General features: G+C 39.7%; 3 protein-coding genes across 5 annotated transcripts; 1 reads left to right on the top strand and 2 right to left on the bottom strand.

The window, feature by feature from the left end:
- The first annotated feature begins 8298 nt into the window (after positions 1-8298).
- Positions 8299-48164, top strand: Rgma (repulsive guidance molecule BMP co-receptor a). Of its 3 annotated transcripts, XM_026394050.2 has the most exons (6): positions 8299-8704; positions 8935-9233; positions 9753-9902; positions 24415-24530; positions 38480-38994; positions 45656-48164. In XM_026394050.2, the coding sequence occupies exons 4-6, from the start codon at positions 24449-24451 to the stop codon at positions 46361-46363; spliced, it is 1305 nt and encodes a 434-aa protein (XP_026249835.1). In that variant the 5' UTR covers positions 8299-8704; positions 8935-9233; positions 9753-9902; positions 24415-24448; the 3' UTR covers positions 46364-48164. The 3 variants fall into 3 exon arrangements, with proteins under 3 accessions (XP_026249835.1, XP_026249836.1, XP_026249834.1); XM_026394051.2 differs by lacking the exon at positions 9753-9902; XM_026394049.2 differs by lacking the exons at positions 8935-9233; positions 9753-9902 and having other exon boundaries at positions 8300-8704.
- An 11255-nt stretch (positions 48165-59419) lies between these two features.
- Positions 59420-181258, bottom strand: Chd2 (chromodomain helicase DNA binding protein 2). The gene is made up of 39 exons (XM_077800220.1): positions 180761-181258; positions 180287-180418; positions 157978-158209; positions 153355-153441; positions 151654-151715; positions 145277-145384; positions 142496-142636; positions 141216-141349; positions 139791-140016; positions 139020-139120; positions 137830-137874; positions 137485-137663; positions 134722-134846; positions 132551-132767; positions 130717-130806; positions 129780-129970; positions 118880-119068; positions 114512-114674; positions 114104-114256; positions 111412-111483; positions 108168-108317; positions 107264-107412; positions 106303-106399; positions 105644-105736; positions 102138-102308; positions 100564-100739; positions 95526-95567; positions 94131-94270; positions 89332-89470; positions 89035-89185; positions 87802-87924; positions 85861-85989; positions 84806-84946; positions 82605-82739; positions 78386-78564; positions 76168-76267; positions 73849-74062; positions 66211-66457; positions 59420-62891 (listed from the first exon to the last, which is right to left on the bottom strand). Exons 2-39 carry the CDS (start codon positions 180346-180348, stop codon positions 62558-62560), a joined length of 5487 nt encoding a protein of 1828 aa, XP_077656346.1. The 5' UTR covers positions 180349-180418; positions 180761-181258; the 3' UTR covers positions 59420-62557.
- A 2297-nt stretch (positions 181259-183555) lies between these two features.
- On the bottom strand, positions 183556-198647 carry LOC113186565 (uncharacterized). Its single transcript, XM_026394042.2, has 5 exons — positions 197982-198647; positions 195583-195644; positions 194914-194991; positions 188820-188889; positions 183556-183919 (listed from the first exon to the last, which is right to left on the bottom strand). The coding sequence occupies exons 1-2, from the start codon at positions 198645-198647 to the stop codon at positions 195627-195629; spliced, it is 684 nt and encodes a 227-aa protein (XP_026249827.2). The 3' UTR covers positions 183556-183919; positions 188820-188889; positions 194914-194991; positions 195583-195626.
- Between the last annotated feature and the right edge of the window lie 89711 nt (positions 198648-288358).

The following is a 288358-nucleotide window of genomic DNA, read 5'->3' as shown; positions in this document are numbered from 1 at the left end:
AGGAACTTGACACTCTGTTACCCCACAGGAATGAGTAAAAGCAATTTCAATTTCCTTAAAAGCCAGTTTTGCTTTTCACATCAAGCCCCCAAAATATGAATATCTTTTGACTTATTTTATGTGTAAATGTATTCTAGGAAGTAATAAAGAATGTGCAAAAATGTTCCTATTTTAGAATTTCTCTAAATGTCCAACAGTAGAAAATTGTTTGAATTAGTTATGGTATATCTAAGTCATGGAATAATGTAGACATATGTTAACTGTATATTTGTTAAAGTGGAAAGTTTCAAAATGAATGGTTAAATTTGAAAGGATTAGAAACAATAAACATGCATATGTTTTTAATGCACACAGCTCATTCAAAAACTGTTCTTAGGCAAAGGGATATATCAAAGAACAAGATAGACAGTTCTCTGCTTTTATAAAGATTTTAGTTACTGGGGTGATGAGATCCGAGACCTTGGTAACAATAAATAGGTAAATTAGTGAAAAAAAACTATGACATTGTGATAGCTCCTACGTAAAAAAATTAGAGAAACAGAATAGAGAAAGGTCATTCTGAGATTTTATACTCAGGTGTGAATTACTGACAGGAGATCCTAAAAGTTCTCCAGGCAGGGAAATAACCTGTAGAAAGGCCTGGAGGCCAAAGAAAGCTATAGAAGGCATGTTTTGATACAGTGGGGCCATACAGCTAATGCAACTACCAGCTAATGTGAGAGGGAGCAGAGTGATAGATACAGGCAGAGAGGCAGGGATCACATCACATGGGGCTTGGTAAGCTTGAGTAAAGCACTGGGATTTTATCCTACATGCTGTAGAAAGACATGAGAGGTCTCAAACATAAGACATGATCTTGTTCATGGAAACATGATCTTGTTAATATTTCTAAACTTCACTCTGGTTGCGTGTGAAAGAATGAATTGGAGAACACAGAAATGGAGGCAGAGAGAGACCAGTCACTGGACTGCTGTGGTCCAGGCAAGACTCAAAGGTGGCTTGGGCTAGAGTAGCAGGTAGAGATGGAGAGAAAGGGATGCAGTCAGGATTGATTTGGGACTTAGTACAAACAGTATTTGCTACTGGATTGATGACCTCTAGCTTTCTCTCCTCTTTCCTCCTGTTCCTCTCAAATGCTTCTTGCTCCAATTCCAACCCTTCCCTATGAAACTTCATCTGCATGTTCTGCCTTTGGGTCCTGTAAGATGACTTAGCCCTCAAACTAAATCTCCCTTTCTCAAGCCAGTTCACGTTGGCTTCATTTCTTACAACTCTGACTGACATAATCAAGTACCTACATTGTTAAACCCCTCCCAGGGGCTATTAAAGGAAGACAGCAGTTGAAGCAAGCAAAGGCCAGAGAAATAGAACTGATTTCCAAGTTATGAGTGATAGAACAAAGACTCCAACCCAGGTCTTCATGGTACAGAGCCAGCACTTCCCCCTCTATGCCATGCTAGATCAATGACATGCACCCAGCTATTAATTGTCCAAAATCTAGCTTCCCTCATTCCATAGTAATAAAACAATGTCTGCCCAACTATATCAATTTCTGAAACTCTCTTGCAGCTAGATGTGGACATTAGACTTCTCTCAAATGGAATATGAGAGGAATATGCTACAGGAAAGGTCATGCTTCCTCCACACTCTTTTCCCTTCTTATAGGCTGTTAACTCAGGTTTGGCAGCAACCCAGCTTCAATTATGTATGTCTTGATAGGAAGGGGGATAGTGAAATGATGACTTATAAGAAACCTGAATCTCTGAATGACCACATGGAGCAGAGTCTCCCACCAACCCTAAAAGTTCACCCTAGACAATTATGCAAGAGTTACATAAACGTGATTCTTGAAATCATATTACTCCGTGTTATAGTAATCCAGCCCTACCCTAACTGATACATCATCTCAACACTCATTGACATGTTTTTAAATACTAATGATGTCTTTTGCTAAAAATATAATTGAACCTCTCAAGCAACTCCTCCAACAAAGAACAGATTCTTGAACCTCCCCGCTGCTGTCCATGGTCAAATTTGTCTAATCTGTGGTCTATGTTCAATGCTTAGTGATCTCCTAGGAGAACTTTAAAAACCAGTTTGGGATGGAAAACAAAATCAACACAAACTCCATATATGAGGTTGTAGAATTTATTTATGTCATCCATTAAGATCCCTTCAAAAGGCCCCCAAATTTTGTTCAACCTCAGATCCCCAGAAGTAAGTGTGACTCAGTCACTTCCTGGGAGCCTCATCTGAATACTTAGGGGAATCTAGTGACACCGTGAGCCTCACCATGGTTTGCAAGACTTAATAGAGTCCTTCAGAGCCCACCAGAAAAATATTGCATCAGGCAGAGCTCATCCATGGACCCTGGGTGCATTTGACTGGAGGGGACAGCCCTGCATTCATACTCCACTAGTTTTAGCAGTGCTGCAGAAAGTGGGACAAACTCATGCTCCACAAAGAATAGGGTAAAGGGGTTTCTGGCTTAAGCCTAAACAGGAAGTGCAGGAAAATTGCATTAAGGGAAAGAGACCCCAAACTTAGTGAAAAACACATTGGTTTTGGACTCAGTTGGACTAAGATTCAAATCCTGACTCTACCACTCACTCATCAACCTGATTAACTTTTGCACTTCAGTTTCCTTCGAAACACGACTCCTCACACCTGCCTCATGGAATACTCCTGATCACAGAGGCAGCAAGAACTTAGGAAACAATTGCAAAAACAAAGCCAAATGGATGCTGTATCCAGATGAAGAGCTGAGCAGGCCTTGCCCTCCCCTCACATGCAGGGAATGCAGTATGCCAGCTGGCCCCAAGGTCTCTAAACTGTCAAGCACAGGCTTCTGTGGGTGCCGCTGTGGGAGCAGAGGATGTGTTTGCTGACCACATCCCAGCTGTTCTCCTGCAGCTGTGGTTGCCAAACCCTGCAACTATTCTCATGTCTAAACCAGCCAGCAAATCACACAGTTGAAGCTTCACGGTAAAACCCTCATTCCAGTCACCCTGTTCTATTGTCCAAACTCATGGAACAACAAGGAAGAAACGTGCTGTTTGCATTCTATTGCTGTGGCTAATTGTTGACTTATTTAACAAACAAAAAATACAAAACCAAAAGCATCTTTTTGTCTTGATTATGGTCCTCTCCATGAGAAGCAAATGAGTGGCCTGTGGGAAAGAAGACTAAAAAGAAACATAGTGAGTTAATCAGGTCTTCCTTTCTTCTCACGGACTTAAATACGTGCACATACTGTCAACTATGGACAATGATTTTTGCAGTAAGATTTTTAAGATTCCTTTCTGTGCTGAGTCCACGGTAGTTGTCCATTTGATGGTTGATCTGAACACCATTCACCCTCTCCTCCTCCAAGCTTTTCCTCCTGATTTTCCAGTCTCTGTAACAAAAACTGAGCACTTCTACCATTTTGATACTCCTCTACCTCCCACTTCTGCAAAACTTTTAGGTCTTCCAACAGCCCTGTACTTCCCAATGTGGTCTTAGCAACCTGAGTCATGCTCTCAGTAACATTGTGCCAAGATTAATAGAATCATCTATCTGGTCTCCTATCTCTCCAAACCATTTCCATTAAAAGTGGAGTTCCAATTTTGAATTGTGCAGACAGAGAGGAGAGAGGGGTGAGGAGTGGGTGTGGGGATGGAAAGGAGATGGACATTATTACCCTATATACAGGTCTGATTATATTACCAGTGTGACTCTGCACCACGTACAGCCAGTGCAAGGAGAAGCTGTGCTCCATTTGTGTACTTGGTGTCCAAAAGCATTCTACTATCATGTATAACTAATTAGAACAAATTTTTAAAAAGAAGAAGAAAATACAGTGGAACTCCACGTACATTATTCCTTTAGTCATCACCTCCAATGACTCCCTCTTGCTTGCTCTGCAGCCAAGGTGCTCCACAGTATAGTCCCAAGTCACAAATTCGTTGCATGTAGTTGGTGCCTCTGGCTTTCATTTTTAGACCTGACATAAATTGTTGAAAATCCAGTTATACCCAACCACCTTGGGCCTACTTAAAACTTTCCCTCCCCATGTGGGTTTTGCCATTTGGTCTACATGTTCCTCATTCCACTGACCCCAAACCCAACATATCCATAGCTGCTGGCCAAAGTAAAATCTAATGTCAGATCTGTGTAAATAAGTCCCCCTCCATGCACACACATTTATTTCTTTAAATTAGCCAATTCACAACCCCCAAAAAACTAAGGGATAATGCTATAGTCCCATACATTCTCTCTCTATTTCTCTCTCCCCTCCCCACCCCACCATTTGTCTGTCTCTCTCCACATCACCATCCTCTGGCTGAGCTTTACCACCCCCAGACTTCCCTTTGGCCTCCCTCCTAACTTCTCTCTCTCTCTCTCTCTCTCTCTCTCTCTCTCTCTCTCTCTTTCTCTCTAATATATATATATATATATATATATATATACATATTTAATATATATATATATATATATACATATTTAATATATATATATTAGTTGTTGATGGACCTTTATTTTATTCATTTATTTATATGTGGCACTGAGAATCAAACCCAGAGCCTCACACATACTAGGCGAGCACTCTACCACTGAGCCACAACCCCAGCCCCTTAATTTCTCTTAGAACAACTTCTCTTGGAACAAATTTCTTCTGCTTCATGCATTTTGAATTCACTCCTCATTGTGTCCCACCTGAATGGCACACTTGAACCTGACTTTCCCCATCAGGGCTCTCCAAGAGTGACTGTCTTGGTTTATGGCCACTCTTGACCAGGAGACCTGATTAGAAAAAACACATAACAATCACAATCATGATGACGGCTAACCTCCCTTCTCCACCACTTATCTCCTCTCCAGTGTACACACTTCAGCGAGACTTACTCCTCACTGGACTTGCCCACTTTTGCCAGCTCCAAGCTTTTACACAAGTGACTCCCTGCCTGGGTATTTTCCCTGATTCCCTTTCATCTACACACAAAATTAAATCTATCGTCTAAGACCATGAAGAGGTGGCACCTCTTCCATAAAGACTTTCTTAATCCTTCTGACTAGAAATAAACCTCCCCATCTCTTCAAGCCCCTGATGACGGAATCCTTCTGTTTCTTATTCCCTTCTACTTTGCATCTCTACTATGTCTATAGGGGCCTCGGAGCAGCAATCTAATCAGAAGGGAAGACCAAGAGATGGCCTTAAAGCAGGATTTGCACAAAGTGCTATATTTAACTAGAATGACATGGGGAGAGGAGTGATGCGCAGGGACAATGGAGCTGCTAAGGCACATGCCACCCCCAGCCACTGAGACCAATTTACTCTTTTCCAACTAGACTGCAGGTGCCTAAGGACAGATGCTATTTTGCAATCAGCACCCCACACAGGATGCAACCCAGGCCCTGACATGAAATAAGTGCTTGATGCAAAATCTGAGAAGCATCCATCCTGGAGAGAAGCAGCTCCCTCCAAGCTGTGCCAAGCACAGAAACCCCAGCACCTGTGGCCTCCCCTTGTCCCACTGGAGCCAAGGGTGGGACAGTCAGCCTCTACTTCATCCGCAGAGTCCTGTAAGAGGTCCTGACCTGCAGCTCCAAGCATTTTGAATTCACTCCTTGAAGTTGCCTTTTTACTAGTGAACATGAATTTACCCAGAAAAATATAAAGGGCAGGGCACCCAATCCAAAGGGACAGCCCCTGGCTCCATCAGCAGGGAAGAAATCCTTAATACTTCACCTTGAATCCACATCCCAAGGGTGCATTCTCACAGCACCATGTTCCTCTGAGCCACTGCTCATGGGAACAGCACATAACTCCACATTCCAATAGCACTAAGATGTCGGGGGGGGGGGCACTGAGTGTGGTGCATCCCAGAAGAGCCTCCTAACTCCAGCTTGAAGTTCAGTAAGAACCATCAAAGCAGCAGCCTGCTCTGCAGCACTGTGCTTTTTCCATAAACTAACAGTTTTCAGAAGTGGCACCCAGGGGGATCAGGCGGCTGGGCAGTGAGCACCTATCCTTCTCACAAAAGGGAGGGAGAGGAAAGAGTTGCCAAGAAGAGGTAGAAACCCCAGACTCCTATTTTCCTCTGTAAACATGGGTTCTTATTTTTAACTTCTCCTTCTCTGCACATCAGACAAGAGAGAAACGTATGTAGATATTAGCCTTATGCTGCCTTAGACATTCACCTCCTTACCCTTGATTCTTAATGGCCTTATTTAGAAAAAAATAAAATCCTCCTCAACCCAGGTGTCTAGTTCCCATTCATCTTTTTAAGTAATGTAGGCTCTGTGCAGTTAAGAAAGACACCGATCCCCTGAAGTTTTTATTAGAAATGTTTCCAGATTGTTGGTTGAAGGCACATACAGTGGTTAATTTGCACCCTAAACACACCCCATGGCCTCATTTAAATCTGAGTGCTCATGTGTGTATTCCAACTGCCTGTGCATAGTTCCAACTTAATCAAGTACTTAATGAGTAGCATTAATATTCGGTGTCTTCTCCACAGGCATCTACACTGATCAAGGTAAATAGCTGTTGGACCCCTCCAAAGCCTCACAAATGAGCTAAGAATAGTCTGCACTCATCCAGAAAGAGAACTGTTGGTCCCTGTAGGAGGAAAAAAAAACCCTGCAGGGTACTTTCCAAAATCTTCATTTGAAAAAAGAGATGTTTCCACTTATAGATCTTTTGAAAATGCCAGGCAATTTGGTAGAACTGTAAGAAATCTATTATCTGAGCGATAGTCATTTTTGTAGTGTGCCTAATACAGGCCAGGCAGTGGACTAAAATACTAGGGATGCAAGGATGACCCCAGGGAGTCCTGGTTCCTATCTTCTGAAGAGGATAGTATGGTAGGAGAGGCAGACAGGGAAGGGTCACCCTAATAACTGGATAACTGCAGATTGAGATCACTGTTGGAAAAGCAACGAGTAAAATTTAAGATTCCATATTGAGAGACTTCTCAACAGAGGACATGTTGGCTGAAGGTCCATACTTGATGAAGAAGGGGGAAAAACTAGTTTTTCACCCAATGTTAGAACCGGAAGACACACACACACACACACACACACACACACACACTCATTCAATGTCTGGTACTCTATTTATAAACAAGGAAACTGAGGTCCAGCAGAGCTAAAAGACTTGTCCAAGGTCAGAGCTAATCATAGAAACCAGCCATGGCAATACTCAATCCCTTCCTGCTGAATCACATGGATTTTATTTATATCTCAGCTATAGATTATCCATATACATTTGGCCAATAAAACACAGAATATTGGGTTAAAACCACATCCCTCAAGACCACAAGCATAAAAAAAAGATCCTGTTTTAATGTGGAGGGTACCTTTTCGTTTTTAAGCAAATCCAAAGAGTTCTCATAGGAGCAACATTCAAGACAGTTTGTTCAGTAAGAATGGGAAGGTCATAACCCTGTCTAAAATGTACTGGCAACTCGGCGCACTGCTAATTTGGGCGTGAGCTGTGTATGAGCTGACTTCACACCCCAGCTGAGGTTTCAAATCCAGGAAGGGCGACTCTGCTGTTTCACAGCAAGGGTCCTTCACTGGGCCCCCAGGAACCTCTGGGGAATTGCCGACCTGGACCCTCATGCACCTGTGTGCATGCGCTGCATTAATGAAACATACTTTTTAAAAGCCCCTGAGATTCCATTTGCAATCTGTGTGTGTGCATGAAAAGCGCAAAGACTGGAAAGAAGCACGGCAGAAGCACACTCTGACCGAAAGTTACCTCTGGGGATGGGCTGCAATGGGGAGGGCGTAGGATGTGGCCTTTTTACTCTAAATACTCCTGATTTGTGTAAAATTGCAACCAAGAATATATTTGTGCATCGCGCATGTAATACATATGCATTCTTGTGTTTTTTTTAAGAAGATTCTTATATCTCAACAGAATACAAAGGTGCATCTCTGCAGAGCACAGCAGCATTTTTCTTGGATGTAACTGTCTTTTCCAGAAACCTCAGAATAACTTCCCCTTGACCACCATGGGCCTGAAGGTGGAAAATGTACACTCCACGGCATCCCTGAAGGGGATTCGAAAGTTGGAGGTGCGGGTTGGGGATCTGCACTTGCAGCTCACACCGCCCTCCCCCGATCCCAAGAGCCCAAGGAAAGTCTTGACTTTCCGGCCGGAGCACCCGATCCCACCCTACTCACCCACCCACCCCTCTGGTGCTGATACGGAAGGGTGGGGCCGCGACTGGGCGGGGCGGGGCATTCGGAGCCCGCGCCCCACCTCCTGGCCAGCCCCGCCCGCACTCGCCCCCCGCCAGCTCCCGGGGAGCCGGCCCGCCCCCTCCCCTCCGCGCGCAAACGATCCTCGCTACGCCCCGCTCGGCGGCGGCGGCGGCGGGCGGGGGCAGGGTGAGGGAGGGGGCTGGCCGGGGCCGCTCCACTCTGCAGTTGTCTCCGAAGCGCGGGCTGTGCTGCCCGAGCCGCTGGGCCGGGGAAGCACTGGCCGTAGGCTTCCGGGCCGGCTTCTCCAGGCGCTCGCAGGCATGCAGCCCGGGAGCAGGCGGCGCGCCCCGGGCCGCTTCTGAGCCGGCAGGGGCTGCGGGACCAGCGCCAGCCGAGCCCCTCCCTTCTTGCCCTTGGGCCGACGAGCGAAGTCCCGGCACCCGCTCTTAGCCCGCAGCCCCGCCAGCGCCACCCCCCGCGGGCTGCAGGGGCTCATGCAGCCGCCAAGGTAAGCGCGGGCCAGCAGCCGGGCAGGCTGGCTCTGACATCCCCAAGGCGCCGCCGACACTTGCTGGGGCCACCGCACTGATTTGGTCCTCCCCAACCCCGCGTCTCATCTTGCCCAGATTTGGAGCTTTGCCTCGCCTGGATCGCCTTAGCTCTTGGCAGCAGGAAAGTTTTTGTGGTTTGGTGTTGGTTCTCTTTTTTCCCCCTAAAATACTCTTCTCCTGGCGGCAGGCATTGCGCGTGGTTGGGCAGACCCGGAGCACGTCCAATCCGCCGTGTCCTGGATGGGGGAGTCTCTCTCGCGCGCAGTTCTTTCTTTTTGGGGCGGCCGCCCGGCCCGGCCCACGGAGCCTAGGACGGAGCCTGCTACCTGGCTATCCCGACGTGAGCCCCCATTGGCCTGTGTCGCTAGGGCCCCCGCCTCCCGCTCAGTTCGAGGTTGAAGAGCTGCTAAACGGGGCGTCGGCGTTGTGCACCATCTGGGCTCAGGAATAAGCAGTCCCAACACGGGAGCGTCCAAGTACCCGAAGGTGCGGATCTTGGGTTGAGCTCTAAGAGGTGGGATTCCCGAGAGACCTCGGTGTTTCTAAGTGGACTGTAGGACACTACGGCCAGGGCAACACGAGAACTCAGCGCCTGGCTTGAGCAGGGGCTTATCCCAGGTTATAAACTGGGGCAAGAGGACAGGTGTATTTAGGCGAAGAACCTATGTGAAGGACGCTCGGGTGCAACTCTTGATTGCATTTAAATGTAATTGCATTAGATTTGCTCGGAGGTAGAATCAATTTCCCCAGATCGGGATTTTAATGCGAGCTGGTGAGCTGCTATTATGTGGTGTGGTTTCAGAAGGCGTTGGATTGTATTTATTTTATAAATTGGGTACCTAGGGGACAGATGAGGGAGAAATAGCGCCACCTAGCGTAAATGGTGAACTGTGCCTTCCTTTTAGGCAGAAAAGTTGGGTGTTCTTAAAGTAGACTCCAGCACAGGTGGAGAGGCGGGAACTATCCGTTGCGTCCAAGAAAGATTTGTTCTTGGTGTTTCAACAGTCCTGTGGAACGCAAGCGCCCCGACGCCCTGAGCTCAGCCACGTAGCTTAAGGGACAGAATTGTGGGTCGTACTGAGTGGCAGACTGTTACCTCAAGGACCTCAATCACCTTCTCCATCTGGTCTTAGGATCTTCCAGCAAAAACAAAAGGTAATATGTTATCTGTTTTAAGACGATGCCCCTTCCTCAGGCATCTGTTACAGATCTCTAGAAAGCCAGTTCAGAGATTTTGCTCTTCTCCCAGGCCATCACAGGTAATTTTTCAGATGGATCTTGAGCCATAGCCTCTATTTTAAAGAGATTGGCTGTGGTCTGAAGGGCAGCAGGAGGAGAATTGGGAAAGGGCCTAATGCAAATGTAAACGGGAATGGTACAGTATACCCCAAAATAGTATTTTTACATATATGAAAGGGGGTGGCCTTGCCGCTTCACTATCATATCAGGTAACAAGCAAGTCCCCTTTCCCTGAACCCGATCTTCAGTTAACAACTAGGGAAGACTATGCTAGATGACAGAGAGGACAAAGGCTCTGGGTGGGGCACCCACACATCCAGGCGGCCTGCATTCTCCTGGCTGGTTTTTGCTGCCACCTTCCAGGGCAGATGATATTAGCAGTGAGCCGAGTTCTCCCGTTCTGAAGGGAACAATGTGCTTTTCTGCTTATGGTGAAGACCCTTTGCCCTCCTGGGACCCTCTGAACTATGGTACTGGTGAGATATGACCCACGTTCCTTTTTCTAAGAACTCTGCTCCCATCCTTTCCCTCCAAGGTGATAAATTCCAAAGACACATGTGGAATGGCTGGTGGCTCATCTGCCCACCCCACCCACAGTGTGCTGCCTCATACTATCTCTCCATTTGCAGGTATTTGTTTAATAACAAGACTTGTGACAAAAGGGGTCCTATAGAAACTTGGCATATTATTCAAAGAGGGCATCTCTGACTTTTGGCAAGAAACCTCTGTCTGCCTGTAAACCTCTTGCAGGGTATGACTGATGTCTGTCCAGTGTGTGTAATAACACAGAAGGAGGGTGTGGAGGCTCCTGTTTAATAAAGATCCCTTGGGTCTGCTCTTCAATAGTCACCCTCATGTGAAGACAAATGAAAGAATGGGCAGTAGGTACTACAGAAGGAACCCAGGGCACTCTCCCACTGAGCTACACCCCCAACACTTTTTATTTTTTATTTTTGGGACAAGATCTTGCTAAGTTGCCTAGGCTATCCTGGAACTTGCTGTCCTCCTGCCTCAGCCTCGAGAGAACTGGGATTATAGGCATGTGCTGCCTCGACCTGCCCAAATATAAAAATTCTTAAAAGAGTAAATGCAAAATGAAAGGAATAGGTACTGAAAGTCCCTAACATTGGGACAAGGGGTTTTCAAGCCACTCTTGTGATGATACTCACTGCTCCTGAGTAGCTGACATTCACAGGTAAGGTCATTTCCATTTTTTGGAAAAAGAAACTGATGGCCAGAGAGGTGAAGGGGCAGAACCAGGGTTCTTTGAGTCTAAAGTATTATTTTTTCCTTGCTAAATGGATTAAGTTCAAGCACTTCTTTTACCAAGTATGGTTGCCAAATTTGGTCATGCCTTAAAGCATGCAGAGTAAGCAAGGAAGGAAGCATGGTCCCTATCCCTCAAGAAGTCTGCCACCCAGAAAAAGAGATGGGATGTTCCCAAGTGAGACTGAGCAGAAACAGACAAAGAAAATCAGAAAGCAATTCAGGCTAATTGCAATCTGTTAATTCAATGAAATGAAACGGGCACTTCCCCTTAAAGGTAATTGTTTAAATAATTTTTGTCTGAGGTGTTCCTGGGGCTCTTTAGGAGAACAGCTTTGCTCTTCAAACTGCATTCATTGTTCGGTCATTCAACAAACATATCTAAACATAAGTTTAGCCTAAGGGAGAGAAATTCCAGACTTTCCCCCTGTCTGATATCCAGCCCTAACCAAAGGAGAGCTCCTCTTTTACTTATTTTGACCAAATGACAGCTCAATTTCAGCGTCCTTTCTCTTAGCAACAAATATAAAGGAGCAGTGAATAGGAGTAATGGAAAAAACTTAAGGACTTGCCTCACCCAAGTGCGCTTGCAATGCCAGGCAGATGTCAAGTTTCCTTAGTGATGAATGAAGAAACATCTTTCAAAAGGAGACCCCATTTCTTAGTCAGGTCTTTCCTGTTGGTAAAAAATGCTATGTCATGTTACAACCCAGGGGTCAGAAAGCAAGAATGAAAAACTACAATTCTAAGGACAAGAAAAAAAAGAAGCTTTTGGCCTGAACCTGAATCTCTCCAAGTAACAATTTTTTTAATATTTTACCCCAATTATCCCTATATATATGGAAACCACAGTCCAAGAGAGACAGCTTGTGTGACACATTGTCAGCACTTGATTTCTGAATGTGCCACTTCCTTACAAAATTTTAGAAGAGTAGCTTAATGTTAATGATTATAACATTCTTTTAGTTCTGTAAAATTTTGTGTGAAAGCAATAAACTTTTATTTTTATCTGAAAAAAAAAAAGAAGCAGCTTTGAAATGTGGGCAGAAAATGGTCAAATAAGTGCAAGTATCTTTTATGGTCACATTTAAAGCATGATTAAGTCACTGCTAATTGACGAACCCAAGTATGCACTACCCAGTTTATGAAATTACAATATCCAGATTGCAACAGTAAAGAATGGAAGTGGAACAATCAGTGTACGCAAGATTAATTATAGAATTACTGATTGGATCTGTTTTTCCTTTTTAAGTTTTGTGTTTAAAGCAATGTTACCAGGACTTCCCGAAATCAGGATACTGGATTTTCTAGAGTCTGAAAATCAGCAAAAACTTGAAAGTGAAAGATTCTGTGAACTCTCTGGTAAAAATAAGGCCAATTCCAATAGATTCTGTGCCCTCCATGGGCCAAAGCAGAGATAAGCAGATATATGACTAAAAACGCCCCCAAAATTTGTTGACTTCTATCTCATTAGCACATTTTAGTAGTTACCATCCATTGTGGTTTCTCATTATGTTTGTTCATCTTCATGGACTCTCAGACCTCAAGGTCTTTGCAGCAGCTTGTCCTTCCTAACAGCAACCATTTGTCCTATTACCTGATAATACACTACTCTTCGTATGTCCTTGTAAACAGAGATAGTCTACCTAAGTCTTGATGCAAGTGTCAGCATCGTTACTTTGTTCTTAGCATGCTTGGACTCTTAAGGAGATGTGCAAACCATTTTTCACCCTCTGTAGGCATTTTGAAGGATTTTTCTAGCTGATGATGTCTTGAAACAAGATTAGGTGCACCCATACAAACTCACAGAGACTTACTACAAGGGCCTCCTAAACATATGTCATGGTATACCTGTCCTCAGCCATGATGCTATAGAATTCTGCTATAAAATTCACTTTGCAATTAGACCGATTGTGTAAAGTTTGATCCTATCAAAGTTTGATCCACTTGACTTTTTTGGTTAATTGCCCCTTGCATGGATACCATTTTACCTGTTTAAATGCAGGCTTTTGAAATCTGCTGGGTGAGTACTGAACTATCTTAGTGACTTAGAAATTGGCCTTTAGTGTGCATTTTTAGCTCCTGACAGTGCCACCCTGAGAACAGATACTCTTGCAAGAACATATCCACCCAATACTTGTGCCTTCCACCCATGGATTTTTCTGGTTGTCAGAAAAGCACACAGAAATGCATGTTGCATTCACAGATTCATAAAAATTACAGGGTTTCCTCAAAATAATTGCTATCTTGAAGAGAATAATAATATTTGCTTGGAAGTTTTGGTGGATAATATGCTTTCATTTGCATTTAATTCAATGTCCTTTATGGGAGGAAGTTGAGTATAAATAATAAATAGATTTTTAATGCAATTTCATTTTCTCAAATAGGCTTCCATTGATACAGGGAGGCAAAACAAAAAGAGATATGTTGCTTATAGTCTGGCTCACTCATCATTGTTACCAGATTCATGGTAACAACTGCTTACAGGTCCAGCTCTGCTAATAACCCTGTGCTGCTAAGTTGGCACAGGTCATTTTTGTCTCAGAACATGAAATTCATGAGATTGTAATTTATTTTGTGATACATCCGTCAGTACAGTTAAAATAATTTGTATTCAGATTTCAGAATAGTGATTTCAAAATGCTTCCCTTACTGCCCACCTCAAGATCATATGGCAATAAGCTAGATGCCACCCTCATCCGTTCCATTGCTTTTATTTTTCTCTGCTGGGAACATTTTGAGAAAGAAGCACCTTAAACTTCAGGTGTATGATTTCTTCATAAGTAAGTGGATGCTATTGGCAGGGTCTACTGATTCAGGGTCTGATGGGTAACACATCCCCCAAACCCCAGCCTGAGTTAAGAATCAACAAGAACCGGGTGAGGTGGCACACACCTGTAATCCTAGCAGCATGGGAGGCTGAAGCAGGAGGATTGCATGCTCAAAGCCAGCCTCAGCAACTTAGTGAAGCGCTAAGCAACTTAGTGAGACCCTGTCTCTAATTAAAAAAAAAAAATACAAAGTAGGAGCTGTAGCTTAGTGGTAGCATACTTGACTGGCAAGTGTGAGACACTGGGTTTGATTCTCAGCACCACATATAAATAAGTAAAATAAAGATCTACCAACAACTAAAAAAATATATTTAAAAAAAAATACAAAATAGGGCTGGGGATGGGACTCAGTGGTTGAGTGCTCCTGAGTTCAATCCCCAGCACCGCCCCCCCCCCAAAAGAATCCACAAGAGCAAGGCAAACCGGAGCCAAGCTAGTACTCTGGCAATGCCTTATTGGGTCAATGACAAATGTCCAAGGGCAGAAGCCCTTCGGGCTTAAAATGAGATGTCCTTTGAATGCCTCATGGACTGAAAGGACTGAATGAACTGAGACTGTAGATAGATTTACTTAAACATTTTTCCACTGTGTAATATTTTGCTCTCATTCAGAGCGCTGCTAAGCCCAGGAAAGTACACGATGAATACTTTACCAAAAAAAATTAAAAATACCACTTGCCATCTAAAAGACATACAAAGAATTCAATCATCTATCTTTACTTCCTAAGTTTTTTAGGGGGAATGGGGAAGATTGTTTTTTGTTAGTGTCTGGAAAATAGTATTTCTCTAAACACAGTCCCATTTCTAATGCGTGATCCATCATTATACATATGGGACATATTATTGGACTGACAGAAAAAGATAAACCTTGGCTGAAGATGAGAAGCAGCTGTGGTTTGTCGAGAAAAACACTGAACTCGCCATCACAAGGGCTGGATTTGAACCTCTGCCCTACCATTTATATTCATGGTAACCTTGGATAAGTCACTTAACTATATTGTGAGTCTCAGGCTCATTTATGAACTGGAGATGGCTGTGCCTGTTACCTAGTTAAGATGATTCTGCAGTTCCATGGGGGACTGTTTATCATAATGAGTACTCAGCAGGCCTTGAACATAACTGATAATGCACCTAGAACCCACCCAGAAGTCAAGGTTATCTAGAAGTCCTTGGGGAATTCTGCAGATTTCCACGCAGTTCCCACACATACAAAAGCTCTAGAAGGTTCTGTGCATGATATTCTATTATAATCCAAACAATGGTTTTTAAGCATGCTATAAAGCAAATATTGGCAACTATGTTTCAACACTGACTCTGTGCCAGGCATGTGTTCTAAGTGGGCTATTATTGGATGAACTCACCTAATCCTAACATCAACCTTCTAAGGGAGATGAAAGTAGTCTCTGCTGTGTCAATGGCTTTGCTGAGGTCCAGGGAGCCTGTTCAGACTGCAGCATCCTGTATTACCTCTCTAATGTTCCTAAAGAAATTTTCTCCACCCCAGGCAAATGTAAGAAAGAAAACAGTGGTGTGGAAGAATGTTACATGGAGCAACACATTAGGTCTTCTTTCTGGGTTGGCCCCTTTCCACACCTCCGGTCAGCTGGGGCTCTTCTCTATTTCAGCTCTGCATTAGCCATTCTAAACAGTTTTGAATTTGATGAATAACTTGGTTATCTGTTCCTATTGCTGAAAGTCTATGGTATTTGTGCTTGGCACCAAACTGTTCATTAATCCAAATCTCCGAGTCTTCTGCTGGTTGAAGAAGACACAGATACACTGTCAGTTCACACAGTTGCCATTTGGTGGGTAAATGGTTCCAAGACAGTTCTTCTCCCAAGAACTTACTGGAACAGGGAGAGGTAAACATTCTGTGGGCTGTACTTCATTATAGGAACCTAGTGTGTTGTGGGTAGATACTAAAAGCTGCTTAGAAACAACAGAGGGCTACTAAATGTGTTTAAGGTATGGTTTCAGGTTCACCATAGTATTGCTTCATGCTGATGCTAGAGCATAAAAATGTCACTCTTCAAATAAGATTTCCTGCTTGTTCAGTAACATTTTCACCTGGGGAATGCAGAAATGTTACAGATGAGGCCACAGAATGGATTTTCAGAGTGAGGCACAGGCAAGGCTGATTAGTTACAGAGCCAACAAGAGTTCAGTGAATCCCTAGATCTCAGAGACCCAGGGGTAATCAGGCCATGATTGTGCAGGCAGAGAAGCTGAGAGGCCAGGTATAGGACAGGACATAGTTGGACCACACACCTGGAAGTAGATCCATCCCAAATTCCAGATCTCTCTCTTTCCCTATATTTACTGCAATGGCTTGAAACTTTCCATCTCAACACAGTTAAGCAATTTGTAAATTCTTTTGCTTTCATACTAGGCTTTACAGAAAGAATTTGCAATCTGTAGACCAGATGGGAGGTGAAGTCTTAGACAGAGCTTCAAGAGGAAACTCTAATTCTAGTAAGAACTAACAGGAGAAATGTTGGGAAAAAAAAAAAAAACATAGCTGATCCAGGAGTTTACTGAGAATCTTGAAAGTCAAGATGGTCAGGTGCAGAAAGATGGAAGAAGAGGCCTAAATCCAAATACCCTGGGAACAGAGCCTCATAAACTGCTAGGAGATCATCAGGAGGGAGCCTACTGGGTAGGGACTGAGGCTAGGGAACAGAGCAAAGGGAATACAAAGATAGTCCTGCTTCTGTTCAGAGTAAGAGTGAGAGCATGTACCATGGCTTAGGGTTAATAGAAGCAAAACGATCAATGAGAACTCCAGGCCTGGAAGCAACTGGTGAGCTCATCAGAGGTGACATGGCAACCAGAGTCACCTAGACCTGCCAGAACCCTACTTGGTCACCAAGCTAGCTGGGTGACCTCAAGCAAGTTGCTTACCTTATACAGTGTAAGTTTGGGTAAGTGTGAATTGTCTAATTTCTGAATGTGAAGAGAATAGGTGACTTCAAAGTGAGAATGGAAGTCCACAAAGAGACGAGATGCAGCTGTTAGAAGACACTTTGCATCCCTCTTGTTGTCTATTTCATTTTTCATTCTGTCCGAATAGACATGGGCACATAATGGTGGGTGAACTCAGCTCTTCTCTGACTGCTTAGTTCCTGGCACAATGAAAGGGTTTGTGGTACTATTCAACCAAGAAAGAAATTAAAGTAGGAAACACTTACTGGAAAGGGAGCCTCCAAAATGTTGCTAATAGCTTTTGGCAAAATTATCAGTAGATTGCATTTGATTAGATTAGATAGGCAGGATGATAGGTAGATAGGTAGATTTTATATGTGCACATAAAAGTATCTGGAAAGATGCACATGAAACTCTTGACAGTTATTACCTCCAGGGAGAGTCATTTAATAGGGAATTGATTTTTAACATGTACCTATATTACTTTTTCAATATTTTAAAAATACATTTGATGCTAGATTGAAAGAATCTGAATGCCCCCAAAAATTTGTTTTCCCAGAATTTTCTTTCCTTAGAAATCTCTTTTTATCTATCTACCAAGCACAGTGAATACATCCTTGCCTGTCAGCTGTGATGTGCTGGGGAGGTTCCAAGGAGAACACTCCATGAACTTGTCCCAGGCTGACTGAGCTGGACCTTCAGGCCCTGAAGGCTCCCAGATTCTGTTCCCAAAAGTAGACTGATGGGCATCAATGCTAATCCATGGAGCCGTCAGATCCAGATTGTCCAGGAGGCCAAATTTTGGGGGAAGTTGTTTCAGACAGTATGAAACTGGTACTAATAGAGAAAAGCACTGTGGGTAGTGTAACAGTCACCAAGCCGAACTCTGTACATCTGTGACTAGTGATGTCATGCTTTGCAATCAGTGATTTTGTTTGTTAAAAATATTTCCAACATCCATCTCCAAAAGCCTTGCCAACTTTACAAAGGCCTATGTTAATTTGCAATAATGGAGATGGGCTCTAAACTTGTACTTCTAGGACATAAATTCCTCAAAGCCCTTGTCCCATTGTGCTGAACCCATTGTTCCTCAAGTCTGGATCCTCCACTACATTGCCTGGAAAGGTCCAGCACTGTCCACTGTTCATCTCAGAACCCCCCAAACTCAGCTCAAAGCCTTCCCTGGAGCCTAGGACTCAATTCTTTTTAAATGAGTAAAACAGAAGTATGAGGGGGAAATATTACTGATTTGATAATACACTTAAGACATGTCCAAGAGCAACTAAAATCTGCTAAGGTGTTTTAAATGCATATGAAAGAACTCAAATCAAGGATGAGATACTTCCTCAGTTTCTAAAGAGAGCTATCCAGAATATCAGGTTAATGAGTGTGTGTTTTAAACCATTCAAATGTTAAAATGAATTCTGTGTGTTTAATGAGTAGGGAGAAGGATCTCTCCTGGTGAGTGAAGGAAACACCAAAGCAAACGAAATAATATGCACACAGAGAAAGAGAGATCTTTCTTAGGGGCAAAAGCTAAAATTAAAAAAAAAAATAAGTGAAGAGGTTCTTAATGCCAAAGCAATGACAGTTAAAGTGACAGCAGGGCTCACAGATGCTTTGGAAGCAGTAAAATAGGGAATAGAGAGAGGTCCTCTCCTAAATTGTCATGGAAACAAATATGGCCAGGAGGTTCAACAGCCATCTGTAGGATCTCCTGCAGGTAAGAGGGTGGTGATCGTGAAGGATGCTAATGACATCCTTCTGGCCAAACTATGTAATTGTCTTTCCATATGGTACATTGTGCCTCTTGTCCATAAAAGGAGCCTAACCACCTAAGGGTTATTCTTCATGGCCACTTTGGTGGAATATATACTAAAAGAATAGTATTGCTAAGCATGCTTTAAACTCCCAGTTAGCTGGATGAACACAACACACTTTCTAACAAGAGGCTATGAAACTGGACTACTTGATAGAAATGGTAGACAGAGGCTTAGAGAGAGGACAGAGAAACTCAAGGATAAATTATGTTTAGACTTTCAAAGTTCCTGACAAAGTTCCACCCCAAAGGTCACTTACAATAGTTAGTAGCTACAGAATGTGGGAGGGAAATGCCACAGATTAGAATTATCCTTAAAGACTGGAAACAACAACAACAAAAAAATACAATAAACAGGTACTTTTCTGGATGAATTATAAATAGTGGGCATCCTGAGGATTGCTTGTGCATCCAGACTTAGTTTAAATTTACATAGATTATGTAAAGGAGAGAAAGCTCAAATAGTTCCAGTCCTACAGATGAAAAGTTCTGCAGAAATAGCCAGGACAAGCTTATGAATTCACAGGAAAATCCATATGAAACTTTTACAGGTGCAAGCCTAAATTAAATCATTTGCAAGAACATAATCCAAACTCCAAGAAAATGGGCTTTGTTCAGACTGTGTTTATAGCCACAAAAGACAACTTTGTGGTCTTTGCAAAATGTATGTTTGCTAGAGGTCACATAGGACCAAGTGCTCAAAAAATGTTAAAATGCCATCAGAATTGGCATTGGAAACCAAGCCAAAAATAATGTTCTACGCAGGCTATATCCAGACCTGGCAGTTTTATTACATTTGCCTGCAGGAAAAAAAAAAAAAAATCTCAGAACTGTAGAAGGGCGAGCAATGTAATCAGCCAGAGAAAGTTTTTCATGAGAGCAGGGCTGCTTTGTTCCTTGAGGGCTTTAGTGTGGAAAGATGAAGCCAGAAAGGTGATATGATCAGAGGCCATAAAATCTTGGAGGTTATGGAGAGCATGAACGGAGACTGGCTCATCAAATCTGAGATGACCAGACCCCAGGGTAGCTCTTGAAGTTTAAAAGAGAAACTTGAGAGATAAATTTAAAAAGATTGATTCCTGCTCAGAGTTGTACAGTGAAGCAACTCAGTTTCTCATAACATGGTGAAGGCAAGTAGTTTTCAAAATGCTCAAGCCGTTTACCAAATGCATAGCCAAGAACTGGCTCTTAAAGATGGATTGAGAGACATTAGCAGCACATCCATGTATTTCTGAGGTTGGCAAAAATACCAATATTGGACCATTAGCTTCCCCCATATAACCCAGAATTCTATTAGCATGAGTAAGAGAAATCTAAATCAAAACTGGTTTCAGCCAAACAAAGAATTTCAAGCCCCATAGCTGGAAAGGTACTGGGGGTATCTCCAAACAGCCAAGGAAGACCTATATGGAGTGTCACATACCAAAGAGTGGCTGATGCAGGGCTGGAGATGCAATTCAGTGGTAGAGTTCTGGCTTAGAACAGGCAAGGCCTTGGGTTCCATCTGCAACACCACATACTCACACAAAAATGCTGTTGCACAGGCTGTACCCCTGGAGACTCATATTTAGCTGCTTTGAAGTGGAGCCAAAACATATGTGTTTTTAAATCCCCTACAGTGTCTCCCCAAAGAAGCAACCCTCCCTATCTCTAGGCCTTAGGTAAGGCCCCCAGTGCTTCTCTGTCTGCCACGCTGTTGCTCTCTTCTTCTCTAGCTTCACCTCTTTCTCCTACACTCAGACCCCAGCCTTTGCAGATCCTCAGGTGAGCCACATTTTCATTCAAGTTGAATTTGTTCCTTCTATCCTGAATCCTTTCCGTGTTCCCCCTCCCTGTGCCCTAGGCTGGGCTGGAGGCCTGGGCACCTATGTTCTGTGTGTCCTCTGTCGGTCTGCCTTGACTTTAAGCCCACTGCGGACACTATCGTTGAACAGAATGACCCATTCAGCACACCTAACGTGAGGGTTGAAGAACTCCGCTTTGCATTTATTAGTAATTGGGTGAGTACTTCAGCTCACTCAGCCTCAGTTTCCTAATCTGTACAGTGAAGATGATTGATCATCAAACATCCCTTAACCAAAAGTGTCTAGAAATGGAAACTTGCACCTGACACAATGTGAGAGTGTATTAAAATGTTAGTCATTATTACTAAAAAACAAATCCTTTGAGACATCTAGAAATAGGCCACCTTTTTTTGGTAAAGATTATTCAACTTCTCAACTCACCTTTTCTGGTCATCCTTGGTCTCTTATCTGTTTCTACCAACTGTTCAAACATAGGAGCTGTATTAGAATCAGCTTTCCATTACTGTAACAAAAGACCTGAGATAATTAACTTGTAAAGACAAAAGATTTATTGTGGCTCACAGTTTTGAAATTTCCAGTCCCAAACTGGGTGGACCCATGGCTTTGGCCCTCTACTGGGCATGCTGGATGGCACTGGCAGAGCCCACTATTCACCCTAGAGCCAGGAAGCAAATGAGGAAGAAGCAGGGGCCAAGGTCCTACAATCAACTTCAAGGGCATGCCCCCAGGAACCCTCAGGACTTCTAATAAGACACTGTCTCCTAATGTTTCCACTCCCTCCCAGTTGTGTCAGCCTGGGAACCAGGCTTTTAATACATGAACCTGTAGCAGACACTTAACCTCACACTACAGTGGGGTATTTCTTCATCCCTCAGAGACTAGCATGCAGTAGGTCCTGAATGTAACTGATGGCTCAGACCCTGGTTTGGGAAACACTCATACCTAGAATCAGGCAAAGCTGGAGTCCCTGTCCACCACCACCCCAGGGAGGGCTCCAGCCTCCTGTCAAACCCCGCCCTTCTTTTAGAAGCCTGCTTCCCAAGCTGCCACCCCCAGGTGGGGAGTAAGAGGAGTAGGGTAGGGCTCAGCAGTGGAGCCTCCACAGCCAAGACTGGGGAAGAACTGGAACCATGCATGAAAAGACTCAGCCCGAGGCCTAGACCACAGCGCAGACAGTCTCGACCCATAAGTGGGCAAACTTGATGGGACTATTTGTTCGCAAGTAGCTATATGATGAGTTAAGTGAGTTTTAAAGGTACATGGAGTGCAGAGTTCCAAAATCCCACCCTTCAAGGATTTCTTATTTCTGTATGGAGTTAGAGGAGTCATCAATGATTAGATAAATCACTTGGAGTCAACATACTCCCGTACTGCCCCATTTGAGGCTAGATTTCTCTTGACAGTTTAAATAGTGTAATGGACAAATGCCCATCTTGGGCATGTCCAAATTCATCCTTTTTTCCTCATGAGGAAAAAAAGCCCTTTCCCACTTTATTCACTCATGCCATAAGACTCAGGTCTCCTCCTCAAATGGCAGCCAGCTCCCGAGCAGGGATGCTGAGGACATCCCAAGGCCCCACTGTTCCATCCCAAGTTAAATTCAGTTACAGTCTTGAGGTGCCTAACCTTTTCAGATGAAGAAACTGAGGTAGGGATTAAAAGTTCTGCTGCCAAAGTCCACTCTTGGGCAAGGGCAGCACAACAGGGATCTGCTTCAGGATTTTCAGAAGGCTGTATCGCCTCTTAAGGACCCTAAGCCATGGTCTCTGGCCTGAAGATGCCACCCGGAGATGTCAAGGCAGTGATGGTGGTTCCTTACTGTCTGGGCTCCTGGGAATGCTGCTAATGGATCTCTTCTCGCATTCAAAGGCTAAGGCTGTAGAAGGAGCTCAGGAAAGGCAGATTCCAGCAAACGGTGTTAAGAGCTGGACCTCAGGGGTGGAAAGGTCATCCAGTGCCTCTGGCTGTCTGGCTGTAGGCCTGCCTCAGTGTGCCAGGTGTTGCTACTGGAATGGACTGGGTGCTGTGATTATGCACAATAAGCTGCTGGGTCTAGCCTCAAGGGCTGGCCATGATTGAAAGGAATACCATTGGAGACCTGGATTTTGAGATGATGAGCTCTCCCTGGACAAATTTATAACATTTTACAAACAACATTTTGTAAAGGGTCCCTAAAATTGAATCCTGGTTTGGAGAAATGATAATTAGATTCTGTTGGTCTAAGACTAAAATAGTTGGTCTAACATTAAAATAGGGAAACTACAGGGGCATCACAACTATCAAGGATCACAGTTGCCTCCATGAAGTTTTAGATCTGTGGGTACTGCATCTTCCTGCTGCCCCGTTGCAGAGTGGGCTGAACAATTAGTTTTCTTTCTTCCCTGTTTAGGGAAGCCAGATTCAGAAGTTGCAATGCTTCTGGGGTTGTGTCTTTGAGGACACAGGTCCTCCTTCCCTTTCCTCACAGCCTGCTCCTCCCCAGGATTCCCTCCTGGCAGCAAAGTACTAAATTGCAGACTTAGCCCTGCAGCTTGTGTGGCCCACAGCAATTGAGGGCTGCGATAGTGCTTAAGAGAAACATCTAAATTGGATAAAAACTCAGATTTCCCCCCCCCCCAAAGAACCAGATGGGCAGGGTTGGGAGTAAGGTAAGGGGGGGTAGAGGGAGGAACGGGTTTGACTAAAAACACTTGTTCTGGCCTATTTGTGTTTCATCCAAAAGATGTTTCTCAAGGGAAGTTGCCAGTCCCTTGAATATCACAACAGAAGAGTTGCAGGAGGAGACATTTTGCTCCCGGAAAAATAAGCAACCAAGTTAAAGGGAGGTCACCACCCTGAAGCCCTCCCAAGATCGGCCTTGGGAGCCTTTCTGTCACTGCCAGTCATTCCTGCCCTGTGCACTCCGGGGATGAGAGCACCCACATGTCCCCTGGGGTGACAGCTGTGCCCTGGAAGGCACAGCAGGCCCGCAGGCCCCTGTTCGGAGGTGCAGGCAGGGCAAGTTTTCAGAAAGCAAGGAGGAGGTGCTTAGGAGAGATGCTTGAGGCGACTAGAGCCCAGTCCAGATGGGTGGCCTGGGGCCCCAGTGGGCTGTATAGCCTCAAGGTGCATCCGTGGCTGAGATCCTGCGGTTGGACCATCCCCATCTAGACCCCAACGACTGGGAAGGAGATTTTCCACCCTGCTGCTCTGGGGACACATCTGAGAGAGCAATAAACCAAGGGGTGTCAGTGGCATCTTTGGGATGGCAGTTGGAAAGAAGGGCTGGGGCTTGTCTCCAAACTGTTTCTGCTTGGACTGGATATTTATGTGAAGGTTTAAGGGGGCACGCGGCCCTCCTAGTGTCCTACGGGGTCTGGTCGCCCCAGGAGGGGTGCTGGGCGTTTCCTGCGTGGGCAGCAGTGGGTATGGAAACCACGCAAAGGTCCCAGAGCTCCGCAAGCCCTGAGCTCACTGACGCGGATTTCCGAGGTTCCAGCCGCAAGCGCAGCCATCGGGCCGCCCCCGCCGCCTCCCCAGGCCTCTGGGCTCGCGCGGGCGGTACTGAAATTCGAGCGCGGGAGGGCGGAGCGGGCGGCGGCGGGGCCCGGGGCCGCCGCGGCATTGGAGGGGAACCGAGTGATGGATGGCGAGGGAGGGGCGCAGGGGAGCGGCGAAGGGGGGCGCCTGGCCCCGAGGCCGAAGTGGACCGAGCCTCCCGGCTCGCTGCTCCCGCCGGCGGAGCGAGGCTGCCTTTTTCCAGCAGCGTGATTTATTTTCCTCTTTTCTTCTAAACTCTTCTTCCAGGGAGAGGCTAGTGGTAACAGGCCGAGCTGGATGGATGGGTATGGGGAGAGGGGCAGGACGCTCAGCCCTGGGATTCTGGCCGACCCTCGCCTTCCTTCTCTGCAGCTTCCCCGCAGGTAAGGCACTGCCCCCTGGCCGGAGAACCCGCTTCCCGGGCCTCCCCTCAACACCGGGCCACTTGTCCTACAGGGTTGGAGCGAGTCGGGGCTCAAGTTCCCCGGCCCTCGTCGGGCCCCCGCCTCCCATTTCCACGGGTCTTTGTTTCTCCCGTGCCCCACGGAAGGGCACGGTGGATGCCAGTGGATATCCAGGGGGGACCCCGCCCGAGCTGCGAAGGCAAGAATCGGGCGAGGAGATCTCGGGGTGCCTGTGGGCCTCTCGCCCTCTCTCCTTCCGAGAAAGAGGGTGCCCGGGACGCGCCTCTTAGAGGCTCCAGAAGAGACGGAGAAGAGGGGGCACCAACAGGGTGTTATGGGCACTTTCTCCAGCTCCTCGCCTGCCAGTTTGCAAACCTGCCTGGTGCTCAGAGATGCAGCCCAGGGCGCCCCGGAGGTGGCACCCCAGTCCCCGACCGGCCCCTCCCCTGGGACCCCCGTCCAGCCCGCAAGTGCTTGCCCACGCGGGGAAGCCCACCGACCCGGTTCAGATGAGCTCGTATTCCTGTTTGATAACATTCCGCGTCGCCCCCTGTTTGTTTTTATTGTGTCAGAAAGGGAGAGAATTTTAGAATTAAAGCTGAAAAAGCCCATCTGTTTCCAATGAATCCCCCATAGTTTTTCACAATGTTTTTGGCAGATCGTTGCTTTCAAATTCCTCGGAGCCCGGACCTCTTGTTTTTGTTGGGGGAAGGGAGACCAACTCCACAGAGAAGCATTTGTTCCTTCCCAAACGCTCCGGTTTCTTTACTTTTTTTTCCTTTTGTGGGGGGAGGGGGAAGGCACGAAACTTAGAAACTTAAATCCCCGGTCTGTTTTCTTTGTAATGTTTCGTAAAACTTTATTTCATTTTTGCCATATGTTGCTCACAGCCTGGAAACGCCAGTTAAACCCTTCATACCCATTTTTCTCCTGCTAAAAATACAAATAAACACAATGTCACCGGCCAAATGGTCCTTCTTGCAAGGCGGGATCTCCCGGCCATTTCCATTGTGTTTCGGGGGTTCAGAGGTGTCTTTTTTGCAAAAATTCCAGCCTGTTTCTCACCTCAGTCAGATGCAGATCTGCAGCCCCTGCGCACAGCTGAGATCTGCAGGATCGGACTTGAGTTAGAGTATTGGGTTGTTTTGATTTGCTCCTCAGCCAGCTGGGTTTCAAGGAATGGACAGAACTGGGCAGTCTTGGCTTGGCCTGGCTTCGACTTGGGACTCCCGGTGGGCGGACCACGTAGGCAGCGAGTAGTACTCGGTGGGGGGCGATCAGTTTACCCTGTGTCCCGGTCCTACTACAAGGACCCCCAGCGCCTGCCCAGCCAAGTTGGCCCAAGTACTCAGCAGCTGTGAGTCCAGGAGCCTCCCAGGGAGCCGGGACCTGCTCCAGAGCTTGACCTGCTCCAAGGGACGTTCCTGGCCACGGACAAGATGAGGGAGGTGCCCGTGTACCCTAGACAGCTCTCAGCCCCATTGCACCCGCTGAATACCAAAACCTCCATTGAGGGTCATCCCCAGATCCCCATTCCTTGAAAATGCAGTTTCTCCATCCATTTAAAAGAATCCAGTTGAAATGTTGATTTCCTTGCCAAGAATTAAAGAAATAAAGTGAAAATCACCCTCTTTTAAAAAAGAACACCCACACACCCCTTTCTGAGGAGTTGGCAGTTTGTGTTCATCTTGGTTTGGTCTAGATAAAGATTCAGTCCACTGGAAGTTTTATCAGATGGGTTGATAAATGGCTTTTGTCCCTTGGCTGCCATGGGGGATGTGATCTCAGCTCAGTGCTGAAATTGAGAAGGGGGGCTCAAGGGCCCTTAAAACAACACCTTCCTGCTCTTAAAGCTGCAGCACTTTTTTAACTTCTTAGGAGGGAAGAGGAGTTAAGGAGGGACTGGCAGAAGATCTCGAGGTAGGAAAAGCAGCAAGGGCTGAGTAGTAGTGTTTATATTGTTTCTCAATTCATTTCTTTGTCTTAAAAACTTTTATTTGAAAGTATTCCGGCATAGTCTGAGGAATGATGATGGGTTATATAATTCACAGCCTAAATTCCATCACTTTTGTTTCCAGGAAACCCATTTCTTTTTGGCTTCAAAACTGGTAACCAAAACCGGTCAGATGGAACAGATAGCTGCTCTACTACCATGCCAGCTGGCTAACCTTTCTCCTTGACAGTTGCATGTGGTCAAGATTGCCCACCGTAAGGAAAACTGAGCTTCCCATACCCCATAACTAAATCAACCAAAGGCTCCAGAACTTGTGTGTTCAAGAAACCTGGGTCTAAAGACAATTTCCTAAGTAAGGGATGAAACGGGTACTTTCCACAACAAAGAGACGAACTGCCACATCCTTTGATAGGTTGGTCCAGGAAAGGGCTTTGGCATAATGTCAGAAAACCTGCACTTCTGGTGGAGAGTGGGGAGTTAAAAATAAATAAATAAAAAGCCCTGGCAAGTGTAAGGGGAGGCCCAGAGACACATTCTGGGACCCTGTGTGCCACGGCTTCTCCCACTGAAGACAGGTGGAAACTGGCTGAGCAGCCTCGTGAAAGCATAGGTTTGTTCAAAGCTGGCCAGCTTGAATGGCTGCCAGGAGTAAGCCCACAGGAGTGCAAATTAAATTGGACATAGTTCTGTGCAGAAAGATGCCTACGCTCTGCTAGACTGAGAGTGTTTGTTTTGAGTGTTTACGTTTACTTACTCATGTGTATGGCCAGCCTCCTGTGGCCCTGCCTCAGTGACAGCCTCTGACCAAGGCCTTCAGGCAGACATAGCCTAGTGAAGATAAAGGGGCTCTGCCATGTCACGTGAAATGGAAGACCATCCGCTTGGATGATGCTGTGGGTCAGAGCAGAGTGGCCACATCTACCCAAGAGGGGGAGGCCAGGAAAAAACTCAGAAGAGCCTTCCACAAATAGCCTCTTCCAGACACAGTTAATAAATAGTTTTTAAGCTTTGAGGCCATCATGACTTATCAAGCAAGAGAAATCCATTCTTCTAAGAGAAATCCACCCAAGGCATGTTTTGGACAAGTTTCTTGTTAACTACACGTGGATGCTGTACTCTAGCTGTGTTTTTCAAAGTATGGTCCCTGGACCAAAAGCATCCATCTCCCCTGGGAACCTGTTAGAAATGCAAGTTCAGGGCCCACCCAAACCTACTGAAGCAGATACTCTGGGGTAGGGGGCAACAATCTGCACTCCCAGGAAATATGGTACATGTTCACGTTTAAAGACCACTGGTTCTAAGAATTATTGCACTGTAGCTTTTCTTTATTCCTTATTTCTTTCCCTTACATTTTTATACAGCATCTATTTTTAAAATGTTTAAATGTTAAATGTTATTCAGTGGGTAAACTGATTCTTGGGAGACCAAAGCCCTCTGTCATGTCCAAGCACATCTGTGTTGCTCTAGAGATGAGAATATTTCTGTTAAAACTGCAGTTTAAAATGTGCAAGCAAGGTAGCCTCCTGTGGCCCTGCCTAATTACCACATTATTACTCTCTCACAGTTGGACTTTGTGTAGCAAAAGGAGAGTGTCTTTGTCCAACTGAGCTGCTGTAACAAAATATCATTGACAGTCTTGTGACAACAGAAATTTATTGCTCACAGTTCAACAGACTGGAATGTTCAAAATTAAGTTGCCAAGTGTTGTCTGCTAAGAGCCCACCTCCTGACTCATAGATGTCTCCCTTCCCTCTGTTATCCCAGGGTGGAAGGGGTAGAAGACTCTCTAGGGTCCCTTTATAAGACTACTAGTCCCATTTATGAGGGCTTTATTCCCATGACTTAATTACCTCTGAAACCCCCTTACTCCTAATACCAGCACGTTTGGAGTTAGGTTTTAACATATGAATGGGGGGTACAATCACTTAGTCTGTAGAAGAGAGAACAAGGGACATTCAGTTACAAAAGTCAGATGGCAGCAGAGCCAGCTCCTAGCCATTATGTCAAGGGGTGGCCAGAGCAGTGCCTTGGCTCCTAAGGAGAGGTAATTTTAAACTCCTATAGATGATTGGCCCTATGGGCCCTGAGGGTGAGTTGGTGAGTAGAGGAAAGGATCTCTGGTCTTCTGGTTTGGAAAAGGGAGACCTCTCTGCAAGGTTAGAGAAATTTCTGGTAGTTGCACCAGCACTCAAAGGAGGGGAGTGCAGGAGAGTTGGGAACACAAGATGGGGGGATCCAGGGGCACAGATAAGGTCTTTCTGTGAGATGGGGAAAGGGGGGTTACAAGAATAAGTGGGTAGGCGTGGGGACCAGTTTACATGTTGTCAGGGGGACTGTGATTCCTGCTAAGATCCTGTTCCTTGGTGAAATGTGTAAGGCCTCGTACTGGACAGAGTACCCCAGATTTGGGTTGAGTACCAATTAGGGGCCATGCTGTTTTGCTGCTGGGCTGAAATACAGCCTGCATGACTTCAAAGACCTGTTTCTTCCTGGGTGACCAACTCATCCCAGTTTGCCCAAGACTTTCCTAGTTTTAACTGGAAGCTAAGAATCCTGAGATACATCCCCAGTCCCAGGTGAACCAGGATGGTTGGTCAACCTACTTTCCATCCCTCTTCACCTGTGTGTCAGTACACCGCTGTGAAGTCCCCGGTGTGTAGGGGCCACCATGCAGTCCAGTCACCTGGGGCTGGGGCTCTTCCTGCCTTTGCCCCTTGTCACCTTGCTGTAACTGCTGCCACCATCTCTCTCCACCTCATTTGGCCAGGTGAATTAGTTTGGAGAGGAATGCCCACTACCCTGACCACAGACCAGTGCCTTGGGCTCCTGTCACCTTGGTTGTTGATGGCTCAGCTGCTCCTTGGCTTCATTGACTCATGGGTCTTGGGATTTTGTGTTCTTCTCAGTCATCAGTTCTGTTTATAAGGGCAAGAGCCTTATTTTCTGCTTCTCTCTATCCCTCCCCTCCCCTCCCAGGCATAGCTAGCACAGTCTTGGGAACTACAGGGCCCTTGGATTTTTCATGCTCAGGCTGATTTTATGTGTTTGTTTATTTGTTTGTTTTTGCTCAAAGGACAAAGACTACAATATTATTGTTTTTCCAGAATAATCTCATTTTTAAATCTAAATACCAAAAAGCACATATTAAAAAAAAATAACCCACAGTCCAACATCTCACAACCATCATTAATTAACATTTCACAAAATTTCTTTAAGACATAATACCTTTCACATTGTTCTCTCCAAAGTATGATCGTTTGAAGGAGAATAATAATTTTAAAAGCTCTTCTATTGATTGAGTGGTCACAATGTGCCAGGTACTCTGCTAGATGCTTTAAGCACATCCCCATAAAGATCATCATTCTCATTTTAGGAATGAGGAAACAGAGGGTCAGAGAGTGCCTGATGTTACACACACAGCTTGTTACCGAGCTGAGCCAGAAGTAGAATCTGTACTCCTGTTTTTTCCTCATGTACCAGATTAAATTTTAATCTAGTGTATTAGACTGTACTATGTAGCATATGAGGCTTTAAAAGTCGGGGGTGAGAAATAAACTTTGGGGATATAATTGAATAGTGGAATGAAAGGTGTCCACATTTCCCATGGACCAAGTGCTTTTGCCTCTTCCCAGAAGCCCACTCTGCTTTCTGTCCATCTGGCTAAGCATTCCAAAGAAGAACATGGCAGCCAGTCATCAGGAAGAAAAACTGGCAGGGCCATCATTGTGCGCATTTTCCCAAGTCAGATTTATGCCCACTGGGTTTTGCTTCTGTGTTCATTTCATGTACCAGTTCAGCCGAGCAGTCAGGATACTCAGACACCTATTATGGCTGTCTGCTGAGGAATGTCCCACGAACACAGGCTTACTAGCCCCGGTGTGTGTGCCAGCTGGTATTGGGCCCAGCCAAGTGCCTTTGCCCTTCCAGTGCATGAGGAAGGCTAAGGAGGAGGACCTCCCAGAGAATGGCAGGGAGAGGGGACAGCCACTTTGAATGCATTTTGTCCTGTGGCTAAGCAAATGAACCCAGGGTTGCTAGAGGCAGGGCCAGGTTCATCACCTCTGGTACCAGCCCTAGAGGCAAGAAAAGGGGTTATGCCTCAAAATAGGAAGACCAAATCACTCACCTACAAGCTTTATTGACATTTGGGAAGTTACATTATTGTCTATAACCACCCTCCTTGTAGCACCTGGGGTAGCTGGAGCCTATGTTTTAAGGCAAGATGCTGCTGGCATGAATGCTGGCCCTGGCCCTGGCCCACCATGGGTCCCTGTTGCCCAGTGAAGTGCTCAGCCTCTTGACTGACAGACTGCCTGTGGCCTCTGGGAGCAAGCAAATAGACTTTCAAACCATTCTCCTGCTGACGAACTGGCCCATTTAGAAAACTGAGGTGTACCCTTGCCCTTGGCACTTGGCGTGGTTTCTCGTGGTTTCTCGTGGCATCTGGGTGTGTGTGGAGTCTGAGGCAGAGCCACACTGGCTGGGGTGTAAAGGGGCCAGCACCTCCCGCCTCAGCTCTAAGAGCAGCCCTCAGCCATTTCTACCCAGAGTCACCCCACAATGCATTAACCCTCCACGACCCCTGGCCTCCTTCCTTCCCCCTAGGTCAAGCTTCCTTCTCCAGAAGCTTTCTCTTGCCTCCATCCTTCTCCAGTAGGCCAGTCCCTGGAGGTAACCCTTAGGAAATTCCCAGTGGATCGAAGGGGTGGGAGACACTGAGGTGGAGCTGCAGGCCAGGTCAGTTCCTTGAGGCCTTCTTAGGCAGGCCTGGGGGAGGAATGTCTTGGAAGTAAGAGACCGCTGTGGCTTTCATAGGTTAAGTAAGGTAGCTCTGCTGAACCTGGTGAAAAAATGCAGTCAGTCCTGGGCGTGTTCCTCTCGGTATCTGATGCCAAACACCTGGATGTTTACAGCAGCCTGGAGGATGCCCCAGCCAGGAGGATGGAATGCGGTTCCTCCCGGAGGGACACCAGCAGGCAGCCTCAGGCGGCCCTCAACTGAAGGAGACTCTAGAGTACAGCTGAGGCCAGAGTTCACCAGATGGTGACAGTAGGGCCTTTCCTGTCTCCCACCTAGATGCAGTGCTGTGGGACAAGGGATAGAAGGAGAGGGTGGAGAGCGGCCACAGCATGGGGCTCAGGCTCGGTGTGGGCGAGTTGGCCTCTGGCTTCATGCTCCACCCCCTTCAGGATTTTGATATGACATGCTGCCAAGCAGGCAGCTGGGGTCTGCTGCCACTCCAAGTGGGCAGTGAGGCAGGGAAGTGGGAGGTCTCGAGGTCGGTGTCCCCACAGGCTGGCAGTGACTTTCTGGGAAGTTGCTCCCTCCCTTGGTCTGCCTGCCTCTCTCCTAACTGAAGCCGTGGTGCACTATGATCACATCGCTTTCCTACGACCAGTTCACCAGGGGCTCCTTCTGATCCACTGGCAAAGGCCAAAGCCCCTGGGCAGGCAGGTCAGTCAGGAAAAGAACAGCCACCCAGGGTTTCAGAGGGAAGCCAGGGGAGGGAATTGTTGGACGAGTCTGAAAAGCAAAGAGGGACCACTGAGGCACACCGAGTTGCAGGAAGCTGCTTCTACCTCTGGGGCCAGAGGGACCAAGAGAAGAGGAACTTGAAGGAGGGGCTGCCAGGCCTGTCTTGGTGCTTGGGGAGTGGCACGTTGTGCAAAAATGCCAGAGGCTGATGGGGAGAAGGGCCATTGCTCAAGGAGCAGGAACAGCCTTGGGCAGAAGGTGCCCTTCTCTCCACCTCCAGCTTTTCTTTCTCTGTCTTGTGCTGGGTACTAGGATCTAAGAGGGAACTAGGTGACAAAAGAAAAGCCGGCTTTGCAGAGTCCCTGCCCCTCCAGCAGAGGAAGGCAGTTTGAGGCCCAGTGACATTGGCTTTATGCCTGATCCCTAAACCCCTGGCTGCACTCTGACCAACCAGCATTCGCCTCTTGGCTATCTCAGTTATTCTGGAGGCTCCTGTTTCCAGAGTCCTCCTTTCCTGTATCACCTGTCACTGAAATGCTACTTCCCCCATACAAAAAGCAACCTCCATTTTTAAATCATGTAGTCAGAGGAAACACGTTTGCTTTGCATTCCACAAGTTGGTATGGCTGAGTCTGCTTAAGCCCAGAGACTAACAGGCTTGTTCCAGGAACAGCATTAATCACAGTTCCCAGCACATGGTACGGTCCAGAGCTTTCAGCTGGCAAATGAATTCAGACAGTTACTATGCAAGCCACAGAGTTGGATAAAGACAACTTGACCGTGGGACTCTATTTGAAATGAGCCTTACCGCTTTAAGAGAGAGCAGGTTTTCTTCCCTCCCGGCTTACCCCACCCCTCCTGCACTGCAACTGAAACCTGATCTAATCCTTTTGCACTCGGGTAATTTATTGGTCTATTGGGCTTTTCTTGGTGGCAAATTGCATTGTCTTTATTCCTGGGCTCAGGCTCTGGAGCGACTCACCACATTCCTAAGACTCCTTTCTCAGGGTTGATCCTTCACACCCCCTCCGTGAACAGCAAAATAAGTTTTATTGGGCTTCTTTGTTATGCAAACAGCGTGGTAATAATCAGGCTATTATTCTGAAAGATTGGGCTTGATTAACAGTTCAAAGGAGGACTCTGAAAGCAGCTAATGCCGCACTGGTGCATAAATATTTTCATCCTGCCTGGGTCTGTACAGCTGGTGTTCCAAGAGCCCTGCTCTGCCTTTCTGCTTCCCAGAGGCACTGGGCTGCTATTAAAAAGAAAAAAAAAATGAAATCCAACAAGCTGTGCGCTGTGAATTCTCTTTCTGCTGTGGCTCAGCCCACAAGGAAGGCCGTCTGGAGCCCAGCTCCCCAAAGTGTTACCTACGCACACTTACTTAGGTGGGCTGTGAGCAAGCCCGTGCTCCATCCCCAGACCCAGGGAACTAGTTGGGGAACAGAGTAAAAAGAGGCATCAAATCATCTTAGGGGTGCTTTTGAGTGTGCTGTATGGGAGCCATCATATGCCAGGACGAAGATGGGGGCCGAATTCTTGGGAGATTCCCAGGCAAATAGGAAGGATGCATCTTGGTGACCAGAGGAAGCCCAGTTAGGTGTTGGGAGGGCACAGATGGCCCAGTGAGGTCCATAGGAAGAGCAGCTGAAGGACTAGGCCTGAGAAGGTGATGCGGGAAAACCCAGTGGCAGTCTTGATAAATATTAAATAACAAATGTAGGACAATTATATTTTAGCCTTTTCTGTATGGCTCTAGAGAAGAATGGAGAGCCTAGGGAAGTCCCCGAGAAGGAACTGGAGCTGTCCAGAGCAGGAGGGGCCCTGCCTTGCCCTGGCAAGGGTGCTGTAGGGAGTGTCCTGCCTCTGGGACAACAGAAGGTGGCAACTGGTAAGCTCTGGCATCCTCCCCAGCTCCCAAGTTGTAGATTTCTGTGGTGCACCTTAAAAAGTGAACATTGCGTTTGGTCCTAGTGATCCTTTGTGCTGTTGGTGCATTAGATTACACAGAGGAGAAGCAGCTCTGGCTCCATTGCACAAGTCCAGAACTAATGGGTCATAGGATTGCCTGGGGTCCTAAGCTGAGCACTAAAGGCTCATTGCACCCTTCGAGGTCTGGGAGCCCACCCTGTCCTCTAAGCATGCCTGGGCCTCACTCTGATCCACATCCCCTGCCTGGCAGGGCAGGGCAATGGATCAAATTCAAGAGCTTCCTGTTGGTGAGTCTGGGCAGGGCCAGACCACTGTCTCTGTGGGTCTCCCGTCTAGGGTCTCAGGGCTCTCCTGTTTGTCCAACAGCTGGTCCTAAAAGTTCCAGACATTCAGAAGGCCTGGGTCAAATGAAAATATGCAAAGTACACAATGCCTCACCAATGTGTTTCTGAAGGGCATAAGCTCTACGAGGCACCTTTGCCTTTTTCTGGGGTGTCTGTCTGTGAGGCACTGCTGCTATCCAAGAACAAGTTAGTGGCTGGAGTAGAAATGAAAGCTTAGGAAAACTTCTAATCAGGTCCACTCCATGCATAGTGGCTGTCTTGGATCCACCCAGAGGATACAGGACTAAAAGGGGCCACTCTCCCCTTTGCAGTGCCCAGGTGGGACGGGTCAGCTGCCACTCTCCAGGGCTGCAAGCTCCCTTCTGCCTTACTGAAAGCACTGAGGGTAACTTGTGCTGAAAAGCTGGCTTCCTTGTGCTTGTATGATCTGTTTCAAACTGCCCCCCCCCTTCCTTGGACACTTGCTTCAGAATTCCAAGGTTTACTGTCTGAATTTAAGGTCTTGTGCTTTTTTTTTTTTTTTTTTTTTTTTAAGATACACATAAAAATCAGCCCCTCTGGAATCTCTTTGGCAGGTGACACCACAGCTTTTGCTTTTGATGCTGGACCAGATTACATTCAGGTCCCTGACCTCTGGCGGACTTGCAGTTGGTGATTTAGGACCCTGGACATGGGCCAGTGGGATAGCTCTGTGAGGGTCAAGGGCCTCTCAGCTCACCACCCACGGGGACAGTCCAGCCCTGGTAACCCCAAAGACCCTCTCTGAGGTTCCTGGGAAATGACATCCCAACATGTCTACTTTAGGCCAACAAGCCCCAGAGAGCAGTGTTACCATCTGAAGAGAAGGCACAGGGCAGCAGGCACCCCCAGTTCTGGTATCAGCTTGCCACGTCAGTAGCAGCCCTGTAACCCCCTTCCCCTTCCCCTGCTCTGAGCTCCAGTTTCCCCATCTGGGATGGAAGCCCTTGGGTTTCCTCTGAAGCACCAAGGAAGGTTTGCAAGGCTGGCTCACGGTCCCCTGGACGCTTTGGGCAGCTGGGGAGCCACCTGAGTCAGAGATGGGCCTTTTCACAGCAGCATCTGCCCATGGTGGGCTCCCTGCAGGCCTTTCTTCAGGAAGCGCTCAGAATCCATTTGACACGTGGCTGCATCAGAACCAGGCTTGGGAAGAGAAGCCACGTGGTGCTTTTGGACCTTTGGGGAGCTGGGTCATTCTGGGCTGGTATCTCTTACGGCAATTGCACTTTGAAAAGTATAGAAACCACTCAGCACCACAGCACTGTGGCTGTGTGACCCCGGCTAGCTCCAGTCTCCAAGTCCTCTGCACTTACATCCATCAACTACAAATAATAGAAATTCCCGTCCTCTGCTTAGGGTAAGTAGTGAAGATGCAATATGAAAGCCGCTTGTCACTTGCACACGGCCAAGAGAGTTCAGGGCTTTATTGTCCTGATGGTTATTTCTTCTGAGGTGAGGGCCAACCCGTGTGTCTGCCCCACTGCTGTATCCACCCCACTTCCAGTCCCAGGCTCTCTCCCAGTGGAGTCATGGGTGCACGGCCCCTTCCCCAGTAAGCCCTCTCAAGGGCAGGAAGCAGAACTCGGGTCTTTGTTCATCCTGTGGTCCCCACAGGACCTAGTGCTGCTTGGAAAGGCTGGGAGGGAAAGCATCTTGGAGCCTGAGAGCTGGGTTGGCATCCACCCTCCATCTAGAAAGCTAGGAGAGGAGCTATTTAATGTCTGTAAGCTTCAGTGTACTTGTCTGCTGAATGGGGATACTAAGTCCCAGGGCTGTCATAGGGTTAAAAGAGACACACGTACAGCATCCCGCACATAGCATATGCTCAGTACACATTATCCGAGATTTCTATCAGCCTCCCCCATAAATTTAACAGAACAGAATTAACAACACAAAAACATCTTTTTTTGTGGAGCTTCCTTCCTGAGTTCTCCAGACTCTGCTTTCATCACTAGTCCCCCTCAGTGCACCCGTGGAGAGATTCCAATGCTTCTCTGTAGCTCAGAGAGGTCAGTAAGTTTGCCTGTGGTCACACAGCAATGGCATGGCAGAGCTGGATTTACTCTGGCTATCGGCCCCACTGCTTCCTCCCAAAATAGGTCCCCACGTTGGTGAGATTCTCCTATTGGGCATTGCCCCATGTCATAAATCTGTACCCTCCTAAACTTGGTGACACTGAATTTCCTAAGTGCAAGAGTGACCTCTGTCACCACCTGTGAGCAATAGGTGGGCAGGTGGCCATGCCCACTTAGCCAGGACACTGCTCCTAGGATGGTGGACTCTGGGAAGGGAGGGGAGCAGGCAAAGGGCTCGTGGATGAGCACAGTGGCAGGGCCTCATTCTGTGGCCTCCAGTGGCTCTAAGTTGGTGATAAGGCGGCTGCACATGCTCCTGCTGTTTGCTTCTGGGGAAAGCTGACTCTTGATTCTTCACCACTGGCCCCTGTCCCACCCCAGAGGAAGTGTCCCTAATGGGACACACCCCAGACAAACCATTTCTAAATTGGCCCTTTGTGACTATTGCAAAAGATGCGCCCTTACTCTGAAGCCTGGCCAATCCAAAGTGACCCCGGGGACTTGAGCCGAGTGCAGATCCCCAGGCCCCCCTTACCCTGCCTGGGCTCCTCTGCAGAGAGGGCTCCACCTTACTGCTGTTGGGCCAACCTACTTCTTCAACTTAAATGGAAAAGCTACAGCTTTCCCATCAAAATTATTTTCCTGGTGTCATTTAAATAATTAATTTAAATAATTAATGGTGCTCATTTAAATAATTAAAAGAAAAAACATTCACCCAGATACCACCTGAAAAGACCTTGTTTATCAACAATGATGCAAGCACAGATCCCATGACAAGGCCCATGACAAGGAAAGCACTGGCCCTCGGGCTCCGGTGTGTGTCCTGGACAGGCCATTTCCACTTTGGAAGGGTGGGTGGGAGAAGCTCCAGGAGAGGGGTCAGCCAAGTAGAGGGTGGACACCTGGTGCAGACGGCATCACATGGGGCACCTCTGGGATGGCTGCGTGCTCCTGGATTCTTTCATTAGCCTGCTCGTGAATATTTTTGTTCCTGCTTTTACGTCCAACTCAATTTTATAAGTAAAGCCAGCAACGGAAAAGCAAACTGGTGTTTTCAAGGTCACAGACTAAGTTAGGGTCCCAACTTGGAATGATGGGGGCAATGACTGAAGGCCACCTCACCCAGCACTGGGCTGTGACCTCAGAGACCGGGCCTCTCAACTGACCCACCAGCCCCTTTGTCCTGGGACCTGTATGGAAGCCTCAAACCTACTGCAGGTCTGCCTGCCTGGCCACTTGTGGTCACTATGGACTGTGCAGAAGAACACAGAAGGCCAGGAAAGGGCAAGTTCTACAAGTCCAGGTTCAAGATTCAGGTGTGTTAAAGCCTCAGTTCTTAGGCATGGTCATCTTGGCTAATCATTAATAAGGTCTCAAAGCTTGTGATTCACACACACACACACAAAAATTAGGGCAGATCCAAGGTTACCACTCTCAGACTCCCAACTTGCAAGACGGAGATGGGAGCTACAGTAACCACGACAGAAGCCAGGTGCTAATGATCAGGCCTAATAGAATCATAGCAGCCAGTGGTCTTTGAGCTTGGCTATATATGCCAGTGGCATCCAAAGTCCCATGCATGAGACAAATCATTTAACACTCTCAATGACCTCACACTGTAAATCCTATTTCCCATTTTCTAGATGAATATAAAGAGGCACAGAGAAGTTAAGTAATTTGCACAAGGTCAACAGTGGCAGAACTAGGGACACATTTAAGAGTGGAGCCTAAATTCCTGCCAAATTTCTCTTGCTTCATGCCAAAATTCTTGAGGCTAGCCATGAAAGTCTACACAAGTGTCAGAGGCCCAAGAATGGCCTGTCGGTTCCCACAGTCCTGCTGCATGGAATTGCTGACCACTCCTCTTGCTATCTAAGCTGGGAGGTGCCCCGCTTGCTCTTTCAACATGCAGGTCTGCATGTCTGGCCGTTCCAGCTCTGGACCGGCTGTGCAAGAGAATCCAGAAGGCCAGATAGGGCAGGTGTCACCTTTTACAAGCACCTGCGGAAAATTCTCACCATCTGCAAACATGCGTATGGGTGTGTGTTCCCTGCATCCCGGCCACACAGGGGAGAAGGGGCCTGGAGTCCCTGGGCCCTGCCCTGATGGTCTGTCTATTCCCTTCCACAGCCATCTCCCCGTGCAAGATCCTCAAGTGCAACTCTGAGTTCTGGAGCGCCACGTCCGGCAGCCACAGCCCGGCCTCTGACGACGCCCCTGAGTTCTGCGCTGCCCTGCGCACCTACGCCCTGTGCACGCGGCGGACGGCCCGCACCTGCCGGGGTGACCTGGCCTACCACTCCGCAGTCCATGGCATAGAGGACCTCATGAGCCAGCACAACTGCTCCAAGGATGGCCCCACCTCGCAGCCTCGCCTGCGCACACTTCCACCAGCGGGGGACAGCCAGGAGCGCTCGGACAGCCCCGAGATCTGCCACTACGAGAAGAGCTTCCACAAGCACTCAGCCGCCCCCAACTACACGCACTGTGGTCTGTTCGGGGACCCGCACCTCAGGACTTTCACAGACCGCTTCCAGACCTGCAAGGTGCAGGGCGCCTGGCCACTCATCGACAATAATTACCTGAATGTGCAGGTCACCAACACACCTGTGCTGCCTGGCTCCCCCGCCACTGCCACCAGCAAGGTAAGGAATGGGGAGGTAGCCGCACTGGTACCAGGATCCAGACACTTGGCCCTCAGACCCTCCAGCACCACTGTGCTCTTATGGTCGGTGCATGGGAAGTGATTCAGAACTGTTCTAGAGATTCTTTGTCATAAGGTAAATCAACCTAGAACCATATCTGCATTTTGCCCAGAGTGTGGTATTTCTTAAACTTCTGGTCACTAGAGATTTGAGAAATGTGTATTTTGGGGTCATAAACCTGCATTCATATGTATATAGAGTTTTGGGGTTGGTGGGGGCTTGTTTGGTTTTTTGTTGTTTTTTGGTTTGTTTTTCCAGCACTGGAGATAGAACCCCGCGACACTCTACCACTGAGCTACATCTCCATTCCCTCATTTTATTTTTATTTTGAGACAGGGTCTAAGTTGCCCAGGCTGACCTGGAATTTGTGCACTCTCAGCTGAGAGCTAAAGGTGGGCCCAGGTTTTCTGAGTCCCACAGTCTCTTTCCTCCTCCTGGGGCTCGAGCCACCTGGCTGGTAGAGCTCCATTTTACAGATCAGTAGCCTGAGGCTCTGGGAGACAGTGACCTCCGTACCTAAAACGCAGTTGGCAGGAACCATTGAGCTAGTCTTAGATGCAGGCAGCCCTGGACATGGCCCATGGCCCAGGCAAGGGGACAGACACCCGGTCTACCCCAGATTCCTTCTCTAACCACGTTTGTAGGGCCTCCAGTAACATCATATTCATACTTGTCAGGACGTGAGGTCTCAAGAGTGAGCCTGCAGAGTCCAGGTGGTGAGGACACTGCTGCCCTCCTCAGTGCCCAGCCTCTGTGCACTCCTGGCCTGGTCCGCCAGGGCCCCCTGGGGCTTCCGGGTTGGCCACATGGCAGTGGGTCTGTTTTCCCAGGAAGAATTTGTTGGAAGACAGCGTGTCAGGCAGCGCCAGCCTGGCCCACAAGGGCATTTCTGTTTCTTCCCACCCCGCCACACCCAGAAAAGGACAGTGAGGTGACCTGGCAGCCAGGGAAATGCTCCATCCCTGCCACTTCCCTCTGCGCCGGTGGCCCTGGCCTGCCTAGGGGAGGTCTCTCTCTGAGCCCTCCCACTGGGTAGGAAACAAGCAGTAGATGCCCAGAAAGGCCCTGGGCACCAGGTTGTAGGTGCCAGGCCAGCACACTCTCTCCTCGGCACGCTCAGGGGTGCCCATGTCAAGGACCCATCCACCTTCCCAGTCGCCCCTTCACCTACCCACCACCCTCCCTCTCTAGAGCCAACATAAATGAAGACTGGGAGCCTGAAGCAGCAGCTTCTAAATCTAGCAACAAACATACTGTGGGAGGCGAGTCGGCCTCCCTGCTCCAACCTGCGGGCTCCTGAGGTCTGGCGGGGGCATCTGAGGAGGTCTAGAGTATGGGAGGGATGTGGACCCCAAGCAGCTGTCCCTCCTGACCCAGGGTGGTGTGACCACCAAATGTGGCAGCAGAGCCAACCACAGAGCTGGGAGCGGCTGTGGTGTGCGATCGGGGAGGCTGGGGGTGACAAGGTGGAGCAGGAGACTTGGCTGAGTACTGCTGGGGCATGTGCCTTGGCTCAGAAAACCTGGGCCCACCTTTGGCGCTCAGCTGAGAGTGCAGCGGTGCTGTCCATGAACCAAAGGGATTGCTTATTGCTTCCTTTGCTCATTCTTGTGTATCACTTATTCACTTAACCCACGTGTCTCAAACGCCTGTTCTAATCCAGGCTTCTGCCGGGCACCGTAGAACTACCCAAGCAGGGATGGGAGAATCTCCCTCCTGGTGCCAGCCCCGAGGTTTCCAGAAGGGCCTGGAGCTGTGTGGCAGAGCTGGACAACCCTGCCCTTCTGCTATGCCTGGGTCACCTTTGATCTCAGCAGGCTGAGCACTCTGAGGCCCCATCAGCCAGCCTCTGCTGGAGGCCACACAGTGACAGCGTCAGTGTCTGTGGCCAAGCCAGCCTCAGAACTCCGGCCAGACCGGGGGCCTGTGGTGCCCAGGCGAGAAACATCAGTGGCAGGCTTCCAGCGCGCTGGCCTGTCCCTGCCTGTTCTCCTAGGCCTCCCCCTCACAGGTGTGTGTGCTTGCTCACTCATTGATTCAGGAAGCAGTCACCCTTCTCCTGGGCCAGCCCGCAAGCTCAGTGCTGTCCTCCCTCCCCACAGCCCCCAGGAGAGGTATGTGGGACAGCGGGAGGCTGAGGGCCTCGGAGCCCTAGGTAGAGCCCTGGAAAGACAGTCCACTGAACTGGCCCTGAAGGGCTAGCGAGCCTCCAGGCGAAGAGACTGAAGAGTCAGCGTTGAAGGCAGACAGGGTAATCTGGTACCTTGAAAAGAGGAATGGAGGCCAAGGTCTGTTGGTCATTTGTGACCCACGGCCACCCAGAGTCCTGATCCTCAAGCTCAGAGAAACCTACTTCCCCCTCTGTCCTCAGCCATTTGCCACCTGCCCACCCTGCATACCAGCGGCCCCTCCCCTGGTTTCCCAGAACCTGTTCAGCCTCTGCCTGGCCCTTACTCTGACCCCACAGCCTTGCAGTTGTGAACCCTTCCTTCTGTGCAAAAAGCCTGACCCCAAACACATCGTCCCTTGCCCAGGACCTTTGTGCTCCTTTCCCATGATAACTGCCATTATCCACCTGGCCCCTCCCTCTGTTCTCATGGACAATCGAAATCTTGTGTTCTCCATCCAGGGAAGACATGTCAGCAGCTTCCCACCCTTCTGTGCCCAGCCCCTGACTCTGTGTCTCTCTTCCCAGCTGGGCTAGTCATGCCCATTTTACAGGTGGAGAAACTGAGGCTCAGGGAGGACCTCGGTTCCTCTGCCTCCCCCTTCTCCCCAGCACTTACCAATCTGTCACACGGCCTAATTCCTCTCTTTGGTCAGTGACTTGCCCCCGCCCCCGGGGGGGGTGTAGGGGGGCGGTCTTGAATGTTTTTGCTCCCTGGCTTCATGCATGGTGTTGATGAAGCCCAGGTTTTGCCCTGTGCAGCTCTGAGCGGCTCAGCAGAGAGCCCGGGGCCCCTCTGGGAAGGGGGCAGCCAAGGCAGAGCAGCAGTCGCGCCCGTGGCTGTGTTGGCAGCATGCCGCCAGCTTTCGACAGGCCCCCTTCATGCTGTTACTTGTGGTTGAGTCCCTGGCACGGGTGCCAAGGAGAGTCAGGCAGCCTGTCAGCCTTCCAGCAGACTGTCTCCGCCAGAGATGGTGGGGAGAGAGAAACCAGCCTTTCCTGTTCCAGGGAGACTGATGGCACTTGGAAAGCAGGGTGCCCCCCCCCCCCACCGGTGTCTGTGTGGCCCTGCACACCGGGCAGGGACACCAGAGCCCCTTTCCCCCCCTAGTAGCAAGACCACCCACTGCCAGACCACCGTGCCGGCCCACTCCGCCCCTGCAGGCGGCCTCTGCACCACAGTGGGCGAGCTGCTGAGCTGGCTGGAGAGAGGGAAGAAGCAGGAGGTTGAACCATATGAAGTTGCCATCTTCACAGATCGGAGAGGGGAGAGTAGCAGCAATTTCATGTAGTGCAAAGCTCAGGACTCCACACAGCATGCAGAGAGGCTGTGTCCACCTGTGGCCTCCCACCCAGAGTAGATCAGAAGTGCACCACCACCTCAGGATTAGGCCGAGACCTCCAGAAAGGGAGATGGGGCAATGAGTCCCGTAGGTAAGGAGCTACGTAGTCAGGGTCTCTGGATGTAATGCTCTGGACTCCCTCAGGGACCCATGGAGAGCCTTTCAGTTCTTTTAAACTATGATCCAGCCCAAACTGATGAGTCTTTACATCATGCATTCAGAAAAATGCCATTTTTAATAGTTTTTTTACGGAGGAAGGGATCCAGGAAGGCCCAAGTTTCTGACATCCTAAAAGTCAACACTGTAGCCTGCAGCTTATACAGCACCTCCTGCCCTGTCTTTTTAAGTAATAGGGGAGAATATAAGGTGGTACTTCTGCAGACACCCTGGCCCAGGCTCTTCTCTGTCCTCCTCAAGACCCTGTGGCTGCCACCACTTCCTGCATCATCCTTAACTTTACACCAGTGTGGGGGCATGCAAAGCACAGATGGCACAGAGCCAGGAATACCTCCAGAGGCCCTCACCACCTTGTGGGCTTCCTCAGCCTAGAACATTCTGCAGCAATAGGCATTCTGCAGGCCTCAAACCTCTGCCCCAGGCTGAGACCACTGTCTGCTTTCCCTTGGCCTCCAGGACCTTGGACAACAGGGCTCTTCCTGTTCATGCCTCAGGCCATCTAAAGTTGCATCCAGAGGCTTCCTGGTCTGTGACTTTGCCCCAGGCCCTAGGAGGCCCCATCTGGCTTTGACTCTCCTGCCTGAGCTGAGGTCTTTCTGCTGGATGCCCCAACTTCTCTCCCTGATTAGGGTTACTTTTGGCTTGCTCTGGTTTCCAGGTCCTCTGGGGCCAGGTCCTCAGCATATACCTGCTATTAGGCCAGAATCTCCCTTAGCACTTTTGAGCATTGCCCTCCACCCCAAGAGCCATCCTAGGCTGTCATCATGCCCCTTCAATGACCACTCCCTGCCCCAGAGTGTCCAGGTAGAGGCCAGCCACAGCCAGACCATATTTGCCATCAGCAATCTCCTTCCATTTGCCTGGGTCCCTTGGCCCTGCAAACCCTTTCCCAGTAGGAGGGTGAGGAATTGGGGCTTGGCATTGAGAGTGAGAGGATAGGTCTTGGGAGCCTTGAAAGGCCAGGATGCCACCTTGCCCTCCACATCCCACTGGCTCCAAGCTGGAATTCCGAGTTCCCACTCTCTTGGTCTAGGAGAGCAGTGCCTTTAGGGGCAGCCAGAGCTCCCCATGGCACAACAGCTGATCCCTGACAGCAGCCATGGGGAGAAAGGAGTTATTTCTCTCAGTTTCACTCATGTCTCCAATCCATATAGTCTACCTGTTCCTGGAAAGAGCAACCAGACACCTTACCAGGGGTGACAGAAGGAAACTCCCACTCTCAGCACCCCCCTCCCCAGCTGCTTATCTTGGACCCTTCTCCCTGGCCTCATACTCTGTGCACAAAAGAGCCCAGAAGCTGCAAATCCAGAAACTAATTCTAGCTCTGCCTCTTGCTGACGGTATGGCTTCCGGCAAGTCACTGTACCTCTTTGAGCCTGTTTCCTCATCTGTAATGGAGGGTAATGTCATTGCCCTTGCAGTGCCCCAGGAGACTCACACACCAGACCCAGTGAGTGCATCTGTACAGGTGGTTCTCAGGTTACTAACAGGGTCACTGGACCATCCACCTCTGCTCCAGCAGCTCACCCCAGCTGTAGGCTCCACTGGAAATGGGTCTCCTCGCTCTGGCTGGCTGTGCCTGCAGCCTGAAGCCTTGGTCTCGTTTTGTTGATCAGTATCTTCCATCTTTGCCTCTTGTTTCTGCTCCCCTTCTCCAAGGCCTAGCTTGATGTGACCCCTTACAGCAGACTTGGGACAGTGGCCTTTGTCCTCCTCTACTTGCTTCTGTGGATTTTGCCTATTCATTCTTTCTCTGAGCATCAGTTTCCTCCATCCATCTGCTGTTCAGCTTAGCCACTCGCAGTCTTTCAGGAAGTGTGCTGCAAGTGCCACAGGTTCCATGCAAGATGATGTTTATGAGCCATATCAGTTTCCTATTGCTAATATAACAAATTACCATACATTAAGTGACTTCAACCAACAGAAATTTATCCTTATAATGCTGGAGGGCAGAAGTCCAAAATGAGCCTTACAAGGCTAAATCAAGCTGTCAACAGGGCTGGTCCCTCTAGAGACTCCAAGGGGGAAATCCATTTTCTGCATCTTGGCATTGAGGGTGAGAGGTCAGGGCCTGGGAGCCCTGAAAGGCCTGAGTACCACCTGGCACTCAGCATGGCCCTGCCTCTCTGGCTCCAGCCTGGGATTCTAAGTTCCAGCTCCCTTGGTCCAGGAGGGCAGTGCATTTAGAGGCAGCCAGAGCTCCCTGTGGCACAACAGCTGAGCCCTGAGAGCAGCCGTGGGAGAAGGTGGTTCTTTCTCTTCCAGTTTCATTCATGTCAGCAATCCCTGTAGTCTACTTGGTGGCTTCTGGCATTGCTTGGCTTATCCCTACATCATTCCAGTCTCTTCTTCCAAGCTAACACATCCTTCCTGTCCTCCTTCCCCATCACTTCTGCTCACTTTTGTGTGAATGCTTGTGATTGCATTTAGGACTCACCCAGATCATCCAGAATGACACAGAGATCATTCTCCATCTCTGTGTCTTTAACTGAATCACACCTGCCAAGTAGCTCTTGCCGTAAAATCTAACACTGGCAGGTTACAGGGAATAGGGGCCTATAGCTTTGGGGGCCACTTGTCAGCTGCCATAGTGGACTCATGACTTCTTGTTTTGAGTTTTCTCTCAAATGAGCTTTTATGTTTATTCGTTCACATCTCTATATGGTCAATGAGCTGATTTTCTGTCTAAGGCAGTGACCTAGTGAGAAAAAAAAATTTTTTTTTAAGTGAAAAAAGGTCCGTTGTTTTAAAGAAAAGTATCACAGTGCCGGTGGAGCTGAGCTGTGGCCATCCTGGGAAAGGGAGGGTCAGTGAAACCCTGGGGCACTCGGGACCCTCCTCTCAGGCCAGAGCACCTTAAGCCAAGCCTTCTCCGGCCTCGCCTGATCGCTCTCCTCTGCCTGCTTCCCCGCAGCTCACCATCATCTTCAAGAACTTCCAAGAATGTGTGGACCAGAAGGTGTACCAGGCCGAGATGGATGAGCTCCCGGCAGCCTTCGCCGACGGCTCCAAGAACGGCGGGGACAGGCACGGGGCCAACAGCTTGAAGATCACGGAGAAGGTGTCGGGCCAGCACGTGGAGATCCAGGCCAAGTACATCGGCACCACCATCGTGGTGCGCCAGGTGGGCCGCTACCTGACCTTCGCGGTCCGCATGCCCGAGGAGGTGGTCAACGCCGTGGAGGACCGGGACAGCCAGGGCCTCTACCTCTGCCTGCGGGGCTGCCCGCTCAACCAGCAGATCGACTTCCAGGCCTTCCGGGCCAGCGCCCAGGGCCCCGACGCCCGCAGGCCCGTGGCCGCCAGCCCCGCCCCCGCGGCCCCTGAAACGTTCCCCTACGAGACGGCCGTGGCCAAGTGCAAGGAGAAGCTGCCCGTGGAGGACCTGTACTACCAGGCCTGCGTCTTCGACCTCCTGACCACGGGCGACGTGAACTTCACGCTGGCCGCCTACTACGCCCTGGAGGACGTCAAGATGCTCCACTCCAACAAGGACAAACTGCACCTGTATGAAAGGACTCGGGAGCTGCCGGGCGGGGTGGCCGCTGCGGGGCAGCCCCTGGCCCCCCAGCCTCTCCTCAGCACCCTGGCGCTCCTCGCCCTGCTGCCTGTGTTGTGGTAGGTGGGCAGCTGTCCTGAGGATGCGGAGGGATGCACAGACTCCACCCCCAGCCTTGGGGCTCCTACTCCTCCGTTCGAGGGCTGGGGACAACAACAGGGTGCGGACTGGCAGGCACACTGTCTGTGGGCCAGTGGGCTGGCAACTCTCAGGAGTAGAGGCAGCCGCTGGCCGGGTGACCCATGGGACGGTTTCCTCAGAGCTGTCTCTGGCAAGGGCTGGGGGGTGTGGGGCCCCGGCCCCTCTCTCTAGTGCACGTGACAAGATTGTGGTGATAGGTGCTGTGATGTTTGTGACAGTAGAGCTGTGTGAGAGGGAGAGCAGCTCCCCTCCTCCCCACCCCTGCAGTGTGAATGTGCAAAACCCAGCCCCTTAGGCTGAAGCCCCACCCCACCCCTCCAGAGAGACACTGGGAACAGTCAGAGTCGGCTCCTTCTGCCCCTTGCAATGCACTGAAACGGCCCGGCTGACTGCTGCACGCTGATTCGTGGGGCCACCTGTGCCCACCGCACGCACACACACACTCTTATATGAGCACACTCGCACACACTAAGCCTGCGGGGACACCCCAGCCAAGCTGCACAAGGCTCCTTCCCCAGACCGGGCCTCCTTAAGGTCAGGATGCCCCCAGAGGGTGCTGTTCAACATCTCTAGCAAATTGACGTAACCTTGTGGCCAATAAGCTGTGCCCTCCTGGTGCCTTTCCATCTGTACCCTCCCTGGGAGCTGGAGGGAGACCACTGTGTGCATTGGGCTGCCATGGGCATGGGTTCAGGCTCAGGTTCCCAGGCGCCTGCCCAGACAGCCGTGCAATTGAACCATCAATGCATGTCAGCACGTGGTCTAAGGCACGCCACTCACAGGCTCCAGTGCCCTTCTCTGGCTCTGCCCTTGGCCCTTTCGCTACTGTGCTTAGGAAATTGAAGTGCTTGGTTCTAAACGTCTACACAGAGGAGAGATCTCTTGATTTGGGTTCCTTCCCCTGCAGCAGATGCAAGAGCTCCTCGGCAGGGGAGTTCCAGCCCAGGGCATGGGCAGGAGACGCAGTGGATCGGGCCAGCTGGCCTGCCCCGTCCTCTGCTTTCTCCTCACCAGCCTCCTGGCTGCTGGTCAGAAGCCCTACTTTCCACCCTGCCCACCCACGTCTGGATTCTGAGGGGAGTAACAGAATCTTAGAGGCCTCACAACCCCGAACTTTCCGGGCAGGGTCTCCTTCCCAAGCCCTGTGGCCACAGAAGAAACCTGCCACTGGGAACCCTGAGTCCCCCTTTGTTTCAACCCAGGGTACACATCCACAAAAACCCAGAACAATTCCCACCTCTGCTGCTATTCCAGAGGCTCCCAGGGACCAGCAAAGGGCTGGCCTTCACTCCCAAAGGTGCAGCCAGCCCCAGTGGGCAGTCCTGCCAGTGGCCCTGCAGCCCTACTCCCCTCCCATCAGCATCTGCAGTAGCCCCTCTGCTGCTCCCCAGGGACCTCTCATACACTGGCCAGGAGGCTGCGAAACCTGCGTCTCCCCCCTTCCTCCGAGAGGTCCTCCTCCCTCTGCCAAAACCACATGGGCTGGTAGGAGGGGCTCACCCAGCCCCTTCCTCTCCCTGCTGGGTTTATAGATGATCCCTATGTTGGAAGTAAAAAGATGAAGCACTTTATTTTGGTTGTGTTTGATCACATTCTGCTTGGAAGTGGGGACCCCTCACTGCGTCCATGTGTCTGCGACCTGTGTGGAGTGTCACCGCATGTACATACTGTAAATTATTTATTAATGGCTAAATGCAAGTAAAGTTTGAGGTTTTGTTTTGTTTTGTTTTGTTATTTTCTTTTAATTGGAGTTTGTTTCTGAACAGACTTTGGTTCCTTTGGGGAAGTGGAGGGTTGACTTGGTGGCAGATGTCCCCTTAACGGTTAATGTGTGGAATAGGAATGTGTATGTTCGAGTGTCATGACGACGTGTGGAAGATACAGAAACATAACAACCAGAGTCATCTGCCTCTCTTAAAATTACTTTTTTTCCTTATCACAAGTCATTTGGGGCACCTAGCAGGTCCAGATTCCCTTGTACAGTGGACGCTGGAACATAATCCTGCAGACAGACAGCCAAATGGTGGAGGGACATAAAGTGCCTCCTGGGATAAAGTTGGGGGCTGGCCTCAGTTCCAGGATGACTCCTTCTCAGCCGGCAACATCATCTAGGAGACTGGAGACTATGGCTGCCACCCTCCCTCCAGTCCCCTGCTCACATAGCACAGGAGCAGAGTGGTAGCCCTGCAGAGGGGACCACCATGTACGTCTCTGGGGCCCGGTTTACTGCTTGCTGTGATCACATCTCATCCCTAAAATCTACCTGGTGACTCTGGAATGAATGTAGATCCACTTCATAGAAGAAACAGTTCCTGTGAGATGAATTGACTTGCCCAGGGTCCCTTGGCAAAGGTAGATGCAAGATGTTCAACTAGATTAGTTTTGCCCAAAGTTCCTGCTCTTAGCCCTAAATGCCATGAAGAAGAGCAACGTAATTAAGCCAAGCTCTATATCCTGCTGTCTCCACCTTTCCAGTTGTGTGACCTTGGGCAAATCATTTAATCTCTCTAAGCCCCAGTTCCCTCCTCTGTCAAATACAGGGTGCCTATCGTATAGGGTTGCTTGGAGATCACTGCAAAGTGCCTACCATGAGTGTTCACTGTGGGTAGTGGTGTTACTCCAAAGCAAGAGAGATCGGATGGAGTGGGGCAGAGTGGGAGCAGGAAGCCTGAGCTGGGGATTGAACTGAAGAGGAATACAAAGAATGATCATTTACACATATCCAGGCAGAAGAGGAAGTCCAGAAGTAGGAGAGAGAAAATTCTAGAGCCCTGTTCTTCCTTAGGCTCCCAGAGAAAACATGGCAATTGGGTTTGTAAGGAAGAAACCAGACTGGAAGTCAAAGCGTACCTGCACATTTTAGCCAGCACCCACTCTGGCAGTAGGACGGGTCTCCCACACTCAATGGTAAGCAAGAGGTAACACCCGGAGCAGCATGGAAGTAGCAGAGCCATTGGCACTGATGGGCACAGATCACGGGGAAGCCAGGGCACACAGAAGGGGAAAAAAAAGATAAAAGTTTCTTGTTCAGCATCAGAAGAAAAGGCTGTATGGCACTTGCCAGAAAATATTCTTGGTTTGGAATGTTTTCAGGACCCTAAATTTAATGGGCAGAAATTCTTTCCCAAGTACTGTGCTACTACCAGTTGTCCTTATGAACATGAAAATTTTCATTTCATTGTGAATGTGGAACACAGTGTTTTGAGCTAAATGACTCCCGAGAAGGTCTTCCTCTTCCTCTACAGGATGAGTTGAGGAGACTCCTCACCACCAGACAAATGGAGGCCAGTGCGCTTGGAGGTAAGAGCATTAGCACCACGAGGTGGGACACCTCTCCCACTCCATCCAGACTTACTGATGTGGCAAGAACTCCGGGATGGATGCTGGGGCTGCAGCTCAATGGTAGGGCATTTACCTAGCCTGGCCTTCAACCCCAGCGTGGCAAAACTAAATAAATGAATAAAAGAACTCTTGGAGTTCTTGTTTGGCAAACCAGAATTTGTAAGGATAAAAGACAGAAAGGGCCCTTAAAACAAGTGGATGACAGTCATTTATAATGAGGGAGCAAACTATGGGGTGAAATAATTCCCAGAACACTTGGGCAGAGGCCCATCAGAGCCGGGCACCAGTCATGCCTGAGACTGGCGCAGAGCAGGGGGGGTGGCCCTCGGCGCAGGCTGACTTGGCATCAGAACTGGCTCTGTCTGTCACTGGCTGTGTGGTCTCTCTTGGATCTTTTTGAGCCTTGCATTTCTTATTTGTAAAATGGAATTACGAGTACCTGCCTCCCAAGGTCCTTATGGAAACCCAGTGAACTAATGCTCGTAAATTCCCTTGCACGTGGGCCCTGGTACAGTGAAAATGGAGGACCCGTCTCTTGGCAATGGTATGTACTCATTTATCCATTTAACAGCTTCTTGTATGTGCCCAGCATTGTGCTGGGGGAACACAGTAGGGACCCAAAATAGGCCACCTTGCATTCTCACTGGGGAGAAAGTCAATAAACAATAGTTAACTAGATCTAACATCCCGGATGAAAAGCACCCAGAAGAAAGGGAAGCAAGTTGGTTCTGAGAGGGGATGAGAAGTTCCTCGTTGGTGGGGCCAAAGGTACCTCGGAGTCACTCACCTGTGAGAATTTCCAGGGCAAGCTATACAAACAGCTAGAGAGAATGTTCTACTCAGGGAGGAATGAGTACAGCAGACCTGGTGCACTCAGCTCAGAGGGAGAGTTTAAGGGGCAGCAGAAACGCATGTGACTTCTTGGCAATGAGTAGACAGAGGTCGGTCCCCAGTGAGGCCACAGAGTGACAGGAGCCAGGGGAGGACTTGATGTTTATCCCAGTTGCCAGAGGAAGCCACTGAGACCTCTGCACAGGGCAACGGTGTGTCTGCCCTGGGTCTCAAAGGAGTTCCAGATGCTACATAAAGGAGGCACTGTCAGGAGGGGCGCGAGTCACAGGCTATCGTAGAAGTCCCAGGCAGATGCAGTATGGGAGAAGATGCAAAATGATGGGCTTTGGGGTTAATGTGAAGGTGGAGCTGACAGAGCCAGGGAGCTAGATGCTAGAGAATAGACCATCATACCATCCCCAAGTGTGGGCTCTGAGTACCAGGGTGAAGGTGGTGCCCCTTACTCCAGCTAGGAAGATCTCAGGAGGTACAGGTTTGGGGCAGGTTAGAAAGCATAGGTAGCTGGGCACAGTGGCACATGCCTGTAATCCTAAGGAGGCGGAGGCAGGAGGATCACAGATTTGAGGCTAGCCTCAACAATTTAGCAAAACCCTGTCTCAAAAAATAAGAAGTACTGGGGATGTAGCTCAGTAGTAGAGTGCTGGAGAGAGAGTGGGGAAAGGAGGGAAGGAAGGGAGGGAGGGAGGGAGGGAGGGAGGGAAAGAGAAAGGGAGAGAGAAAAAGCATGGGTGCTTCAATTTGAAGTTTTAAATTTAAATGATGTAAATTTCTTTCTAAGCAAGGCAGTGTTCACCAAATAAACTTTCCAGCTCTCACCTGTTCCCTGGCCCAGCTTATCCCCAGAATGACTGATGAGAATGGAGAGAGGGCATCTTGAGGGGGAGTCCCTCCTCGAGACTCACCTGCCTGTGTCTCCCACCAGACACTCAGGGTGGGTGCCATGCTTTATCCATCTTTTCCAGTGCTCATCCCTTAGGTTTGGTCCAGGAGCTACATCTCTTTGGTCTGACTAGTTGTTGAACTCTTAAAACAGTGGGAAGAAGCCCGTGAGAAGACGCCCCCCATAATATAATCAGAAGTTTAAGGACCTCTAGCTTCACAGAGGTTCCAGCAGTCTCCTGAATCTATGGAGTCAAGGCCTCTCCACCTGTTTCCTCAATATCTTGGCCATTTGATTGTTTCCTGCTTCAGACATGATGTTAGTTCCAGGACCCTTGAAGGCAGGGGAGCAGAGAGCAACACTCTTAAAAGTCCCGGCAGGATGGACTTACCAGATCTCTGCAGGCAGCTGTGTGCATGCCCTGGTCCTAGTGGTGGCAGAGTTGTTTCTGAAATCAGAAACGAGATTGCAGGCAGCCCAAGCCCTCAGGCCAAGGTGGGCATATGGCCCAACATCATCCTGTCCTTGCCCAGGGTGACCCTGGGATGGCACATGGACTCTTCTACATTCAAACTCAAACCAGCTCCCTGCTCTCTCCCCTGCAAGGATTGGAGCCCTTGCCAGGCCCTTGCCATAGCAAAATGTACCAAATCAAACAGATCTGCCAGCAGAAGAACAAAGATGTGTTCAGAAACTGTCAGGAAATCAGTCTTGAGCTCACTCTATCTTTTCCTCCTCCTTAAGGACACAGTGCTAAAGCTTGCACCATTAAACCAACCCCCAGTCCCCTGCCTGAGGCCAAGCAGTGGCCTGGGGAAGTGACCTTGTGTTTGGTGGCCTAAATGCCCAGGGATGCGCAGTGGCAGAGAAACCCCTGGCAGAGGGAAAAGCCCAGTTTGACCCAGGGTCCCAGTGCTGTCCCCCACTGGCTGCATGTCAGAGGAGTTGTTGTCATTGTTCTCAGCCTCCTGTCTCAGCCATTAAGGCACAGTGACAGCACCTCCCTCACAAGTCACCTGCACACTGAATACCATGTGTGTGGCACACGTGCTCTCGGGAATTACAGCCACTGCTGTCCTTCAGCAGCCCCACGGACCTGGAGGTGCCTTCCTCTGGGATGGCCGTTCCCTGCCCATCGCTCACTGCCCAGGTCCACCTGGCCACGGGGCAAACTGTGGTCACACACATTTTATGAGCTGCCACCTTCGCTGTCCTCCTGCAGCCACACCTACCTCCTTGAGAAATAGAAATGAGGTCCTACATTTGAATCTTGCCCTTGAGTCCACAACAATCCTAGAAGGCAGAAGATCTTGCCCTAGTGAGCAGGTGAGCAGGCGAGGTTTAAAAGAAGCCAACTGGCCTGCTTAAGAGTTCAGTGACAGTCTGGGAGAAGAGTCAGCCCACCCACCTGTCACTCCACCTGCACCCACCCAACCACCTGCTCTTGGCTTGAGGGCAGAGAGGGAGCCTCAGGAACTCTCAAATAATGGTGGAGTCAGTCTAGATATGGTTCTGGGGAGAGCAGGGAGAGGAGGGAGACCCCCAGCTAGAGGCTCAGTGGACCCCAAACCTGGAGAAGAGAGAAAGTTGACAAAGAAGATCATGGCCAGGAAAATGTCCCCAAGATCTGAAGCCTAAGAGGCTCAGGGTCTGAGGAGTAGCGCAGGGCACCAGGGGTTTTCAGCCAGGTCACCGTGGGGCACAGCCATGTGTTCAGCAAATAATTAATGAGGCCCAATGATCTTAGGTGCCGATGGTGGGGACACACACTGCTGTGAACAGGGTAGACGATGCCCCCCTCCTCATGGGGATGACTTCTAGTGGTGAGAGAGACAGACAATAAACAAGTCACAGATGTGCAGGAGCCCACCTGGTCCTCTCAGAGCTCGGTTACGGGTTCTCTGATCTTGACCTTGAGTCACATCCTGAATCTGAGCCTAATTGTTCTCTGCAACAAACGAGAGGCAGCTGGGAGAGCTGTATGAGAGAACACCAATGAAAAACCAGTTGGGACCTCAGGAAATGCCATCGAATGAGATGGTGACAAGAAGTGGGCTGGAATCTAGGTTCCGACCAACATTCTCTGCTTGGCCAGATTTACTCATCCTCCCCTGGACTTTTCAACTAGGCCTTGAAACTTGGCCTCCTGTGTTTGTCTCTGCATTGTCCAAGAATCCCACACATCTGATGGCCCTCCACATCCTGTCTCTACCACCTCCAGGTGATATCTGATCACCCTGGCCTGCCTTTAGCAAGAATCCTAGTAGATCGGTTTAGCCAGAATTCCATTCTCACCAGAAGTTTCCTCTTAGAAACTTCCATCTACTGACCTCATTCAGCACCTTGGACAAATTCCCACTTGCTGTGTTTTGTGCAGAGTTGAACACAATCCCCTTCCCCCCTTTGCAAAATTCATTAGAGGGGTCCCTACACCTATGAGATGACCCCCATCTTAAATAAAGTTCCTTATCATCTTTATTACATGTCATGAATAACTTTTCTCTAACTGTCCTACCACTTCCTAGCTGTGTGATCTCAAACAAGTTATCTTACTAACCTCTCTGGGCCTCAAGAGCTTCGAGTGAAAATGGAGGATAAGTCCTACCTCATGGATTATTATGAGGACTAAATGAAAAAAATACAATAAAGCAACAGGCCCTGGGCCTAGCACCCAGTAACCCTTGGTAGATGGCAGCTTCTGCTCACATGTCCATCACATAAGCTGCTTTGTTTACTACAAGTGTGGGTCATGACCACCCGCTCAAGGTTCCCAAACAGCCGTAATGTACAGACCATGCCTAGGCCAGTATTTCTTCAGGCCCTCCAGGGCTGATTTGTGTTAACTTTATTATTTATGAGTCTAGCTATAAACTATTGCTCCTTTTCAACTATAAAAGCAAGACACATTTACTAATAAAGACTAAACAAAACCATAAAATTCAAATGAACAACATTTATTTAAAGTGATTGATGATGATGTTTGAGGACATCAAGTAGGCCCCTCCACATGAGGAGGGTAGAAGTGCCATGGCCCAGGCTCTGGAATTCTTGTCATAGATGCCAAGCGGTGACAGCATTCCTGTTTGCTTTCCACTTTCAGATCCTCTGAAAACTGTCAGCATGTCTCTCCCAGGTCACCCAGGATAGCTCTGACCTTTGACATCAACACAGCCGAAAAGGTCCTTCCCTCCCTTCTAAATTCTCTAGAATTTGCTTAGGTTGATCCCACTGACCCCAGTACTGGGATCAAACTAGTATACCATTGAGCTACAACCCCGCCATTTTTATTTTTGAGGCAGGGGGCTTGCTAAGTTGCTCAGACTGACCTTGAACTTGCATTCTTTCTTAGCCTCCCAAATTATTACAGAAGTATGCCCCTGTACCTGGCTTACATTGATTTTTTTTTAAAGAGAGAGTGATAGAGGGAGAGAGAGAGAGAGAGAATTTTTTAATATTTATTTTTTAGTTATTGGCAGACACAACATCGTTGTTTGTATGTGGTGCTGAGGATCGAACCCGGGCCACACGCATGCCAGACGAGCGAGCTACCGCTTGAGCCACATCCCCAGCCCTTACACTGATTTTTAAAAGATGAGGATGTAGCTAGTGATAAAGTCCCTGATTTCTATCCCTAGCACCACACCAAAAAAAGGTCTCTTCCCATCAAACACCTGAAACCTTACATCTGGAAAGTACACATGGTAGAATCAGTTTACTTGGTTATTATCTGCACCCACCATCAGGATGGAGCCCAGGAGGAAGTGCAGGAAGCTTCATCAATCTAGGTTAGGGGTCTGGATTAATACATAATGGAGTTTAAAGGAGGCAAAGAAGTTGTGGTTTGGGGGCAGTGGAAGCCCAGAGCAATGGAGGGAGATGTTGCCCCAGTTGGAGCCAGGAGGCCAGAGATGTGGGCTGAACCTCAGAACAGGCCACTGGGCATCAGCTTGGCCTCCCTGAGGGCGGGAAGCCTCTAAGTGTCAATCACACAATGACCATTCACCCTACATGGTGTCAGGCATGTGCCAGGCTCTCTTCTCCCATCAGAGAGCTGACATCATCTCCCCGGGTTCTCAGGCATATACACCAACGACCTGGGAGGGTCATCATCTGAGTCAGGGCCAGGTGGTCAGAGATGCTGCCGAATTTCAAGGTAAGTGGTTTTTCTAGAGCCCAAACCATCAGCCCCACTGCTGCAAGGGCCCCGGATCCCTCTTTTGCAAGTTGGTTGAGCTTTCTGCCCTGCTACCACCCCAGCTCTTTCTACTCCTTACCCACCAACCCCACATATACAGCCCTGTACCGGAGCGGGACAGCAAAGACCATGAGCCATGTGCCCAGCAGAGCTATCCCAGCCCAGCCCAGCTGTCCCAGGTGCTGGAATACTGAGATAACACCAGAAGGGTTCACAAATTACCTCTATTATAGGCCTACAGCAAGCTTGCCTCCCTAACATTCCCCTAGTCCTTCCCACAATCCAACAGATAAAGGATTATCACCCAGCTCAGCGGGAGCTCTTAGGAAGCTACTTTTCAGCCCCAGAACCAGCTACTAACAGCTTCAAATATCAACACCTCCCCCTTCTTAGTTTAGGAGGCTGAGTAGGGACCTGAGCTCTGGCCCAGCCCCCAGCCTGCTGAACCCCCAGAGAAGATAGCACTGTGCCCTCCATTTCAACATGCTCCCCTCTCCGGATACCACCCAAAAGAAGGCCCCTTGCCCAGCAGCTGCCTACAAGGCCACTGTCCAGCCAAGGACCAGGATACCCAAAGTTGGCAAGGAGCAAGCCTAGTGAACTGGTACTGCATTCACCTTCCCAGCATCCCACACCTGTGGAGCAAGAGTCAGAGATGCGTATGAGCTGGTCCGTGGCGAAGCCCTCATCAGGTGAAGGCACCAGAGTGGGCCAGAGGCTCTGAAAAGACCAACAGTAACGGGCATGGGAGCAGCAGAACCAGGGGAGGCTGGTCAGAAGAAACCAGCAGGAACAGCAGAGTAGTGCCCTGTGGCTCCGTTGAGGATGTAGCTCAGTGATAAAGTCCCTCGTTTCTATCCTTAGCACCACATGGTCCCTCGGACTGCCATAGGGAGGAAGGAGTAGGGACAGGTTGGAGCACGGGGAGCAGGACCCTGTACAGACCTGAAAAATGGTAGGATTGAGAGGGTGAGGCAAAGCTATGCCAGGCAGCACTGCCTCTCAGGATTTTGTCCCGAGAGGTGGTGAGGCTCTCTTTCCCTGAGGCCTCAACACTCTTTCTCTTCTTGGTCCCCTCTGACACTTCCTTCAGGGATAAGGTGACTTTATGTGTCTTGGGCTCTGCAGCCAAGAACAGAATTTCAGCCTGGCCTTCCCTGGGGCTGCCTTCAGGTATTGGCTGACAGGCAGGCTGTTTGTGAACCTCTGCTGCCCTCTGAAGGATTGTTCTAGAATTGCATCTACTCAAGGGTTTCAGAAAAATACAGTGCATGCCCCAGACAGGGATGGCAAGACGTCTCTGAGCTCCAGCACCTCAAGATGCTCCAATATCCACCCCCCTCTGATAAATAATGACAGGTGCAGAGCTCAGTTGTAACAGAGGCAGAGTTAAAATCCAGGTATTCCACCCACAGACCCACATCCCCCACCTAAATGGGTCCAAGTGCCCTCTGAACCCCTCTGCCAGAGCTCAGCCCCCAGGCACCGTGTCTCTTAACTTTGGCAATTATCTCTGGTGCTTATGTGACATTTCATGTTCTTGCCATTTACTTGCCTCCCCGACACCTCACCACACTAGACTATCAGCTCCAAGAGGACAGGGGCCCCGTCCTCCTGATGCTCAGTAGAAGAACTTATTGGACTACGATCTCCTCCAGATGAAGCAGCTCCTGCTGTACCCTCCTGCTGGATTGGTTCAGTCTCTTGCAGAACAAGCTGCAGCTTTGCAGGGGCCTCTCCCTCAGGTTGAGCTGAGCCTGCCCTCCAGGTCAATGAGTTCCCTCCTGGGCCTCCCCTGATCTTTTAAACTGCCCTCTGGCTCTCAAACATTACCACATTTTCCTTTTCCACTGTGCATACACTCCTGTAAAGCCATATCAACCCAGGAAGATGCCTCCATCTGCAAATGAAGATGCAAAGGCAATCTACCTCACTGTACCCAAGGAAGGACCAGATAGGGACAATGTCCTGGCCCCTTTATGACATCAGGGCCTTGAAGGCCTCCACTGTGACTGTGCTTAGACAATTGCTTAATTGCATGAAAGCGGTTAAGATGAAAATAGCATGTTTAAAACTTCTATGGGGCAGCTGGCCCTGAGAAAGGGTATTATTCTGCACATCTTGAGGTAAGAAGCCTGTAGGCTTTAGACTCATCCATGTCACAAAAAAAACAGAGAGCAGTTTGGTCAGAGCGAAATCAGGTGGCCTGATCACACTTGTCATCTCCACATATCACATGGCCACAAAGCTAACTAGAAAACCCTAAAGACATGGACCCTGGGGGAAAGTCTTCCCAGCAACAGAGGACCGGGCTCCACCAGCACTGGGGGCTCTGCAGTAAGGCCAGTTGCATCTCTGCCCCACTTCACAGAGCAGAACAAGGCAAGCTGGGACCTCAACAGGGGTTCCCACATGAAGAGGTGATGGAAGGAGCTGGTGCAGAGGCTCTCCTGAGGGCACAATCTCCAGTACAGAGCTGGTCCTGTTGCTTTAAGAGCCACAGGTTGGAATCTGGAGTCCAGACTGTCCTGGCAAACTGCAGGGCCTTAGATTTCAATAAGTGACCTTTCTGTTGGAGCTAATTGAGGAGGGCTTGCCATGATGCCAGACATGAGACGCCCGCCAGGGAGGAGAGAGGGAGGAAGGAGGGAGAAGGCGGGGCTCTATGCCTGCTGCTTCCAGTAAAAGGCAGGCATTTTGGCAGTAGGCTTCAGTCTTGTTGCTATTGTAAATCATAATAAGCGGATTATTGCAGCACTTGTTCTTAAAGTTTCCCCAAATTGTTCCAACTGAGTTGTGAATAGCAGCAGGATTATGGGTAGAGTTTATTTATAGGCAGGAAGAGCCCTCAGCTCTTTTTTTTCCACTCAAAGACTCCATGCACTGTAAACCCATCTCCCCTTCCTGCCCAGCCCAGGTTGAGCAAAGCCCCTGTACCCAAGTCCCCTGGGGCTGGCAGGGTGGAGTTGCAGCAGTTGACCCCTCAGCTGCGCACATGAGCTTATTTGGTATGAAAAATAAAGAGCTTCAAAAAGACTTGAGTTGGGTCTCCAAGTCAACTAAGTATTAGTAAAAACCTTTGGGTATGGGCAAAATTTCTCCAACTCTCCTTCCAATGGGGATCTCCACCCGCAGGCTGGGCCACCCTTCCTCTGTCTGGGCTGCACCAGGGCTGGGCCTTCCCCTGTGCCAAATTGCCAGAGTTGACATTTATGTCAGTGTTTCCATTATAAAATGCTTTTTTCCTCCTTCAAGAATATATAATCCAACTGTTAAATTAACTCTCAAAGCTGCAGCTGGCAAAGTATTTTTATTTCCTTTCGGATAGAAGGTGCACCTGGCCAGGTCTCCCCAAGATCCTTCCTGGAAAGACTACTACTGGGAAAAATAAAGAGTTTCAGCAGCTCTAGGTCATCCTCATGAATGCAGGGCTATGGGCCGTGGCCTGGGGTTGCTTGGCCAGGGAACTGTTAAAACAACAGCTACTCAGGAATAGAAAATCTTAGAAACCTGTGGTGTCATGGCCTGGAACCAATAACAAAAGGCTCCACTGAGACTCCAAGCTTGCCAAAATATCTGTACCTGACCCAGCACCCAACAAGGGAAGCACCCAGCACACAACTCACATCAAAATGCAATGCAACGTGTTAGCCCAGTTCTAAAAATCCTTATTAACGCCTTTAATATACAAGAATCAAAAGTACAGCAGTTTTACAATGTAGGAAAATTTAATACATACTATATAAACAACATTATTTACATCAGAAATCACTAGGACAGTGGCATTTTTCACAAATATAAATTAATTACTGTTTAGTCAACAGATTTAAAAGTCCACAATTTTACAATAAAGAAAAAAACCACCTGTCCCCAGGCGGGTGGGGCACAGATGGACTAAAGCAGCCTGGACCCCTACAGTGGCTCTCCTTGCCCAACTTGGCTGCCCCTAGATGAGCCAGAAGACTACTGGTGCTGGGCTGGGCCACTGCTCCTGCTGACAAGTGGATTTTGGTCTGTAGGATTTCAGTATTGTCAAGTGAACTCCCAAATAAATTGCCTTTGCACCTCAGGCCTGATGCAATTTTTAGACTCAGGGCCAGAATGTCTGCAGCGTGTTGGGGGAAAATGTGGGGTTCCCTTGGAAGGGTTTAGGGAATGCCTAATGTGAGAGCAAGCCTAGGACCATCAGGTTAGGCTCCCCAGAGGGCCTGGCTGTGTCCCTCCAGTCCCCCTGAGAAACTACAGTGAGCAGCACGGGAGCTCGCCTTGTCCTTTTCTAAGACTATGGCACATCCTGTCCATCCCTGTTTACTTCAGATTTTGATGATGCAGACTCCCTCCTTCCTCACCTCCTGCTATTCATTCAAAGCCAGGCTCCATGTAATACCATCCTCAGATTCCTGGGGCAGTTTCTCCCATTTCCAAAAGTGAGAGAATTTTTACCTGTGCAAACTTCTGTTGTGATTTAAACATATACTTGTACTGATTAAAATCAGTGAGGAAATGCCTCCTTCCTCCCAACCCACTTTTCAAATAAACTTCAACACCTAAAACAGATGTTTAATGGGGGATACTGTAATTTTAGAATCAATGTAACACTGATATGGCCCATATTGCCTTTTGCTACATCATATGGCACTAAAAGTCCTGAATGTGAACAAAAGGAAGTTCCTTTTTTTCCTCATGATGAGACATCTTTGGGAATAACTCACAACTCCTATCAACAACTTGAGAGAAAAACCTGGGTAAGTATGGATGGTGCCTCCAACCCTGCAGCTTCCCACGGGGGCTCATCCCCTTCTTACCCCGACATCCCAACACTCAAGGTCCAGCAAATCAACCCAATCTTCCTCTTTGGCTTGGGCAGAACACAGGATAGTGTTGATATTATCAGCAAGAAGCTCCATCTGTGGTTTCCTTTTCTATGTGTGGTCAAAGTGGAGATTTGATTTCCTGCCTTCACTGAGCAGTCATGGCAGGCCTCCCCGTGGGAGGATGGAGGCCAGATGCTCCGGGCTCTGTTGTAGGGTGTGCATGTACAAGGCCAGGGTGAGCCACCCCAAGTACAATAGGGGCTAAGAAGGTAGTGAGCCTTCCCAACACAACCTGCAGGAACCCTGACTCTCACCTGGAAACTCAGCACCAGCCCTATAATGCTCTGTACAGCAGGAGAAATGGCTCACCATGGCTATATCTGTTTCCCTCAGGGGAGGAAATGCGGGCATGTTTTGGTAAAGCCAATAACGGTGCTGCCTAGGATATCAGCAAGTATGTGACAAATGATCTTACAGAGGTCCCCACAAGTTAGTTCAGGGAGTTCAACCCTGCACATACCCATTAGCTTAGAACCTGGATACTCGTATGTTCAAGTCAAGTTTTTCTGTCTCCATCTAGAAAAGCTTTGGATACAATACTGGCAAGCTATACTGAAAATTAATAAAACAAAAGGCCTGAGCATCAGTACAGTGAAAGGAGCTTGCCTTATGATACAACAAACCTGTCCCCCAATCCTGCCTCCATTCAACTCCAGTACAACTCTTACCACTTACAACTCAGGCACCCTGTCTATAGACAATTTCTATTTGGGAAAAAAATTAACTTAGGTTTACACTTTACAGATCTTATACTAAAGGAAACCAAGTACAATTCTACTGATCTCTAACAAGCAATGGAAACTTCTTCACCACAGGTTACTTATTTTCATCTGACCACCCCATGAATTCTGGGAGATCTGTGTAATCTACTTTGTCAAGCTGTGCAAAGGAAACTAAAATGTAGCTGCAGATGTTGACCTATTCCAATACTGAAAGCTCCCTCATTTACTGGCACTACTAAAGCCCCCTTTCAAGAAACCTGCCAACCACCTACACAAGTGTTCCCACCTCTGTGCTTGCCCACTGGTCAGCAGGCCTGCCTCTGCTTCTTGTCCAGGACCTGTGGTTTTCCTCTCACCACAAGAATCAGAAATCCACCAGGGATTCCTGTCCTGGTCACACTACGCCCCTCCCTACCTCCACCCCAGACCCACTCAGCCCAATCCCCAATCAAGGAATAACCACGCTGACATCCATGTTGCCTAACTCACAGTACTTGAAAATCAGTCAGAAGGACACTACTTTCCCTGGCACAGGGAAAAGCAGGCCCACCCAGGAGACCAAACCCTTGAAATGTACAAAGACAGTGTGGGGAAAATTAGTGTTGGTAGGAAGGAGGACATGGTAGAAGTAATTTTCCTCTCTTGCTGTCCTCTACCTACTCCCACCCTGTAGTTTTCACATAATGAAGCCAAGTGTATAATCTCTCCCAAGGACACGTTTGAGGAGTACACCTGCTCCCCTTTAAGTCCTATGATATGAGATCCACCCACTCACCCCACTCCCCAACAGCAGCATCCATCATGTCATAGTGAACCAAATCCCACACTGTCCAGCAGGTCCTGGTAGCCTTCATGCACCAATTCCTTCCCCTGACCACTGCACCAAAGTCCAGGAACACTGAACCTGGCAGTTAAACATTCATGACTCTTAAGATCCCAGATTCCTTTGCTGGGGAAACAGCCCAATAAAGCTGGTGCACAAAAAGTCACCTCTTCCTCCTAGCACCCATCAGGTGGGAGGCCAAAACTAGGCTGGAGTGGGATGGGGTGCCAAAGTGCAGGAGTGGTGACCCAAATCAAAGCCCGCCCGAAGAAAGGCCTCCCACTCCTTCAAGTGCTCCTTCAGCCGGTGAGTTGACGGCAGCAGCATGTCCAGAAACTCCACTCACCGGTCTAGATACCTGGCCACTGTTGGACCAGACCAAAAACGTCCACATGATGACTCCTGCTCTCCCCTTTCTGAGCTGTCCTTTATGTTTTCCGAACATTCCAGTTATAATCTGGGTTGTTTTTCTGTTCTAGTGATCTCTCCAAAGGAGACCTGTGATCCAGGGGTGACTTGGAATCGTGAGGAGATTTCTGAGAAGGGGGTGAACGAGGATCTGAGACTGCAGGGTGCAATGGGGGCAGGGGCTGTTTATATTCCCCCAATTTGTCTGTGTGGAAAGAGCGGTAATGGTCTGAGGGTCCCTGGCCATGGTAGCCCATAGGGGGGCGGTGATCAGACATTCGACGGAAATCCTGCTGGTGGTAATTTTGAGGCCTAAAATCATCAGATCTCCTCCTCTTGGAGTCATGATGGTGTCTGAAACAGAGATGTGAAGATTAGCTGAAAGACCAAAACCAGACTCCCATCCACTGGGATTTTCTAATACACTCATATTCAATAGACTCAGGGACAAATGCTTACATTACCAGGAAGCAAAAACAAACAAACAAATAACAACCACCACAAAATTAAAGCAATTACAAAAGATCATTTTTCACTTATTGGCAAAATGCATCCTATAAAATGACACAGAACTTGCTGATACAGTACACATACACTTGAACAATCACTGATGGCTTTGTAAACCATACTCATCAGGAAAATATACCAACTATAAACATTTTCATGTATCTTGACCAAGTTCAGGAGGAAAAAACTCACTGAAATTACTTTGTAAGTTATTAGTAACTCAGATATCAACCTAGATAGTCAAAAACATGTGAAAGGTTGATAAAATTATTTTTTAAATTGACTCTGTTAAGAGTACTGAAACTTTAGTTTGGACCCTGACAAACTACTCATTATATCATTAAAAGACTACTCAAAAGGTAAAACAACCCAATTTTAAAACAAAGGACTTGAATAGACATTTTTCCAAAGATAAACAAACTACCAATAAGCACAATGAAAAGATGCTCAATCTCAGTAATAGTAGGGAAGGGCATATCAAACCCACAATGAGACCATTTTACATACACTAGGATTGGCTATATTTTTTTAAAAATATAGAAAAGTAATTAATGATGAAGATGCTGATAAATTACACTGTCAGACATTGCTGGTAGAAATATAAAATGGTTCAGCCACTGTGGAAAACAGTCTGGTGGTTCCTAAAACATTAAAAAATTATAATATGACTTAGTAATTCCACTCCTAGGTAAGTATACACACAAGAACTAAAAACAGGTATGTGAACAAATATCTATATACCAGTATTCACTGCAGCTTTATTCACAGTAACCAAAAGATAGAAACAAACTCAATGGCCACCAACAGATGAATGAATAAACAAAATGTGACATTTATCCATATACTAAAGTACTATTCAGCCACATAATAATGATAAATGCTACAATATACACAAACTGCAAAAACATGTTAGGTCAAGAAGCCTGAAAAAAAGGTCACATATTATATGAGTCCCCCCTGCAGGAAATGTCCAGAATAGGTAAATACATAAAGAATGCAGACTGTCAGTTCCCAGCCTGGGCTGGGGAGAGAGAAGAATGGGAAATAATTGCTTAATGGTTATGAGGTTTTCTTTGCAAGTGTTTTGGAACTAGATGGAAGAGACTGCATAACACTGTAAATGTACTAATGTAACTGAACTGTTCACTTTAAAATGGTCCATTTATGCAGTGTGAAGTTCACCTCAGTGAAAGGAGTATGGGGAGAATTAGGTATTCAGGTTCAAAGAAACAAAATGTACAGAATTATGGTTTTCAAGATACCACATGAACAACAGTGCTCCTTGAGGGATGAAAACTAATGAAATTAGTCTTCTAATTCCCGCTGCTCACTACTGTATCACAGAAAAAGATATGACACAGGGAGAGGAAAACCCAGGAAGAGGCTTTCAGACTGCTGATGGACCAGAGTTCACATGACATGGCATAATCCAAGAGAATCCTGCATAAACAGAAGATCTGAAGATCTGCACAGGGTTCCTTCCCCTCTTCAAGTTCATAACATTGATCGGGATATGAATGTGAGGAAAGGACCCATGGCTAGGGAAAGAACCACCTAGAAGGATCTTGCCAGCCAAACCCACAACCTTACTAAATTTAAGGGGCATTATTGAGTACAGTGTAACAGGGATTCTTACCTAGGGGTGGGCAATAATTAGCCCCTGACCAGGCACTACTCCAGTTCTGCCTAATAAATCTTATCAGTAAGACCTGGAAGAATCAAACTATTTCCAAATAATCTGCATCTTATAATAAAACTTCAGAATACTTATAGAACTATAAAAAGCACACAACAAGGTAAATTTTACCTTGCATCAAATAAAAAATTATGAGGCAGTGAAACTAACACCCATAATAAAGAGGTAAATCAATTGAAACTGATCCAAATGATATAATTAGCAGACAAGGGCACTGAAATTATTCTGATAACCTATATTCCACTTCTGAGAGTTTAAACTGAGACACAGAAGATGAAGGAAGGAAAAAACACACACACACACACACCCTAATACAATTTTTAGAGATTAAAAACTACAAGGTATGAAAAGTATATTTTATATAATGAATAGGCCTCATGGGCAAATAGACAATGAAAAATAAAATATTAATACACCTGGAAGACATAGAAATAGAAACTATCCATAATTAAAAAGAAAAAAAAGTCCTTCAGGAGAAGAAAAATGGTACCAAATAGAAATACAGATCTATCTATGTAAAGGAAGACAGAGAAAAGTATCTACTGAAGCCAGATGAGAAAGGTACAGTGAGGGCTGAAGTCTCCTTCTAAGGAGATGTCTGATACTAGGCTACCACTGCTCAGCTAATGTAGTCTGCCTTTCCAGATCTTTCAAAACAGAAGACACTGAGGGATATGAACAAAATTTTCCCACTTTAAATTCAAGCTATAATCCAGGGCTAAGGTGTAGCTCAGTGGTACAGCACTTGGGTAGCACATATAAGGTCCTGGGTTCCATTTCTAGCACCACAGCTAGCAAACAAACAAAGCATCAGCAGCTGAGGAAAAAAACAAATGCTGTGAAGCTAAATAAATATATAGCCAATTCCTAAATTCAAAAAATTTAGGGAAAACTTTGTCAGCATTCCCATACTTGCTAATTCTCATAATTTAAAAGTACTGGCTCATCATATCACTGGTAGATTTATATAGCTATACAGCAGACACAATTTCAAAGGGCTTGACTCTTAAATTATGGAATTCTGGCGAACCAAGGACCATTGGCTTATTTCATCTCAGAATCCCTACTACCTAATGTGCTACTGAGACTATAACAAAGAGCTTAATATTTCTTTTTCTTCTTCTTTTTTTGGGGGGTGGGGTGGGGGTGGGGGTGGGGGGTTGTAGAATTGAAAATTAAACCCAGGTCCTTAAGCATACTAAAAAACTGGGCAAGCACTTTACCACTGAGTTTACCCCACCCTCACCCCACCAACCCTTTATTTTTAATTTTAAGGCAGGGTCTCACTAATTTGCAGAGGCTGACCTCAAACTTGCAATACTCCTACTTCAGCCTGCCCAGTAGATGGAATTACAGGCATGTGTGGGATTACTATCATGCCCGGCATAAAAATCCCTACTCTTAACCATTTCCTCCTATAAGTAGTTCTTGGTGAGGTCAGTGCCCGGTGTCTCAGAACTTTTTACATACCTGTCATAATAATCTCTGTGTCCCCGGTGGTCTCGGTCACTGCTGTACTGATCATATGGTCTTTTTCTGGACAGATTGTTGGGTCGATAACTTCCAGAACGGTGGGCATCCATATGTCGCCGGTCCCCATAGTGGTGGTCCTTGTACCAGTGCTGCTCATACTGATGATGCCGGTCACTTCCCCATGGTGGATTATTGTTGCCACCACCATAGTTGAACTTTCTTTCCCTCTGCCAGTCTCCTCGATCTGCAGAAAAAGAATCTCATGACTATAAGAAATGACTGAATCTCAAAAGGTTTGAACTGAAAGGCTGACACATGTTACAAGCAAACATTAAATCTCCTGATGGTTAACGTATCAGTAATGAGTGTTAACATTCTCCCTTCCTCCTAAAATCTAAGATCTGCTACTTTTCATTTTCTAGATCTGTTTACCTTCCAATCTGTGACAGATGGTCAAAAAAAACCAAAACCAAACAGTAATTTGGAAAACAATACATTGAATTTCACAGCTGCAAGATAATACCATCCCCCCTCGATTTACACATCTAAAGTTTATTTCACCTAATACAGTTAGGCTGTGTCATTTCTGAAAATATCTTGATTATATTAACTGATTCTCCTATTCTTTTTCCCTAGCCCACAACTAGACCTCTTCCTCTGACAAAAAGTAATTCTTCTAATTATGAACTTGGATCAGCACTCGAACTCTTAAAAGATAAGGCCAAACTAAGATCCATTTAACTTCTGTAGCTTCCCTTTCACCTAAGGGAAGGACTCACACTTTCTTGGCTCAGAAAAGGTAGTGAAAACACAGAAGCCCAGAGATGGAGGCTGTTGTGATTTGAATTATAACCCCCCAAAATTTATGTCTACCCAGAACTTTTGAGTGTGACTACTTGAAAATTGGGTCTTGTAGATATAATTAAGTTAAGGATCTTGTATTTAGCTTAAATCCAATGACAGATATCATTTTAAAATGGAGGCAGAGGGAGGTATAAGACCCCAAAGCAACTCATGTAAAAATGCAGGCAGAGATCAGCATGATGCCACTACAGGTCAAGAACACCATGGAGTGTTGGTAGCAGGCAGAAGGCAAGGGAAAGGCATAGAACAGGTTCCCCCCTCAGAACCCCAGAAAGAACCAAACCTGCTGACACGTTTAATTTCAGGCTACTGGCCTTCAAAACCGTGAGAAGACACATTTCTGATGTTTTAAGCCACCTAATTTGTGGAACTTCATTACAGGTAGCCCTAAGAAACTAATACAAAGGATTAACCAGAAGGAACTACAGGAACTCATGAAAAAATCCATCTTTAGTCTACATCTGACAAAGACATGCCACCAAATAAGTGTCTCTCCAACTAAATGTCTCTCAATAAATTTTGCTGGCCTTCTAGCATTCTTCCACAGAGTCAAATAACATCATCATTAAGGAAGGTGTATAGCTTAGAAATATTACCATTAATGAAATAGTCAACCTGAAGCTTAAGGTCATTGTTGATCCAGGTGGATCAGACCAGAGATAAAACTTGACTATTCAACTAAAGAATTAACAAAAAGCAACAAAGATTTCACATCATGAAAGGGTCATTTGAAGATGGATTCAAATCAAAGTATCAATATCTGTGGTATACCTGAGTCAAATGTATGAAAGATGATATATCATGAGCTTTGTAATGTTTTGAACAACCAATAAAAAAAAAAAAAATCTGTGGTACAGTAGAGATGCTTGAAACTCAAGCTAAGTCATTTATTTCCAGAATAAATCAGTACTTTTCTTGAATCCTCCATGATACAGATCACTAGTTAGGAAATATTGAGCTAGTAAGAAATCAAAAAATGTAGTTAGCTTAATATGAAATTCTTTGAAAGGATTCAGAATATAAGTGACACCATATGAATAACACAAAACCAACCTAATACCCATAAGGTCAGTATAAAGAGGAGGGCACAGGAGAGGGAAAGTCGAAATACTGGGGAATGATATTGGTCAGGTTATATATTCTTATATTGTGTGCATGTACAAATATATAACAACAAATCCCACCAGTATGTACAACTATAATTCACCAATAAAAAATATGAAAAAGTCACACAACCTAAGAACATAGTAATACTTCTCAATCATCCTGTATAGTCATTAACTTTCTTCTCTTCAATAAAATGGTGATCCATTAATTTTGAACTTATGTTTTTTTTATTTTTAAGATTAGAGGAGGGGCTGGGGATGTGGCTCAAGCGGTAGCGTGCTTGCCTGGCACGTGCGCGGCACTGGGTTTGATCCTCAGAACCACATACAAATAAAATAAAGATGTTGTGTCCGCCGAAAACTGAAAAATAAATATTAAAAAATTCTCTCTCTCTCTCTCTCTCTCTCTCTCTCAAAAAAAAAAAAAAAAGATTAGAGGATGTGGAACTTCTGCTTTCAGTTAAAGTAGCTTGCAGCAGAACTATACTCTGTCAATGACAATGAGAAAGGCCAAAAAAAAAAAAATTCTTTTAAAGGCATCAAAGAGCCACTAAAGCAATCAGGTCTAGATGTACTAAGATTCCAAGGAGCAGATAAAAGGAGCTGACTTCTGCAGCCACCTAAAAGTTTGTGGTTCTGAGAATAGGAAAGAGGCTGAAAAGGATCTAGAACCACTGCTGAGGAAAGGGGAAATCAGCACAGCTCTGGGCAGGGGCGTCTTTCTAGGTTAAAGTGATACTGGAGATTTGAGGGACTTCAAACATATGCCCAGCTTTTCCAAGGATATTCACTGAATCTGCAAGAGCAGGAGGCTAAAAGATTAGCTGAAAACCATCTGAAAAGCACTGCAGTTTGGGGGCAGTCTCATGATTCTAGAGAAACAAAAAGCAGAGTTGAAGGCCTGCTAGAGAGGACTTCACACAACTAGCTCTCAGCTGAGTACTTGGAAAAGCTAAGTCCCTGGAGAGAGGTGAGCCAGAAGGTGAAATATACTGAGATAAGCACCTCCCATTTTTGTGCTCACTGGAGAAGCTGAGTCTCCTTGGGAGGTAGATTACAGAATCTAGAGCTTCTACCAGTTTTAAAACACCATGTTCCCAATTCAAACAGAAGTAACTAGGCATCTCAAAAGAATCACCTGCATGACTGAAAACCAAGGGGGGTGGGCACAGTAGGAAATAATTCAGATATTCAAGGAATTTGGGGCAAAAATTTTCAAATAGCTATTTTTTTAATTCAAAAAGATAAGAAAACAAAACAGATATATATTATATAATATAAACTAAAATTTTACCAGAAGACATGAGAAATTCTAGAAATTTAAAATGTACTCCATTTTGATTACTTTGAAATATTTAAATCTTCATAAAATAAATCTTATACTACATTTCTATACCTACTACATGCTTTTTAAATCTTATTCTATATTTTCCCTTTTCTTATTTTTAAAGTAAGGCCAGATGTGGTAAGTGCACACCTGTAATCCCAGTGACTCAGGAGCCTGAATCAAGGGGATTCCAAGTTCAAGGTCAGCCTCAGCCAAGTGAGATCCTGTCTCAAAATAAAAAAAATTTAAAAACATTTTTAAAAGGGGTAGAGATGCAGCTCAGTGATAAAGTATCCCTGAATCCAATGTCCAGTACTAAAAAAAAAGGGGGGGGGGAGTTTCATGCTCATTGTAATCAGGAAACAATAGACAATGGATAAGACTTCTTTGAAATCTTATCCCCTCCATTCCTACCATGTCAACATAATTGTTATTAATGCCACATATATGCTTTCAAATCTTTCTCTATCCTTATACAATATGCTATTTGTATACTACAGAAAACAGTTTTGAGGTTTCCCATAGAAAGCAAAACAGAGAATTACCATTATGAACCAGCAATTCCACTCTGAGGTATATACCTAAAATAATTAAAAGTAGACACTCAGGGTTGGAGTTGTAGCTAAGTGGTACAGCGTATAGCACTTGCCAGCATGCATGAGACCCTGGTCAATCCCCAGACACCCCCCCCCCACACACACACACACACAAGTACTCAAATATCTGTTTACATTGTGTTATTCCCAATAGCCAAAAGTAGTAACAAATCCAAATGTCCATCAATAAATGGATGGATAAACAAAATACTGTACATTTACTCAATGGAATATTCTCTTGCCATAAAATGAACTAAGCACTGACACATGCCACAATGTAGACGAAACTTGAAAACATGATGTAAAAGAAGCCAACCACAAGAAATCACAAGTTGTAATTATTCCTTTTATATATTAAATATTCAGAAGAGGTTAATCCAGAGAGACAGAATACAGACTGGCACTTGCAGGCGTGGAGAGAATAGGGAAATGGGGATTAACCCAATGGGATTTCATTTGGGATGATAGTTGGAACTAGATAAACATGACTGGCAACACTGTGAGTGAACTAAATACAACTAAATCATTCACTTAAACTTTTTTTTTTTTTTGGTACCAGGGATTGAACCCAGGGGCACGCAACCACCAAGCGTAACCTAGCCCAATTCTGTATTTTTATTAGAGACAGGGTCTGAGCTACTTAGTGACTTGCTTTTGCTCAGGCTGGCTTTTGATCCTGCTGCCTCAGCCTCCCAAGCTACTAGGATTACATGCATGCACCACCACGGCCCATTCACTTACAAACTTTTGAATTCACACTACGTGAATTCACCTTGATAAATTCAAAAGCACACACATAAACACATGTACACACATGGCTGCTGCTACTGCTTATTTTTTCTTTCACCTTTTTTGGTCATCTTTAAATATAAAAACCCAGCTTATTCTTTGAATAATTAATAATGGATACAAATGTTCCATTACTCATCTAATCCACTACTAATTATCTAATCATTTCACTAATTAGTGAACATTGAAGTTATTTCCAGTCTTTTTATTTATTTATTTATTTTTAGTCATACATAACAGAATGAATTTTGACATATAATACATACATGGAATGTACATACATCAATCATATTGTCAATTCTATTCTGCTGCCCTTCTATCCTCCTTACTCCTCCCCTCCTCTCCCATCCCATCCTTTCTCTCTATCCAATCTAATGTGACACACTTTTTTTTTTTTCTTATTTCCAGTCTTTTGACATTGTAAGGCTGGAACAGAATCCTCACTCAGCTATAAGTTTTCATTTCTACAGGACAAACTGCCAGAAAAGGGATTACAGCTGTCAAAAACCTATGTATTCAGATATTTCAAATTATCTTCTACTTAGAATGGTAGCAATTCTCACTCTTAGCAACTGGCATTTCTCCTTTTAATTTCTGTTGATCTGAATGGTTTAAATATATTGGTTAACTCACTGTGCATTTAATATACTTCCCAAATGCAAGATTGGTCATCTTGTTAGTTTGATTCTATCCCCATCCCTAATCACTGCCCAAGTTTTTTCTTTTTAACAACACATAAACTGCTCTAGAAAGACTTTTTTTTTTTAATACTGAGGATTGAACCTGGAGCTTCACACATACTGGGACACATTCTACCCCTGAGCTTTACCCACAGCCCCTATAAATTTTTATTTATTTTTGCTTTTTTTATAATCATATCCATAAAACTTTAATTTGTATTCCTTTTATGAATTTTGTCTCAAGAATGCAATTTAAGAACTTTTTATTTGACAAAAATTATGTATATTTATCCCATACACGTTCAAAATATGTTAATTATGGAATGGCTAGACAAAGTTGATTACCATATACACTGTTTCACACACTTTTATCTTCTGGAGAGAACACTTAAAGTGATTTTGAACTCTTTGTCATTTTGAAGAATACAAGAACAATCGGTCACATTGTACAACTGACTCCTCCTATCCAACTGAAATTTTGTATTCTTTGACCAATATTTCCCTCAATTCCACTCCCAGCCCTCTAATCTCTGGTACCACTCTTCCACACTCTGCTTCTATAAGTTCAAACATTTCCAGGCTCCACATATGAGATTATGCCATATTTGTCTTTCTGTGCCTGATTTATGTCACTTAAATGTCCTCCAGGTTCACCCATGTCATCACAAATGGCAAAATTTCATTTTCCTTGATGGCTGAATAGTATTCCATTAAGTATATGTGCATTTTCTTTACCCACTCATCTGCTGACGGACACTAAAGTTGATTCTATATCTTGGCTACTGTGGATAATGCTGCAATAAACATGGGGGTAAATATCTCTTCAATATACAGATTTCATTTTCCTTTGGATATATACTTGCAGTAGTTGAATTGCTGGGTCATATCATGGTTCTACTTTTGTTAGTAACCTCCACATGCTTCTATAATGGCTGTACTAATTTACATCCCCACTAATCCTGCACAAGGATTATTTCTTCTTGTCCTTGTCAACACATTATTATTTTTTGGAAGGAGGCAGGGTATTGGGGATTGAACTCAGGGATACTCAGCCACTGAGCCACATCCCCAGCCGTATTTTGTATTTTATTTAGAGACAAGTTGCTTAGCACCTTGCCATTGCTGAGGCTGGCTTTGAACTCAAGATTCTCCTATCTCAAGCCACTGGGATTATAACACATTATTTTTTCTTGTTTTGATAAATGCCATTCTAACATGTGTGAGGTGATTTATCACTGTGATTTTAATTCATATTTTCTGATGATTAGTGATGAGCATTTTTAAATATATCTGTTGACCATTTGTATGCCATTATTCAATCAAGCTTTTGAGACTAAAAGATCTCTGAAAAAAAAGTTTATTGAGCTATACAGATGCTAGTCAAAATTTCCCACTGGACCTAAAGGGCTTGGGTGTTTTATGATAAAATTTACGGAGAAGAAACATAAATCATTGACATTGAACCTACATTAGTTACAGACAAGAAGGGCAGGACAACGCAAAGTGGGCAGAGTCCTGGGATAGGAGGTTAGTCCATAAAGTGAACTTTTGCTACTTCTTGATTGGTTGGTTCCAAAAGCAGAATGTGATGTAGCCTTGATGAGTAATCTTCAGCATACAGGAAAAGAATGTGGAGTAGCTCTTTTTCTAGTTGGTTTAGCTTGAAGCTGTGAGTTAAAATTACTTTCTCTTATCTTTTTCCTCCCTCCATTCTATGGCCTGAAACTTAATTTAGGACACCTCAGAATTCTTCTCTTATCACCCTCTTCTGAGAAATGTCTATTCAGGTCCTTCTGGCCACTTTTTAATCTGGGCATTTTCTTGCTATTGAGTTGAATTCTTTATATATATTGGATATTAACCTCTCATTGGATGTACAGTTTGGGAGTTATTTCCTCTCATTACGTAAGTTGTCTCTTCACGCTCTTAGACTGTCCTTTGCCCATTTCTCTATTTGGTTACCTTATTGTCACAGTTGGCAAGGATCTTTTCTGTATTAGCAGTCTTAGCCATTTACCTGTCACAGAGAATAGTAAATCTTTCCCCTAAGTCTGCTACTTGGCTTTTGTTTGTTTATTGTAGCTATGTTCTTCTTAATTTAATTTTGGAATAATAGTCTTTTGGATCTTTATTTCATGCTTTATCTCACCAAGAAAAAAGAGGACAATAAAGTCTTGGAGAAGAATAAAGCACCAATGTCCAGATGCAGTCTTTGGAAAATGAAATTACTGAGGTTTTTGGCACATCTTTGAAAACTCCACTTAATGGCCTACCTGCATTACTAAAATGTCTCTTGTTGGGGTGATTGTAGTTGTCTCTTGGGTGTCCATGCATCTGTGGGCCATGGGAAGCAGGCAAATGAGGCTTCTGAGAGTGAAGGTTGTGTGAGGTGTGGGACTGAGATATCAGAGAATCCCGGCTTGAGCCTGAGGCCTCTGGTCGAAATGGTTTCTTACCACCAATCATGTCATCTTTCTTCTTTTGCTCCTGTAGATTAAAAGGAAACCAAAAATCTTAATTCCTGAGATCATCTGAAAATATTCAGATGATCACCTCTGAATATTTTCCCCTTGTCCTTCTTGATTTCCAACCTACCATTTACTGCTTTCTTATCAAAAATGCTCATAAATTCAAGAGATCCCACAGTATTGACAGTCTAATAGTGATCTATCTGTTGAGTCTGACCTTGTAGGTCAGTACAAGAGAAAGAATCTCCACTAACAAGTGCCTGTGAGAACATATGCAGGAATCCCTAGATGCCACTATGTATGTTCTGAAACAAATAACCAGGCTGTCACAACACTCAGAAGAGCATCCTGAATGATACAAAACCAAGATTACCAAATTTCTAGAGCTAACTAGAACAAACAACCCACTACTGTTCAGTTTAATCTAGTTCCTACACTAAAATCATCAAGCTAAACATCTGAATGTTGAAGTAACATCGTTCTTTTACCTCGTAAGTAAAATGTTCAATATTAAAACATAAAAGATGAAAAAGAAACGTTATGAGCCCTAACATCTAACCAACAAGGGAGTAACTGTTAGTAATTTGGTCCACATCTTTCTGAACCTTTTTGTGTGTTTTTATAGGATATATATATATATATAAAATCCTATTCTTTTTAAATTAAATGTTATGAAAATCTTTTTCAGTAAATGTTTACTTCTATAGTATTACGTTTAGTGGTTGAACAGTACACCAATTATCTATAATCACGATCTATGTATTCTTATTGTTGGGACTTCCAAGTCATTTCCATTAACATGCTTAAATCCCTAATTATATTATCTCCTTAAGCTAAATTGGTCTAGTTTTTTGATAAATCCTGCTGCATTATCCTCCAGAAAAGCTGTAACAGTGTATACCTCCACTAGTAGGATATCACTTTTTTTACTCAACATATACTAACTTCTAATAGTTAAATTAATGAAGCCCTTTACCACTGCCCATCTTCAGACCCTTATTTTAATTTTCACTCTAGCCTAAAGGCCTTTCCTAACTACTTTAATCCTTTTCATGGGAACTTTTACAAAGTCAGACTTTGTGTAAGATTCAGATTAACACTCAGCAATATTAGTATATGCAAATACATTAGTATACTACAGCTATATCATACTCTTCCATATAAAATTAAATACAAAGTAATTGAGGTTATTACTTTATAGGCCAATGGAGTGCTGGACAGAGTCTAAGTTCAACAAATATTTCTGAATACCTACCCTGTGCCAGCCACAATTTCATGCACTGAGAGAGATAACAGTGAATGAAAGAGAGAAAATAACTTCTGCTTTCACAGAGCTCACACATAAGTGGATGTATTTCAAATGTTCACAGACTGGAAGATTTGGATAGGAGGGTCCACGTGGCAAATCAGTAGATTTGCAAACAGGCATATCTATACAAGAAGTACTAACACTGCAGCAAGAACCAAAATACTTTTGCACCTGTCCTGCTACTCCATACAAAGTGAGGCAACTTTTGGGGCATGTTCTCACATCCATGTCTTGAAAGTGACCAGTTGGGATGTGTCTACATATAAAAGCTGGAAGGACACAACTACATAGTCCAGAAAAGAAAAAAAAAGTTATTTTCTGCTCACAATCTTGCTACCTATTAGAAGACAGCTTTATAAGCCACCATAAGTCATGTGCATGTGGAAGAAGAAAAGGCCTAGTGAATAAATTATTCCAGGATATGAAAACACAGGGTAATGAATCCCTGTCACAATTTTAAAAGATGGTTTGGCTTCAGTGCATTGGCTATTTTACCCAATAAACAGCAGTGTTACTGTTTGACTAACTAGAGGAGTAAATTGAGAAACTGACCAGCTAATTCAGTCAAAGAGCATACTGTTTGAAAAAGAAGGGGCTATAGGCTACACACTTTGTGACCTGTGGTAGATTTCATCACCATCCTTGGACCTGTGCCTTCAAGTATAAAGCAAGGGCAAAAAAACTAACAATTTACAGATACCACGAACAACCCACAAGTCTATGACCACCCCCCAGGTAAAAACAATCATTAGGAATTTTTCTATGGAACTTATTTTTATTTGTTTGAATAAATTAGGATGAAATTTGCATTTTACCTCCTCCTCTTGAGATCTTTTCTTATGAGCCATCTTGTATAACTTGTGTAACTTTCGAGCATCAAATTCTGTAAACTTGGAAACAAAAATCCATAGATTCCTAAAAAACAATAGTCCTGGTAAATTATAGAATTAAATAAATAGAATTTAAACTCATTAGAATACTCTGCAAATGTAAAAAAGTTACAAAAATATTCTCTCAGTCTTTGTATCAATAATGTATCTTTATATGCTTCTACCAAAAGATTTTGACTGAGGGATCCTAGACCAAGGAGTCTATCAATAGTTTATAAACCCTGTAATTTATATCCATGCCATCTATGACTGCAGTCCTTTAAGTTTTCCTCCATCTTCCCCACTTTCTGAACTCTGTCAATCATGCATCTTCACTACCATCGCCCATGAGGACCTACATTCAGTTGGTTGTCTCTGTGTTGCCTTTCTTTTCTCCTAATCATCATCACTAAGGCCTATCATTTCTTCCTTAAAACTATCAGTGATTCCTTCCCTCCAATCCCATTACACTCACCTTAGCATGGCGTTACTACACATGCTACAGTAATATGATAAAATCTGCGTTTAGGAAGAGAGATACAGGTAATAACAGTGAATGGGGAAAAGACACAGGCTTTTAAGCTTTGTAATGGGCAAAACACTCATAAAGGTTCCTAATTAGTAAACTTCCTACATGGGGTAGAAAGCCATTCACCTTAATTTCTAAGGCCCCTTATAAAGAGTATCAGTCTTAACAAGTTACCTATAAACTCTATAAAACATCTCCCAGTCACCTCACTGCCCTACTTTCAAGCTTTTCCTGAAGCCAAAGAATTCTGTTCATTTAAACAATTCCATTTGGCTTGCATATAAGCAGCTCAAATGTACGTAACTACCTGTCTCTCAGAAGACCTCCCTACTCAACTTCCCACCTTCTTTAGGCACTTCCTTCTCACAACTTCTATACTTTGGTTTTTATCACTTTATGATAAAGACTCTTAGAAGTCTTACCTTGTACTACTTTGAACTCTTTAACAAAAATGACTTTCCTATGAACTACAGCTAGCAAAGATCACAGTGTCTGAGATATTTGACATAGCAGATCCAAGTGCACAGTATGAAGCCTAACTTCAGGGATCCATGCACTAGGATAGCTCTTGTTATTCTAGTTAGGTTTTAAAAAAAAAAAGTTACTAACAGTGTTAAGGGCATAAGAAATAATAATTCAGATATCAAACATGCTGAGCATCCCTAATCTGAAAATCCCAAACTTTGAGTGCTGAGCTGATGTCACAAGTAGAAAATTCTACATCGGACCTCATGTGATGGGTCATAGTCAAAACACAGGTGTACTAAAAATATTATATAAAATTACCTTCAGGCAATGTGCAAGGTATATATGAAACATAAATGAATTTTGTTTAGACTTGATTCCCATGCCCAAATCAAGTAATTATGTATGTAGGAATACTACAAAATCTGAAACCTCTCTGGCTCCAAACATCTCAGATGAGACACTTTAACCTGTTTATAAAGCACTATATCAACCCAAGCTACTACTAGAGTTCTTTAATTATTAAAAAAAGGAGTTAAGAACAGAGAATTGACATTTCTTGTGGTTTTAACCTTTGTTTTGTCTCATGTTAGCACAGAACCAGCCAATTAGTTGTAGTAGATATAATATTATCTGAATGTTTGAGTATCAACCCGAGATGAGTAGAACACTTACACTAGATGGTCTTTCTATCCCTTATAGGTTTTTGTACTAGCGACTAAACTCAGGGGTGCTCTACCACGGAACCACATCCCCAACCCTTTTTATTTATTTATTTATTATTTTATTTGAGGCAGAATCTCACCAAGCTGCTACAATCCTCCTGTCTCTGCCTCTCAGGTTGCTGGGATTACAGGCATGCTCCCACCACACTATATTTCCTTACAGGTTTAAAGAGAATCTTTATTATGAGACTAGGCCAGCAAATCTAATGTGATTGTTTTTTTCTTATAAATTACATTAACATCTTGCCCCTTTCTAAAGGTTGGTCTTAGTGGAAAGGCCTATTTGATGAAAAAGAAGTGTTGAAGTCTTAAGGCATGTTGCCAACAGATGAATTCTGTTAGGAAAACATTTTTCAGAGTTGGCATCCAACTCTATTAAACAAAAACAGAACCCCCACACACTCATCAAATCAAACTGGGCAGATGCCAAGGCAAGGTTGGTTACCTCCTCCACAGTTTGATGTGCTCCTGGTCTGAGTAGGCTTTAAGGCACTCGGCTATCCGGTCTCCAATTTTAAGCAGGCAATTTCGGGTGTGTTCTAGCTGTTCTTGAACGTTGAGCCCCTTGTCAGGTTTGTCCAGCTGCTTCAGTGCCTTTTTCACTGGCCTCATCCTCTCCTTACACTGGAATAGGCCAGAAGAGTAGAGACATAAGCTATCTGCAAAAAGTCTTGCCCTTTGCTTACTGTGCCCTAACTTCCCACATCAGAGAAAACACAGCCCACCATCATGTCCTATAATCACTAAAGAAGGAGTAAATAACGACGACAATAGAATGAAACAAGCATAAACATAGAGATGGAAACCCTGAGGTGCAAATGCCAGCACCATCACTTATGTGGTAACATTTTACACCTTGCTGTTTTCTTATCTGCAAAAGTGTCAGTATAATACTTCACAAGACCATTATGAAAATCAAACAAGAATACTACAGACTTAACTAGGATGTTCACAGTAAACCTGATCTGTATGGCAAAGATTGATGTGTAAGGAGTGAAATCAGAGATAAATACAGGAAGTGAAAGATACTTCAATAAAGAGAGAATCTGAAAATAAAATCAAGCAGAAATCCTCAAAATGAACAAATCAATAAACCAAATTGAAAACGCTGGCAAGGATAGGGGGAAGAAGGTAGATTCATTCATTGCTAGTGGGACTGCAATTTGGCACAACCACTATGGAAAGCAGTATGGAGATTCCTCAGAAAATTTGGAATAGAACTATCATTTTACCCAGTTATCCTACTCCTCTGCATATACCCAAAATCAACATACTATAGTGACACGGCCACATCAATGTTTATAGCAGCTCAATTCACAATAGCTAAACTATGGAAACAACCTAGGTGCCCTTCAAAGATTAATGGGTAAAGGAAATGTGGTATATATACACAATGGAATATTACTCATCATTAAAGAATGAAATCTTGGCAACTGCCAGTAAATGGATGAAACTGGAGAGTATCATGCTAAGTGAAATAAGCCAATACAGAAGAACAAAAGGCCCAACGTTCTTTCTGATACGTGGATGCTAACACACAATAAAGGTGGGAGGAATAGAGTTCATTGGATTAGACAAACAGGAATTAAGGGAAGAGATGGGGGATGGGAGTAGGAAAGATAGAATGAATCAGACATAACTTTCCTGGTGTTCATATATGAATGAATTCACAACCAGTGTAACTTCACATTACATACAATCACGAGAACAGGAAGTTATACTCCATGAATGTATAATATGTCAAAATATATGCTACTGTCATGTACAAACTAAGAGAATAAGAAAAAGTTTTAAATAAAATAGATTTGGGGCCTAAGGAGTGTGCCTCAATGGTAAAGCACTTGCCTAGCATGTATGAGGCCCTGGATTTGATCCCCCAGCACCACAAAGAAAAAGAAAAGGTTAAAAAAAGGAAGAGATGGGGAAGACACCAAAAACTGGGAGACACCTGTAAATAACTGCAATATTCAAGACTATATAAAGGATTCTCACAGAATAAAATCAGACAAATTACCCACAAGAGGCAAAGGATATAAACAGGCAATTCACACAAATGTGAATGCCAAATAAATATAAAACTATAAATGTTAAAATACACCCCCAATCAATATTTCACAGCTCTCAGAATGGCAAAAATTATAATCAGAAATTGTCAACTATTTCTGAGAGCAGGGAAGCAATTCAATTGCAACTTAAATTCACCATAAGAAACCTCTACAATTGTTTTGAAGAATAATTCAATCATATTGAATAAAGTAGCAGACATACATGCCCCATGAGTGACCTAACATTTCTACTCCAGCCACACAGCCCAGAGAAGTTTCATATCTATGTACAAAAAAAAAATTGTAATAATTTCACTGCAGCCTTGTTTGTGATAGTTAACATCTGGAAAAACCCCAATGTTCATCAACAGTAGAAGAAATGAACTTTGGAAGTCATAAAATACAGTAACATGAAGCACTTAAATCAGAACCATAATGATCAACATGGTTAAATCTCAAAAGTATGAGACAGTAAAAGCAAATTACAGGATACACACAGTGCATCATAAGCTTTAAAACATGGAAAGCAATATTATATTTTATTTACTGGTATACAGGAGGCTGAATGGTACAGTTGTTAAGGACCCAAGCTCTCCTGCCAAACTGCCTGGGTCAAAACTTTATTTTCCTGTCTTGGCTGCATGGCATAGGATATGTTACTCAACTCCATTCATCTAATTCTTTAATATGTAAAATGGAGATGGAACCTACCTTACAGACTTTTGTGGAAAATTTACAAATAAAGTACTCTAATAGTACCTGGCTGTTTATATGTTACAGTCTTTACAGACATTAAGTTGTAAAATTCTAAAACCACACATAAGCCTAATTATCAAATTCAAGAACCATGCACACTTCTAGGAGGGAGGAAAGGAAAAGCATGGGTTTCGAGTGAGGAATACCAAGGGATTCCACTTTGAGTCTTAAAATGTATCTGACAACACTTCACTGAAGCTATAACAATGTCTACACTCCTGAAATTTTTCTGTATTTTTAAAATATTTCATAATATAAAACCAACATTAAATGAGACTATGTATAAGAACATTTTAAATTTCATTTATTTCTCCTTTAGAGATATGATCTCGCTATGTTAACCAGGCTGACCTTGAACTCCTGGGCTAAAGCAAGACATCTACCTCAGTCTGTCAGGTAGCTGGGACCATGGTTACATATTACTATGCCTGGCTTATAAAAACATTTTCTAAAATGGTACTATATAAGCATGATATTATTTTTATTATAAACAATGGACTAAAGAAAAACTAGGAAACAGATCAGAGAGCTGGGTATATAATGAATTCATTAATTTACTTATTTTTTATTGATATACTTCTAGCATCTAAGTGGATTTTAAATAATATATATGCTTGCCCCCAGAGAGCTCAGAGGCAGAAAAGAGAATTAAGAAAACTGAGATAACTACAAAAATTATATGCACATATGCAGGTAGGTTTTAGAGAATACAGAGAAGAGGTCAAAACACAGAGAAGACTACCTCACAGGATGGAGTCAACATTCCATTCTTTGCTGCCACAGAATTTGGAGCATTTCCAAATTCAGAAAAAGACTACCTTTTCTTTTAGCCTAAATAAGCTGTTAAGTGAACTGTGACTTGTGGAAGTTTGGACAGAGGAGACCACAGATGGGGAAGTGGTAACTGAGGATTTGCAGCATGATGAAATCTACGCATGCAACTCTACCAACGGTTGAAGGGCCCCTGAAGACACACTGATCTTATCCCAATCCCATGCCAGCCTGATCTGTGTACTCTCTGCCCATCACCTTCCTCACCTATTATGAGGAAATGGAGCCATATTTCCTAGGTAATGTGTTAGCTCTTAGCACCACAACATGGAAACAAGGAAAGACAGCACTGCTCTAATATACTAAACAGGACCTTCCCTCCAGCATCAGCTGGACTTGATCTTACGACTGTGGCTGCAGAGGCCTCTGTCACCCCCTCAGTGCATCCTATGGAATCCTGCTACATGACCTTTGAGCATGCCATTGCCTAGACTTGGCATGTCCTTCTTTCCCCTCCTCTCCAATTACCTATCACACTTCTTTCAGAACCTAATTCGAACATAACTTCCTTAAGCCTTCTGACTTCTCTTGACTAGTTAAGTCTCCTTCTCACAGAATCTTCACATTAACTAATCTCTCTCATTCCCGGCCCCATTTCAGTAATGCTGAATGTAGTTTTCTATTGCCCTGACTCAAATACAAAGTCTACAAGGATAGAAACAATTACCTGTTCAACATGGTAACCTATAGTTGGTACAGGAGAACATTCAATAAATGCTAGTTTAATGAACATTTCTGTTTCCCAGATGCCTGAGGGTCCTCAAAGACTTTCCAACTGGGAGCACAAGACATGAAATCTTAGACTTATTCTTCAATAGAGAACAAGTTAAAAAAAAAAAAAAAAAAAAAAAACTAATCTCTTCATGCCAAACTGGTTCAGAACACACAGTCTTCAGACATCAAAAGCAGTGTGTTTCCAAAATAACACACCAATGTTTATATCAACTGAAGCTCTGTGGCTGCGCCTATAAAGGGCAGAGCCACAGCAAGCACTGTGGTCCCAAACCAGCATCCCTCAATTTCAGCACTTACAATACTGAAGGTCTCCTGGTCCAGATCATCATCCTCATCCTCTCCAATGGGGACAGGTTCACTTCCTGCTGTAATATGGACAGGACCCTGAGATCGCTTTGATTTACTTGAAGATTTGGCTTCACCACCTTTAGGCTTTAAAAAAAAAAAAAAGAGTTACAAGGAATCATTGTCATTTGTACAATCCTGCCTTGCAATGTGGACTTCTTATCTGTAGTGGGTGACTGCAACAGAGTCACTTTATACCAACTTATAAGATTAATAGCTCAATCATACATTATTTCCATGCCTGACTCTAAAAGCACTTAATTGTAACTTCAATTTCATCAATGCTATATTTGGTGCTCTATTCCCTCATGCAGAAAATGCACAAAAACGTCATCAAGAGATTAAGACTATAAACTGATAGAACTCTTCCTGAGTATCATATAGCAATTTTTATTAATAGCTTACCCTTTGATGTAAGAATGTGTATTCTGAAATCTACATGAATCAACATGGATAAATCTCAAAATTACATACAATAAAATATTACAGAAGGACATATATATATTATATACCCCCACTTTAGAATAAAGGTTATAAGGAAAATAGGAAAGGAAAAGTAATACAATCAGGAGAAGCTATAAGGACAGCAGCTTCAGTAGTAACTAATAAGTAGTAACTAATAAGTTCAGTAAGTGAACTAATGAATACAAAACATTAACCAAAAACAAAGCCACTTCAAATAAACATGAAAAAATTGTCAACAATAGTTATGAGAGCAGTAGACAATAGATGTTTGCTGAACTATTCTTGTATTTCTTTTTATTTAATATATATATTAGTTGTAGTTGGACATAATACCTTTATTTTATTTATTTTTATATGGTGCTGAGGATCAAACCCAGGCCCTTGCACATGCTAGGCGAACGCTCTACTGCTTAGCCACAATCCCAGCCCCCTGTTCTTGTATTTCTATTATTGAAATATTTCATTTAAAAAAAAAAAAAAGAATGACTTAGCCAGGCACCTGCCTTGTAATTTAGCAAGACCCTTAGGAACTTAGTGATACACTGTCTCAAAAAGGACTGGGGATGTAGCTCATCCTGGAAATACACCTGGAATAAATCTCCAAAATAAATAAATTAGATTCTGTCTTTCTGAGGACAAATGCGGACATATTTGTCAGAGTATGATTTATACTGTTTAAATTAGAAAGCAGCCAGGCATGGAGAAGAATGCCTGTAATCCCAGATACTTAGAAGGCTGAGATTGGAGAATCACAAATTCAAGGCCAGCCTGGACAAATTATAAAATAAAAATTATAAAAAGGGCTGGGGTAGTAGCTCAATGGTAAAGGTCCCCAGTTCAAGTCCCAGTACTGCCAAAAGGGGGAAAAAAAAGAGCAATTTCAACATGGGAGATTTGAATTGCTTCCAATAAGTTATAACTAAACAAAATTCTCTCTACCTACTAAACATTCTTTTTAACACTTGTTTTTTCAATGAAAAGCTGTTTACTGCTAAGCAGAAAGAAAAGGCTACTCAAATGGTCTGAACTAACTTTTATTTTTTGTACTTATGTGCATAAGAGAAAAGTTTCAAAGGTACCACTGGGTGGTAGAATAGAGGTGTTAATTTTGTGTTTTAGCAATGATAAGTGAGTAATTACAATTGTTCTTTAAGAAGTCACCAAGCATACATCCAATACTGTACTAATCCTGTGGTTTGGAATGAACTTCAAAAAGGTCCCAACATAAAGATTCTATAGCAAGGCTTTATATCCATGTCTACTGCAAAAATTCTTGCTATTTGTTCCGAATCCTAAACTCTCCAAATTTCCAAATCCATTTGTGGATTGTGCTCTTCTAATATGAATCTAAGAACATGTTTCAAGCAGTTACCTGTTCATGCAAATTCTCTCACCTGTCCTATCTCAACTCAAACATCCCCCTCCCCCAAAACATGTATAAAAGATCAAGTAAAGGCCTTGTATATTAAAGAATATCCTAAACTTGTGCATGTACACATGCACACACATACACGCACAAACACTCCTCTGCAAGGATTGGTGCAAGCACACCTCTGACAGCCCCATCTTTTTTCTTGAATATACTCATAAAAAGAGAGTCCAGTGCCCTCAAACTCCATTCCATTTCTAGATCTAAAAAGAAATTTCAAAGGCTCTGGGTATCTCAATAAGCAGAATGGCATCATTACCTTCTCTTTCTTATCTTTTGACTTCTTCCTTTCTTTGTCCCCTTCTTTGTCTTTCCTAGAACTCATTTGCTTCTCCTTGTTCTCTTTGTTCTCTTTCTTCTTCTGTTTTTTCTTCATTGGACTTTTTTCTAAGCCATCATCCTAGGAAACAAATAGGGCTATGAACTTTTGCCTTCAACTTTATATCTACTTGTTTACTTCCTCTAGAAAGCAGCACTGCTCTCAGTAATTCATCACTGTGCTTAAACCTAAAAGCTTGTTTTCAATCACAGAGCTTTAAAGTATTCATTTACACAATTCTCAATTCTCTAGTAATGACCAGTGCAGGCAGATCCTCTTTATTTAAATCATCTCATGTAATTCTCATAACAACTCTTTGAGATAGGTATTATCAGCTGCAGGTGTAGCTCAGTGGTCAAGCATTTTCCTAGCACACAGGAGGTGCTGAATTCGAAACCCAGCAGTGTTTTGGAGTCATTATCATTCCCATTCCATAGACAGAAAAAACTGAGAATTAAAGAAAGTAAAGAGATTGTATACCTGTCTAGTCAGCTAGTAAATGATAAAGTTCTAATATCTGAATTCACATATGCAGACTCAAATCCATGCTAGTTCCTATAATCTCAAAGTATTACACTCTAAGAGCAACCAAATAAAATCCGATAAAGTTGTCACTCATGAAAATAATACTGAATAATACTAATTTACTAACTGGCAGACTTTGGGGCAAACCAGACTCACAAGGTTTTGTTTGCACATACAATTGACTTTATAGTACATGCCTCTTTATATAAGCCTGGGCTTTCTTTCAATATTAGTATTGGAATATTGCCTAATTACCCAAATGAGGCTAAGTACCAATTGCCATTTATTATTAAAATATTCATTATTCCACACATTAGTTCTATCAGTTATGAATTTGCAACTACATTCTTCTCCAATAGATTAAGCAAAATATATATACATAAATCTACATGTAAATGATTTTATACCAGTTGGCACAATATAGACCTAAAAGAATAATAATATTCCTCAAATAAAATCTACCCTTATACCTTTACTTCTCCTTCCTCTGATGGATTATCTGAGTGTCTAGGAGATGAAAACTCAAGTCCATGCTCATCTTTCAACCTCGGTGCTTTGTTTTCCTTTTTTACTCGAGGCTTCCGCTTTTTTAATTTGGCCTGGGGGAAAAAAAAAAAAGAAAAGAAGGATAAAATTACAAATCAAGTCCTTCAAATGCATGACAAATAACATTTACTCCTTTGAAGCAGTAGTAGCTACATAATTTAAACAAGAAAATGCAAAGTAGTCAAGAGTCCAACTAATTTTACCTCGAAACAAAACAAAATATAAAACCCTGTAGGGAGTATACATATCCCATACTATATAAAGACATCCATATTCCTTGAACCTATTGACTCAACTTTTTTGGAATTTGTCCTAAAGATAGAATTTTTGCCAAAAAGGGCAGGCAATACCTTATATACAAAAATAGAAATAAAAATAACATATTAGGGTCAGGGATGGGGTTCAGTGCTACGACACTTGTCTAACATGCATAAGGCCCTGGGTTCAAACTCCAGTACCACTAATAATAATAATGATAATAATAAAAATAAAAATAAAAATATTAAAGATAACAATATTAACAATAAAAATCCTAGAAACAAAGTACTTTATTAGCAGGGTGCAATGGTGCAAAATCGTAATCCCTGTGACCCAGGAGGCTGAGGCAAGAGGATCACAAATTCAAAGCCAGCCTCATCAACTTAGTAAGGCCTAAGTAACTTAACAAGACCCTGTGTCTCAAAAAATAAAAAGAGTTGAGAAGATGTAGATCAGAGGTTAAATACCCATGGATTCAATCCCCAATCCCAAAATAATAACAACCAAAAAAAAAAATACACAAAAGTATTTTATCTAAAAATAAGAAAAAGGTTAAAATATTTATCCACTCAAATATGATACAGAAATCTAAAACACCTCTATCTAAAATTTAAAACATAATAATATTACACATTCACTATATTACATAGTATCTGCAGAATGATATGCTATTTATTATACTATTGCCTGAAAAGGGTAATTTTTTTGGGGGGTGAGGTGGTGCTAGGGATTGAACTCAGGGGCACTCAACCACTGAGCCACAACCCCAGCCCTGTTTTGTTTTTTAATTAGAGACAAGGTCTCACTGAGTTGCTTAGTGCCTCGCTTTTGCTTAGGCTAGCTTTGAACTACTCACAATCCTCCTGCCTCACCTCTCAAGCTGCTGGGATTACAGGCATGCACCACCATGCCCAGCAAGAACAAGGTATAATTTTTTTCTACAATTTGTTTTATTTATAATACAAGGAAACTAACACAAGTGGCATATCTATAAAAGAGCACTTAAGAAACATGCACACACACAGACTGTAGTAGAGGATGTAACTTATATTTTATCTCATAACTGTGATTCCCCATCTTTCTAGGCCTGAACTAAAATGGTAAACTGGGAAAATAAAGGAAGATAAAGTTCAGATAAATTCAGCAGCTCAATTGGTATTTTTCAATTAGCTAGTAAGATACTCATAACTGAAGTTCAGTTTTTTATATAACTGTGGATTCCAACTGTCCATTTTACTCCTGGGATCCATTATTACAAGTAGCCCAATTAGATACAATAGACAATCCTTATGTTCCCAAACTGAGGAAGCAGAAAAAGGGAATAGTTAACAGTACATCTGAACTAGTGGCACTGAGGACTAATGATTCAGTATTTGAAGAGAATGGGTTTGTAAGAAAATTGCCAAGATGTTACAGTCAATTATTAAATGCATATTTCTATTATTACCAACCAAACCATAATCATGGAACCACAAAAGCAGTATTTGATCATGGAAAGGTAATGTTCTGTGCAGGGCCCGGAAAGGATATTTCTTTTCCTACCTAAACCTGTGGGGTTGGAGCCTTGGAACCCTGAAAAACACCCAGCTGACAATGCACTCACTCACCTCTTCCCCGCCTGTCACAGCCCCCTTCTTCTCCAGACCCTTCCTGAGCAGCTTCAGCAAGTAATCCGCTCGAGTCTGTAGCTGCTTCCCCTGAGGCTTTTTATCTGTCTCCACAGGCAGAATCTTCAACAGGAAAGGAAGAGAAGCACCCGCCACCACCCATAACCAGTTAGTAAATGAGGATAAACAGGTAACAAAGAACTCAGCACAGTTCTTTCCCTCCCCAACCACCCAAAACATAGATAAAGCCTCAGATCCTATCTCATGTCCATGGCTCCCAGTCACTGAAAATCCCTTATGAGCCGTTCTCATTTTACAAAATGGGATGGAGAAATCCAGCTCTCCCACTGGCTCCTACCTGTGCTGTTAACAGGGTAGAACAACTCAGGTAGGAGGGGCTTGTGGCTTCATCTGCTAGAGCATCCCAGCCGTCGTGGATTTCCTCCTTCCAGGAGCAGGGAATCCCTGGAGCTAGGTTAAAGCTTTGTTTTAGATTGAAAATGCTTCTTAGAGCATTGCCGGAGAGCATTGAGCTATGCCAGGACATGATCTGCTCCCTGCTACCACAGTTGGACCTCTCAGGCCAGACTGGATTTGGTCTCAGTGCTTATAACAGGGTGCTGTCACCCTCCTAAAACCCAGATGGGATGAGCATTGTTTGATGTGCCAGGAAAAGCCCTGCTAGGAGCATCACCTGGAGCAAATCCTACAAAAATTTAAGCCAGTTTTCCTTGTGTTCAACTCTAACTATGGCCTTTTTACTTGCAACAGACAGAGTGGGAGGCTCAGTTTCGTGGGAGAAATATTGTCAAAATTTAATTCCACTACAAGAAATACCAAGGCGACACTCATTGTGCAAAGAAATATGGTTGTTTCAAACAGACTCTGAAAGAAAGGGCCAACAACGAGGGCCTAGAAGTGCTTTTATTATTAATAAACTTACCCTGGTATTTGTTGTAATGAGATCTGACCTCTAGTAAATATCAATATTTTAAGATTTCTCCTAAATTTTCATTTGGCTATTTTTTGTCTTTCCCTTTATCATTATCTGTGAGACAGAGCCACAGTCCATTAAAGATGGCAACATTTCCAAGGATAAAGAAATCCCAGGAAATTACTATTCTTTTAGTATTCAATTTGATCACCCCTTCTTGAGAATAGATAAAAATAAGTAATCAATAGAAAAAAGTATACAATAAATGTAGCAATCTCTAGCATCACAGAGTTACTTACTTTATCTGTCAGTTTCAACTCTGGGTCCGTCTTAATTAACTCCCAGTTTCCATAGCCATGTTCATAAATTCCTAGCAGCAAGCGAGAGTCATCTTCCACTCCCCACTCTACATCAAAGTGTGCAGCTTTCACCCGACAGGTTAAGCAGTATCTAAACGGGTTTAAAAATAGGAGGACATTACAAAAGAGAATTTTCTGAAATACTAAAGAAGAGAGAATGAACAAACTGCATAACTACGTGTAACTAATATCAAACCTATGTTCAACCACCCCACATGTACCACAAAATATACTCACTTTTTTTTTTCTTCAGGGTCCACAGGGATGGATTTATGCAGCATCTCAAACTCTTCTTCATGTTGGATAATGGATTTCACATTAACCTGAACTCCAGATATCTTGATTGTTGGACCTCTCCTTTTCCCTGGCCCTTTCCCTAATAAACACAAATTTTACGATTCTTAAATGAGAACTATTAAAGTTTCATACACAACATTATCACCATTTATCACTAAGACTCCTGAACTCTTAGTCCCTTCTCTATAATCCCTGATTTACCGTTAATTCAAAGATACAACTATAAAACAAACATTTTTTTCAATTAATATTTATATTCAATTAATATTTACAAAACAGAATTGTGCAAAAACACTTAAGAGTTTCTTTAATATACTGATGCTTGCAATAGTAATTTAACTCTCCTATTTTTATATGACTTTATTCAAAAACTAACATAAGAAGACTCTGAAGGTATCATATTATGAAGTTTCTTCCTTGTTTTCCTACCAATCCAATTAGCAGATTTTTTACAAATTCAAATGTTTTAAAGATGATTCATACTTGACCTTCATAATATTGAAACTGAAAAAGTATAGGATCACAGTAACATCTAAACCATTTGAAATGATAAAGATGAAAAGGTTGCCCTAATCTATATGATTATAATGATCCACATCAGGTGCAGCAGTGCACATCTACAATTCCAGCCTCATGGGAAGCTGAGGCAGGAGGACATTAACTTGGAGATCGGCCTCAACAACTTATGGAGACCTGTCACAAAATGAAAAAATTTTAAAGGGGCTAGGGATATAGCTTAGTGGTAAAGAGTCCCTGAGTGAAAGGAAGGAAGGAACGGATGAACAAAAGAATGAAGAAACGAAGGAATGAATTTCAATGATCCGAGAAGTAAAAATAAAACCCAGTTACTCTAACCAAAGAGACCAAGTTGAAATCTGCAAGATAATGCCACTTGTTAAATGAGAATAAAGACGGTTCTCGATAGAAAGTGAGCTAAATATATGAAGAACCAGTTTATGAACAACAAAATGTTAGTACTCTTGGAGGAGATGTACAGCCTTGCTCACTACCAAAAAAAAAAAAAAAATGAAATGCATTTCTCATTTATGAGCAAAATATCCAAGCAATTAAAATATATTCTGTTTGTGAGTCTTGTTAATAGGTACTAACAAATATTTCTGTTGGTAATGTAAAAGGTACTAGATTTATAAAGGAAGATTTACAATCTCAAAGCAAAGCATCCTCCAGGCTCCAGCAGGACCCACTTCTAGAAATCTATCCCAAAGACATACTGGCTAAGATAGATATATTTTTAAAAAATTTTTCATTAGACCATATTTATTCTTTGTGAATTTATTTGTAACAGCAAAAGAGGAAAAGAAACCCATCAATAGGGAACAAAAAAGATAAGTTGACACACATCTACATGGAAGAATTCTGGGAAAATGTAAAAGAAAGGAAGATGATCTCTACATGACATGGAGTGCTTTCAGATGTGAAGCTAAATTAAGTGTACAGCAGAGCATGTATTATGTTTTCATCTGTAGAAGGGGAACTAAACTACACAGAAGCTTAGATTTAAAAAAAAAAAACAGAATAACAAACTCAAAACCTTAGATTAGGTAGAGGGAAGTAAGGGAGGGAAGCAGAGGGAATGTGGGAAAGACAGTGGAATGAAACAGACATTATTACTGTATGTATATATGTGACTATATGACCAAAATGATTCTGCATCAAATACACTCAGAAAAATGAGAAATTATATCCCATCTATTATGATATATCAAAGTGCATAAATGCATTCTACTGTCACGTACAACTAATTAAAACAAATTTTAAAATTATTAGGGATGGTAACCAAAGAATTAGAGGAGAACAGGAATGGAAAATAGGGATGAAAGTAAGACTCTCCAAATATACCTTATTTTACTCTCTTGACTTTGGACCATGTAAGTTTTTTAGCAATTAAAAAAAAAAAAGTTAAATCAGAATAATGCTTCCTAAAAATTAAAAATAAATATAAACAAGAGTCTATAAGTTGATGGTATAACCATATACAGAAAAGAACAATTTCAAATAGTTTTTAAATACTGTACATTGTTAGTGGGAATATACTAAGAACATAAAACATACCAAAAAAAATCAAACTTTGTGTGAGAGTCTTATTATAACAGGAAGATTGGCATTGACATTTGGAAATGTATGTATATAATTGCAGGATAAATAAAATACCTAATTATGTTAATATTTTCAGAAACAATATCAATAATCTTACATTGAAAATGGAAATGTCAACCTGGACTAAAAATATGTTAAATACAAGTGTATAAGAAATACAGGTTTAGGGGAATCAAATTATACAATGCCAAGAAGAAGCAATTAATCAGATCCAGAATGTAAACATGCAGAAAAAGAGAGATGTGCAAGAATAAAATTACAGCATTTGCCAATAAATATACTGAATGCAGATAATCAGGCTAAGTGAAAAAAGCTAGATTCAGAAAATCAAGGATCTATTTTCTCTCATGTGCAGAAGCTAGAGCAAACTGAAGGAAAAAGCGGGGCTGTGGATAGGACACCATAAGGATAGAGGAAAGATCAGTGGAATATAAGAAGAAAACTGAGGGAGAGGCAGGAGAAAAGGAAAGGAAACAGGCACTGGATTTAATAAAATTATACTATGTGCATATATAAATACACCACAGTATATTTTCTATAAAGCACCAACTAAAAACAAATATATAAATAAATAGAAAGAACAACAGTATAGTACAGGTAGGGAAATGGAGGGAGGAGGGGAAGAAAAGAAGAGACTCTGGGGACAAAAGTGGAGTAAATTCCATACATGCATGATTTATGTCAAAATAAGCCCAACTTGCTGAGCATGGAGGCGCATGCCTGTCAGCCTAGTAACTCAGGAGACTGAGGCAGAAGGATCACAAGTTCGAAGCCAGCCTCAGCCACTTAGTAAGACCCTGTTTCAAAATAAAAAATAAAAATCTGGAAATGTGGCTCAGAGGTTAAACGCTCCTGGGTTCATTACCTCCCCTCCCCCGCAAAAAAAAAACACTATTATTTATAACTATAATGTACTGATGAAAGAAAAAATTTAAAAAAGGGATGTGGAGAGGAAGGAACTATTAGACGGAAAAATCTCCAAAATATACTGAGATGAGCTGAGCACAATGATGCACGCCTATAGTTCCAGTGGCTCAGAAGGCTAGGATTTGCAATATCAAAGCAAAGCATGTATATATCCCCCTCAGCAACTTTAGCAAGGTCCTGAGCAACTTGACAAGACGCCATCTCAAAATATGTGCCCCAGTGGTTAAGTGCCCTTGGGTTCAATCCTTGGTATCAAAAAAAAAAAAAAAACACTGAGATGGAAAAATTAATGAATAGAGCAGTATGCATACCACACTACCTTTAATTTGTGTTTAAGAGGGAAAACACACAATCTATATAAAACACACTCACACACATTTTTTTCTAAATTTCTTAAAAAGAGACAAACACTGGGGGCTATGTGATTTTCATTTTTGAGCCATGTTTATTAATTTGAAATAATTACAAAGAAAAAACATGATAAACCTAAAGTTACTTTTGGATGTATTTTAGATGCTGTAAAAACACATATTCAAAATCTCAGGCTTTTATTTGTTTTTTTGAAAACAAATTTATTTGAAACAATGGCCCCAGGAATGTTAAGCAAAAGCTATCCCTCTAAGCTACACCCCCATCTCTAAAAGTACATATTCAGATTATTATCCAAATCACTCAAGCTATTTTCTTTTACCAAAAAATATTTTTAATATATATCTAAATTATTTTTAATTTCTTTTCATTAAAGTACAGCAAAGTTTATTAAAAGGGAAAGGAGGAGGAAAGCACCCTCAAGGAAGACAGTGGATCCTTCTCAGAGAGGAGAGCAATCAAATTCTACTAATTTCAAAAAGAAGCCCTAAAAAAAGACAATTCCAAAATATAAATAATTAATAGACAACACTGAAAGCCAGACACTACATTAACAAGCAGTTAATAGTTCAGTAAGAACTATTCAATTAATTACCCAAACCTTCTGATTACTATTATTCCATTTTGCAAATGAAAGAGTTGAGGTAATTTAACTCAGAGAAGTCTTAACCAAACTTTTAGGCAACTGATTGCCTCTGGCATCTGAACCACAGCTCAACAAAACCTCCAAAGAGTAGGTAGCTTAACAATACTTTCATTTCTATGAGGTGTCCTTAAACAATGACTACTTTAGAACTCTCGTAAACATGCCTGTACCTCTAAAAAATAAAAAATAAAAAAAATTCTGATATCTAAGAGAAAATGTACTTCCTAGATGTTCGATCCAATTTTTAAAAATTCTACTTGTATGAACATTTCAATGTAACAAATGTTTACAACTGTCATTCAATATTTTATCTATTCCAATTAATTTTCTAATAAGTTCTTTACATTTGCAGCAACCTAAGAATACATATATGTATATCCAAATAATTATGCAACCAAAATACAGAAGCATCCACTCAGCTTTGTCCCTTAGGTCTTTGTATCATTCAAACCAATTTAAACTTTCTATAGCAACATAACAGAAATCATTTCATCTTGTTAATTATTCTACACCTTTACAAACCAACTTCATTTGTGTGTAGATCTATAGGATCTTAGAACACTGAGCTCAGGAAAAGGCAGTTCAGAATGCACACCATAAAGCAGGAGGCAAGCCCTTCAGCAACAGAAATAGACCAGACCTTTAGCACCAGAGTGCTACAGATGATCTGTTAACTTACCCTCACTGGCATTTTCTTTCAGCTGTTCTTCATATTCCTGCATAGCTGACACACAGCTATTGTGAATCAGTTCACCCAGGCGTTTCAAGTCTGCCACAGACTTATCCACAAGCTCAGCATCTCGTGCTATGCACTCCAATCTAAGGAAGGACAAACATGGACACTTTTCTCAACATCACAAGATAATACTACGTCTCATATAAGTTTGCTCCTACAAAGACACTTTTCTCTGCCTTCATTCATGGGTCATTAATAGTAACAACTGCTTCACATTAACTAAGAGCTAACTCACTCATTTTCCATCTTAAAGAATTGTACTTTGGGATATGTCACAAAACCAAAGTAATCTCAAAAATTTAAAATGAGCTGTTTCAAAACTTAGTTTATTAAACAAATGGGCTATCTGCTACTGTCAGTATGTGACATGCTTAAAGACTATTGCATCTTTCTATTCACTTTCCTTTCTCTACTCTACCTTCACTCATTGCAATGTTTGTAGAAGTTCGTATTCAGATCATCTCTAAGTTGTAGGGAGCACATAAACACAATGGCTAAAAATCATGATGTCAAAAGGAACCAAACCAACTTCATCCACATGTTGGTAGTTGTTAAGGTAACTGGTTCAAAGATAAATATGGAGGTCAGCCAAGTCCAGGAAAGATGTGCCTGACTTTTGCAATTTTGCTGTGACTCACTGCTATACATCACTGCTTCCTCTCCAAATGGAAAGTATAAAACCAAAAATACAAGCTTGGAATTTTCACCAGAACAGTATCAGAAATAAGAGAGGGGAAACTGGCATATGCTTTAAACTGGTGCTATTATTTACTGGATATATTGTTGATTTTTAGAAAACAAAATACTTAACTACTTGAAATAAGTCTTATGTTAAAATCCAACTTCTGAAATCATATTTTGAATGCTTGTAGAGTAGTACCAATAGCTAACCATTTTGTAAGTCACTACAGGCAAGGTGATATAAGTTGTATTTTTAATCTTCACAATACCTTGTAAAAATGTACAACATTACTAAGTCAAAAAGACATTACTAAATCTAAGAATTAGAACATAAATAACCCAGTCTCTTCAGCTGTAGTTACCTAAACATCTCTTTGGGAAACGCATTGTTTTGAATTTACTTGATTTACCTCCCCCTAAGGTATAAATCTCTGACTGGTCTGTCTGTATCATCTTCATACCCTTCCAGAAAGGGACATGCACCTGATACATTGATATTGTTTCCAGGGGGAAAAAAAAAAGTTCCCAGAATTAATATTAAAAGAAAAATATTACCAGAGAGAGAGAGAGAGAGAGAGAGAGAGAGAGAGAGAGAGAGAGAGAACCTGCTATACAATAAAGCTGAAAAAGAGGATAAAGAATTATCACTGAGCTTACCGTTCAAGAGGGAGACCAAACTTCTTATAAGCCTTGATGAATCTAAGAATATGATCAATAAAACAAATTAAAACCCAGAAACCAGTTATAACACATCCTGTAATGAAATATGAGCCATTCAAATTGTCAAAAATAGACTGGCAACACCCAATCTTTGCAACAATCACTAAATAAATAAACATTGAGCATCTCTGAAAAGAACTTAAAATAATAAACATTAAAGATTTAACTTTATTTTCAGTGACTGATCAAGAAATTTCTTGGAGCTGTAACAGAGAATTGTGAGTTTAGAAGATGCGAGTTTATGAAGTTCACTATGTAATAAATGATTCAATCACCACAAGTCTATTGTGATAAAAACCCAGTATCATTCATTGGCCTACTTAAGTCTACATAATATAATATTTTTAATTATTTTCTGTTCAATGATACAGCCATAAGATTTATAAGACTTTCTCCAATATTTTTTAAAATTAGGCAGAATAAAATAATTGACTTGAAACTTCTTAGGCCAAACTATTTTGAAATTCTAGTCACTCCTGCCCAACCTTGTCTCCAACTGTAAATCCAATCTCCTTCCATAGTCAGTACCTTAAACTATGCTATATACAGCCTGTGCTAACACCTTCTCCCCATCTGCAATGCTTACCACATAGCACTTTCACTAAAAAGCAAGATGTCACAATAATGTCAAGGACATCATTGTAATATGCCAAATTACTATGACAATATGGTATGTAATAGTGTAAGGAGAGTGCTAAAAAAAATGGAAACAGAGGATATGGCAACTGAAGAAAACAGGAGGGAATATAACAGCTATGAAATACTAAAGGAAGAACAAGGACTAGGAAAGTGTTAAATATGAAAGCAAACCTGAAGATTATTCCTCAACTCTACACTTTTCCTTCCGGAAATATATTGAAATGTTTCATTTCTAAAATAATGGTTTGAGATTTACCGGAAAATTATATAGGAGCTAGGTATGCATTAGCTCAGTGATAATGTCCTTACCTAGGATGCTCAAGGCCCCGAGTTTAACCCCTGGCAACAACAACAACAACAAAAAAAAAAGATGATGATGAAAAAGATGATGATGTTGTTGATAAATAATAATATCAGGGGAAAAAAGGTTCCCAGTATTAGTATTAAAAAGAAAATATTACCAAAGAAAAGAACCAATACCAAGGGGGAGAAGCACTTCCAACATAATAGAGTAAGGAACTCAAAAAATCTGCTCCTCCATAAAAATAATAAGAACACCAGCAAAAACTAACAAAACTCAATTACCAGAACTCTGTCAATTAAGAAAATGTTCACTGTCAACTAACAGGCATCTGTTTAAGAAAATGGCTGCATCTGTTAAGAACATCAAGTTGCCAGGTGCAGTGGCACACACCTGTGATCCCAGTGCTTTGGGAGGCTGAGGCAGGAGAACTGTGATTTCAAAGCCAGCCTCAGCAACTTAGTGAGGCCCTAAGCAACTCAGCAAGACCCTATCTCTAAATAAACTATTAAAAAGGTCTGAGGGGGCTGGAGTTGTGGCTCAATGCTAGAGCATTGCCCTAGCATGTGTGAGGCACTGGATTAGATTCTCAGCATTGCATATAAATAAATGAATAAAATAAGGGTCCATCGACATCTAAAAAGATAGACTTAAAAAAAAAGGGGGTCTGGGGATGTGGGTCAGTGGTTAAGCACCCCTGGGTTCAATCCCAGATTCCAAAAGAAAGAACAGCAAGCTTTCTATCAACTTGCTTTATTCCCATCTCCTTCTACTTGTTCCAGCAGAGCCTTAAAAACCAACATTTTTGCAACTACAATGATTATGCTAACCTGTGACAGAGCAGCCACTGGAGGAGGAAGAACAGGTTTGGAATGTCATAAGAGCCCTATCCCTTGCAAACAGAGCTTCTTGACCTGACTCAGCACCTTGAAAAGCTTCATTCAAAGAAAGAAGTCAAAGATGACTTAGGACTCTTTCTGCACAGCCCTGTTCACAGTTCATTGGTCAAAAACAACTAGATGCAGATGTTCAACATCACACTGATCAGGGCAACATAATCAGTTGGAATAAAAAGAAATTGATAAAAAACTGGAAAACTGCCCATACAGCACCCTGAAAAGCTATGATATTCTCAAGAGTCAAGAAGACCACACATTTGTACATCTGTATGTATGTCAGGAAAGATCTTAGAAGGTCCTATCCTCTCAATTCTAGCTGACCTTGATGATCTGCACATGTAGGAATTGAAAATTAAGGCAGAGTTGTAAACTGCCTCCGATCGTACTGAAACGTGCCCTAAGATACACACTAAGTCCCTCAACAAAGGTAGGCAGATCTTAGAGAAAAGCTCTGCCCAACCATTAATTAACTTCTCAGCCAAAAGAACAGACTTCAAAAAACATGACCAAAGAATACAGACTTCACAGAACTAGCCTAGGAAAGTCAGTGAACAAGCAAACAATAGCAAACACAGTAAACTCTGGATAGTGAGGCAAATCTGATTCCGAATTTAATACATTACATTTAAAAATTACAGAACACACCAAAATGCGGGGAGCGGGGAGGGGTTAAAAGTACTATACCTGAAGAAGCCCAGAACTTACACTCATAAAACAAAGATGTTAATCTGCTATGACAAATATGTACTAGAACAAAAGCAATCCACACCTAAAGAATTAAAAAGAAAGCTAGGTGCAAGTGCACACCTATAATGTCAGAGACCCATGAAACCGAGTTAGGAGGATCACAAGTTTATAGTCAGCCTCAGCAACTCAGCAAGATCCTATCCCAAAATAAAAAAGACTGAGCATGTAGTTTAGTGGTAAAATGCCCTTGGGTTCAATCCCCATTCTCTCTCCCACACACCAAAAAAAAAAAAAAAAATTTAAAAGAAATGTATCAACAGAGAATGTCATAAGAAATAGACAACAGGGAAAAAAAAGTCAAATATAAATCTGGAGTTGAAAAGTATAGTAATTAAAATTTAAAAAACAAAAAAAAATCACTAGGGAGGCTCAAGAACAGAAAAAATACTAAGCAACAGTGCAAGTCCACATGAAGAAATGAGCACCTCTAATAACTTGAGTACATAAAAATAGTATAAATGTAGTTTTGTTTATAACATTTTTCTTGTCTGATCAGATGTATTCAGGAAATTGTGTTGAGCTGGATATGATGGTGCATACCTATAATTCCAGCTACTTGAAAGACTGAGGCAGAAGGATTGCAAATTGGAGACCAGCCTAGATCAACGTGTTTTATAAGCCACTGAGATTAATTTTTTTAAGTCAACATGTTATTTTTAATTTCCAGTGCAACCACAAAGAAAATAACTAAAAAAAAAAAGTTTAAGAAAAAAAGGGGTAATTAAAATGGTATACTAAAATATATCTATCACAGAACAAACTATTAATGGATAAATAAAGGGGAAAAAAATGTGACACAGAGAAAATGAAGAGCAAGATGCAGATGTAAGTCCTACCTTATCAGTAACTGTACTGAATGTAAATGAGTCAGACTCCAATCAAAAGAGATTGGCAGAAGTAGAATAAAAATTTAAAAAAAAGAGAGAGAGAGAGAGAGAGAGATTGGCAAAAAAAAAAAAAAAGACTTTTTAAAATAATACACCAATATGCAGCCTACAAGAAACAGAAAATTAGATTCAAAGACACAGGTTGGAAAAAAAAAAGAAATAGTACCATCTTTTTGTATTTCAAATACCCAAAAAGAGAGATTGAGTGGCTATACAATATCAGGCTAAAAAAACAGATGATGAAATTAAATTGGTATGTATAAATTGGTATATTCGATTGGTATATTAGCTATATCTATACATACCAATTTTAAAAGTGTATGCATCTAACCACAGGGTCCCAAAACACATGAAGCAAAAACTGATAGAACTGAAGGGTCAAACAGGCAATATAAGAATAATGGAAAACTCAACACTGTTTTCAATAACAGAAAAACTGGTCAAAAAAATCACTAAGGAATGGGAGCCTTAAACAGTAAACCAGATAAAGCTAACAAACAACTATGTAACATTCCACCCGAGAGCACAAAGCACATTTTTCTCAAAAATAATACTGAATGTAAGGAATAAAGAGGAGGTAGAATATACACACAAGATTTGCTTCAAAGTCAAAATTGTTAAAATGGTAACATATGTGTTGAGATGTTATGTTCTAATTTGCCTAAATTTACATATTTTTACAATTTTTCCTAATAAATTTAATAAAGAAAGAATAGGGGAATTTAGGTAGAAACAAAGACTGCACAGTTTCAAATATAATGACATTAAAAGACTATTTAATATGGTTAAAATGCAGATTGGGCCGTAATGCTAGCTATAACTATCATCATACTTTCTATTTCCTTTAGGCTTTAAAATTATAATGAAAACGGAGGGTGGGGGGTGGGGGGAAGGGTGGGATGATTTAGAAGCAGCAATTTTGATCAGTTTTTTGGAGGGCAGACAGGTATAAATGTGGATTAAGTATTGACATATAGAAAGATGTTTAAATTGATTTGAAGGTGGGTGAGGGAGAAGCTACAGAATAATGCTGTATATACCAATAAACCAAACAAACCAAATCACCACCAATCCTGATAATCATACTGATTAGATTGGTACTGGAGATGGGGGTAACAGAGGGGAGACTTAATAAAGGTAGCCTTAATTGTATCATTTTTATTTCTTACATTTATACTACTTCTGTTATATACAGATACATATATCTGTGACTGTGTGTGTGTGTATATACAAGCTCCTGGTTGAACCTTCTTCATAAAAATGCTCTAAATAACCAGAGAAAAGAAGGGAAACAGAAAGAGATGAGCAACAAACCTAAAAGATCTCAAGTGAGAAAAACGTTATAGCAGAAAGAATCATCGTGAAAATTTGGGGAAGCTTCTCTGCTATTTTTGTAGTTATTAGGCTCTGCCTATCTGTCACAAATTCAGGAATCCTATCAGCCCAAAGCTTATAGCATACTCTTCCAGACAAGCTCAAGTGAGAGCACAGGCTCTACCAACCTTCGGATCTCTGCATCAGTAAATCCCTCCACAAGGTCTTTCCTCACACTTCGGGGACGCCCTCTGCGCTTTGGCTTCTTGTCGTCATCAGAATCATCTGTCTCACTCTCTGAAGCAGAGGATCTCTGGGCCTGCCTCTTAGACTCTGTGTCAGAATCACTGTCATTTGTCTGAGCCTAAGAAACAATAAGATCACACTTTAACAAGTGTCAGAGCCAAGAGATGAAAGGACTAAGATCAGCCCATCTTAATTCTTTAATATTCAGAACTTCCCAACATATCAGACAAGTCAATTTTCCTTTAACAAATAACCCTATCTCTGAATAAAATACTAAATAGGACTGGGGATGTGGCTCAGTGGTCAAGTGCCCCTGAGTTCAATCCCTGGTACTGCACACCCACCGCCAAAAAAAAAGAAAAAAATATTGCTTGGGGTAGACAGGTCCAGAGACTCTGAAATATGAGATAAGTGAAATGGATTTAAAATATTTGGATATTGTTATAATATCTACTATATAAAATATCCAATATAATATGGGTTCATTTTTGTTACTTTGTGCTTTTGTCTTCTCCTTTGTAAAATGGAAATAAAATTATAAAATGGACCTGTGAGATAGGGTTTTCAGATGAATTAAATGAATCAATAAGTGAAAATACATTAAGAACTATGCCTGGCACATAGTAAATGTTCAATGTTTAAACTATAGTGATGGACAAATCTAAGTTTGCTATCTCCAACAAAATTAGTCTTCTCTACTTCCATGTTGCTACAAAAAAATCAAATTAGATTACTTGTAAGGATATTTTATAAGCTATACAACCTGGAAATGTTCCTTGGTTTTAGTTAGGTAATTTAAGTATTATATGATTTTTTTTTTTTTTAATGTGGTGCTGAGGATCAAACCCAATGCCTCATGTGTGCCAGGCAAGCACTCCACCACTGGGCCCCAGCCCTTAGTTATGTAATCTTTTTATTTATTTTTTTTGGGGGGGAGAGGTACTGTGGGTTGCACTCATGGGTACTCAACCACTAAGCCACATCCCCAGCCCTTTTTTGAATTTTATTAGACACAGGGTCTCACTGAGTTACTTAGCACCTCACCATTGCTGAGGGTGGCTTTGAACTTGCCATTCTCCTGTCTCAACCTCCCCAGCCACTGGGATATAGGCGTGCATCACTGTGCCCTGCAGTTATGTAATCTTTTACTAAGTATTTACACCACATGCTGTGAACAAAATATAAGATTTGGCTCTCCAAAAGTTGAAGGCAAAATTAGATCCAAACTGTTACGATTACTATTCTAATCTCTAAGGTAAAATACAAACTATTGTCAAATGCAGATCCTGTAAAGCCATTTCATACAAAGCTAAAATTGCAAAGACTTAACTCAAATGTTTCTGTGTGAGCTCTGTGAATTTTCCCATTTTCCTGTGCTAGTTTCCCACACTAGAACTGTGCTCTGCAGGTCTCTGTGTCAGGGCAACAGAGCAAGGCCTCCTCTTTGAATAACCTGCACTTACAGAGTCTAGATAGTACAAAAAGTACTTTCATATCTTTTATCTCACTTGATCACCTTTTTAGTGGAACTACGAATTCGGGGCAGCATATAAATTTCTTCTAGTTCCTTCTGCCTCTCCTCTTCCTCTACTTTTTTCCTTTGCTCCTCTGGAATGATCTCATCCCAGTCCTTGTGAGGACGTTCTTCCAGCTCTTCTTCATCTTCCATTGTTGCAAAATTGGCAACCTGAAAACAAATGGACAACCCATTGTCTGACATTTCTCCACTTCCAAACACCATCTGTCAAGATATCAACTTACTCAGTGCTTTTAAACTTAAGTAAAACACTGTGAGAACCAGGATTCCTATGAGATTCCATAATCAGATTAGTTATACTAATCTTATATTTCCCCCAAAATCAACTTGTCAAACCTAGGGTCATCATAAATGTTAATGAAAAATAGGGAAAAAGATAAAAGATATAAACTGTTTTAAAAATTTGATTGAAAGACTATTAAATTCCACACATTTTCTAATAAACGTGACACTAATCAGATAATTTGGGTTTATTTAAACTATAAATGCTGAATACCTAATACTAATCCATGATGAACTTACATTACTATAAATTGCCATTCAATGGAGTTCATCTGAAACAAAGCATTATAATCAAAGCACTGATTACCTAGTCAACTAGTTTTCTTACTGACTTTTATAAATAAAAATTTTATATTTTATGAAATATAAACTGTAAACGTAGATAATGATTATATATGCCCAAAAGTATACTATGGTCTAAGGAGTAAAGGTGAAAATGTAAAATGGAACAACCCCAAATAAACCTAGAAGAATATCTCATATCAAATATTATTTAATATCCAATACTATGTGTACTGAAACTATACGTACCCCAAGAAGAAAAACAACCTGAATGTATGCTTGAATTTCACAGAACCAGACTGGGACTACAGAGAAACATCAATCAACTCTGGGCAGTGGTGTGCAGGCCTTAGGCCTTGGGTCCACTTTTTCTTTTTTTTTTTTTAACGTGGTACTATGTGATCGAACCCAGTGCCTCCCGTGTGCTAGGCAAGCGCTATACTCAGCTACAACCTCAGCCCTCCACATTCTTTTAATAACTTTTTCCTAGCCCTTAGACTATCATGAAGTTACAAGAGCTTCTGGAAGTTCCACGGAATATTATGACTTTTTGCCAAAATTAATTCTTTATTTTTCAATAAGGACAATAAATTTATAATAAGATTTTCAAAACTTCAAGTCAAAACAAGGTATAATGTAAGATTATTCAAAACCAAATCTTCTGGGCTGAGGATGTGACTCAAGAGGTAGCGCACTTGCCTAGCATGCGTGAGGCACTGGGTTCGATTCTCAGCACCACATTAAAAAAATAAAATAAATGGGCTGGGGATGTGGCTCAAGCAGTAGCGCGCTCGCCTGGCATGCGTGCGGCCCGGGTTCGATCCTCAGCACCACATACCAACAAAGATGTTGTGTCCGCCGAGAACTAAAAAATAAATATTAAAAATTCTCTCTCTCTCTCTCCTCTCTCACTCTCTCTTTAAAAAAAAAAAAAAATGTTAAAAAAAATAAAATAAAATAAAGATGTTGTGTCCACCTAAGAAACTAAAAAATAAATATTAAAAAAAATCTTTGACCATTCTTTCAAATTAAGGATCCAGCTGAAAAACAAATGCAATGGACTAGAGAGCTTTCTAGGATACCTCTCTCTCTGCCAGGTAAGGACATGATATGAGCACTCTGCAACCCAAAAGACAGCTAGCTCTCTCCAGAAACCAATATGTTGACACCCTCATCTCAGAAGCCTTCAGAACTGTGAGACAAATTTCTGTTGTTTAACTGCTCAGTCTATGGGTATTTTGTTATAGTAATCAAGATGACTTAAGACAAATAACAATAACCCATCTCTGTCCTTTTCCATGACATCCTCTGCTTCCTCAGATGCGTGAATTCTAATCCTGAGCTTTTGCCCCCAAATTCTTCCCTTGTTACTCCACTGAGACAACTTCCGCTGCTGGCCAACCGTGGAGTCCATTACACTGTAGTGATTGTTTCCAAACACTCTTTATTCCTCCCATGAGCCTATGGGCCTGTTGCACTTAACCATCACTATAACCTCCAGGTCTCTCTTGCTACTCTATCCTGTGTTGAATCAACCCATGCCTAATCCTTCCAACCATGTTCTCATTTCCATCTAGGAAACCTTTACTATTTTTATTTTCTATGCTTCCCAAGCCAATCTCCAACTTAGGATAGCCAGCTGATCCAATTTCTCTGATCACAAGTACTAATGAAGAGAGTCATAAGAGGGGTTGGGATTGTGGCTCAGTGGTAGAGTGCTCACTCGCCTAGCACTGGGTTTGAACCTCAGCACCACATTAAAATGAAATAAAAATATTGTTTCCACCTCTTAAAAAAAAAAAAAGAAAGAAAGAAAGTCATATGATTCTGCTAACCAACTCCACAGAAAAGCCATCTCATTTAGATTCAGCTGATTCTCTATCAAGTTCCTCCCTAAAACTCACCCACAGCTGTCCCAAATCTTTTCTATCTCTCAGCAAATAACCCACTTACTTTATTGGTACTTAAGGTCACAAACTAAATTCCCACATCTCTTCTATTCCCAAAGATGAACTTTTTCTTTTATTTTCCAAGGCCAAATCCTCTACCTGGGCTTTTGATTGTATCCTTTTCTGTCTACTCTGGAATGTGTCAAAAGGTCATGTTTTCTTAGAACCTTCAATACACTTTCCTATTTTCAAGTTCTTTTGTCAATCTAGTAACATGGTAACATCTTTTTAAAATCTTAACTCCCTTAATCTTATTTTCTTTGGGGGGTGGGGGGGATATTGGGAATTGAATTTAGGGGCACCTGACCACTAAGCCACATCCCCAGCCCCTTTTTTTGTATTTTACTTAGAGACAGTCTCACTGAGTTGCTTAGAGCCTCCCAATTGTTGAGGCTGACTTTGAACTCGTGATCCTCCTGTCTCAACCTCTGGAGGTGCTGGGATTACAGGCATGGGCAACCATGTCCAGCCTCTTTCTACCTTCATAAATTACTGTCCCTAAGATTTTTGGTAAATACCAATGCTCAGTGGTGCCATCCTGTTCATCTGGTGCCCATCGTCCACATTTAGCCTTCATCTCATTTAATTTTGTTTCAACAAACATTACTAACCCCCTTTACAAAAGGAAGAAATAAAAAATAAGCACTACCAAGCCTCCCAAATGCACAGCATTTAATTCCACTTGTGTTCCTCAGATCCTCCAAACTCTGGTCTACATCCATCCCACTGACAACACATTCTTAGCCCTCTTTGCCAGCTTATTCTCCTCTGCATGCTGACTCTGGGCAGACAGCCCACTTCAGTGGTTACCTTCATGAGGAAGACTGGAGATTACGTTTACAACATATTTGTAACTAATAATGATAATGAGGATAAACAGAGTGCCTAGTACAAAAAAAGTACCAAAGACATGAGTAAATACTACATAATGAATCAATGTGCAAGAACTCTTTCCCAATAAGATCTTCATACCTTAAACTGTGATAAAAGCTCATCTGTCGCACTTGTTGACACTTCATTCTCTCTGGTTTCAGCCAACCGTAGAATTTCATCTATATCCATTTCCTGAAGGAACAGAAACAGATATAGTAGTTTTAAGAAATTTAAAGAAAAGCAAGAGTCTTCAACATTTAATGAAAATGTTAAATGCAATAAACCAAATTTTTTCCTGAAATCCTATTTATTCTTATAACTCAATCCTATAATCTTTGATCTAATTTTTTGTGTATTTTATGTGCATATTTTTGTATGCAATGCTAAGGATTGAATTCAGTGCCTCACACATGCGAGGCAAGTGTTCTGCCACTGAACCAGAGGCCCAGCCCTATATCTAATGTTTTAAATTATTATTTATGCAAATGATAAGATGAAACTAAAAAAATATTAGGGGAAAACATAAAGACAGAATCCAAAAAGGATTTATTCATTCTTGCCTATTTGATTTAGTAAGAGCACTAGGTTTTGGAAAGAAAAAAGGAAAGGAAGGAAAGGAAAGAAAGAAAGGAAGAAAAAGAAACTATGTCCCTTCAAATACTTAATAAGCCTCTGACACACTCAGAATCTGCTTCCCAAAATATTTAGATTCTCATAGATGATTCTTCTCAACAAAAGTTTTCCTCATTGTTAATTACCTGAGGCTCTGACTCTTCCCCTTCAAGTTCTTTGAAGAGATCCTCTGCTCCAAATTTCAAAATCGCTGTCAGTTCTTCTTTATTAAAAGGATTTGAGCTGCAGAAGTAAAATGCAGTTGCAATCTCTTAGGAATGTCAAATAAGCACTAAGGAGATATACTTCAGAATACCTATCATTTATACAGAGGAAAAGGTAAATTTTGTCCCAAGAAAAAATGAGCCACAAATACTTCATTTTTTATCCACATGATTAGTCTATGGTTAGTAAATCAGAAGCCTAGAAAATCAATTCCTGTCCAGTTGGCTCAAATTTATATGATTAAGCAAGAAAAATGAATAACAATATGAAAGAGCGTTCACTCTGCCTTTTATAAAGTTTTCACTAACTGAGAATTTTCAACCTTTTCAACTATGATCCAAAATAGAATGCATAAAGCTCTTCTCACTTAGGAAAATTATATGAAAACATTCTATTTAGGAAAAACTAATTTGATTTCATCTTAAACACAACTACAGCAGTCTATAATCTGATCAAAGTGTCAACTCACAATTTTCCATCTAAACATTTCTGTCATCATTAGCAAAAAGCACAACAATCTCCACACAAATATTTTTATACACAGTGAAGTAACAGCTGCCAATTCAGTCTGGTGTCACTGTTGAAAAGTCAAAGGCAACACACAGCTTCATTGCGGCTGCTGTTGTATGTCACATGAGGAGCCAAAAGCAAGGGACAGGCAAGAAAAAAAAGAGGACCAGCACATAAGCAGAAGGTGGGAGAGTGTAAGGCAAGATAAGCAAAAATAAATGACCTGGCTTCTTTCTTGCAGTTATGATCTTTTCTTAGTTAGATAATGAATGGACTCACAATAGCCAGTAGGTAATCCTATTAGAATTATATCAAATGTGGGTATAAAATCAACTGAATTCTGCCTACCTCTCCAATCTTTCTAACACTTACTTAGATCTTCCAGAGTTGTTTTCCAGAACTGTCCGGCCAGTGGTATCCATGCGCTGAATCACCAGATGGTCCAATACCATCTTCTTTTTGGCCCGTTCTATGATTTCCTCTTCCACAGTCCCCTTTGTAACTAAGCGGTAAATATTTACCTATAGGAAAATAAAATGTTATCCTTATGTCTGACCAAACAAAAACCAAGGGAGGAAAAAAATTATGCTCTCTACTACCATAAATGACCACTATCATAAATGACCATTCATCCAAGTAGGCAGCTTAAGTAGGCTGCATTCTTTAAAAATGTTGCAGCTGTACTCTTATTAAATAAAATTGCTTCAAACGATGTTATTACAGCCTTATTCTAATAACAAAAAATCTTACTAAAGATCAACCAGTTTCACTGATGGAAATTTTACAAAAACTGAATCATTGGCCATGACTGAAACCTATGAGTTAGCTATTACTAGAACAGACTTTGAAATTCATATACAAAAGAAACTAGCATGTAGTTTTCCAATATAGTACAAAGCTAACATTGCCATGAATAAGAACACATTTTTTCAGCAATGCTAGAATATTTAGCAACTACTTGATATTAAAACAGGGAAAAGGTTTGGCTCTAACCTTTTCATACATATCAGTCTATATCATACATCTTTTTTTGGTTAATTCACAGAAAGTGAGAACTGATATACTTTCAAACAGAAAGGTTAAGAGGCCTTACTAGGTTCATCTTAGCCCAAAGCTATCTTCTCTTATTTGTACTACTTATTAAACAGAAATTGACACTTAAGGACAATGAAAGATAAATGGGAGAAAATAAGTATTTTACAAACATCCTGAAAGGTCTGAAAAAAACCACTTACTCCGATCCCAAAGCTACATCCAGAAGCCTCTCCCCACTGACCTGCTTCTTCTGACCAATTCTGTGGGCTCGGGCTTGTGCCTGCAAGTCATTCTGGGGGTTCCAGTCAGAGTCAAAGATGACCACTGTGTCCGCTGAAGCCAAATTGATTCCCAGGCCACCAGCCCTTGTCGAGAGCAGGAAACAGAAGTCCTGTACACAATGCAATATACTACTTTATGCAGTGGCCTTCTCAGAAACAGTTTCATACTCCAATAAGCCCTTATACCTGGAAACCCCTGCAGGTATGAAGAAAAGTGAGATATGATGGACAAACTTTACGGAAGCTAAAAGAAGGTCAGGGGCTTGATGGCAGAGGGAATTTTCATTTGATTAAAAGGAAGAGTCAATGCAGTGAACAAAGGAGTAAAGTAGAATCTAATAAGGCAACAGGGGCTAGAGAATAAGTTTTATCTCCTGGATAAAACTACTATATAAGAAACTAACTGAAAAGTCAAACAAACTTAATTATTGTAGGAATTGTTCCACCAAGTTACCCAGATACATATTTTCTGGGGAAAGAGAGATTATGTTTATACTAATGCAAGGCAATTAATATAAACAAAGATAGTTAACTCTGTACATATTGATTCATTTGTTAGGCTGGTGAGGAACATAGAAACTGCATTAAATAGATCACATATTGGAACTGGTAAAGAGCACAGGGTCCTCCACCACCGCAAAAACATGCAAAAAGAAAACCCCAAGGCTTGGCTGAAGAGAGTTGTGTAGTAAACACTTAGACACTGACAACCTCCAGTTTTCACAGCAATAATAGTAAAAGATTAGGCAGGCATGGTGGAACTGCCTTCACCTGAAAGCTCAGAGGAAAAGAATAAATTGTATAAGTCCCAGAGGAAAAAAGCCAAAAGGGTTTCTATCTTCAGGGAATTTGATCATGTATATCAAAAACAATGCCTTTTTGGCTCAGAAGTGGGACATAAAAACTTGTAGCATAGGGTTACATCTTAATAAATGGGCATATTTAATATACATATGTAGACACAATAAAAAGGTCTCCAATAGTCTAACAGTAAAATTCAAAAGCAAACAGGGCACCGTGGTGCATGCCTGTAATCCCAGCAGCTCAGGAGGCTGAGATAGGAGGATCGTGAATTCAAAGCCAGCCTTAGCAAAAGCAAGGCACTAAGCAACTCAGATTAAAATACCAGATAGGGCTGGGGATGAGGCTCAGTGACTGAGTGGCCCTGAATTCCATCCTCAGTAACAACAACAACAAAAAAGATTCAACAGCAACAGGAAATAGAAATAAAAATAGAGAGAGCTGTCTTGAAAGAATTTTAAACAATTACAATAAGGAATTATCAACAGGTGTGACAATGTATGGTAGTAGGTGATCCTTGTTGAGAAATACTTCTCTGAAGAGAAGCCTAAGGATAAATAGCAGATAGATTAGGATGAGTTACCAGAAAACTCAACAAAACATTAGCAAAACTCTTTTTTAAATGCTCATACCCTCTTAATTATATCCAACAATAATAAAATCATTAAATCAATAATGTTATAGGCACAAAGAAATATTAGAAATTAAATTCTGTAATACTTTAATAACACGGAGAAAATGCTCCAAGCATAATTTTGAATTAAAGGTGACAACAAAGCCATATGCGGCATGATCCCAATTTGGTAAATATATACAGTAATAAATAGTTTTATCCAATATTCATTTAAATTTACATTCAAATGTTGTGAAAAGCAAGTTGTCTCTGGGATGAGGGTTTTATATAATTTTTCTTCTTCATGCTTTTTACCATCAAATTTGTTAAATGGCATGTTTTTCCAAAATAGTATTTCATTTTTTTAAATTAATTTTAAAAAGACTATAGGGAATGGTGCAGAACTTATATTTATATACAGCAATGAGGGAGAGCAGAAATCATTTGAGAATTATACATACAGAAAGAAATGTCAGAATTTGACTTTTCTCTCAAAAAGGACAATAAGAAACATTCAACTTACACTTTTTGTGTTGGGCTGATGGACATAGGTGTAGGGATTGAACCTAGGACCTTGAACTTGCTAGGCATATGATTTGCCACTGCAACTCAAACTATCTCATACTATCTTTTAAACTAAGAGAATACAAAACCAGTTTCAATATATAGCATAATAAAAAGAGCTGATGTTTATTGAGTGTGTACTAGTGTCAGGCAATGTAAACCAGTATCAAACTTAATCATTATAATAATATTATGAATTATGTTTTGGAATCATTGTACTTTGGCAGTTGAGGAAACAGAAGGGAAAAGAGAGATGAGAATTAGGTGATAACCAATGCTTTTGGTAATTCAATTCCTCATTCCTAATGACTCAATCTTGATCCTAAACAGATTAATAACCAAAGCTCTAAAAGAGAAGTAAAATTTTAGGCTACAGAAACAGCCAGAATACCAGTCTAATAGGATTGTCTGTGACTCTAGAGGCAGAAGACATATCCATATCATTCTGTAATAATAAAATGGACAATTAAAGCTTTCCAGAAAGTAGAACACTAAATCTATTCTATTTAAAAACAAAAACAAAACATACGTAACCCAGGCTTTTCCTCTTCGATACTTCTAGACCTTCTACACTGCTTCCTTTACCTCTGTACATTATTCTTTTTTTTACACTAAAGCTTTTTTCTCTCACTTCTCTCAAATTCCATGTTAGTTGATCATTTGAATATGATATACAGTATAATCAGCATTTCTAAATCTATTTTAAGTAGTTCTTATAAAGACATATCCTACACTACATACTTAACAATGCCAACTCAACTGAGATACTTGGTAATTTAAAAATGTTGCTGCTAACCAGAGTAGAAACATTAAGTAAGCCACATCATAATGGCAAATTTGAGAGAGGCAAACATACTATTCAACCTTTAATTACCAAAGCAGTACAGATCAGAGCCTTCTGATATATTGTACGTGTCAAAACTAATCCTTCTGGCCAGCCCTTTTCCACCCTTTCTTTGCTATTCTTCCAAGCCCATGAACTCACAGCTCAAGGTCACTGGAGAACTGTCATTAACCAGACCACAAAGCTAAACAAACATATGTATGCTTTAATGACATATAAACAACAAAAGAGGCATCTTTTATATTAGAGATTTCTCATTCTCAAGACAAGGGAACTGTACTACAAAATGTTTGTTTCTGAAACAAAATACATTAAGCTGAAAAGACTCTCCTCTTAATAGAGAGCCCAAGTTGCCCAAATAATAAAGCCATGCATCGAGTACCTCAGACCCATCTGCATTGAAGTGATCCAGTGCCTGTTTTCGGATTTCTCCCTTGATGGAACCATCCAGACGCTGTAAAAATAAACCACAAGAAAATCATAACGTCAGAAGATCAGCTACACTCAGAATAGAACACCAGACTTGCAACCTTTATTATCACCCAGTGTAAATATAACCACAGTGTAAATATAACCAGAACGATCTGGCAAAGTACTATGAAGGGGCTGTGCATAAGCAGCATACACTATGTAACTTGAGCTCTCCAGTTACAAACTCAAGGTCAGAAGCTTCTGATTCAAAGGGCTATCTGGGTTTATCCAAGGATCAGAATGACTACCAGGACCTATAAGGAGAAAGATGAAAACACAGCCTGTGCTTAGAGGCTTGGTTTATTTCTGTATTTGCCAGTATTGGGGAGGTTAGCAAATTGTACCACTGGTCACCTAGCGATTAGCTCCTGCAGAAAAATGCTGTTTCTTAGGTAATGTGGTTAAAAATATCACTATTAAGTGCTATGTAAACCAAAAAATTACTTACATAATTTTTTTAAAAACTATTTTGTGGAATCACTGAAAAATGTTTAAAAAAAATCAATCACATATAACAAGTTTTCTTGAAATCGGAGTAAAATGTCTAAGCAGCCAAATTACAACATCAATTAAAGAGAACCTTTGGCATTGACTAGGGCATACAATTTTTTTGTTAGAGCACACTGTCAATTTTAGATACAAAACAACTTTGTCATTGTAAAACAACCTAATATATAAAATAGAAATATTTTCTGTATGCTATATGTATAAAGCATTTCTTGCTATTTAAAGTCATTTTAACATTTTGTCTCCTTACCATCATGATTTGGGAGAGAGTACTATGATACTTCATTTTACAAAAGGTAAAACTGACCTATAAGAGTGGCTGGCTACAGGCAGAGAACCTACATTTCTCCAGAGCTCTGCGACTGGATCAAAAGCCACCTAACTCAAGTCCACTCACATTTAGGAAGCTCCTTTTTTTTTTCTCATTCACTACAATTCTACTCAGAACCTTGAACCAAACAGATGTTTAAATGTATCAGGATCACAGCCTATATTTGAAATCAGAATACTTTAAAGGGCCTCCCTTTAATATTCCCATTAATAGAAGACATTAGACACTACCTAAGTCACTGATTACTGATTAGATATGATAGACCTGAAGAATCCCAGATGAATTATTCACTAGAGAGAAGAGATACACATTCATTGTGTGTGTATGTGTGTATGTGTTTGTGTATAGATGGAACCCAGGGTCCAAGGCAAACCTTCTACCACTAAGCCACCTTCCTAGGCTAAGAGTAATGCATTATTGATTTAGAAGACATCAAATGATTACCTAGAAACGAAAGCTCACAGCACTCTGACACACTAACTGACCCTTTTGTACTGTGCTGTTTTTTGATAACAGTCACAGATAATAATATTAAGCTAAAACAGCTGTTAAAAGACCAAAGGAACTGGGCACAGTCATACATGTCTACAATGCCAGTTAAGGGGGAGGTTACGACAGAATGATTCCAAGTTCAAGGCCATAAGAACCTGTCTCAAAACAAAAACTATAAAGAAGTTCAGGGATGAAGCTCAGTGGTGTGGTAGAGAATTTTCCTAGCACACACAAGTCTCTGGGTTAAATCCCTAGTACCACCAAAAAAATGAAATAAAATAAAATAACATGATATAAAATAAACAAAGACCACATAAGATAATTTGAATGGAACAATGAATTTCAAGGTATTCTGATAGCCAATTTGTTCATAATTCTTAAAGCTAGGCCTTCTTAAAAGATAATCACTGACTCCAAGTTCCTTCAATACCAGTATCATTATATGAGTTGGTAAAACAGTTCAAAGTTGAAAAATAAAAATAATTTAAAAAATAAACCTAAAGAGTTTGGAGTACAGCTCAGTGGGAAGGATATGTATTTATTTATCATGCATGTGGCCCTGGGCTCAATCCCCAGAACAAAAAAATTAAAACATAACATATTAAAATATAAGGTTTACAAAAGTAAACCTAACAGCCAACACACAATAAAAATACTATATTGAGTCAAAATTGCACACACCTGATGTCTATAAACAGGTTACAGATAAGCTTCTCGTACACTGAATACCTCTAAAAATATTATCCTGAACAAACTCTTTTCCCATAGAACATTACAGAGTGAAAAAGAAAATCTCTACTAAAATTCCACAGAGGGAAGACCATCACTACTTGCTTTGGGATACAGTAAGGTTTCAATTTCCCATGTTGTTCTTTGTTTCCAAACTCACTCCAATGTCTACTTCATTTACGCTTCTCTTTCATTTTCTCCTCGCCCCACCCTACCCCCCAATCTCTCTTGAATTTTGGCTTCTGAAATTGTGCTCACATCCTTCCTACTTTTAGCACAGACTTGGAGATGTACGATACTTTCCTCATGCCTAATTCCCCTTTCTCTGATCCTCTCCACCCCCCAAAAAGAATGATATTCACATATCATTTACATTACAGATTTAACCTAAATTGGACAATGAAGTAAAAACTGAGACCTCAAGCTAAATATGTTTTAGCAGGAAATTTTTTGTTTGCCACCTTAATAAGCCAAGTACTCCTTGTGTGTGTGCGGGGGGGGGGGGGGGGGGTGGTGCATCAACAAAGCTAATAAACTACCTTACCTGGAAAGGATAATGCTTAATAGTCAGGTACTCAGCCAGGATATCCAACATTCTCACCATCTGAGAGAAGATAAGGACTCTGTTCCCCCTTTCTCGAAGTCTTGTCAACAGTTTGTCTAAGAGAATCAGTTTCCCACTGCTCCTGATCAGGGACTGAAGATTAAAAACACATTCTAATCATCATATTCAAACACATAACTACTGAAATGTTCTTTTTAATCTGGTACATGTGATACTATATTTGTTAGATTTTTTTCCCCACTTATTTAACTTTTCTCATATGTTTAAGCTTCTTTTGATGCTTTCCTTGAAAATATTATCCAGGAAGAAAATCAATATATTTATAAAAGCACCTATAGAAACTAAACTCTTTGGAGAAAGTAATTGTGAACAATAGGAACTACATACCAGAAGAATCTCCTGTCCATTTTCCCTTTCATTTTCTTCAGGAGGTTTAATTAGATAACAATGGTTGCAGCATTTTTTCAGTTCCATCACAATATTAAGAAAACCAGACGTACTGCCTCTTGTTCCTTTGGCAAGAGCCTTATAATTCCTGGTCAGTATCCACCTGTAAAATAAAATGATAATGATACTATTAGATTCAAGGAAAAAAGAGTGTTATGAAGATACATGATATTATTAAAAAACCAAAAAGGACTAAGAGAAGTTTAAAAACCAGGGAGGGGTTTTTACCTTACATCTCCAGTCACTGAACTACAATCTCTCAAATCTTCACTCACAACTGAAATGCTACTTACTCTACTTGATATTTCAACCACACTGAACACAGGGATAATAAAAGGATCTCTCTCTCTCTCTACACACACACACACACACACACACACACACACACACACACACAAAACAGATTATCACTGAAATGCTTTATTGCAATATGAAACTAGAAACAGGTCATGTAACAAAATACACTGGTTAAATAAATTAAGATAGACCATAAGTTTAGAAGCTATATACCCATTATACCTGTTGTAAAAAAAGTATTTTTTATACAATAAATTCTAAATGACTTAAGTATGACTCATTCAAAATGGGAATGAGGGGAGGAGAAATAGACATATGTAGGCATACTCATGTGTAATTCATAACCACAAACTCCCAAGTATTTAAAATACTTTTCCCTTGGGACTGGGGTTGTAGCTCAGTAGTAGATAACTTGCCTTGCATGTGTGAGGCACTGGGTTTGAAATCTCAGCACCACATAAAAATAAATAAATATTGTGTCCATCTACAACTAAAAAAAATTTAAGAAAATACATTTTCTGAGTAGTGAAATTTTCCTTTTATGTCTCTCAGCCACTTTTAGAAATCTATCTCAAGGTTTTCACTGCAGCATTATTTATACAGGTGATGTATTTAAAGCAACTCAAATGCTACCACGAGGGAACTGACTAAATAAACTATATTACAGATCCACAATGGGATACTATGCAACTGAAAACAAGTATCTTTATTATCTATAACACAGTGTGTTTCAAGTGAAAAAAAAAAAAGGTAAAGAAACATACATGTATGCTATCATACAGCTAAGTAGGAAATTAAAAGGTTAAAATGCACATGGGTGTATTTTTCAATAAAGACATTTAAAAAAAAGATACGCATTAAAATGTTAAAATAACAATATTATGTGAAAAAAGAGAAACCAGAATGGAGGGAACAGGGATAGAAGGTAGATTTCTTTGAACATTCCAGATTTTGTATCTTTGTCTTTGGAATTCCAAACATTATATATAAATAATTAAAAAACAATATGATCCCTGAAAATGAAAACTAAAATAAGTAAATCTATGTATTCCATTGGTGGCCTAAACACACAGAAGAAAAACCATCTCAAGTGTTCAACACTAATCCATTTCTCATGAGATATATTTTAAAATAAACAAATAAATTTAAACCTACTTTTATTATTCATATTTTAAGTGGTAGTCCTGGCACAGTTATGGATAGTATATACTGGGTTGATGTAGTTGAGAACTGGGATTTTTAGTATGGGTATAAAAGCCATAAGATCCAATACAACCTCTATAGTATAATATAAGTACCTTTGGTATCTACAGATGCTCAAGTCTCTGATATAAAATGTAGTATTTGCATATAATTGATCCATATCCTCTTATATACTTTAAATCATATCTAGATTACTTTTAATACCTAATATAATGTAAGCACTATACAATTAGTTCTTATACCATATTGTTTAATTAGTGATGACAAGAGAGTTTGTACATGTTCAGTACAGATGGAAGTTTTTCCTGAATATCTTGATTCATAGCTGATTGAATCCCCAGATGCTAAGCAATTTGTAATGGTAGTTTTATCTTCAAAAACAAACTTCCTAATTCTCATCAATGAAAATGCTTGTCCACCACAGATGTGGAAGCACATGCCTATAATCCCAGCTACTAAGGAAACTGAATCATGAAGATTTTAAGTTCAAGGCCAGCCTGGGCTACTAAGTGAGATCCTGTCTCAAAATGAAAATAAAAAAGGGCTAGGGTATAGCACCCCTGGGTTCAATCCCCAGCACTAAATACAAAAGTATCCAGCACACTGTAAAGAACACCTCTAGACCCCAGTCTGTGATATCCAAGTACCATGCCCCATAAAACAGTATGCAGATTTTCTTAGATAAAAGGCCAAATCTTGTTCCAAGGGAGGAAATATACATGATCAATCTAGAACATTTTATCATTCCAGAAGTGACCAAGCTAGCAACTAGTACAGGGTGAGCATTACTAATTAAACATACAAAATGCTCCAAAATCTAAACATTTTTATATGCCACTATGACACCACAAAAGGAAAATTTCACACCTGACTTCTTGTGACAAAACAGTTAAAATACAAGCTCACTGAAAATAGCATATAATTTTACCTTCAGGCTACGTGTAAACGGTATGCATAAGTATAAAACAAAAGAATTTCATTTTTGTACTTAGGACCCATTCTCAAGATTTCTCATTATGTATACACAAATATTGCAAAATATTAAAAAATTAAAATATGAAACACTTCTGGTCCTAAGCATTTTAGATAGGAATAAGCCTGTATTCGTGTTATGTCAATTTAAGTCAGATAGCCAACTCAAATTATTATCTTTTGAAAATGGCAAAAATCCAAAGTATTTACTCTGCCTTTTGAATTTTTCCTCAGTTTACATGGGGAACTTCTTTTTTTATAGATGTATTCAACCTTTAATGAAAAGCATGATAAATTCTAAATAACACTGTTTTGTAAACTCTAAGTGAATTAATGTATATAGGCGACGCTCTTCTGCTGATATCACAAGCAGAAAGACATCTCCCATGAAAGAAAATACCTTTGCATTCTAAGAAAGAGTTATGCTGAATCTGAGTCTAATCAAGCCTCTATATTTATATATGAGTGTATAAAACACACAAGTTCAGAGGAAAATGTTAATGCTGCAATGGAGCTAAAATTGACAAAATCCAGATGTGAGAAAAATCTACAGAACATACAGTCAGTCAGCCTCTTCACACAAAAATTGATAAAACAAGGGAAGAATTAAAATAAATGTAAGAGATATACAAAACAATCATAATAAATGGAGCAGTGCAGATACCAAGACAAACAAACAAGTGTGTGTGTGTGTGTGTGTGTGTGTGTGTGTGTGTGTGAACCAGCAAAAGTAAAATTTACTGGACAATAAATGTTATGTAATTATTGATTTATCTTACAGTATTGTAATAACTATCAGCAACAACAACAAAAAAGTCCTTATCTTTTAGAGGTACACACTGAAACATTATGGCATGTTTATAGAATATATTTTAATACGATGGGGAGGTGCAAGAAAAGATAGCTAAACTAATATTGAGCGTGAGTTAATAATTTTTAAAGCTGGATTATGGGGTACATGAGTATGTACTATTCTACTTACATGTCTTTGAAATGTTCCACAATAATGATTTTTAAAAAAAAAATCACAATGAGGGGCTGGGAATATAGCACAAGTGTAGAGCATTTGCCTGGCATTTAGGAGGCCCTTGGTTCAATCCCCAGAACCACCACCAAAAAAAAAAAAAAAAAGAAAAGAAAGAAAAAGAAAAAGGAAACAAAAAGAAAAAAGTCAGATAATTTTTAAAAATTAAAATCTTAAAGCCTATTACAAGCACATTATATATTGACCTCTATCCCAAATCCATTATTTTGGTTTTAAGGTATTATAGACTAAACCAAATATATAACTTGCCTGTCACTTGGAATGCTAGAATGATCAAATATTCAACCTATGGCAAAATGGTGAGAGCTTTTTCTGAACCTTCACAAGCCCCAACTTTCACCTCCATTGGTGAACAATGGTGTGCTCTAAATATTTGTCTCTTGTCTACGTTCCCTATCACAGCAAGGATTCTGGCAGGCACATATTCCATTTATTTTCATGTTCCCTGTAACTAGTAGCCAAGCACTTTGTAGAAGGTTAATAAATAATTTAATAAGTGACAGAGAAAAGAAATAATTACAAATAAATATTTACTTGTGTCTATTGGTAGGGGGAATAATATGAAGAATGAACATACACTTCAGACCATTTACATAATAAAAACTGCAAATTCTCACAGACAAAAAAAGCAAGAATACCTCTTTTCTGACCAAATATAAATTTCGACTTAATCTATAATGTGGCTTCAGGGGTTAAAAAAAACACAAATTATGTCTCAAATATCTATCTAATGGCTTCACAGTACTGATCTCAATCACTTACGGCCTAATCCAGAAAAAAAACTTGCTTACTTGTAATACTGTTTCTGAAGGGCCGACATCTCTACTCTGAGAATCTGTTCCACTTTGGCAGGAAGGGATTTCTCCACATCTTTTTTGACTCTCCGGAGAAGGAAAGGCTCTAGCACCTTATGAAGACTCTGGTAGCCATTTTCTCTTCCCTTTCCATGGTCTTCTTCAAAATCTTCCCAGAATTCAAACCTATGGACATAATGATCCTATTTTTACTTAGTTACAGAAAGATAAAAGATAATTTTTACAACTAAAATTTCTTCTACAAGAAATCAAATGGGAAAAGAAAAAAAAACTATTAAAACAAAATGAATCTTTCCCACAAAGAAAGACAAATTCTACCCATCAACTATTTCTTGAACAAAAAAGAAACAAAAAGGAAAAGGAAAATCAACTGATTTGATTCTATCAGTCTACACTGGATAATAGCAGATTTCTAATTCCTCAGATTCAATCAAGAGTTTATAAAATATTGTGGTAGATCATTCACTTACAATGTTAGTAAACATAAGTTATTCTCATGAAATGTTACACAAAACAATCATCAACTATCTTTTGATAAGCTACAATTTATTGGGGAAATAAATGCAGAGATAAAAAACAATTAATGGCAATACTATTATAGTAAGTTACAGCTCAAAGGTAAAAGTTACATAACTTTTATCAATAATCTTCATAATACAGGTTAAAAAGTTAATGCATTATAATGATAATAAGCAAGATTATAGAAAAGACATGAAGATCAGTAAGTATTCCACCTTTAATACTAACAGAACTTGGGGACATATTTCATTAGTGAATTCAGATAGTGCACTCATAATAATCCTACCTAAATGCTCCAATAAAAGTTTCTCATTTCTCATCTACTAAAGTATCTGTTGCAGAAATCCAGAATGGGACATTATCACTACTTTCAAAAATAAAAAATGAGGAAAATTTATTTCATGAAGATTATGTGCTTTATCTCTCCACCATTGAAGCTCTTGAAAAAAATCAGCTTGGTTCTGTACTATTCTGCTTACATGAATTGACTGAATTGCACAGGTAAAGGCACAATGTTCATTTACTGAAGCTAGAGTTGGAAGCTGAACCACTGTCCTAACACCTGTTGTATGACACCAGTGGGGCTGTTCTGCTGAGACCAGTCAAATGTCAGACAGCCCAAACCAGGTGACCAACATTAAATAGAACTCAAAAGCATATGCCATCTGGGAGGACAGAAGTCAGAGACAGCATACTGACATGACAGTCTCAATAGTCCATTGTCATTTCTGAACTCTTAAACAGCCAAGCACTTCATCAGGTACTGCTAGGTAGACCAATTATCAGCCTTAACTACATTTGGCAAAGTCTGAAATATCTTCAGGGAAGTAAAAAAAATATTCTCTTGTGGCATAAATCCAAAACACTTATTAGATGAACAAGAGTATAAACCTAAGTTAAATGTTTCAAGAACAAAATAAAATAAATGAGGACTTAAAACTAATAAAACTCAATTTTTAATATCAATGTTATTTTATTTTTAAAAATAAGAACATTTAATGTAAAATGAATATCATAGTGGTGGACTCGATACATCACATACAAAATGTGCGAAGTGACTGAAAATCAGTAGAATAGTTACTATCAGGTCATTTTCTAAATACCTGGGAGATCATTTCAAAAAGCTAATTTCATTAAATGATTATTATTTTAATTATGGTAGTCTAAAAAATTAAGCATAACCATTATAAGATTTACTTCCTACTATTTTAGGCAACAAATATTTTTATATGGCTACTGTATTCTTATTGTAGTAAAGGAGTTGTTATGAGATACAATTTTTTTAGCTACACATACTGAGGATATATACATATCATCCATAAATTTGTGAAATGTCAATAGTTGATTTCCCTCTAAACAACAGAGATGAATAATTGTGACATAAACTGTATGGCCCACAGGCAAAAACTTATTTACTATCAGAACCTTTAAGGGGGGGGGGGAAGAAACTTTAAGAAAGTTTGCTGCTTTGCAATGATAATTATCATATGTTCCAAAATATAAGATCATAACTGTGAATTCATGGCTCTATATCATATCTAGAGATTATTTTAGAGACATCCCTGCTATCAACTTCTGTGCTTAACTTTTCTCTCACAAAAGTAGAAATGATTTTTTTTTAAATTATCAAGACCTTGAACACTTTTTAAAAATTGGTTACTGTAGTGTTTTGAGAACAAAATTTTCAAAGAACAAAGATCTATTCCACAGAAAAAAAATAACTATATGCCTAACTCCAATGCATTACTTCATAAATGATTCAGCTCAAAACTCTAGAACATATTACCTGAATGATAATAAATATCTAGCAGAAAAATCAACTCAAAATTCCTCTTTAATTACAAAGCAGGACATATGATTTTTCCCCAAAAAACATAGCCAATTATGGATGGAATATGATGGATGAGCAACAAAAGAAGCCCAAATCCTTATGATCCACGTCAGCAGTCAGGTATACAAAAGCAAACCCTAGTAAGTATTCCTTGCTAGAAAGTACATACCACATTCTACTCCTAAAAAGCAAGCATGGGGTACTGGGGTTGTGGCTAAGAGGTACAGTGCTCACCTAGTATACATGAAGCACTGGGTTCAATCCTCAACACCACAAAAATATAAAAATAGATATTGTGTCTAACTAAAACTAAAAAAAAAAATAAACATTTAAAAACAAAAACACCAAACATGGATGTTACCACTGTGCCTCATGATTCCTACTATGTAGGCGGCCTTAATGGTATTGTGAAGAAAGTACTTTTTCCTCTTAGAGCCTGAAGTTCAAAGGGAGTTGGCCTTGTTCCATCCACTTATTAGGTATATAGTATAAGACATATTTTTATAATCTAAAAATCATATTCTTATTAGTAATAAGAGACCTAAATATGTATCATGTATCAAAAAGATTAATATGAAAAATGATAAAAAATTGGTTTAATATGCATAAAATTTCTTACCCATTTTAGAAAGATTAAAAACTAATAATTGATAAACTCTCCTATTTCTAATCCTTTGTACAATTTTTTTTAAACCTTCATGTTATATAAAAACAAACTTTTATTAAAAAAATTTATGTGAAGGATAGGGTACCTGTTAAAGAATATATAGCAAATTTTTTTAAAAAATTTTTTTTGTAGTTGTAGATGGGACAGATGGTTTCATTTTATTTGTTTTTTATTTTTATGTGGTGCTAAGGATTGAACCCAGTGCCTCATGCATGGCAGGCAAGTACTCTGCCACTGAGCTACAGCCCTAGCCCCAGAATGTTTTAAAAAGAGACTGAAGCAACTGGCTGTCTTCAAGAGTGACTACTGGGCTGGGTTGTGGCTCAGTGGTAGAGCGCTCACCTAGCACGTGTGAGTCACTGGGTTTGATCCTCAGCACCACATCAAATTAAAATAAAAGTTATTGTGTCCACCTACGGCTAAAACAAATATTTAAAAAAAAGAGAGAGAGAGTGACCACTATTGACTCTCAAGAGCTCTAGGGAGGAAAAAAAAGCATCCAGGTGACAAGCAAACAGGACAGACAAAAGAATAGTGATAAAAAGGGGCAGGGCCAGGCATGGTGGTGCATGCTAGGCATGGTGGTGTGCACCTACAATCCGAAGAGCTCAAGAGGCTGAGCTTGAGACTGAGGCAGAGGATCGGAAATTCAAAGCTTGCCTCAGCAACTTAGCAAGGTCCTAAATAACTCAGCAACATCCTGTCTCAAAATAAAAAAATAAAAAGGATGTGGGATGTGTCTCAGTGATTAAATGCCCCTGGTTTCAATCCTTAGTACACGCAACCCCCACCCCGAAAAAAAGAAGGGGTAGGTAGGACACAATATGATAGGACAGCCTGGAAGACATCATCAGGAACCCTTCAACCATAGCAGTTCTCAACTGGTGGCAAGTACCCCCTCCACCCCCAGTCTGGAGATGTTTTTGGCTATCATTATACCAAGGAGGAATTACTACTGGCATATAGTGTGTAGAGGCCAGGGGTACTGCTTAACATCATACAATGCAAATGACAACCCCCATGAAAAAAATTATCCTGCCCAAAACATGCGAAGATTCACTTTCTATTCTATTTCCAGGTGGGGGTGGGGGTGGGGTTCACTTTAGGCTTATCCTATCAACAGTAGTAGTGAAGGCAGCACAGCTAGATGGTGAAGTTTCTCTACTTCTCAAGAGTCTTAAACAAGTCTTCACCAAAAAAAAGGTCAAGAAAGAATAGGCAAGGACAATAAATTTGTTGCTAACATGCCCACCTTATAAGAAATACTAAAGCAAGTCTCAGTGGCAACCTTAATCGACAGGAATAAGTCACTGGAAATGATAAAATACATGAAAGGTAATATAAATGTATTCTTTTTAAGTTTCCTTAAAAGACAAACCTGTATAAAACAATGATAATATCACTGTATTCTTTGGTTTATAACATGAGGAGTAAAACTGGAATTGAAATAGAACAAAAATGTTATATTTTTAACAAAATTAAGTCAGGATTAACCTGAAGAAGACTGACAAATTCAGTTGCATAATCCCTAGGGAAATCAATAAGAAAATAATTTTAAAATAGAAAATATTGCCAAACAGGTATTAATTAAATTGCACCCTTAAAAAAAACTGAAACAAAAGGCAGTAAAGAAGAAACAAAAACAAAAGAGATATAAGACATATGGGAAACAAGTAACAAAAACAGATACAACCAATCGAAAGGCAAAAACTATTAGTCTAGATAAAAGAGTAGATCCAACTATATGTCATCAACAAGAGAGACATTTAGATTCAAAGAAAGAAATAGGTTGACAGTTAAATGATGGACAATGGTATAGTATTAACCAGGAGAGAGCTGAGAAGCTATAATAAAAATCACACAATAGAGTTAAGGAGGGTTGGGGCTGGGGCTCAGCGGTAGCACACTTGCCTGGAATGTGTGAGGCACTGGATTCGATTCTCAGCACCATGTATAAATAAATAAATGTCTAGCAACTAAAAAAAAAAAAAAAAGACTTAAGGGATAAGAAATATTTCTAAAAGTAACATGGGGGCTGGGATTGTGGCTCAGTGGTAGAGCACCTGCCTAGCACATGTAAGCCCTGGGTTCAATACTCAGCACGACATAAAAATAAAATTAAAATAATATATTTTTAAAAACACAGCACGAGACATCTCATAATACTAAAAATGCAACATACAGGACACAATAACCACTACATGCATACTTATATATGTGTGTGTGTGTATATTTATGTAATACACACATACATACATACATATGCCTAACACAGAATGCCAAAAATGCATCAAGGACAACGGAAAGAAATCAACAATTCAACAACTGTGGTTTAAACATTTCACTCTCGGTAACCAGATAGGAAAGATAAAAACCTGAATAATGCTATTAACAAAGTTAACTTAATGGATATTTATAAAACATTCAACACAAAAAAAGTAAAGTGCATTATCTTTTCGAGTAGATGTAGAGAATTCTCCAGCATAGAAAACATATTAGACAATACATAAACATGAGTGTAGGTGTGTGTTTTATGTTTTACTTGTTTCTTATACATAAACATATAAATTCATAAAACATATAACAAGTCATAATAAATTCATTTAAAGCACTGTCTCTGACCAAAGACAAAGTTAACTATAAGCCATTTGGAAAGTCTGTAACTAAATATTTGGAAACAACAATCTTTTAAAAAGAACTTTTTTAAAAAATACATCAAAGAAATCACAAATAGGGCTGGGATTGTGGCTTGGTGGTAGACCACTTGCATAGCACATGTGAGTTACTGGGTTCGAGTCTCAGTACTACATAAATATGCAAATAAAGCTATTGTGTCCATTTACAACTAAAAATATTTTTTTTAAAATCACAAATAGATGACACTGAATAAACACTAAAAACAAGATAACATTTATTGGGATGCAGCTAAAGCACCGAAGAGAGTACACTTAAACCTAATTGTGGAAAAGATCTTAAATCAATAATCAAGCTGCACCTTAAGAGAAAAAAATAAAGTAAAAAAACAAGCAAAAGAAGGGAATAATCAGATGAAATAGAAAAAATAATAATAATTTTTTAAAATACAAATGAAGCCAAAGATTGGTTCTTTGAAAACATCAACAAAATTATTCAATCCTCAGCTAAAAATGACTAAGAAATTCCAGAAATTAACAAAATTAAAAATTTTGCTCACTGATCTTCAAAAATTAAAGGATTATAACAGAATACTATAACTTTATGCCAACAAATAAAATTTGTTGGCATAAACATATTTATTTATAAATATGCCAACAAAATAGGAAGTTAAGAAAAAGGATCAAACTCCTAGAAAGAAAAATTGAATCAAGAAGATACAGAACATATAAGTAAGAATATAGCTAGAAAATAAGTCATTAAAGATTTTCTCACAAAGAAGTCCAAATGGCTAGACTGGTAAATCCTACCAAATATTTAAAAGAATAACACCAAACTTAAAAAACTCTCTTTAGAAAACAGGGAAGAATGCAACACTTCCAAATTCATTCTATGATCCTGATACTAAAAGATCTCTTTCTCTATCTGTATGTATGTCCATTTGTCTGTTTTTTTCTCTCTCTCCCCCCTACACACAAACACACCAAAAAAAAAAAAAAAAAAAAACTATACACAATTCAAAATCAGATAAAATCTTTAACAATGTGTTAATACACTGAATACTAGAACACATATTAAATATCAAGTCAGATTTATGCTAGAAAGTCAGTATAATGTATGAAGAGTAACTAACATATTCTGCCATACAGGAAGAATAGAGAAAAAAATTAGATCACATTGGTATCTCAGTAGACAAACACATACACAAGGGCATTTGACAAAACCCAACATACAGTATCAAAATTCTCAAAAACTCTTGAGTACTTACTCAACCTGATAAAAAGTACCTGCAAAATATCTATAGCTAACCTCCTGCTACAGATAAACACCAATTCTACTCAAAATGGAGGGTTTTAGCCAGTACATTAAGGTAAAACAAGATTTAAAAACCACCCAAATAGTGGCCACGGTGATGCACCTCTAATCCCAGTGACTTGGAAGGCTGAGGCAGGAGGATCTCAGGTTCAAAGCCAGCCTTACCATCTTAGTGAGGCTCTAATTACTGAGATCCTGTCTCAAAAATTTTTAGAAAAGGGGCTAATAATGTGACCCAGTGGTTAAGCGCCCCCGGATTTTAAGTAAGTAAGAAAGACTGGGGGTGTAGCTCAGTGGTAAAGCACCATTAGGTTCAATTCCCAGTATCAAAAAAAAAGAAACATCCACATTGGAAAAGTGTAACAATGAAGATATCCTGAAAATACACATAAAAATAACCAAAGACTAAATGAATAAATAAACAAAACCTAATGGAAATAGTTACAAAGTTTAAAAAATCCAAGATCAATATACAAACTTTTAACTATAATTCTATCCTCAAATAGAATCAGGATAACATTAAGAAAACAATTACACCTAAAATGCAATCAACATTAAGAAGGAATAAATTTAACAAAAGCGTAAGACTTGTACACTGAAAAGTACTAAATGCTATCAAGAAAAATTATAGAATATCTAAGTAAATTAAGAAAAGCTTCCCTTCCTGTGATCATGGATTAGAAAACTCAATATTATTAATAATTCTACTCAACTGATATAAGATTCAACATAATGCACACTAAAATTCCAGCAGGTTATTAACAAACAGATCCTAAAAAGTAAGAGTGCCAAAGTAATTTTGGAAAAAAAAAAGTGAAACTCAAACTCATATTTCTCCATTTTAAGAAGTAGCATAAAGCTAAACTAATCAATATGATATTGGCCAAGAGCAGAAATATGTTATTAATAAAACAGAAATTATTACTATAGTCTCAACTAATTTTCAACAAATACAAAGAAACTTATAGAGAAAAAAATATTCTTTACAACAACCAATATTAGAAGATTTTTCCAGATTCCTCTGCAAAAAAAAAAAAAAGAACTTCACACTGTAAACAAAAAGTAATCCAAAATGGGACAGAACATGAGAATTAAAATGTCTAGAAAGAGACTGTGATCTTTCATCAGACAAATCTGTCTTAGATGCAAATCATGCATTGATAAGTTATACAGAATTTTTAAAAGAAACACTTTAATTCATAATAAAATAACCCAATTTTTTAGAAATAGCAAAGAATTTGATTAGACTTTTTGTAAAGATACATGAATAGCTAACAACAACAAAGTCCAACATTATTAGTCATTTTGAAATTTAAGTCAAAACAACAAGATGCAAAAACCACCAGAATGTCTAGAATAAAAGACTGAAAATAACCTAAGCATTGGTGAAAATAGAGAGGAACTAATACATTCAAACATATCTGGTAGAAATTAGAATAGTATGGTCACTGGAAAATAACATGGTACCTTCTAAAAAGTTAATGGAGGGGCTGGGGTTGTGGCTCAGTGATAGAGTGCTTGCCTAGCATATGTGAGGCACTGGGTTAAATCATCAGCACCACATAAAAATAATAAAAAGGTTTAAGAAATAAAAAGTTAATGGAAACTTTTCAAGCAACCCAGCAATTCTACTCAAAAGTATCTAACAAAGGGGGAAAAAAACACAAGTCCACACAAAGAAAAAAATATCCAAAATATCCCACCAATGGTGATTGAATATGCCTATGATGAAAAATTATTACCCAATTAAAGATAAAAACTAGGACATGAATGAATTTCAAAATGACATGAAAATGACAGAAGTACAAAAACAAAAAGACTGCATATTGGTAGCATTTTCCAGTAAATGGATGGAACTGGAGACTCTCATGTCAAATGAAATAAGTCATCCCCCCAAAAAGAAAGGCTGAATATTCTCTCTGATATACAGATGCTGACTCAGAAAAGGCAGGTAGGGTGGAGTGGAGGTTCACCGAATTGGACAGGGGAGAATAAGAATGGGAAAGACAGGGGTAGAATGAATCAGACATAACTTTTCTATGTTCATACAGTAAATACATAACCAGTATAACTACACACCATGTAAAACCACAAGAATGGATAATTATACTCCACGTATGTATGACGACAAAATACAGTCTATTGTCATGTTTAAATAAAAAAGGAAGAGAGAAAAAGAGAAAGAAAGACTACATGATAGGATTCCACATACATGAAACCTCAATAAAAGGTTTATCTCTAGAGACAAAAGTTTATCTGTAAGATAAACTTAGGAAAGAAGGAACTTTTATGAACTTTTATGAATGCTCTAACCCTCAATTAAGCTGAGAGACAACTCTAAATATTGAATACAACACTATACTCACTATATGGTATTAAAATTATATCTCAATAAAATTTCTGATTTAAAATTAAAGTAAATGACACGTAGGAAAAGGGATCATTTTGATGGTTTTCATTAGGTAGTTCAAATGCCTTGCTCAGTGAATGGCACACAGTAGACATTCAAATCTTTTCTGAGTTAAAATATATATGTGGAGCATTTACTTTTCAAAAGCACATGTATTAACTGTTGACTGCCTTCTGGTACTATTCTGGACAGTTTACACCAGCAATGAATACAGGCAAACAGGATCCCTAGTATTTTTGCATGCATATTTTAATGAGATGAGACAAAGAGATGCTATATAGAAAATAAAACAGGATAGGGAAGACAAGATGCCTTACAGGGTACTTGAAGTCAGGTAGTTGAAGAAGAGCTCTGAAAGAAGGCAGTTATAAAAAATGAGGCAAAAATATTAAGGTGGCTGCATGTAAAGGAAAAACATCACTCCAGACAAGACAAAAGAATAATTGCTTGGCATGTTTAAGGGACAGAAGATGGCTATACTAGCTGAAGCATAATGAGGAATGGAACAAGTATTATGAGTCAGAGTACTGTCACGTGGCCAAATTGAGTAGAAGTCTCCAAAATTAGAGTAATACGTTTAGATTTCATTCTAAGTATCACTTAATACCACCATTAGTTAAGTTTTATAAAATGTGCATACCTCTCCTATAAAAAATTTTCCAATAGGGACATTCCACAATTCTTTAATAATAATTGAATATGACCTAAGGTTAATGTCTATTATCAATGATTTAGATTTAAGCAGGAATGAAAGTGTACACCTGTAATTTCAGCTACACAGGAGCCTGACGTAGAAGGAACATAAGCTGGAGGCCAGTCTGGGAAACTTAAAACACGCTCAGAATAAAAAAATTAAAAGGCCTGGGGATGAAGCTCAGTGGTAGACTGCTTGCTTTGCATAAGCAAGGCCCTGGATTCAATCCCCAGTACCACAAGAAAAATAAAAAGATTTAAATTCAAAATCTGTTGTAATGCTTGTCAGATTCTGTACATTATATACTTGATTTCTATGCTACTATCTTATAACAATATTAAGAAGGTCTGATTGTTTCCTATCTAACAATTATTTCCCAAATGCTTTAATTTGACCTTTTAGTAGACAATATGCTTTCTTCTTTGACAAACTAATTTCTATGTCCTCTACTGCTTTTGGGCAGGGTTGGGATTGAATCCAGAGGCACTCTACCAATGAGCTACATTCCCAGTCTGATTGATTGATTGATTGTTTATCTACTTATTTTAGCAACAGGGTCTAAGTTGCAGAAGCTGGACTTGAACTTGAAATTCTCCTGCCTCAGCCTCAATCCCTGGGATTACAGGCATGCACCACCATGCTTCAGCCTTCTATCACTTATAAAGATTTTTATAATTAAAAACTCCTGCCTCAGTTTAATGCTTTGCTTTCCCCAAAACTATACCCCTAAGGCCTATTAAGAATGTTAAAAAGCATTGGCATTTCAGACATTCTAGCATCTTTTGAAATACACAGGAAGGAGCTTACTTCTCCGGCATAATAAAGTGCAGCAAGGACCAGAGCTCCTTGAGGGAATTCTGAAGAGGGGTTCCTGTAATCAGGAGCCTATGGTTGGACTTGAAATCAATCAGAGTTTTATATAATAAAGAGTCATCATTCTTCAACCGATGGGCTTCATCCACTCCCAGAAAGGCCCAGTTAATACTGCCCAGCACAGTCTAAAGTAGAAACAAAACACAACGAGCCACCAAGTCAGAAAGGAACCCAAAAGTGCTTTCAAAGTGTTAATCATCTCTGTACAAATACCATCACAAAGGTGTACCTAGACACATTTATTCTTCAGTCTTAATATATAATAGGACTCTCAGACACATTTATTCTTCACTGATTTAGGCCTCTTCCATTTATTCTCTTAGTTTCCAGATTGGTATCTACTCAAAAGAGTATATCAGCTAAAAAGTAAAGGTGGATCTCTTACAGCAGGTACTATTACTGCATGTCCCCCCTCACCAAAAAAAAAAAAAAAAAAAAAAAATTGGTATGCTGAGCAAAAATAAAATAAAAACCATGATTTTGCATTTTTTAATAAAGATTGTTTTCTTGCCTAATTAATTACCTTCCCAATTTTGAAGCACAGAAGTCACCAGATTGAATTTATTTGTACTTACTATTAACATATAAACTTCTCAGTAATATAGACAGGAGATATTTTAAGAGCTTAATTTTTCTCAGACATTTCTAGAAAAATACTTCCAACAATGATACGATGGGAAATGCTCAAAATAACAACCTAAATTCCCCTTCAACTTAAAGGTTCTGCTTTCTATTTATAACCTTAATATTCTTTGAGAAAGTTCTTTTCATTTGGCAGCACAAAAAATAACATGACAAATGGGAGTTTAAAGGCACTAGTATTTGGACAAGTCAAACTAAACAAGATTTAGCTTAAGTATCAATTACACACCTTATCTTTTAAAAGGATCTCATATGTTGTTATAAGTGCATTGAACTTGAGCCTTTTGGTTTGAGAATGAATCCATTCATATTCCCGTATCTATAAGAAAAAATGGCAATTAAGACACAATTTCTGCTTCTACCTTTTTAAATCATACAAGTCATATGACAGATGCAATAGAAACATGTCAAATAAAAAAACAAATCTGATCAGAATTTAGTAAATAGCCAATACATTCTGAATTAAGAAACCAAAGTATAAACAGTAAGAAAATTAAAACATAGATCACTAAGCAGTAAAAACTTTATTGTCAGAATTTAAATAAACTGACTAAGACATATTTGTCAAAGAAAATTCATTTAATTCATCAGCAATAGAGTTCCCAGATCCCTAAAATTTTTTAAAAGAAAAGCCATTTAGTTATTCTTTGTGTAGAGCAATACTTTAAGAAGTACAACAAATTCTAACTTCTAGCTCTATAAAAATTTAATTTTATCATAAAATAGAGATATGTGTACCCCAAGAAAAAGAAAAGGGAGGCTTACAGGATGAAAATATAATTTATCATGAATAGGAAATAATGTCAATGTAAAGGAATACAAAAACTAACATATCTGCACAGAAGTATGACCATTCAGCAAACACAATGACTAAAGATTAAGTTCCTGCAGTTTGTCAAATTGGAAATCAGCAATTTGGACAATGAGTGCTTGCAGAAAGATCACCACCAAACAGAAAAAAAGATCAAAGAACACTTCACTAACTCATCAATCTTTCAGTTCACTTTCTTTGTTTACCTTCATCCTTAGAAACAGTGTTTAAAGCTGTTTTGCACAACGTTCTTTTTCTCTTTTAATAGTTAACAAATAATTTAACAAAGCTAACAACTACTATATTTTTAGTCCAAATCAACCCAATGAAATCTGCTAGAGTTTATAAGTTAGGCAATTTTAATGAAAGTATTTAATAAATATAAATTTGAAAGCATGACTATGTGATTATAGCACACATCTAAAATGTTTGAGGATTCCTAATGGCTTGCTCTTACTATAAGGGATCTCCCCCAAAACAAGTTTACATATAGTAGTAAAAGACGAAAGCTCTGGGACCAGATACATCTGTGTCCCATCTCCAATTCTGCAATATTCTAGCTGGTCTAAGAACAAGTATTCTCTGGGTTAATGTTTCTTGAGTCAGTTGGAAAGACTATCACAAAGGTTACAGGTAATATACATAAAACCCACCAAAGGCCTTGCACATGCTTTTTTAAAAGTTAGCTATTATGAAGGAAAGATCTGCTGAGCAAAAACAAATCTGCCACTGTGTTCTAAATTCATGACACCCAATATCAAATTTGCTAGCAAAATATTCTCATTTCTGCAACCCTAAAATATCCTTTGAATTTACTTCTTCTTTGTAAGTTATATAACCTCACCATTTGAAAAGGTCAGGAAACAAATTCTAAGAACATGACTATTTTCAGGAATGTATCTCTACTCAAACAATATTAACTTTATCTATATATAACATGTCAACTCTTATTTTGTAATCTTGTATCTTAAAGGTATAAAAAAGAACAGAGAAGAAAAATAACACTCAAATACAGATAAGTTCTCATTCACGTATTTACTGTTTCACTTCGTTAAACACTAATCATATGTTTCAAAGAATATCTGAGCTGCGTTTATTTTTATACACAAAACTCCTAATATTAGGAAAATAGCACAGTGTCACAATAATAATTTTCCCTAAGTCCTGACCAATAACTCTACAATGGGTTTAGATCAATGTCCAATATACATTTATAACACAGATTCTATCCCAACTCTTTTTGTTTACACACCGTATTTCTGCTCATCAGGTCACCTATGTAAACCACTACGTTAATCTCTGGTGCCCAGATTTCAAACTCCCTCTGCCATGAGGTGAGGGTGGATAAAGGGACGACTATAAGAAAGGGTCCATACAGCTGGTGTTGGTGGAACAGGTAGGACAGGAATGATATGGTCTGGATGGTCTTTCCTAGGCCCATTTCATCAGCAAGAATTACACTGTTATTTCTGCAGAAAAGAAAAAAGTAAAAACAAGGCAACCATTAGTTCAAATGATTTATAGTACACTCAAGATGTGAACTACTATGAATGCCTGGTCAGACTACGTTCTTTATTTTGCAGTTACGATTATGAATTATATTACCTTCCTTAAATAATATAATTATTTTCCTGTTAATAGAGAAAGCAGAACTTATACACACATATAAGTTTATGTTTGCATCCCATTAACAGAAAATACAAGCAGACCGGTTATAGCCACTACTGGTGAATCCTATAGTCTGCCACTCACATGTCTTAGCTCAAATTACCCACACTATTCTTCTACATGCTACTGGGTTAACAAAACATACACTATTCCCTAATCCAACATGCTGCAAGTGCACAGGTCTTATTTTAAATACACCACAGTCTAAGTAAGGGGTAAGCTGTAGATCAGATTTCTGAACCTCACCTACCCCTACTAAGTGACTTTATCGAAGAAAGAAATCAGGATTCTCTCTTTTGAACAAGCACCTTTAGAAATTCTAATGCAGGTGTTCCTTAGACCATAGTTTAAGAAATACTGCTCTAAGAAATTGCCTGGATTTTAATAGGGTATTAAAAGGGGGAAAAAAATTGAAGAAACGGCTACAGTTAGGAAAGTATATTTGGCAAATAGAAAGTAGCCCATCTGGCAGGAAATCAGGAATCTATGTATGATAAAAAAGGTTGCAAATATTACTAAAAGGTTCTTTACAATAAGGCCACCTATGGTTTGTACATATAAATGCTTAACCAATGAACCAGAGAGGATTAAAAGTAATAAACAGGTTCAAGGCAACTTAACTGTGTAGAAAACAAGACATTTAATTGACCAAGAAAAAAAATTTAAAGTACACTGTCCTCCGCTACAGAGTAGCTAGTTTTAAAAGGAAAGTACAGAAAAGAACAAAGTAGACCACACTGAGACAAAGAATGAAGAAGCATACCTCTGAAATCTCAGATACACCAATTTTCTGTATAGTTTAGACAGAGTATATTCCTTGATTTAATTTCCCTCTCACTTTCCTCACCTTTCCACAATATTGAATAGGAAGCAGGGTTAAGCTTCTCCACTATTTCTTCTTCCTAACAAACTGCCACTGTCGACATACACAGACTAAAGTAGATTTGAACTGATTCACCTGTTTTTCTGAAATCAGACCAAAATATGACATTACTTAAATGTAATACTCCTAGAACCAGGGTCTAACAGCTGCTTGGGTCCTTTGCAGTTGGTTTTTAATTCTTCGGTTTGAAGTTTTTAAAAAGGCTGTCCAAAGACTGTACAAAAAACATTGTGGGACTTTGGACAAAGTACACGACACATTTGCTCCTAAGAGCCCTCAACTGAAAAATAAAAATGTTAGACATAAAATTTCTTAAGACTCTATCTAAGTTTTTACCGATGCTGTAGAAAGATCAGGAAGCACTCTCCTCTGAAAGGAAAATCATTTTCAAGCCATTAGAATGTTTTTATCAGACCCATATTCTCAGACATATGAACTGAAATTCCTTGAGATATCTGATTTTTTAACTGAATATTAAATATTGTATTAGATTTTACAGAACAAAGTGTAGAAAGTGGTTCACTCAGGAAACAGTCACTGTAAAAGTATCTCTATAACTAAAAATCTTCTTTTCAGCACTGAGAAAAAATTTACAAGTATTTATTTTTCAATTGTAGTTTAACTCTGAAATAAGGATTTCTGCCTTAGTATAAAATAATTAAGAAATTCTGAGTTGGCATATAGGGGATGGGATGTACATCAGAATTAAAGATACTTTCACACTGTACATTCCACAAGGACAGAGAAGCCATGTCTGTCTTTGTTCATTGTTAAATTCTTAAGGATACATGGGTCCCCAGCTCTTAGTAATTAGGGTAGCAATAAAGAAATGAAAAACAGTAAACAAAATGTCAAACATATTTTCAACCTACTTGCACCAGGAATGAGCAAGCCAGTTGAGACCTTCTAGCTGATAATCTCGGAGCTCCAGATTTTCCCCTCCTAAATATGCTGGCTGTTTCTTTAAAGCTACAAATCGTGGTCTTTGCTTCAGGGCCTGAAAAACAAAAATTAACAAGGCCCAGCTCTGAGAAAATTTTCTCCTTGCTCCTAAGTTAAAATACTAGCCACAAATGTATTCTATACCAAAACACAAAAATTCAAATCTCACCTATGAATCACCACTCCTATACTCCACCACCCCTTTCTTGATACTCTATTTCCCAGAATTCATCCTGAAATAAAATATTTCTTAATGAAATTAGCTTCTTTCCTAAAAGGAGTATGTGAACAACATTAAAGAGTTCTTCAATTTGACATCATCTCTACTTTATGGCATTCAGTCTCCTATTTTCCCAGTTATCTTTATGTTATCTTATTCTAAACAGTATAAAACAACAAGAAAGTCTATTATCTAAACGCAGCTAAACATGTAATCCTGTAATCACCATAATAGGATTTGTAAATTCTGAAATGTAGCCCAACTATGGGAATTTAATTCTCTGAAAGAAAAGTTGCCAATTTCACTACCAAAGGTTTTAAGAATAAATAGCATTCTAATAAGGCCAACAAGTCTCTGGTTTGCACAAAATGCAGATTCTGTGGCCAAATCAATGTAGAAAACAATGGATCAAAAGTTATACAAATTTCTAGCCAGTTGGTGCATGCCTGTAATCCCAGTGGCTTAGGAGGCTGAGGCAGGAGGATACTACTTTTATTCAAAGCCAGCCTCAGCAACTTAGCGAGGATCTAAGCAACTTGGCAAGACCCTGTCTCTAAATAAAACATAAAAGATGTAATTCAGTGTTTAAATCCCCCTCGGTTCAATCCCTGGTAACAAAAATAAGTAAATAAATAAGTTATACAAATTTCTTATTACTTTTCAACATTTAACCATGTGTGCTTTTGGTATGGATTTACAGGAGAAATTTATTCAGAAATGCATCACAAAGTTATTTGGCCAAGGGGCTGGGGATGTGGCTCAAGCGGTAGTGCGCTCGCCTGGCATGCGTGCGGCCCGGGTTCGATCCTCAGCACCACATACCAACAAAGATGTTGTGTCCGCCGAGAACTAAAAAAAAATAAAATATTTAAAAAAAAAAAAAAGTTATTTGGCCACAAAAGTCCTCTTTCTAAGGACATTTGCCTATATGTAGAGCCTATTCTGAGAAACATCAAGTGGTGGTGCACACCTATAATCCTACTCAGAAGCTGAGGCAGGAAAATCACAAGGTGAAGACCAGCCTGGGCAACTTATCAAGACCCTGTCTCAAAATAAAAATTTAAAAAAATTTAAAAAAAAAAGAGCTGGAATGTAGCTTCAGTGGAACAGGACTCCTGGGTTCAATCCCCAATACCAAAATATAGATAGATGATAGAGAGACATAGATAGATAGATAGATAGATAGATAGATAGATAGATAGATAGATAGATAGATATAAAATCCTAACCAGTTTTTGATAAGGTATCAATGATTTTGGCTCTCCAAAGGGCAGGTACCTGGCAATGAATGGAATCTGACACCTTACTCTCACCCTCCAAACAACATCCATCCACTCCTGCCAAACTCACTCTATGATTCTCACATCCAATCCTTCATGTCACCACTAGGTCCCTTGCCCTCGTGCCAATTCTTCATTCATGGATTTCTATATCTAACTAGCTGGGTTTTTTGGCTCCAGAATCTCCTATATGCTGCCAGTAGGTGAGCTTTCTAAATAAAATAGTACTTTTATTCTGTTACTCTCCTTAGCCAGTCACCAATACCAACAGAAAAAAGTCAAAATTTCTTTTCTTCAAGATAGTTAAGAAACACATACTTTAATCTAAATGTACTCAAATTTATCTCCCTTTCCAACACAGGGGTCTGGTAGTTCCCTATCATGGTGCAAATATCTTTCTCTTGGTACCTTTCATGGGAAAGCAATACCCTGGGTCCCAATAATATATCCATCACAAACGAATATATTCTTCAAGAAAAATAGGCAGTTCAGGCACCATGATTTCCTCTTAAAACTCCTTCAATGAACACTGAAGCTCAGCAAATTCTACCTCTGTACTTCTCTGACCACAGCCTATCTCACACTTACCTGACTTGCAATAACATGCTGACATTCACAGGTAGAAATGTGGTGCTATTTACATGACTCCCAATTTCTCAGAGACAAAGCCCGTCTGATAACTACATTTATTACTCTAAGAACCCAAGTATCACTTTTCCAGATGGAATAAATTCCAAAGAAGAGGATTTGTATAGTCAATATAGCGAATAAGAAAGGTTATATGTGTTTTAATTTTTTAGTGTCGATAGGTCTTTATTTGTTTATTTTTATGTGGTGCTAAGGATCGAACCCAGTGCCTCACACATGCTAGGCAAGCACTCTACCAATGAGCCACAACCCCAGCCCAGAAAGGTTACATATTTAATTTCTAACTTAAAATTCAGAGACACCCCCTTCCTATCCCTTCTAAGTACCTACATCTTCTAAGTATTACTTACTAAAGCAAACACATTAGGTAACTCATCCTCTGCTTTTTCTATAATTATTTTTTTTATGTCACACCTAAATCCTCTTTCAATTCAAAATGGGAATCATCATTTACTCTTGTGATACTATTTCCTTTTAGTATCTAGTCATTAAGCCATTATATCAGTACATTTTTCCCCTGGAAAAAAAAAAAAAAAACCCCATACCTTGCATTCTCTTGTTGGGATAGTTTTTGAGTTGTTCCTACTATGGAAGCTGTCGATGCAGCTCTGGAATTTCTTTCCAATCAGGGCCTCATCTTCCCAGCTACACTCTGAATAGGGAAGTCCCATCCATTTGCAGAGATACTCAGGTTCATTCGAAGGTGCTGGCTTCCGAGTATGAGCTATTTTATATGTAAACATTGATAAATCAACAACTGTCAATTAAAGGTGGAGAAAAACATTCCTTTTTATGCATAACAAATGAAACACCATGCGGCAAAACTATACTCTGCAAAACAAAGTCTTTTAAATACTGAACAATGTTTATAAATAAGATCTCTTGCTCACCTGGAAAATCTGTTTGACCCAATGTAGATTTACTTGTCTTCACAGCTAAAACAAATGCAAAATAAGAAAAGTTATACTCATACCAAAAGAGAGACAGGTTCTAGGAATAAGAATACATATATACTCTACTATCTCACATCTTAAAGTCTTGTTCTTATCTCCTTCTCAAGCTAGTGCCTCATTTCTCCCTTAAAATAAAACTGCCCAGGAGTTGTCCATAACTTTTTTCCATCTCTCATTCTCTCTTGAACACACCAAAGCAGACATGCATCTCACCATTTCATGGCTCCTTTTCACATGTGCCATACCTATTACTGAATTTAGGATTAAGTCCCAATCCTCACCATCTTTCACCAACAACATTTACTCCACTGAAGCCATATGTAACCTAGCTTCCTTTATAGCAATCTCTCTCAGCTCTCCTCCTATCACACTGGCTGTCCTTCCTCTCATTTGAATGCTTATTTCAGACTTCTACACAGTAGAATGATCTCAGACTTCCTCCTCTCACCATGTATTCTCTATTCCTAATAATCTCATTAAAATCATTTTTTAAATTTAGGCTTTAAAATACTACTTATAGCTGAGCACAGTGGCTCACGCCTATAATCCCAGCAACTTGCGACACAGAAGCAGGAGTTTCACAGGTTCAAACCCAGGCTCAGCAACTTAGCAAGGCCCTAAGCAACTTAGAAAGACCTGGTCTCAAAATAAAAAAATAAAAATGGCTGGGAATGTGGCTCAGTGATTAAGTGGCCCTGGGTTCAATCTCTTAAAAAAAAAAATACCTATATACTGATAAATGCCCAAATTTAAATCTTTGGCCTAAACTAAAAGAGCTACATCCCAGGCTTATACATACTCCTGCCTTCAAAATACTCTCCTCTTAGATGATTAAAAAGTATATCAAACTTTATATCAAGCTCTTTATTTCTGCTCCAAAAATTAATTCTTCCTTTGATCTTTACATTCAAGCCAAAGAACTTGACATCTCCTTGATACCACTTTCACTCCCATACCCAAATCTATGAGCAAATTTTATTAGCTTTTCCTTCAAGATAACCCTAAGTATGTGTCTACTCTCAAGAAGTAAAACTAGAGAATGCAATTTTTAATGTACATTATGCTAAAAGCAAAAGCCATTATTCTTTGAGTTCAAACTCAGCTAAAGTAAGTTTCTATGTATTTACCTATTACTCTCTCTACTATCTGATATTGTTTATTCAACTCTGAAGCCAGCTCCTGTTGGCAATTGAAATATTCCACATCTTCAGGAGAAACTTTTCCTAACCTGGACAGAAGACAGAAATAGCACATACCAATTAGACTTAGGGGATCTATGCACATGTATCACACCAAAAATCCAGATTAGAAAAGCTAACAAGTTACTTCTATCTGTCCCTTTGGTAATCTTTACTAGTAATTAGGCATGAGATTTTTTTTAAAACACCTTCATATCATTTCTGAAAATTATATAAAACTAGTATTAGTTTTAAGTGTTTCATAACCCAGAGAGTTCTAGAATATTAGACATGATGTCTAAGCCACTACGGTCTAACCACAGTCAGCTAGGTATTGTAAAGAATAGGCTCTGAACTCAGGGGCCAAAATTCAAGTACTGGGTCCACTTGTAGAGTTGCTTTGTACCTCATCCTTCCTGTCTAGAATGCAGGGGTTACTTTATAAATCTCATCCCGTTCTTGTGAAGATGAAAGACATAATGTATGAACAATGCTTAATGTGCTGCTATCACTAACATTAAAGAATGAGTAGCCACATGCAAAAATATATAGTATTTTGGGGTCACAATTAATTTATAAAACAGAACTACAGTTAGCTCTGTATTCACATGATGAAGGCAAGAGTGAGATCCTAAATAGCTGTGTTCTCAGTACATTATTTAAAAATCTTCCTTTCTCTCAGGCTGCAAATATCTATTTAATCCATGGTAAGAAACATACCATTGTTTGATTTCATCTTCTTTCTTCTTGAAATTCTCTAGTTTTTTTAGGCCTTTCACTTTCTGTTGCTGTAAAGATTCTTCACTCTCCCATGTACTGTGGATATAAGACCAACCCTTCCATTTGATGAGGTACTGAATTTCACCTTCATCCTTTTCAGTGTCAAAGTCACCACTAGGATCTCCATTAGCTTCAATAGCATATACAGTAGTAGAAGCTCCAGTGGCTGCAAAAGGATTCAGTTAAATTTTAAAAAGTATAGCTCAGTGGTAGCATGTGCAAGGCCCTGGGTCTGATTCCCAGCACCTCAGAAAGAAAAAGAGAGCGTAAAATCAGACACTAAAAAGCTTCCTAAGTTAGCAACTGTCTAACCTCTTAAAAGGAACCACCAAAATACTTGGACTTCAAATAAGCATAACTTACAACACAGAGTGGAACTTACCAATAATTTCAAATATTTTCAAAATGCTAACCCAGGGCTGCTGATGTAGCTCAGTGGCAGAGTGCTTCCTAGCATCCACCAAACCCTGGGTTTAAGTTATAGTACCGCAAAAACAAAATCAAAACAAAAAGAGGTAACCTGACTTTTGTGCATTAAAACATATTCTAGTCAGGTAAGAGAACACACACCTATAATTAATTCCAGTTACTTGGGGACTGAAAAGGGAAGATGACAAGTTTAAGCTTAAGTCTATGCAACTTAACCAGAATCTGTCTCAAAATATAATTTTTAAAAAGGACTACAGGTATAGCTCAGTGGCAGACTTTTTACCTAGCAAGCACAAGATCCTGGGTTCAATCCCCAGAATAAAAAAAAAAAAAAGGTATTCCAAAGTTTGCCAGTGAAATAAATCAAACATCCAAATGTAATAAAAAGTTTTTTTTTTTTTTGGAGGGGGGGAGTCCAATAATTCAAACTAAACAAAAAATACCTATTGCCAGGAATAAGAACAGAAAATCAAAATCCTCTCCTGCTTTCCCACCCTCCCAAATCTTTCCATTAATTCTCCTATTTCTCTACTTCAAGTACAGCCAAAATAAGGGACCAAAAACAAAAAGATTAAAAAGTTATGAGATATCTCAAATAGATATTTTTAAAACATTTTTGCTATTATTCAAATATATATTTGATTAGTTTGATATTTTTACAGATTCAAGAACAATTAACTAAATAGTTTTGCTAAAGGTTAATAGGCAATATTTAAAATAAAAAAGCAGTATCTCTACTATCTTTACTAGCTTAATTTAAAATATCAAAGACATATAGGATGCATTCCTTTGTCCTCAGCTTGAAAAATTATTAGTTCAACAGACTTCCACATCTCACAACAGATGCCTGAAATTTATCACATCCAGGTTAAAATATATAAAATCTGGGCCTTACTAAGCAGATTTCAAAATACTTTGCTTTCCAAAGATACATACCTCCTTTCTTTCCCAATCTTGAATCTAAGACCTTTTCAATAGTTTCACTATTATCTTGCTGTTCATCAACTCCTTCCCCAGTCATTTCAATGAGATCATCTGAATCAGTCTCAAAGTCATCATCTTCTTTATAACTGCATGAAAAAAAATACTGAATAATTGAGAAAATTATAGTTTAAGGATTAAACACCTCCATAATACAATATCACCAGAAAAAGGAACCATATTCCTTTGATTCCAACATACTATTTTACAGATTTGCCATTCATTGGACTCAATGCAAGTATCAATTCATGATCACTGATTAACTGCAAGAAGGCTAACCCACGTTTCAAATGAAAACAGTGTACCTATACTAATTTATGTAATAAAATTACAATAATGCAAAACTACAAGGACATGCCTTTTTTCGTTTTTTAATGAGATTATTATCACGTAAATGAAGAAGCTATCCAAAGAAAATGCATAATGAAAGAAAAAAACTGTTATTAAATCATTGGATAAAAAGGGACAGGGGATATAGTTCATTTGGTACAGTGCTTGCCTTGCCTGCACAAGGTCCTGTGTTCAAGCCCCAGCACCACAAAAAAAAAAAAAAAAAAAAAAAAAAAAAAAAAAAAAAAAAAAAATCCACTGGATAACATTTAAATTTAAATGCTTTAACCAGAAAAACTGCTAAGCTATACACAGGCATATGCAAAGCTGAGTATTAGTTTATAATTATTAATTGGATATACTGGACAAATAATTAGTATTTTTAGATCTCTAGGAAGACTATTAAAAAATCTGCATATGTTCTAAAAATTAAATGTCTTTCAAACTCTACAAATTAAAATATTAATGTTTGAATCTATTTCACTTTCTATGACTAAGTTGGATTAAAATTATAACTATCAACATATAAACCAAACCTCAGAATAATTTGCATCATTCAAAAGAGTAATAAAAGGAATGGGGATACAGCTCAGTGACAGAGTGCTTGCCTAGCATGAATGAAGCCCTGGGTTCAATCCCTAGAACTGCCACACACACCCCCCACCCCCCACCCCGCAAAAAAAGAGTAATGTTATAAAATGCTGACAGTGCCACTAAGGACATGAACTTGAAGTAGTTTAAAATGATCTACTGTTGTTCTTTCTCATTCCTCTTGGTTTAATTATCACTATTCCTTTTCCAAGAAAACTAAACGGATTTCTAAAAACAACATAGATCTATCAAATGCAAAATCTTAGACTCTAAAAACAAGATCTAGCCAATTACACCAATGGGGCACAACTTACCTAACATTCTTAGCAGCTCTTCTACGAGTCTGCCTTTTGGGAGCTTCATCATCTTCGTCCTCATCATCGGAAGAATCTTGCTTTTTTTTCTTTCCACGCTGAGCCTTAGGTTGCTTTTTAACCCGAGGTTTGGGAACTGTCCTAAAATGAGAAGGAAAAACAATGGCAAAGCTTTTATTCTAACATGTGAAATCTACTTCAAATCTATATAATGATATTTCCCAGAACAATGGCACATATATAAGCCACTTGGCAAATGTTAAAAATATATTCCTGGGCTGGGGTGTAGCTCAATGGTAGAGTGCTCATCTAGCACATATGCACGAAGCCCTGGGTACAATCCCCAGTGTGACCAAAAAAAAAAAAAAAAAAAAAAAAAAGCATATTCTTGAATCCCAACCCCTGAGATTCTAATTTACATGGAAGTGATTCTAATGCTGATAATCCTAAATCATTTATGGGAGATAATGGTTCTCAACTGTTCATCAGTATCACCTAACATAAAAATATATATGTAGCACGTTGCTTATGGTATCTTTTGGGTAGGCAATCTGGAAATATCCATCAAATTTTAAAATGCAACAATTTTACTTATAACAATATATTTCACAGATGTATACTTGGGAAGACATAGACATTCACAGTAGCATCACTTGCAATTATAAAGTATTAGAAAAATTCTAATAAATGTTCATCATCTGGTAACTGATTATTATGCAATCACAAAAAAAGAAAAAGGCAGTTTCCTGGGTACTAATATGAAAAGATATCCAAGAAACATGCATAACAAGATGCATAGAACACTCGTGGTCTGTGTAAAAGTGAGTAAAGGACAAGAAAAAATTACACATGATTTTAAATCTTTTTGTTTGTTTTACTTTGTTTAATTTATATATGTGGTGTTGAAGATTGAAACCGGTACCTAACAGGTGCTGGGCAAGTGCTCTACCCCTGAGCTTCAACCCCCACATAATCTCTTCATGTGCACAGACTATAAAATGATTGTACCCTGCCATAGTTCTAGTACAACAGAGCAAGGCCCCCTCTCCTGAGTCCCATGTACAGCCAGGACTGAATGTCACAGTCTAAGATCATGAAAGGAAAAGTAAAAGAAGAAGAAAAAAGGAGAAGTAAATTCACAATAACAATTATCTGTTTCTTACACTAGCCCTAAAAACCTAGAAGAGAGACTCAGGAGACTGAGGCAGGAGTTCAAAGCCAACCTAAGCATCTAAGCAAGACCATAAGCAACTTAGTGAGATCCTGTCTCAAAATAAAATGAATAAAAGATCTAGGGATGTGACTTAGTGGTTGGATTCAGTACCTAGTACCAAAAAACAACCGGAGAAGACAGAATTAAGAGTTAACAGTCCTGTGAGCTTCAATTAAGGTGAAACACAATATTCTTATGAATTTTCCTAAGAGTATTGAAATACAAGTTATGTCCTAGGCCAAGGGTGGGCAAACTTTTTCCGTACATAGACAGAGAGTAAATATTATAGGCTTTGCCAGCCAAAGGGCAAAACTGAGATCATTATATTGATACTTATATAAAGAAAAAAATTTAAAATTTTCACAAGCTTTTTATTGACAAAATTCAAAATAAACTTAACCATTGAGTATACTATTTGTGATTATCTATCTTCTAAAGAAAAGACCGGTACTCCTTTTGAGAGAACAACATTTCATTTAACCTATTATGTCCCATCTTTCCATTTAAGGTAACACCTAAAAAAGTTAAAATTGAACACCAAATATACCACTTATTCAAACATTTGAAATAGTTATATTTTTAGAGTCCTATTATTTTTAAATATTTTTTAGTTGTTGATGGCCCTTTATTTTATTTATGTGTATGTGGTGCTGAGACTCGAACCCTCAGAGCCTCATGAGGCCACTGAGCCACAACCCCAGCCCTAGAGTTCTATTTTTTTGAGAAAATAGGTGTATGAGCAGTAATAACAGTCATTGCTATTATATGTTATAATAAACTCTAGATTATGATCTCCAACATTTAAATGCACCTGTGTCAAAATCTTGAAATATTCCCAGAATTGAAAATATAAAACTTAATAAGTTAATTGGGATTCAAACCTAAAAATAATAAATATTCATCTACAAAAGAAGTATTATCCTTCAGGCCATAAAAAATAGGTGGTTTGTGGGATTTGGTCTAAAGACCACAGTTTGCTGACTCCATCACTTAGCAATACAACAAAAATGTAAATTTTCCTGGGGACTGTCTACCTTCCTTTTCCTATCAACATTACCTGAAATTGCCACCATCTTTCTGACAAAATGTTACTAAAATTTACTGCCATCTCAGGCTATCCTCATCTTCAAACAATTAGATTTTCTGCTTAGTATTATATATAAATTATATGAACAGGACATTAACAATCAAGTATGTTATAAGTCAGCTAAACTGTATTTCAAACTTAAGAGTTAATTGTCCCACAGAGAACTTGTACCTTGGCCAGACAAGCAGGAAATTTTTTGTAAGTGGAAGATACCCTCATAAGTAGGCTATCATGGAGAAACAAAAAAATCCACTGTTGGAACCATAAACTACAAAAACACCCACAATTAATATAAGCAACCCAGTCATTTAAGCACTTGCTGAGGATACAAGCTAGCACAAAGTGAACAACAGACATTTAGAATTCAGAACTGCAACTTGTCCTATCTATTTAAGGCTCTCATTCCTGCAAGACATCATCCTTCCCGATGTATTGCAAATTGAGCTCGTCCAGAAGCAGAGGTCTAAAACCAACTGTATACCTTCTGGAGACAGGTCTTCTGGCTTTCACTTTTTTTTGTTCTTGTTCACTCTCTGCACTGGTGCCTTGATCCTGTTCATCTTCTGAGGGCTCCCGTTTCCATTTATCTCTGCAATAAAAGCAAAACAAAATAATTTTTTTCTAAAATAATTATTCCACAATCTGACAAAATAAATTCAATACAATTATCTAAAAGGCAGAACATGCATATTTGAGATATCATGCTAAAAGAGATTTATTTTAGCTCTATTTAAATTTTGGTTGTGATCCTTCCTAGCTACATATCTATTCCTATTTCATCTCAAATAAACAAACAATGGAAACTATGAGTGTATTTTTCAATTTGTTTTGGGAGAAAATGTTAAATTTCTCATTTTTTTTTATTTACTACTATATTATGACAAGAATTAAAACATAATACATACTAGAACAATGGTTCCCAAATTTTAGCATGCATCAGGAACACCTAAAAGGTTTGTTAAAAAAGATTTCTGGGCCCTGGAAAGTTTCCTATTCAGGAGGTCTCAAGTAAGGCCTAAAATTTTGAATTTTAACAAATTCACATATAATACTGGGTATAAATTTGAGAACCTTTATATTAAATATTTAAGGAAGGTCCCTGAAATTATTTTCCAATGATAAACCTACTTAACTAATCTGTCAGCTCAAGATATAGTTTTTAATTATTATTAGATAAGGTAAATATTCTTTTGCCCCTTTAGAACTTAGAAGGCTTAAAAGCCATAACCTATTGGTATCCTTGGACCCAAAACAGTTTTAGTTTACTTAAGGACCAAACTAGATACTACAAAGACCTTGCTCATTTTCTCACCTGTAAGGAGTAAAGAACACGTAACAACTACTGGGTGTTAAATAACCTAGGGAAAAAAAAAAACTTAAAGGCAACGCTTCTCTATAAACAAAACAATTACCACTGTTCCTCTGGGTCCCTTTATAGATAGTGTGGTCACACTAAAGTTATCTGTTACAAAATTGAAAAGTCAGGGGATAGGATTCTGGCTCAGAGAGAGAGTGCTCACCTTGCATGCATGAGGCACTGGGTTCGATCCTCAGCACCACATAAAGATAAAATAAAGATTTTGTGTCTACCTATAACTAAAAAAATAAATATTAAAAAAAAAAAAACCTGAAACGTCAAACCAATATTCTTCACAGGAGAATAGGTCAAAGTAATAGTGAAAGCTTGTTCCAAGGGGGGTTAATCTGCAGATTCCTGAGACCCTTTCCAAAAGCTGCACAAGTTAACCTATACCTGAATCAGGTGAAGCCTAAGAGGGCAAGGGGAATTCAAGCCTTCCATGAAAAGGCAATGGAGCTCTTTTATGTATATTATTCAAATTCTACTAGTACTGTGTGCTTTCATATCTATTTCCCTAGAGTTGTTCACTCCTTGTACAGCACATATTTTTGTCCACCTTTGTACCAGAGCTTAGTACAAAGCCTGGCAAATGGAAGATGTTCTTCTGTGAAGTAAAAAAATTGATTAATGAATGAGCCATATAAATCTATCATTCATACAGGTAAAGTACTTTTGAGAACAGGCTGATAAGACAGTAAGGTTTTTAGTTATTGGCTAATACTCAATATCTAAATATCATATATCTAAAACAAAGACTTCCTTCTATCTAACCACACTTAGATTACCTGTCTTATCCTGCTACCCTAGAGCCAAGTACAATAAACATCTGCATAAGAATCCAAGGATAGAAAGTGATTGCCAGAAAGAAAGGAAGGAAGATGTCCCCTACAACTGGGAGAATAGCACATGGGGGCCTAGTTTCCTTTGAATCAGTTTACCCCTCAGAATCTCACACAAAATGAAAAGGAGTGGTTTCACAGGAACATATTTGAAAAGACATGAACAATTACAACCTAAGATGAGAAAAATCCAAAGTTGTTGTGGTTTAGATGTGAAGTATATCCCAAAAGCTCATATGTAAGACAATGAAAGAAGGTTTAGAGGGAAAATGATGGGGTTTATGAGAACTTTAATCCAATCAGTGAGTTAATCCCATAATGGGATTAACTGGATGGAAACTGAAGTCAGGAAGGGTGTGGCTGGAGGAGGTGGATGGGGTATGCCTTTGGGGTATATATTTCGTATCTGGTTGAGTGGAGTCTCTCTGCTTTCTGATCATCATGTGGGCTGCATCTCTCTGCCACACTAGTCCACCATGATTATTCTGCCTCATCTCAAGCCCTAAGGAATGAAGCCTACTGTCTATGGACTGCAAATTCTAAAACCATGAGTGCTTAAATAAACTTTTCCTCCTATACAATTGTTCTGGTTGGGTCTTTTAGTCAAAACTGAAAAAAAGCTGACTGAAAAAAAAACAAAAAGTCTAGTATTATTTTGAATTTACATGTCTCCTCCAGGAATTGGCAACCTAAACCAGGGCCATCAGTGAAGTCCCCTTCTATAAGTATAGGAAACTAAAATGGCAGCAAGCCCTGAGCAAATATATGCTGAAGCTAGAGTTTTCCAGTTAATTATAAATTTATTAATAACCAAGAGAATTTGGAACTTTTTAATAAGAAAATTTTTAAAAAAGAAAAAAAAATTTAGTAAATCAACTACTCTAAAGCCTTCCTCCCAGAGAAAACAAATTGCTTGGCCACAAAGCAAACCCCTAGCTCCACTACTCTCAATCATAACCCAGAGAAGACCAAAAAATAAGGAAAAATTAAAGTCAGTCTTACACATTTCAGGAGGATCTGGACCACTGGAGGTTTAAAAGGCCTGAATGAATGTGTACGTGTATTTGAAACTGGATGAATTATCTCAAGTTTTAATATTCAAGAACAAGAAAGAATGTATCAGCAACATCACATCACTCTGTAGAAGAAGTGAGGTGAAAAAGAGTGATTATCACTTATTGAAAGATTACTCTATAACCTACAGTCTATAGGGCTCTCCAGCACATGAACTGCTGTCCACTTACCTACACTGTTGGCTTCCTATAAAATGCAAATTTTATAAAGAAATCCCACTAATCCATATGCTGTAAGTCCACCTACAGTAAAGAGTAATCTAAGATATGATCTCATGAGTGCAAAATGTTTAATATATCAAAAGAAACTAAATTATCATATCCAGTTTAAGAGGAAATCAATGTAATTTTTCCCAAAATCTTAGGAATTGATGAGGAAAAACACAAAGATTTAGCCAAATGAGACCCTCAAGATAATAAAAACAAATAAGAAGTCTAAATGTAGGTTAATGAGTAAAGTTAACTCTCCTTTTCTGGGAAAAAGTGTTTAGGAGGGCACAATCCTGAGACAGGCGAATCAAATCTAAGCAACTGTGAAATAAGTAATGAGCAAAAGCCACTTTCAATAGTATGGGTCCGAACTGTAGACAAGAGTTGCAAAAGCTCACCCCATTAAACATTTGTAAGAGCCTAGAGAAGAGAATTCCCTTCTCCTTTACTTTATAAGGCAGATCTGAAAAGAAGAAAGTAAATGATTTAACTTATTTAATTTTTAGTGATTTCCCCAAGAAAGAATACCTTTCATAAACAATTCCAATCTGGAGTTAACAAGAATTCTCTTCCATTGTGTCACAGGTTTGTGACAGATTCCCAATTCAAAACACTGGAAAGGAATACAAAACTATGATCCCATGAGAAAAACTTTTCATAGTTATGACTAAAATTTTCACATTCTACTTGGGTTTTGGAACCACTGCAGAATATCATTAAACACTATTAGACCATAATGTCAGCAGACATGGTATACAACACTACTCAAATGTTGACAATATTTACAGGTATTGCATTAAAAAAATAATTTAAAGATTTAAATTAGCATAAGTGGGTTAAAGAAAATCCAAAGTTTAGTTTATGTATATGACTCTAAGTCAGCAGGTAAATAACTTACTGGAACCAGGTAAGGACTGCAAGAAGGGTAAAGTAGAGAACTCATAGCCACTCACTAATATATGCATCAGCTTTGAAAGATATTTCTCAAAAGAAGCCAAAAATACATATTCCTATTCACAGGACCCCCAATAGTCAACATTGCTGATACAAAAAATGTTTTTTAAATATTGTGCAGGCCCATAGTGCTAAGTAAACTCAAGTAAGATTAAAAATTGCTTATACATTATAACTATGGGAGTTAGTCTCTTCTTAGTTCCCAAAAGAACATATACTCGTTTAAGACTGCATTCTTCAAAAATATCAATGCCATAAAAGCAGAGAGAGGCTATAAAATGCTCCAGATAAAAGAAACCTGACATCTAAATATATAGCATCTGATGCTAGATGAATCATGTAGTGGTGGTAGAAAAATGGATTGACTGAAAAAACTGGAAAATAAATTAGACATTTCAATAATGTTTAAATCTATTTAAGTTGAAACTATTTTTTCCTGAAGAAATACTTAGGGGTGGGGGCTGAGGATTTAGCTCAGTTTGTAGAGTGAGTGCTTGCCTCACATGCACAGGCCCTGGTTCAATCCTAGTACCACCAAAAAAATAAAAAGAAAGAAAAGAAATACTTAGGGGTAAAAGGCCATGAAGTATTAAGACTTTAGTCTCAAATGGTTCAGAAAAAAAACTATGTGTATGTCCACATAAATACATATAAAAAGAACACTTACAACAAAAAAGCAAATGAGTAGATGATCACTTGTTTAGATCATCAGAGGGTGCCTGCTAATACAAGCTGCATACCTTCCCCACAATTTGGTCAAAGTGCACATTTCAGGGGAAAAAAAAAAAAATCACCAAAAAACCATATATCAGTCAACAGAAAACATAATCTCCCAAGTAGATTGTAGGACAGAGGTAGGAAAAAAGCCTTCTAAATAAAATGTCAAAAACTCTTAGGTCTTAGGTCTGCTTACAATTGCTATTTCTCCAACTTAAGTAGATACTTAAAACAAAAATGGATATTGGATGTACTCTAGCAGGACAATATTAAACACTTGACTTTTCTGCAAAGTACTATAATAATCTATATTAAATGTCACAAAATCTTAGCACAGTTTCTAATAACTCTTGGGTAGGCCAAATTAGTATAACTATTTTAGAAGGACAACTTTTTAAATTAATATTAATCTTTAATAATAATACATTTTAAAGTAATTAAAAATTACTAATACTTTAGAATCAGATAGTATGTAACTGGAACTCCTATAAGAAGCCATAGATAATAAACACAAGAATCCCGAAACTGGGAGCTGGGGTTTCGGCTCAGGGGTACAGCACTCACCTAGCACATGCAAGGCGCTGGGCTCAATCCCCAGCACCACATAAAAATAAATAAATAAAGTAAAGGTATTGTGTGCAACTACAATCCCCAAACTGGTCTACAAAGTTTTGAATATCTAAATCTTTCTGAGTTGATATACAGAATTCATATAATTGAAGGAACTGTACCTTCTCCAAAAAAAGATTTTAAAAATTATTTCTCAAAAATCAAATAATTTTCAGAGAAATCTTTTAAATTAAAAAATAATGAGTCACGCACGGTGGCACATGCCTGTAATCACAGTGGATCAAGAGACTGAGGCAGGAGGATCACAAGTTCAAAGCCAGCCTCAGAAAAAGAGAGGCACTAAGCAACTCAGTGAGACCCTGTCTGTAAATAAAATACAAAATAGAGCTGGGATGTGCCTCAGTGGTTGAGTGCTCCTGAATTCAATCCCCAGTACTCAGAAAAAAAAAAAGTAGTAATAATAATAATAATAATAATAATAAACAACACATAACCTATGTTACAAAGTAATTTTCATGGAGCCCAAGAATTAAAATTTTCTGGTCTATAAACTACAATGTTAAAAATTATATGGGGCTGGGGTCGTGGCTCAGTGGTAGAGTGGTTGCCTCACATGAGTGAGAGACTGGGTTCAAATCTCAGCACCACACATAAATAAATAAAATAAAGATCCATCAACACTAAAAAATATTTTTTAAAAAATGATATGAGAACAATAGTATATAATTTCATACCAAAATGAGTGCCCAACCAATATAACTCTGCCATGCCAACATAAAGGACAAATGATAAAAGAAAAAAAAATGGCAAGTTTAAATTTGTTCCTTGTTTAATTAACTATAATGTATATTTTAATAAAAATTTAAGTTGAGCTACACCAGACGGAAGAAGTTGGAATTTGCCCCCAAGAAACAGCCCAAGCACATGTGGAACCCTTCCATGTGTTAAACTAAGAAGTCCTAGCTTCAAATGCTTCTACTGCTGAAAAAAAGCAGGACAATAGTAACCCAAGCTCATAAGAGAAACAAAGGAAGATTCAGACCTGGGACAGACGGAAGACACAATGAATGCTTCCTAGAAATGCTGACATGTTTATAACTACCAGATTTAGTAATTTCCCCCATGAAAGACTTACTGTTTTTTCAGCTGCCTCTGGCCTCTTCTTTTTGGGCTCCCACTCTCAGACCCGCTACTTGCCTTCAGTGTGTGAGGGGGGAAAAACGATTACAGACTTTAATGCACAATTCGTTGGGATAACGCTACCTCCTGGTTCTACAATCTATTCAATATAGCATTATTAAATATGAGATTTTAGACAGAAGGAAATCTATGCACTTGTTTGATGGATCTCACTCTTCTTTTGCTTTGAAAATTAATGTCTCTCTGTTAATTACTGAGTTATGTCTAAAGCCAAAAAGTATTTCTCAGCTTGACTTCCAGAATAACAATATCTAATAAAATTTTCCGCAGTGCAATGATGTAAATGTTCTATGTCTGTAATGTCAATATGGTAGTCAACCGCATGTAACTACTGGGCACTTGAAATGAGGCTATTGTAACTAAAGAAAAAAATTTAAATTTATTTATTTCTAATTAATATAAGATTTAAAAACCACATGTGGCAACCCTATTGGATAGGGCAGATCCGAAATATCAATGAAAATACCACATTTAGTCAGTGTGCCTTAAAGCCTCTGACTGCTGATCTATTCATTTTTGACTTATTATAAAAGCAAGTTAAATCATGAGCCAAAAGTGCTTTGCTAATAGGCCAAGACAAGTTTATAGTCATAGACATTTGAACAGCTTTTTTCCCCAAACATTAAGCAAAATGGCTAAGTATTCCTGTTAATCTTATGTCCTACTGAGATAAAGAAAAAGATTTACCAAACTATGTGATTGGTTTAAGTGTGGCTCAGTAACCTAGTGATAGACACTACGAAAAAGGAAAGCAAAAACAAACCAGTTCAGAGGTCACTCAAAATCAAACATCACAAATATAATGTAGATATGTTAGGGTGAATTAGATTTTTAAAGTACATTTGCAAAAAAAAAACCACACTCAACTCACTAACCTTTGACTATCAATATTATAACTTTCAGAAGAATGTTAAATAGCTAAGAATATCAAAGTCCTCCTAAGAAGGCAGAAAGGGGGCATTTTATTGAGACAAGAGTATCTCTTCAGAATCTAGTCTATCAATCTAATATAAAGATAAGAATCCACAAAAATATCACACAATCTGAGAATGGTAAAAGAAGTCTGATTCTATACACAAACAACTCCAGTACATAATACCAGTTTCAAAAAGCACCAATCTATTCAATCTCTCATAATTAGATCAGAGAGTGAATATATTGGAAACTAGTTTTATCTCACACTAAAAACGATCAAGAAAACTAAATTTACAGAAATTGGATAAAATACATTACTTAAGAACTCTCCCCTTTCCTTTCTCAGCAATAAGTCCAAAACTCTTTCCATTGTTCTTTGTTCATCAGTTCAACCAAATCTACATCTAGAAGCAAGAGGTTTAAAAAAAAAAAATCTTGCTGCAATCAATTTCACTATGAGAAAATTAACTTAAAAAAATTTGAGGTCTGTTTTGTGTAACACTCTAATATTCTACTGAAACATTAACTATTATATTTTGGGTAAGTTTCTTGTATTTAACTTCTTGCCTTATTATTTCTGGCCACAGAAACCTCACATTAAAGTCAATTAACTCCCATGCCTGAAGTTCAGTCTTATTAATAGTAACACATTCCACAGTCACAAAGGATAAAATAAGAAATTTAAATGTATGTATCCCCTTAAAACAATTTTTGTTCTTACCTCTTCCTTAATATTAAATCGTGATGGTTCTTGTCTGCTTCGGTTTGATCGCCTAACCCCATAAACATCAGGATATTCTTCCCACATCTGTAAAATTAATAGGCCATGGATGAATTTTTTTTCTTGATCTCCATTTACTATTTAAATCACAGGAACATTTATTTAAATTCAAAAGAATTCACATAATTAAATACCAAAAGAGTTGTGTGGCTAATTTTGTTTATGATACAACAAAGCTCCATCTTTAAAAAGAAGAGGCATAATAATGCTAGGACACAAAGTTTAAAATTCCCTTCATTACTTAATAAAGGCTGGTAAGTTATAGGACACACTGTTTACTCATTGTTGAAATACAAACTTAAAAAAAAGAGTTAAATAATATGGTTAGGCAAAATAGCAATTTCACTAAAGACAAAGTATGTACTGATGAATTTTAAATTCCCCAATTCTTTTTTTTTTTTGTACTGCGATTAAACCCAGGGGCACTTAACTACTAGGCCACATCCCCAGCCCTTTTTTGTGTTTTATCTTGAGACAGGGCCTCATTAAGTTGCTAAGAGTCTCATTAAGTTGCCAAGGCTAGCTTTTAACTTTCAATCTTCCTTGCCTCAGCCTCCTGAGCCACTAAGATATTACAGGGATGTGACACCAAGTCCAACTTAATTCCCTAATTTCTGAGATTCAACTTCTACTACAAAACTACAACTCAGAAATTCAAGTCTAATTAAGTAAGAATCAGGGTATTTACATATTTTTTAAGTTCCTCAGGTTGTGTATTTCTCAGATACATGTTAGAAATTCTAAGAACACTGCTATCCTTTTATTCTAGGAACACCTATTTTTATTCTCAAACCATAATTAGTCCTTTGCTTTTATGACTTGGACTTTTAGTAAAATCCTCACCAGTGCTTTAAAAAACTTAAGGAACTAATTAGGAGCTGGAATTGTGGCTCAGTGGTAGAGCCTAGCATGTGTGAGGCACTGGGTTCAATTCTCAGCACCACATATAAATAAATAAAATAAAGGTCAATTGACAACTAAAAGATATTTTTTTAAAAAAAATAAGGGACTAATTAAAGAGATACTAAAATTTTACTCTCCGTCCCCAGAGATAACTAATATATTCTGTTATTTTAAAACAAAATCTCATAAGCAAAAGGGATTCCATGGACTGTGGAATGCTGACACACACACAAAAAGTCTAATAGTAGCTAAACATGTAAAAAAAAATGCTTAAAAGCAAAAATTAGAAAAGTAGGTTTGTTATCAAAACAGAAATGACAGGCAATGTCACAAAAACATTTGGAAATGAGAGCCACTGTCTTGAGACTGGTAAAATATTTTCACTTGAAAGCATGGAAACTGGATTCTAAAACAGAAAACTGATAAAAGCTGATCTAAAAAAATACCATATTACCATGCCAAAGAAAGACATTATTAACAATGACTTAAAAAATAGGAAAATAAAGAAAACAAAGCCTAAAACAAATTAATTAATTTAAAAAAATAAGGCCAAAAATAGGCATCTTAGAACTATAATCTAACATAATCATGCAATTTAGTATTCTTAGATTCTCTAATTATCTTAGAATAACCATCTTGGAGTTAAAAGACAAAAAGCCCAACCAGAATGAATTAGGAACAATCAAGTGGTTGGAAAAACAGGTGCAAGAGGCAAGTAAACGCAAAACAAGCCAGACAAATATGACAGAGAAAGGAAAAAAGAAAGTGCTTCACTGTAGTGTGTCTGCAACCCCAACTCCTTTTGGGACCTCTACTAGAACTTTGAAATTATTTACATGAATCAACACAAATTTTTATGGAACTTTTATTAACGAGGATGGCTAAATTGTATTTAAATTTAACTACATCAATCAGTTTTATTACTTTAGTAAATTAGCCAGGTATTCTGTTCAACTATTGCAACTTTATCACGGAATATACCATAATGCTTATATCCTAAAATCATCTTGTGATCATATTTGTCCTTTTGAGGACCAATGATATCTAATTCAACTCTTCCATGAAAAAGCTACCCTCGGAGTTATCACTACTGAATAATCCTACATAAATAACAGAACTTTTTTCCTGTTGGGGGAAGGTGAGGGATGTCACCTTATGAAAAGAACGTACACAAAAAGCAAGCCTTCTATTAAGTTCTCATTTTAGAGTTACCATTATTAAAGGCACAATACAGTCATTCTGACTGCTACTAGGTCCACTTACAACCACTACCACCACCCACCACTGTGCTTGGGATTGAACCCAGGGCCTTGCACATGCTAAGTATATGAATTCAATCTTGGCAATGCCTTCTCTCATTTCTTGGTTATTAAAGAAAGTAAATAAGATCTTAGAAATAGCAGTTGTGAATCCCAGAGAGTCAACCAAGATTTCAGTAAAACTTTAAACTTACAAGTCATGATTTCTACAGTTTCCTTTTACTTCTACATGTAAAGAGCTCCTACTATAAGAAAGATAATTTTTTTTTAAAATAGAGAGTGAGAGAGGGGAAAGAGAGAGAGAGAGAGAGAGAGAGAGAGAGAGAGAGAGAGAATTTTTGATATTTATTTTTAAGTTCTCGGTGGACACAACATCTTTGTTTGTATGTGGTGCTGAGCATCGAACCCGGGCCACACGCATGCCAGGCGAGCGCGCTACCCGCTTGAGCCACATCCCCAGCCCAAGAAAGATAATTATACCTAGACTTCTGTGTTCATATTTCATTCAACAATGTATTGGAACAAATACATAATAACAAATCCCATCAATATTACAACTGTAATGCACCAATAAAAAAATGTGGAAAAAAAAAAATCATTGGAGTTTTCTGAAAAGAACACCTGGTATAGATGTACAGGGTAAACCAGGCTCAGAAATTAGGCTCTAAGCATCACTGAGCAAGACCTTCTGACACATGCCGGATGGCAAATTTCTGATGATACTCAGTAAACAATTTCTAAGTAACACTTCTATTTGACCTTTTTGAAAAAAAAAAAAAAAAGGGCCACTTAAACTGTATTTTTAAAAAGTATACCACACACGGAGCAAGCAACACTTGAGTGTCTGAAAGGGGCTTCGCTGACAATTATTATTAGTAAGGACATCTTTCATTTTCCTATTAGACTGCCATGAGGATTCTCCAACCTAACAAGCTCCTAAAGGTCGACATACCATTAAGCAACAATTATGCTGGGAAGAGAAAATCTGAACTAACACAGTTGATTCTAAATCTGGCTTAAGAGTTAAAAGTGTTTTTTTTTTTTTTTTTAAAGAGAGAGTGAGAGACAGAGAGAGAGAGAGAATTTTTTTTAATCTTTATTTTTTAGTTTTCGGCGGGCACAACATCTTTGTTTGTATGTGGTGCTGAGGATCGAACCCGGGCCGCACGCATGCCAGGCGAGCGCGCCACCACTAGAGCCACATCCCCAGCCCAGTGGTTTTGTTTTTTAAGTTGTTTGTTGAACTTGCAGGTAATATAAACCTACTTGTAATTATTATGAAAATCTGAGTGTGCAAAACAGATTTATATCTTCGAGTATAGCTTAAATAAAAAATGATTTGGCATAAAACCTTTGATTTCATTAAGGTTCTTTTTCTCCCATTACTGAGAATTGAACATGCTATATTTCTAAATTTTTAAAAGCAATAGTCTGGAAGAGAGTAAGGAAAGGTACTAGGAAATGAGATTAATCAAATTATACATGAACATGACATAATGAATCCCACTACTATGGATAATTGTAATGTGAAAAATTTTAAAAAGGCAATAGTCTTTGGGAGCTGGCAGTGTTGAATTACACTGGTGGATTGCTTGCCTAGCACGTGTAAGGCCCTGGGTTCAATCCCCAATACCATGGGTGGAGTAGGAGGTGGAGAGTGATTTTTTTTTTTTTTTAACTTTCAGTGACCGAGTTAAGATTCTCTCAAAATTATATTTTAAAAATTATATTCTGAGTTTGGGGTTGTGTCTCAGAGGTAGAGCGCTCGCCTAACATTTGTGAGGCAATGGGTTCGATCCTCAGCACCACACAAAAATAAAATAAAGGTATTGTATCCATCTACAACTAAAAAAAAAAAAAAGTTACAATCTGATGATTAAACCAAGTAATTAGTTTTTTCCAACAAAAGAAATGCATTCTAAAAAGTTTGACCATCAATAAGAAAATGTTACATGACTCAAATTTTTTGCCCTTTTGCATTCTTTACTAGAAGATTCTTTTCTGTTTCTTTTTTTTCTATAACAAGTATTTCTCTTCCATTGCTGTGCTATCAAAAACTGTCTTTATTCTTGGATCATGATTATCTTTCATTGAGCTTTACAATTGCACTCCACAATCAAAAGGAGAATTACTATTAACTATTAGTGGTGTTCTCTGATACTAGCATAGCATAACATTTTTTAACTATTTTTTTAAGTTAAAGACCAAAACTACAAAAATTTGACTTTTGCCCTATACTTGGATAGTTTATATTACTAAATATTTTTCTTAAAGCTCTGTTAACTGAATCAGTTGGTAAATCAGAAAGGCATTGCAAATATAGAAAAGGTGGCTAAAACTCATAGGTCTGGGGGCTGGTTCTATCTAGCAGCACGTCAACACTGTACAACAAAGAAGATACCTTCTTCACATCAGCTATCCGTTCCTTCTTGGATGCTGGCTTCTCTTTGGCTTCTGGAAGAACTGGTTGGGATTTGGAACCTGCAGATTCACTCTCAGATTCTGACTGACTCTCAGAAGATTCAGAACTGCTGTTCGACTCGCTCCCATGTCCACCTCCTGGATCACTGCCCTGCTCACTTTCCGACTGGCTGCCTGAATCTGAACCTGAAGCTTCTTCAGAGGCTGAATGACTTGATTCAAAAAGGGAGAGAAGAGAGGCAGACACAGAGATTTAAGAACTGCCACATAAATCTATATTTTTAAAAATTCACATGATAAAATATCAGCAGATAGTAAGTTTAGTAACATAAGAGCAAAATCCTCAAATTCATTTTTAAATGCTTATAACACAAACAATGTTATTGATATTATTCAACAATCCCAACAGCTACTTCAAGTGCTTCAATGATGCTGTGTAATTCAGCTGATCTTAGATAGACTAGTTCTTTAACAAAGACCCAAAGGTGAGCCAAGCACAATGACACATACTCATAATAGTAGATGCTCAGAAGGCGGAGGGAGGAAGATACAAATTTGAGATCAGCCCGGGCAACTTAGTGAGACCCTGTCTCAAAAATACAGAAAGGGCTGAGGATGTAGCTCAGTAGTAGAACAAAGTGGTCTTGGGTTTAATCCCTAGTATCAAAAAAATAAAAATAAGAAGGACCTGAAGTTTGATACTGCTCCCTTTTTTTATTATTATTAGTTGTTCAAAACATTACATAGCTCTTGACATATTTCATACGTTTGATTCAAGTGGGTTATGATCTCCCATTTTTACCCCGTATACAGACTGCAGAATCACATCGGTTATACATCCACGTTTTTACATACTTCCATACTAGTGTCTGTTGCATTCTGCTGCCTTTCCCATCCTCTACTATCCCCCCTCCCCTCCCCTCCCCTCCCCCTACCCCATCTACTGTAGTTCATTTCTCTCCCTTGGTTTTTTTTTTTTTCCCCTTTCCCCTCACTTCCTCTTATATGCAGTTTTGTATAACAATGAGGGTCTCCTTCCATTTCCATGCAATTTCCCTTCTCTCCCTTTCCCTCCCACCTCTCATCCCTGTTTAAAGTTAATCTTCTCATGCTCTTCCTCCCTGCTCTGTTCTTAGTTGCTCTCCTTATATCAAAGAAGACATCTGGCATGTTTTTTAGGGATTGGCTAGCTTCACTTAGCATAATCTGCTCTAGTGCCATCCATTTCCCTGCAAATTCCATGATTTTGTCATTTTTTAGTGCTGAGTAATACTCCATTGTGTATAAATGCCACATTTTTTTTTATCCATTCATCTATTGAAGGGCATCTAGGTTGGTTCCACAGTCTAGCTATTGTGAATTGTGCTGCTATGAACATCGATGTAGCAGTATCCCTACAGTATGCTCTTTTAAGGTCTTTAGGGAATAGTCCGAGAAGGGGAATAGCTGGGTCAAATGGTGGTTCCGTTCCCAGCTTTCCAAGGAATCTCTATACTGCTTTTCAAATTGGCCGCACCAATTTGCAGTCCCACCAGCAATGTACAAATGTACACTTTTCCACACATCCTCGCCAGCACTTGTGGGTGTTTGACTTCATAATGGCTGCCAATCTTACTATAGTGAGATGGAATTCTTAGAGTGGTTTTGCAATTCTAATCAGTAAGAGTGAATCAGGCAGTATAGCGATACCAGACTTCAAACTATACTACAGAGCAATAGTAACAAAAACATTTCTCTGACTGCTAGAGATGGTGAGCATTTTTTCATGTACTTGTTGATTGATTGTATGTCCTCCTCTGAGAAGTGTCTGTTAGGTCCTTGGCCCATTTATTGATTGGGTTATTTGTTTTCTTATTGTTTAATTTTTTGAGTTCTTTGTATACTCTGGATATTAGGGCTCTATCTGAAGTGTGAGGAGTAAAAATTTGTTCCCAGGATAGAGGCTCCCTATTTACCTCTCTTATTGTTTCTCTTGCTGAGAAAAAACTTTTTAGTTTGAGTAAGTCCCATTTGTTGATTCTTGTTTTTAACTCTTGTGCTATGGGTGTCCTATTAAGGAATTTGGAGCCTGACCCCACAGTATGTAGATTGCAGCCAACTTTTTCTTCTATCAGATGCAGAGTCTCTGTTTTGATATCAAGCTCCTTGAACCATTTTGAGTTAACTTTTGTGCATGGCGAGAGAAAGGGATTCAGATTCATTTTGTTGCATATGGATTTCCAGTTTTCCCAGCACCATTTGTTGAAGATGCTATCCTTCCTCCATTGCATGCTTTTAGCCCCTTTGTCAAATATGTATATCAGCGACAAATCTTCTCTGAAATGGAAATGAGGAAAACCACCCCATTCACAATATCCTCAAAAAAAATAAAATACTTGGGAATCAACCTAACAAAAGAGGTGAAAGATTTATACAATGAAAACTACAGAACCCTAAAGAGAGAAATAGAAGAAAGTCTTAGAAGATGGAAAAATATACTCTGTCCATGGATAGGCATAACTATCATCATCAAAATGGCGATATTACCAAAAGCTCTCTATAGGTTTAATGCAATGCCAATCAAAATCCCAACGGCATTTCTTGTAGAAACAGATAAAGCAATCATGAAATTCATATGGAAAAATAAAAGACCCAGAATAGCAAAAGCAATTCTAATCAGTAAGAGTGAATCAGGCAGTATAGCGATACCAGACTTCAAACTATACTACAGAGCAATAGTAACAAAAACAGCATGGTACTGGTACCAAAACAGGCGAGTGGACCAATGGTACAGAATAGAGGACACAGAGACCAATCCACAAAAAAAAAGATACTGCTCCCTTTAAATGATGTAAAACTGAAACTCAGAAGTATTTGTCATTTTCACATCTCCCTGACACAGAAAGTCCAAAATCTGACCAATCTGAATCCATTTTCTTATCTGTAAGAAAACCAAAGTGTGTACTACAAAGAGAAAGAATGCAATCTGGTTGCCATTATACTAATCAGTGGTTCTCCATAGGTGTAAACTAGACTCCTCTGAGGAGCTTTATAAAAATATATACACATTAATCCCAATCCAGAGGAGTCCTGCTTGCAAAAGGGGTACTGATTCTAATGTGACTGCCCAATACTGGCATCTATACGTTCCCTTCCCCTTCCTCACTCCAAACACCCCTATCCCTCAAGGAAGAGGGAATTGAAGAATGTAGGTAACAGCTGAAACACAAGGTTCACAAACAAACAGAACATTCAGAAATGACAGAGTATCAACCTCAAGCTCAAAGACAATACATGTATATACTCAAGAATATAACTAATGTGATTCTGTAACCTGTACACTTGGAAAAATGAGAAATTATACCCCAAATTAAAAAAAGAAAAGAAAAAGAAAAAGCATTTAGGCACCCTGGTAGAACTGAAAATATTTTAAAGTGATAAGAATTAAAATGGAGGAATTCAATGGCTAAAGAGATAAGATAGTTCTCTTTTGCTTGAAAAAGATCTTTTCACAACAGGGGCAGGGCTCAGCAAAGAAAGGCAGGCAAAACAAAACCCAGAACCAAGAGTAACATTAACTTCTCAGAAAGGTCCTTGACTTTAGCAATTAGGAGGTAAGTCCTATGGCATGAAGCCTAAAAAAATAAAGAAGGGAAGCTTCATATTTACCAGCAAAGCAACTTCCAAACTAGAAATAAGATTATACCACTTGACAAATATGTATTCAAAATTAATAGATTAGAACACTGGAAACTGGGATGGACCCAAATAACCCTGTGTGATCTATTATAAGCACAATTGAGTGCAGGAACCTTGCAGTTATGAAGAAGCAATGAAAAATAATGGGTAGGGGTTGTCTCTACCTAAAGAAGGGAAGAAAGGTGGGGAAAAATATCAATTGCCTGATTGCCTCATAGTTATAAGGCATAATTCTTTGCATGTATTTTATATAGACTTTATATGTATTATTTTGCTTATTCCCCAGAACAATACTATTGAGAGTTAGTATTAAGGAATGAAAAAACTGAGATGTTTTAAAATTTGACCAATGACAAAACTAGAAAATCTGAAGGTTGTGGGGAGGGCAGACAATCCAAGACTAACTCAAAACCCACATATTATTTTGCCATAAGGAATAAAAACCTTAAAGACTCAAAGTAAATCTTATCCCTATTATAAAATGTCCCCAAAGTCAAGACATCCCTGCTATGAGACTCACAACTTTTAAATTCTCATTGTAATTATTGACTACTTAGCCCTTTTCAGATCAAGCTGACTAGACCAGCTAATTAAGACACACGAGTCCCTAACTCTATACCTGTGTACAATCAGAAGGCCATCACTAGGCAAGAGGGGAAAAAAATAGAAAGAAAGAAAGATGGACAAAAACAGTTAAAAAGTACAGCCTCTGCAGGAGGATCACAAGTTCAAAGGCAGCCTCAGCAACTTATCTAGGCCCTCATCAATATTGTGAGACCTTACCTCAAAATAAAAAGTAAAAAGGACTAGGGATGTAGCTCAATGGTTAAGTGCCCCTGGGTTCAATCCCCCATACCAGAAAAAAAAAAAAAAAATGCAGCTTCTGGCCAGACCCAATGACACACACCTGAAAATCCAGCAACTCAGGAGACTGAAGCAGATGGATGGCAAGTTCAAGGCCAGCCTGGGCAACCTGGCAAGACCCTGTCTCAAAAGAATGGGAGGGGGAGGACTATGTAGACCAATGCTGGAACAACCCTGGGTTCAATCCCCAGGGGGGTGAAAGAGGGTGCAATCTGAGTCTCTAGCATCTAGTCTTCATTCTAGTACTAGTGGTAGTTTGCTCAGGCCTGCACCATCCTGTCATCTACCTGTAGAGTCATGAGACCATCAAATGACAGCTATAAAATCAATATTCTATAAATGCCAAAGCCTTATCCCAAAAGGCATATATTTAAGAATCTCACATCCAAGCTCAGATTTCATTCTCCACAGCTAACTACTGGTGAGCCTATACCACAAAAATCCATGATTCACTGGAATTTGTTAGTTTTGCTTTCACCATTTGCTCGCTAAAAGGTACAGAAGCTCCTGAGTTTTCTTATAAACTAAGGGATTCAGCAAGGGAGTGTCCCTGAAAAGGATGTGAGGAGAACAACCTGAAAACCGCACATATACAGCAAAGCAGCACAGTGCCTCAACAAAGTCAGATCAGAGAGCAGCTACCCTTGGCCTGGTCATTGTAACAGCAATCTCAACATACCCTGTAAAATCTGGCCTCTGACACTTCCTCAGACCACTCCTGCCCACTGCTCCAGCCACCAACCATCCACAGAATATCAAGTAAGCTAAGCTCTAATATTTCTCATCTCCAACCCCTACATCCACTGCTTATGTAGCAAGCTAATTTTGAGGTAACAGGCACTGAACTTATGATAGGAGAGCACCTAAGTTCAGTGCCTATTATATACTTCTAAATGCTGATGTCTAACATATCAATTACTACCACTGAAAACCCCAAGAATGCAACCTCATTTTGAAGTCAGCTTCAGCCCTCATACTCTGCTGACTCTCCTCACTTTTAGCAATGACACACATCCTGAACTAGAAAATTGACCCCAAAACCCAGCTGTTACCATCTACACTACCTTGCCTCCCATTTTTCCCAATATATAAAAACAGACTTGAGAGGGAAGCTCATCTTCAATGTTCCTTGAACCTAGTATGTTAGAGAAGGGGAATTTATTGACTTCACTAGAAAATGCAATCTGCCTCTTTTTGAAATGACTGGCTTAGTTTTTCAGTTACTATATTGCTTAACTCCAGGTAAGACGTGGAATCATATTCTGGCAATCACACCAACTAAAATTATCACAGGACCACAGTATGTTCTCCCACAAAATGGAAAACATTCCAAGACTGAAAATCTTCAAGTACAACTAAAAAGACCCAGCAAGACACAATTACACTAAAGACCCAGCATTTAGTCTACAAAAGAGTACTAGAACAATGTAGCTAACTAGTAACGTTTTCAGTCTTTTATGCTAAAAAGTAGGAATCACTACAGATATAATGTAATGCCCATGTCAGGATATGTACATACATCTCATTCCCTTTGAATGAATTTATACCCACAGTATAAATAAGCTCTATTTTACTTAAAGCTAAATATGGAGCTGGGGTTGTAGCTCAGTGGTAGAGCACTTGCCTAGCACGTGGGAGGCACTGGGTTCAATTCTCAGCACCGCATACAAATAAATGAACAAAATAAAGGCCATCAACATCTAAAAAACATTTAAAAAAAGCTAAATATCTGATATACTTCCATATTTATTTCCAAATTATTCACTATACCAAATAAAACTATAAATATTCTTCTATATAACTTCTTGTGCAATTGTGTATTTTCTGTGCTTATATAGAAAATGACAAGTAGAAACATAACAATGCACACAATAGCAGCTGGTAGGTAGAAAACACAGCCATATTCCTATTAGTACACACTTGTTTGAAATGCATTTTAATCTATAAATTTGCAACAGTGCTTAACTCTGTTAGATGAGTTATCAGAAATACACACACACACACACACACACACACACAGACTTATGAAAATCACACCCAAGAAAGGACAAATACCAAATACCCAGTTCCATGTACTTCTGAGGACTGAGGAAGATGTTATCAAAAAATGATATTTCTCACATTTTATGATTGAAGCTTAGTGGTGAATTCACAGCTGTTCATTATGTGTCTGAAACAATTTTAATGACTAAATGTGTTCGATTTTCAAAATAAATCCATCCAAAAAGAGTCAAATGCAAGGTAGGGAAGCAGGACACTCAGTCCCATATAAAATGAGTTAAAAATTTAAATAAGTTTTTTTTTTAGATATACATGACAGTAGAGTGTATTTTGGCATATTATACATATATTAAGTACAATTTAATTCTATATAGACCTCTGAGAATTCCTCAGACCTCATCACTTAATCATTCCTGGCCACTATTCCAGCCACCATGAACCCACATTCTTTTGGTTGTACATGATGTGGAGTTTCACTGGTGGTATATTCATCAGATAGGAAAAAGGTATATCAAATCCATTCTACTGTCTTTCCAACAATAAGTGTTTTTAAAATTATTTTTGAAACCATCATGTTAGATCAAACATTCAATAAAAAAACACATATTTGAGGTGGGGATGCTTCTTTAAATACAATTAAAAGGCATTGCTTCGCTTTCATACTTACAGAGGGACATATTCCTAAATGTTGAAATGGAAAATGGCTTTTTAAAAAAGTAACAATGGCCAGCAGTGGCTCACACTTGAAATCCCAGTGGCTCAGGAGGCAGAGGCAGGAGGATCAAGAGTTCAAGCCAGTCTCAGAGAGGCCCTAAGCAACTCAGTGAGACCCTGAAGGTTAAGGATGTGGCTCAGTGATTAAGTGTCCCTGTTAAATCCCCAGTACCAAAAAAAAAAAAAAAAAAAAAAAAAAATTAAAAGTAACAAAGAAAATATATTCACATTTAGGGGACTGAAAGTCTATTCCTTCAAGGTATAGGAAGTTTCCTGAAAGACTATGTAGATTTGCCATTAATACCTAATTATAGTATTAAATACCATTAGTACCAAAGTGTAGTTTTATGCCAACTAATAGCAAAGAAGGTATAAAGCCCACAAGACTAATAAAAAGGGTTAAATTTAGTACTTGGGTGAGGAGTTCTTTAATAAAGCATTCACTAAATAATAAAGTAATAAAACTCCCTTGTTTCCAATGGTTTCACAGTTTTAAAGTAATTAAAAATGAAATGTTCAACAATGATTATCTACGATGTACACAGAATCTTCATTAAAAAAGAAAAAAAGTCATCTGAAAATTACTCAAAATACACTTGCAAGTTTTATATATTTTGACTGAACTACTCCTCCAAGAGAAATATGACATAAAAATAAGGGAACAAACTTAAGTGAAAACTTGGATTTTAGAGTCCAATAGAAAATGTTCATGAGAAAAATTTAAACACTTCCTTTCACTTATGGATAAAAGAACTTTGTATGCTATCAAGGTCTTTCTGAAGTAGGTAAAAATAGAGTAAATATTTCTTAAACCAGATAGTGAAAGCAAACAGCATTGTTATCGCTCCATTTCCTAATTTTTAATTGCTATTTCCTGAATGGTCACAAGAGGGCAGCACAGCAACATTCCACTTAATGCAAATCTCTGGGTTCTCTGCCCCAAGAATCACCATTTTCAGCATAGTGTTTATTTTCCTAACACAAAAAATGGCTGAACTGCTTTGTAGACCTCAGCTATTTTGTTGGTTAAAGCAAAATATGGAAAAATGCAAAGCTATCTACTACGGAACTCCATAAAACTTAGTTCCAGAATGAGTTTCTATCAATGATAGAATGAATTGCTAATATTTGTGGAGCACTTATTTGTCAAGCATAAGTAAAAAGTCTCCTAATTAAAATTAATTAATTAGAATTACTCCAGGGAGAAGACTATAAGATCAAGCGTAGCTGTAAGTCACTCCATAGTCTGCCCCTATCCTCTATGTGGTTGGTGCCCTTCCTTCTCATACATTCTTCAGTTGAACAGATTGTTAAACCAACCAAAGCTGGTGCATAAATTATTCCTTTCCATTCACTTTTAAGTGTCTTAGGAAGATGGAAAGGTAAAAAACATTACTAAATCATAAATTTCTTTCTGGCAAAGAACACAAAAAAATGCATTTTTAAGATCCCCTTAAACTTCTAGTTCAAGTCCTATGATTCTAAAGAATAAACAACATTACATGGAAATATTGGGAAAAGAAATTTGTATGTATGACAAAAGATATATATACAACATATGAGGAATCCCAACGACTCTAGAGGCTGAGGCAGGTCTTTGAGGCCAGTCTTAGCAACTTTAGTGAAGCCCTAAGACCCTGTCTCCAAATAAAAAGTACTGGGGATGTGGCTCAGTAGTAAAGGGGATTCAGTTACCACCAACAAACCCCCACCCCGCACCCACCAAAATTACATATCGAAAATCCAATAGAGATGGGTGCAGTGGTGCATGCCTGTAATCCCAGGGGCTCAGGGAGCTGAGACAGGAGAACCACAAGTTCAAAGCCAGCCTCAACAACAGCAAGGCGCAAAGCAACTCAGTGAGACCCTGTCTCTAAATAAAATACAAAACAGGGCTGGGGATATAGCTCAGCAGCCCAGTGCCCCTGAGTTCAATCCCTGGTACCAAAAAAAAAAAAAAAACCCACAAATCTCATAGAAAAGTAGGCTAAGAAAATGGACATGCAATTATGAAAAAGTAACTGAAACAGCACATAAATTTAAGGAAAAATAATTAAGCCTCACTGGATAATGAGAGATGTATATTTGGACAGATTATTTCACACATCTATTTTGCAAAAATTTAAAAAGTATAATATTAAAAGATGCTGGAGGGCTGGGGTTGTAGCTCAGTGGTAGAGTGCTTGCTAGCACGCATGAGGCACTGGGTTCAATTCTCAGAACCACATATAAATAAATGAATAAAATAAAGGCTCACCAACATCTAAAAAAATATTTAAAAAATAAAATAAAATAGGGGGGCTGGGGATGTGGCTCAAGTGGTAGCGTGCTCACCTGGCATGCATGCGGCCTAAGTTCAATCCTCAGCATCACATACAAAGAAAGATGTTGTGTCCACCGAAAACTAAAAAATAAATATTAAAAAAAATTCTCTCTAATAAATAGATTAATTAATTAATAAAATAGGGGCTGGGGTTGTGGCTCAGTGGTAGAGCGCTCACCTGTCACATGCAAGGCCCTGCATTTGATCCTCAGCACCAAATAAAAATAAACAAATAAATGGCTGAGTAAATACATAAATAAGATAAAGATGTTGTGTCCAACTACAACTAAAAAATATTTCAATAAAATAGGCATATGAATCCTGGAATTCATATGTGAATATCTAGCCCAGATAAATCAAACTGGTGCAACAGACAAGTACAAAAGTATTCAGAACTCTTCTCATAAAACCCAAATTATAATAATCATCATCATCTACATATCCATGTATGAACATGTGAGCTATTCATCCCATGCAATTAAATGGTGATTAGGGCTGAAGTACAACCACAAGACAATTTCAAAACTATTTCTGAAACTTAAAATTACATGAAATATGTACATTTTTAAATGGCAAATTTTTATATTGCAAAGGATAAAAGGGATACTAATGAGGAGGGTTAAACAAGATTATAGCTATGTCTAACATCTGCATTAAAACTCCAATTGTATTATTTGAACTTTTCTAAGTTCTTCATGATTTTACAAAATACTATGTTTTTAACATCGCAAAACTGATCCCTTCCTAGGATTCAAAAGTTCTTCTAGAAGTTACTTTAACAGTAGATAAAACTATGGACTTTCTTCGAAGTGCTAATTTATGGAAGGCCATTAATATGGACTGAAGTCCCTGAGAAACAATATGGTTTGGTTTCTTATGCTACACGAAATTGTTCATGCTACCTTCAGGAAAGAAATGATAGCCATATTACCAAATAGGTCAATTCTAGCTAGCATGGTAACAAAATTCCCTGTGTTTGACCTTTACAAGGAAAAAAATCTTGAGTGACTGGACATTTACCCATCTGCTTTTTTGTACTGTTGTTTCTTCTTCCTGTTTAAGCTATCTTATAAAAATTGACTGTTATGGACTGGGGTTGTAGCTCAATGGTAGAGTACTCACCTTGCATGTGTGAGGCACTGAGTTCAATCCTCAGCACCACATAAAAATAAAAAAAATAAAGGTATCATGTCCATCTACAACTAAAAAAAAAATTTTATTATTGACTGTTCTGTTCAGAGCGCCTTCTTATTTTTTAAGATGAGGTACTGATCTAATTCATAAATCACTAATAAAATCCAATTAGATCTTTAAACTCAATTTGTTAAAATTTGTCTTCTGTCAGAAAAAAAAAAGCACATGTATAAAACAGTGTCATAATACAGAGTATTCTGGAACATGTCTACAATCCCAGCAACTTGGGAGGCTAAGACAGGGTCACAAATTCAAGGACAACCTGGGCAACTTGTTGAAACTTTCAAAATAAAGCAATAAACATTGATTAAACAAGCAAACCAGGTGATGATTCTTAGCAAGTAAATTTGAGGAATTAAATGCCTACATAAAGCTAAGAAAATAGCACTGCAAGAATTTGACCTATCACTCCCTTCCTTCAAAAATTACAACTGATCAGCCACACATTATTGCCTGTATTTCAATGTCAAACGACTTTATCTGAACTGAAAACACAGTAACCATTTAAGATTTTCAACATCCACCACACTGAAAAACTCCTTCCTTAGAAGGCATTATCTACAGGGCTGAGGATGTGGCTCGAGCGGTAGCACGCTCACCTGGCAGGTGTGCAGCCCGGGTTAGATCCTCAGCACCACATACAAACATAGATGTTGTGTCCGCCGAAAACTAAAAAATAAATATTAAAAAATTCTCTCTCTCTCTCACTCTCTCTCTAACAAAAAAAAAAAAAATGCCATCATACTGTCTCAGACATTTAAAAAAAAAAAGAAGGCATTATCTAGGAAGCAAACGTTCCCAGTTCAGGCTATGAAACAGACCCACAAGGCGCTTATAACATTTCCTCTAACCACTATAAAACCTGTAAAAATGCAATCAGGTACAAGACTTGCATTTTTATTTTTCATTTGGTACTGGGGATTGAACCCATAAGCACTTTACCACTGAGGTACATCCCCAAGCCCTTATAATTTTCTGAGATAGTGAGAACCTATCTAAAATTTGCTGAGGCCAGCTTCAAGTTTGTGATCATGTTGCCTCAAGTTTCCCAAGTTGTTGGAGTTACAGGAGTGAGCTGTCACACCCAGCTGTTTGTTTGTTGGGGGAGGGGGGGAGATACTGAGAATTGAACTCAGGGGTGCTTAACCACTGAGCCACATCCCCAACCCTTTTGTGTTTTATTTAAAGACAGGGTCTGAGTTGCTTAGCGCCTCGATTTTGCTGAGGCTGGCTTTGAACTTTCAATCCTTCTGCTGCTGGGATAACAGGTGTATGCCACCACACCTGGCCACCCACCTATTTTTTAAAATCCAAGTGGTTCTCATGAAAAAGCTATGTGGCACAATTCCCACATAGCTTGAACAAAAATTAGAGGCAAAGCACAAATATTCATAAACTAAGGTCAAGTCCAAAGTGTATGTGTGGCAATGGAGTCAAAATGGTTGAGGGAAAAGTTTTGAAGTCTCTAGTACTTCACTATCCACCTACCTTTCCTCGGTTATTAAAGTGTCCCCAAGGGAATCACATCAGGGACACATTTTTACTTAAACATTGTGATGTAAAATCATGGCCTTTTGAACAGTATTTTAATTCTGGCATCAATTACATTCACAATGCATTGTGCTTTTGTTTTTGTTGTTGCTGTTTCTTTGTATAAAATTATATTGAGTACAAAAGGATTCAAGACTTTTTACTCTTTTCCCCAATATGCTATATAGTTTCTTCTTATCCAACAAACTGTTCACAGGATGCATAAACAATCCTAAGGCCAAGCTGCCAGTATGTGAACTGTATTCTTCCATTTACTCCCTCCTTGTGCTTCTATTTTCTCATTTATAAAATAAGGATGATAATTATACCTACTTATGCATAAAGTTGTTAGTATTATACAAATTAACATACTTAAAGGACTTATCTAAGTTGGAGGATTATACCAGACACTAAAATGCTGGAAAATATTGAGTCTTCCCAAAGCATTCAACTTATTTTCATTTAAAAGATCTATCACAATCATTGTACCTAGTGACTTGACAGTTAAAAATACAATGAGCACAAGCTAATTTAGAAGTATTTTCTAATTACTGATAAGCATATAACTCAACTGAAGAACAGAACGACATGGGTACAAAAGAGCTCAGTGGGACCTAAGACTACACACAGGTCTTCAAGGAAAACTCTGTGGATAGTTAATTTAGGGCACTGTTAACCAACCTTGGAAGGAACCACAAACATTTCTGTTATACTTACCCCAACATGAAATAAAACATTAAAAAATAATATACACACACCCTTAAAACAATGCCTGACACAGTAAACATTTAGTAAAAATAAAACTAGTTTGGTATTTTCCTATAAAATGTTTAGAGCATAAATTTTTCCCTCATGATTTTAAAATCCAAAATGAAAAGATTACAAACTATCAGGCTTACAAATAATAGATCCAAATGAGGTATTCTTACGTTTATTATCATCTTCTGTCTTAAAATGGTTAAAATTTACAATCCACCAGTAAGTGATAAACACCAGCTTCTAAACAACTCTCCCACAGAACAGACCATGTCCTCTGCTGCAATCTTTGGTTTTAGGATACATTCCTCTATAAACGAGAAGGAATGTGGGGTTCAGAATGGAATGTAACTGCACTGATTCTAGAATCTAAACTTTTCGAGGTATCTGAAGGGTGTTAAGTAGAGAATGACCCTAAGGAAGAGAATCCCTGGAGCTTAACAAGATACAAGGAATTCAGAAATTAGAAGCCTTTAGTGAAAACATTCCACCAGTATACATATGATAAAAGTATGCCTAGCTGGGCACAAGGGTGCAGGTCTGTAATCCCAGCAGCTTAGGAGGCTGAGGCAGGAGGATCTCAAGTTCAAAGCCAGCCTCAGCAAAAAGTGAGGTGCAGGGCTGGGGATGTGGCTCAAGCGGTAGTGCACTCGTCTGGCAGGTGTGCAGCCCGGGTTCGATCCTCAGCACCACATACAAAGATGTTGTGTCTGTCAAATACTAAAAAATAAATATTAAAAATTCTCTCTCTCTCTCCCTCTCACTCTGTCTAAAAAAAAAAAAAAAAAGTGAGGTGCAAAGCAACTGAGACCCTGTCTCTAAATAAAATACAAAATAGGACTAGGGATGTGGCTCAGTGGTCGGGTGATCCTGAATTCAATCCCCAGTTCCAAAAAAAAAAGTACTCCTAGAACTGGAACTGGTAGACATTTAATTGAGAAACTCTTCCTCTTTTCATCAAGGCTATAAACTCCCCCACCTTAATAAAGCCACCTTATTTCCAAAGTTCCAAATTCAAACTATTAAAATTGAGATGGAAAGGGGAATAAAGAAGATGGGACAGACAACAGAAAGACCAATGGTTATTTTTTTAAAAGAAAAGAAGAACAAAAAGTGTTCCATGAAAAGTTTCAGAACAAGCCAAAATATCTTTGTTCCAAGATGACATCATGGCCCATATGAAAGACCCAAACAATTATACAAAATAAACTACTAAGACTATAAAAAGTTTCAGAACACATGGAGACACTACAAACACATGGAAACACAAGGAAATTTGAACCATATGGAGAACTTTAAAAATTAAATCTTGAGGACTAGGCTGGACATTGGTGTATTTTTAAGTGTTCTCCAAAATCTGAAATAAAAACAAAAAAAGATTTCAACTAATCCATAAACAAAAAAGGAAACTGAGAAGTAGCACAAACCAAAAACACAAATATTAACACCATAATTTCAGAAAAATAAACGGTATATTAAGCAATTATGCTAAATCAAATACATAGTGCCATGATGAAGACTTGATTACTACAAGCAAGCTACATCCATTTACGGGACAGTAGCTATAAATACTATTGCTCTTAAATTTATACCCAAATAGCACTCCACAGTAATATTCACTGTTCACTCTTGTACTGCAATAGCCTGAGAAGGGAAATGAGGCAGAGGGTAAACATGGGCAGTAATTACCAGCTTGGGGTTGGAGGGTAACTAACTACTCAGGCTGACCGCCAAAGAGTCCAGAATTAACTATAAAACACATTGTAAGGCTTTAACTAAAAGGGGACTTGCCTCCTAAAATTGTTACAAATATCACTTCCAACTGGACTAAAATGACTCTAGATAAGCCAGGACAACCACAACATCCCTCAGAAACAAACTGGCTCTAAAGAGGCACTGAAGAAATGTAGAAAGAGGACAAGAGAGTAAACAAAACAACTGAAAATATTACTAACAGCTTAATGCTTGTTGAGTACTTTCAATGTGACAGGCTTTTTGCTAAATACTTCCAGTCATTATAATATTTTAATCCTAATTGCCCAATGATGTCTACCTATGTTTTAAAAATGAGAAAATTGCCAAGTCTAAAAATGAACACTTAACTGACCTAAACTGGGAATAAAAAATTCTAGTACCACAGTAAAATCTATCACAGCTCTTACTATGGAGAGAAATCAGAATTAAATATAACATATAAAATGTGGACTATCCTTAGAATGTTACCTTAGGCCTCTTCTGAAGCATTCTCACCCTTAAAATCAGAGTAATCATATTTTGCCCTACTATAAGGATCCCAGTAAAGCAAACTGTAGTATTTTTCATGGTGCACACCTATAATCCCAGATACTTAGAAAGCTGAGGCAGGTGGATGGCAAGTTCAGGGAATGCTCAGTCAACTTAAGGAGAATCTATTTCAAAATAAAAAGTAAAGGACAGGAATACAAATAAATGATAGAGTGCTTGCCTAGCATGCACAGAGGTTCAGTCACCACTATGGAGGGAGAACACCTTTGGGTATGAAATACAGTCCAGGAAGATGTCTGAAACACTAAGTTGACCTACAATCCAACATGTTAACAATAAAATGATAAATTGAAACTGTATCAGAAAATGTAGGGCTGGGGATGTGGCTCAAGCGGTAGGGCGCTCGCCTGGCATGCGTGCAGCCCGGGTTCGATCCTCAGCACCACATACCAACAAAGATGTTGTGTCCGCCGAGAACTAAAAAATAAACATTAAAAAAAAAAAAAATGTAGCATGACTTTCATACACTCAGGTTTTACATAATTTACTTGATAAGGAAAGGCCTTGTACTCCACTTTAGTCTGGGTTTAAATGTATCCAAATACAGGGGTTTTGAAGAAACACCACTGTCCCCAGTCACCTAGTCAAATAAAGTTTAGATTAATTAGTGGGGAAGGTCATAATAACTACACATAAACAATGTTTCTAGTACTATGCTAAAATTACTGATTGAAAAAATAAACCCTGGACATTTGATAATTGGGCCAACTTGTGTTAATCTGGCTTTATACTAATAACGCTAAAATTACAAACAATAATTGGCAATCTAGTGGAAACTGACCAGTCAAGATGAAATCTGAGAGGAAATAAGGTATTCAAAATAATTCACTCATAGAATAGTAACAAATTTATTTTCATTTATATACAAAATAACTCTTAGGGCTGGGGATATACCTCAACTGGTAGAATGCTTGCTTGGCATGCACAAGGACCTAGATTCAATCCCCACCACCACAAAAATAAATAAAATAAATAACTCTTAGATGACTTTTTCTTTTGAGACAAGATCTACATTGCTAAGGGTCTTGCTAAGTGACTAAGGTTAGCCTTAAATTTCCAGTCCTCCTGTCTCAGCCTCCCAAATCACTGGGATTACAGGTGTATGCCACCATGCCAGGATTAGAAGATAACTTTTTAAAAACACCTGTTTCTTGTTAAAGCAAAACCCTCTTCAAGGAATTGGGAGGAGGGACTAACAAAATCTTAATAAATGGGGGAAGGGGATTTACCAGAAGTCATGAAGAGTAGTTGCTCAGTTTTCACATTAGGAATTAAGTTTACTGTACCAAAGTTTATCGAACAAATGTGTGGAAATCCCAAGTGGTATCAAAAAGTTATGAAAGTCACAACTGTCAGGAATGCTATATGAGGGGGAAGGGTACAACAATAAACTAATTATAAAATCTGTTTCAGATAAAATTCAACTGAACTCCCATATTCACTCCTAAAGCAATAACTTGCTACAACTTTTACAATTAAAACTCGAGGAGCCGGGGTTATGGCTCAGTGATACACCACTTGCCTAACATATGTGAGGCACTGGGTTCAATCCCCAGCACCACATAAAAGTAAACAAATAAAATAAAGGTATTGTATCCATCTTCAACGAAAAAAAAAAATTAAAAATAAAAAACAATTTTATCAAATATTGTTTGCCTACTCCCTATCCTGACTTGATCTTCACAAAAGATATTAACCAAAGAGCTAAGTAAATAAAAATTACAAAGCACCAACTTTTAAACAAGAAGTATATACATACAAAAAAATTAATCACAACATTCTTTCCTTGGCACTTTACATCATTCTCCTTAAAAGGTAAAAAAGAGATCAATGGGGGCTGGGGCTGGGTCTCAGCGGTAGAGCTGCTCACCTAGCGCCTGCGAGGCCTTGGGTTCGATCCTCAGCACCAAATAAAGAGAAATAAACAAAATAAAGGTATGGTGTACAACCAAAAAATAAATATTAAAAAAAGAAAGAGAACAGACCTAAGAAAGAACTTTCCAAAAACAAACACTAATTGGCTATACATGGATTCAAAATAATTCACTCATAGAATAAGTAAATCTGTGATGTACACTTTAATTGATGTGGTCCTGAAATCTACTTCAGCTAAAACATCTCATAAAGAATATTATTCTTCTAAATAATAACTGCAATGTTTACTACTTAATCCTACCCTAAACTTAGAAATTTGAAAGTGTTTAGCAAATACTAAATAATGTTGTTGTTTTCAGTTGAACATGGACACAATACCTTTTTTTACTTTTTTATTTTACGTGGTGCTAAGGATCGAACTCAGTGCCTCATGTGTGCAAGGCAAGTGTTCTATCACTGAGCCACAACCCCAGGCCCCTGTTAAGTTTAATACAACTAGAACTCAATTTCAATACACAGAATGGGAGTTGGGATTGTTATCTTTGTTCTTGTGGTGGCAGAAATATTTTTAAATGTTGGAAAACAATAGTCATCGAAGTTTTAAGTATTTAAGTCACTATGAGTGTTAAATATTTTATATGAAATATACATATCATTTTTAAACCACTTAAAACATCTCTGGTAAACTTCTATAACTGAAAATCCCATTTTTCAACTAGTTCCCAATAAATCTTTCTTCCCCAAAATCCAGACTGTGATAATCTACAAAATCCACTACTATAGTGGTGTTCTCCCCTCACAAACTTTTTCAGAAACATGAGATAGGCTGAAGAAAGCATCTCTTACCTACCTCCAAGAAGTCCACATCTTTTACTTTTTTTTAACTCAACTAAAACAACTCAGAACTGGGGACTACTCCAGAACAGCCTATTCATTTATTACAGATAAAATACAGTGAAATAAGGCAGGAAAAGGAAAAGGCATGTCAGTGAACAGGAAAAAAATCCACTAATATGGCCTTTCCTTTGTGCTTACATTCATTGTTTGTGATTCAGTTGTGAACGTAACGTTTAAAAAAAAAAAAAACTATGAGTTTTGTAAAAACCACAATTCCTTTCAAGAGGCTCAAACGAGGTAGCCATGAGCTGTTTTAATTATTTACCAGGAAGGTATATATTAACTGGAGGTTCTGAGAAGGCATTTCCCAAGATTTTAACAAGGGTTTGACCAATTTTTGAGAGCTAGTATCTTTTAGCAAGTGCTGGTAACACTCAGGAGTTGTTGCTGATATTAGTTGGCATAGTAATGGATACCTAATGCTGTATTCTTCCACTATTTAATTCTTACTAGAAAACCAATAACTCTCAAAACTATTTTCTACTTAACCATTTGTAAATCTTATATATATAAATCACAATACATACTGACCTGAGTTTTTCTCCATCAAATGCCAATTGAGAAAATGTATGGTACCAACTAAAAATGCAAGGGGTCAAGTTCAAACAATCGTCCCTTGGTTTGTGAGCCATGTACTAAAGAGCAGCTTTAGCACTCATTAACGATTCAATTAAAATAAGAAGTTCCGGTTTTGGTCAATGGTAACAAATTTAAACTCACTAATCTCTTCACTGAACAAGGAAATAAACAGGGATAAAGAAAAATCCACTGGGGTATGAAAAGGGAAAGCAAAAACTTTAAAAAACACTGGAAGGTTTTCTATTTCGATTTCCGATTAGTGCCTTTTCTCTCCCAAAGTAAAAGCCGCTTCCAAGAGAGAACAACTATGCCCAGGAACCAGCAAAGAAAAACACACGGTGGGGTGTGGACCGGTATAGATAAGGGCTGACAGGGCGGCCATGAGCCAAATCAGTCAGGAAACCAGCTGCCCACCGGAAAGTCCCACCGGGTTCTTTCCCCCCTCCCAGAGGCACACGACTGACTAAAGCGAGAAGGGACGCGCCCAACACGCGCATGCGGATAGACGTCACGGCGTTCTCTCCTCCCTGCGGCGAGCCTGCTGTCGTCACGGGGCGGGGCCTGCCTGAAGGCGCCGCCGTTGACCCCGCTGTTACTAAGCGCGCGCATAGCCAATCAGGACCGGGCGCCAGCGCCGGCCGGCCTTTGAACTCGGCACGGCAACTTCCTGCTGTTTGGCGAGTACACAGTGCAATGCAGTATGTCTGTCAGCGCTGCGGCACAAAGGAACAGCCATTTTGTGACTGAGCTGGACCTGCACCAAGATGCCAGGGGCTCAGAGCTGTTGCCTGCGTTAACTATCGAGCTGTCTATTATTTCAGCATCGGAGCACCAAAGACGAAGAGAATGGGGGGAAAAAAATGTTTGTGTAGTTCAGGTTTCGTTTATTTTCAGCCCTCTAAAAAAAAAATCCCAATTTTTAAAGTATTATCAGCGTCATAAAATGGCTGCCATTTAAACTGCCTGTTCCAATCCACAAGCACTGCATTATGCCATTTCTAATCATCCCCAACCTTTTAGACTAAGGCTTATGAAAGCATAAGATTTTACTCGCACCTTGGGTTATCAAAACAAACCTGAATCAAAGGCAGACGATTTAGCCATAAATTTAATAAACTGTTTTTAAGTTAAAACTGCAAACGTAGCATCTTAGAATACAGAACTGTGTGCACACAGTTCCATCCATTTTCTTCTCCCCAGTTTTCTATTCTTTGATATTGCTGAAGTTATCCCAAGACAAGTGTACAGTACACTTTTTATGTCCATTGCCAACACTTTTAAATATCTAGAAATTTTTACAAATATCAAATGTTTTTAAAATCACATTTGTGAAAAAAAACTTTTTAATCTTCAAATAGTAAAATACAACGTATAACATATTAGAATTGAGCATTAACGTCCAAATAATACAGGCTTACATAATCACTATTAAGTATACAGGAGTTACAAATACAGAAAATACCAGGTTTACTTAAACTCACACACATTCCTAAATTAGTTCAGACCAAAGTTTACTTGACCTGCAAACTCCTTTACTGTCTTGTGACTAGGGCTACAAAGGTGATTCTCACAATATTCCCTAATACCATGCTTTGTGCCATAAAAACATGGGCCCTTACAGATTAATGACACAGGATCCAAGTACTAGAGGAACAATTCAATATCAGCTCACTAGAAGTAACAATGTACTACACTGAAGCAACACTAACATCCTTTAAGCTTTACAATTTTAAAAGGAAGTGATGTCATAATTATGTACATGTATTAATAATGTATGCAATTTAGAGTAACAGTAATTTAAAAGTAACTCCATCTTCTTGTCAAGGAGTCTCTAATATTTTTGGACATTCATCAGGTGTATGATTTACAGATTACTTGGCAAAAGGCTTTAAATACATGGCTTCTTATTCAGCTGTTAACTCCAAGTAGTCAAATTCATAACAACTTCCAAGTAGTTTTCTAGATGAGAGTAAAAATATTAAAAGAATGGCAGCACTGCTCAGTTTTCTACATTAGAAAGCATTGATCAATGAAGTTAACCACAAACCTTACATAAGAAAGCCAAAACCCATGTGAGACTATGCAAATCATACACTCAAGGGAGCAACATTTTAGAACTGAATCTTTAATAATCTGTCAAATATATCTGGGGAAACTATTTCTTCAAATTGTCATAACTTTCCAGAAAAATCAGTGTACGATAAGTAGTTTTTGTCCTACATATAACCTAGTAATTACATGGACAATTCAATTTGAAAGACATCCAAAAATTATCTCAATATGCAAAAGTAGTTTGCAAATATATTTTTAAAAGAAAGGTTCAAGATATTTTAGTCTAAAGCAAAAGTCAACATTTGGAATAAACCATATTCAAAACTTCCAAATTTACTATCCTAATAATTAGAATATATATAGTTACAGAAAAATAAAATCAAAATTGTGAAGAAAAAAAAAAACACATAACCCATCACATTCTTGTTAACTGCATGATTTAAAATTTATAACATGACAATTCTTAAAAACACATCCCAAAATGCATTCATGTACTTTTAGAAATTAAGATACAGAGATCATTTAACAAAAACATCTTAAAGAGTTTATTACTTAAATCACTAATAAGCTACTCCAAGGAATGTGAAACAAATTATGATTTGAACAAACAGTACATTTATAAGCTTCAGAAGATAAAGCATTCCAGGCGATTCTGTCGAAATAAATCAATAAATTTAAAGCAGCAACAACTAAGATATGAGGAAAAAATACTACATCTACCAAATAGAAAGCACAATCTTCGTAAGTATATAAATGTAAACCTTAAGTTATTTTAAATGTAAAATATACAATTATAAATAAAATCACAATACAAACACAAAGCAGAAGTATATTAACAGCATTCCAGGATTTCTGTGATTACAGGTTTGATTTCATAAATTCAGGAACTGCTACCAAGTAAAGGTTTTGATAAATCATCAAAAATTCCTAAATTGTCAAGTGTATCAAAAGAAATGTAGAGTCAAATAAAAATATAAACTGAGAGGCATCAGTCAAAGTGTCCTTTTTGCAATTTCATTTTTAAATGTACATTTTTTCATTCATATAACTTTCTCAAATGTCTATTTACTATAATTTACTACTACAAGGCTCCTCTATGGCCCTCAGTTACAAGTTTGGATATCCGAGATTCTTCAAAGAAAAAATTTGCCTTGTATGTAAAATGGTGCAATGCAGCAATGGCTAAACCGACAAGGTCATTTTTCTGCAGCACAAAAACCTAAAAACTGAAATTTACTAACAGAAAAACTGTAGTTTACAGGAAAGGCCCCTTTGAATAAAGGTACCTTACCTTTTGACTGCTCTAAGAGGCCCTAAGTCACAACTCAACTTTCACAAAATGCGACCAAAAAATTAGGGTGTGGCATATTAGCAATCTCAAGGTCACGCTTTAAAAAACTAATCCAAATCAGAAAAATACTTATAACACAGACAGCATTACATGTCTGTCAAGGTAAACAATTGTAAGCTGAGGTTTCCCCCCCCAAAAAAGACAAAAAGGAAGAAAGTTGATAGCTCATACCTCGATGCATTGCTGTGTAGCGAACTGTCCTCCTCTTGGCTTTTGTCCTTATTTCTCATCATCTTTTTAATTCTTAAATATTAAGGGGGAGGGGGAATCTGTTTGCTTTGAAGTCCTGTGCCCAGGTATTTACTGTCAAAAGTTGAAAGAAAGATAAGGTCCCGGCTCCTATGGATGGTTTTTATTATCAGGAACAAAGTCCTGACGATGTTAATGATATTGTTATAATGCAACAACATTAAGCACCAAAATACAGAAATATTTCCATTTTTTCCTTAAAAAAAAAGAAACAGGATAAACCAAACACTGAAAGCATCACTATCAATAAGGAAAGTTTCTCAAAGTAACACACTGGATACAAATAACAATCTCTGTATCTTATTGCGTCATCCAGGAATTTCTCTTATTTACAGAAAATAAAGCAAACTTTAACACATAAATCTTTGAAATTATCACTAATGATAGTGAACTTACCTGATCCATGTAGTAATGTCCAAAGCAAGAGTCCTATCTAGTAGTAGAAAAATATCAGATCCAAAATAATTAAAAATAAAGGCAAAATCCTCCTTTAAAAACGAAAAATAAATAAAATAATCCTCAAATATGTCAACTGTTCAAAAAATAAAGCAATAATTAATACTAAAACAGGTCCGGAAGAAAAAAAAACCTCATTAGGAGAGCGCACAAAAATGGAGGTGCGCCATGGCTTCTAAGCTGGAAAAAACAACGACCTGGGCTCTCAGTACGGCTGCTTCTTTCCAACAAGGCACGAAAAGAAAGCTCCTAAAAGCTGCTTTTCTCCCTAAAAAAGGTTCAAATCGACCCCAGTAAGTCACTAGGAGAGGCAGGGGGCTGCGGGGGCCCCCTGAGGCTGCCCGAAAGTTAGGGAAAGTTGCGTAAAGTGAGGCAAAGGCAGGGAGCAGAGCGCGCTCTCTCTAAGGCACAGCCGCCATCTAGAGCCTCCTTCCCAGCTCTGAGAGCTCTGCCTTTGATTGACACTCTCTACATTTACCCCACAACTCAGGTGATGTACCATAGACCCACCCCTTCATCTCCACCAAAAAAAAAAAAAAAAAAAAAAGATCCTCCATCCCAGGGAGCCTGAAGACCCCCACCCCCACACCTCCCTGCCCCTCCAGACCACCCCAACAGGGGGAGGGGGAAGGGCTTCTTAACCCCCTCTGGCTCAAGCACCCTTTTTAAGCCAGAGAGAAATGTAATTTGTTCCTTTTGTCTAAAGATCTGCTAAATATTTCAATCCTTGTGCTAAAATAACTTCCTCCCTGGACAGGAAGTGGTGTTTTATCAAGCCATTTTGAAATAGGGATAATTCTTGGAGAATCTAAAGCTTAGCTTAAGTACTTATCTTTTTAAAAAATTAACCCCCCATGGGTAAAATGTTTTCTAAATAAAAGTAAAACCTCAATTGTATAAATTAAATTCAAGCCTTGCATTCTTCATGATGCTTTAAAATCATTTAAAGACAAAGTTTAAGGGGGAATTTTCAATCCCAACTGGAAGAAAGGGGTAATTTTTACAACTCAAGAGCGCCTCCCTAGTGTTCACTTGCAGTAGAGCAAAAGTTAACAATCTTTTCCCAAAAATCTCAGTATTTCTTGGTACACAAAAATCATTAACCCATTATATAACCCTGGATCTTCACCCAACAAAACATTCTCAGTATTATATTTTCTTCCCACACTAATTTAGGCAAAACAAAGTACTTCAAATTCAAGAATAAGGACCAACCACAGTCACCTTTAAATCAGAAACCCAAGAAACTCCATTTCCAAACATCAACAGAACATACACATCTCCCAACCATTTCCTTATTACTTCAATAATATACAAATTTTAAGTGTATACCCATCTCAACAATGATAGGTTATTAACAATAGATCAGATCTGATGGCAAGTTATCAAGGTAATGTCACAGAGCAGTCTCCTAAAGATCAAAACCATAAGATCTAAAGAAACAAAATTATTACTGTTGTCAAAAACTATTAGTCAATGATCTCATCAAGCATCCATGCAGACAACACATTCATGTCTCCTTAAAAAAAAAAAAAAAAAATCCACTCAACTTTCCTTACTCAAAATTATATTTTTGTCAGAACCATGTCCTTCCCTCACTACAGAAATCCATTTTAGATTTGCAACCAACAAAAACAACAATGTTGAATCTAGGTAAACATAAAATCCACAATTAAAACTCCTTCAATTCTACAAAAACTTCAGTATCAAAATCAAAATCCACAATTGCACTTTGGAACATACACAAAGATCAAACAGCCCCTCATATCAATCAATCAGAACAAATACTACATGAATATTGACCATAGATTTGTCCACTATTATATTTGACATTAATCACAAACCCTTTATGATTATTTCTAACAAAAAAAATTAACCTGAACTATTCTTCATTCTGCTATGAGAAAATATGATCAATGATTCATTTGTTCTATCAAAATAAAGCATATCAACTTAATAATATTATAGTAACTAAAACTATTATTAGTTATCAGCAACAAATGAGAACCTGGTACTTGAAATTCAAACACAGGTAATAATATGGCATGGTGATTCATTTTAAATAACCAATTGTAACAATAAGACACAAGATACCAATCCTGTTTGAAATGTACATAAACTGTATTATACACATTACCACAAACTATTTACGTCTTTTTGTATAAACCCTAAAGACACTTCCCTATAAATCCAACACATCTTCCCCCAATATTAAGACAATGAGACATCAGTTTAACTTAAATATTTAGATGAATATTCTATTGCAAGATGTTTTATTTGTAATATTAAAAAGCGAAGGTAAAGGGACCATTTCAATCAACAAAGGATAATTCAGAGAGAAATAACTGAGTTTGAGGGCAACAAACACTGTTTCAAAAGCTTACTAAAATATGATGGCACACTGAATATTCTCTGATTATCCATTAATTAACTTGTTTTGCAAAGTGTTTAAAAAAATAGAAATTCAAGGAATTCACCCAAAACTTATAAACACAAAATCACATTTTAATCAAATGACCATCCCAAAGAACAAGTAAATTTGTAAAGCTTAGTCAAAAACATTAAATCTTAATCAGCCAAATAAAACACTTTCCAGCACACCATTTTCATTTTACCAGCTTTATTCACTATACTTTACTGCTGGGCAACTGTAAAAGTCAAAGTGTTAATAAGGCGGTAACTGAACATATAAGACTTCTACTTTAAAAAAAAAAAAAAAAGGCCCAAACTGAGAAATTTTTAAGTGTTAGAAATTTTATTAAAGTTAACATTCCATGAGGTCATGCTCAAAACAAATCAAAAGGCAAAAAATTCCAAACATACAAACTACCGTGCTGTCTTCTCCAAGGTCAAAAATGCACTGGTTTTAATGATACAAAAGTTTTTTGAAAGTCAAATCCACTGTCCATTTGTGTTGGGTAAGAAACCTATATCTTCATTCATTCATTTCATGGAATCCATGTTAAAAGAACCCTGTCTTGGTTGTGTATTATCACAGCACTCTTGTATTAATCCATTTTCCTCATGTCCCCATAGTGGACTGCCATCTTGATTTCTCAGTGGTAAGGTCCATTTGAGACTCTTCAAGCTGACTGGGTGCTTGATAAAAAAAAAAAAAAAAAAATTAAAGAAAAAAAATGCTGTTGGAATACCAATAATCTTATTCCTTCAAACAGAAAACATCCGCCCACCATGAAAATATCCTACCATACCCCAAACTTTTAATTCCATTAACAGTTTACACTTATGAAACTATTATACTGAAGTTATATGCAAGGACTTCTAAAACAGAATCAATGAAAAAACTTACACAAGTAACTAAGTTCTTCTGTCAGCTACATTTGTATCTAATAAAAAGGGGCACTAGAGAGTCAAATTTTTAATACTTAATACTAGTATCATACTGGGTACACAAAAAGAACAAAAATTCAAATTCAAAATTCCTGGAAAGCTAAAATTACAGAAACACTGTGGATTCTAAATCTCAATGCAGAAAAGTTTCCAAGTGCCTTCAAAGAAAACTAATTATAGAAAAGAATCTTAAGGGATTAAAAAAAAAAAAGCAGAAGATCATAGCATACTTTTCTAGTCTAACATGTTAATTTTGTTTAGATAAATACAAATGGCCTATATAAATGGCACCATTTTTACTTACACATCTGAAAATGCAGAAAATATGAAGCCACCAGGAAAAAAGAATGAAAAACATAAAATGTCTACCTTGCTTATTGGGTATTTGCTTTAAAATGATATCAAATTTCCAAATTTTATATAACTAAATACTTTCAATGCCAAAATATCAAATGTTCCTCAAAGAAAAATAAAACTATAATTTAAATAATTTGGACTAATGGAACAGTGAGAAGACAGGTGATTTTACCACTAAGAAAATTATCTGGATTCATCTTGATAAAACATAAATGCAAAAACAAGTTTCTACCCTTTCTCTATAAATCTTACAACTCTCAATCTCAATTTACAGAGACAGGACTAACTTGTAGAAAAATAAATATAAAGTCATTTTTTGCTCATTGAATGTAAATTTCCATTTCTGACTATTATTAGGATATGTTGTCTATTACATAACAAAACCAAAAAGATCCTGCCACCCTATTAAAAAAGAAATGAGTGATTAATTGTTACCTTCAAAAGCAAGATATTTCTTAATAGACTTTGGAGTTCTCTCCTGTCTTAAAATGAGAAATAACTCATTCATTCCCATAATAAAGTATCTTCAATTTGTCTTATATATTTCTTAGAAATTAAGAAATGATGGCTATTTTTAATACAAACATACCATTCCCTTTGAGGGGGAAGGGCAATATCGAGATTGAACCACTATAGGGGCTCTCAACCACTTAGCCATATCCCCAACCCTTTTTATTTTTTGAGATAAGATCTCACTAAATTGAGGAGGGTGGCCTCAAAATTTTGATCCTCCTGCATTAGCCTCCCAAGCAGCTGGGATTACAGGCATGCACCACTACCCCAGCTCCATCATTTCTTACTCACCGTTAATTATAAACCAAATTCTCCTCAATCTCTATTGTTACAATGAAGGATAAAGCTCTAAATTATATTGGTGATATAAATAATTATGATGCATAATGACACTAATTCATTAATAACATGTTACAATCACTAACAGCTACAGGTGCTATTTATTCATTTTGGTACATTAAATGAGAAACTCACTGGTTTATATCCTGCCAAGGAACAAGAGGTAAAACTTGGATGATAATATGAAATTTCTTTTCAAGACTATTATTTAAAAAACAAAAATAGTAAAAACATCAAAAGGCAATCAAATGACTTCAAAATTATTCAAAAAATGCACTAGTTTATATGACAATATTAGATTAGAAAATAGCAGCATTATTTGTCATACCATCACAAAAGCATATATTTAAGATAGAAAAAGAAAATTGTAAAGAAAAAATGCTACTAGAAAAAGCAGACAACTCTTATGACATTGTAAAGCCAAAATCAATCTAAACTTCTGCATATCAATACAAAGCCAAAAGTGAGAATTTTGCTAAGAAGCAAAAGCACTAATACAAGAATCAGAACTAATAAAATGTCAATGAGGGATTCAGAGGTAATCCATTTATATTCATGGCGTTCAAATTCTTATAAAAACTAAATTTGTAAATAAGCGAAGTTTTGTTAAAAAATGAGAAGGGAATTAGCCATGAGTTCTGTGAGGCTGGAAATTTTCTTGCTAACAAAATCCATAGATCATCTGTGAAACAGAAATAATTGTATTATCTACCTCTTCTGGCAATAGTAAGGATTAAATGAATTAGTGTTTATAACACATTATATGGCATATAGAAAGATCTCAACAAATGTTGGCTATCGTCCCAATGTACCACTAAGCAGATTATTAAGCACCTCAAATACCAAATGAAAATAATTTATATTCAAAAGTAAGGCTACCTCAGAAGAACACATAGAATCGTAGGACCAATTATTTAAAAACAAAACACATTCCAATTTAATGAGGGAGTACTGTATTAAAATATAATCAGTATCCTTCAAAAAAAACCTTGGATAGGTTTCACTTAGTCAAAGCCCTACTCCACTTCCCTCTCCAGTAACTCATGAATTACTACAGACATACTTACTAGATGATGCTTTAGTCTAGAATTCCATAATTAAAAAGACCTACATCTTTTCTGTGCTTCACACATAAGGCTCAAGCTCATAATGTGAATAGTTAGAATTTTCCCACTTCAGTGTTCACTAGGTTTACATTTCAAGGAATATATTCTTGTTCCAAGAACAAGTCCCACAGCAAAGGCAAAAGTTTCAATGGCAACAGGATAATGATTAACTACTAGTCCTTCAAATCCTCCACTTATGGAAAATAAGAACATGAAATGAGCATATAAGTCTTTTCTTGCATTTGTACTTCACTAAATTCCTTGCAAAAACACTGGGCCAGTAGAAACTACACTGTAAAGTGAGATGCAAGAAATGACTTTATCTAGATTGGAGGACTCCCCAAACAGTCTACCACTACTTCTCAGCAAACTATGCCATTTGTAATAGCAAATAAAAATATGGGGGAAAGAAAAGAGTACATGAAAATGATTGATGATTCTTAATTTTTAAAAATGGTGGTACTGCTGGGAATGGCAATGAACATCTGTTAATTCCAGCAGCTTAGGAGGCTGAGGTAGGAGGATTGAAACTTCAAAGCCAGCCTTAGCAATTTAGCAAGGTCCTAACCAACTTAGTGAGACCCCCATCTCAAAATAAAAAGGACTAGGGATGTAGCTCAGTGGTTGTGCACCTCTGGGTTCAATCCCTATACCAAAAAATAAAATAGGTGGCTCTAATAAAACTGTCATTAATTTAATGTAATTTATATATATTATTTTAAAATTTAAGCACATTTCAAAATCAAATAATCAAACACATGCAAAATTACAAATCAGAGGAAAAATTCATCCATCTCATCATGTAACTGAGAATCTTGGTGCTTACAATATGATTTCAATCTCATCTGTACTTAGTCTTTAAATATGATAAAAATTTATGTAAGAAAACCCTAAAAGATGAACACTCATTATACTGCACTATTTTAAAAAATTGCTTAAATCCTCAATAGAATATATAAACAATTCCGGGTCTTATAAAAGATAGGCATAAAAACTAACTACAAAAAAAGATCAGCTTACTAGAAGAAAAAGGTCACTTATAATAACCAAGAAAAGGAACCCAGAAAGATTTACAACTCAATCAAATATTTCCAATTGTACCTATTAGTTTTAAACTTGACTACGTATTAACCAAGTTAAGAATTAGGGGAGGTGGGGGAATATCTGATTATCTTCAGTTTTAATTTTAACTGAGTCAAAACTTTGGTTTTCTAAAACTTAATATTTAACATTTGTTTTAATAATGAATTTCATTTTCATTTTTTTAAATTCTAAATACAAGTTGATGTTTAACAAAAATTATATAATAAATCAACAAGTATTTATTGAGCATCTACAATGTACAATGCAACTAACTTCTTTAAAGCATGATCAGAAATGAGCCTAGTAACTGTACATTAAGAAAGTTTCCAGCTTTATGCTTCCTCTCTCTCATCAAAATTAAAAAAAAAAAAAAAAAACAAAAAAAAAAAACAAAGGAACAAATATTTTGCAGGCCTTAGTAGCCATTTATACAATGGGAAGCCATGGTAGAAATTAAGAGAAAAATTTCTAGAACTAGACTCCCAAATATTTCAAAAGAATTACTCTTATGAAGTAGCTAGTATACAATTACCTAAAAAGCCCTATTGATGACAAATAAATCCATTTGAGGATTCACCAAATCCATTTAAATAAAACCACCCACCATACTCTTTCTCACTACTTCTCAGTATTGGGCTTTCAAATTTAAGGAAGTTCAGAATTCCCTAATTTATTCAAAACAATTACAATACTGAAAAATCACTTAAAGTATGTTGTATTACCTAAAGAGAACCCAAGGACTCCTGAATTATACATAGGCAAGATTAAGTTAACAAGACAGATCTAGAACAAATGTCAGCAAGTTTTCCTTAGAGGACCAGGTAGTAAATTATTTTAGGTTATGTGGCTATTTGGTACAACTGCTCAACTCTTAATACTATAGCGTGAAAGCAACCACAAAGCATATCAATGAAAAAGTACAGGTATACTGCAAAGAAAAACTTTATTTACAAAAACAAGGATAAGTTTCCAACATCCAGATCTAAGACAGAATGTCAGAAACAGGTTCAACTGTGAGTTTGTTCACATTTTAATTTTATTTAAGTTTAAGTAATGAAACAGAAAATAGGTAAAATTAATAAGTAAAAATGTGATTATCAAACTTTACACACATTACCATATTGGTATTCTTGTACTATTTTTTAGCTTTGCTAAATTCCGCTATATTTTTATAATTCCGACTCAAAAAAAGGTTCATTCACAATTTAAAACTACAAGCAGATTAAACATGTAAATTAAATAATACTTACTAAATGTTTCCACCAATGATTACTATGTTGTATGGGTCCTTTAGATTGTTCCATCTGGGGAGTCATTCTTCTGTAGAAGACACAAAGAATATAATTTTATACATAGGAAACTACAAAATGAATTGGGGGGGGGGGGTAGGGGCCTTACTGGTGACTGAAACCAAGGAACACTCCACCACTGAGCTACATCCCAGGTTTTTTTTGAAACAGGGTCTCACTAAATTGCCCAGGTTGGCCTGAATTTGTAATCCTCCTGCCTCAGCTCCCTGAATCACTGGGATTACAGGCATGTACCACCACAATCAGCAAAAATAAGATTGTTTATACCAAAATGTATACCAGAATTCATCCTGAAATTTTAACATCTTATAAGGATCACTCACTAACAAACCAAGGTAAACATGTATTTGTGAACAATATGGTCATGCACAAGACAGAAAAGCTCTGAAGAATCTTAAATTTAGTTCACTTTTAGAATAAATCACACTAAAATTAAAAACCTAAATCTCAGCCCCCATGAACTCTAACAGATTAAGAAAATATTTGAGTTTTCTAGGTAGATCTGATGGGCAGCCAGAATTGAAAATAAAGTCAACATCACTCCCAAAGATGCACAATTATTTCATCTTCTGGTCTTTCATCTAATTTACTTTCAAGCCTTCTAAAAATGATTCACTGATAGTGCCACATTATTTCACATTATCATGTATTATATTCAACATAATGTACATAAGCATGTACATAACCAACACTAAGATAAAGTGTTAGGAAACTGAAAGCATGGTTTCAAACTACTAATTGACTGATCTACTGGAACTAAATAACACTCTCTATAAAATATGTACTTGGTAATAAATACTATGCTTTTCACTAGTAAGACTTAAATGTCTGATAAGTTAACATGAAAAACAGTGTTTCCCATATCTCAAATACCTTTGGGGTGGGGGGTGGGCATTGCTTTTCTGAGGCTGGCTTTGAACTCACACTCCTCCTATTCTCAGCCTCCAATGGAATTATAGGTGTGTGCCACCTCTCGCCTAGCCCATATCTCAAATACCTTCTGAATCCAGGTATATACTTTTGTAGTTAGTCCTGTTTCTAAATGATTATATAATCACAGTGATATGTAGAGATAGTAATACGTAAGACAGAATTTAGTTCTGTCTTACATCACTTGCCTGATATGCGCAAGGCCCTAGGTTTACAGCGAAATAAAACTGGGTTTGGTGGGACACACCTGAAATCCCACTAAAGAAGCAGAAGCAGGAAGTTCCACATTTGAGACCAGCCTCAGCAACTTATCGAGACCCTATCTCAAAATAGAAAAAAAGGCTGGGGATGTAGCTCAGGGATACAGCACCCCTGGGTCCTATCTCCAGTTCCACATTAAAAAAAGAGAAGTAGAGATACAATAATACTCTTTCAAAGTTCAATAAAAATATGTAACAATTTAAAGTTTTTAGACAGCAAAAGGTAAAGCTTACCTTTAAGATTTAAGTTAAAACTAACGTACCAAAATGCTGTTGAAGGACTAGCTTTCAAATTAAAGGGTATATATCCTGGTTTATCTTACCAAATCTAAATTTCATTTTGACAAATCATTATCAAGGAATATAGCATATAGCAAAGAGCTGACTTAAAATTACTGTTAAGAGTAGACACTAGCCAGGAATGGTGTCACATTCTGTAATCCCAGCAACTCAGAAGGCTGAGGCAGGAGGATCACAAATTCAAGGCCATCTTTAGCAACTTGGCAAGTCCCTAGGTTACTTAGTAAGACCCTGTCTCAAATTTTAAAAAATTTAAAAAGAACTGGTGCTTTACTAGCTCAATAGTAAAGCACTCCTGGGTTTAATTCCCAGTACCAAGATTTTTTTTAAAAAGTATGTATACTAAAACATCTTCCCAAAATGTTGAAGCAATTCAAAAGAAATACGCTTTAAAGCTTCTAAATTTAATCTGACCCTATAAGGAAAAGAAGATTTTGTGAAGACAAACCTTAAATCAACCAACTGATTTAATAACTGATTTAATCCTTTAGAGAAGGGTAGAGCTGACTTAGTCTTGTCTTTTCTTGTACCAGGGATTGAACCCAGGGGCACTTAACCATCCAGGGAGCCACTTTGTTGCTGAGGCTGACTCTGAACTCAGGATCCTCCTGCCTCAGCTTCCCAAGCAGCTGGGATGACAGGTGTGTGCCACTGCACCAGGCTTGAGTTAAAAAAGAATTTCAGTGAAAGAAATTTCTAAGGGAAATCCCTAATACTGATCAGATAATCTATTTAACAAATAGGTTAGCTAGTAGTACCACAAATATGTGCTTTTGGGTTCTCCCACACCAAAACGAAAAAAAGAACTTGTATCTTTACTTTGTACCCTCAGGAAAAACGACTGATATCAGTCTCCTTTCTCAAAATTGACAAAGTCTGTACTTTGCCATCCTTTGAAACTGGGAATGGAAGAGCCACGTTCATCTTAAACAGACTATTAAAGTTGATGTTTTGCTTGTATTTCTGTCCTACATATTTCCCAACATTATAATTTATGATTTAATAACAAATTATATAAATTACCATTTGCTACTTGATCTTTTAGAATAAAATACTTAAAACTCCTTTAAAAACTTTGAAAATTTAAATTAAGTCTAAAATCTAGAGCCATATGAACATAGGAATCTTAAAAATAGGGTAATGATAGTTATAAACTATCATTACAACCATAATGATAGTTATACTATAAAGTCATTAGGAATCCTAAGAAAACTTAATTCTTTAAGACAACTCAAAAATCATTACAGTTAAAAAAAAAAAAAACTAGCCTGATAACCTAAATTAAAATTATTATGATCATCACATAGTACACTTTAAAGACTTAATTGCTTGCTTAGGAAATACTCAATTTCAAACAAATGACTTAGTTTCAAATATAAAAGGATTGTTTTCTGAAACATGGACCTATCAAGTATTGCATAATAGATAAATTAAATTTTTGCCAGATTGTTATACAGAATATAACACATAATTGGTACATAAATGTCAAGTAACATATTACTTATGACATTTCGCTTCAATTTAAATTATAAGGACCTTTTTGAATATAATTATATTTAATAGCCAATTTGAAAAGTTTGCATCCATCTGAAAGGGGAAGGTAGCAGGTAAAATAAGAACATTTATCTTTGAAATGCATAAAATTCTTAAAGGAAGTTAAACAGATTATACCAGGCATGCAAACTACAAGCATCTTGTTTATAATGTTGTATACTACAAAGATTTTATGAAAATATATTCAACAGATTAAATGTCTTTATTAAAGTAATAAATAGAAAAAACAAAAAATAGGGGCTGAGATTGTGGCTCAGTGGCAGAGCACTTGCCTCACAAATGTGAGGCACTGGGTTCGATCCTCACTTGCCTCACAAATGTGAGGCACTGGATTCAATCCTCAGCACCACATAAAAATAAACAAACAAAATAAAGATATTGTGCCCATGTATAACTAAAAAATTTAAAAAAAAAAGAAAAACCAAAAAATAATTTTATTGCAGCATTCTAAATCCTTTGTTTAAAGACAATTTTGCACCTTAATTAATTTTCCAGTGTATCTATTTCTACTACTAATATCTGGAAATGACCAAAAATCAATGAGAAAGTCAAGTATACTATCACCCCAGGTATTCTGTTATTCCAACAGCTTCAACACAGAAATAACACAACTTGTAATGCAAAAATGAATCTGCATGAGAATTAAATATTCCTTACCATTATTTTTATCACAATTTAAGAACTAAGAAGGATCTTAAGAGATTATAAACTCTAAAGCCTTCATATAAATTAAGAGGATGAAGGTCTATAGAATAAATGTCAAAACTGCAGAGCTTGCTACATTAGAAGCTGATCTCCTAATTTAGCTGAATTTTGATTATATTTTTCACCTTTGATTAAAGCAGAATATAGAAATGCCCTCAAATTATCTTTCTTTTTCAATTATGCCTTTCCACAAACAATAAAATCTCAGAGAAAAAAAAATTAACTAGTTATTCATAGCCCAAATTTTTTAATAGTTAAGAAACTATAAAGAGAAAACTAAACTTCAAGAAAATTACCTATTTCATATAGTCTAGACTGTAAATGTCAGGTCATTGTTTACAATACCTACCTATCATCTAGCTACGCACAGCTTCTTTCATTCCTATGGAATGTCAAGAATTTTTTTAAAAAGAAAATCAAATGCAGTCCAACCTAATCACATAATCACCAGATTTTTATAATACAAGCATTATTCCAAAATGCTAAAATGTTATCACTTGGTACGAGTGATACAAATATGTCACTTTGGTTCTTAAGCAAGAAACTTTAGTATATAACTTACCTTTCTTATTAAACAATTTCAAGCAATATAATACTATATACACCATCTACTATGCATCTTACAGATAATATAATTTTACCAATGTAGAATAATATCTACATTCACATTTGCCCTCGTATGCCGATCAAATATGTCCCCTATTTAAAACTGGCTCAAGCAATAAATATTCAAACACAGAATATAAGCATTATTATTAAGGATCCAAGCACATGTAGACCTTTATAAAATGTGATTTATTCTAATCCTTTATACCTCATGTGTTATAACAAAGTTATATCCCATTAGACTGGGGATTAATTTAGTTACTATATCACTTGGAAGTCTTGTTAAAAAATTACTAATATGAAGTTAAAGATAAAAAAGCCTCATTTAAAATTTCTCACCTTAAACTCATTTTTTCCTCCAACAGAACAAATTACACCTTTGATAGGCCATTATAAATATGTACCTATTTGTACTTAGAACTTACGCTTTATAGAAAATACCTAATTCTCAATTGTTCTAACAATGCCCAATTCATGAATGCCAATTTGACATTTTGTCAAATTGCACAGAGTGAATCTAATCTTGGCATTTGTATTAAACAACCCTGGAACGAAGAAAGTCAACTTTTTCAGTAGGTTCTACCTGTAAGACACTATATAGTTAAGTTACACATTTCTTTCTGCACAAAATAATAAACAAAAATGTAATCAAATTGTTGAAAGGCTTGAAAAGGAAAAGTTAAGCAAAAACAAAAACAATAAAAATTCCCCTTATCACCTATTCGGATCAATGGAATAAGCCAACACCAACCAATAAAAAGATTGTACTTTATTTTTCACGTAAATTCCAAAAACAAAGATAAACCTGCCCTTATTTTAATTATTTGTCTATTCTTAAAAGTTCCCAAACTATTTCTCATTTTATTTCATATTTCCTCTGGCCAATCACTAATAACAATTTGACATTAACTTCTAAATTCAATGTTATCTTTGTATGAACGAAAACATTTCCTTAAAAGTACCAGTGGGCATATTTTCTTCATTCACTTATCCAATTTTAGGATGTTAATGTATTGGTTCCATGGTTTATGATTGAACACTATTTCTACCTATTATGGTTTAAAAACAATTACTAAGCTATAATCAAAGGTTTCTTTATGTGCAATACCTCTAGTTTCCTGGAAAATAGCTAATTTTTATATGTGTTTAAAAATAAACTAATGAAGAAGGGAAATGATTATTTTAAATACATTTAATAAAAACCAGGATATGATAGTGCATATTTGGATTTTGAAATTGTAGCTGTTTAAAGAATCTTTCAATCAGCAAATGAAAAAATCTAGGTCATCCCTAAAATTCGGCTGTAGCATTAAAAAAAAAAAAAGGTAAGGAATGTACCTCTACATTATAATGATATATACTGATGACTCTACTACAAATTTAACCGTAATCCTAAAGAACCATTTTATAGGGAGGTATTAAATGTCTTAATGTACCATATAATTACATTCATCAATGTAAATCATATGCATTTTACCATGCATCAACTATTTTAATAGTAATACAAAAGTGTTCTGATGTAATTTAATGGATCTATTTACATCCCCTCCCTTTTTTTTAACAGATAAGAATTCTAGTTCGGTTTATGTCTCATTGACAAACTTCAGTGATATTTTCCTACCAAAATTTCAGTAAACTACTCAAATACAGATGTTGGATAAAAACATTTACTTACTTACTAGATAAAATAGACTTTCCCAAAGATCTCCTTAATCCTCAAGGATAAAAGTGCAATGTCAGTCTTCAAAATGACATACCTTTTAGGGGGGGAAAAAAACATAGCATTCTAAGTAACTTACTAATGAAGCAATCAACATAAGTAAAAATTTAAAAACAACTAATTATATAAAAGAAACAAAAACTGAAATCTATGCTCAAAACTGATTTTTAAAATGTTCTTCCCTGAAGTTGATAAGTAATAAACAGCAAACCAATTCAAATTTTCCAACGTATTTACTTTTTTCAAATATTTAGAAAATTAAAACCATTTGCATGGTATATTAGAGATGAAAAGAAAAGAATATCTCTTTGGTACATAGATTTCCCCCAAAATAAATCAGTCTTTCTTGTTTCCAAAATTAAACAAAGGCATAACAGATTTTCAGCATTTTAAACTATTCATGGCAACATTACATTACAATGGCCATGCTCAGATTCTTTTTTCATTCAGTGAAAAGGTTTAAAGGCTTTTTTAATGATTTCAGATACCTACTCAAATTCATAATCACTATTTTAAAAAGTCATACATTAACATTCACTGCGTATTTGAAATATAATCAATAAAAAACAAAAACAAATCATAATAAGCTAATTTTATGTCAAAGCAATAAAAATTTACCAGATCTTACCTGGGATAAAAGATGTATTTGTTCAAGCCATCAGCAAATTAATTTTAAACTCTGTAAGTAACCTTAAAAAAAAGAAAAAAAAGATGATATCAATGTTTTGATTTTTAAACATTTCTTGGCCAAAAATTAAATGTGATGAAACAATAAGAAAATATTTTAAATGCAAGATCTATGGACAAATTAAAGAGATGATTCATAAGACACACAACCTGTACATTTATGATTGCAGATATTTCTTATCTTTACTATGTATCAGTCTTTGTTTCCCACATTTTGGTTGTATTGACAAATACTAAGGATTAAGGCACTGAAATTATTAAAAAGATATAGAGAAAATTTGACTCCTTAAACAGATTTGAGATTATGACCTTGTTTTTATTTTTCCTCTTTTGATGCCTGGCAATAAACAAAACAAAGGAAAAGTTTACCATTTTTAAATAATGTAATCAACTCAAAATTTCCTTTACCATCTAGAAATACCTTTTACAGTTATGACTAATTAAAAATTGACTGCTTCTGGAGAAATTAATGAAGTTTAAAATGGCCACTAGTTACTTTAAATTTTAAACTACAAGTTATTTGATCTCATCAAGTGGGATATTAGCTTTGTCTTTTAAACAAGTCTAAAACTTGAAGTATGTTTACCATTACTTAATTTCAAACCAGGGTCTTGGATATTTTCAGTCTTTCTCCTCCTCCATTTACATGTAAAAAGATCTTATGATGTTAAAACTGCTAGCAGTTTTTTTGCATTTCACTCTTCAAAAAGGTTTCTTTCTAAAGAAAGAGATTCTAAAAAGACTAGATTAAAACCACAGTCAATGTTCAAAAACCTCAAATATGTTGATTTAAAGGACCAAACTCAGCTCTTAAAATTAGAATCTGAAACAACATTCTGTAAAATGAAGATATACGCAACTGATGTAACATGTACCACTATGCCAAAGCTATTCAAAAGCAATTTTACTGGTAAAAATACCTTTAAAAATGTGGTCAAATAAACCAGGATCTTTGGTTTCAGATGTACTACGTAAGACTTCCTAACACTATTTTTACGCAGATCTGTACCCTTTCAACACAAGAGCTCCGCAGAATGAAGACAAATATATTCTAAAATACACAAAGGTTTTGTGCATTCCTGGTTTGTTCTTCAAACCACTAAACTTAAATTCCTCTTCAAAGATTTTCAAAATTAGAGACTATAGAGAACGTTACAATTTTTTGAAACCTGTATTTTCAAAATACTATGCCGTTTTTAAGCCATCTAGATTTTTATACATGCAACAAATGCAACAAATATGGCTCCTCTTCATCGCCCATTACCGACAGCAGTCCTACTTTAATATTTACACTACGAGAAAGTAACTTCACGAAGAGATTTTGTGTCAGAATACTCCTTTGTAAAAGTTTTTCGATCATGGTTTATAACAACATACAATTAAAAAAAAAAACGAAAAGATGATGAACTTCAACTTTTAAAGACTAGGAACTGACCCAACTACGTTTTAACATTCAGGTGTGATAAGTTACAGATAAGGGCTCCTTACGACCTTTTCAAAAAGTACCAAACAGTATATTTAACCATATTCAGGTATCAGGATGTCAAATGAATTTGAATAATTACTCCGTAAAATAAACTATATTAATCAAACGTCATCATCTAGCACCGTAATTATCAAATCTATACCCATTAAGCTGCCCAGACGATACACTAAACTTGTCTTCGTAATTTTTGAAACATTAGATGCACTCTTCCAACTTGCATTTTTAAAAGACAACCTTAACGTTATAAAAGATTTAATAAACAGCAACACTGTTCACATCTATAACACTGCAGCCGTTTTCAAAATCAGCTTTGAAAGAGTTAAAAGCCAACACCCAATGGGGGGGAAAAAAAGACAAGTTTTATTTTTGTTTTAAATGTAGCCAGGATTCCATTGTTCTTTTAAATTCGACCTCTAAGATGAGTTCCCACCTCACCACCGGAAAGAGATTAAAAAGCTCCAAGGTGGAGAACCTGAAAAGGATTTTTTTACCCTAAATAACAAAATAACTCACCAGGACATGCAGGGGCTCTCGTGGTGCGGTCCCCTTTGGGCTCCCGCCTGCGGTCTCCCGCCGCCGCCCCTTGGCCGCCAGGTCCGGGTCCCGGCAGCAAAGCAGCCCCCCGCCCACCCGCGGGTCTGCGGCAGGGCCCCGCGTGCCCCCACCCCCGCCCGCGACCCCGGCCCGCAGCAGAGACGCGTCCCGCCGGGGAGAGGCAGCCGCGACCTTACAGGGGTTTTGTGGGGAAAGCCGGCCGGCGAGGCCCGCCGCCCCCTCCCGCTGGCGCGCTCAAGGACATTTTGCTTTTCCTCCCAAGGACAAAGGACAATAAAAGGAGCCGGGGAGCCACTTACCGGGTATGACTCTGCCACTGGCACCTTCTGGTCTCCATCTTCGATACCGGGACTGACCACCCGCCAGAGCCTCCCGCCCACGCTCGGTCCAGGCGGCCGGGACCGGCGCGCCTCCGCGGCCGCTGCCGCAGCCCAGCTTTCGGCGTCGTGGGCCGGGCAGCCCTGGACGTCTCGGCCACGAGCTCCGGCACCCGTGCGAGGTCCGCCTCGCCTCAGCCACGGCCACCCAGCTCCTGCGGGCTTCCGGGCCGCCCGAGTACAGCTCTCCGCCAGCCAGCGGGCACCTTGGCCGCGGCAAAACGTCTGACAGCTCTGGGTGCTGCTGCCTCTCCGGCCATCTTGTGCCGTGTGTGTGGTGTCTCTCCCGTCTCCTCTCTCGGCTTTACTCCCTCCTCCTCCTCCCCCCGCCCCACACACCACACAACATGGCCTCTTCGCTGCGGCGGCGGCGGCTGCCGCGGCTGCAGGAGCTCCACGGAGCTCCAGCACGCTCCCCTCCCCCATTTTGCCCGCCTCCCGCCTGCAGCCCCGGGCCCCAGAGCGCAAGCGCACCGCTGCCCGCTCGCCGCGGCCATTGGCCCTAAGAGCTTCCTGCCATTGCTTCCCGGGAGCGGCCTCACGCACGCTCGCTGGGTCTTCCTCCCGCCCAACAGCAATTACTTTCATCCTATTGGCTAGTTATGACACCACCCCTTCCGCCACCTCCACTCGGATAGGCTTTCCTCAGTGCTATTCACCGCCGGTAGGAGTTTCTGGTTGTCCCGAGAAGTCCCGGACCGCGATTGGCTGATATTGAAACCTTTGGGTTTGGAGCTGAGGTGTTGGTTTTCGCCCCGCAGTGCGGACCCCTCCGGTCTGGTCAGAGGTTTCCTGGTTTCCGCAAGGCTAGGCAAGAATCATTAGTATGGAACTCTACAATGTGACGATTTCATCTCTGAAAAGAAGCTCACGTCTCGATGTTTCTGAATTCAGATTTTTGTGTTCTTTAGAGAAATAAGAGAGAGGAAAGAAAATGACTGACAGGATGATGAGCAAACAAGATGCAGGTCCATAGCCCGTTGGCAGGCAGCCATGTCCTCAAGATTTTTCTTCTAAGCAAGGAGATTTTTCTTCAGGGTCACAGTCAGGAGCAGTGGTTTTATATGGCCAGCACATCCCCTAGCCTACTGTCCCAATTAAGATACCAATTTTTTGAGGGTTTATAAGCTTCCTATGACTCATTTGTGTGACACGACCTATTTATATGTCCAGTGTCCTGAGACCTTAACGAATCAGTCTCTCATATTTCTATTTAGCTGGATTCCACACTCTAGTGCAGCGTTTGTTAAAATGGTTAATTTGAACTCCAACAATCCCAATCTATCTTTTCAACCTCCCAAAAAAACTTCATTTCCTTTCAGTGAATCTCACTTTTTGAAATTCTTCCCATTTCAATCTGGAAAAAACTAGGCAGATCACGGGAGAAAAATGAAAACATAAATTTTCCTGAAATAGAAAAGTCAAAGATGCCTCCCCCCACACACACACACACATAATGCCAGTATTTGGAAATCTTTTCCCTATGGCAAGGTATCTAACAGAAGAGAAATGAATGCCAGATAGATGCTTTGATTTTTAATAGTTTTTTGTTTGGTTTCCAACCAACCCTTCCCCAGGGGAGGAGACTTAGGAGTGAGAAGAACAATTGAATTCTCTTGAGACCCTGCCCCTGATTAAGACCAAAGAAGTTACATAAACATGGAGCCTAGAAACTATTCTAGCCCCTTTTAAAGGTGACACAGTCATTGTGACAAATATGGTGGTACACTCTGCATGCTCAGCTACTCTGCAGGCTGAGACAGGGGAATCACATGAACCTAGGAGCTTAAGACCAGTCCAGCCACCAAGTAAGGTCCCGTCTCAAAAACAAATAAACAAACAAAAAGTCATTAGTTGACTTGACTCAACATCAGTCACTTGTGACAGAACTAAGACTAGATTACCACTTCTTTTTGTTTTGTTTTGTTTTTTGTTTTAATTAGTTACACATGACAGTACAATGATCTTGATAGATTACCACTTCATAAGGATCTTGGGTTCCATCTCCAACTTGGTCATCCGTGGCAACATACTTTGAGCTCTAAGTGGGTACACACACACACACACACACACACACACAAATTCTTCAATAGAAATTTAAGTTTTCCATTTAATTTTCATTTATACTATCTAGCTTTCAAAACAATGAACATGGGCAACAAGTTTTGTTTTGTTTTCGTTTTTTTTTCTCTGAATAGCCCAACAGAGAACCCTTTATCCTCCTAATTCTTGGTGTGTCCTTGCCATGCTTTTGTTTACTCTTTTTCTTTCCATTCTCCCCTTCTGTCATTACCTGAAATCCGTCTATGATTCTGCCTTTCCAGATCCATCACCAAGTATTTCTATGCCAGTAAAAACAGGTCTGCCCAATCTTTTATTCAAAATAATAATGGCTGAAAAGCATTGAGTTAGCTAACTAGGTGCCAGGCATTGTTCTAAACTCTCATTGTGGATTAACTCAGTTGTTCACACAACACTCCACTGAGAGATGACTATTGTCCTTATGTACTATCCCTATTAGAGAACTAAGGAAAAAGGAGTTTAAGTAACTCACCCACATTCACACTGCTGAGAAGTACTAGAGCCAGGATTGATGCTGGGGATTGAACCCAGACCCTTGTGCATGATAGGCAAATGTTCTACCACTGAGATGCAGCTATAGCCCACCCCAGTTTTATTTCAAAAGCTATCCCTTTGCTTAAAAGGTTCACTGGAATCTTCAGTATTATGAATCTTCCAATTTTGCTTGTTCCTCCCTCCTCTGCCTCATAGAGATGTTCCACCTTCAGACAGGCATACCTCCAGTTAGGAGATGTCAGATCCAGTCTAACTTAATTCCCAGAACTGTACCCCCCACCCCTACCCCATTGCTGTCAATCTGTTAGCATACTTCCTACAAACAATCTGACTCTTATTTTTGCTCCCTCTTCCATTGAAGAACCCTATAGCTCAGCAGGAGAATTACTTACTTTTATAAAGATATAATTTGGTGGCTTATTAAAACAACTTTCTTTCTCTGAGTTTATATCCCACACAACATCCTCTTTGAAGTAGACCCTTATCTACCATATTGATGCTTCCTATCAAAAATGACAGCCGTGATTTCTTTTGCCATATCTATACCATGTGTTTAGCCATCCCTTCTTACAGTGAGAAGAGTGCACCTGACACCTGGCAGACCATGTCCAAAACCCCCTCCACAGTTCCTTTTCACCTGTGACATCTGCCAAAGAACCCAGAGGAACCCCTTCTTCCCCAAATTACACTGGCTTCTGTTACTGGAGCTTCTTTACAGATAAAATTGAGGAGCCAACACTTTACCCTCAGCTCACCTAGAGGAAAGGTCCTGTGTATGCATGTGCCCTGAGTAGTCCTGTTCCTCTTTAACAGTGTCCAAAAGAAATCCTGGAATGACAGGGAAATTTTCTAGAAGGACATTAGGACCTGTTTATACTGATGTTCTTAGAAACAAAGACCTCAAAGGTACCTGGAAAAGGCACTTTTCACTCTATACCCTTTTATGATTTTTGAATTTTGAACCATGTGAATATATTACCAATTTTAACTTTTTTTAAAGAAAAGAAAATAAAACTAACTGCAAATAATCTGTTGAGCTAAAAGTCAATAGTATTGGAAAGGAAGTTAACTATTCTTTAAAGAGGTCTAAATTTGTTATAGTAACACCTACAATTATTTTTGTGTTGGTGATGGTGGTGTGGTTTTTGTTTTTTAATGAAATAAAGGTCACAAAAAACTCACAACCTGCAGAGATGTGAAAGTCCATCTCCTCAAATGTCTTTGGTTGATAACTATAAGAATTCCTGGTACAACAGCTTCCGTCCTAAATGCAACATGGCTGCACACAACTGTGTTACAGAACAGGGCTTGCCACCCACCCAGCTTCTCTGACCCTTCGCAGGTTTATTTCCACCTTCTGCCCTTCTCTCCTCCACTAGCAAATAAAGAAGAGGTGAAGGCACCAGCAGACACTGCTTTTCTCCCTGCTTCCAGTCTTTTATGTCCCCCTTTGCTCCAGAAGAGGGGGTGGATCCCTTCTAGATTGTCAGACCATCCATGGAAGAGGTTGGGTGGAAATCCAGGATTACCTTGATTCAAATCAAGAACACAGTTTTCAACGTCAGACCTTTCCAGATTCTCATTCTGTTCCTCCTCTGCAGTTTCTCTTACTCTTCATATTCTGTGGGACTTGCAAGCATCTATCACATCATCTGCTCCTTTAAACATAGCAATCTATTGCTTTGTTCAGGATAGATTACACACAAGGTTGAAGCTCACTTGATATTCAAAATGTTATTTCCAAACAAAACTATTGCTCTTTGTCCATGTGCTAGGTACCTTCCCCCACTTCCAACCCCCACCAGTTCTGGGGATTGAGCCCAGGGACACTTAATCAATGAGCTACATCCTCGGCCTTTTTTTTTCCCCCTTTGAGATAGGGTTTCACTAAATTGTTTAGAGCTTTGCTAAATTGCTGAGGCTGTCCCTGAATCTGCAATCCTCCTGCCTCAGCCTCCTGAGTTGCTGGGATTACAGACATGCACCCCTATACCCAGCTCTAAAACTTATTTTTATTTACTTATTCATTCATTCATCCATTCCTTTTTTTTTTTGGAGTTTATATTCTAAAGGAGAAGGCCATAAATAAATAATAAACTACCAAGTTGTGAGAGTGCTATGTTGATAGGGACCTAATTCTAGTTGAGTGGTCAGGGAAGGCTAGTCTAAGGAGGCAGCATTTAAGTTGAAACAGGAAGGACACAAAGGAGGCAGCTATGTGTATACCTATGGGTGGGGTTCAGACTAAGGCAGCAGATATATGCATGGAGCTAATTTTGCTCCATCCCAAAACTGCACTGAACAGATTTTCTTTTCTATTTCTATTTTTCTTCCTCACTCCGTTCCATCCTTTCTTTGTTTCTTTCTTTCTCTTTCTTTCTTGTGTCATAAAAATTATAAGAAAAAGAGAATAGGGGAGAAGAAAAGAGCAACACAGTTTTTTGAAGCTGGAAAATAGACAGATGAGTGGTGAATGATTTAACAGACCTGAGAAAGATGAGATCCAACCTGACTTACACTGGAAAGACCTCAAAAGCCTCGGAAACTGCCAGAATGAGGGGCCATTCAGACTGAAGATAAAGAAGAAGGCTAAAATAAGGAGAAATGAGTGAAAGCAATTAGAAGCAAGTGAAGGAAATAAGAAGTTAGATTCTTAACTGCCCTCACTAAAACAGGGGACTCACAGAGACCAGAAGACAGTGAATGACAGACTACAGCCATCTATCTGCCCTATTTGACTCTCAGACCACTGGCAAATTGATCTTCACTTTCCAGGTAGAAGAATGGAGGACTGTTCTCTGAGGAATCTAATCAAGGTAATAGGAAAGATCCATAGGATCTGACACGGGAGGCTCTCCCCACAGAGGGTACAACAAGGTCACCTTTCAACGAAGCTCAGGATCAATGAAAGCATCTTTTGTATGCTGCTTCAAATCCTCTCAGTCTCACCTCTTACTCTCCCACAGCTATTGTCACCTGTCAAGTCCGATACAGGTTTGGAAGGGTAAAGCTTCACCTCAGTCCTGAATCTTCCTTACTCTCCCAAAACTTCTCTGACATTTGTGTAGGTCTGGAAAACCACTAAGAATCAGCACTTAGGTTTGTGCAACCCAGAAATTTAGGGGGAAAATGTCTATGGAGACAGTTATGTTGTACCATCTGTGGGGAGAGCCTCCCGTGTCAGATTCATAAAATTCAGACTATCCCATGGAAGGGGGCAACGGTCACCTATACTGGTGGCCAACTGGGTAACACATCATTATATTTGTTGTCTGTCCTTTCTCATCTCCACAATCTCTCATTCCTGCTTCCTGGATCACTTCCCAAGTGAACTACCCTCATGGAACTTTGTCTTTTTGTGAAAATTCTGGGTAAATACACACAAGGTCCAATCCAGAACTTCCAAATAGAATTCTAGTTTATACTTTTAATCATGAACAAATCATTAAAACCAAACATTTAACTCACCTATAGACCAATGGAACAGAATAAAGAGCCCAGAAATAAATTTCTAAAGCTTTTTAAATTATGCAGCTCTTTTCTCTTTCCCTGTTTTTTAAAATTATTATTATTATTATTATTATTATTATTATGGCACGAGGAATTGAACCCAGGGGCGCTTAATGACTGAGCCACAACCCCAGACTTTTTTAGATTTTATTTAGAGACATGGTCTTACCAAGTTGCTTAGGGCCTCACTGAATTGCTGAGGCTGGCTTTGAACACGGGATCCTGAACACACGATCCTCCTGTCTCAGCTTTCCAAGCTGCTGGGATTACAGGCGCATGCCACCACACCTGACTCTTTTTATCCTGGGATTAAACTCAGGGGCTCTCAACCACTGAGCCACATCCCCAGCTCTATTTTGTATTTTATTTAGAGACAGGGTCTCACTGAGTTGCTTAGCACCTCACTGTTGCTAAGGCTAGCTTTGAACTCACGATCCTCCTGCCTTAGCCTCCCAAACTGCTGAGATTATAAACATGAGACACTCTGCCCGATAACTTTTTTATTTTTGACACAAGAAAGAAAGAGGAAGGAATAAAGGAAGGAGGGAGAAATAGAAAATCTACTTAGTGCTATTTTGGGATGGAGCAAAAGTAATTGCATACAGACCATCTGCCACCTTGGTGAGACCCCACCCATGGTATACCCATGGCTTTCTCCAAATACAGTCATGATATGTGATGAAGGAATTAAGAATATACAAAAAGGAAAGAATAGTATTTTCAACAAATAGTAGGGAAAACTCAGTATCCACATGAGGAAAAATGAAATTGCTAAGCACAGGCTAAGCAATTTAGCAAGACCCTGTCTCAAAATAAAAAAGACCGTTGTGTGGCTCAGTGTTAAAGTACCCCTGGGTTCAATCCCCAGTACACCCCCCACTAAAAAAAAAAAAAAAAAGGAGAGGGACAAAGAACTTGAACAGACATTTCTCCAAAGAAACATAGAAATGATCAACAGGTATACAAAAGGTACTCTATGTCATTAATTATCAGAGAAAGGCAAATCAAAGCTACAGTTTAAGATCACCTCATACCTAAAAAACAAAACATTTTATTTTCTAAAAAAGGAACATAAGAGCATGTTGAAGGTGCTATATGTGTCTATTAACTTGACTGTGGTGATTGCATTACAGGGATTTGCATATGTCCAAACTCATCAAATTGTACACATTAAATATGTACAGTTCTTTGTGTATTGATTTATACCTCAATTTTTTAAATAAATGAATAGTATATATTTTTAAGAGTCTTTAAAAATGTTTCTCATATGAAAGATAAGGACCAAAGTGAGCAAGAAGGAAAAAAAGTAACTTGTAGGAAAAACAGGAGAAAAGACACCAAAAAATAACTTCTAAAAAGTATCATCAAGAACAAGGCACAGTGGTGCACCCTGTAATCCCAATGGCTTGGGAGGCTGAGGAAGAAGGACTGTGAGTTCAAAGCCAGCCTCAGCAATTTCAGCAATTTAGTAAAGCTCTAAAGAACTCAGTGAGACCCTGTCTCTAAATAAAATACAAAAAGGGCTGAGATATGGCTCAGTTGGTTAAGCACCCCTGGTTTTCATCCCTGGTACCAAAAAAAAAAAAAAAAAAAGAAAGAAAGAAAGAAAGGAAGGAAGGAAGGAAGGAAGGAAGGAAGGAAGGAAGGAAGGAAGGAAAAGTATCATCAATCCAGGAGTAGTGCACACCTGTAATCTCAGCTACTCGGAAGGCTAAAGCAGGATGACCACAAGTTCAAGGCCAGCCTGGGAAACATAGTGACACACTGTCTCAAAAACAATAAAAATGAAAGGGCTGGTGATGTAGCGTCAGTGGTAGAGCACCTCTGAGTTCAATTCTCAGTGTCCACCCCTCATTTTTTAAATCAGTATTTTCAAAAAGAGACTATGTTAAACCCATACAACAAGAAAATGATGCCACAAAAACAAATACTTCATAAAACCAAAAAGAACTCTTAGAAATAAAAAACACTATGGCATGAATGGAAAACAATTTAAAGAATGGTAAAGTTGGAGAAAATTCACAGAAGACAAAAAAATACAGAGACAGACAAAAACAGAGAAAATAGAGGACCTGGTATAAAGGCTCAACATCTGAATAACAGGGTTCTAGAAAAAGGAAAAAAAAGATAATAAATGGAAACGAATCCTCAAATAAATCAGGAAAATGATCAAGAATTAGAAACAATTTCCAGATGGAAAAGTCTAGTCAGATAACAAGATCAGCAGATGGATACAGACATTTACTGAGGCTCATTATTGTGAAATTCCAGAACACAGGGGACAAACATTCACTTGATTCTAAGTTGAAGAGAAAAAGAAAAGTACTACACAAGACCAAGAAGGAGAATAACCTCAGGCTTCTCAACAGCACCCATAGGTCAAGACGATAGAGAAGCAACTCCTTCAAAATGCTAAGGGAAAATAACTTTGAGCATGGAGTTCTATAGCTAACTACGTCATCTAGTAAATATGAGGATAGAATAAAGGCATTTTTCATGCCAGATCTCAGAAACTTTAACTCCTGTGCATGCTTTTCCAAGAAGCTACTGGAGAAAGGATTCCACAAGGGAGTAAACCAAGAAAGAGGAGGGAGTCGAAGAAAAAGGGAAACCAGAACAGAAAGCAAGCAAACAATCCCTGAGAGGATGGTGCAGGAAGATTCTAGATGTCACCTGTGCTGCAGTCAGAACTGGAACAGTATCACCCACAAGGCAGGCATGTTGGGGACAGTACTTGCCCAAGTGTCCCTTCCCATTTTTTTCTTTACTTTTACTTGTGGGCTAAATACCCACAATACTGGCCCAGATTCTAATCTCTTCATACCATTTCTTGGACAATGTATTGATAGAATTTCCTCTCTCCGCCTAAGCCTTGCTGCGTGGATCAGCTGAATAATCTTATTTCTTACTCACAGGGATTTTCTGTTTTGATCTCATCCTAGGCTAAGGTGAGCTTAGAAGCAGATAAAAACGAAGCAGCACACTCCCCTGACCCGAGGATGCTACCTGCTTCCTGCTGTCCTCCTGCCAATGTGCTAATGAGGCTGTACTTTATTTTCCCAGGGTTCCCTCAGAACAGTGCCCAGGAGAGGTTCTGGTAAATTCCCAAGAAGCTGAAGTTAGACTGTACCCCAAAGACTATTCTACTTGTCTTCTCCTGGGAACTTTGTCTATGACAATATTATAATATAACCCCAAGTTTGTGCTTGCTACTCAGGTTTTCAGAATGAAGTGATAATTGTTCAGGGATACCTGAACAGGTGACTTTTTTAAAAATCAAGAGGTTTGATTAACTCAAATTAACTCAGAGATCAGCAAAGTGGGTAACCTCTGATGAGTAACCTGAAAATTCAGGAAAGTAATCCCCAGGGGCCTTCAAGTACAGTTAACGTTGTTTCTTTCTTAAACTGTTTTGTTGATGCAAGTTGTGCCTTTTGCTGTTATCCTTTCTATATACATGCTTTATACATTCTTCAGCATGCAAGATTTTTTAATGTTAATGTAATTGTAATTTAAATTTGTTATGTGAGATTAATGATGTTTTAAAATAACAATCCAAGGTAGCGGGTAGGGGTACAGCTCAAAGGTAAAATACTTGCCTAGCATGTTTGAGGCCCTGTGATTCCCACCATAGCAAAGTAAAACAAAAAATCCAAAGAGGAGGGAAAAACTATTAAAAAGGATCCAAGGCAGAACAAACTTGTTTCAGTATAAAACAAATAATGTTTGAGGAACAGCAGCCTGTGAGATGGGTGAACTGGGAATTATTGTCAATAGCAACACCCCTGATTTTGCTCAAGGTGATTTTCAGTACAATGTTCTGCTCCCATCATGTTAGCCCAAAGCAGTTGACTATACAATGTTAAAGACAGAACTTAAAGAAAGAAGTGGGCCAAGGGATCAAGAGGAAGAGAACACCATGAGAAATAAAGGACTAAGGTTTGTAGGTAACTGAAGTTGCACCATGAAGTGAAGGATTCCAAGACTGTAATCCATCCTGAGTCGCCCATTAAAAAACAAAAGATAGGTATTTATGACCAGTGTTTCCATTGAAAATGATAGAAACTCCACCAGTTATCTAACTATTATGTAAAAAAAATACAAAACATTTCTTAGTATGATATTTTATATGCATTGTGGCACACAATTTCTGTGAGTCAGAAGTTCAAGGTTCACTCAGCTTCATGGTTCTGGCTGAGGGTCTCACTTGAGGTCACAGACAAGATGCCAGTCAGGGCTACCATTATCTGAAGGCTTGCCAGGAGATGGTAAGTCACTTTCAAGGCTGTTGGCCAGAGCCTCAGCTTCTCAAATTGCTGAGATTACAGCTATGCACCCCTGCACCCAGTTCCAAAATGCCTATAGAACTAAAGGGAACCCATTGATTGGTGTCTTAGACTATTCATTGCTATCAATGAATGCCATAAACTGGGAAACTTATAAAGAATAAAGGTGAATTTGGCTTATGATACTGGAGGCTAGAAATTCCAAGAATATGGGCCTGGTGTCCTCTTGGCATTGGGTGAAGGCTTTCTTCATAACATGGCAAAAGATATCATGAAGGCAGGCAGAGAAAATGCATAGCAAACTTTCTTCCTCTTCTTATAAAGCCACTAACACACCATGGGGGTCCCCAGCCTCAAGCCCTATCTAATTCTAAGAACCTCCCAAGGGCCACACCTCCAATCCCATAACCCTGGATTTAGGGGTTAAGTTTCCAATACATGAATTTTGGGGAACACATTCAAATCATAGCAGTGTGTATAATAGAAAAGTCCCAGAGGACAGGCTTCCAGGAATGCAAAATCATAGGTAATTTATATATGAATATGTAAAGAACCTTCAACATTCAACAATGAACAAACCATTTTCTAATGGCTAAAACATTTGAAGAAACAGTTCACCTGAGAAAATATTTAAATAGCAAATAAGCACATGAAGGAATGCTCAAGCAGGGCATGGTGGTGCACGCCTGTAATCCTAGTGATTTGGAAGGCTGAAGCAGGAGGATCATAAGTTTAAAGCCAGCCTCAGTAACTTAGCTAGACCCTAAGCAACCTAGTGAGACCCTCTTTCAATAAAAAATTAAAAAGGCTGGGGACATGGCTCTGTTGATAAGCGCCTCTGAGTTCAATCTTTGGTATGAAAAAAAGAAAAAAAAGATCAATATTGTTAGTCATTGAAGAAATCCAAATTAAAATCACAGTGAGATACTACTATACACATAGTAGAAAACTGAAAATTAAATTTTGTCTGGGCTGAGGATGTGGCTCAAGCTGTGGCGCGCTCGCCTGGCATGTGTGCGGCCTGGATTCGATCCTCAGCACCACATACAAACAAAGATGTTGTGTCTGCCGAAAACTGGAAAATAAATATTGAAAAAAAAATTCTCTCTCTCTCTCTCTCTCTTGAAAAAAAAAAATTGTCCCATTTTCCCAGATGCACAACAACTATAAACACTTGAACCAAACAATTAAAATACTGCTTATGGTAACTTTGAAATAATTTTTATGTTCACAGAATTAAAAACATGGACTTTAATGGGTTAAGAAGACCATACCTAATGTTGGTGAGAATGGAGAATGGGGAATAACTGAAACTCTCACAATCTGCTGGTAAAAATGCAACATGACATAGCCACGTTGGAAGTTTGGGAGTTTTTTGTAGAGTTAAATGCATTTACCCACACGTCCCTGCTCCTAGGTAATTACCCAAATGGTATACCTATAAAATGGAATACTACTCAACAGTAAAATGAATGAGCTATTCATATACACAACATGGATGAATCACAAAAACAATTTTTTGGAGTGAAAGAAATCAGACAAAAAAGTACACACTAAATTATTCCATTTATATAACATTGTAGAAAATGCATATAGAAAACAAATCAGTACTTGGGCTACCTGGGGATGAGGGGTGGTGAAGAGGAGGAGGAGGGAGGGATTTTACAGGGACAAGAGAGAACGTTGAAGTGTAATGAATACATTCATTATCTTGATTATGGTGATGGTTTCTCTGATGTAAGTGTACGTCAAAACTTATGAAGCGGTATACTCTAAACATGTGCAACTTGTGTGTCAATTATACCTTAACAGGTTGTTTTAAAATAAATTGCATAATAGTTTCCTTATTTGCTTATTATTTGCTGGAGCATCCTGTAAAGATTGTACTCTTAAAACATTTGTTATTATTTCATTCTTTTTTTTTAGTACACATGTATTCTGTTCTTTGATTTTTTAAAAATTTTTAATTAATTTCCTAAATAGCACCTGGTTAAAGGGTACAATGAAAAGTTTCCCACCTATTTCCATCCATGACTCTCCCTGAAAAGAGTCAATGAAACAAGTTTTCTAAGTGTCCTTCCAAAGGTATTTCAGATTTTATTATAAGTCACAGACTACTAAGATTAATTAGATTGTGGTTGTATTTTATCCGTTAGCTCAGACTTCAAGATCAAGGGCATGTTCAGACCTGTACAGTCCTCATAAAGCCATGCTATCAAGCAGTCCCACTCCCCTCTAAAAATATAACCATCAATTTTAGGTGTTTCTCTCTTTGTGCTCTTCTTCTTCTTTTTTTTTTTTTTTTTTTTTTTTTGGAGGTGGGAGAGTGGTTGGGGATTAAACTCAGGGGCACTTGCCCACTGAGGCACAACCCCAGCCCTATTTTGTATTTTATTTAGTGACAGGGTTTCATTGAGTTGCTTAGGTTGGCTTTGAACTCTCTCGATCCTCCTGCCTCAGCCTCCAAACCATTGGGATTACAGTTGTGCAACACTGCATCCCGCTTCCTTGTACTCTTCTTGACTTTTTTCTTGCATCTGACACTGACCACTCATGTTTTTTTTTTTTTTTTTTAAGGGATTGAACCACTGAGCCACATCCCCAGCCCTTTTTATTTTTATTTTTTATTTAGAGACAGGGTCTCAGAAAATTAGTTAGGCCCTTGCTAAATTGCTGAGGATGGTTTTAAATTTGCAATCCTCCTCCCTCAGGCTCCTGAGCCAGTGGGATTACAGGCATTTGCCACCCTTGGCTGACCACTCACTTTTTGTAGCTCTCAGTTCCTGGACCTTTCTATCATCGCATGACCCTTGCTTTTTATAGACTGCTCTGACCATTTCTTTTCAGTCATCTTCCAGGTTGACTTCCTGTTCTCTAATTCTCTAAGGGAAAATAGCCTCCAGGCATTGTTCCTGAAAGACTCAAGTCTCATTCATTTATGACTATCCACAGTAAGGCCACTCAGATCTAAGACTGGTGTTTTACCCATGGAATGAAGCAGCTATTCTAGCCTCAGCCAGACTGAATGGTGTCAGTTCCCTGAGATCTTATCGGGCATCTGAGCATCCCCACATTTGTACAACCATCTACATAGCCCTCAAATGTACACTGCTTACATCTCCGGCTTGGTGCCTGTCCTACCAGATCAATTCATGCCAACCATTCTGTTTTTTCTCTTCAGAGTGATTACTTTCTCTCTTTAGAATTTACATAAGTTGATGCCTATCCTATTTAGTATTCAGTTGGCTCTTATCTTAAAAGATAAGAGCCAACTTATTATTTATCTACATGCATAGAAGGATCATAATGTCCCTAAGAGAAATGGCTTTTCTAGAGACAGACAACTTGACTAAGGTTTTATTTTGTTTACTTTGACTGCTTAGTTGCACATGCTCAAATAATTGACTGAACATTTGGTATATCAAAATTACCCAACAGGACATCAAAATGCCCACTAACTGTAAATCAAATACCATTAAAGAGATTAGGAGAACTTGATATTGAATGAACTTCAACATGATTTAGCCAAAGTGAATCATCACAATTTAATGTACTTCCTATGTAAATATAGGTTTCCATTTATTATAGCTTCTTAAAAGTAGGACACACCCAGTATGTCAGTGATCAAAAAATAGATCATGCCCATGGCACACTGATAAACTCTCTGGAATGATGGCATGTTATGCAATGGCCCCTAACCAGCCAACCAGAAGAAGCTCCATCCTGAGAACTCCTGAGAACCTTACTTGGGCGTTTACTATTTTCAGTATGCAATAGTGATCTATCACGTAAATTTTCTTCTTACTAGGTACAAATGCAAGGGAGAGAGAGAGAGTAGTTAAATTCAGTGTAGCAGCAAGCAAAGCAAGTGGGGCCTTGGCATCATCAGCTCAAGGATTCAACCCTAACTTGGCCAATTTCTGGCTGTCAGACCACAGCCCAGGTTCTGAACCTCCTCTACAATCAAGAGACATGACTCTCCCCATGTTGCACAATCTGTTTGCACAGCATTGTCAACCCTCATAAACCCACGTGGCAGGGGATAAGATGGCCTAGGGGACTAACTTGGAAAGGTTGTTCCAAGTGAACTATAATGCCGGGGGTTTTTGTTGTTTTGTTTCAGTGCTGGGTTTGAACCCAAGTCCTCGTACTTGCTAAGCATATGCTGTACACCTACACCTCCAGCCCCAATGCAGGGTCTTTTTTTTTTTTTTAAAGAATTGTGTGTTTTGTTGTTGTTGTTTGTTTTTGCAGTGATGAGGATTGGACCAGGACCTCACACATGCTAGGCAAGGGCTCTTCTACTAAGTTATAATTACCCCAATACAGTGTCTTAAAACAAACAATCCACTCATCTTTATTTAAATTTTCAATATTTTGTTTATCAGGGATATTTTGACATTCATTTTAACTTTTAAAATATTATTTGTTTTGACCGGGTATGGTGGTGCACGACTGTAATCCCAGCAGCTCCGGAGGCTGAGATAGGAGGATCATGAGTTCAAAGCCAGCCTCAGCTACTTAGAGAAGCACTAAACAACTCAGTGAGACTCTGTTTCTAAATATAATGGAACTTATGGCGCAGTGGTGGGATGCCCTTGAATTCAATCCCTGGTACCCCCTGCTTTAAAAAAATATATATATTCATTTTGATTTTTTTAGCTTTTTGGCATCTCTTAAATTCTGTGCCTGAGGCAATTTCCCACTTGCCTCATCCTGGCCCCAGCCCCAACAGTACATGTAGAATTTGAAAATAGGAGTCCAGTAATGAAAAGGCTTTGGTTCTGACCACAGCTGTGCCTTTTATAAGCTTCAAGACTTGGGCTCTCAGAGTCTCACCCTCACAACTTCCTCAGTCATAAAATATGGATGATTCTATCTGCCCCATTTTCTTTGCAAGACAGTTAATAATGAGAATCAAATGATATCCTGTGGAAAAGGACACTTTAAAACAGCATTGTTCTATACACAAAAGGCGATAATAATAGCAATACCTTATCTTTTGGACTTGCTCTTTGGGTATTAACGAATTCAGCTTGATCCGTGAGCTCTTAGCTCAGAGAGGGTGGAAACTTCCAGTAATTCTAAATGCGCTAAAATATCCAGATCTATCCAGCAACTTGGTACTGGCCTTAGGACAAATCTGTGTTAGTAAAGTGTCCCGGATCAAGGCTTCCACGTCTCTGGGACCAGAAGTAGGGTAAAATCCCTATTATCTCCCTCATTCTTTACTTAGATTATATGGATAGCCAGCTCAACTCAGTCTATTTGAGGATTGTAGGCTGGTACACACAGGAAATAATCATAACTTTGAGTAGACTAACATCTTTGCCATTTGATTTTAAATGTCATAAATTTGTATATAATCCCTGTATTTATTTTATATTGTATTCTTAAAGAATAGGCTGTTGACTAGTAGTTAAGGGTTCTTTTAACATTTCCTTATAGTAATATTTTTTCCTTGTGTAGTTATGTAATTTATTTATGATATTTCACTGCTGTTTCATTAAAAACAGTGTTATTCCTGATGTGTTTTTTAGATTTGTTTTTCATCTTTTTTTTTTTGCTATAGTAATTAAAATTAATGAAGATGAAAAGTTTACTTTTTTTTTTTTCTTTTTTGGTACCAGGGTTTGAACTCAAGGCACTTGACCACTGAGCCACATCCTCAGCCCTATTTTGTATTTTATTTAGACACTGGGTCTCACTGAGTTGCTTTGCACCTCACTTTTGCTGAGGCTAACTTTGAACTCACCATCCTCCTGTCTCAGCCTCCCAAGCCACTGGGATTAAAGGTTTGATTTTTGCTTGAAGAATTTACTTTTGAAGTTTTGATTTTTGCTTGCTTGCTATATTTTAAATGAACAAGGATTTTTCAAAGTTCATAAACCAAGATTCAAAAAAACTCCCTAATTATTTTTTTAAAATGGGAATTGATGGCTGAGGCTGTGTCTCAGTGGTAGCGTACTTGTCTGGACTGTGTGAGGTACTGGGTTCGAATCTCGGCACCACATGTAAATAAATTAAATAAAGGTCTATCAACAACTAAAATACACACACACACACACACACACACACACACACACACATTCTAAAATAAAATAAAATGGGAATTGAAACAAAGGAATGTTCTTTTACATCCCCAGAACCTTGTTTATTTTTATGTGGTGCCTCACACATGCTAACCACGACCCCGGCCTTTTTTTTTTTTTTTTTTTTTGGTGGTAGTGCTGGGGATTGAACCCAAAACCATGTGCATGGGAGGCGAGCACTCTACCAACTGAACTATATCTCCAGCCCTTCCCTCCCCACAGGCCCTTTTAATTTTAATTTTGAGGCAGAGCCTTGCCAAATTGCTTAGGGCCTCACTAAACTGCTAAGGCTGACCTCAAATTTGGGATCCTCTGTCTCAGCCTTTTGAGTTTCTGGGATTACAGATGTGAGCCACTGTACCTAGTTAAAACACTATTTAATATTTGGAGAAAGTTTCAAACCTCATACATCTGTATAACTTAATAAAATTGTTTGCAACTCTCCAGAGTTGATATATTTGGATCCAAGAATTGTGGGTTTTGCTATTGCTGCTTTTGTAAGCAGATGCCCTTTGTATTGGGAAATGAAAGGATCAGTGATTATGGTTCAAAAGTTCAGAGTTCCTGTGTCAGACAATCCCTCCTCCACATTCACCTTTGAAACAGAAACTGCCTTTTCCAGCATGAGGCCAGCCTTATTCTCATGCTCTTGCTCAGGAGCAAAAGGGCTATGATTGAAGGAAGATATGCACTCTGTACATACCTCTGTTCTTGCCTTATCTCATGTATTGTCGTTGGTGGTTTAGGAGTCTATCCTGGGCTTTTGTTTTTTTGAACACTCAAGCACCCATTCCCCTGGTTTTGCTTTGGAGAAGCATTCTGCCTCACTGGAGATTGTCTGAGTTCCTCACTTCCATCAGCATATTAGTCAAACTTAGCTTCTCATTCATCTTTCCCTTCTCTCAGTAGAATCTTATTATGCACTTAATGTCTGTAGGATCTGTACTGATGACACCTTAATTTCTATTCTCTCACTTTTTTTTTTTTTTCTGCTGGTGCTGGGTATTAAACCCAGGGCCTCAGACATGTGAGACAAATACTGAACTACAACTTCAATCTGTCTTTCTTTCTTTCTTTTTTACATTATTTCCAATCCCCCTCCCCTCCCCCAAATTGTCCTGGATGCCCTCAATCTTGTGAACCTCTTGCCTCAGCCTCTCAAATTGCTAGGATTACAAGCATGTACCACCACTCTCAGCTCTCTTATGCTTTTTAATGGATCAATATAGCTAGGCAAATATTGACTCTGATCTTTTCAAGGATCCAAGTTCAAACTTGCTAATTTTCTCTATTGTTTTCTATTTCACTTTCATTACTACTTCATTCTACTTACTTTAGGTTTCATTGCTCTTGAGGTGGAGCCTTAGATCATTAGTCCTTTTTTTCATATTTATTTAATATAATCATTTAAGGCTATAACTTTTCATGCAGGCAATATTTAAATGCATCTTGAATTTTTTTCTAATGGTATTGGCTATTGAATATAGGGGTGCTTAACCAGTGAGCCATCTCCTCAGACCTTTTTATTTATTTATTTATGTTTTTGAGACAGAGTCTCGATAAGCTACTTAGGGCCCAACTAAATTGCTGAGGCTGAGTCAGAATGGCAGCTATCAAGAACACAAACAATAAGTGTTGGTGAGGATGTGGGGGGAAAGGTACTCTCATACATTGCTGGTGGGACTACAGATTGGTGCAACCAACCTGGAAAGCAGTATAGAGATTAGAAAACTTGGAATGGAACCATCATTTGACCCGCTATCCCACTCCTTGGTCTATACCCAAAGGACTTAAAAACAACATACTATAGTGAACAGTCACTTCAGTGTTTATAGCTGCACAATTCACAATAGCTAAATTGTGGACGCAACATAGATACCCTTCAATAGGTGAATGGATAAAGAAACAGTGGTGTATATACACAATGGAATATTACTCAGCATTAAAAGAGAATAAAATTATGGTATTTGCAGGTAAATGGATGGAGTTGGAGAATATCATGCTAAGGGAAGTAAGCCAACCCCAAAAAACCAAAGGCCAAATGTTCTCTCTGATAAGTGGATGCTGATCCATAATGGGGTGGGTGCCGGGAGAATTGAGGAATTTTGATTGGGCCAAGGGGAGAGAGGTGGGGTATGGAGGTAGGAAAGAAGTTGGAATAAGACGAACATCATTACCCTAGGTACATGTATGACAGCACATGTGGTGCGACTCTTCATCATGTACAACCAGAGAAATTTGTGCTCCATTTGTGTATAATGAATTGAAAAGCTTTCTGCTGTCATGTATAACTGATTAGAACTAATAAAAAATACATTAAAAATATTAATTGCTGAAGCTGACTTTGAACTTGTGATCCTCCTGCCTCAGCCTCCCGAGTCACTAGTATTATAGGTGTGCACCACTGCACCTAGAGAATCCTGTAATTTTCATATGTTGTACTCAAGTTCGTTAGTTTGATTTATTTATTTATTTATTTTTGATGCTGAAGATTGAATCCACGACCTTGAACCTGCTAAGCACATACTCTACCATTGAACTACACCCGAGCCCAAAATTTAACTTCACTTTTGATTTCTTCTTTGTCCTATTATTTAAAAACATGTTGTTTAATTCTCAAACATTTGCAACTTTCCTAGACATATCCTTCTTACTGATATCTGATTTAATTCCATGTGACCACAGAATGTATTTTGTGTTATTTGAATAATTTTTAAAAATCATTGAGACTATTGTATGGCCCAATATGTGTCTACCTTGGTGGGTGGACTATGTGTACCTGAAAGGAATGGGTTTTGTCTAATTTTTAGATATAGTGTTATATACATCTAAATTAGGTCAAGGAGATTGATAATAATGTTTCTGACTATCTATGTATTTGATGATTGGTTGCTGAGCATGCCTAAACTATTCTTCAAATATTGGGCTGGGGATGTAACTCAATGGCATAGTACTTGCCTAACATGTGAGAGGCCCTGGGTTCAATCCCCCAGACCACAAACAATAAAATAAAATTTCTTCAAATATAATTGTGAAATTATTTATTCTTACATGTCATTTTTTGTTTCATTTGTTTTGAGAATGTGTTACTAGGCACATATACATTTATGATTCTTATGTCTTCCTGATGAATTTATTTTTTTTATCAATGCAAAGTGTTTCTGTTTTTCTTGAAATGTATTGCCTTATTGGAAATCATCTTAAAGCAATGATATATTTATAAGTACACTACCATGCAAATAATACCAGAAGTCATAGAACAGAAAGGCTCGTAAGCCAAATTAAAATGTTTAAATCACATAGTTTATTAAAATCAACTTAAGACACAACCCAAGAAACATAGGGAAAGAAAGAGAACAATTAATACACTTTGGGCAAGTTGCAAGTGGGGTGGAATTTATATACTACAAAAACCTGGGTGTACTGGGCATGGTGGTTCATGCCTACCTTTGCTTGAGGCAGGAGAATCATTAAGTTTGAGGCCAATCTCAGCAGCTTAGCAAGACACTGTCTCAAAATAGAAAATAAAAAGAGCTGGAGATTTTACTCAGTGATAAAACACCCCTAGTTCAATTCCCAGTACCAAAAATATAAAAAATAAAAAAGCATAGTTACCTTTATTTAAGTGAAAATAGTTATAATGACTGTTTTAAAGTCCTCATCTGAACATTTCAACATTTGGGTCACCTCAGAGTTGTTCTCTGTTGAGTATGTTTCCCATGAGAATGGATCACATTGTATGGTTCTTCATATATTGAGGGATTTTGAATTGTGTCCTGGAAGTTATAATTCTATTTCATGAAGACTTCGGATTCTTATGTTCTCCTGAAACTGTACTACTTTTTCTGGTTAGCTGGCAGCTACTCTGAGTAGAATCAAAATGCAAATCCTGACTTGTTCACAGCTCAAATTTCAGTTTTATTCTTTTAGACTTAGCCTTAGACATAGGTAGGTTTTTGTTTGTTTGTTTTGTTTTCTGTTCAATTTGTATATGGTTTAGGAGTCAGCCTTAAACTTGGGCAAAATTCATGCACAGAAATTTGAAGTTCCTCTCCTCTGGCTCTCTCTGCTCTTAGATTTCTCCCTCATTTTAGAAGGCCATCATTGCCCTGGTATATGTCCCCTGGCTCATTAAGCCAAAATAAATGACAGGTTTCTTATTGGAGTTAAGGTCACACTATATCTATATTGATACACAATGACTACCGTCTTTTCCCAGAACAACACACACACACACACACACACACACACACACACACACACACACTCAGCCAGGCATGGTGGCACACACCTGCAATCCAAGCTTCTCTACTCAGGAGGCTGAGGCATGAGGATTGCAAGTTTGAGGCCAGCCTAGAAAATTTAGTGGGAACTTGTCCCAAAATAAAAAGGGATTAGGATGTAGCTCATTGGTAGAGCACCCTTAGGTTTAATCCCCAGAAACAGAAAGAAAAAAAAAAAAAGAATCTCATTTTTTGTCAGTTCCTTTTCCCAAATTTCAATTCCCCTCCAAAAACTGTTCACTCTCCAGAGACAGTGAGTAGTTACCTTTTGCTTTTTTGTTTGTTTGTTTGTGTGTGTGTGTTTCTGGGGATCAAACCCAGGGCCTTGTGCATGCAAGTCAAGCATTCTACCAACTGAGCTCTATCCCCAGCCCTATCTTTTGCATTTTGCCCATCATTTATTTATAGTTGGTATCTGTGTGAGAGTCCGTCTGTTCAACTTTATATTCTGCCATAGTGGGACTGGAATTCCCTCTCAGTTGAATTTTTTTCATTAACAAATAAAAATTGTACATATTTATGCTCTAAAACATGATATTTTGATATATGCACACATTGTGGAATGGTTAAATGAAGCTAATTAACATACCCATTAGCTCACATATTGAGCATGTGTGTGTGTGTGTGTGTGTGTGTGTGTCTACTGTCAGCAGGGCTATGGATGTGGCTGCTGTCAGCAGAGTAGCTTTGCAAATTAAGATTTAAAAAAGCAGTGTCATTGTAAACCTAGTCTAAGACAGGTAGAGAAATGGCTGTTCTCCAAGAGTTCAGGGGCACAGAACTCATTCCAGTTCCTTCCTTCCTGTCAGAACCTGGCCAACCTCTGGACAGGCAGCGGGAACAGCTCCCACCTGGCCTGGCTTTCTACTCTCAGGTGCCCATGTTTCCTGCACTCTTTTTTTTGTGGGGGAGGGGTGTACTGGGGATTGAACTGAGGGGTACTCAACCACTGAGACACATCCCCAGCCCTATTTTGTATTTTATTTGTATTAGAGACAGGGTCTCACTGAGTTGCTTAGCACCTCACTTTTGCTGAGGCTGGCTTTGAACCCGCAATCCTCCTGCCTCAGCCTCTGGAGCTGCTGGGTTACAGGCAGGTGTCACAGCACTGGGCTTGTTTTCCTGCACTCTTGCCCATCATGTTCCTAATGTTTTACCACAAGTTCTCCATAAACTTATGGTTTCAACTCTCCCTTTAAGTATTTCACCTGCAGTTCTCACTGATGATATGACCATCGAATTTGTTTTACGTTTTTCCCCCCTTTTCTTTTTCATTCACTGGTAAAAGAAAAATGTGCCAGGTGCAGTGGTGCACGCCTGTAATCCCAGCAGCTCAGGAGGCTGAGGCAGGAGGATTCCAAGTTCAAAACTAGCCTTGCCATTTAGTAAGACCCTAAGCAATTTAGCGAGACCCTGTTTCAAAATAAAAAATAAAAAATGCTGGGGGCATGGCTCAGTGGTTGAGTGACCCTACTAGGTTCAATCCCTGGTACCCCAAAAGAAAAAATCATCAGTAAAAGAAAAATGCCCCAGGCATAAAGAAAGATTAAAAACAGGTACCCTGTAGTAATCCTCAAATTATAGGTGTAGAATGCCTGTAATCCCAGGGGCTCAGAAGTCCTAGGCAGGAAAATTACAAGTTCAAAGCCAACCTCACCAATTTAGCAAAGCCTTGAGCAATTTAGCAAGATCATTTCTCAAATAAATAAATAAATAAATGATTTTTAAAAGGGGGTACTGGGGATGTGGCTCAGTAATTAAGTAAATAAATGCTCCTGGGTGCCAAAAACAAACAAAGAGAAGACAGAATGGGATTATCTTCCAGGCTATTTAGGGGGCAGGGCTGGCAGAGAAGTTGCTCAGTGAGGAGACTATGAGAGGCAAGGGGAAACCTGCAGTTTGAAAGGAGAGCTGCAATGTTAGGTAAGAATTACAGCTCCCCGCAGGTGTAGTTTTACCACTACACTGAAACGCCATAGGAATGCGATCTTAACCCCTTCTTCCCCAAACTCTCCAGTGCAGTCTATTTATTTAAATAAATGATAATGGAAAAGGTAATCACGTTATCATAGCTAACTTTATACCCAACTAGTATTTCAAATACAGCATAGGAAAAAGAGCTATTTGGAAGAGCTCGTGAGCCTCTCTTTCTCAGACTCATTACAGAACAACTAAGGTACCTCCATGATGGTTTGTTCAAACATTTAGTTGTAGATATCACAGAAAGCAACCCTGAGAACCATTCTCACAAATTTTTCTGCAGGTAAGTAAAAATCATCTTGGTCCCTAAGGAGAAGAAAGGCCTGGAGATGAGAAAGTCCTGTTTGGTATTGGTTTCTGAGAGCCAGGGTAGGTGTTTAAATACCTGAGGAGGAAGTAGAATAGGGGAAGTACCACTGAGGGGTTGAGTAACTTCCCACAAGACTGAAATTGTGCTATTCAGAATGAACAGCCTCAGGGATAAGATTAGGTCTTTAGAAGAAACAGCTATATTAAGTAGATGAAAATGCAGATGACCCTGATTTGATCATTACACGTTGTACACATGTATGGTATTATTACACTGTACCTCATAAATATGTGCAATTATTCCATGTTAATTGAAATGCTTATTCACTAAAAAAGGAAAAGGAGAAGAAACCTACTAGTGAAGACTCAGGGGAGTGGGTATCTGGGCTGGGTTGTGGCTCAGCAGTAGAGCGTTTGTCTAGCATGTGCGAGGCCTTGGGTTTGATCCTCCGTACCACATAAAGATAAATAAACAAAATAAAGGTAATGTGTCCAACTACAAAAAATAAATATTAAAAAAGAGAGAGAGTGGATATCCCAACTCTTTGAGAGTAAAAGAAAAAAGAAAGGTAGCAATAAGAGGCATGGATGTGTTAACAAACTTGATTGTGGTAATCATTTCACAATATATGTGTATATCAAGTCATCATGTTGTATATTTTTAATTTACATAATGTATCTGTCAATTACATCTCAATAAAATTGAAAAAAAGAAAAACACCCCATAATGACCCAGGGCTAAGAATGCCAGTGGAATCTCAGGCTCTGGAAAGAGATACTTTCATAACTAGGAAGAACCCGGGACCATTCCAAAAGCTCAGATTGGGGGGAACATGGCTCCCATACATAACTGGACAATCAAACACTTGTGGTACTATTTTGTAAGTGTAATGCTGTTTATAAACCAGAATTATACACACAGTGACTGACCCCTGTGTTCATTAACCAAATGGCAAACATACTCTGTAGGTAGACAAGCTTCCCAGGATTAGCAATGAGGGTCAAGTCAAGCAAACCAAAGAAGAATATTTCTTCCTAAAGTGACTTAGACTCGTGAGGAAGGGCCCTTTATGACACACTAAAATACACACATGCCAGAACTGCTTTCTGTGAGTGTAATGTCTTCTTTTTTATATAAATTATGATAAAATACACAATATAAAATTTATCTTTGCAACCACTTTTTAGCTTGCAGTTAGTTGAATGACATTAAGTGCATCCGTACTGTTGTGCTACCATGTATCTTCCTTGTCTTTTGTTCATTTATTTTGGTTCTGGGGATTGAACCAGGGTATTTATACATGCTAAGCATGCACTCTAGCTCCAGCCCTCTGATGGATTAACTTTTTTTTAAATTTTTTTTTGTAGTTGTAGATGGCTAGAATGCCTTTATTTTATTTGTATATGGTGCTAAGGATTGAACCCAGCGCCTTGCACATGCTATGCAAGCGCTCTGCCCCTGAGTTACAGCTCCAGACCTGGATTTACTTTTAAAGAGTTCATGAAGCATTTCAGGGTTTTGTGATTCACATGTGATTCTCATTATTGAGAACATTAATTATGTTACTCAGGGCTTTTCTAAGTACCTGCATGTGGAGAGTTCTAGTCATTGGGTCTGGTAGGATCTGTTGCCAGCCCAGTGTTGGGCCCTTGGAGCAGTTCAGTGTACATTTGTCTGAGAAGCAGTACTATCAAGGAGTTGAGAGCATGAGTCCAAAGCCAAACTGCAGGACTTGTTGCTCAGGCTGTGCCACTTACTGACTCTAAAACCTTGCAGAGTTACTTAATTGCCTGTCTCCATCTTCTCTTGATTCAAAGGTGGTAATAGGGCTGGGGTGTAGGTGTAGTGGAAGAGCACTTACGTAACTCGAGTGACAGTCAGATTTCTCAGTTTTCCCCAGCACTACAAAGAAAATAAATGAATAAATAAATTGGAAGTACTCATAACTGCCTTACTGGGTTGTGGGAGGATAAATTGTCAAAATGCATAAATTCCTTACAATGATGCCTGACATGTCTTAGTGCTGTAAAAAAGTTAGCTGTATTATTATGAGAGGAGAAGGGAAAGGAAAAAAGAGAGGTGAAGCGTGGAACAATGGTGATATTTCTTTGAGGCATTTCTGGAGAGAGATGGAGCCAAGTCAATACAAGAAGGTGGAGTCAAAATACAGCCAAGCCAAATCAGAGCAGAAGCAGTTTCCATCCATTCTATGATGCTGACCTGGCCCCAGAGGAGAGCAGGTATAGGTGTCCTGCTGGCACTGCTGTGATGGTGCACTCACAGGTTGTTCCTGCGCTTCTGAAGCTAGAGACTCACAAGAGACACCAGGAGAGAGCCGTGGGTGTTCCTGGGAAGCACTGGGCCTCCCACTGGATGAGCTACTTCAGGGGTGGCAAGAGAAGTGTACTGAAGTGAAGTTACTTCCAGAAGTAACGTAGGAGTAACCTCATACTACCACTTCCTAGAAAGCTAGGTTGGGATGCAGGCTCTGCATCTGAGCATACTTTGCCACTGTTTTCAGCACAATGCACCCAGCTTTCTCCTTAAAAGACATGGCAGAATGAAAATGGTCCTTACACACATGGAAAGATAATCTCAACAGCTTGGGAGGCTGGGACAGGAGAATTGCAAGTTTGAGGCCAACCTCAAAACTGAATGAGATCCTGTCTCAGGACCAGTGATGTAGCTCAGTAGTAATGTGCTCCTGGGTCCAATCCCTTGTGTCAAAAAGAAAAGAAAACATGATCAAAGTAACTCTGATGAAAAATAAAACTCTAATTTAGAAATCTTTCTCATTTAACAGAATGTCAAAAACTCCAAAGATTGTCAATATACACTGTTGGCAAGGCTATGTACAAACAGGCACCAGCACACATGGCTAGTGGAAATGCAGAGTGGCACAGCTTGTTTGGAAAGGGATTTGGCAAGACCAAGCAAAAACACATATACATTTGCCGTTTGGTCCAGCAATCCCTTTAGTAGGAATCAATCTCAAAGTTATACTAGAAAACAATATGAGATGACAGGATCATTGCTTGCCATGCTATTTATAATAACAAAAGACTGGTCCCATGCCTACAACCTCAGAAGGAGGAGGCAGGAGGGTCAAACGTTCAAGGCCAGGCAATTTAGAGAGACCCTGTCTCAAAACAAAATACGAAAAGGGCTGGGAATGTAGCTCAGTGGTAAAGCACCTCTATGTTTAATCCCCAGGCAAAGAGGGAGGGGTGACCAAAAAATGAAACAAAACACTGCAAACAACCCAACTGTTCATCAACAAGCATTGCTTGAATAAACTACAGGACATCCAAACCATGCAGTACTTTGCAGCTATTAAAATTAAATATTAGTGGGGTGCGATGGCACATGCCTGTAAACTCAGCTGCTTGGGAGGCTGAGACAGGAGGATCATTGAGTTCAAAGCCAACCTCAGCAATGGTGAGGTGCTAAGCAACTCAGTGAGACCCTGTCTCTAATACAAATAAAATACAAAACATGGCTGGGGATGTGGCTCAGTGGTGGAGTGCCCCTGTGTTCAGTGCCCAGTACCAAAAAAAAAAAAAATGATATATTTTGTATATATATATATATATATATATATCATTTTGGTATAATAATATATATTGTACCAAGATATATTATTAAGGAACAAAAATGAAAGGTGCATTTGCTCCTATCTTTCAAAAAGAAACAATGGACAATAAACCCAAATTAGTAAAAATGGTTCCCTGTAAAGGGAGGCAAGAAACCCCAAGAAAATGACAGGGATGGAAACTTGAACTCTGGATATATCTTTTCTCATATTAGACTAAGAAATCAAGTGAATGTTTTATATAGGCAATATTAACAATTAAGTAAAAAGCATTCTATAAAGATTAAAAATCTGCCAGGCACGGTGTCGAACGCCTGTAATCCTAGCAGCTCGGGAGGCTGAGACAGGACAATCATGAGTTCAAAGTCAGCTCAGCAACTCAGTGAGATCTTGTCTCTAAATAAAATACAGAATAGGGCTGGAGATGTGCTCAGTGGATCAGTGCCCCTGAGTTCCATCCTCAGTACCAAAAAAAAAAAAAAAAGATTAAAAACGAGGTGGCATACACCTATAATCCCAGTGCCTCCGGAGGCAGAGGCAAGAGGATTGCAAGTTTGAGGGCAGCCTCAGCAATTTGGTGAGAACTTTTCTCAAAGCAAAAATAAAAAGGGCTGGGATTGGAGCTCATGAACCAGAGCACCTCTTGGTTCAATCTCCAGTATAGGGGGAAAAAAAAGGCTTCTGTTCCTAAACTGCCTGCACATAATCAGAAATAACTGCATCTGGTCATCCTATAGTTACAGTAAGTGGTATAGAATTGAGACTGTTGTAACAGAAGTTTCCACTGAATAGCTCTACAAAGTCAACATGGATACTTGGCTAAGCCTCTTTGGTAACTTCTAAAAATAAAACATCTTCAGCAGCTTATGCCCTGTGGCCTGATATTTATTACACCATGTTATAGTCATCTGAACAACAAAGTCATTTCCTAGCCACCAGACTGAATTTTAGAAATCTCCTGAATAAATAACTTCTATGAATCTAAATGAGAAGATACCTGCCAATGCTCCATGCAATTCCTTCACAAATAAACTTGTTAGATTTTGCTTAATGCAAAATGTATTAAGCATTTTCAGTTATTTCCTTTCTAAAACTCCTGGAAAAAAATATTTATATATATGTATTGTAGAACGCCTATAGGCAAGACAGCCTATGCAGCTAAGTGGTTTTGTTGTTGTTTGTTTGGAAAACACATCTGTTGTCTCAGTGTTTGTGTCCCTCTGGAATTCATAAGTTAAAATCCTACCACCCAAAGTGATAGCATTAGGAGGTAGAGCCTTTGGGAAGTGATTAGGTCAGAAGATGGAGTTCTTATGAATAGGAGGGTTATTTATTTATTTATTTATTTTAGTTGCAGGTAGACACAATGCCTTTCTATTTATTTATTTTTATGCGGTGCTGAGGATTGAACCCAGTGCCTCACCTGTGCTAGGTGAGCACTCTACCACGGAGCCACAATCCCAGCCCAATAGGAGGGTTCTTTTTTTAAAATATTTATTTTTCAGTTGTGGTTGGACACAACACCTTCATTTATTTATGTTTATGTGGTTCTGAGGATAGAACCCAGGGACTTGCACATGCTAGGCCAGCGCTCTACCACTGAGCCACAATCTCAGCCCTAGGAGGGTTCTTATTAAAGAAAAAAAAAAAAGGTCCAAGAAGCCCAGTGTGGTGATACGCTCCTATGGTCTTAGCATGTAAGAGCCTGAGACAGGATATCGCTTGGGCCCAGGAGATTGAGGCCAGCCTGGACAACATAGTGAGACCTTGTCTCAAAACAAACAAACAAACAAACAAAAAAGGCTCAGGACAGATCTCAATTCCCTTCTGCCACATGAAGGTAGAGAAAAGAGGCCATCTATGAGGAAGCAAGCTTTCTCTAGATACTGAATCTGCTGGTACATTGATTTTCTACTTCTAGCCTCCTGAACTTGAAGAAATAAATGTCTGTTGTATACAAGCCACTTGGTACTTTTTATAGCAACCTGAACACACTCAACAACAGCCTTAGAAAGGAATCCTGGTAGTCATGTCTGATGGGTACAGATAGTGAAGACCAGCCACAGCCTCCATGCCTCTAACGTCGTGGCTAGAAATCGGCCCACTGTACTACACAAGATAGCTTCTTAGAGCAGAATCCAGATCCAATCACTCCTCCTCTCAGAAAATGTTAGTTAACTCCATTCTCTGTGAAAATAGCCTAGTGTCTGGTGCTACTTCTTATCCCTACTCATCTTCTGCTCCAGCTGGAGGGAGATGCGGCCTGTGTACCAGAGTATGGGCTCTGGAGTCAGTCCAGCCTCATTAAGCTGCCATTTGGCTGTTCATTGACTATTTGACCTTGGGGAAGTCACTCATCATATTTGAGTCTCATTTTTCATCTGTAAAATGAAGAAAGAGCCACCCAATTTTTAGAAGCTACAGGGAAACAAAAAGGAGATTTAATGAGACAACATGCATATGCTGCATCCAGCATAGTCATAAACTATTAATGTTCTCTCAGTACATACCCGTTTTCTCCTCTGTGGCCCCTTGCCCTGTAATCTCTTCCAGATTCCTGGAAAACATCTCCCCACTGCCAACCCCCACTTTGCTGCCTATGAAGCAGCTCTCAGAGCTTCTGCCCTGAGCTCAGAGATCACTTGTTTTCTCAGGTGGATTAAGGGATCCTTCCTGATAGCATTTTCTCTCCATCTGCCTTACCTGATAATTACTCTTCTCAAACTGTAAATTCTTGGAGTCTTCCCTTATTCTTTTCTTCCTTCTCCAAAGCATGTGATCCAGAACTTTAGTTGCTTCTGAAATTCCAAACATGTTTAACTGTGGCCATTCCCTTTCCGGCATGTAACAAAAATAAATTTGGTGAAGAGTTTTTCTTATCATCTAAATATTTTAATGTTAGCGATCATCTTTGGTGGTAACAACTAAGATTATCTTGAGCTTGAAATTCAAATATTATATGAAGAAAATATTTGTGCTAGAAATTGTTTTTATGGAAAATTCCCTAAAAGCAGCCTGTAATTTATCTTATTAGGTAATAATTCTAAAAGGCATGCATTAGGTTTGAAATTGCCCCACAAGTAGTTTTCCTTGCTCTCTTTCTGTAAAATTGTCAGTGATTTTATTTTACTTCAAGATGATAATATCTAAATAAAAGTGATGCCCTGTTTCTGATGCCTAAACACTGTGCAAAGCAGTGTTTAGTTTACTTGGATTTTAGAGGATAACAGAATAGACTAAAATTTCCAAAGTCACTTTGAATGGTTCAAATTACCTTCAATTTAAGCATTTTTATGCTTATGATTGACTATGGATTGACCATTTTCTGTTTCAAAAGCAAAACAAGTTCCAAAACAGGATTTCAATCTTTGCTTTTATACTTCAACCTTTGCATGGTTAGATTTCACCAAGAGACTCTTGGGAAAAGTCCGTTATCTTTTATATTATTCGGTTGAGTGGCAAAATTTTTAAAAATGCTTCGTATCTAGAGATCTGGGAGAAAAGGTCTTCATGGACTACTGTTGCTGGCGATGCTGAACATATGAAAACACAATTATTCTTCAATATGTTAAATTCCAGTACATTTCTTAAAAACTTAATTAAAAAGAAACTCTGCAGTTCATTCAAATGTAATTGCAATATAACTTTAAAAACAACTCTTATAGAAAAATGCTTGGGAAAATAAAAACTAAACAAACATAGTCTAGTCTGAGGGTAGGTAGCTTGGGAGAAATTTAAATAGTGTATTACCACTTATTTTACAGAGAAGTTCTCCAAAACTCTTGAGTAATCCTAGATTGTGATTTTAAATTAGAGACTGTCAATATTTTTCAGTGGTAATCTAATCATTAGGTGAACAGATCAATGGAAAATAATGTATGTCTTTAAATTATCTCATTGAGAAATCTATGGGTAACAGGGTACAGTGGTGCATGTCTGTAACCCCAGCAACTCAGGAGGCTGGGGATGGAGGATCACAAAATTTAAGGCCAGCCTCAGTAACTTAGTGAGACTGTGTCTCAAAATAAAAAATAAAAGGATCAGAAATGTACCTCAGTGTAATGATCCTGGGTTCAAACCACACCAAGAAAGAAAGAAAAGAAAAGGAAGGAAGGAAGGAAGGAAGGAAGGAAGGCAGGCAGGAAGGAAGGAAGGAAGGCAGTGAAACCTACTGATTTCTTTATAAGGTAAGTGTATAAGAACTTTTATTTATGTATTTGTTGAGAAATTTGTTCTTTTTAGTTATACATGACAGTAGAATGTATTTTGGCAAATTCTACATACATAAAGTATTTGGTATCCCACTCCTGCGGTTGTACACGATGCGGAGTTACCCTGGTTGTGTTTTCAATTACAAGGTAGGAAAGTTATGTCCAATTAATTCTTCTGTCTTTCCCTTTCCCCTCCCCTAGTTCTTACTTTAAAATGAGAAGTTGAATCAATGTCCAAAATCTTTTTCTTCACACACACACAAAAAAGGAGTACTCTGTGCTTTCATGTTGTATTAGTTCCTTAGTGTTGCTATAACAAAACAGTCATTTTTTTTTCTTTTTTTTTATTGTTGGTTGTTCAAAACATTACATAGTTCTTGATATATCATATTTCACACTTTGATTCAAGTGGGTTATGAACTCCCATTTTTACCCCGTATACAGATTGCAGAATCACATCAGTTACACTTCCATTGATTTACATATTGCCATACTCATGTCTCAAAATAGTCATTTTTGAAACAGTGGCACTTGACAAGGACGAGTTGTGAGAAATGCATTTTCAGGAAATTTTGCCATTTTTTGAACACCATAGAGTATACTCACACAAACTTTAGTTTCTATGACTTCACTCTATAATCTTATAGAACCCCCATTGTACATCAGTGGTCTGTTGACTAAAACATGGTTATGGATCATATGTACCACAAACTGGGTGGTTTAACTACAGAAATTTACTGTCTCCCAGTCCTGGGGATTATGGGTCTGAAATTAAGGTGTAGGCGGAGTTGGTTCCTTCTGAGAGCTAGGAGGTAAATCCACTTCAGGCCCCTCCCTCCGCTTCTAGTGGCATGCTAGCAATCCCTGGTGTTCTCGGGCTGGTGGAAGCATCATCCTCTCTCTGCCTTCAGCTTCACATAGTGTCCTCCATGTGGTCAGTGTCCATAGTCCCTCTTTTTATAAGGATACTATATATTGGATTAGACACCCACTCTACTCAAGTATGACCTCATCTTAATTACATCTGCAATTTCCAGATATTTCTAAAATAGGTACTGGGAGTTAGTATTTCAACGTACGAATGGGAGCCATAACTTAACCCTGAACACATGTGCATACATTTATCTTAGCAGATATTGAAGAGGCATTGTATAAGGGGAGACCCAGAATCTCTAGACCTCAGATTCCTCACTGCTTAGGAAAAGTGATTGTGACTCCCCTCAATCTCAAGATGAGGAGTCTCCAGGAGCCTGAGACGGATCTGTCTTGTTAAATATGCTGAGATGGAAGGAGATTTAACTTTACTTCTGACCAGAGAAATACATGAAGCGGTGCTGTCCCTTCACCCCCTACACGTGTCAGTGAAGGAGTCCTTGGTCTAACTCAATTGCAGCCCTTATGTAGGAGCAGCACTCCATTGCCAGTCTGGTAGTGGCAATTCAAGTAGTCTCCTCCTCCTTGCTAACATGGCATGACTCCACCTCTCCCACTCCCAGTACCTGGGCAGTTGACATTCAGTTTCTCATTCCTGGTTTCATCATCATCCTCTGATTGAGTAGCATGGTGGCCAACTCACATGCAGGACTCCCTTTCCCAGGCCCTGCACAGTTCTCCCAAGACCAACAAGGGGCTGGTTTTAGCCCAGGCTTTCGAACTCCCTCCAGGCAATGACTGCTTAACCACACACTTAACAGTTCCTCCTATCACATCTGAAACTCCAATAACCATATCGTTAAAGCCATACATAATGTGTTCCTCATTCTCAGAAGGGAATTTTCTGCATTCCAACTTTTGGAGCAATACATCTGTACAGCCAGCGAACCAGATACAGAAACATTCTGGCAGTGACTGCTCACCAACATATGCTATCAACATATCACAACATATTTACTAGAACCCAGTAGAATTCCTACACACAGACAAGCTCTCAGGGTCATGCGAGCACAGGATGAGAGAGGAAAAGAAGACTAAGGTGGCCTCTTAAATGTGTGATGAGGAAAGAATGTCAGTCCAGTGGGGGAATCAGTGTAAAGGCTAATTTCATGTCCACGTGGCTGGACTCTGATCCCACTTGTTTGGTCAAACACCAGTTGGATGTTGCTGTGAAGGCATTTGATTGGTGTTGTGAATAATTATGATCAGTTGACTTCAAGTAAAGATTACCCTCAGTATCACTTCACGGAACCAGTTGAAGACTTTAAGAGCAAAAAACAGGTTTCCTGGAAATGGAGGAATTTTCCTGCAGTATTAACATGGAAACCTTGCCTGAGCTTTCATCCTGCAGTATACATTTTTAACTAACCAGCCCCCACAATCACGTGAGCCAATATCTTAAAATATTTCTCCCTCCTTCCTCTCCTCTTTCAAGAGATAGATTATGAAATATAAACTATTGTCTATTTTTATCTAAAGAACTGTGACTTATATAATCAGATTCATTCTCTTCCTCTCTCTCTCTCTCTCTCTCTCTCTCTCTCTCTCTCTCTCGTACTGGGGATTGAACCTAGAGATCCTCTACCACTGAGCTACATTCCCACATTCCCAGCATTTCTTTTTTTTTTTAGAGAGAGAGAATTTTTTTTAATATTTATTTTTTAGTTTTCGGCAGACACAACATCTTGGTTTGTAAGTGGTGCTAAGGATCGAACCTGGGCCGCACGCATGCCGGGCGAGCGCGCTACCGCTTGAGCCACATCCCCAGCCCACATTTTTTTTTTTTTCAAGAGAGGGTTTGCTAAATTGCTGAGGCTGGCCTCAAACTTGTGATCCTCCTGCGTCAGCCTCCCAAGCAACTGGGATTACAGGTATGCTCCACCACATCCAGCAGATTCATTCTTAATAGTGATCAAGATAACAGGATTAGTTGTTTGAATAAGGGATTAGCAATGAACTTATTGAGAGTTTAGAAACAGAATCAATTTTCCACTCTGGGTTGCAAGGAAAAGAGAAAGAAAATGGCACTTGACAACTCCAGGTTTGTGTCCCACTTAGAGATTTTACTGGTAAGGCAAAGACCTAAGAAGGATGCCTAAGATATTTCTTAAAGCTGCAGAGTTCAGGGCTTGAGGTGTAGCTTAGTGGTATAGCGGGTGCTTATCATGCATGATACCCTGGGTTCAATCCCAGCACCCTTCAAAGCTACAGAGCTCAGATCCAACCTACCTCTACAAATAAACACTTAGAAAACTCCTATCAACAAGCTGTAAGCATAAGGTAGACTTCCCTTCCATTTATGCACAGTTTTGAAAGGATATACTAAGTAGGTTATTCTAGCCTCATAGGCAATGAAATGAATTATGGATGGCTCAGTGGATGGGGGAACAGATAAAAATGTAAAACATCTGGGCCAGAAATAAGCTAATTAAAATCAAAATTCAAAAGACATGCATCAGACTAGGAGAACTATTTATTAGCAATATGGAAAAGAATCAATCATCTTACTATCTAAAGAGATCATAAATCCAATAAGAAAACCCCCAACAGATAACTATGCAAAGTTACCATAGAATTCTCAAGAACAGGGTAAGTAAACAACTGGCAAACATTAAAAAAAAAATCCACCTTCATTAATAGGTAGGAGATACCAGTCATAAACTTTATCTCATCTGCTCTCTTCTGCAACCTCAAAGTGGTATTTCATCCCCATTTTACAGATGAAGGAGGCACAAGGTCACATTACTATGAAGGATAGGGTCAGACTAGAACCCCCATCCTCTTGGAGCACGATAGACACCCCACCATGTTGCCTGTGCAAATGTTTGGCAGTCAATAAAGAGGACACCTGTTAGCCATGGCCAGGTAAGTGTGTGAAGAGAAATCAGTATGTGGGACATAACTTGCAGAACTGTTGCTGTAACATTAAGTTAAATTTCACCTCTGGGAAAGAGATAATGAAGGGCATGAAAAGCTTTAAACACCCTTGCATCAGTCCTGAACACATAGGAATGGAAATCATAGCTGGTTGTAATTGACATGCTGAAACTCTCCCCTCCCATTTTTAATGGGGTTAGTTTATCTTGGAAATGAGTAGCTGAAAAGAGATTTTAGTATTCCCTGATACAAAAAATTAAGACCACAGTAGCTGGACACGGTGGCATATGCCTGCAATCCCAGTAACTCTTGAGGCTGAGGCAAAAGGATTGCAAGTTCCGGGCCAACCAGTCCAACCATTATGGAGACTCTGTCTCAAAATAAAAAAATATAAAGGTCTAGGGATATAGCTCAGTGGTAGAGTGCCCCTGGGTTCCATCCCTAGTACAAACAAAGGAATTAGGCTATAGGGACTTGCTGATATTTTAACTCTTTGCAAAATGAAGGGAGGGAAAAGAAAGAGAGGAATGGTAATAATTTCCAGCACAGTGTGTCAACAGCCAGAGGTGAATTATAAACCTCAGAGTTTTCTGCTCTGAGTCTTTCTCCCAAGACATCACATGTCCCTTGGAATTGATAGATGGGCTTAATATGGTCTTGTCTAAAAGCAGAAGTTTATGTGTTGAAGGCTTTGTTTTGTTTTGTCAGGTTCTGATTAGGATGTTAGAGCTAGAAGACGCCAAGATGTGGACTCCAATATAGTGTCAAGCTCCTCCATTTTTTTTTTTTTTAAGAGTACTAGAGGTCCAAACTCTCCCAGGTGCTACTGCAATTCCAAATGCTCTTCAATCCTAAGGCTCCTCAACTAGGCATCAGAAGTTGGTCTTTCAAGCTCTTGGGTCATCTCACCCCAGGGAAAGACAGGGACTCTGCTGGAACCACTTTTCCACCACTGTGGCAACTAAAGGCCCTTAATTAGTGGCTTGAAGGCCTGAACTTTGTCCATTGCCTTGGTGAGCCCCTTTCCTAGCTCCCTTTTTTGCATCTTATTAAAATTGAAAAATATAGTGTCCCCTTAACCAGCTAAGACAGAAATGAGACAAAACCATCGTTATATTGCTGATTCTAAGATTCATTCACTAATTTTAATCACAATAAAATACACATAAAACTTACCATTTTAACAATTTTTAAGTGTACAGCTTATGGCATAAAGTACATTGTCAGTGTAGTGTGACCATCATCACCATCTGCCTCCAGAAATCTGCACTGCAGGAGGGATCAATCCGGAGGACTACTATTTTCAACTTTGGAAAGGGAGTTCCATCACACAAGGCAGAAAACAACTACTCAAAGCAAGCTGTGGAACCGGTTTGCAGAGAGATTTGATCAAAGGCGGGAGAATGCAGAGGCTCCTGTTCTGTGTTGGGGAAAGTCCTGGCATTATGTTGTCCTTGCAAAACTGGAGAAGTCCAATGCTAGGTTGAAACAGGAAGGAAAAGGAAGGGCTTGCCCTGAGCCTGGTATTTATAATCTGCAGCCCTGTTGTTTGACCAAAGGCCAAAAAGTAATAGGTTCAATGTTGCTATAATATAAACAGTCAGAACACAAAGACCAACTCATTTACAATCGGTTTGTTAAATCTGACATTGATATAGTACAGGATTAAGATTTTTCCTGTGAATTTCCCATCCAAAGAACCTCCAGAGAATGAAAGATCAGAGAAAACCAGCTGAAACCCAATGGGGTAGTGCAAGTTTGAAATCCCAATCCCAGTGACACTGGAGGCTGAGGCAGGAGGATCATAAGTTTGAGGCCAGCATTCACAATTTAACAAGGCCCTAAGCAATTTAATGAGATCCCAAATCAAGTCTGGAGATGGAGGTGGAGCTCAGTGATAATGTACCCCTGAATTCAATCCTCAGTACCCCTAAACCCCAACAAAGGGAAGCAGCTGAGAAACATGGCAAGTATTTGAGTTGCTCATTGATATCAGCTCATTCATTGACAAACACTTTAAAGGGCCTGGTAGGTAGTTGCACATTCACAGGAGTGGCTTCACTTTGTTCTTTCAAGAACCCTCTGAGGTAGGCTTGATCGGCCACATTTTATAGGTTTAGTAGTAGGCACAGTGCTAACAGCAGGCTCGTGTGTCGGCTTTGCAGCCAGGAGGGCCTGGCCCTGCTTCATCAGTACCTGCAGGGCCACCTGCAGAAGGGACTTCATGAGCCTGCACAGTGGCACATGCCTGCTGAGGCAGGAGGATCATGAATTCAAAGCTAGCTTCAGCAAAAGCATGGCGCTAAACAACTCTAAATAAAATAGAAAATAGGGCTGTAGATGGGACTCAGTGGTAAAGTGCCCCTGTGTTCAATTCCTATTTCCCCCCCCCAAAAAAAATTAAAAATAAAATAAAATAAAACAAAAAGGACTGGGGATGCAGCTCAGTGTTTAAGCACCCTGTGTTCAATCCTGGATACCAAAAAATAAATAAATAAATAAATTTTAAAAAGAAGGATTTCATGACCCTGAGTCTTACTCTCCACACTTCTAAAATGAGGCTAATAATAATATGCAATTCCTCTCCACCCTTCTGACCTTTGATAAAGTCTCTTTAGACAGCTGCTTTGAGCAGTTGTCTTCTGCCTTGTGTGAAGGAACTCTCTTTGCTCTGAGGGTGCCATTAAGCCCAATGCCTGACAAGCAGCTGGCATTCAACACACATCATGCATTATGACATATATGCATTGGTCTCACTTAACAATCCTGTGAAGAATACATTTTTCATGTGCTCATTTATGGATGAGAACACAGAAGCTCAGAGAAGTTAAACACTAGAAGGAGGGCTCAAAGCTGGTATTGTTTCTGATTCCAGATCTCCTCCATTTCAAAGCTGCCTATGGAGCTGCAACTCTGGTCAGGAACCCTTCATGTGAAAGATTGTTCCTCAAGAAGACCCAGAGCAGACGCAGCTGGGGAGGACACAACAGGAGCCATGCTCAGTGCGGGGAGGTGGTTTGAGCCACCGCCGTGTCCTTAATGGTGCAGCAGCAGCCACTGGGGTACAAAACCCACACCACCGACCCAACCCACACTCACCTGCACACTCTTTTCCTGTGTCTTCACACCCTTTCACACCCTTTCACACCCTTTTCTCCATTTTTCGGCCCCTTTCACTTCTCTGATCCTCTGTTTTCCTACCCCTTCTCCCTCTCCACTTATCTCTAACTTTTCTCTCCTTTTTTTTTTTTTGTTTAAATTGGAATAGAATTCAATTATTCATTCTGTATTTATTTATCTATTTATTGGTACTAGGGATCAAACCCAGGGGCACTCTAACACTGAACTACATCCCCAGCTCTATTTATTTATTGGTTTGTTTACTGATTTATTTAGAGACAGAGTCTCCCTCTATTGCCCTCACTGGCCTGGAACTTGCAATCCTTCTGCCTCAGCAACGTGAGTTGCTGGGATTACAGGCATGGCCACCACATTACGCTTCATTCTGTGTTTGTTAAACAGGTGTTAAATTCTGAAGTTTTGAAAGCAAGTGAATTGAATATGTAAGCCAGGCTTTTAAAAAAAGCCTAAAGAAATCAATGGCTTGGATCGATGGAAGGATTTGTTATGAAGGAAGCAAATCTAGCAAAATTTTCATTGTGGAATCTAAGTGGTGGATTGATGGGTGTTTACTGGATGATTCTTTCAACTTTCCTGTATGTTCCAATTAGATGCTAGCGTACCCAGAACCAATGACTTTATATCTGTCATTTTCAGGTAGTTTTTATATTGAGTAGCTTCAATATAAAAATATTTTTTCCTCCATCATGGCAGAGAGCATTTATGTTGAGGGAGTGCAGGGAGGCAGGTTCTCAGTGTTTCATTTGGAAGGGAAAAAATCACCGAGAGGTTTGCCCAGGGCTGGCAGTCAAGCAAGGCTTCTTCAGACAAAGCCAGGCAAAAGCAGGCTCTGGGCTTTTCTGGGAGGAACTGCTACCCTCACCAGAAGCTTTGATGTCAGTGAAGAGAACGTGAGAACTGAACTGAATTAAGTTGCCCAAGCTTTTGCACACAAGAAACAGCCATAGGTAGGTACCTCAGAGAACACCAGCCATCCTCACACACTGCCCTGGATCATAAAGCTGGGCCTCCAGCCACAAGAGTCGCAGAACCAGTCTTGTACCCAGGGACTGAAGACCTTTCTGGAAAAGATAATAGTAGCACCTTTGGCCAGAGATGCTGGAAAAGCTCGATGTGTAGTCACTGCTGCTAGTGACAATCGATTAAGCTGCCTTTTGGATGTTTTTTCTGAGCTGTATCTCCACTATCCTACGAATTCTTTTCTGACTGCAGCCCTAACAGGAAACACCCGCAGTAACATGTGCCTTGATGGCTGGGGGAGGGTATGCCATAAACTAGCTTCCCTCGGCCAACACACATGAGATCAGAGATTTCCGAGGGGTTTACAGGGCACTGCAATAAAGACATATGCATGGCTTTTTGGAGCTTCAGAATTGAAATATAAAAATGGCAATCAGAGGGAACTGGTTAGATCAATTACGGCATATTTCTAAAACAGAAAACTGTGCAGCCCCTTAAAAAAAAAAAAAAAAAAGGAAACGGGAAAGGAAGAGGGTTGGAGGTACAACTCAGTGGTAGAGTATTGTCTAGTATGCTTAAGGCCCTGGGTTGTTTGTTTGTTTGTTTGTTTTTTTAAAGGAAGAAAAACCTAGGTACTTTAAGTATTGATAAGAAATAATCTCCAGGCTATACTGTTAATTAGAAATAAAAAGAGATCATAACAGCAGTGGGTAATCTGTAGTATGTGCCTATCTGTGTGGTTGAATATGTGTGTGTGTGTAGTTATAGATGCAAGACTATCTTTGGCTGAATGCACAAGAAACAGGTTGGTTCAGGAGAAAGGGACTGAGTCAAGGGTAAGATTATATTGGTTGGATACTTTCCACTTTCTGTGCTTTATAAACATCTTTTCATGTGCATGCTTTCTATATTTTAAAAAATAAATTATTTGTAAAAAGTAGAAACAAAACTAGACTGAGTGCAAATGGCATGAAACTATATGTGTGTTCAAGTCTACCAAGGTCGCTGTTTTGTGTGAGATATAAGTCCCAAGTAATTAATCCAACACTGGGTAAGGAGGGTGGAGATCAGCTCCTGTCAGGGAGTGGGGTGTGCTGGGGACATCCCACCAGCATGCACAGGTCTATGCTGGGAACTTTGTCTTCTCTTGCTCTGAAATCTCCACCACTACCACCAGTACCTGCAGCAGCTTCCCTTGGGCATTTGCAGCTCTCAGAATTTCAGACATCTGGTTTGGTAGGAAGGGAGAAAAAGAAAGAGTGAAATACAGCCAGATTGGAGTTTGCAGTGGAAGTTTTGGTCACATTCATAGTGTGATGTTTTCAGGTATTTCCCTGGGGGTTAATGCACTATTGTCTCCCAGGACTCTGGCTCTTGGGAACGTTAGGCTCTAGACTTCGATGCCAAACTGCATGGGATTTCCATACTGGCTCCACTATTACCTCTATGTGAGTGTTGGGACATGATAAATTTTCTAGCTGAGTGCAGAAGGAAGCTTGTAATTCCTGAGCCTAGGGAGGTTGAGGCAAAAGGACTCCAAATTCAAGGCCAGCCTGGGCAACTTAGCAAGACTCTGTCTGGAAAGAAGGAGGGATGGATGGGGATAAGAAGAAATTAATGCTACTTAATGCTACTAAGGTCATATGGTCATTGTTAAAATTTAGCTTTCAATAAGTGTTGCCTCATTTAATAACATCATGAATTCTGGATCCAGACTGCCTGCATTTAATTCATGACTCTACCATTTTACTAGTTTTGTGACTTTGGGAAAATTACTTAGTCTGTGCTTCAGGTTATTCATCTGTAAAAGCAATAGTCCCTATATCATAGGGCATTTATGAGACGTAAACAAGTTAATACTCGTTAAATGCTTAGAGCAGTGCCGAGCACATAGCAATTTTGAGTGGCATAAGGCCTTAACCCAACCTTTTATTTTTAATGATGAAAAATGTGGTCTAGAGAGAGATTTGCTCACAAGGGAAATGTTGACTAGTGGCAAAGTCAGAAACAAAACCTTGTAAGTCTCGCAACTTGCAATCTAGAATATTTTCCACTGTTTACTTGCCACAAAATTATTTTCTTGCATTGTGGCATAAAATTAGAAAGAAGTGAAGAAAAACCTGGTTTGGAGTTCAAAGTCAGCTCAGGGGTCATAGCCAAATTTCCTAAACCAAAAATCTTCTCTCTTCCTTAGGACAATATGTTGAGGACAATAAAATGTACTTTGGCACTGTTGTGGTAAGTAACCTTATGTATGTAAACTGCATGGGAAACAATTTTTCTCAATAAACAGTAATAACAGTAATGCTAATTAACAATAGGTGATGGTGTGGTTACAATTAAGATTCTCACAACTGATCCTAGCAATTTGGAAGACTGAGAAGGATTCCAAGTTCGAGGCCAGTCTGGGCAATTCATCAAGATCCTATCTTAAGGGCTGGGGATGTGGCTCAAGCGGTAGCGCACTCACCTGGCATGCGAGCGGCCCAGGTTCGATCCTCAGCACCACATACCAACAAAGATGTTGTGTCTGCCGAGAACTAAAAAAGAAATATTAAAAATTCTCTCTCTCTCTCTCTCTCCTCTCTCACTCTCTTTTTAAAAAAAAAAAAAGATCCTATCTTAAAATAAAATCAAAAGTGCTAGAGCACTTGCTTAACATGTGCAACCCTGTTTTCTATCCCCAGTACCACACACACATACGAGTCCCATATCTGTGAATAGACAGATTCTATTCCTCTCTTTCAGAGGCTTGCAAACTAACTTGCCAAATCATGACATGGATAATATGAACAATACTTTCAGATTCATTTGAGTAGTAATTATGTTATAATAAATAGTAAGTATAAGTTCAAACTTTCTAATATTAGGAGCAGGAATTTATGAAATGTGACTAGGAAATATTATGGTAAATAAGACTAGTTTCTAAGTTGAGAAATTATATTTCTTTTTTTTTTTTTTTGGTGGGGGAGGGGGTATTGGGGATTGAACTCAGAGGCACTCAGCCACTGAGCCACATCCCGAGCCCTATTTTGTATTTTATTTAGAAACAAGGTGTCAAAGAGCTGCTTAGTACCTCACTTTTGTTGAGGCTGGCTTTGGGCTCTCAATCCTCCTGCATCAGCCTTTCAAGTCTCTGGGAATACAGGCATGTACCACCGCACCTGGCAAGAAATTATATTTCTGATTAAAGGTTAGGTGTGGCTGGCCTGGTGCTGTGTTGCATGCCTGTTGTCCCAGTGGCTCCTGAGGCTGAGACAGGAGGATTGAGAGTTCAAAACCAGCCTCAGCAACTTACTGAGTTCCTAAGAAACTCAGTGTGACCCTATCTCTAAATAAAATACAAAAAAGGAGTGGGGATGTGCCTCAGTGATTAAGTGCCCCGAGTTCAATCCCTGGCATCAAAAAAAAAAAAAAAAAGTTTAGGTGTGGCGTCATCAGGAAAATTCAAATGAGAACCAAATCCACATTTACTAGAAAGGCTAAATACAAAGTGTTAGTAGAGTGAAACATCTAGAATCCTCAAACACTGTTGGTAGAAGGGCAGAATGGTAAAATTACTTTGAAAACAGTTTTGTAGTTTATTGTCAAGTTGACCATAATTGTATTATATTTGTCATGAATTGTGCTTTAAGAGTATATAATGGCTTAAAATATAACTAATTGCTTCCTTTCATCTCTTATGGTTTCTGTGGGTCAGAAGTTGAGACAGGGCACAGTAGAAGATAGCCACATCTGGGCAGAGCTGGAAGACTGTGAAGCTGGAGGAATGGTCAGAGGCTGTTCATTCACAGGACTAGTAAGTTGATGTTGGTGTTGGCTGGGGGCCATCATCTCAAATACCCATATATGGATGTTTCATGTGACCAGGGCTTCTTCACAGCACAGGGCCTGGGTTCACTAGGCAGGATTCCACAGAAAGGAGCAAGAGGAATGGAAGGATGCGGGGAGGGGGCAGGAGAGAGATCCCTGAAGGCAGGGATCACGTGTTACCCATTTTTAAATCATCACAATGTCTTTACCCTTATAAGCAATCCTATTGCTTTGACAAGCACATTTTTCAAAACAGGTTTGTTAGTCTGTGTGATGATTAATTTTGTGTGTTGGACCACAGTGTCTATATATTGGGTCAAACATTTATCCTGCATGTGTCTGTGAAGATGTTTTTGGATGACACTAACATTTAAATTGGTGAACTATGTAGTAAAGCAGGCTACCCTTTATAATGTGGGTCAGCTTCATCCAATCACTTAAAGGCCTAAATAGAACAACACCCCCACCCCCACCCCAGGCCAGAGGGAACTTCAGGCATTCTACCAGCACAAGTCTTTTGGGCTTGAACAACAACACTGGCTCTTTTCTGGGTCTCCATACCCAGGAAATTTTGGACTTGTTACTTTTCACAATCACAAGTCAATTCCAGAAAATAAATCTCTTTATAGAAACTTATACGTCCTATTGGTTTTGTTTCTTCTAAGAATACTAATGTAGTCTAGTTTCCCAGTATCACCAAAAGCACCAGCTTCTTGTCTAGAAGTCCCTGCCCTTGGTTGATAACTGCAAATGGGATTTTCATGTAAAATAGTTCCCACATTACTTCTTCATAATAGACAATGTGCCTCTAATCTACAGCATTTACATGTTGGTCGTAAAGCCTTGCAGCAAGGTGGCAGTTCCCAGCCGTTTTCTCAGGAGGACGTGAACAGGAGCCATTACATGGCTCATCAGTAATCTGTGGCAAAGAAGCTGGGCTCATCAGCGCAGAAGTAAATCTGTCATTACTGGAGAATGTGAATCAACTCAAGTGAAACGGGGTTCTGTCAGCTTATAAAACTTAATTATGTTTTTAACTTCATAAATGAGCTCAGGTACAGACGTTCGAAAATACCCAATTTCCAGCTTGAACCAACAGAAAATTAATTGCCGAAATGCAAACTATTAGTGAGTTAAGAAATCATTGGAATTTCTCAACTGTGTCTCCTAACCAAGGCTTGTGCTTTAAATTTTTGTGTGTGTGTGTCAGTTCTGGGTTAAAGTTGCTCAGTTTCCTTTTATAAAACACACCCCAGAAAATTCTACATTTTCAGAATAAGGAAATCTACTAGGAGAGGGAAAAAAAAAAAAAAAATCCACACCAATACGTGGCTTAAGTTTCTCACCCTGGCGGAGTTAAGAAAAGCACTTCGGCATAAGGACAAAAGCTCTCTTGTTTAAGCGCTTTGCCAGCTGCACTTCAACTAAATATATCCTGGACACAGTGTTTTCATTTCTCCACCCCTCTTCCGGGCCAATCACACGGTGACAAACAGCCCCGAGGCCTCCGGGGACTGGCACTGCAGAGGTACGCCTTGGTTCCAGGGCTCCGCTCTCCTTCCCCAACCCCGGGCTGCTCCGGGCCGCCCGCTGCCCCCGGCGGGTGTTGGAAGCCCGCGGCAGGCGCACTGCGGCTCTGCTGGGAGAGGCCTTCAGGGGTTAAACTCAGCTGCCTCTGTCTGGAATTCATGCACCACCTGGGCCGACAGCATGAATGACTCATTGTTTCCCCCTTCGAACAGGCTGAGCAGTGCTTTTCGGTGTCAATAACCGAGGCAAAGTAAAATTGTTTTTTTTTTTTTCTTTTCCCCTTTCAACATAACCAGTTTTCTAAAACTGAATATAGAAATGGGAATCTGGAGAGTGTATTTTCTTGTGTGGCAACTGTAGCCAAGGTTACTGCCTTTGAGCTGGTCTGCGGGGACAAAGGATTTAAATTTACTGTCTACAAACAGAAAGGGACCCAAAGCGCCTTTTATTGATGGCTTGTATCACGATTCTACAAAATGAAGTAAACTTAGTTTAAACCCTTCGGCTGTCCAAAGCTGTGGTCTGGTCACCATTAGTGTAAATAAAAATTTTGAGCAATAAATTTCCCATAGCTAAATGTAAGGTATGCATCAAAGTCCATAAGTGAATTTTCCACATCCCTATTTCTAAAGCCGTGGATTAATAATCATGCCTTAACGCAACTGAGGGCTTGGGGAGGGCACCCTTCCTTGTTTTTAGCTACTTTGATATTCCAAGGGAAATGACTGATTGATATTCCTGGACTCTGGGATCTTTTTATTCGCCTGGGGAATGGAACCCAGAGCCTCACATGGGTTAACAGAGCTATACCTGCTGCCCAAAGGGATCTTTGACCTTGCTTAAGTGCATCTCAGTCCAAAAGCCTGAAAACCACAACTCTTAAAAGATATTTCACTACCTTTCTGCAAGAGTGTTTTATATCACCCACTTTAAATGCTCGTTTCTTTGACCTCTTCCTTTGATTTGCCCACAGTTTTAGGTGTTTAAAGAAAAAAAAATATTAAAAAGAAAATTGTGGGGAAAAAAGTAATAAACGCAAAAGAAAAGAAAAAGAAAAAAGTCCTGTGCCGATTTGAGACCTCAGCTATTTACTCAAGTCCGGGAGGTTAGCCTACAGCAGAGTACTATCTTCATCAAATTAGGAAGAGCCCCAAATAGATTCCACATCACTCTGACTTTGAATATGGACAAGGACAGTGATATTGAAAAAGAGAGTAGATACAGGACATGGAGATTAAATAAGATGCTTAATAAAATGGCAGCCAGATTTCTTTATTTTAATTGATATCAGTCAGTTCATGCAGACTTTAAATTTATGCAGTAACAGGAGACTGATTTGGCTTTGGCTGGTTTCATGTGATAGAGGGATCCATTCTACCCCATAAATGGAAATTCATGCTGATTCTGAATTAGAAAGACTCAAAATAACAAAAAACATTTCCCTGTCTTTCAAATTCATGCTATAATTTAGCAAATTGAATATCTTTCTTTGATTGCCAATATCCTTAAAATAAAATCAGGTATCAAAATATTTGCATTACCATTTTTGAAGCTAATGAAAACCTCCAAAGATCAAACATGACTCTGTTTTTGTAGAAGGACACAATTATTGCAGCATGCCTACAGAAGTGACAATGTTCAAAGCTTCAGTTTCTCACATCTGACCACCAGTAAATGTGTGGTATTCTTTTTCATCATATACAACAAATCTATTTGCCAGCCAGGCACACTGGTGCATGCTTGTGATTCTAGCAACTCAGAAGGCTGAGGCAGGCGGATCCCAAGTTTGAGGACATTCTGGGGAATTTAGCAAGACCCTGTCTCAAATTAACATATAAAAAGGACTGGGGATTTAACTCAGTGGTAGAAGCACCATTGGTTCAATTCCCAATATTAAAAATAATAATAAATAATAATTTTAAAATTTATTTGCCTGAGTCCTTGTTCTTTCTATCACAGTGGCTCATGCCTTAATCCCAGCAACTCTAGAGGCTGAGGCGGGAGGATCTTAAGTTTGAAGCCAACTTCAGCAATTTAGCAAGACCCTAAGCAACTTAGTGAGACCCTGTTTCAAAATAAAAAATATAAAGGGCTGGGATGTGGCTCAGTGGTTAAGTGCCCCTGGGTTCAAACCCCAGTGCCAAAAAAAAAAAAAAAAGTCCTTGTATCAATAACACCAAGCTGGTGGTTGAAATATCTGGAAGATGGAAGATTGTGATGAGACAAACAGAGTGAACACAATCCTACTATATGCAATATGGTCTAGAGACCAAAATTAAATTTTGGCCAGCTGCTAGGCTCTTAGAGAGATGCCTTACTTCCATTTTCTTTTGGTCAGTAAGGCTCTTTCCTTTCCTCCCTACTGTGTCTTTTCATTGAAAGAAAGCTCTCAGGATTCTCACTTTGCTTGAAATCCTTTTCTTGTGAGTGATGGTTTGCTTTCTCAAGTTGAAAGTAAAGGTGATTTACATGGCTGAAAGTTCTTTCTCCAAGTGAAAGAACTACTTCACCACAAGATTTTATTTTTGGTACCGGGAATTGAACTCAGAGGCACTCAACCACTGAGCTACATCCCCAGCCCTATTTTGTATTTTATTGAGAGACAGAGTCTCACTGAGTTGCTTAGTGCCTCGCTTTTGCTGAGGCTGGCTTTGAACTCGCTATCCTCCTGTTTTGGCCTCCCGAGCTGCTGGGATTATAGGTGTGCTCCACTGCACATGTCTCAAACTGGACTCTTGTTCAAACAATGTAAATCTAAGCTATGAGAATTTAGGGGGAAATCATAATTTAAAAATTCTTCGATGAAAACAAAAGATTGACCAGCCATAGTAGCACATGCCAGGAACTCAGGAAGCTGAGGCAGGAGAATCGTATGTTCCAGGGCAGCTTGGGTAACTCAGCAAAATCCAGTCTCAAAAACATGGGGGAGAGGTGTGGGGAATGTAGCTTAGTGGTAGGGCACACCTGGGTTCAATCCCCAGTACCAAAAAAAATCAATTAATAATAAAAAAATGAAAGAAAAGCTTTATTAAACAAATCTCTGAAATTAAAAACAATGAAACTTCTGACATTGTTTTGGGTTTTTTTTTTTTTTTTGGTCGATTAATATTCTGCTTTGCATGTGCACCTGTATTACTTATCTCACTGGTGTTTAGAAAGATAGTATTTATTTAGATAGTAATTTTGGTTAGATAAGCATTGATAGCAACAGGACTAATGATTTTCTGGCTTATAAATTGGGCAAAAAGTTTTTGGTTCTACACAACAAACACCTAACACATACACATAAATTGCTGTGACCAACACTGAAAAACTGAGTTATCTGCGTGAACTGAACTTTGAATCCGTGCATTCTATTCCTTTGGTATCCTTGGGGACAAAAGGCAAACATGAACTTACTGCACTGATTTTGCCCAAAATTGTGGCTATAAAAATCTGAGTATTGAGCTGGACACAGTGGTTCACGCCTGTAATCCTGGGGGCTGAGGCGGAACGATTGTAAGATCAGAGGCAGCTTCAGCAAAAGTGTAGTGCTAAGCAACTCAGTGAGACCCTGTCTCTCAATAAAATACAAAATATGGCTGGGGATGTGGCTTAGTGGTTGAGTGTCCCTGAGTTCAATCCCTGGTACAAAAAAAAAAAAAAAAAGAATCTGAGTATTGTGTGCACACCCAACCAAAATGCACCAAAGATTTAAAAAGATCAGAGTGAAATTGAAGGGTTTGACTAATGGTGGTAATATGGGAAATTTGTTTAAGTAGAAGGTTTGGAATCAGCCATTTGGTGAACTTGTTTTTCCTTCTACCCACTGCTGCTCCTCAAATAGTTTTGGAGTATCTGCCTTAAAGCCAAAACCTCAAATATCTGTACAGTGCAGGAAGATAATAAGCAAAGCAGATGAATTTAAGAAAAATGAAAATGCACATTTTATATGCCTAATACACAGAGACAGTTCCTCATTTTCAGTAAGAAATGGGTTCCCACCCATTATTCTTGAAAGATGCTTTAGTGTCTCTCTCTCAATCTCTCTCTCTCTCTCTCTCTCTCTCTCTCTCTCTCTCTCTCTCTCTCTCTCCAAGAAAAATATTGTGCAAACTCAATATAAATGACACCTCATCCCAAGTATCAATCCGGGAGCAGTTAAGGAATGGCAGAGGATGTGACAAAGCAGAGAGCTCCTGTCCCATTTAAAATGGCAGCTCCATCTCTGTATCTGGTGCCTGCTGCCACGTGGAAACAGGCCCTAGAGTTGTTATATCTTATTCATCAAGAGAAGCTGAAGTCCTTGACTTAAAATCCAGTTGCTGAAATTGGATTCAAGTTTTAAAAGAGCCAAATCAAACATCAAACAGATGGCAAGCTGGACTAATCCTGTGGGTTACCAGTTTGAAATCTCAGATCTACCAGCTATGTGGGTCTGAGGCACGAGGATTGCAAGTTCAAGGCTTGCTTTAGCAATTTAGCAAGACCTTTAGGAAGTTAGCAATGCCCTGTCTCAAAATAAAAAAAAATAAAAATAAAAAGGATCAGAAATATAGGTTGGTGGTAAAATACTCCTGGGTTCAATCCCCAGGCCTAAAGGAAGAGAGTGAAAGAGAATCTCAGATCTACTCATATACGTACCCTGTTGTAAAGTACTGAGAACCCAAAGATTAAACAATATAAGATCTTTGACTGTGAAAAAGTTTATGAACTAGAAAATTAAACATGACTAAACACACAGAACTATGTGTGTGCTGTAATGGAGTAATTACCAAGTGATCTGAGAGCCCAGGAGACACCAAATCAGTTGTAGGTGGGTGCCCAGAGAGGTGGGTCAGGGAAGGATCCAGCTCAACTGTCTTGCTAGTTGAGCCAAACAAGCAAAAACTGTGGAGAGAGGGGGTCCAGGCAGATTATCAGCATTTGCTACAACATACGGCTTGAGTCTTTTGGCAAAGATGATAAGGTGGGATGTCAGAAGCAAAGGTGTCTGAAGGTCAGGATGTGATGGAGAGAAGAGGTCCCCTTGTCAGTCATCCTGACTCTGTAAGTGAAGTGGAAAGACTAAAGAGTGAAGACTGAACACAGAAGAATTTTGAAAACCTTCCCTGTTTGGCATTTCTTAGATGCATTCTTGTGGTCTGGTGCAGCATGCAAATTCACTTCAGCATCTGCTAGAAATTAGGTTTAGTTTCAAAGAAACCAAGAAGTGAGAAGGTGAATCAAAATAGAGAATTTAACCCTCAGCCTTTGGTTATACACTTCTCCTGGCTTCCTAATATTTGATTCATTATTGCATCCATGGAAAGGGTGGGTCCTCAAGGTGCAAATTTCAGTTTGGAAGAGCTGGTCTTTGTATTTTGCAGGGTAATTTATATTAATAATAACAATCTAATAACTGTCCCTTATACAGAAAGGGGGAAAAATTTACCACTCTTCCTTTCAGCACTTAGAAAAAAAATTAAGTGTAATTCTTTCTCTTCCCCTTTGAGAAGTATATAAATCTTTTTAAATGCTAAATAAGCCCCCTGCCAGCTTTACAATCTGGGGATGACTATCTTAGTGACCCAGAGGCTTTCTCTTTGAAATGTAATCACCAGGAAGGCGGTGTCCCTATTTCCCAGTTCACAGGAGAGATAGGAGCCTAACTTAGAAGGGTGCTTTGCCCTAAGTTACAAACCTAACTTCTGTTATAAAAATGTTTATGTTTCCTTTGTATAAAGCTAATTACCTAATGTAAAACACCAGCTACCAATTACCAGGTGATCCCCCCACCCACTGCCCAGTACTGGGGATTGATTGAACCCAGACCTTTGCGCATGCTAGGAAAGCACTCTACCACTGAGCCTTCACCCCCTCTCACCCTACCCGGTGAATCTGAATGAATTATGGGGAACAAATGGTTCTGTCAAGTCCTCTTATTTCGGGATTTGATGGTTTATCTCCAGAATGTGTGTGGCAATAGTATAGATATGCTTATGTATGTGAAAGTGTGAGATTTGTTTCTGTCTTTGCAATTGGATGGCTAGTGTGTGCCTCACGTTTGGCCTTAGTGCTTACTTGATTTAAAAACAAAAACAAACAAACAAACAAACCTGTTTTGTTTTACTTTGTGGAGAGGCCTTTGAGGTTGGCAGAAGGTTTATTTGTTTTGTTTTGTTGTACTGGGGATTGAACTCAAGGGCACCACTAAGCTATATCAGAGAGATTCACCCAGAATCACCACTGCCGTCTCTGTGGTACTGAAGATTGGACCCAGAGCTCCTAGGCAAGTAGCTCAACCACTGAGCTACATCGCCTGTTCTTTTCATTTTATTTTGTGTCAGGGTCTTGATAAATTGTCCAGGCTGGCAGGCTGACTTCGAACTTTAGATCCTCTTGCCTTAGCCTCCTGAGAAGCTGGAATTATAAGTGAGCACCACTGAGCTAAATTCAGGAGATGTTTTCACATATTTTTACCACTGATAACCTAAAAAGTCTGTTTTCAACAAAATTCTGTATACAAATAGGGGCATATCATAGGTAAATATACTTTTACATGCCTCTCTGAAAGTGCTGCACTTAAGACATCATGTACTCCCTGCAATATTTAGAGAGGCAGTACAGTATAGCACAACGGCAGCCTTACATGGGACCCTCAGTCGGCTGGTTCCACTGCTTACTAGCTGTAGCACTTAAGGCAATTACTTTATCTCCTGGTTTTCTATCTTATAGATAGAATTGGGGAAAACTAGGTCTCTATAGCATAGTGTTTGACAGTCAAAAACCTTAGAAGATATTAATTAGTATATTTATTAACATTATTTGAGGTTTCTTACAAGCAGAAACTCATCTGGGATATAAAAATGAAAATAAACTTCCACGGAGCACAATAGAGTAGGCCTGTAATCCCAGTGACTGGGGAAGGCTGAGACAAGGAGAATGCAAGCTGGAAGCCACTCTCAGCAATTTAGTAAGACCCTGGTTCAAAATTTAAAAAAGAAAGAAGAAAAGGCTGGGGGTGTAGCTCAGGGTTAGAGCATCCCTGGTTTCAATCCCCAGTGTCTGTCTCTCTCATGGTTCGTATCCTCAAAGGAATAAGCAACCTAATATTAACTAGAATAGTACAATAAGATCATATCTGGGTATAAACTATCTTTTAAGAAAAAGAAAAATCAACAGGTATTTTTAAAAGGTGGGTGTACACGACCAGGGCACCATTAAACTGACTGAACTCCTTTTCTATAAACATCATAACCCAGGTTAAATCTCAAGACTTCTTTTTGGTACTGTAGATTGAACTCAGGGGTACTCAACCACTGAGCCCCAGTCCCAGCCCTATTTTATATTTTATTTAGACAGGGTCTCACTGAGTTGCTTTGCCCCTCGCTGTTGCTGAGGCTGGCTTTGAACTCTGGATCCTCCTGTCTCAGCCTCCCTTAGTTGCTGGGATTACAGGCATGCGCCACCGCGCCCAGCTCTCAAGACTTCTTTTTTGAACAAGAAAAACCAAAGTTCGTATCAAAAGAAAAGACGGCTGGGCATGGTGGTGCACACCTGTAATCCCAGCAGCTAGGGAGGTTGAGGCAGGAGGATCAAGAATTCAAAGCCAGCTTCAGCAAAAGCGAGGTGCTGAGCAATTCAGTGAGACCCTGTCTCTAAGTAAAATACAAAATAGGGCTGGGAATGTAGCTCAGTGGTCAAGTGCCCCTGAGTTCAATCCCTGATACCAAAAAAAAAAAAAAAAAAAAAAAAAAAAAAAAAAAAACCAACAACAAAAAAAAACAAAAACAACAACAACAACAACAAAAAAAAAACAACCAAACAAACAAAAAATACCCGAGGTTATCACAAATTTGAAGCCCAAAGCCCTGTCACGCAAAGGCTGAGATCATGGCTAACACACCTTGGGGCACACCCCTGAATTTTCTCCCAAACAGAACATAACTGAAAGGACTTTTGTAATGTTATAATACTAAGTAAATATTGACACTGAGCACACTTCAGGCCAGCCACACAATTCTTGCTTTCTGCTAAGCTCAATGGCGTGCAACTGGCTTTGTTCCTGGCCTACTAAAACAGAACTTCGAGGCCATCTTGAAAACAAAACTCTGGGCTATGGGGGCGGGGAGGTGGTATCTAAGCAACAGAGGCGCGCCGCACCGCGCAGCCGCAGTCTGCCGCGCTCCACCGCCTGCTGCGTTGGCTGGGCTGACTGCGGCAGTGGAAAATTACCGCGGATACCTCTTAAAGGAGCCCGAACGTTTCCTGCGCAAGGCCGGGGTGTGCTCGCTCTTGTGTGCAGCTCCTGGGAAACCAAAAGGCAAAGCCGAGTCAACCGTTTATCTTCCTAGAGGAAATAAATTTCACTTCGAAGTCGATTTCCAGGGCAGCCCTAATCTATAACGGCAATAGTGTTGGAATGCACAGGCTTACTTTAAAAAAAAAAAAAAAAGTTAAGAAAAACAAACAACAACAAAAAAACCAAAACCAGAAAACCCCAAACGAACCCAAAATGTCAATTCTGGTGCAGAAAAGACAGCAGCTGAGCACGGAAGGAGACAAAAGGAATAACTTCACACTGCAACGGGGTGAGAATGACTGGATTTTGAGGAAAGAAAACTCATTTTGACAAATGGATTGACAAATTTAAGCATACTAAAAGTTACATAAAAAAGGCATAAACTTAACAAGTAGAGCAGAATCAGAAAACTTATTTTTTCCTAATGAATTTTTACAGTAGGATAAATCCATAATTTTTTTCTGCCCCTTAGTAGTTAAAAAGAACTTGCTTCAAGTTGGAAATTTTTATGATTTACAAGTTAAGCGGTAGTTTTTGCTGTTTTACTTTTCTAAAAGAACAAATAACCCAGTGTTTGCAATGTGAGCGAGCATCCAGGATGTGTTTCACTCCATTCCGTTGTTTTGGAATTAATCTCCTTACCAAACAAAATTTACTGGAAGCCCTCCTTGAAATAAAATAAAAAAAGAAATATCTGTCTCCCCGAAGTAAATGTCTTGATACATTTCGAAAGATGAAAGATCGTCCTTCGCTCCGTTCTTCCTCCGAAGGAGCCATCAGGCATACCCATGTATTCTGCATCCTGGGTTTCAGGATGGATTCTCATGGAATTTGGAGGTGATGTTCTAGTCTTATCATGACCCTGGCAAACTGACTTTCCCTTCCTGGACTAGGCCATATTTCCTCATGCTTCAGCCACATTAAGCCACATTACATCTCTTCGCTAATCCTCCTTTTTTCTCCCTAATGTAAATTCTCTGAAATTCCAATTGCTACTTAATAAGTTCTGACGTTTGCTTGATAATTTTCAGAATGCAGGGCTGTGTTATTTGAGTACTAAGCAAATATTTTGCATGCGGTTAGACACCTAGGACAGTGCCTAAACAGTGTCTAGCCTGTGATTTTCAAGTTTGGATGTTAAAGAAGGGGAAATATATATATATATATAAAATACGCTTTCTAGAGCCCTAGGGAAAATTAATTACGTGTAACAAAAAGTGTGCAGAACGTCACCCTGTTTGTAGCTTCAGGGGAATGTTAACTGTGCCTTTGAAACAAAAATACAGGCAGCAGTTGGTGCCTGCATTTTTTTTTTTTTTTTGGCCTACATTTGCTAAAAAAAAAAAAAAAAAAAAAAATACCCCCAAAGATGAAAACGCCTCCTTTCACATAAGATGGTGTTTCTAACTTCTAAGCAGTCATCTTGTGCAAATCTTAGTCTCCAGTATTAGGCAACAGCTGCTGAGCTAGGTATTGCATTTAGTGGTATGTATTCTTATCATTCTTCCTCTGCAGGGAGGGGGCATTTTATAGGTCTGTAGGGCTCCTATTAGCCCAGAATAGCCTCTCATCCTGGGAGAAGAGAGATAGAAAAAAATAATAATAAAAATAAACAGACAATTCAGATGAACTTACTGGAATCCTCCTTCTCAAACCCAATTCTGTTAAGTACCCAATTACTACAATTCAGAATCTAACTCTGATGTTTAAAATATAATAAAAGAATTTTCAAAGAGAGCAAAATGCTTAAATATATGTTAAAAATTTTAGCAAGCAGTTGGGTATGGTGGTGCATGCCTGTAATCTCAGTGAAGGGGAAGCTGAGGCAAGAGAATCCCAAGTACAAATCCAGCCTCAGCAATTTAGTGAGGTCCTAAGCAACTGAGTGAGACCCTGTCTTTAAATAAAAGGAAAAATAATTAAAAGGGTTGGGGATGTGGTTCAGTGGTTGAGTGCCCCTGGGATCAATCCATGGTACTAAAAAAAAATTTTTTTACCAAGCAGCTGGGTGCAGTGGCACATACCTGTATTATCTGTGAGACAAGAAGATCACAAATTTGAGCTCAGTCTTTGCAATTTTATGAGACTTGGTCTCAAAACAAAATTAAATACACAAAGCAAAACCAAAGAGGTAGGGTATAGCTACGTTGTAGAAAGCTTCTGGGTACAATCCCTAGTAAGGCAAAAAATAAATAAACAAAAATAAAAAAAATTAAAAAATTAGCAAGCAGATGATAAATTACACTGTTCCCAGAATTTTCTAAGAAGAATTTCTGAGTCTGAATGCAGGAAGACATGGTTTGGAAATTCAGCCTTTAGGTAGTATTGCCAATAAAACAGTGTCAAACTTGAATTTCTGGTAAACAACAAATAATTTTCAGTATAATTAGTATTTGGGAAATTCTCATGCTAAAAATATTGCTTGTTATCTGAAATTCAAATTTAAGTGGGCAATTTGTATTTATATTTGTAAAATGTGGAAATTCTACTTTGAGGGCTTAGAGAAGGCACCTATAATTATGGTTTTCCATCAACCTTAGAGTGGCAAATACCAAAAAGCTTCCAGTTCAAGGTGCCAAGCTGAGAAGTGAATGTGACAAACACAGCACACAGATATGTTGCCCCCAATAAATAGTGGAGGCCTCCAAGTGCAGCGCAGCAAAATATTACATGCACTTACTATTAACTTGTTCGTTCATCCATTCATGCAACAATTATTTATTGAGTGCCTGTTATGTGCCAGGCATAAGTTCTAAGAAGAGTTATGATAAAGTAAAAATCCTTGTCCTTGAACAAGGGCACTTCACTTTCATCTTGTGGACTAACATGTAAAGTGATAAGGGGCTGGGGATGTGGCTCAAGCGGTAGCGCGCTTGCCTGGCATGCGTGCGGCCCCGGTTCGATCCTCAGCACCACATACCAACAGGGATGTTGTGTCCCCGAGAACTAAGAAATAAATATTAAAAATTCTCTCTCTCTCTCCCCTCTCTCATTCTCTCTTAAAAAAAATAAAAATAAAAAAAATAAAGTGATAAATTGTCATAAATGATATGTGATCACACAGTTTGCTCAGAGAGCCACTGGGAGATCAAATTGACCTGATCCAGTAAGGTTGGGAGTGGGGACAGGAAGGGACTTTGATGAGCTAGTCTTAAAGGAGACTAAGCTGGCAGAGAAGTTGGGAAGGACACTCACAGAACCAACTGCAGATGCAAAGGCAAGAAGTGTTTGAAGAAATTTTGAAAAAGAAAACAAGACAAAACAACCATCAACTGCAAAAACAGTGAAAAGTGAAGGGTAGAAGTTTGCTGGAGACATCTGATAATATAGGATGGGGTCGTATTATAAAGGCCAGTCTACAGAGCCACACTCTTGCGTGGACAAGGATAGGGAAAATGGGAGAGACCAGTAAGAGACATTTTCAGTGTTTTTTTTTTTTTCTTTTGTTATGGGGAATTGAACCCAGAACACTAGGCAGTGAGTTACAGCCCTAGTCCTTTTATTTTTTTTAATTTTAAGACAGGGTCTCACTTAAATTGCTAAGGCTGGCTTTGAATTTGTGATCCTCCTGCCTCCTGAGCTGCTGGAATTACAGGCATGCACCACCACAAAGGCCATGGGGAGTCTGAGACTACAAGGAGGAGAAAGGAGGGCCAGCCAAAACCCCCATGGGAGGAGATGCTGGAATTTAGATATGTATAGGTTTTTTGGGAGGGGGTTGTTTTTGTATAGGGGTTGTATCCCTGTGGTATTCTACCACTGCATTACATCGCCAGTCCTTTTTATTATTATTATTTTTTTAAAGACTGGGTCTCCCTGAGTTGCCCAGGCTGGCTTTGAACTTGAAGATCTTCTGCCTCGGCCTCTTGAGTTGCATGTCTTTGTTTTTAAACAATTATTTTTTTTAAATATTTAATTTTTTTAGGTATAGATGGACACAAGACAATGCCTATATTTTTAGGTGGTGCTGAGGATGGAACCTGGGTCCCACCCATGCTAGGCAAGCACTCTACCACTGAGCCACAATCCCAGCCCCTTAATTTATTATTAAACAATAAATACTTTATATAAATGGTTAGACATTTTCCCCAGAAATACAAAATAATACAGTGAAGAGCAAATCTTTCCTCACCCAAACCATTGGTTGTCCATCAGAGGCAACGACAACCATCTAATATAATTATATTTTTTCTTTCTCTCTTATTGATTTAGGGTATTAGGGATTGAATTCAGGGGTCCTTAAACACTCACCCATATCCCCAGCCCTTTTTATTTTGAGACAGGATCTTTTTAAGTTGTTTAGGGCCTTGCTAAATTGCTGAGGCTGGATTTGAACTTAAGATCCTCCTGCCTCAGCCTCCTGAGCTACTAGGATTACAGGCATGCACCACCATACCTGGCTTGAATTTAAATTTTTGCTGGTGGTAAAATTCCTCTTCAAAGGCTTTATATAAGTTTACACTTTCATCATCAGAATAGTAAGGTTTGAGTTGAGTTTTGATGAAATAGGTAGAAGTTTACCAAGCAGATAAGAGAACAAGGAGCATGTTTAAAGGGGAGACTGACAGAAGGAACAGAAAGCAGCTCAGGGAACTAAACCAGAGGCTGGAAATCAGTTAGGAGGCAACTGACCAAAGGTAAAGGAGGCACTTAGGGCCAAAGGATTAGGAAGCAAAAGATTAATAACCACTACTATCAACCAGCCGTGGTGGCACACACCTATGATCCTAGATACTTGGGAGGTTGAGACAGGAGAATTCCAAATTTGAGGCTCCCTGGGCAACTTAGTGAGACCCTGTATCAAAATAAAAAGGACTTGTATCCCAGTGGTAGAGCACATGTCTAGCAAACAGGCAGCCCTGGGTTCAATCCCCAGTTCTGCAAACAAATAATTAAAGCATAAACAAAGAACAATCATTACTATCTATTGAAAACTTATTATGTCAGGCATTTTGCTAAGCACTCGATACTGTTCATCATCTAATCCTCATGAAAAAGAAAGAAATTTCACCATTTTACAAAGAATCTGAAGCCCAGACACTGACTTGTCAGAAGTCATATGATTTAAAGGTAGAGCTGGTAGAGCTAGAAAGAAACTCTGGCTTTTTCTGACTCTTAAGCCCCATTTGTTGTTGTTTTCATGGCACTGAGGATACAACTCAGGGCTTCATGCATGCAAAGGCAAGGATTCTACCTCTGAGACACACCCCTAGCCCTGTCCCCATGCTTAACCACAGCTCCACGGGGCCTTCAGAGAACCAGGGGCAAGGCTGTAGGACTATATGGTATGGGGAGGAGGGAGAGATCTGGGGAGACTAGAGGTAAGATCATGAGCCCTGACCCTGCTGGAATGTGCCCCAGACTTGCCAATTTACCAGCCAAGACTTTGAGGTCTGAAGTGCAGGATATGAGAAACCTAAAGATTGCCTCTTTCATTTCTGGCCCGGCTGAGATAAGGGACAAATCTAAAGACCTTTTCTTTTCCCTCCCTCCTCTGTTGTAGGGACAAATGAGGCAAGGCACCGAAGATAGCAGGAAACAGTTTTATTTGGCTGCAGCCAGGTTCAGAGGGTACAGCCTTTGCTGTAATCAATCAATCCCCTGAATCCCAAGTTCAGGGAGTTTCAGAGTTTTATGCCCAGCGTGTAAGGGGAGGGGCTCAGAAGTTCACAGTCTGCAGAAGTTCACATAAAAGCAGCTTTTTCTTTCACTGTTCTGGGCAAGTTAACTCTTCAAGGACAACACCTGAGAAGGGGAGAGCTTCTTCTCCCCTTTCTTTCCTCCCCCTGCCAACTATTACCAGGGAGCCCATTTGTAACTTATCTTAAAAATGTAGACATCTCTGTGAAGTCCCAGCTCAAGGCCAGAAGCCTTGTTTGCACATTTCTTCAAAATACTATACTGGAGACATTTGTGAAAACTAGTAAGGGGGTGTCTAGCACCTGGAGTGCTGGTATCTGTTCTGCCAGTGGCCAAGTAAACAGGGCAATACGAAACAAGAAGTTTATCTACACTGGACTCTTTCACAGAGACTCTTTTGCTGAAAGTCCTAAAAGCAGCCATGGTGAAGATTTCTGGAGAGGCCCAGTTAAGATATTTCAGTTGAGAAAGGGGGTGCCACTTCACCCTTTTTTTTTCTTTTCTTTTAATACATTTTTTTTTATTAGTTGTAGATGGACAAAGTACTTTTATTTTACTTATTATTTTATGTGGTGCTGAGGATCGAACCCAGTGCCTCTCATGTGGGAGACAAGTGCTCTACTGAGCCACAACCCCATCCTCTCTTTCTTTCTTCCTTCTTTCTTTCTTTCTTTCTTTCTTTCTTTCTTTCTTTCTTTCTTTCTTTTTTTAACAAGACCTTTTCTTTTAATGGTTGGGCAAAAACTGACCTAAAAGAAAATGATATTTTTTTTGTCAATGTCATTGTACTGTCATGTGTAACTAATTAAAACAAATTAAAAAAAAAAGAAAAGAAAATGATATTTTCAAGGTCCTTTGAAAATACTTTTTCTTCTCCTTTTCCCACAACATCATTTATATCAGTAACAGATATTGAACTTAAGTACCTAGGAGATAGGCTTCCAAGAGGTATAGCTTCCAAGAGCTGTTTAAAGTCAATTTTCCCTTAAAAAACCTGAAATGTAAAATATTCATCTATTTTATGTCTTGGATATCAGTTATGAAATCTGAATGAAAAGACAAATAAACCTAGAGCTGTTTTGAAAGGATGACAGTGAATCTCTGGTAACAGATTTTAATCTCAGATGTGAGACAACCTAAAGAGTGCTGTACAGTGCTGGTATAGCTGGAAAAAAATCTTCTCATGTTTATTGCTGTATATCTGTAGAATGAGACTATTTAGTAGCTTTGCAAAGATTTACTTGTAGATTTTTTTAAAATTTGCAGTTGTACACAATAACTTTACTTATTTATTTATATGTGGTGCTGAGGATCAAACCCAGGACCTTGCACGTGTGAGGTGAGGCCAGCACTCTACCACTGAGCCACAACCCCAGCTCCTTACGTGAAGATTTTGAATTGGCTTCTAATATTCTAGAACAAGAGATAAATCTTTGCACTTGGGTTTTGTCACTAAAAGGAAAACTATTACAGAATAATAATTTACATCATGTATGTACATCATGTACATCATGTATGTAAACTGCATAATTTCAGTTTACATACATGATGTACACTGAAAGGAAAACTTTATATCACATCTACATATAAATGAAATAGTTAAAAGAAAAAGAGGTTCTGTATTGTTAATAAACTGAACAATAAAGAGTCTTTTAAAAAATACTTGAGTTAACATCTATGTCTGATACTTATTGAACATATACATCCACATAAAAAAATAGTGCAACAAGGGCTGGGGTTGTGGTTCAGTGGTAGAGCACTTGCCTAGCATGTGAGTGAGGCACTGGGTTCAATTCTCAGCATCACATATAAACAAATAAATTAAATAAAGGTCCACCAACAACTAAAAACAAAACAAACAACAACAACAACAAAACAGTGCAACAAGAATACATAATTTACAATTTTCAAAAACAAAAATGTTGATTTTTTTAGAAGAGTACTGGCAATCAAAATTGGGTAGAATTTGACCTAAGATGGATTGATGATTTGCAATTATTAGAAGGCTCCAGTTAGAAGTCTCCATAATTAAATAATATGGAAAAAAGCAAAATATACCCAAGAATCTATAAAAATTCAGATTTCTTGTAAACTTTTTTTATAGAAACATGTTAAAAACTTTTGTACTGAGTGTTCATGTAAACTTTATAAGAGTGAAAAATGGAAAACTTGGTACCTAATAGTAAGAGAATATTTAATGGTTAATTATGATATATTGATGTGCTGTTTCTAAAAATCATGAAGTTTCTTTTCTAAAAAATATTTATCTTTTAGTTATAGGTAGACACAATATCTTTATTTTATTTTTTGGTGCTGGGGATCGAACCCAGGGTCTTGTGCATGCAAGGAAAGCACTCTACCAACTGAGCTATATCCCCAGCCCAATATCTTTATTTTATATGTATGTGGTGCTGAGGATCGAACCCATTGCCTCACACATTAGGCCTCTGAGCCACAACCCCAGCCCCATGAAGATTCTTGTTGAAATATGAAGATGTACATTATAGGCGACTAAACAGAAAATTTAGGTTCTAAAATTATGTATTGTATTTTAAAGACATATGGATGGGCTAATCATTTTTTTTTTAATAGTGGTTAATTCCTAGTAGTGGCATTTTGGGTGCTTTTTCCTTTGTATATTTCGTGTTTGGAGCATAATTTGCTTTAGTAATATTAAATAAAACTTTTTTTTTTCTTTTTCATTTTTTTGGTGCTAGGGATTGAACCCAGAGGCACACAGAGCTAAGACCCAGCCCTTGACAAAATATTCTAAAAAGTTAGGGAAAATAGGTACCAAATGTATATATGGCATGAATTCTCAAAACTAAATCTACAATGAAGGCCAAGTATCTCTGAATTATTAGAATATGGTTGCTTTTAGTTTTCTTTAATATCTCTGGTTTTCTTTTTTTTAAACTAAATTTTCTATAATAAAATATATTTTATTTAAGAATCTAAAATGCATTCTCAGGCTGAGGATGTGGCTCATGCGGTAGTGCGCTTGCCTGGCATGCGTGGGGCGCTGGGTTCGATCCTCAGCACCACATAAAATAAAATAAAGATGCTGTGCCAACCGAAAAACTGAAAAATAAATATTAAAAAAATTCTCTCTTCTCTCTTTAAAAATAAAATAAAAATAAAATAAAGATGTGTGTCCACCGAAAACTGAAAAATAAATATTAAAAAATTGTCTCTTCTCTCTCTCCTCTCTCTAAAAAAAAAAATAATAATAATAATAATGCATTCTCCCCCCCGCCCCCGCTTTTGGTACTGGGGATTGAACCCACAGTGAGCTAAATCCTGAACTCTTTTTTTATTTTGAGTAAGGGTCTCATTCATTTGCCCAGCTGGGCAGGAATTTGTGATTCTCCTGACTCAGCCTCCCAAATCTCTGGGATTATGAGTTGCTGGGATTACAGGAGTGCAATACTGCAATGGCCCATTTTCTCCTTTTAACAGACAGCCTGTGCTAATGAAATTCTGGAGATGAACATCTAGTGCCCCTACATGTCACTGGCATTTTGAGAAAAAGTTGCCCAAGATTCTAACTAAACCCAATGTACAAAATCCCCCACCCACAGTCACAGAGGTAATCACTGGAAAATACAGTGACTCAAAAGTCCAGCCTCATTTAGAGTAAAAGTTATAAAGGAAGCTGCATGGTTTTTTTTCTTTTTTTCTTTTTTTTTGGTACTGGGGGTTGAACCCAGAGGCACTTAACCACTGGACCACATCCCCAGCCTTTTTTGTATTTTATTTAGAGACAGGGTCTCACTGAGTTGCTTAGGGCCTGGCTGAATTGCTGGCTTCCAACTTTCCATCCTTCTCTTGCCTCAGCCTCCCCTGCTGCTGGTATTACAGGCATGGGTCACTACTGGTGGAAAGCTGCATTCTTTTCTCAGCATGAGGGTAGGAAAGATTCCAGACCCCTCTAAAGATCCCTTAGAAACTCCAGTTGATGAACCAACCAGTCTGAAGTGAAGCCTCAGAGGGCATGGTACCCAAAGGAGTGGCTCCACTGTTTAGTAGGAAAACAAAAACAACCCCAAACCAAAGAGAACAGGCTGCAAATTTCTCAAATCTCTGCTTGGGTGAAAAATGCACATTTAAACCTTGGGGGGGAAAAGAGTTGACTGCCCCTCATCATACCATTCATTTTCAGTCCATCATATAACAATGCCTTTTTTTTTTTTTTTTTTTTTAACTGGGGATTGGACCCAGGGGCGCTTAATTGCTGCCGTATCACCAACCCTTTTAATTTTTTGAGACAGGTTCTCACTAAATTGTTTAGGGCCTTACCAAAATTGCTCAGGCTGTCCTGAAATTTGTGATCCTCATGCCTCAGCCTCTCTAGTCACTGGGATTACTGGCGTGCATCACCTCGCCCAGCCCAGTGCAGTTTTGATCATGGTAAAAGTATTCATCTCTAGAGACTGACGAAACCCTGAAGGATCCTCCATGAATTTCTGTAATGTCTTTAATAAGCTATCACTGCAGGATGCCCTCATACTTTAAAAATTTTGTGTTAAATCTCCCAAATCTTTGGGAGGCAAGTGTTATTTTAAAAGTCACATTGCTTCAGAGATATGCCTCACAAACTAACAAGAACGGCACAGAATCCGAATTCTAAGATGAATATCTTCTTTATTCTAAGCCTATACTCCTTTGCATTTCTAAACTCATGTAAAACAAAACGGTGCCGAGGAATAAGGTCCAACATGATGGGGAAGCTGCTGGCTTGTTTCCAACCGCCCAGAACACTGGGCGATTTTGCTTTTTTACTGCATTTTATTGCACACAGCAACTGACACTTAAAATTCTCTTTTCTGCAAAAATGTTCAAGTGGCTGATAAAGAATAACGAAATTTGAACTCTGACACACTCCTGGACACAGGTCACCTGTCCTCAAGTCAAACAAAATTCCAACAATATTTGGACAGGGTGGAGGTGTTGTTTTAAATCCTTAACGCTGACGTCTTTCCCTTCGTTTGGAGGAGGTAGCTCCAACCCTTTGATCAAAGGCAGGAAACAGTAATAAAATTGCTGCAAAGAGAAGGGACAAAGCATTTCGATTCGCTCCCAGGCGGAGGACTCGCCCTGCTCTATTTTGCGGCAATCTAATCCCTCCCTCTGAAAACAAAACAAAACGCCCCCAGGAAGACGTGTCTGCCGTCCACGGCCTCAGGGACCAAAAATGAGGGGGGGGGGGAGGGAGCAGGCGGCGGTTTCGAGCAAATGCGGTGACTCAGCAGGTGCTTAGAGCCTGCCCGCAAGCTCGGACTAGGCGGAGGGCACCTAGCCTCGCGCAGCTTTTCCTACCCAAGTTGGAAATGGCCGCCCCCAAGGACTAACTGATGACTCTCCACCCCGCATACCCACCAACTCCTCCCCCTCTACCCCTGGAACACCATCTTTTAAGGGGCTCTACCACAAGAGCTCCTTGTGGACCCGCCCCCGCCACCATCTTGTTGTTTTCTGCAGTCTCTCCCAGCCACGTGGCCCATCGCTGCGGAAGCGAAGGGCACGCCTCAACTTCCGGCCAGACCGGTTCCAGCCGGCCAAGGCACGCAGACGCGCGTCTGCCCCCTGGTGGCCGGCTGCGGAGCTAGGGCCCCACCCTGCCTCGCCCGGGGTTTCCGCCATTTCCTTCCTTGATCGCTGCACGTCCGCTCTTCGTTGCCATCCCCCGCGCATAACACGGCGCCTCCAGAGACTGGGTGGCCCCTGTGCCATGTCTGTGAACATTTTTCAGTCAGGGCCAGCGAGGCGACAAGAGGCACCAGCAGCATTATACACATTTTAGCTTAAGCTGTAAAGTGCGTCTGTCGGATGGGGCGGGAGGCGACGTGCGTGGGCGGTGTCACGGGAATGCCGCGGCGGTGGCGCAGCCTCGGGAGTCCGGCCCCTCCCTCGCGAGGCCGCCCGTTTTGGGCTTCGGCTTGCGCCCCGCGTTCTTAGCTGGTCTGTTCCCCTTTCCCGTGGAGCCCTTGGGCAGTATCGTTTCTGGAGCGTTTGCCGTGGGCAAGGCCCGTCTGTGTGCTTTACCTTAGAAATGTTCACAGCTGCCCCGGACGTGAGCACACCGAAGCAGAGTTGAGTGTCTGGGGCTGCAGCCTGCGGGGAATCTCGGCCATCCAAGTTTCCACCGGGAGGTTGTCAAGTGGCCCTCTGGCGGGCGACATCTGCAGCATGAGGAAGCTGTTTGGGAACAGAGATACCTGGACCTTCTGAGTTTTAAACTACGGGGGTGCGGGATGGTACGCCTGAGAATCCGACTTAACAGGCGCCCGCGTGACCCTGAGACACCTGGAAGACCCCCGAACCTCCTACGTGTTTAAGGGGAGTAAAGGGAAATTTCCCCTTACCGAATGCTAACTCCGTGCAAGGATCAGATTTACCCAGTTTGCACAACTCTTGGCAGTCATCCACCCCACCGGGGTTTTACCGCTTTCTTTTAGCCAAAAGGAAGCTAACTCGAAACTTTCTCAAGAGTGTAAAATGCAGACATTGGTGTAAGATAGTTCAAGATTATATGTGCCGTTTGCTTGTGCTGTATGTGCACAGAGATGCTTCTGCAGAGATATCAAAGTGTTAACATTGTTTAATGTCTAGGGAGAGAGGTTGCTAGAGCTAATGAGAGTTGGGGGAGTTGTGTATGGGAGAGGCAAAACCGCATCCTTATTTTTTTATATAGGCTCATTCTGGAAGACATGAACAAGGAACAGGACCCTAAAAATTTGCAGAGCTGGGGATTGAACCAAGGGTGCTCTACTAAGTCCCTCCCCCCATAGTTCTTTTTAATTTAATTTATCTATTTATTTAGGTATTGGGGGTTGAACCCAGAGGCTTCTTAACATTGAGATACATCCTTAAGCTCTTTTTATTTATTTTTTAATTTTTAAAATTTTAATTTGTTTATATGACAGCAGAATGCATACAATTCATATTATATATTGAGCACAATTTTTCGTATTTCTGGTTGTACACAAAGTAGAGTCATATCCCTCTATATGTCTTCATACATATACTTGGGGAAATGATGACCATAGCATCCCTTCCTACCTCTAAGCTCCCTCTCTTCCCCTCCCTCCCCTTTGCCCTATCTAGAGTTCATTTAATCCTCCCATCCCCCTAGTTTTTTTTTTTTTTTAATTTTGGGACACGGTCTTACTTGCTTAGCCTGGCTGAAGCTGGCCTTTAGCTTGCCCTCCTGCCTCAACTTTTGGGATGTCTGGATTACCGTCGTGCACCACCATTCCTAACTTTAATTTTTATTTTGAGACATTGTCTCTGTGAGTTGCTCAGGCTGCCTCTGTATGCTGAATAGTGGGATTTACTGGAATGAGCCACTGCCAGCACCCATCCAGATTTTTATTTTTTGTGTGCACTTTTTGATTTTGAGCCATATTAATCGATTACTTATTCCAAATGAGGTAAAGTAAATAGTTAAAAATTATAGTAAAACTAGAAACAGGTCCAACTGGCTCAGCATTCCTTGTCTTGTGTTGACTACACATCAAAAGCCTATCTTGCCAGGCGTGGTGGTGCATGCCTCTAATCCCAGTGACTTGGGAGGCTGAGACAGGAATATTGGGAATTCAAACCCAGCCTTAGCAATTTAGCAAGGCTCTAAGCAACTCAGTGAGACCCTGTTTCTAGATTAAAAAAAAAAAGGGGGGGGGCTGGGGCTGGGAATGTGCCTCAGTGGTTGAGTGCACCTGGGTTCAACAAAACCAATAACCAAATCCCCAAATTATGAGACATTCAGTTCCTGATTTAAACTTTTGAACAATGACGATATTAATTGTGGTCTGTATACATAGCACATTGTATGATGCATGAAATTATTCAATTTCTTTTAGAAAATCAGGTTTATTAACATCACACAAGTCCTCAAAGAGCCTTCATCTCCTGTGTCTGATGGTAAAACAGGCTGGAGATGCCTGGTGCTTGCCTTGTGTCACAATTTTTTTTTTTTATGTGGGCTGAGAATCTAACCCAGTCCCTCACACATGCTAGGCAAGTTCTTGACTACTGAGCCACAACCTGCAGCCCATGTTCTTGTTTTCATTACTAACAATGGCTACAAAGTAGTCATAAAAGAAATCATAAATATAATGTATAAATATACTTAAATAGTGCTTTTTATTTTTATACAGAATCTATATCTCAGAAATGTGAGGAATTTCCTGGGTTGGGAGTTGCCATTTTTTTTCTGCCACTCTCTATGGGGACTTGCAAAGGCAGTTCAGGGCTGTGTGACTGTGGGCATGTTACTTAACCTCTCAGTGCTTCAGGTTTCTCATCGGTAAAACAGAGAGAAAATACTTGCCTTAGAGGCTTCTTGGGAGCATGAGTAGAGTCATTGTGTGCATAGTTGGCCTTCTGTACTTGTATCTACAGTTTATATATCTGAGGATTCGGTCAATAGCACATCAAAGATAACTGAAAATAAAAGTGTAGACCTTTTTTTCTTGTCATTAATCCCCAAACATTATAAAATAACTGTTATTTACATAGCATTTGCATTATATTAGATTTTATTAAGTACTATAAATAATCTTGAAATGTTTTAAAGTATATGCAAAGATGTGCCTTATTTATATGCAAATACTACACCATTTTGTATGAAGAATTTGTGTATTGGGGGTGCTTAGATCTCACCATTAAAAAAATCAAAAGGGATGTAGAAATAAAAGTTTGATGACTAGTCAGAGGATAAAACAGTTCATTTTGTTCCTCTAGAACGTTATTGCTGGAAGGAATTGTGAAAGTATTTAACATTTGTTCCCAGTGGTAGTACTTGGTCCCCAAAATTAGGAAATTGACTCTATGTAGTGATCCTTAAAAGCTACATTGTCCAGCTCCTTTTCCTGCACATTCTTAGTGAAGATTGACAGGTGTTTTTTTAGGTCAGTGGAGCTGCTATGGTGTGCTGCAGTTGGCTAGTAGGAATGATTATTTGCATCTCTTCCCAAGTCTGCTGGCAGTGACATCATGTTGGTAGCTTGAAATTGTCTCTGGTGGGTGTACTTAGCCCACAGCTTGCATATCTGAGCCTTTCCTCCTTGGAGATTATGTTGTTAAGCAATTACCAGCATACTCCTGCCTGTTACTTCACAGCAGGAGCCCTGCTGGGCAGAAGCCAGAAAAAGTACCCAGTTCTCTTGAGATTTTTTTAGTGTTCCACTGTGCCTGGATTCAAGAGTTCCTCCCAGAGTTCCTGAGGTCAATTTCCAGTACTGGAAGAAAAAAAACAAAACAAAATAAAAACCCCAAAATTCCTCAGGGGCCTCAGGCTGAGATATTTCAACAACCTAGTCTCTCAATAAAATTGTAAACAAAAGGTGAGTCAGTTACCAGTTGTTCATTTCCAGGGGCAGTGGGGGAAACTGGGCTGGCTGGGGAGCCTTCTAATCCCAATGAAGATTAATGCTAAACTAAAGGGAAGAGCATACTAATTTCTGATGGGAAGTGTCTGGGATACATTGTATTTTGAATGTCAGAAATTCCAAAATCTGTGTGTGTTTTTTTTTTAAAAGTCCTTTTTAGGCTTTGAGTCAATGTGTGAGAGAGGGACTTCACCAGGCATTGTGGGGCATGCCTGGAGTCCTAGCTACCTGGGAGGCTGGGAGAGGAGGATAGCAAATTACAGTCTGGTCTCAGCAATTTAGTGAGACTTTGTCTCAAAATAAAAAAATTGAAAAGGTCTAGGAATGTAGCTCAATGGGTTGAGTGACCCTGAGTTCAATCCCCAGTACCAAAGGGGTGGGGGGATTGGAAAGGGACTCTGTACAATTCCTCCTCCTCCAATTTTCTTGATGGTCATGTCAAGTCAATAGTGAAGGAAATGGGAGATGGGGATTTCCACAGAAGAGGAAGCTATTTGCTTATTCATCCATTTACTATTAATTCAGTCAGCAAACCTATAGTAAGTCTCCACCTCAGTGGTTTTCATAGCTGCACTAGAATCATATGGAGAATTAAAAATTCACCTCCCTTTCCTATGGAGTTTGGTATGTGTTAGGCTGAATGATGCCCCCTCAAAAACAACTTAATCCCTGGAAACTGTGAATGTTACTTTATGGCAGGGGAGAACTTTACAGATGTGATTAAGTTAAGGATTGTGGATAATCAGGGTGGCTCCTAGGTGTCCTCACATGTGGGTTCATAAGAGGAAGAAGGTGGAAGTTTTGACTAGACGCACAAAAGATGGTCATTGAACTTCAGAGGCAGAGATTGGAGTGATGTGTATACAAGTTACAGACCTCTGATTGCTGGCAACATCAGAAATTAAGAAAAAGGATGGAACATATTTTCTCCTAGATGGTTCAGAAAGAGCATGGCCCTGCTGACACCTTGATTTCAGACTTGTAGTCTCCAGAGCTGTGAGAGAGTACATGTAAACCACCCTGTTTTTGGTACAGTAATCCCCCCTCATCTGTGCTTTCTCTTGTTGCTATTTCAGTCACCCAAGGTCAACTGTAGTCCAACAATATTAACATGAAAAATTCCATGTTTTGAGAGAGAGAGAGCACACTCACATAACTTAGATTGTAACACAGACTTAAAAATTCTTCTATTGTATTATTAGTTATTGTTGTGGCCTCTTATTGTGCCTAACTTATGAATAAAACTTTATCATAGATATATATGTATAGGAAAAAACAGTATATAGGGTCTACTACTATCTGCCGTTTTAGGTATCTACACAGGTGTGGACAATGGAGGCTAATTTGTTATTGAACCTATGGAAATGAGTGTAGGGTAGAATAAGAGGATTTTGTATGGAAGTGTTGTAGTAACACTTCATGTATGATTTAGCAAATGTCGACTGTCCACGTTAGGAATGAGGGGTAATACTGACAAGATCACTAAGAAAGCATTATTTCTGTTACCCAGCATTTATTCATGCATCAGCAAATATTTATGCAATTCCCACTATGTACCAGGCACAAAAATAAGCAGTCAGGGTACATCATCAGGAAAGGAAGACACAGTCCCTGCCCACATGGGCCTCAGGCTCTAGGTGGAGAAATAGAAGAATCACACAAATTGAAAAACTAGGCACAGGGGTGCTAACCTGTAATCTCAGTGGCTCTGGAGGCTGAAGCAGAAGGATCACAAGTTTGAGACTAGCTTGAAAAACTTAGCAAGACCCTGTCTCAAATAAAAAATAAAAAGGGCTGGGCGCAGTGGCACAAGCCTCTAATTCCAGTGACTCGGGAGGCTGAATCAGGAGGATCATAAGTTCAAAGCCAGCCTCAGCAAAAGTGAGGCTCTCAGCAACTCAGTGAAACCCTGTCTCTAAATAAATCACCAAATAAGGCTGGGAATGTAACACAGTGGTAAAGTAGCCCTGGGTTCAATCCCCATTATAAAAAAAAAAAAGACAGAAATGAGACAAAATAAGTGCTGTGAAAGTACATAAGAGGGCAACTAGCCTGGTCTGGTAGGAAGAAAGTGTCCCTGAGAAAGAGAAGAAGAAAAAATTGAAAGAGCTGAGGGAGGAAGACCAGGAGTTGGTAGGCACAGGATGGAAGGGGAGCGCCTGAGAAGACCTCAGAAGAGTAAAACTGGGGAGCAGAATGGGCATTGCCATGGAGGTGGCATCACAGAGGTGCATTCCACAAGGCCTGACTTGCAAGGCATTGACATATCTGGATTCCACAGAGGAGGGAGCCAAGTAAGTGGATGTTTTAAAAAAGGGTCATTGGAGACAGCCTGTGTCTCAGATTAGGGTGGGGGTAAAGGAGATGAAGGAATAGGATTTGCAAGTGTTAAAGAAAAATGGTATTCGTGACACTTGTTAAAGATGGTAAGGCAGACTTTATTCAAGGGGACTCTGGAGTCAGGTGTAGGAACCAATGCTACAGGGCTCTCAAGTGGGAGACTAGACTGAGCTCCAACTTAGACATAAATCAGATGGGGATTTACAACCAAGGAGCAGGGTAGGGGCCAGTGGAGGGAAAATTACGAGGTTTCTGGCTAAACAGAGCTGATAGGATTAATTACTTCTGAAGGCAGGCCAGGTGATAAGGTGACAGGATATCTGTGGTGGAGGATTATCACTGAACTGACTTGGCAGGAGAAGCCCCAGATGAGGCACTGTAGAGCAGAGGATTCAGAGGAAACTGCCTAAAGAGTTTTTTGCTGTTTGTGTTTTTTGCTGTTTTGTGTTTTGGGTCTGTATCTTGTTTACTTATTTTGTGTGCATGTATAGTACACTTGAATTGAGGGCCTCATGCATATTAGGCAAACACTCCACCACCAAAGCCACATCCCCAGCCCTTTATTTATTTAATTCTTATTTTGAGACAGAGACTCACTAAGTTGCCAGAGCTGACCTGAACTTGTGATCCTTCTGTCTCAGCCCCCTGAGTAACTGGGATTACAGGCGTGCACCACTGTGCCTAGCTTAACTAAAGTTTTGATCAAAGAAAAGAGTCCATGTCAAGAAATAGAGAAAGTCAGCCTAGGAGGGCTGGGGTTGTTTTAGAGTGCTTGCCTAGCATGTGTGAGGCACAAAGTTTGATCCTCAGAACCACATAGAAAAATAAATAAATAAAGTTGTTATGTTCAACTACAACTAAAAAATATATTAAAAGAAAAGAAAAAAGAAAGTCAGGCTAGGAGTGCAGCTGAGTGGGAGAGTGTGTGTGCACCCAAAGAGGGGCCTGGGAGTCCCAGAACTTGACAGCCAGGGGGTGGGGCAGGAGAGACCCAGCCAAGCACCAGCCAAGGCTCCCAATGTCTGAGTCAGGATGGAAAATGGAGGGAGGGTGTCCCTTCACTGGTACTTGGATGTAGGCAAAGGTAAGTCATGAGCTCATTTCAGACATGTTGACTTTGAGGGGTTTTTGAAATATCCAAATGGAACTGTCTAGAAGGCAAAGGAACATTTGAGTTGAGAGTTCCAACACCATTAGAGCTAGGTGAGGATAAGGCCCCCACAAGCAACTGAAAATGGATAAAGAAGCAAGGCCACCAGGATAAAGACCACTAGTTTGCACAGTGGGATGCAACAAATGATCACTGAAAGATACACTAGAGCAGGGAGTGGTGTCACATGCCTGTAATCTCAGAGAGGCTGTGACAGGAGGATTCAAGTTTGAGGCCAGCCTCGGCAACTTAGTGGGGCCTTGTCTCAAAATAAAAAATTAAAAGGGCTGGGGATATATCTAGATGGTAAAGTGCCCTGGATTCAATCCCTAGCACACACACAAAAAGAAAGATATGCTAAAGCAAACAGTAGGGGCTGAGGTTGTACCCCAGTAATAGAGCAGATCTCAACATGGCAAGGCCCTGGGTTCAACCCCAGCACCAACAGAAAGAGGAAAAGAAAAGAAGAAAGAAAAACCTAATAATAGAAGTCAGAATAGAAATAAAGGGACTGGGTGTGGTGGCAAAGCCTATAATCCCAATGGCTGGGAAGACTGAGGTAATTTAGCAAGACCCTACCTCCAAATAAATAAAAAGTGCTGAAGCTATAGCTGAGCAGTAGAGCAACCCTCGGCTCAATCCCCTGTACCAAAAAAGTTGAAAAAGAAAAGCAAAGCCAGGCACAGTGGTGCATGCCTGTAATCCCAGCAGCTCCAGAGGCTGAGGCAGATGGATCTCGAATTCAAAGCCAGCCTCAGTAAAAGCGAGGCGCTAAGCAACCCAGGGAGACCCTGTCTCTAAATAAAATATAAAACAGGGCTGGGGATGTGACCAGGGATGTGATTGAGTGCCCCTAAATTCAATCCCTGATACGAAGAAGGAGAAGGAGAAGGAGGAGGAGGAGGAGGAGGAGGAGGAGGAGGAGGAGGAGAAGGAGAAGGAAGGAAAGAACAGAAAGAAAGGAAGTTTTCAATGCACACACACACACACACAAAAGGAAGATAATGGGATTATAAAAAGCAAATGCCTCTATTTTCTTTCCAGCAAACTGCTCTCACTTTTGCTGAGGCTGGCTTTGAACTTATGATCCTCCTGATTCAGCCTCCCGAGTCACTGGAATTAGAGGCTTGTGCCACTGCGCCCAGCCCTTTTTATTTTTTATTTGAGACAGGGTCTTGCTAAGTTTTTCAAGCTAGTCTCAAACTTGTGATCCTTCTGCTTCAGCCTCCAGAGCCACTGAGATTACAGGTTAGCACCCCTGTGCCCAGTTTTTCAATTTGTGTGATTCTTCTGTCTATTTCTCCACCTAGAGCCTGAGGCCCATGTGGGCAGGGACTGTGTCTTCCTTTCCTGATGATGTACCCTGACTGCTTATTTTTGTGCCTGGTACATAGTGGGAATTGCATAAATATTTGCTGATGCATGAATAAATGCTGGGTAACAGAAATAATGCTTTCTTAGTTCTAAGGCCTGGTCTTAATAAAAGCCAGTTACTGTATTTAGCACCATCATTGCCATCTAGTGGTGACTGATGTTATAACACTGGACCTATTATCAATGACTGCAAGATCTGTTAAGCAATACTCCTGGCAGAAAAGGGAGTCAATACATAAATGATACATGTCTGTTGAGCCTTTGCCTTGCTTCAGGGACACTTGAAGGCAGTTTGCAACACTGTCTACTACAGGAGTAAAGGAAGCGAATTTGCCTTCACAAGGTTACATGAGATAGGAGGAGACATCAGAACAGTTTTTTTTTTTTAAACTATACCAAATTGTTTATGCTACTTATTACTACTATTAGAAAACTGGAATTGATATAGTAATTGCAGAGAGTCAGAACAAAACTCTCTTGTTGGTGGAAAATATATTTCCTACCCAAGGAAGGTACTGTGTGGCTCCTTGACTTTCAGTAAAATGTTCCTTCTTAGTTATACTACAACAGGGGACCAGTAAATGCCCTCATCTTGAAGGCCCCGGAAAATTGGGTGTGCAGGATCTGTGCATAGTTCATGGCTAGTCTTTCTTGGTTTATGTTTCTCTGTCTTTCTAGGCTTTTTGACTTTGTGGCCAGGAAAATTCCCACCTTCAAGTTCCTGCAATGTTCCAGATCTTCTATGGATTAAAAATTTGAACAAAGTGCTTTTGTGATCCATATACATAAGCCACCTTGAATTTTTATTTATTTATTTATTTATTTTGTTCTGGAGTTGCACCCAGGGGAGCTTCACCACTGAGCAATATATTCCCAGCTTTTTTTTAAAAAATTTTTTTAAAATTTTGAAACAGGGTCAAGTTGCTTAGGGCTTCATTAAATTACTGAGGCTAGGGCTGGGGATGTGGCTCAAGCAGTAGCGCGCTGGCCTGGCATGCATGTGGCCCGGGGTTTGATCCTCAGCACCACATACAAACAAAGATGTTGTGTCAGCCGAAAACTAAAAAATAAATATTAAAATTAAAAAAAAAATACTGAGGCTAGCCTTGAACTTGGGATCCTCTTGCCCCAGCCTCCTTGTAGCTGGGTTTGCAAGGGGCAAGAGGTGCACCACCACACCTGGCTAAAAGTTTTTCTTTTCTTTAGTACTTTGGATTGAACCCAGGGCCTTGCACATTCTAGGAAGTGTTCTACCACTGAACTACTCCAGCTCTACCACTAAGTTGTAACCTCAGCCCTTTTAAAAAATTTCTTTTGATAACTGAACACTGGAATGATCTTGATATTATTAATAAGATTCAATAGGGCTGGAGATGTAGCTCAGTGGTTGAGTGCCCTTCAAAAAAATGATAATGATTAGCTTGAACTTGAACTTGTAATCCTCTTGTCTCAGGTCCCCAAATTGCTAGGCTTACAGGCCTGAACCTGCCTCACTATGCCTAGCTCTTTCCTTTTTTTTTTTTTTATTTTGGGTATATTTCCACTGGATATGTGCCCTTATGTTCTTTATGTTCTTCTTTTTGTTGTTGCTGTTGTTTGTTTGTTTGTTTAGAGCTTTATAGTTATACATTTTAGGTGGGTTCATCCTGGTAACTCTGAATACTATTCCATTATATGCATATACCACAATGTAATTGTCTATTCACACAGAGAATAAATATTTGTACCAGCATTTAAGTAAGCATTATTTGACCTAGCAAAATACTAGGGATCAGTTAAATGAAATAGGCACCTTTCAATGGAGTACCCTGTAACAGTGATCAAGGTATTGGAAACTTCAGAGGGATACTTTGTGGTCTGCAAGTAAATATTAACTCAGTATGGAAAAAGTAATTAAACTCTGTTTGCTAATTTTCTTGACTCAGTAAAAATTAACCATTTACCTGATTTTTTGACCACTGCAGAGTTTTTTTTTTTTTGTGTGTGTGTGTGTGTTTTTTGGTACTGGGGTTAAACCCAGGGGCACATAACCACTGAGCCACATTCCAAGCCCTTTTTCTTTTTTATTTTGAGATAGAGTCTCCCTGATTTGTTTAGGGTTTTGCTAAGTTGCTAAGGATGGCCTTGTACTTGTGATCCTCCTGCATCAGCCTCCCGAGTCACTGGGATTTTAGGTGTGTGCTACCATGCCTGGCTGCTCCAGGAGTTTCGTTGTTGCTTGTTTTGGTGGTGCTGGGGATTGATCCCAGGGCCTCAGACATACTACAACATGGCTCTATCATTGAACTATACGCCCAGGCCCTTTCTCCAGGGATTTTAAATAATTGAATCTTATTAATAATATCAGATCATTCCAGTGTTCAGCAATTCCCTGAAAATGCTCCATCTGCATCATTGTGTCAAAGACTTTTTACACTGTTCCTCCCAGAAGGTGTTTAAGCATAGGCTTTTGAGGTTCTGTTCCTCCTAAGGGGAAAGCAGCCTAAGAAATTACCTCAAGATTAATGTGATTGGCTTTTCCTAATAAATTCTTATCTAGAACCAAAAGGGCCATTGTGTCCAGCTCAGGGGTGATGGATAGCCTTCCTATAGGATGAATACTTGCTGATTATTAAAGTATTTATTGAAGCTAATCATTATCATTTTTTTGAGGGGCACTCAACCACTGAACCACATCTCCAGCCCTATTTTGTATTTTATTTAGAGACAGCATCTCACTGAGTTGCTTTGCACCTCACTTTTTGCTGAGACTGGCTTTAAACTCACGATCCTTCTGCCTCAGCCTCCCGAGCTGCTGGCATTACAGACATGCACCACTGCACTTGGTTTATCGTTTGTTTTTATTTTACTTTTTGTATTACTGGGGATTGAACCTAGAACTTTGCACATGCTAGGCAAAGGCTCTATCACTGAGCTACATCCCCAACTCCTTAATTACTATTATTTGGATGATAGTCTTACTGGCACCTGAGTAGTGCAACAATATCTGCTCATCTTTCAACTGGGTTTCAGCCCATTAAAATGTGTGAGATGATGAAATTACCCTTCCTCGTCTTGCTTAGATGACTGACTGTAAAAATCATCCTGGCATACCAATATCATGACAGACAGGGAAGTGAATCATATGTATCCTGGACATTTGTGGTATATAATTTTTCTGTTTCAATTATTCCAATTTAATAAAAAAGATAATGCTCATTATGTTCCTGTTTCCTGAAAAAAAAAATCTTGCTTGGGAATTCTACCATATAATCAATGGAGCAGCAATGACTCTGAATGCCACTAACAGTGGCTAACATTTCTAACTCCTTCTCAATTACTTCTCATTGTTCTCAAACATCTTACCAGGCACTAATGGTTTTCAGGATCTGATCCTTATTCCAGCTCTCTGCTCTTATTTTTGCAACAGCCACACCTTAGGAATGACTTAAGATTCCTAATGATTTTGTTTTCTGAGCCTATTGTAATTTCTCTTCTTTCTTCTTCCTTTTTTTTTTTTTTTTTTGGTGGTATTGAACCCAGGGGTGCTTTACCAGTTATATCCCAGCCTTTTTATTTTTTTGAGACAGGGCCTTGCTAAATTGCTGAGGCTGGCCTCTAACTTAAGGTGTGTACTGCCTACACCATTTCACCTGGCCAATATCTCTTCTAATCTTACCACTTTTCTTTCTCAAAGGCTAGAGTGTTCTTTCCTGCTTCCCATTGTCTGCTTGTCTATTCTTCTAAAAGCCCTGCTTAAAGATGACTCCTTCTTGGGCAGGGGTCTTTCTTTCATTATAGGTTAGGGCAGGCACCTCTGTAAGTGGCTCCTTGTGATGGCTCTTTTGATGGCTGCACATCCCCACTGAATTAAAATTGCTTGTTTACTTGGGGTTGCAAACTTCTCTGAGCCGTGAGTCTCACACTCCTCCAGTGAGCATCAGCAATCACCTGGGGGGTTATTAGAGCCCCAGATGCTGAGTTTCTGATTGAATAGGTGTGAGCTGGTGTGTGGCAAGGCGGATTACACTGCAAGAATGCTGCTTGAGGGTGAGAAGTGGGTTTGCTTTATTCATCTCTGTGTCCCCAGCAGCTAGCCTACCTCTGTACACAGTTGACAGCTGACAAATACTTGTTAGTGTTGGACAATGGTGCAGTCAAAGGAGGTTATGCTGGATACTGAATGCCCTCATGTTTCCAATAATACCCTAGAAGGGAAACCTGAACACTTCCTGGGAACTGGTAATACAATGGTAATCCCAGTGACTTGGGAGGCTGAGACAGGAGGATCATGAGTTCTAAGCCAGCCTTAGCAACGTTGAGTTGCTAAGGAATTCAGTGAGACCCTGTCTCTAAATGAAATATAAAACAAAAACAAAAACAAAAACAGGCTTACAGGGCTGGGCCTGGGGCTCAGTGGTCGAATGACCCTGAGTCCAATACCTGGTACCTGTCCTCCCACCAAAAAAAAAAAAAAAAAAAAAGAAAGAAAGAAAGAAAGTACTTGGAGTTCGAAGAAGAAGGAGTGTGGCAAGGTGTAGGGAGATTTAGGGAAATGGGAAGAGGCAAGAAAGAAGTGAACACTTCCTAGCTTCTTTTTTTAAAAAAAATATTTTATATTTTAGTTGTAGTTGTACACAACACCTTTTATTTTATTTATTTTAGTTTTTTTTTTTTTTTTTTTTTGGTGCTGAGGATAGAACCCAGGGCCTTGCATGTGCTAGGCAAGCACTGTACTGCTGAGCCACATCCCCAGCCCACTTCCTAGCTTCTTTAATTGGGAACTTAATATCTTAATATTGTGACTTTCTTATTTGTAAATGTAAGCCTCTTTAAAATGTTTTTTTTAGTTGTTGATAGACCTTTATTTTATTTATTTACAGGCGGTGCTAAGAATCCAACCCAGTGCCTCACTCATGCCAGGCAAGTGCCATACCACTGAGCCCCAGGCCCCAGCCCTGTAAGCCTCTTTTTTTTAAAAAAAAAAATTTTGTTGTCAATGGACACACAATACCCTTATTTTATTTATTTATTGTTATGTGGTACTGAGGATTGAACCCAGTACCCACATGTGCTCGAAAGTGCTCTGCCACTGAGCTAAAGCTACAGTTCTAAAGGTAAGCCTCTTGTGGCTGTAAATTTCCTTCTAGAGGTTACTTTTGCTATACCCCATTCATCTCAAAATGTAATTATTTTGTTATAGTACAATTCTAAATGTTTTGAAATTTCTATTGTAATTTCTTATTTAGTTCATGAATTATTTAGGAGTATCTTAAAATTTCAATCACATGTTTTTTTTTTTTCCTTGTTATCTTTGTAATTAAGTTAACTGCATTATGGTGGTGTGATCAGCATGATGTTAATTCTTTGATTTTTTTTTGTTTGTTTGTGTGTGTGTGTGGTACTGGGGAATGAACCCAGAGCCTCATGCATGCTAGATGAGTGCTCTACTGCACCCCTGTTATGGTTTAGATGTGGTGTCCCCAAAAAGCTCACATGTGAGACAATGCAAGAAGGTTCGGAGGAGCTGGGCTATATATAGCTTTTACCTAATCAGTGAATTAATTAACTGAGTGGTAATGGAGGCAAGTGGGGTGTGGCTGAAGGAAGTGGTTTATTGGGGACGAGGCTATGAGGTATACATTTTGTATCTGATGATGGAGTCTCTTTGCATCCTGATCACCTTATGAGTTGCTTCGGTCTGCCACTCTCTTCCACCATGTTGTCCCTGAGGAATATAGCCGGCTGTTAATAGATTAAGACCTCTGAAACCTTGAGCCCTTAAATAAACTTTTTCTCCTCTACAATAGTTCTGGTCAGGTCTTTTAGTCACAGCATCGAAAAAGCTGACTAAAACCACCCCCAACCTTAGCTTTCTTTTAGTTTTGACCTGATATATATATATAATTTTTGTTTTTGGTAGCATTCCTGGGTTGAAAACCTAGTACTATGAACCCACTGAGCTATATCCCCAGCCTTTTTTTTTTAAATGAATCTTTTTTTTTTTTTTTTTTTTTTTTTTTTTGTAGATGAACACAACACAATGCCTTTATTGTTATGTGGTGTTGAGAATCGAACCGGGTCCCGCCTGTCCTAGATGAGCGCTGCTGAGCCACAATTCCAGCCCTCCTCATTCCTTTTTATTTTTATTTTGAGACAAGTTCTCACTAAATTGTCCAGGCTGGTCTTGAACTTGTGATCCTCCTGCCTCAGACTGATAAATTGCTGGGATTACTGGTGTGTACCATACCACACCTGGCTATTTTCCATCTTTGTACTTTTGACTCCTTTCTACTTTCTTTTTGAGGGGTGTGGCCTCTCTTTAAAATAGCAGATATAACTGACTTAGATCCAACCTGGGAAATCTGTGTCTTATAATTGGGAAGTTTTGTCCTTTAAATTTATTGTGATTACTGATTTATTTTCTATCACCTTATTACATTCTATTTGTATTTCTCCTGCTTTTTCTTTTTGTTCCTCCCTTGCATCATCATCTACTTTCTTTTCTTTTGAGGGTGGGTAATTGATGGATTTACTTTTCTTCTTTTTTCTTTCCCAGCCATTTTTACTTTTTTATTTTGAGACAGGGTCTCTCTGAGTTGCTTAGGACCTTGCTAAGTTGCTGAGTCTGACCTTGAACTTGGTGATCCTCAGGCCTCAGCCTCCAGAGTTGCTGAGATATTAGGTGTGCACCACCACACCCAGCTACATGTGGAACCATTTGAATACACCTTCATTGAGTTTACTGATGATTAAAATCCACTCAAGGATAAATATATGAATCCCAATATAAGAATCCTTGCCACAGGGACAATGTTGCCGGAGTTTAACTTCTTCAGGGCATATTTAATTAATTTATTTTTTTAACCTGCTGTGGAAGATTGGTGGGCCTAAAGGAAATACAAGAGATGAAAGGTAGTGAAGCTTTTCTGTGACTTTTTTGGTACCATTCTTCTTCCTTATGAAGGCAAAACCTGGCCCTGGGACCTGCACATGCAGAGCCAGCCAAGTCTAACAGCCTTGGGTGACCAGTCTCTCCTTTTATCCATATCTTCACCTCTAGCTATTTGAAGTTGCCCCACCAGCTTGAAGCCACAAAGAGAGCCATACTTGGAGCAGGAGTGTGAGCAGGTTGGTGAAACTGAATGCTTGTCCTAAGCATCAGTTCCTTTCCTTTCTTCCTTTCTATAACCCTATTTACATGACAGGGCATTGGAATGTTGGATTCTCCTCTAACAGGGAACGTAGCATAAAGTAGTGGAATAATGGAAGGGAGAAGGAGAAAATGACGCACTTGAATCAGGGGGTTCTACGTGTCAGTGGGAGCTGGCCATCCACAGGCTGCTCCTTGGCTGCTAGGACCATGCCACTTCCTACTGACCTTTTGCTGATAGATGCAGGAACACATATTCTTTTCATTGAGACACATGGACTTCATGAAACTCAGTACCACCTTTTAGAGAGCACCAAGAAAAATTTTGTTCCTGGCCCCTGAATTGGTAGATGAAACTTTCAGATGTGGTTCTGAATCCTAGCTCCATCACCTGCCAGTAGGGAGCAGTTGTCTAAACTTGAAGTTTCCCCAAGGTAAAGTGAGGTTTATTATATAAGGTTATGGGTTTTATGAAATTCTGGTTAATTAGAGACTTTGTTATATACAGCATTGGGTTGAAGCCAAGGACCTGCTGCTGTAGTGGGGGAGGCTGTGAAGAGGGTGGAGGTGAGACTGCCCATCTTGGATTGGAGCATGGCAGGTCTTTGGCAATCCAGCAGCTTTTGATAGCTGCAGTCCAAGAGGCACCCCATCCCTGAATGGCACCAGGCATACAATTCATCAGGTTTTCCAGGCTTGATGGAAGGATATGCAAATCTGACTCAGTTCACAGCCTCTTTTAACAGTTCAACTGAAATTGCATCTAATTGCGGCTCATTCATAAATGTCATTGATGTAAATAACTGTAAATGTGGAATAACCCGCCACAAAGACTGCTGATTACTTCACAATGAAAATCCAACTGAAGGAACATCACTGTTGCCAGGACAACCATGAGAGAAGCCGGTTGCCCACGGTTACCCATGTTACCAGATGTCACTGGTGCTTGAGTGTCAGCTTTGAATGAGTCTCAGGAGTATAATAGGGAAAAGCAATAGGAACTGTTTAAGTGGGTCTGTATGAGAGAATGTCCTTGCACTCACTGGCATCTGGGATGTCCCCTTTGTTTTATTTTTTTTAGCCCTGATACTTCTTTCATGAAGAGTCAGTCTCATTTTAGGACCATTGAGTTGTCATCATGGAACCTGGGAGTTCTCAAAGGACACATCTTCTAAAAGGACTTTCTTTTTTTTTTTTTTTTAATTATTTGTTAATTTTCTTTTCTTTCTTTCTTTCTTCTTCTTTTTTTTTTTCCAGTAGTGGGGATTGAACCCAGGGGTGTTCTGCCACTGAGATACATATCCAACTTACATTCCCACCATGTATGTGTGTATGTGTGTGTGTGTGTGTGTGTGTGTGTGTGTGTGTATGTGTGTATGTGTGTATGTGTATGTATGTGTGTATGTGTGTGTATGTGTATGTGTGGGTGTATGTGTTATTTATAGTTTTGGGCATGGAAATGGAATCCAGGGGTACTCTCTACCACTGAGCTACATCCCCAGCACTTTTTATTATAAGACGAGGTCTCACTAATCTGCGGAGGATGGCTTCCACCTTGTAACTCCTATGTCAGTATATTGAGTTGCTGAGATTATAGGTGTGCATTTTTTCTCCTGGCTCTTTTTATTTTATTTTGAGATAGTGTCTTGCTAATTTGCTCAAGCTGGCCTTGACTTTATGATCCTTCTGCCTCAGCCTCCCGAGTATCTGGGATTGCAGGCATGCACCTCTGATCTGGCTTAAAGGTTTAAAAGAAGTAATACACGTATGTGGCTCAAGGTTCAAAAAAGGTGAAAGGTATATGGGGAAGCTCTTATCTCTTTCCTTGTTGCCACATCTGCCCACTTCCTATCTTGCGCCAGATGGATTTTTTAAAAACATTTATTTTTTAGTTGTAGGTGGACATAATACCCTTTTTATTTTATTTTTATGTGGTGCTGAGGATCGAACTCAGTAACTCACACATGCTAGGCAAGTGCTCAATCACTGAGCTACAATTCCAGCCTGGGATTTTTTAAAAAAATATACCTAGACAAGTATATTCCAGAACATTCCTTTCCTCTTCTTTTTTTGCACAAAAGAATATATAATAAGTGCAAAAGAATAATATATGTAGCCTCATGTACATTGTTTTCTTCTCTTACTATATCTTGAAATTGTCTCACATAGATCCATAAAGAACCGCCTCAACCTTTTTACAGTGAAAAACATTCCATTACTTGGATGCACTGAATTTATTTAACTAGTCTGTATGGAAAAACATCTAGGGTCATTGCAGGACTTTGCTCTCACAAAGAAGGCTGCAATGACTGGCTTGCATTAATGCTATTGTGCACGTGTGAGTTATCTGTAGATTAATTTTGTGATGTAGAATTGCTGGGACAAAGAATGTATTAATTTGTAATTTTAAATTGTCCTTCATAGCTCTTATACTGATTTGCATTCCTACCAGCCAGGTATTCAAGGCTGCATCCCCACAGACTCAGTGTTTTGTCAAACTTTGGGGTTTTTACCAACTGTTAGGTGAGAAATGGGTACCTCAGTAGGGTCAAAACCTGCATTTTCTTGCCACATATCCAGTTTTAATGCACTGTCTACTCATATATTTTACCCTAGTTTTCTATTGGGTTGTTGGCCTCTTTCTTAGGGGGAATGGTTTTTATTTTTTTGTACTGGGAATTAAACCCACAAGTGCCTAAATATTGAGGGACATCTCCCACCCTTTTTACTTTTTATTTTGAGACAGGGTCTCATTAAGTTGCCTAGGCTTTGCTAAGTTTCTGTGACTGGTTTGAAACTTGTATCTTCCTGCCTCAGCCTCCTGAGCTATTGGGATTACAGGCATGTGCCACGGTGCCTTGTGAAAACTTTTTTTTTTTTTCATACCAGGGATTGAACCCAGGAGCACTTAACCACTGAGCCACATCCCCAGCCCTATTTTGTATTTTATTTAGAGACAGGGTTTCATTGAGGCCCTTGATTAGGGCCTTGCTAAATTGCTGAGGCTGGCTTTGAACTTGCCACCCTCCTGCCTCAGCCTCCTGAGCCACTGGGATTATGGGCATGCGCCACTGCACCCAGTGGAAACTCTTAGTTTATTAGGGAAATTATTAGCCTTTTGTAATATCAGTAGTTTCATATATATATATATATATATATATATTTTTTTTTTTCTTTCTTGTCATTTACTTCTGACTTTGACAGTACAGCAGAGTGGATCAGAGCAGAAAGGCACTGGAGCCAGCCCCCTGAGTTCCAATTCCAGCTCAGCCAGTAGGCCACATGATGTTGGACATTTATTTCTCTGTGCTTCATTTGCTCATCTATAAAATGGGAATAACAGTACCAGCCTCATAAGGTTTTATGAGGATTAAATGATTATTACATTGAAATCGTTTGTAATATACTCTACATAGAACGTAGTAAGCCCTTGTTTTAGTCATCTTTTTGTTGCTGTGACCAAAAAGACCTGACAAGAACAACTTAAGGAAAGCTTTATTTTGGCTCATGGTTTCAGAATGTGTGGCAGGCTGCAAAGCTCTGGGTTCAAGGTGAGGAGAAGATCATGGAAGGGCATGGCAGAGGAAGGTAGTTCAGGAGATGATGACCAGGAAGCAGAGAAAGGTCTGTTTATCAGGGACAAAATATAAACCTTTATCAGGGACAAAATATAAACCCCTAAGTCATGCCCCCAGTCAGCCACGCACTACCTGCCTATAGTTCCCACCCAGTTAGCTCACCCACTGATTGGGTTATAGCTTTCCTAATCTAATCATTTCACCCCTGAACATTCTTTTATTGCCTCACATGTGAACTTTTGGGGACACCTCATGTCCAAATCATAACAGCTCTATAATTGAGACCTATTATTATTTAATTTACTTTCTTAGTTTCTGGATTTTGTGTTAATAGTTAAGAAGTCTTTTTTTTTTTTTAACCAAAGGTTTATTTTATTTTTTGGTACCAGGGTTTTTTTTTTTTTTTTTTTTTTTTAAGAGAGTGAGAGAGGAGAGAGAGAGAGAGAGAGAGAGAGAGAGAGAGAGAGAGAGAGAGAGAGAATTTTTAATATTTATTTTTTAGTTCTCAGCGGACACAACATCTTTGTTGGTATGTGGTGCTGAGGATCGAACCCGGGCCGCACGCATGCCAGGCGAGCGCGCTACCGCTTGAGCCACATCCCCAGCCCCGTTAAGAAGTCTTGAAGAGACTTTTTATATCCTCCTTTGTACTGCTGTGATATTTTTTCCTTTTTCCTTAGGTACTGCAGATTGAACCCAGGGGGATGCTTTACCACTGAGTTACATTCCTAGTCCATTTTATTTTTTTATTTTGAGATAGAGTTGCTAAGTGGCTGAAGCTGGCCTCAAATTTGAGATCTGCCTGCCTCAGCCTCCTGAGCCTCTGGAATTATAAGTGTGTACCACCAAGCTTGGCTGCCATGATTCTTTTCACATACTTCTACTAGGGAAGCTATCTTGTGTTATGACAGCTAGTTTTTGAGTTTCAGTTGCAGTCCTGTCATGTATTAGCCAGATCATCTTGAACAAGTCATTTTACTTCTGTAAATGAGGATTATAATAACCCCCACTCACAAGTTGGCAGTGGGAATTGGGACTGTGACTTGCACATGACAAATGTGAATGAGAAGTGAATGTGTCTACTGCTTTTAATGGCATGGCACCAGTCATACTGCAGTCCATTTCTCTCCAGTAGGCGATGAGTTCCACAAGGTCAAGGACTATGTTCTATTTTTGTATCTCCAGGGATCTGCATAGAAAGGCTTCTTTAACAAATGCTGGGTGATAAGGGAACAGAGAAACAAGTTCACAACACTTTAGACGTGGCTTAGTTTAGATCATCCCAGAAAGTTTACCGAGGAAAAAACTGTGGCATAGTGACTAGCCCAGGGTGACAATGGAATCCAGAGCTTTTGATTCATTCAAGGCTCTTTTCATCACCTCAAAAGGCAGCCACTGGGTGGAGGGGGAGACCTGCCACTTGTGCTGCAGGTTAGATCTTAAATATCCTTTCAGAGGTCCCTGTGTTAATGCCAGGCACCTGTAATTCCAGCAGCTTGGGAGGCTGAGGCAGAGGATCACGAGTTCAAAGCCAGCCTCAGCAATTTCGTGAGGCCTTAAGCAACTCATCGAGACCCTGTCTCTAAATAAAATACAAAATAGGGCTGGGGATGTAATTCAGTGGGAGTGCCCCTGAGTTCAGTCCCTGGTACCAAAACATAAACAAGAATGAAAGGTCCATGTGTTAAAGGTTTGGTCCCTAGGGTGGTGCTATTGGGAGGTGAAGTAACCTTTGAGGGGGCCCTTAGTTCATTGGGGGCATTCTCCTGAAGGGGATTTTGGGACCTCTGCCCCTTTCAGTCTCTATATTTGCTCTCTGTCTCATGACATGATTTTGTCCCTCATGGACTCCCACTGTGATGTGATGCTTCTGAAGCATTATTCATTTTCTTTGTTCAAAATAGACTTATTACAATAGAAAAATAGAAAGTATTTTTTATTTTTAATTGCTCTGAACATTGTTTGCTGCATCTCTAAGATGGGAGCAATCACTCTTCATTCAACAATTCTAGAATCGCTGGAAACTCTGTCTTGAACTATGGTGAATACTGGCTGTAAGAGGGAGAACACTCAGCAAGGTGCAGAGCAACCACTTCACCAATTCATAACGCCTGCCTTACTCTCTGTATTTCTAGGACCTGCACAGCATGGACCCTGGACTTTGAAAAACATAAGCCAGGAGCTATTTGTTTGGCTTGGGAACAGAGTTAATGAAGCTTTAAAGATGATATGACATTTGAGCTGCCTTTTGAAGGATAACCAGGCATGCCTAGATTATTGACCCTGGTACACTTTGTAGATATTTTTTGGCTGCTGCTAATACCCTTCATTTGGTAGACTTTGTCGGGCTCAGGTGCAGGGATTAGGAAGCTTGGGGTTTTGTACTTCTCTGATGTGATGATGCTTCCTCCATCCACGCTCTTGCAACCCATATCTCAACTTTTGCTTCCAGTGGGAGGTTGAAAGATTTAGAAAATAATAGACTAAAAAAAAAAAAAAATTCAACCAGCTAACCACTCAACCAACCAAACAATCAATGAACAAATACCAAAAAGTATACAGGACTTAAGTTACTTTGGAATTTCAGATAAATCATATTTGCATGGGACATACTTATTCTAAAAAATTATTTACCTGAAATTCCAATCTAACTGGGAAACATGTATTTTTATCTGGAAAACCTACTCTAGCAGTTTATGCCACCCAAATCTTACTGCTGTGGTCCCTTTTCCTAGCAGATAGTTCTCTTGGACAGAGAAAGATCAGGAAGGCTTAGACCCTGTTCCTATCTTTCTCAATACACATTGGCCCATGGGAAACTTACATATCTTGGTCATTCCCAATGTTCAGAGCGAAGACCATTCCACTGCTTCCTTCTCTCTCCTGCTCTCAGGGGTAACTCCAAGCACCTCTTGAAGTCACTGCCTCCCCAGTCTGTTCATCTCTTTCAGGGTTCTCTAGACAGAAGACAACAATGTCTGTGTTTTCAGATGGGCCTTACATTCCAAGGGATAAGCATTAAACTTTCCCAGTGATCCTCAATGTTTATAAAAAAGTATTATCACTATAAAACAGAAAATCCCCAAAGATGGTTTAATAACATAAGCTGATGTCTACTGAGAGTGCCTAGACTCAGTGACACCCTAATAGTAATAAGCACATTCAAAGCTCAGATCTCGGTTTCTAAATTCTCTTCTCTAATTAAAGGAACCAAGGCTCCTTAGAGAAATGACCGATTGTAGGGTGGGGACAGGGAAAATACAAGATCATCCTAAAAGTAAAGAAGTGGTCAGAAAACCCAAACAAAGCCAGGAGCAGTGGCACATGGCTGTAATCCTAGCAGCTTGGGAGGCTGAGGCAGAAGCATTACAAGTTCAAAGACAAGTTAGCGAGACCCTGTCTCAAAATAAAAAAATAAAAATGGCTGGAGATGTGGCTCATTGGTTAAGAGCCTCTGAGTTCAACCCCCAGTACCCAAAACCAGCCGACCCATCCTCCCAACAAACCACCACCAACAAAACAAACCCAAATGACCAAAACAAACAAAATGTAAGACAAATGAAAAATGGATGGAGATATGAAAAAGGACATAGGAGCTAAGCTGAAAGAGCTCCCGATAGTCCAAACTGGAACAATTTTAACAATATAGAACATAGAGTAGTGTTTAGATATTCCTAAAAGGGAAATAAGTATCCATGAACCCATAGTGATATAAACAAATGTTTGAGGGGGGAAAGTGATAAATCTTTCTTACAGAATAATTCCAAAGAATATATGTAGATGTTCCCTCTTGCCTAGAGGTGGAGCTTAATTTTCTTCTCTTTGAATATGGGGTGGATTAAGTGACTCGTTTCTAAATGGAGAATATGGAAATATAGTAACTTTAGAGTGAAGAAAGCCACAGTACCACCTTAACATGATCCAGGTTAGCATCACCAGTGGTAAATCACGTTGACGTCAGGTGCTGCCTAACACCATGTAATGAGAAGGGCATTCCAGCTTGGTGGTATTCTTCCCTCAAACACTTAAATCCAATCTATTGTGAGAAAACATCAGACAAGAACAAATGTAGGGACATTATACAAAATAGCTGGCCAGTATTTTTGAAAAGATCAAGGTCATAAAAAGGCAGAGGAGACACTGAGAAACTGTCATAGGTCAGAGGAACAAGAAATCATGGTGAATAAATGCCATGTGGCACCTGGTGTGGGATCCTGGAGCAGAAAAAGGACACTCATGGAAAAGTTGGTGTTACTGATGTTGCTTTCTTAATCTTGACCATAGGAATGACCAAAATAATGTAAGATATTAATATTAGGAGTAAATGGGGACTTACTATACTAACTCTGTAATTTTTCTCTGAATCTAAGATGATTCCAAAATAAAAAAGCAAAATAAAACCATAAGGTAGTTTAAGCACATAAGGATTTTTTTTCATGTAAATGAAATTTAGAGGTAAGCCATTCAGAACTTGTATGGTGTCTCCATGAGTCTCAGGGATCTGGTTGTCTTTTATATTTCTATTCTGCCATTTTTAAGCACTCTTCTCATTCCAAGTTGGCTGCCAGAACTCTGAACATTTTGCTACATTCCAGGTGGTAGCAGGGAGAAAGGAGGTGGAAGAAAGGAGGAGAAATTCTTTTAGTTTTCATTTCTCTTTAAAGAGTTGTACAAGAAATCACAGACAACACTTTTACTTTCACTGCATTGACCAGGGCATATGTAGCTGCCAAAGAGATGGACAGGGATCTGTATTAAGGAAGAAATGCATACTGGTTAGGCAACTGACAGTTACTAAATTTTCTGTTCCTAAGCACCAAGTGACCTGGGAGTTTCTCACTTCAGCAGTACTTGGAGGAGGAAGGCCAGTCTCTCTCAAAGGCCTCTCTTGTCCCTATGACAATTCTTTTGACTTGAAAAATGGGAATTGTCTCATTTTCTGCCAGCCTGACAGCTCCTCTCCCTATACAGCTTGCTCCATAATAACCTTCACTTTTATGCATCTGTTGGTTGGATAGAGGGCTGGCTGGAGGTAATCATCAAAGGACAGTCGGGCACTTTATAGTAAATCCTATGTGTAATCTGAGAATTCTTTGCTTTGGGATTACAGGTCACATTTCTGGGGTAGCAGAAAAAGCCTATTTGGTATCCTCTTACACAGGCTTTCGTGGAGAAGGGAATGTTGAGAAGAAAGACCAATGGGATGTGCATATATTGTGTATGATCTGGTTGGTGGTAGGACAAATCGTTACTTTCCCCTGCTCCAGAATGTAATTTGGTATTTATATCCAAAATCTTTAAAATATTCACACCTCTGTAATATAATTCTAGAAATTGGTGTTTATTTCAAGGAAATAATCTAAATATATTCAGATTACAACAAACAAAAACTGCTCATGAGTGGTTGGGGCTATAGCTGCATGGTAGAGCCAGGCTTAGCATGCTCCACATCTGAGTATAATCCCCAGGCCCAACAAACAAACAAACAAACAAACAAAAACTACTCATAAAGATATTTATTTTATCATTATTTAAAATGGGGAAAAAAAGAATCAGTTTAAGTAAACGATGGGCCTTTTACTAGATGGAATTCTATGTAGCCAATGAAAATGTCTATTAAGATTCAAACCTAACAAAAATATGTTTACATTTTGAAGTCAGAAGGAACAAAACTAGTTTCCCTATTGCATGTACAGTAGGATCAATTTAAACAAATTTGAGAGAAGACGTGTACCAATGTGCTAACTAATTATCACTGGGTAATAGGGATTTTCATTTATTTAAAATGAAATAAAGGAAGAAAGGAAGGGCAGCAGAATAAAATAGACATTATTATTGCTGTATGTATATACATGACTGCATGACCAATGTGATTCTGCAACCTGTACACTCAGAAAAATGAGAAATTATACCCCATCTGATTCTAATGTATGATATGTCAAGATCATTGTACTGTCATGTGTAACTAATTAAAACAAATAAAAAAAATAAAAAAATAAAATAAAATGAAGTAAAAATTTCTAGATAAGTGCAGAAAAGTATAAAGAAGGAAAAGTATGTGGGTGATTTTTCTTAGTTTCAGGTTATCAAAGAAATGCAAGCTGATAGTTTAGAGTCAAGAGGTAATATAAGTTATAAGTGTTGTGCTAGTCAATTCTTTGTTGCTGTGGCCAAAATACCTAATATAAGCAAATTGAAGGAGGAAAGATATCTTTTGGCTCATGGTTTCAGTTCATGGTTGGCTGGCTCCATTGCTTTGGGCCTGAGGTGGGCAGAATGTCATGGAGAAAGGTCCTGGCGGAGGAAAGCTGGGGGAGGGGGAAGAGAGAGGGAGAGAGGGAGTAAAAGGGAAAGAAGGGAAGGAGGACAAGTTATACCCATTCCAGTGTATCCTCCAGTGGCCTACTTATTCCAACTAAGCCCTACACAGTTTCTACCACCTCCTAATAATGCCATCAAAATTTTTTTTTCCCTTTTTTTATGAAGGTTTATTTTAGGTGCTCTGTGAGATGTAGATATTTGGTAAAACAGATTGGGGATTTCTAGACGCTTGCATTTTTTCCCCCCTAATTGGCATCAAGTTGCTAATCCCACAATGGATTAATCAGTGAACAAGGTCAGAGCCCACGATCCAGACATTTCCCAAGAGTTCCCACTCTGAACATTCTGCACTGGGGACCCACTTGAGCCTTTGGGAATCAGTCCAGATCTAAACCATGGCAAGTGTGAAAAAGAGCTCTCTACCACACAGCTTCTCCTTGCTCTCCAGTGGAACCCTGATCAAGCCTTTAATTTCTTCCCTTTATGTCAAAATAATGCTTAGGTTGCCATTTCTTATGAGTTTAGGTTATCTGTTTGTTTCCTGGTAAGATAGATGGAGAGTTAGATCTCTTATACCCTGGTGATTTGAATAGCGACCCCTCCCAAAAGTCCATCTGGAACCTTAGATGTGAATTTATTTGGAAATAGAGTCCTTACAAATATTATTAAATTAAGGATCTTAAGAGGAGATCATTTTGGATTTATGGTGGGGATTGTTTTGACTGAATTCTCGTCAGTAGAGGAGAGGACACATAGTGATATACACAAAGAGAAGAAGGCCATATGGAGATGGAGGCAGAACTGAGTTTTGCAGCCCAAGCCAAGCCATGCTTAAGGTTGCTGGGAGCCGCTAGAAAACTGGGAGAGAAGCCTAGAACAGATTTTTCCCTTAAAGCCTCCAGGAGGAACCAATACTCCCAACACCTTGATTTCAGATTTCTGTGATTTTCAGATTTCTTCAGAACTGTGAGATGGTAAATTTTATTTTATTTTTGTCTGAAGCCACCTGATTTG

This window comes from Urocitellus parryii, chromosome 6 (assembly GCF_045843805.1).
Source record: "Urocitellus parryii isolate mUroPar1 chromosome 6, mUroPar1.hap1, whole genome shotgun sequence".
NCBI classification, from domain to species: Eukaryota; Metazoa; Chordata; class Mammalia; order Rodentia; family Sciuridae; genus Urocitellus; species Urocitellus parryii.
Note: the sequence above shows the minus strand (reverse complement) of the source record. Positions and strands in the feature narration are given on the sequence as shown.

What these genes read in the sequence shown, in the direction of transcription:
- Rgma (XM_026394049.2), top strand. An exon ending in TCTCTGCAGCTTCCCCGCAG is followed by an intron (nt 24,531 to 38,479) that starts GTAAGGCACTGC and finishes TCCCTTCCACAG; the next exon opens with CCATCTCCCCGTGCAAGATC. An exon ending in CCGCCACTGCCACCAGCAAG is followed by an intron (nt 38,995 to 45,655) that starts GTAAGGAATGGG and finishes GCTTCCCCGCAG; the next exon opens with CTCACCATCATCTTCAAGAA.
- Chd2 (XM_077800220.1), bottom strand. Translation starts at nt 180,348, where the DNA reads ATGATGAGAAATAAGGACAAAAGCCAAGAGGAGGACAGTTCGCTACAC. An exon ending in ACCTGATGAGCAGAAATACG is followed by an intron (nt 130,807 to 132,550) that starts GTGTGTAAACAA and finishes TTTTTCTTATAG; the next exon opens with ATACGGGAATATGAATGGAT. An exon ending in ACCAGGAGACCTTCAGTATT is followed by an intron (nt 78,565 to 82,604) that starts GTAAGTGCTGAA and finishes GGCCTATTCCAG; the next exon opens with TGTAAGGAGAGGATGAGGCC.
- LOC113186565 (XM_026394042.2), bottom strand. Translation starts at nt 198,647, where the DNA reads ATGAAAGTAATTGCTGTTGGGCGGGAGGAAGACCCAGCGAGCGTGCGT.